Below are 288,358 nucleotides of genomic sequence, written 5' to 3'. Positions count from 1 at the left end.
TAAATATATAACATAAAGCAATTTTCACCCCTGCATTATACACGTGGTTTTAAACATTTATTAACCCCTATTTCTTCTTCTTTATTTTTCTTTTTTTTTTTTTTTTTTTTTTTTTTTTTCCCGCATCAGTTAGTCAGTTTTCTAAGCTGCAAATCAGCCAGCATTTCAATTCACAATTCCTCCAAGCTAGGTCCCATGTGTGACTGAGGATACCAAAAAGGCAAGACCAGAAGTTGCCATGTATTTTCACAGCAATTGAAGGGACCTAGAGACTCCTGTAGGGCAACCAAGCACAACAAACTGATTATCTCCCTGGCATATTCCACTGCAAGTTGAACTGTTTTCAAGAAAGTGTATTGGAAAACAAAAAAATCTGTTCTTCACAATAATTGGGAAAGCATATTTAATTAACTCAACTTTTATTTACTGCCATTTCCTGAAGAAAAGTTAATTGTATTGGTTAGAAGCCTGTTGCAGTAACAAGGCACTACAAAAAATAATTACGTAAGAATTAATAGAAGCTTGGACAGCACCCAGGGTTTGTTACATTGCCTATCCCTACCCTCTCTCACTTAAACAAGCCATCCTTTCAGTTTTCCTTCTTTAGCACTAGCATAACTTTTTCTTTCTTTAGTGGCTCAGTACCAACCAACAGAGAAAATGAAGAAACTTTTCCCTTTAGCATCTCTTGGTGGTTTCTGATTGTGCTGGGGACCTGGAAATAGTGGTCGAGATTTCTTCAGCCTAAATGTAATAAATGTGTGCTTCTCATTTCCTCAATTGAGTGTCCAAGTCACGAGGCAACCCCTAATCACAACTCTGCCTCTTCTTGCATTCCAAATGAAGAGCAGTCAGAGTCCATATACTAGAGAGACAGCTTGAGCACTCAAATCTAGGATTGGCATTTCAGTCAAGAATCCAGCCTTGAGGAAAGACTTTTATTGCCAAATGTAGGTCAGAGCTTACTTTAGCGTATTTCATGCTTTTTTGTTACTTGTTGGCTGATGTGAGCAACCCAACTTCATGTGCTTGTAGTCATACATCTGATTTGAAAAGTTAAAGTAACAATTGCTATTATTCTAAGTTGATTGTTTTCATATTCATGCATTCCAATGTTGATGTATTTCACAAAATGGAAAAACAGAGTGTTTAAGTAAGTATATAGTTCATCTTTGTAACAGTGTGGTTGATTCTATAAAGCACAAAGACATCTTAGTCCCAAACCAGCTTTGTTCACTGAGTTACATCATGATCCTGTGCATATCACATAACACCTGAGACTGAATTTCTTTACTGATGAAGTGGAAGTTGCTATATTTGCATGCTAAGCTACAATCACCATGAGTAATTTTGATTGGAGCACCATTTTACTGTATGGCATTTCAAAAAATCAACCTTTTTCTCAAGCGATGATTTGCAAAAAAAAAAAAAAAAAAAAAAAAGCAAGTTTGATGAAAGAGAAGGGAAGAACAGACTGATTATTAAAGGAACTAGAGGTAAAATCCTTACCCTGCCTGATTCAACATGTTCTAGCAGGAAAAAAAATCTGTTTTGGTTCACATAGAACAATGTAATTGAAGCTGGATTTTCCCTGTGCCAGGCCAGTTCCCTAATCATATCCACATGTTTTGATACATAAACATTGATTTTGATAATTCCATTTCTGCTGAAGTGTTCCAAAAGATTTTGGTCTTGTTCCAAGGTGGAATGAAAACAAATGTTATAGTTTCTATGGAATGGAATTGCTCTAACTGTGACACACAACATAATACATGTTAACAAAGTACATTATACCTAAACATTAGTTAAGGGCACTTGTGTACTATACTGTGTGGGTGTTTTACATAGCTGTAAATGACAATTTAAACCAAAATATAAGTTGTAAATACTAGCTTGATGTGATGTCTGTGACAAAAAAAAAAAAAAAAAAAAAAAAAAAAAAAAAAAAAAAAAACCTGCTTTGATAGCTCCACAATTTTGTTAAAATCTACTTTGCATTCTGCTTAGCAGACATACCAGTTCTAACTGGTGTTCTCTAGCAAATATAATGACAACCAGGATTTGAAGAAACTTGTCCACTAATTAGATCATTAGTGTACTAAACAAACATTGGCTGGATACATCTGTACCTGGATATACCTGAATAGGAATTTTTTCCAGATTAATACAACATTGTTATTGCTAAGTCTCAAAATAGAAAATGGTATTGGAAAAGGGCAAAATAGTAGGAAGTAGGAAGATGTGGTTCTTGTCCCATCATTGTCACCACGTATGTCTCCACCTACAAGACCAGTCCAGGAAAAGCGGGAAAATTTCCAAACATTTAGGAGGAATAATTGAGATGTTCACACAGTTAAACAAATATATTGCAGAGTGTACTGGTTTTAGGTCCCAGTGATGTTTTTTCCTAGTCCCTGTTGCCTCAAATTATGCTGCTCTGTTCAATGCCATTTTTCTCTATCTAGCAGTTTTTTCAACTTGGATGCATTCTCTTTCAGGTTTTCTGCAGAAAATCTTGGTCTCAAATAATACCCATAGAGGGTTGCATATAATCTCAGTCAAAAGAGTGCATTGAGAACTGGAACTTAGCAGGGGCAGATAGAGCATTTCTGGATGTGTCTGTGATAAACTGTAATTTTTTGGTATAGTTACAGCTCTTGTCAAAGCTTACAGTAAAGCAGGTCTCATTCAACTGTCTCCATGGGGCTGAACTCTGAGACATGGTGACAGTGTCTTGCAAAAAATATGACTCTAAAGGAAATAAAACGAGTTGTAACATTTACCCACATGAAATATCTAATGACAAAGTAAGAAAAATTACAACATATATACAAGATTCATTATTATTTAATGAATAAGAGAGCTACCTAGCCATTTATGAGTACAAGTATGGGCATACAAATTTGCTTTCTCTTATAAGAAAGTATTTTTCTTTTACTTTTAGAACTTTGTGTAAGACCATAGGTCAAACCATCTTTAAATTTGTCTTTGAATGAATAAAATCTTTTGTATCACATCTGGTTTTGCTGTTTTTAAAGTTGCTTTGCAATTTTCTTCTAGAAGAAAACCGTAATTATTGAAAAGCTATGTTCTTGTACATTAAATTATATATCACACACTCAACAGCTCAGTGCATAAAATTTTAATCTTAGTAAAGACAGTTAAAAAAAAATATGTATTTTCCCTATATAGGCTGTAATTTTTACTGTAGTCTGACATAGAAACTGGACCTTCTTTAGAGCAGAGGGGAGAGAATGCAAAGTGAGGAAAATGAGAAATGAGAAATGATTTTATAAGTACCCTACATTACTATTAGGGCCATTTGGAAAAAAAAAAAAATTATAAAAAGCCTGTTTACAAGGACATATTTGATTTTAGTCAAAATTTTTTTAAAAAAATTCTGAATTCTTCTTGAAATATAAAAGACTTGTGAATTTAATAAATTACTGTCCAGTAAATTATCTGAGTTTTTCTGTAGACTCTTCAGTACTTACTAAACCACCACCCTGAATTCCTAAACTTACACAAGGAACAGATCAGAATCATTGAAAACTGGACTGAAATATATTTATATCTATTTTTTCCACTGACCTAAGCATGATTAACACACAAGCATCTACACTTATTTTCCCTTCCTGTCAGTAACCATTAATGTCCTGTAGGTTCTAAACAGATAATAAGTAACTGAAGTGGGACATCTATGTCTGTCACCGAAAGTCATCACCTGTAATTACAGAAAAACCTTCCAAAATAAACATTATTTCTTAATTTTTAAGCTAAAAACCTAGTAGCTGGTAAAGATTTCACTTTGGAAGGAAGTATTATTATTCTAGCATCAGAATGTCATGTCAGGAACACAACTTCGTATTTATGAAAAGTAACTTAACCCTAATAATGTTTATTTTAATGGAAGAGAGTTAATTTTCTGTTTAGCTTTCTATATAGACGTGTTTGTTTGTACCTATGCATAGCTATGTGCACATATAACTGTGACATACAGTGGCCAAAGCAATATAAAACTGTAGGACTTGCCAGAACATCAAACATGCATATTGACATTTTTTTCTGAAGCAAGCTGCAAGCAATTTAACTAAGTTTTACACTAGAACTACTATATTTGTATAAGTAGATTCCTAAATTTTAAATTTTAGTCCAATAAGTATATTAATAATTACTCAGATTCAAAATTCCAAAAGTTATTAACTCTTACTCTTTTGTCAACAGTCTAATACTATTTGCCACAAATTGGTAGAAGCTCAGCGCTCAGAAGCTAAGTGAATGACTTTTTTCTTTCAGTCAGGAAGGACACTCGCAAAACCTCTAGTTCACCAGTTTCTGTGGGAAACTTACAAATGCAACATAAATGACAAAATGTGTTGTGATAGGAGTAAAATAAAAATATGTAAATACAGAAGTCAAAATTATATTTTAGACTTATTAATGTCACCAATGAGAGTTTTAACAATCTGGGACTGACAAACCAGAGCATTCCAAAAATCCTAGTGTTTTTATTTTTAGAGTTTCCTTGGAAATTGATCATAATTACATTATTATGAGTATGGTTTATGTCTATACTTGAAGCTGTGATCCCACTTTTAGAGCTGAGAGAATTTCTGTTATCTAAATAATCAGATTTTATAAATTTTATCTTTTCCATATGCTCATGGACAGGAAAAACATGAAGTCACTTGTGAAAAGATTTCTTAATCCTTTGCCTTTCTGCTTTTTCTTCTATTAAATTTTGATCTTTTAATACTCTTTAGCTTATCATCTAATTTCATATTCTAATTACATCATTAAGTTTCTTAAAGTGTAATGAATTCCCATGAAGATTTAGGGCTAGTATATAGTACAGAAATTGTTCATCATGCTTTTTCAACACCCAGAAAATTCTCATAGGAAAGTTCACAGATGGATGCTTAGGCCATACAGCTACAAAGTGTTTTTTTCAGACTGAATTTGTATGCAGAGACATCTTTCTTGCCAAACATTTGCCAAGTGAAAATTAAACAGAAACAAGGCTGTTTCTGCCACAAAATGAGTAGTTGGTGACATAAAAATTACTCATCTTTTTGAGTTCACAGTGTAGCAGGACATACCATTTTCAAAAATGTACTTTTTAGACAATATTTTCCAAAGTTATAATTGAAAAAAAATTAATTTTAAATATATAAAACATTTAAATATATTCCACTCACAGAAACACATTTCTGTCTAAGAGCAAAAAGAGAGAAGAGAGTATGTTATAACTTCCTGGCTACCGAAATATGGCTTTAGATTTTAAAAGTGAAAAAATTAAACTGTCAAACCAGAAGAAAATTAGCTAAATCAACAAAAAAGCATACATCGGTATGTGCAAATCAAGTCAGGTTCAGATATCCTTGTCAATCTCCCAAATTTCCAACAAAATTTTTCTACCAGTTCAGGCTAAGAGTTAATGCTCATGATCTTCATTTTCTGTTCAGTAATATGGACATAGGCAGGGTCTTCCACTGCAGGCCAGTTACAGTTCTGAGCAGGAACACATAGTCTGAGTGAATACAGGCTGAAGAGCCATTTTTCTGGCCATAAAGTATTTGAGTACTACAATAATAAGCACTTGAAGACACAAAGAGGCACTAAAATCTACACCATTACTCAAAAGGTGTGGGTCGTGCACTCCACTCTAGAATTCACATTGGTGAAATACAATCCTTTAAAGCCACCATTTTGAAGAGTGTTTTCAGTCAGACACTGAGACATAAATGGGCTTTTTATGCATTATAAATTACCAGAAAAGAGTAATAAATACTTTATTATTTGATGTGTGTAAAGAATGAAAAGAAATTATGAGCAGTTCCTCAGCCACTGGAGATGTCAGTTCCTTGCACTACACAGGCCATTCAGAGCTGAGCTCGCTCCACTTACACAGTTTAACCTACATTATGTCCATTATCATAGCTACAGCTCACTCCTGGTTTTGTGTCAGACTGTAATCTTACAGGTGGAAAAACAGTTATAGGATACCTTAAGCCATATTTGCAAGTGCAGTTTTAAGCCCAGTGCCTGGGCTGAAGATGAAACTGAAAACTCTGGTACAGTTTAATATATGGCATCCTGCTGCTAATTTGTAAGGCTTCCAACTAGTCACATCAGCAAGTCCTTGTGTATCAAAGACTGCAGATAATCTATACCCTCCAGCATTCATCTGCTTGTAACTTTGGGTGATAGAACACTTGTATCTAGAGACCTGTCAGATAAAAAGCATCCTCTCATCTTACTGGGGCTTCTAACTGGAAAATGTAAAGCCTTTTTACTCTTGTCGTTTGAAAAGAAAGTATTGTCAACCATTTTCATGATACCATTAATACACACATAGCAGTCAAATGTCTCAGTTTGATGTAAGCTCCTCCTTACATGCATTAAAATTTTCTTTCCCATCAGTGCAATTCAGTTGTGTCAAAACTTAGTGGCATGCTAAAAACTAGAACAATAGATATTTCTTTTTGTGAGTCAAATACAATATGAAACCAAAAATTGCACAAGATACTGTGCTGATTTTATTTGTCATTCTCTAGGCAGTAAGTATAAAAGGAACAGTCTAATTACAATCTAGACCACATTCATGCTTCTATTCATAGTTGGATAAATGGATTATGTAGCACAAGTCGCCTAAGACATCCACCTCTCTTTCTAAAACTCTTTTCATTTGTTAAGCTTTTTTTGTTGATTTTAGTCACTTTTTTATTGTTGTCCCTTTTTTTAAAAAGTCTTGATATCATCAAATTGCCTCTCTGCCCTTAGAAGCACTGATAATAATGAGGGTCTTATGCAGGAAAAAAAAGCCAGAATCCAGTAAAATACACAGTATATGAATAAGAGGACAAGAATGATTTCATGTCTTTATATATAAATAAACAGAAGTCCTTGTAATGAATGTAGAACCGGAAGAATATTGCAATGAGACACAGGTTTTATCTGAAGCTGTATGTTGCCTGTCTCTACATGCAGAGCAATGGGAAGGATAAATCTTCTTGCCCTATAAGGCACTTACAGTCCTTTCCTAAAGAAAGCCTCAAGTTGTCTTCTCTATAAAATAATAGACCTATTTTGCATATATTTAGAGTGGACACTATTATGTTTTTTCCACTGAATATTTTTAGATGCATTCTGCCAAATAATCACATACCTAGTATTTGTAAAGTGAGGAGAGGGGGAGAAGGGAGAGTGGGTAGGGGAAAGGGAGAGCTCATGGCTTCTTTCCATAAGAGAAAAAAGGTTTCATGTGCACATGGGAACAACAGATGTAGAAATATTTAATATTTCAGCACTAAGCAAATGAGTTCATCTAATAGTCTTATTACAGGAAACTATGAAGCTGTAAAAATGCTTTATCTGCAAACACACCCAATCCTAGACGATATAAGATTCTGACTGCCAAAACCTACCGTGATTAATTAGAAGAGATGTTAAATCTATTGAAAGGAGATATGCTGAGGAGATTTTAGGCTTTCTGTGGGTAGTGATTAAAAAAAACCATGAGGCTTTATAATGAAGCTGAACTGTCAAAAATCTTAAGAATACATTTTAAAAATGTAAATATTTACAGTTTACTGTCATTCTGCATGTACACAAAGGGATTGCAAGCCTTTTGTATGCTGTAGCTTCAAATCTGCAATAAGATTTTCTCTGTTGAAGCTTTAAAACCCAACAGACTTAGCAATTTGCTGAAGAGTCCACGCTTGTGAATCCAGTTGTAGTATCAGAAGTTATTCTTGCTCTCACCTTACCCACCCCAACAATTTGTGCTGCTAAACAAGAGGTTAATCATAGCTTTTTATCAAAAATAGACCTGAGTTGCATTAGACAATATTATAGTGATGCTGCACAGAATGTCAAATTAATTTTATATGCTGGCAAGGGTCAGTAGAAAAATAGGATTATATATAATCAAGATACAAGATACTTCATAAGAAAACTCTTTACAAGGGGTAATTGCTAAAATTTGAGAAAATGCTTAGTTCTCAGTCCAATGAACTTTGATTTTACAATGCAGTATTGATTCTATATTAAGTCCCCAATCCCACTTGCTGCTCTTATCTTTTTATCTCTCTCCAGGGAACAGTCACAACTTTAGCAGAATCATTCATCAAAAAAAAAAAAAAAGAGAAAGAACACTGAATACTGTTACTTATCCCACTTCCTCTGCTGTAAACCAATTCCACAGAAGACCATAACTAAAGATAAAATGACAACCAATTTTAGCCACTTTGCTTCTGTTCCTATTCCTTTTCATACATAAGCAGTAAATATTCTAGATAATATTAGAAGTAATAACTTCTTGGCTTCATATAAAGTAAAATCCCAAAGCATTATTTAATTAATTTGCAAACAGAACACTAAGACAGGCAGTTGGGTATTTGCTACAGCCATTCGTACACAAGAACACTGAGTTAAGAATAATTTGAAAATTACTTTTATTTTTATGCATTCTTCAGTGAGGAACCCCTTTATAAATTTGGGGTAGCAATTTCCAACATTGGCAGTTTTAACTCTGGTTTTATCATAGATACAGTTTAAACTTTCAAGTAAGTATAATAAGGCAATTCAAACATCAAGACATTAGGAAATGAAAAAATGAGGTGGCCTTGATTAAGGTATTTATACAAAATCTAATTTAAGGGTAACTAATGTTAGGAAGATTTTTAATTTTGACATAACATTATTTTCACAGAATCTTTTGTTTCATTCAGTACTTAGTAGGCAGGCTGCTTAAAATACCTTGTTTTATGACCGCTCAGTGATGGCCCACCCATGTGTTGCTTGCAACACATGCCATCCACATTCTGCAATGGAGTACAAGATTATGATTTCTTCTTAAGAATTGCCATAGTACATTTATTAAGTATATGCTTCACAAATATTAAATGCCTTCTGAAACCTGGTCTCATAAATTTCTGTCTCTGTAGCTGTTTGGCGTATACTCTGTTTAGCTATTTAGCTGAAACTTTTTGTATTGGTATGGTCTTCATCAGTCCCCAGTACTTCATGCTGCCTCATCACTCACTATTTCATATTCTACAGTCATGAATTTGACTCTTTTAGAGGGCAGACACCAGAACAATACATTGAATTAATTTGTCATTAATTTTTTTCACTTCTTTTGCAGCTGCAGTTCATTATAAAATACCATTGCCTATTAATCAGCGTCCTTGGATAGGTCATATAAATGAATCAAGTAACATATTTTCTAACTTGAGCTTATACAGTCAAGCATCTGTGTTCTGTTTATGGGTGACATAGGTAAGAGACAGAAAATTAAAATATGAACACATGCACAGCAGTTCAACACCAGCTTCAAAACAAATACACCCATAACTTGTATTCCTCCTCCTTATTCCTTGCTCTTTTTCCTTTCCCTTCCATGGCCAGGAATCATAATTGAAAGCAGGGGGCCAGGAGGGAGTAAGCCTTTCAGGGAGATAAGGCAGAAGGGAAAAAACAACTCCCCTTTCTCTGTCTGTTCTCCCAAAGGAGATGGTGACATGCACTGTTTAGTTTGGAAAGGAAATTGAGGATTCTGCTTAATGAACACCAGAATTTTTATTCAGTCACAGCTTTTTTAGTTATAATTGGATATGTATCCTTTCTAAACTATCTTCCACCTGGAAAGAAAATCATGTTACATGCATTTGTAAGGAATCCAGTAGCCATGGTTTCCTTCCCCATTCAAACCAGCAGAAAGCCATCTCTGAATTCTCAAACAGCCTATCACCATGAAAACTATGTGACTTTCATAAAATAAAATAAAATAAAATAAAATAAAAAATGAATTTTGAAAGAAGTTTATTTAGACTAGCTATTAGGAAGAAATTCTTTACTGTGAGGGTGATGAGACACTGGCACATGTTACCCAGAGAAGTTGTGGGTGCCCCATATCTGGAAGGTTTCAAGGTAAGGTTGGATGGGCTTAGAGCTGCCTCATCTAATGAAAGATGGTCCTGACTGAAGCAGGGGGTTGGACTAGGCGATCTTTAAGATTTCTTTCAACTGAAACCATTCTTTGATTCTATTTCTGTTTTGATTCTTTAAATTCAGTAAGAAAAAGCAGAGTAAATCTAATGTCCAAGCGCTGGATATAACCAAACAATTAAAAAGAAGACAGGTTTCCATGAAATGGCAGAATTATTTAAATAATGTACTAAGAATAACAAATTACAAAAAAAAAAAAAAAAAAAAAAAAAAAAAAAAAAAAAAAGAGAGACTTCCCTTTCATTATTTCATAAACACATAAGGGCCTACTTTTATTAGAGTGGAAGAGAGTATGCATATTTGCACATATATATATATAATATCCTTTTTAATTTTCTTTTCCTTAAGACACCAATTAAAAAAACATGTATAGTATAGCAAAAATACATAATTTCTGGTTGTTGGGCTATGCCTTCTACAGCTGAAAGCATTAAAATATATTATTTTCTGCTTCTCAGAACACCAACAATTTTCACTCTGAATGAAGAGGCACGTCAGTGGACGTGACCAAAAAAAGCTTCATAAACAGAGAAGTAAAACTTTAAGAATTTTAGAAAAATATCATATTAAGAAAGGAAAGGCCAAATCTGTATCTAATATTTGCTTGCTTTCCTCCTTGACATATTCTCACGCCAGGGAAGAGATGAAATACAGTAGAGATGATTGACTCACACAGGCTAAAAGTGAGTCTGCTACTGTTTGAAAGTCTTATGAAAAGAAAGATGCATATAGGGTCAATCAGTGCTGACTTGTAGCAAGGATAATGACACATGAATGCTCTTTTATTTACCACCTCTGAAATTCTGGTTCTGAATGTGACATTTTGACATTCCCTGCTGAATTGTTTGATCTGATATGAGGCAGAACATTGTGATCCTCTGCTCTCTTAGGAAGAGAGATGCTCACCACAGAGCAGTACAATCACAGCAAACAAACCTAATTCCCTTATATATAGAAATGGAACAGTTATCACATATCTTGCCTTTAAAAAACATTTCTCTCATGTTGAACATAAGCTGGGAAAAATTGTCTCAGTGGTATGTGTATACAAAATTACTTGAATAACATACATAGAAACAATCATAAACATTTGTCAGCACTTCTTTAAAGCACTACAGATTCTTTGAGGTTAAACAGGGATACACAAGGAGAAGTTTGATTAATTAGTAAAAGTCAAATTTGGATATTTCCTTCACTGAAGAAGACAGCATCAAAATGAAAAAAATGTAAAGGAAGGTTCCTTCTCTTTGACAGGCATGGTGAGAATCCTTCTCTGGGCTAGCATGTAGGATATGGCTTGTTCTTTCTTCCCTTATAATGATAAATCATGCATACACTGTGCAAAAGTTATTAGGTGAAATGATGTGAGTTCCACCAGATTCAATTTAATGAAGTTAATAGAATTATGACACACTCCCATTTCTTCCTTCACTAAAAATTACACATAGACTGGTGGAGATGATGTCTAAAAATTACATCACTCATTTACAATTCCAGTTCAACTAAAGTCAAGAAAAACTAAACAAAAATATATAGAAAACTGTGAAAAGCAAGTTTAGGTTCTGTAAGGATGCTGATTGAATGCTGTTAATACTTTTGGATATGAAATTCACAATTTTAAATTAAGTAATTCCGTTTATTCAAAACTGAAGAAGAAACAAAAAGGACAAATTTAAAACTAAACAAAATTAAGAGAATTGGTAGTAAATTAATAAGGTCATAGTTTTTAATAGCTGAAGTTTTTAATCCAGATTTGGGACTTTAAAACTGAAAAAAAAGCAAATTGGAAAGATTCTGTGATAGAGGGTAGAAGAATAATTAGAGTTCAGAAGAATAACCTCTTAGGGAAGTTGCAGGACTTTGTTTAGTCTAGAAAAGAGAAGACAAGGAAGGAAGGACATTGATAAGAATCTTCTAATAACTAAGCTGCCATTAAGAGAGAGACAATCAATTGTTTTCCAGGTGTCTGGAAGCAGAATGAGAAAGAATCAACATAATTTGTAGTAAAAATGACTTATGTTAGATAGCTTGGACATTCATTCCCTCCCTGAAACATATCAATGGGTGTTCTAGAGACACTGTGTTTTGGTAGTTTACATTAAGAAATGTATAGCACATATTATTTAGAAAAAAAAATCGAAGGTTTGGATTATGGTTTTTATTTTTTTCTTGGGCTTCTTTTTTTTACAAAATGTGTTCTTCTGTGCTATTTTAGTAGAGTATTTGAAAATGTGAGTCAAATAAGCATTTTTCAACACTGAAGTTCATTATAAAAAGTGTCCAAGAGGCATCTGGATTTAGGGGTAGATAATGATGGCTCTAGGTTACTTATTGGACTAGATGATCTTGAAGGTCTTCCAGTCTTTATGATTCTATAATTTTTTAGAGTGCAAAAATGTCATGCATTGAGAAATATGTTAATAAAAGAACATGAAAAACACTAAGGAAAAAACAACCAGTCCTGAGTGACAATAAAGATATTCCCCAAGGCATGAAGTACGGAGTTGGGGAACATGACTAGGAAAAATCACAAAAAATGCTCATGCTTGGAAAAAACAACCAGCCTAAAAACTACGGACTTGGATATGCCTTCCAAAGAGAGCAGTGCTGTAGATCAAAGCCATCAAACTCCCGGACTATGCTGTTAGCATACATGCAAGAAAAATCCAAATCTCTGCTAGGAAGGAAAATTTTTATTGCTTTAAGTAAATTTTAAGGACATATATATTTTAAATGTCAAAATCCAGTCTTCTTTAGCTCTCAAAATGAAACAGTTACAATTACAAAGCTGTGAGATTTATCAGACTGCTTCCCTAACAGCCCAATCTTTCCTTCTCTATGTTTCACTGCTCATATTCTCTTGTTTTGTGTCCCTGAAAGACTAAATCCTCAAACTACTATGAATTTGTGAGATCACAGACTTAGATCTGTTCTGCCTTTTATGAATTTCATTTAATGGAGTGACATTATTTAGTTTCCAAGATCAGTTTGTGAAAGCATCAGATAAATTATCAAGATGTTAGCTAGGTGTCCTCTGCTGCAGCTAGCCTTCATTCTTAGAAAGAACCAACTACTCCATCAAATATTATTAATTCTGTCCACTATCTAAGCCATACCTCTAATATTACTTAATTTATCAGTGTTAATTGGAAAATAAATAGCATGTTTGTTCTTTTACTGGACCAGGCAAGACTGCTACTGAACAGTACCTTAATATGGCATATTCGGGATTTTCCTTCTTTGATCTTTTTGATTGCAAAACTTGTTCAAAGACACTTTTGAAATTGAAAACTGCAACATGAATGATATTTCTATTAATTTCTTTAGATTATACCAATCTAGAAAAATAGCATCTGAGAAAAATTTTTAAATGCAACAGGTATAAAAATAATAAAAAACACTTTAATAAGAAAAGTCTTTTTCGAACTTCTAACAAAAAGTATCTAGGACAAGAAGAGTACTTGAAGTAAAAAGACATGGCTTAGAACTAATTTCACAAATACAGAGTAAAATTATGGGTACTGATCAGATATAAAACCCCCAAGAAATTTATCCAGGAGACTATAATAGAGAGTATTAAGGACCTAATTTTGCCATGAATAATTCCCCAGATTTTCCTATCACTAAGCAGTAAGAACCAAGTAAATGATGAATCCCATTGCTCTTATTTGCATTTCCTAAAATATTCATGAAATATAGTAATGCCAGAATAAACCCATAAACTTAAAAATCTAACCTATCCATGACTTTTGCAATCATTCCTATCTCATGGGATCAGGAATTTAACAGTGCAAACAGGAAAGGAAAAAAAGATTGAGGGAACTCATGCCTGGTAACAGCTCTGACAGTGGAAAAATTGAAGACTTGCCTCACAGAAACATTTTAGAAAATGTTACAAGAATCAATTCTGTAAATTTCTATAGAAACATATTTTTAGAAATGTTGAGTTAGAAATTTGGATTGTTTCTACTCATTCCAAATGTTACATTTATTGAAAACATGCTTCCAGAAGACTGATACTCCAGTCTTTCTGAACATCATCATCTTCAAAATTCTATTTTAGTTCAAATACCTCAAAATAACCAGCTATTCACTGCAAATCTCAGCTTAGGTAGGTTATGATCATTTCAGAATGTTGCGGTCATTATTTCTCTGTCCAGCAAGCTAATGAACAGATAAAATACCATGTAAATGATTTTTTTTTTTTTTTCCAATAAAAGGTTGCATTTTCTGAGTTGGGATATCACAACCAAAGGGAATACAAGAGAAGAGAAAGAGCAGGGCAGAAATGTCATGTCTGAGTATCTGTGTAATATATTAAACTGAGATTGGCCAACAGATTTAAAACTTATCAAGAGAAACCAAAGGCACGGAAATCATTCCCAAAAGCTTTGCTTTCTTTCTTGAGAATTCAGCTGAAAATAAAATCATACATTTCAGTTATAGTACAGTGTGATGGTTCTAGAAGGAAAAATAATATTTAGTTAAGAGATGTAATAATTTGATACTCAATGGTATATTTTTCTTCTGATTTTAATAAACTGAGTGGTTCCATACTGGTGTGACAATCCATCCTATTTGGAAAGAAACAAAAAAGGCCTTTGGTTCAAATTTTCTTTCCAAAGCATGATTTTCACTGCAGTACATTTTTTTAAAACAGCGTTGTTGATAAAAACAGATAGAGGCTACTTCATCAAAATTATTTGGGCTTTTTATATCCAGTGCTAAATTTTGTGACACTAACTAATCTCCAACAGCTAATCTCCAGGAGACTCATTAGTGTTCCTATTTCACCATGTAGAGTAGAAAAGCATAATGGAGAGAAAAAGTTTCACTTCCATGCATTTAAGAAAGATTATCAAAGAGCATAATCTGAATGGAAAGAAAAATTGCAAACAGCCCTTTGAAGCCTTGCTCAGCAACCAGACACAATACAAGGAAACCAGTGTAAGTACCACACATTCTACAGTGCATCTCTCAACATGACGCAGCTGGGAAGCCTTGGAAAAGAAGTTCACTTGTTGAGCATTAATTCTTCACACAGGAATGAGATAAGTCTCTGAATGAAACGGTAACTAATGAAGTGTTCACTCTCAATAAGAGTTAAATCTGTAATTTCTGAACCACTGAATTGCTTTTTAATCGAACCAGAACCAGAAAAATAATGAAAGCAACCCTTACAACTTAGATGGCTGTGTTGTTAAAGAGCTAGGGTCAACTACATCGTTTGAACAATATACTCCAAAGATGACTAAAATAGTGTCTTTGCAAAGAGAGAATTTTCAAAGCTTGGAGTATATTGCAAAAAAAAAAAAAAAAATGATAAGATAAAAAAATCAAAAATCTCTTTTCAACTTCATAGGAGCTTCAGGAGATTAAATACCAAATGAAATTTAGGAATATTGCCAGAACATATCTGAGAAACAAATCTAGTTCACCCTGCTTAGATATGGTCTTGAAATAAAGGCCCTGTGTCCACAGTACACATACAGAAACATAACAACACACTGGAACGTGGGAAAAACAGTGCAATACAGATGAAAAAGTAAAATTCCCAAGCATAGAAGCAGTGTCATTTAACAACAGATGTTTTGTTGGGGTTTTTTTGGGAGAGTTGGTTATTTCTGTAGGGTGGGAATTTCCTATCCAAAGCAGAAGTAATTGTTATAATAACAATATTTGAAGGAGTGCAGATTAAAGCAAATCTCTGGCATATAGAGGCCACACCACTCCTTTAATAAAGGTCATGATGACCTAAAATGCTGTATTGCATTAGATGAAAACAAAAGGCAAAGTGGAAGAAATTGAAAATAGATACATACACAGAATGAATTGCCATTCTTGATGGAACTGAACTTGAGTTGTGTTGTCTTTGCTTTCTTCCACTCAGATGGAGGATAAAAGTGATCATCACAAGCTCCTGCTTCAATGGACTGTGCATTGAGGACTGCTTTTCTCCCACCAAAACATTTCCTTAAAATCATCCATCCTTGTTCTTCACTGAGAATTTTTGATAAAGTTGTCTAAATGATATTAAGAAATTTCCCTTCCATTTCATATCATTTTCTCAGAGAATCCCATACCTACAGCCATTTCTGTCACTCCTGGTTGCAACAAGAAATGAATGGAGGGTCAAACATGTGCTGCTGGGTAAACACAGACATAATCAAGAAATGCAAGTGAGAATAAGGCTGTGTCTGCCATACTTCCAACTGGCTTATTATTCAACACACAAACAGAAACTAAAACATGCAGAGCTTTGCCCTTTTTCATCATCCATTTATTTCTATATTTCTGTATATTATATTTTTCATCAAACAACTGCAAAACGTTTGCTTAATACTCAAAAGACAAGTTTTTTATGACTATGATAATTTTTGTGGCTTCTGCTAGCTTCCCTGCAGCCAGCCTCCCTTTCTTCAACAGCAGCACTCAAAAATGGGCACAGTATCTCAGCTTAGAAAGGTGGGAAGATCACTCATAAGTAATTTTTCTACTTATATTTTCTGTTCTCTAGCATCTTTCAAAATCACAATTTGCTGACTCCTGCTTACTCTATAGTCCTCTGTGTCTTTAACCACTCTCTGTAACCAACTGTACCTTTAACAGGTTACTCATATCTGTCTCATTCTGTAATTCCATAATAGTTTATGAGAGTAATTGTTTCTGTCATCTTCCAGCCAAGCAATTAAATGCCAGATAAAACACCTATTGGCCAGAAAATGATGATCTAGTGGTTACAGATAGAAGCACTAGCCTAAGCTGCTAGAGGGTAACAGGTATTCCATGGGTAAAAAAAGTATTAACAAAACAAAGCTTTTCATGTCGTTAATGAGTAAACTAAAGGGGAAAGGAGCACTATTTATACTTGCCTACTGTTTCCCTGGAGGGAAAAAAACACAAAGTGCTGCAAACTGAGTCATCTGTGTTTGCTACTGCTGCTGACAGCACAAGCCTGAAGACATGTGAACTGACCCAAAGAACAGAACAAAAGTTTCTGAGAACTAGGATTCCCAGAATTTATTTTTTTTAAGTGGGAGTTTTATTCTAATAAGAATTCTGAAGCAAAACCAATCCACTCAGACTTTACCAGCTTCGGCTAGCTAGAAAATGAAAAGACACAGCTTCCTTTTACTTGACCTTTGCAGATCCCCTGAACTTCGGTGTTCCATTTATTGCTCCTGTATAGGAGGCAGGAAGTCCTCTATCTGCCTTCCTGCAGGGTATACCTCTGTTACCATTCTTGAGCAAATAGACTGAAAGCTGTTTTGATGGGGCCCCAGGGATGACAAAATCTCACTGGATTGTGCACACACACTTGCAGGCCCAGAGTTCTGCTGGGAAAATCATCTAGGAATATTGGCACTGAAATCAACCTCCATGAGTTGCCAGAAGAATGCTGATAGTAAACAATCAAAACAAGAAAAAATAATCAAACATTTCATCCTATGTTTTTGAAAACACAAAGATGAAAAAAAGCTGGCAATATGAATATGACAATATGTCAATATGTGACAATATGTCACTGACAATATGAATAGATTAAAAGAGATCAAGATATTGGTGGATAAATTAAAGTCACAGATGGGGTGAATATAGATAACCTCTGTTATTTTACAAAATCATAAAGATTACTTTCTAGAGCCTCATTAGGGTTTTTGTGTTGGCTTTTTTTTCTGAAAAAAAAACCCCAAACATGGCAAGGGGCATTTAGTCATTAAACAAAGTTTAGTGATTACACAACAGTGCCATCATATGTTCAAAGTTCATGCATTTCAAAATTAGAACCAAAGAAAAACTAGATTAGAATTATTAAATTAGAAAAACTAACAGAAAATAAAATAAAATAAAATAAAATAAAATAAAATAAAATAAAATAAAATGCTTTAAGTACATGGATGGTGTAGTACAAAGACATTTTGTTCAATTAGAAGTTATACATTTGGTGATGGAAACCGTTCTGCTGGGTCATTAATAAAACCCAATTTCTATTTAGCTCAAAAAGCTCATAGGAGACAAACCTGAAGATTGGTGTGCACAGAAATCTGATGAGCACAGTCTCTAGAGAGAAATGCCCTATGCATGCAGCCTAGAAATAACAGAAACCAACCAGCCAAACAATTCCTCCACACATAGTTTATATTCTTATCTTTGTAATTTTTCTCTATGTTATTACTAGAGATGAGAAATTTGGTAGTTCTAATTCCAAGCATTCCTGAAGCAAACAACCCCACATTGGGCTCTGTTGTCACTTTCCCTACAGAGAATCATTTACATCCAAGCCTGTGGCCACCAAAGAGAAGCAGCCCTCAATACAACTGAGACTTCCCAAATCTACCAACTTTGAAAAACCTCACAGCAATCTAAGATCTACTAAGGAAAAGAGGATTCTCTTCAAATGAGTTTGAGCATGAATAGTCAAACCAGCAGATAAACCCTAAGCTTTTATTTGGCTGGTTTTAGACTCTTCCTGGCACATTCAACTTTAGATCTTCTATAAGGTTTTTAGAGTTGATAGAGTTTGCTGTTCCATAAAAGCTGCCAGGGGAAATTAAAGATTTTCTCAGTAGGATACTAGGCAGCTGGAATTTTTGGCACCTGAAAAAGCAAGGAAAGCAGCTTGCAGTTGAGAGATAACCATGCTAGTTGGATTCTTCTGCTCAAACATTTGGAATAGAAATTATAAGCCAGAGTGACATTTTTCTTGCCATTATGAAGTTCCAGAACAACTACACAATACAGCAATGGACAACACTCACACATTTCATGTGTCAGGGTTGAGGTGGGTTTGGTTTTTTCCACATTCAAGAAGTCATTACTGGTCCAGTAATGGTGGTTCAGATTTTTGTTTTCACTTCTTTATATTTTCAAAATTATAATTCTTGGTCAGTTGTTCTGGAACAGAGGCATTTAAAACTAAGGGAGTCCACTTCATATACTATGGAATACTTAAATCTGTAGGTTTCATTCAGACCTAACATATGCAACTCAAAGTCTGTTGAATACTCATTTCCCCACATAAAGTGATTGTTAAACTGAAAATGTAAAACTAGCCCCTGTAAAAAATAAAATTTGAAATAAGGCATGGGTAGTAACAAATTGACAAATTTTTCCCATAACTTGTGATAATAGACTAGAAACTTACTTACAAAGAAAGACAAATACATGTTGTGTTCCTGCAGTATATATAGTCTACTAGTGTTTAAAACTTTTATTTAATCATTGTATTATTATTATTATCATCATTATCATTATTATCATCATCATCATCTGGACACCCAGGGCCTATATCTATTTTGTACAGAATTGTAAAGATAAATTAATAAGTCTTCAACTTGATAGCAGTTCCGTATTATATGGTGGACTTACTATGACTTACATTAGATAAAAAAAGTAACAAGCAGCATAAGTCATCCCTGTAAAAATTCTGATAAACTAATAAATTTACACACTACTTCATGCAATTTGCTCACTTGAAGATAAACTATGCCAGAAAGTTTATTCAACAACAGATTTGACACGTGCTTTGCTATGATAACGTTAGAGCCGTGTTGTTAATGAAAATTTGTAACTAGTTCAGAAATGAAGGGATCAAAAAATTGAAAGACTAATCTTAATCTTCAAAAGAAAATGAAATAAAACATAGGACGATGTAAGTTTTCTAAATTGTAAAGATTATCCAAAATTACTGTTCTGCCCATAATTTCATGAGGTATCTTGAAACCAGCATCTAACTTGCTACAATCAGAATCCTGCCTACCAGTTCAAACATGGTGTCAGAGAAACAAAAAGGAAATAAATAAGCATTTGTACAAGTATCTCAGCAAAATTTCATGTTGTCTGTTGGGTTAAAAAAATAAGAAGTGGTGATGGTGAGGAAATAATAATTCTAGTTCTACTGTAACCTGTTGCTTTTTCAATGATTCTCTTCAAAATACTTTTGCTTCCCAATACAAAGAAAACAAGACTTTTATCTATGGGGTAGCACACATAGTTGCTTTGTTATGTGTTTGCTAGACAGATTAGGTGTTTAGGAAGAGTAAGGGATTTAGAGAGCAAGAAACACTGCTTTGATAGTGCTAATCACCAGCAGCTGGATTTGAGTAGTGAAGACAGTTGTTACTCTCATTTGTCCCACTATCCAAGGAGGAATAGTTATTATTACAGAATAATGGAATGTAAAAATTTAATTTTAGGGAGATGATTGCTTAAAATTGCTGAGCTTCATAAACTTTATAAACATTTTTCTTACTCTTTACCATATACTGAACCAACCAAATTGAACAGTGGTACTCTAAGAAAACCTGATTTATATTAAAAGGCCAGATATACAAGTCAATATACTGCTATGATATTTTGATTTTCATTTACTGTTTAAACTGGTTTTTAGGATCAATCTGTATAGCAAAAATTTAATAGGCAAAGTTATGCATAATCTCAAAGCCACAGCTTCACATTACTATAACAGTATCAAGCCTGTATTATAATTTCACACAGTGGGAGTCAGCTGGATTTTTATGATTCATGGTATCAATAATTATTACTCTCAAGAATGTAAAATATATGCTTTTATTTCAGCAAATAAGAAAGAGTTTTTGGGGGTAAAAGATCATGGCAAACTGAACTTGCGTTGTGGGAAAAAGCTTTGAGTGAAACACACCCAGTTAGTAGGAGCCAGAAACAGACTTTGAACAAAAGATATCTAAGCAATCAAAGTAGATTACAAAAGCAGAAAAGAACCAGCTTTCATCTCATTTCAGAAATCAGCATGTAATTGTCTAATTCCAGAACTTTTTCTCTCAGATTACATGAATGTCTTCATCCTATCCCCATCATGTGAGGCAGAATATGCCCATCTCATGACAACTGCACCTACCAAAGGCCTGGATCCTCATCTCTACTACAAAACATGAGAGGATAAGATTTAGTCTGACTTTGATAGAGGAAAACCACAGAAAGATTTTTTTAATTTCAAATATTTTTATTTTTTCATTATGCTTTTGGATTTGCGCATTGAGGGTTCACGCACTTTCATAAAGACTTGAATTACATTATAAGTGTGAATTCACTCTCAGTTATGTAAGCTTTTTTCAGCAATGCTGTTACACAACTTTTGAAGAAGTGAAATTTGATCTAAAGTCTTTGCTGATGTGGAAAGGTTTTGCTAATACACCCGGTGGAAACAGCTGACTATTGCCTGGGCTGTGGGAATGACTGTGATTTTTGGATGGCACTTTTCAGAATGACTCCATCCTGAACATTGTGGTGTCTCAAGCTATTAAACTCATCCAGAAAAGCAATTCAGAAATGTGTAAAATATTTTTTTACCTCTTCTCTTAGAGAAGATGACCTATATCCCCCAGGTTTTCCACAAGTTTTGGTGTGATTCTTTGCTGGTTTGTTTTGGGGTTTTTTTCCAGGGAGTAAGGGCTAGAGGTTAATATGGTTTGGGATTTTTTTTTTTTTTTTTTTTTTTTTTTAGGAGAAGAAGCTAAGTTTTCTAACATTTGAAAAACTAGATATTAATAGCTAAGGGACTATACACACAGATTCATGCATGCAAATTCTTGGATATGTAGCCATGCTGGCAGAAAGGTATAGTAAAAAAAAAAAAAAAAAAAGAAAATGCCATCCATTTCAGATTAAAAAAAAGAGGGGGTAAAAATATCAGTGTTGATGTATTGAAGAGTAATTCTGAACACTGGGGTGCATAAGACAGGATTTTTACAGGAAGTGAAGCACCTGACAGTGACTGGGAAAAAGGTTCAGGGGAAAAACAAACACAGATTAATTCTAAAGAAGGCAGAAGAATGAAGAAGTTATTAACCACTGAAAAGATTTCATTACTTCTTTTTCCCTACATTACTTAGAAACTTACTGAATTTATTAGGCCACTGGCAAGGTTAAAGACGATTCTTTTTTCCTAGACATGTTAATGATTTCAGTGTTACAAAATTTTCACTTCAGTATCACCAACTGTGGTAGCCACTATAAATTCCTAATAACATACTTTATGTTTAACCATAATCAAATATTTAATATATTTTAGAAATAAAGGTCAAATAGCCCACTTGGTACTTTTTTATCATGATTGGAAAGGTGAATTTAGAAGACTAGGACATCATTTCAGAATAAAATATTGAAAAACCATTTTCAAATGCAGTTCTATAAAAGGTTTTGAAATAGACAGTTTTTCTAAGGCCTTCAGAAAAATTAATTCCCATATTAGTTCTGCAAATGTCTGCAGTATTCCCAAAATGATTGTTATTAAAATAGGACGTTAAGAAAAGTAGCATAATTTAATAGAGCCATGGAAATAAAAGACCCGATTTTCAATATTATCATATAACACCAATAAACTCAACCCATCTTTAAACAGAATAGGGCTCAAAAGAAACAAAAAATGGTCTTATAATTTATTCTGCACTAGGTGAGGAAATATCTTTTCACAGGAACGCCCAAATTATTGTATTAACCATGCAAAGATTGGCCTCAACCTTCAAATGGACTGACAGAAACCTCATGAAGTTCAACAAAGTGCAAAATCTGGCTCCTGGGGAGGAACAACTCCAAGCACTCACACATGCTCAGGGCAATCCAGCTGGAAAACAGCTTGGCAGAACAGGGCCTGAGGTTCCTGGTGTGCCCCAAGCTGAACACAAGCCAGCAATCTGCCCTTGCACAAGAGAGGGTGAATGATGTCCAGAGCTGCATTAGACAAAGAACTGCCAGTAGAAGGTGATTCTGCCTCTCTGCTCAGCACTGGTGAAGCCACACCTGCAGTACTGTGCTCAGATCTGGGCTTTTCAACAGGAGAGAGACATGGAGGCACTGGAGGGAGTTTACAAAGGGCTACAAAGATGATTAATGATCTGGAGCATCTGTTCTGTGAGAAAAGGCTAAGAGAATGGAGCCTCTTTATCCTGGAGAGGAGAAGACTCTCATCAATGGTTACAAATACTCAGGGGATGGTCTACAGAAGACTGAGATAGGCTCTGTTGAGTGCTATTTTTAGTCAGTTTAGGAAAGTTTAAATTCTGTTCTTATAGGTTTAGAAGAAAAGAAAATTGGGGTGGGGGGTGGGGGGGAGGGAATTCTTTCTGTCGCTATGGAACTACCCCAAACACAGTATCAACAATGGAACTTTTTTTTTTTTCTTTTCAGATAATAATGAGGAATAGGCTTGAATATTCCAGAATTTAATCCTTTTCTCAGACTAGCCAATTTCCAAAGAGATCAAGCCTCTGTTTTGAGGTGATTTCTAAGTCTGGGATGTTTTGCAGCTTTTATATGGACCTAATTATCTGTTGTGTAATTGGTAGATTTGCAGCTGAGGAACTTGAAACTATAACAAGAAAGAGCCTTTTCAGAGAGATCAAGGAGAAATCTTTTGACACTGCAATTCCACTAAAAGTTTTACTTGGGAGGTCAGAAACTGAGACAGTCTAGAACCGTGGGAGTTCAGAAGAGTCTTAGTGTGGGGATGCCCACAAACATGAAAATAATTAGCTGTTTCAAGGGGATTGTTTTTTGGGGGAGAGAACGGGTTTGTGTAATTCTTGTTTTACTCATTCCACTGAAACAATTTTTAGAAACTCCACATATATTCATTTACCAAAGGAAACCAGAAAAAAAAAGGATAAATATCACCAAAAATTATTACTGTAAGATCAAAGAATAATATACAGAGGGAAAAAATCCTGAAGTTGTTATTCATCTTTCTGTTCAGGGAAGTCAAAAAACCACGTTGAGCAGAATTTGCAGATGACTTTTTTTTTTAATAATGAGTAATGAGTGCAATTTTATGAAACTATTACTGTCTCAAGCTATCCTTCTGATTCCTCATAAAGAAAGGATTTCCAGAAGCATTTAACATAATTTGTCTCTACTTCAGCTGAAATTAGTAAAAGAGCAGAGGCAGGTCAACAGTGAAGAGCCCTGAAAGATTCCCTGCCATAACTTCAATGGATTCTATTTCACATGCAATAGTCAGGAATACTGACCAAAGCTGGATCAGAAAATGCCCAAGATCCCACAGTAAAATTAATATGCAACTCCTTTTTGTAACTAAAAGAGCACCAAAAAGGCACTGAAAAGTTTTCCTTCTTGGTTTTGTTTAGATTTTAACAGAAGAGAACAAAAGACAAAGACTACAGCTCTCAGTAAGACAATTGTATAAATTTACAAGATTAATCAGAATAATTAATTTTTGTTGCCAATTATACTGATTGTGAATCAGTTGTTGACCTTTATTTTTTCTTTTTATTTTATTTTATTTTATTTTATTTTATTTTATTTTATTTTATTTTATTTTATTTTAAAGACTGCACCTATAAAACCTCCATAAAAAGAGACCTGTGGAGAGATCACTAAGGAAAGAAACTGGGTTAGAAATTACATTCCCACAAATGCCTACAGAAATATTTCTGCTGGGAACAAGGATGAAACAGGGTGGAGACCAGTCTGTTTTCTTAGAGTTACATATCTGTGCCCCATAAATTTCATAAAGAAAGTACTGAGTACTGAAGAAAATAATGAATTTTCTGGGTAAAAAAGGGAGCTTCAGAGACCTCAAACTAATCATTAGCTTAGGTTTAATTTATTTAACAATTTCAGTAGTGGAAAAGATTAAATACAAGTATAATGTTATGACCATCACAGTTTTCTGAGTGAGAGCAAATTTTAATTAAGAACACTTTCTTGCATGCTTTGCATCAAAGCAATACTTTTTGTTTAAAACAGGAAATAAATTTTAAATAAAATTTTATCTTATAATCAAAAAAATATATCATTTTGGAAGAATTTCAAGTGGCATTTCTTAAATATAATTCTCTCTCTCTGTCTTTTTTTTTTTTTTTTTTTTTCTTGATGTTTATCTCTGAAAAATATGCAAACTCTTTAACATCAGATTTTAAAAAATTCCCCAGGTTTATTAGTCAGGGAGCAAATGGACCAGCACAGGATATGTTCTGGAGAAACTGATCAATGCCAGGGTCCCCTAGCACCATTAAAACAGCCTTGTCTTGCAGTTTCAGGGATAAATGGAATTTTCTTACATGGGGAGATCTTTCCTATCCTTGGCTTGCATTTGAACCTGAGTCTGGTCTGCAACATTGGCTCAGCCTTCAAGTGACACATTCATATCATCTGTCCTCACCAAACTAAGATGTCTGTTTCTCCCTTCTGCACAAATAGGGAAGGAAAATCTCAGAAGAATCTTTGAAAGAGAGAAAGAAAGGCAATAAAACGTGTCAACTTACAGACAGAAAAACAATGATCTGCTGGCTAAGGGAAAACCTCCCTCAGTCCCCCGGGACTGTCAGCAGCATCTACAGCCACAGGCACCTACACCACCAAAGACATCTTGATGTTCTCCCAGCCACTAGGAATTTCTGAACCAGAGGTCACCCACCCTCCTCTCTACATCCATCATGACCACAGGCTGAACTACCAACAATTTGGTATTCCTGGCGCTCATTCTTTGGTGGGGTTCTTGAAAAAGCCTTGTGTCATCATGCTACAGGAAGATAATGATCTTCAGATCTGTTATCCTCATACAGAAAGTCTTCAACTGGTGGGAGTAAAAAGGAAATTTCTTTTCTTATTTTCCTTCAAAGGGTCTGAAACTTCCTGGTGTATTGAAAAGACAAGCGAGTTTATAACCTCATGGTATGCAGAAAGTTCAAACTGAATATTTTCACAACCAATGTATGAATTCATATCCCCTCCAGAATGAGTTACATAAATTTGCCCAGAAATAAGTGAGACAATTAAAGAAAACAAAGCCTCCCTTTTTAAATATAAAAATATCTTTTCACAGCCACAAATATTATAGACCCATGTTTTTGATCATCTTCATTATCAGGAAACTCAGTTCTATACACTGTGTTTGGCTGTGTTTGGCTTTGTGTTTGGCTGCACAAAGAAATTATACCAGAAAATTTTTTTTTTCACTAATGTAGACTCTGATCACTGATTTCTTCCACTATGTTAAGACTTGGAAATGGCAGAATAATATTGTGACAGTTTTATTATCATCTATTTTCAATGCAGGGATAGAATTTCAGGTGTCATAAAAGAGAAAAACTAAACAAAAAAGAACTAGTCAAATTGTTCTTTCTCTCCAAAATAAAAATACTAAGACCCTGTGGCTGTTTGCACTTGGGACATGAAGGAAGCTCCAGAGTGGTGTTTTTTCTTACTTGCATCAACCCACAGTAGATACATTTAAGGATGAAATTCACTGGCTGCCTGAACAGATTTAAAATCAGGACTACCACAAGCAGTGTTTCTACTCTTTCCCTTGTTAGTCACCTGATAAAGCGATGATGTGATTTGAAAAGTCATATGGTGAAAAAGCCATTTCTAAAATAGATTTTGTTTTAAAAAAAGATTACTTCTCTTAACCTGGTTGCCATCATCATCTCACAGGGATACTGGCCCAGGTGTAAAGGAAGATGCAGCATGAGTGCTGAACTTGTGTTTTAGATTAGATTAAGATGCTTTACAGTTAAATCCTAAATCCAGAGCTTTGCATTGGACTTTAAGCAGGCAACCCTGTTATGAAGGGCAGCCTCACTTTAGTCCTGGCCTTTAAGCCCTGCTCTGCACTATCCATTCCCTGTCGGTAAGGCATGAGTTTGCACTACTGTTTGGTAACCTTGATGTAGGCTAGAAATACCACAGGTCAGCTCCTTAGCTCCACATCATTGCCACACAGATGTTCACGCTGACAGGAAGGGAGGGAAGTGGGCTGAGGGTGAGATTGCATCTTCCAGAATATGACAGCATGTTTGGAGAAACTGTGAGCTGTTGCTGAGCAGGGTGGTCTCTTCCCCAGCCCCAGCTGCTCTTTCATTTCCGTGCATGAGATGTAACTAATCCACAGCTGCAGGATGAGTCACTTCAGCAACATAATCTAATGGAAAACTAATTTTTGTTTGCTTTGGGTTTATTCTTTTAGTGGAGGGCTAAATTTCTGTCATTGGATCTGGCTCAAGGGAAATACTGGACACATGCAGCCAAAAGCAGGAGCAGAGAAGAGAAAGAGTTTCTTTTAACACAGCTCACATCTACACCACATTAGGGATAATGTACTATATGATACTGAAAGGCAGAAAGTATCTGTGGACTACTCCATCCTGTCCAGTCAATTTCGGGCAAACTCAACTCAGTGATAGCTTGCTACTGAGCTTGTTATAAATATGGAATTACGGTGTTACTGAGCACTGTCATCATCTCCAATAATTTCCATTTTTCCTTTTTGGAATGTAACAGTCTGCTTATATCAAAGATATAAGATATTTCAAAAATACATCAAAGATATTTCTCAGCAACAGAGAGGTTTATGTCATTATCACCTCTCACCCATTGTCAGCTGTTTGCTCCCACACTTCTCTCTTGCCAGTTATGTAGACACAACTGTTTAACCCTTCCCTAAGGCAGATCTGTGAAATTAACTAGGTTAAGGAAAACAAACATTGTTTTAAAGCACCTCAAAACTAAATAAATACTTGTTTCCTTCTAGACAGATTATTTGTATATTCATTTGAATAAGCAGTTCAGTATGCACTTATGTCAGCAGAAGTGTGGGGATAGAAACCTCCAGCAGAGTTACAGAAATACTGAGGAGAAGGCGGCAAAGGACATCTTTGATCCCATTTGGTTTTGGTTCCAACAAAAGCATTCATATGTCCTGAATGTGACTTTTACTATTAAGGCTGTACAAATACAAATCACCTTTGTAACCACTTATAAAGTGACTGGGGGGTTAAAGCACTTATTTTTTAGTGACAAAGTTGAGAAGTTCGATTTCTGAGGTTAGGCAATCCTATCTAACCCACAGGATGCTGACAGCTGTGTTGAAATTATAAGAAAGCAAAAAATACTATTTGCCTTGTGCTTTTCTCTCCTCATCAACTGACAAGTCAAATCTACAAATATTGAATCAGTCAGATATTACAAATTCCAAGTTCCATTCACAATGTCATTAACACAATTTCCCCCACAACTCCCACCTTCTTACAAAATCACACACACACACAAAGCTCAGCACAGACACAGACTGGTAAACAACAGTGGCAGCAGCACTGTCTGACATCTCCGGAGGATAGATTAATTATCATCTTGGAATAAACAGTACATCATGAATGACTTACGAGCACGAAAACAAGAACAATTTAGCTATTTAAATGGAAAATATTTTGAAAGTAAAAATAGCTACTTACAGTGATTGAACTGTCAGTAAAATCAAATATTTGGCTCATACTGTGTAGGATAGTATAATAGAAAGTCTTAGGACTCCATAGACTAAAAAAAATTGGGCCAACCAGAATGGGGAAAGTAAACAGCCAAATTAAGGCTCATTCTGTTTCTAGTAATAGAACAATATAGTCAAATTTTTAAAATTAATTTGAGTCAGTGGAACCACTGTTATAAGAAATAGACAATGTCCTTACAATAGTGGTCAATGGATCATTTCAGCACAAATTCAATAATGTTAAGTCTTTACAAAAATCCATATTAAACATTTTTTTTCTCCAGTAGTGTAAGTGCTTTGTCTAAAAGTAGAAATCACTTAGTAGAAATAATAAAATATGCATTTTTAGTGCAATCTAAGCGTCAGATTTTCCTTTTTTTTATATTGATGACACTAAGAGAGTATGTACTGTACTGACTGATAGGTGTGAACCCAATATACCTCTTTCTAAATAATTTTCAGCCTAAAGACATAATGGGAGCAAGAGCAGGAACTGCTAAAAAAAGGAAAGCATTGTGGCCAATTGCTGAAGATTACAAGTCATGTTCCACACGTTATTAGCATGCTTTTCTTATGTTTGGAATTTCCCCTTAGATCCATTTAAAAATCTTTTTCTCTCTTTAAAATCAATGGCAAAAGTTAATTTTCATCCTAATACTTATAGTTTCTCAAATATTCTTATTAAGATGTCTATATGGCCCTTTTACTTAAAAGATTCATACTCAGCTTTTAAACATCTCCAGTCTTCTGAAGGTAAGCCTCTGTATCATAAATGTACATCTACATATTGACCAGGCAATTTTGGTGCACTAAAACATAAGAGGCAGCTTTAGAAATAAGTCTCCTGCACCTAAGAAAACACAGCTGTATAGAGTTTAGGCCACTAAAGGGCTTCTGTTTTAAAGTTCTATTTTCTTAACTCTTTAAACTCTTTTTTTAAACTTCAATTTGAAGTGCATAAGTAACACTAATACTATATAAAAAAAAAGAAAGGAAAATATCATTAGTGAAAGAAAGAGATGTATATTTAAAAAGGGTTGTCTGCATTTTGGTAAGATTTCTGATTTCTTTAGCCATTCAGCAATTTGAAATACAAGAAAAGGTTGTCTCTCCAGTGAGTACAACAGTGGAACAAAGCTGTCCAACTTTTGCCCAAAGTTACTTTCACCTTTTCTATTCCAAAAGTAGCTCACAGGTAAGTGTTGTCCCTTAAAATGTCATGGAACTCATCTTTAGGCTTAAAAATTAAGTTAAAGAATTTGAATTTAAAGTATTAATAGTTTGTTTGTTAACTACATTCTTTTGCAAGTTAAATCAACTATCTTATAAAAAAGATTTTAGTATTGATTTTTATTTAGAGCTTGCCTCATTGGTATTCTCCTCCAGCCATTGCAACAAAATGATACATCTGTTTTAATTTTTATATGGCTACAATTATTTTCATTCTGGGTTGGTTTTTTGGGGTTTTTTTCCTGTTGACACTGTGTGGCAAAATGAAAGATTTGGCTCTAAGCTATATTTGTATCACATGGCTTGCTTCACAGTGGACCTCACAGATCCTCAGCTATTCAGAGCTCCATCATCCCTTCAGGCATCCTGCATAAAAGGACATCAATCATTTTCCATACCAGAATAACCCACCACTCAGGCAGCCTGAAAGAAGTTCTTGATGGAGAAAAGTATGTCAATTTTATGGTTTTGGACACTAAAATACTCCTTTGTTGGAGTCTGTGATTAGATCACTTATAGCAGCTTTTTTATTCCTTCTATGTGATCCTTCAAGATGAGTCTTGGAGAGCTTATAAAAAATTTTACTCACATATTGTGTGCTAGGAAAAAAATTTCAGAGCATCTTTAACTTACAATTTAGATGAATTTCACAGCCTACAAGTTCATTACAGTAAAGCCAACTGGTAAAAGTGACCAGTTATGAATTGTTCATAAGATTGATGAAGACATGGGATTATTGGGCTGAGAACCTCGTGATATATGAACTACAGGTAACAGTAACTGTAAAATCCAGGTCTGAATATAAGTCTCACTTACAATTTTAGTGGTGTGAGTACACACATGTAATTCCACCTATTACTGAAAGCAGAAAAAAGTTGCAGTTTTGCACAGAATATTCCAGATTTGATTAATCTTCAGATTTAGCTGCTGCTCACCAAGATACACAGCTCTGAATCTACATTGAATCTACATCACCCTGGGTCCTGAGCTGGAAAAGCCCAGTGCAATGTATCCCCAAGCCATCAAGCGGAATCCAGGTCGCATTGTATAATTGATGACAGAGGCCTCTAGGAAACAGTCAACCTTAGCACCCACTCACACATTTTGTACAAATTAACTTTGAACTGAATCCTTTCCTTGTGGTTATAATTTTCATCTTTCTGTATGTCAGTGGCTACTCAATAAACCCCTCCACTGGGACTTCTCAAGCACATCAGACTCTTCAGGCAGCAAAGTTTGATTCCTCAGGTATTTGTTCTTTTTCCACTTGCATACAAATATTGAGAATAACTCCCTGAAAATCAGAGTGAATTCCCTCAATTTCATATTTTAGCACTGCAAATTAATACCCATCATTAATCAAGGCCTAAGGGTCTCATCCAGGATCCATCTGCAATGTGCTATCAAAGCACATTGCAAATGTTACTGTTACCTAAAGAGCTGATTGCAGGACATTTGCCAGAACTATGGAGTTTGCATGACGCACAGAAACTTTGTACTTAGAATGGAGTGAGTTTTCTTCATAATAGCTAGCATGGTGCTTTGTTTTGGGTTTGCAGCCAAAACAGTGTTGAGAGTGCAGGGAAGTTTTGGTTACTGCTGAGCAGTGTTTACACAGCACCAGGGTGAGGAGGCTGGGGATGCACAGAGGTGGTAAGGGGACACAGCCCTGACAGCTGACCCAGCTGACCAGAGGGATGTTTCACATCAAATAACATCATACCTCATCATAAAAGCTGCAGGAAAGAAGGGGGAGCATAAGGAAATCTGGAGTTTGTCTTCACAATTAACAGCTACACATGATGAAGACTTGCTTTCCTGGAAATGACTATGAATCTACCTGCCAATGGAAAGTAGAGAATAAATTTCATTTTTTACTTGGCTTGTGCACACAGTTTTCTTTCCCTATTAAACTGGGTTTTTTTCAGCCTGCAAATTTTCACACTTTTACTGTGTACCAATTCACTCCTGAGGAGGTGTGAGTGAGCAGCTGGGTGAGGCCTGACTCCTCACCAAGGGTAACCCACAAGGATATTTTCTGTTGTCATTGAAATCTATTAGGTGACATGTCAATCTAATGCTTTTCATGTACTACCACCTCATTTTACCATATACGGAATGTATAATTCTGAAATGTTTCTTTTTTATTTAAAACCAACATTCGTTTCATTTTTTAAGTCACTGTACAACCTTTAAAATACATAAAAATAGGTACTTTGCTATAAAAAGGTAACTAAAATGAGCATTACTTTATGAGTTAAACATCATCACTTATAGTTTGCAGTATTAATACTATGTGCTTGATTAAGTCCTAAATTTAACAAAGGGAAGTTAAAACCATGTGTTTCTTCACTTGCCCATTGGAAGCAGCAAATTAGAGCAATAGACAGAAGGAAGTTGCTAAAAAAGGTAGACTCCTGATTAAATTTTTAAAAAGTTAAAAAAGTCTAAAATTATCAAATGGAATTTTACAGGGAAGCTCCTTTCTCTAAGAGTTTATAGTAGATTTAAATTACTCTTCTCTGGCTTGCAAATGCGAAAAAAGCAAGACACTATAACACCAAAATTATGGATTTTAATTCAAGCCCTACAGTGAACATGATTCAAGTTTATCTATCATTTTTCTCCTTACTATTTCGTACAGGCTTCTAAGACAATAGGTCTTAGGAAAGGAGACCTTAAGTTTCTCTTAGGTAATTTAACCTCCACAGATTTTCTTAAAGTTTCATTCTTTTCTGCTTTTTTCTACTGACTTTGTATAACTGTCACTTCTGTATCCTGTACAACCTGAAGATGAATAAAAAAGAGGCAGTGACCAGACAGAAATAAAAAAAATTAATTAGGTAATTATATACTCAGCCTGGTTCTTCTATTATAAACCCCTCTCACTCATTTTTATTTTGGCCATGACCGTTACTTTGCAAGGTTTTAGAAAATACAGACAAAACTAACTCCTCCCTTAGAGAGACAGATTTTCCCTCACTCGGGAAATAAATCTGTTCCCACATTATTTATTTCTTATATTACTGCTCTTCATCATCTTTAAAAGAGAGAAAAAAGAAGATTAATTAAGCCCAGCGGTGCCAATACAATTTGTGTTTTACTTGATATGGATACACCAGAGGAAGCTATTTGCACATACATGAAAAATGAAATAACTACACAGGAAGAAAAGGTTGCAGCATGCTGAACAGAAGTTATAGATGCCTCAGGAAGTGGCAACAGTATTTTTAAGATATCAATCAAATTAAATACTGATACAAAGTCATTGATGATAGGGAAATTAATATTTATTGACACCATAGCCATGTCACAATTTAATTTAGCCTTCAATACAGTGTCTTCAGCATAATTTTGCAATTCTTAATAATAAAATATATGCCAATAGTTCTGATATAAGTATAGTGATATAGCTCCCATCTCAATGTTTATTCTGGTTCTAAATATTTCTTCCTTGTGTCTAGTTTGAATTTTCCTTCTATTAATTTAAAACCATTACCACTTGCCTTACAGCAGTAGGCCCTATTAAAAAGTTTATATCCATCTTTCTTATAGCCTCCTTTGAGTACTCAAAGACTACCCAGACCCTTCTCTTCTCCAGGCTGAACCACTCCAAATCTCAGCCTTTCCTCATAGGAGAGGTGCTCCATCCTTCTGATCATCTTTTTGGCTCTCTGGTCATGCTAAAACAGACCTGTATCTTTCCTATGCTGAGGACCTCAGAGGTGGATCTAAGAAAAACACGGTGGAGGGGCAGAAACACTTCTCTTGAACTGCTGGTCACACTCCTTTTGAAGTAGCCCAGGATACTTCTGGCTTTTCAGGATGTGGGTGTGCATTGCTGCCTTAGACAGATAGTCATTTACAAAAATTGGACTAAAATAAACTTTTGAATTCCCTCTCCTTACCCACATACAAGGATCCCAGATTTCAAAAATGGCCTTGTCTTTCTTCCTCAGTAGTCAGATTTGGGGAACACGGTTTTCAACTCTCCTTTCAAAACACCTCAGGTTAAACATGACAGTCCATCACAGTGTGCTTTGAAAGTTGTGAACGACCACCAACTGCGAATGGTTGAAACCAGTTTTGCATGGATAGCCAAGAGACAATGTGTTGTAGAATTCTTGTCTGTCAAAATCATGTACTGTCAGCTCCTGAGTGTCCAAAGTCATATTACACCTCTTTTCTTCTCACAGCTGCTTGCTGCAAGTGGCATGGAGAAATAACTACGGATCTGAGAAAACTGGAGGACATAGCTACTAGAAACAGGGACAAAAATCACAGCAAAAAAGAAGCTAGGGAAATAATAGTGAGCCTTGACACAATAACTACACATTCCATTCACAAAGTAAATACATAAAGTGCTTGGCAATTATCTTATCTCTGTATTGTTTTGTGTCCTTTTCACTAGAAAGTGAGATATTTGGTATGTGAAAGATGAGAAAGGTGGGAAAGTGGGTAAACAGGGATAAATCATTGAATACAAACACCAACATTTGGAAGTTGTCACTAACATGCAAACAAGAAAAGCTGCTAGCAGCAGCTAGAGCCTGGATGTCAAAAATGTTTGGTTTTCACTCTTGTAAAGGGCTCTTTCTGTGAAATTCAATTACACAATTAAAGTCATAAGTATTTTCTACACATGCAAGATCCACAATCTGCTGAGCAGAGCAGCTCTGTTTTGCAGCTTTATACTCAGCAAACTCTGCTGTAGAAATTGTCTCAAGTTAAGCCAAATGAGATGCTTATATCTGACTGAGGCCTCTAATGGCTAGTGAATAAAGAGCCTCCTTTTATAAATACCGCAGCATAAATGGTTCGTACTGGGAAATATACACACATTCCCTGATACATCCAAACAGGGCCATGTGAATGGACAGCAATTTTTGCATAACAAAATCATATTAACACCTCTGCTAAGGCAAGATTTACTTGGGATAAAAGCAAGCTGTGGCACTTGCATATGAGTTGAGGAGAACTCTCCAAATGCTATCGTAAAGAACAAAAATTTAATTTATAAACCTATTTAACTCTATGTCATTCTAGAACCAGGAGTTTTCGTGCACGGTTGCATCAAGTGTGATTATGTGTCCATGAGAAATGGAGCAGTAATAACGTGAGTAAAGATCTGCAATTCAATATATAGATCTGAAGATTTTACTGCCTATCATATTACATCATCATAGCACACATGCAAGTACAAACATCAGCTGCATTGAAAAAAAATATTAAAGACAGGCATCACAGTAGGAAAATGGCTCAAAGGGCTGCACATGCAGGGAATATGGGAACAAAAGTGAAAAGACAAAGAAGTTTCTAAGTAGTTTTCAAAAGTGGCAATTGTTGATCATAAATTCCTATATAGGTTCACATTTAAATTTACCATTTCTTATGTCTCTTAAACTTGGACTTATATTCAAGTCCACTTAAACCAGGTCAGGATAATGTTCTGTCTTCTGCTCTGTAGTAAGCATTATTTTTTAAAAAGTCTCAAGAAAAAGCTTCTAAGGGCACAGATTTTATGCTTTGACAAGCATATATTTTTATGAAAGTTTAATTTAACTTTCCAGCATTTGGGAAATGTTGTAGACTAGGAGATCGTTTGACTACATCTATTTCATTTTGATTAAACAGATAGCAATATAGGTATTTGTTTAAAGGAAGCAATTTCTACAGCTGTGCACAGACTTAACAAAAGAGACTTAAGCCAGTTCAAAAACCTTTATCTGAAAAAAATGTTGATTTTGTTGACATAGCACTCAACTAGTGTTCATGAATTGCTGTGATGAATATTAACCAGCTGTTAGTGTCCTACTCTGGGGAATGTTGTTTTATAAAGCTGTCCTCCTTATAAGGCTGTTTTACTGGTACCTTTGACACTGCTTTTGAGGAAATGTGTCAAGAGTTTAAAAACTGGCAAAACACAAGAGGCAACTTTAAAATAAAAGGCATAAAGTCAATTTCCCAAATCCATTCTTTTTAGTTGTTCAGATTAATTATATTTCCTATATCTCTAATTCCTAAAATTCTAGTGGCTTTATTGAATTGCAATTTGTCCTTTTCAGGGTTATTTCTTTTTTAATGTAGGGCATTTGAAAACAACCAAACTTGTTTTTTTAATGAAAAAAGGCTGTGTAAACATTTTCCCTGTAATGGGGAAACCTCTCTTCCACTCTTGCAAAATATGAGACTGGTTTTGGTTTTCGCTTCCAATAAGCTGTTCTCCCTTTCTCAGTTTGAGAAACTTTATTAAAGCATTGTCTTTATGTTATATTTGTTTTTCAGAGTGTACAACTTTGAAATTGGTTTGATTAAGAAGACTGGTGTGGATTTTTTTCAACATTTGAGCATTTTCATTAGGATCATTTATATTCTTCAGAGAAAATTAGAATAAAAGCATTTCTACTTCCCCTATTCCCCTTTGTCCACCAAAAAAAAAAAAAAGAAATCATGTATATCTTCATTTATTAATTATACTCTGTATTTAATATGCCCATAAACTTATTCATCTTCTGTTCACTGGTAAACTGAACCACACTAGATGTAAAATGATTTAATATTATTCAGATTATTATTTCAGATTATTCAGAATATATTTCAAAGAGCTCTTTCAGTGCAGCAGGAAGAGTGAAGACTTCTGCTTCAAAATATATGCATATATATTTGTTCTGTCTGAATCTTGGACAAAATCATCACAGCTGATACTCTTTTTCTCTTGTAAAGGAAATAAGTAACAATGCCTGGAGTGCTGTCATTTATTGCATATCGTCCTGAAAAGAAAGGGATGGACTGACTACGACTGTTACAAAATCCCGTAACTGTAAATACTAGAATAGATTATATTCCAAATAATAAATTTCCATAAAGGAATTAATTCTGTGTGACAGTCATGTCTCTCCAAGACATTTTAACTCAAGGCTATTAATTGGGCTGATTACTGCTAAATATATAATACATACTGAATGCTCTTTAAGAATAAAAATTGAGAACAGTTTTGATGCTGTGTTCTTTGCATCTGCCAATATATCTTAGCACACTAAAAGTTCAAAAGTAATGCCAGATTTTAAAACTTTCCTTGTAGGGGGTAAAACTTGCAAGTTTGAAGCAACTTCTCTACCCTTACATTCCTACCTTAAGTTGCATTAATCAACTCCACACAATGGTAAAAAATTAGTAAATTCATAGTGGTAAGCTTGGGTTTTTCTTGGTCAAGGTACAAGACATGAGCTCGACTGACATCTTAGATAGTATATAAATGAAGATATTTTCACTTGATGAAAAACAGTGTGGCCAGCAGTACTGGGGAGATCATCCCCCTGTACTCAGCACAGGTACAGGCTGCATCTCAAATTCTGTGTCCAGCTTTGGGCCCCTCACTGCAAGAAGGACATTGTGGTGTTGTAATGTCCCCAGAGAAGGGCAGGAAAGCTAGGGAAGGATCTGGAGCTCCAGTCTTATGAGAACCAGCTGAGGCAGCTGGGCGTGTTTAGTCTGAAGAAAAGGAGACTCAAGAGGTGAATTTACTGCCCTCTACATGTCCCTGAAAGGAAGGTGTGACCAAGTGGTGGTCAGCCTCCTCCCATGCAACAAGTGACAGGGCAAGAGGAAATCACCTCGAGTTGTCACAGAGGAGGTTTAAATTGTGTATTAGGAAAAATTTCTTCAGTTGTGAAGCATTGGAACAGACTCCCCTGGAAAGGGATTGGATCATTAACTCTGGAGGTATTTAAAAGGCACGTAGATGGGACACTAAAGGACATAGTTTATGCATTAATTGTTATAATCAATGAACTTTTAGGTCTATCTCAGCCTAAGGATTCTGATTCTGTGTTATCTCCTGCATTTGGACTACTTAAGCATTCTCAGATACACACTTATGTCATCAGACCTGAAGGTATGCTGATGCAATTTGGAATATTATGGAAGATGACAGAATTCCAAAAGACCTGGGAGGAGGAGAAGAATAGTCGCACCTTCTTATATTAATTTGTTTGTTTGTTTGTTTTATTTTAAACTGGTAAACCATAGCTATCATAGGCCAAATGGCCATTCCTCAACATTCAAAGCTTCTTTTTTACTTCAGATAGGAGACCAAGTCATTGAGCCCATTGACCCAGGTTGAGCCACTGAGCCATTGAACTGCTGGCCAGGTTGTACTGCTGACTGTGGGTCACACTTAGTAGAAGTCACAATGATAAAAATTCCTATCTCTATCTTCATTGCATGCTTCAGTACTACTTAAGAAGCCTCAGGGTAACAACTCTTTTTACTGTTCTCACATGGCATATTTGTATGAGAATCTGTATGACTCAACCCAAAGAAACATGGTTAATTATTAGTAACAGAAAGAACAGGAAGAGGTCAGGAAAATACACTGTGCCATCCAGTGTGCATTCCAGACTGCAAGGATACGGAGCAATAAGAATTTAAACCATGATAACTGTGCACAGTCCAATGGTGAATGGTGCAGACTTGCCAAGCCATTCTCCACCCTACATGCTAGTGGCTGAGTCTGCCTTCCAAGTCTTCATTCCACAGACTTGAAACATACTTATCCACTGGGCTGATGTGGCACTATCAGTGAGACTCCAAAGATACTAATCCGAAATTAGCCAGAAAGCCCAGGTGAAAGGAAGGGGTGAAGGAAAGAAAATTCACAAGCATGGAAACTCTCAGGACACTGGACTCCTGGTGCTGGCCCAGGATCAGCTGAACAGAATTGAGTTTAAAAACTTCATCTGCTGCAGTCCAATGACTTAGATGCTGTGGAACAGCAGCTCCAAAAACACAATCAAGAGTACTGCATCCCAAAACACCATGTAAACTACAGGATGGAAGAAAGATAAAAAATTATTTCAGAAATCCCTCATTGCAAATGCATGCCATTATCACAAGAAGACTACATAAGATAAATCACTTCATTTTTTTTTTTTCTATCTTTAAGTGGTCTCCAGAAAGGAAGGACTGCTGGATGTATGTCTAAAAGAAGTCTTCAGATTCACAGCCTTGAAGCCTTTTCTGGTATCAGATGTCTAAATATCTACTACAGCAAAAAAAAAACCTCCTAACCCTTTAAAAGTGTAAAATGATGACACTTGCAACTCTTCAGGACTTCTGGTGGACTATCTGTTTGACATATTAAGTGTGACTTATCATTTTCACATTTAATCTGGGTTTTCAAATTAGTGATGGCAGCATTTCTTGCCTCCATCTAAGTACCTTAGTGGTTTTTTGTTCCCTTTCCCCATACTGCTGTAGGCTGTTGCAGCATCACCCACCAGGCTGTGTGATCTAGTTCACTGGTTTTCCTTTAATCTTGACTTGTTTTGTGACAGAGCTTTTCACAACATGGGGACCAAAAAAAGACCTTTAACAAGGCTGTTGTGGAGAACTAACTGAATTATGTAGGAAAAAATAACAGTATCATGTTGGCCACTGACATTCAAACTGGTTTTTTGTTTTATTTTGAGCACAACTTTAGTAGAATGCCCTTAGGATTCCAGGGTTGACCTCCATCCCTCCTCATATGTCATATACTGATTTATTAAGTGTCATACTGTGCTGGTCATACTTTTATTGCAATGATTCTATATGCTGTACATACACATTTTAAAAATCAAAGGCAGAACAGAACTTTAAAAAAAAAGTTCATACGATCATATAGAAATTTTATAGCAGGAGGAAATGTTTGGGGCAGGAAATCTTCTGGATGTTTTGCTTCTGTAAGACAAGGAAGAGACCAAAATAAGCAGTAGTAAATTATTCTAAGCTGGGTGGAGTTGGCACATAATTAAGACCTTGCATTCTAACTTCAACAGCCCCAGAAGAAAACAAGCACACATTGCCTCAAAGCCTGAATTCAGTAGCAGGAAAATCTAAATATGCAAAGCTCAAGACTGCTTTGTTCAGTGCTGTTGCTGCAGGGTTCTTGTCTATAATCTAGCAATTATAATATTTGCCTAGTACTATGAACAATTCCCTATACAGCACTCTGAAGCTCAGCCTGATGCAAACAAGCTCAAGACCCTGTGCCAGATTTTGCCTTCAGATTCACATGCAATAATCCCTCTGATACACGTAAGACAAATTCTTCCAAAGGAAAAAATGAGAATATTTTCACAGACTTGAATCCCAGTCTCTGTCAGCATTAAAAAGAGTAAGATAGAGAAGGAGACAGAGAAAGTGTGTCACCAACCCGCTATAATGGAAATTATAAATTATAAAATAAATAAAATAATAAAATAAAGTACATTTGAGAAAGCTAATACTGTGAGGATGAAAGTTACAGTGCTTAATTTAAAATGTGTTAACACAGCTATTTCACACTTTGACATTTTGTAAAAGAATCACACTCAGCAAGATATGTAGCTCTCCTTGGAAGGCTGTGATTCTGTAAATCAAGGTATAATTTGATCAATGGCCTAAAAATGTAGGGGTTTTCTTTCAACCCAAACTGTAGCTGTAAAATACCAACAATCTTCTTTTCACTTGTGTCTTATAGAGTGCTGTTTCTGTGAGAAAACATGAAAGGACATAAATTGGAAAAAAAAATGAACAGAGCTAGAAATAGTTAATCATTAAATTACAATACCAAAGGCAATACGTCTATAAAATGTACTTTTTAATAAAAAAAAAAAAGGAATCAAGGTTAACTTTTAAGACAGAATAATCAATATCTATGAATAGTGATTCACCAGAGCAGTTTTTTATACAGCAGTCTTAAGAGTAACTGAAATAAAAATTAAAAGGATATCTTCACATGAAGTTTTATATCATATTTTCTAAACAAAAGTGAAAATTTTGGCAAAAAATATTCTAGAGATATCTTAGAGAAGGTAATTAGATATTTGCCTGAGGTTCAATTACTCAAAAACTTACTACATTTTTGATTAAGAGCTAACAAATATTTATTAAAAATAAATCCTAATTGTAAGTGGTTACAGAATATTTTCAGAATTCATCTTCAACACATCTTTATAGCAGGCACACTTGCATACAAAGTGCTGGCGATAATATATTCCTGAGACATCTTTTCTTCACTGATATTTTAATACCAATTTAAATGTCCCTTTTATTCCAGACTTACTACTGAATTTCAGAGATGCACTCCCAAGTATCCATAGGGGTTTTTCGCTGTGTGTGAAGAGTGAGAGAAGCTTCACTTTTATCACTTGGTTTAAAAATTCATAAAATTGCTTTTCTTTGAAAAATCTGACTTTAAGGGAAAAACACTAGTCATTCTTATGTACAAGACAGTAGTGTACTGTGTAGGAAAGAAGGGAAAAATCAAACCAGATGTAGAAGTTAACACCATTTAGCAGAGCACATGCAAAACAATGCTTGTCAAGGGTTACAACACAGGTGCAAAATATGATGTGACTAGAGTGATGTAGGTGTACTTTCTCACCTTTTATATTCTTTCTATGCAGGTCACATGTTTGCAAACAAAATTCAATAAATAAAAACAGCCACACTTTAATCTTTCCCTGGAACACAGAAATTCAGCTTCATGCTGAGAAGTGGGCATGTATAGTCAAAAGTTTCTGAAAGTTGGGACAAAAGAACTTCTCAGCAATGAGCAGATGTTTCTGCTCATGCAGAAAATGAATTTACCACTAGCTACTAATCTTTGTCTCCTCCAGCTGCTTCATTGTACTCAGCAGTAAAGCTTGACCTGATAATATCTTATGTTCTTCCTTTGTAATATCCCTCAAGAACATCAAGAAAAGTCAGAAGAACATTCCACTAAAAAGAAAAAAAGAACAAAAACCAAAAGATCAAAATGATTTTTATTGCCTTTTGAGACGTGCTTCAGTAATTCTTGGCTTTATTTTCTCGGTAAAAGACTTTAGGATAAAGTTGAGTAAACTTTTGCTTGGCTCCTTGCATGTACTTTTTTAAAAACAGTCTGCTTCTCCAGAGGAAACAAAACTACTATCTTAAGACTAGAGTTCCCATATGTCGTAGTTTGAAAGCAAAACGAGTGAGAGGCTCCAAGTCAGAAATACAATTTAATAAGAAGAAAGGTAAAAAGGTAAAAATAAAATAAAATAAATGCAATAACACAAAGGACCACTGACAGAGTCAGAATACAACCTGAGCACGATGGTGGAAGCAGTCCAGGTGAAGTGCTCTTCCTGAAGCAGTGATCCTGTAGAAAGGTCTGGGAGCTCTGCTCCTCTGGGAATCCAGTAGGTAAGGGCTGCTTGCACTGTTCCACATTCCAGATTCTCTCCAGGTGAGAATGCTTGGCTCCTCCCCCTGGGTGGAGCATCTCACAATGGGATGATGAGTGTGAAGTGGGTCCTTGATGGCCCATTAAACAGAGATAACTCCTGGAGGGAGGTACCTGTGAGTCATGGGCAAGGCATTGATGGGCCATTAGCAGAAGACAGCCCAAAGGCAGAGGGCCTGGAAACACTAGAGCACTGCCCCACTTGGTTTCAACAGTTCATGAAGATGGTGCTAGAATAAATACTTTGTGTACATCCTACACTACAACCCAGGACACCAAAAGAATATTAAATAGCTGTCAAAAATCTTTATATGTAGACTTTACAGGGCACCAAAGAGCTCAGGACAAACAGTATTCATCTTTCATTCAAGTGTGTACAGAAAGTATCAGTCACATCTGTGGACATCCATAAATCATGAAAAAAATCTGTGGTGTCCTGGTGCACACACACAGAGAGACTGTCAGCTGTCAGCAGTACAATTCCACAGTTGTCCTATGCAATGGACTCCCAGCAGGTCGGCAGTGAAATAATCTTGAGAAAGTAATGGAAAAAAAAAAATTAAAAACTGATGGATTAGAAAGGAATTACTAGATAGCAGTTCTAGCCTGAACGGGAGGGAAGATTCTGCCATTATAGTTGATTCTGAAAGAAATGTTTGAGATTCCCAGAAACATTGTCTTTTGCCTCATTTCTCCAATCAGTCTAATAAAAGACACTGAGATATTTCCTCTGTTATGTTTCACAGATCTTTTTTATAAATCTCTTTCAGAATAAGTATTATTTTATAATATAATAAACAGACAAGCACAATCTCTATACATTATTAAGATAATAAATAAATTTATTCAACTACTAAAATAAATAAAAAGTTATGTTCCTAATAAAAGATTTCATAACACAGTATCAAACTCTGTGAAAATCAATAAAGACTTGCCAGTTAGTTACCAAGATCAGTCTGCTATAGATATCGGATATTCACCCTGTCGTTACTTGCTAAGATGACCTTTCAAATATGTTAGATATAGAAACAGTCCACAAAAAAGCATATTTTATTAAAAGAGAAAAGGGAAAGGAAAATCCACTTCATTAAAAAAAACTCAAACAAAACCATAAAAAACCAAACTAACGAACAAACAAAAAGTTTCATATTCTTTCAACCAATTTCAAAAACATTTTAATATACCCGTAGCTGAATTATTTCATCTACATCCTATCTTGAATAAACTTTTGCTTGAATTATTTAAAAGAAAGTCCTAAGATGTTACAAATTAAAAGGTTATTGCCATCAATAAATTATAGACACAGTTTAAAATTCATACTGTTTCCAATTTAATTTTGGATATGTGTGGCACTGTATCTTTTCTCAGTTTGTAGTAGAAAATCAGAGTCTATGTGGTTAACAAGTGACACTTATTTTTTTTTTTCACTTTATAAAATGAAAACTCATTCATTTAAAGTATTAATCTACTCTCCAATACAGTTATATTCTTAGGAATTCACAAGAAAGTAGTCTTAAGGTACCAGGAACCGTTGTGGATTTTAGTTTTTTTGCTCTACAAATATTTAAAAACTACATTCTGCAATAACTATCATAAATGCAACAACAAATTATACCTGTTTTTTTCCATCTGAGAAGTACATTATTATGGAAAATTCAAAACTTTGTAGTCAAGACCAAGCAATTACTCGTAAAAATCACCAATTTGATGTTTCCCCTGGCAAACCATCAAGTAGACTTTTTTCTTCCAAAAAAGTAGAAGCAAATAGGCAAGCTCTGTATGAAAGATGTGAATGTGAATTAGTTCATGAACTAACTCAGTCTAGACTGCAGATTTCATAAATATACCATACAATCCTCCTCAATCTGTCTGATTTTTATACAGATCTATCACATTCTGTACAATGATCAGTAAATATCTGTAGTTGCTGTGGCTGCCTGTATGAGGGACTTTTCAAATACAGTGAAAAGAACAAGTGTGATGAACCAAGATAAAGATGTCTGTGCCATAAAAGGCATACATTAATGAGTAAAAATAATTTTGTGCTTGGAGTTTCTGTTGGGCGGGTTTTTTTGATTGGTTGGTTAGTTGGTTTGATGTAGGGTTTTTGTGGATTTTTAAATTTTTCCTTTTTTTCTTTTTATTTAAGGAAAAGAAAACAACTAATCACCATGCAAATGATAAAAAAATAAAACTGGTGAAGATGTATGTTTGTTGTGTAGCTGTTTGTCGCTTCTCATCCCCAATTCCCCCCACTAATTATCTGAAAGACCATGGGACTACTTTATGAAAAGTAAGTTGTTTGGAGAGCTGTTGGCATGCCTCTAAACATGGCATTAATTAATGTATGGGGTGTTTTTTATTACCTCAGATGAACCAAAAAAAGTTATTTAGCATTCCAGAGATTTTTGCTAGCACCAGGCTAAATTGCAGAGCTAGTTTCATACCATCTTTTGTGCCATGTACTCTGTGGTAATTGTAACCCTGGGTCACATTAGGCAGACTACATTCTGCATCTTCTAAACTGAAAAACAATGAATAGAAAGAAAGTCTCATAGATGGCTCTATTGGAAATTTTCCAACAGTGTAAGTCCCACAAATTTTTGTGGGCAGATCTGTCATGTAAGAGTTCAAATTAAAATTTAAAAAAAAAAAAAAAAATAGACAGAAATGCCACTGCAGTGGCGAGAATATTTGATTTTCTGCTGCATGACATACTTGTATATTTCAGATATAGCTAAACATTCACAGCAGTGATGAGGCCATTTCCTAGTAAAATCCACTTTTCCCAGTCCCAGTCTTTTGTTACCTAGATTTCCTGATGCCAGGAGGACTGACAGATTTTAGCAGAAAGAGTAATTTGCATATATTATATCTTCAGTGAGAGGGTTCAGGGTAAACTCTACACAACATAGTAGCAATAATAACTGAAGCATGATCCATAGGAGAGGTATGCATGTCATGCTGGAGCTGTGGTGTGGGTGACACAGTTTCCTTGGAATGTGACATAGCACATGGAAAGGATTTGTATTTTTATGGTGTTCTGGTTCCAATAGACATGGTTAATTTTTGCAGTAGCCAGGTGGGAGTACAGGTAGGACCTGGAGGTTGTTCTGTGCCCCCTCACACCATTGCCAGGAGGAGAAGGAATGGATAATATCTGCAGAGAAGGGGCTCCTTCCAGTGGACTAAGGGTGGCAGAGGAAGAGGTTGGGTAACACCAGCTCTGAGCAATCACATTTGAACCCTTTGCCTCTCTTGTACACTGTGTTATTGATATTGTAGCTGTTGCTGTTCATTTTCTTATCTCATTGCTGTTTCCATTAAACCCTTCTTATCTCAATCAGTGATTTTTGTGTCTCCAATTCTCCTGTCCAGCCCACCACAGGGAAGGGAGAGGGAGACCAAGGGTCTCCACATGGTTCCAGTGGTAACACTAATTTGGGGAATAATATTCCTAAAACACAACATATAGATGCCTAAAAAAGAAAATAAAGCTGGGAATGAAGTTGCATTACTTAGTAGAAGACATCCTCCAAAGCAAGCTGCTCACACTTTTTCCTAAGTATCCTAACAAATGGCCAGAGAGAGGATTGATGCTAGCAACCAGTTTAGCCTCCATGTGCCTAGACAGCTGTTCTAACATGTTTTTAACTTATTTACACATAGGAAAATTCTCTAAGCTATGATAATCAAATTTAGTCTCATTTACAAAGAATTTCTAGAGTGTGAACAGGATGAATGCATATGTGTATCTAATTCCCCTGTTGCTTCTGTTTTAACCTGCATTTTTCTATTTATGGGAGTACAGGAAGAAGTTTATTTAATTACTGAGACTCAGAAACCAACAAGCCCTAATTTGCTTTGTGTTCTGACAGTATGTCAGATAAATGTTTAAATATCCCTTCTTCTATTAATTTATTAATTCAATCTTTATTCCTCCTGCTGATCATGACCTGCTTATCATGGAGCAATATGATTATGATACCTGCAGTATCCTAATCAGTCATAGCAATGTGCAATTTATTTCACACTTTTTGCATAATGTAATCTTTCTGCTTAATATTCCTTAAATCCTACTTTTAATTAAAAAATCAAAATCTTCATGTTAAACTTTTTGGATAGCTTCATATCTATAGGGAAAAAAAAGTTATTTGCATGATATTTATCTCATCCAGAAATCAGAAAAGCAACTCATTGCACATGCAAACAATCGAGCTTTGCCATAATAAATGAAATCTATGCATTAATGAAGGGCTATGCCTGAGATTCTTCACATTTACAAATCCTGACAATCTAAGACTTTTGTTTTTCTTTCAGGGACCAAATTCTGTGTACCTGTGTTGCTTTACAAGGCCATATAACATTAAAGCATTTCATACAAAACTCATGCATATGTGCTCAGGACTTAAAGACACACGATGTCTTAACTTTATTAATACAGCCAGATTTTTTTTTTATTAACACTAGATTCATTAGTAGTACAGATTTTATCATCTTGAGAGTTTATTTCTCAATAAAATATTATCAAGTAATTGAATCTGTAAAAATATTTATTGATGTGACACACCCTGACTTGGACATTCTATTTTTATCATGGCTGTCATTCTAAGCAGTGTTCAACCTACTTGCAATGTGTATTGGAAGAGATTATCTTCTCCTAAATAGCATTGAAGTCTTTTATGAGTGTTAGAGAAGTGAAGAAATACATTTGCCTGCTAGAATACATGTCAGTTTTGAAAAGCTGTCCTAGTTCTTTAGTGCTTGTTGTATAAATACTCCCAGACTCAAAGTGAAAATTTTGCACAGTAACATAGGTGGATTAAGAAACTGAAAGCAGAACTAGTCCAAATATGTGCTCCACAATCAAGCAAATCTCCTGGAAGCTCAAGTGTGGTTGATGTCCAGCCCTGAAATTGGATCCGCAAAGTATGTTCTGGTTTGGTGGGTTTGCATATGTGATTTCCCTGTGACTTGGTTTGCAGCAGACTAGACTGTAACCACACAGTCTCAACATGCTACTCTTGGCAAAGAAAAAGATAAAAAATTCCCAACATTCTTGATCTTGTCCCTGTTTCTGCCCAAATGTTGCTTTCTGTGCTTTTTTTTTGAGAAGGCTAACTTTTAGCTTAGAGCAGTCTAGTAATTCAGTTTTTTACTGAAGACAGAAAAAACCTGCCAGCACAGTCAAGTACATTGTGAAATCTTTCAGAGGGGTGAGAAGAAGTAGGAGAAACCATTTCATAAATTGCTTCATTGACAACCTTTGCAGTAAAATCCAGAAAATCCTGAAGTACTGTCCAAGTAGAGAACACAAAAGAAGCAACACAGCAGCTAAGGCAGAGCCATCCAAGTCATCAATCAACAGTATTCATAGTTCTGCTAAGGTATATTGCATGTGGCTGCAAAAAATCAGGAAGAACGACATTCTGGCATCCCAGGAGCTGAGTGAACAGATCAGGGACATAATAGCTTTCAGTTACTTATGGCTGAAAGCTTTTCAAGACTACAGCCAAACAAGGAAATATAGGTTAAAAAAAAAAAAAAAAAAACATCCTCGTACAAATGGAGCCAAACTCAAGTTTTTATAGAACACAGCAGGAGCATCAGAGGTATTTAAATCTTTTGCAATTTAGATGATACTATTACTCCTCACAGTCTGGTACCGTAAAGCTCTTCTCTTTCTACCATTCGAACAGCTTTTCATGGACTGCTGAGCCCAAAATGTGTAAGAGTGCAGTCAAAAGCTTTTTTTTTTTTAAAAAAAAAAAAAAAAAAAAAAAAAAAAAGCTGTTATTTTCTATGCCCAAAAAAGAGTTGTTGGTCTCCTTTCACCCAGTGCTGCTCACAGAGTGTGGTACCGACCCCACTGGGATGTCCTGGATTCCAAAATGATAAAGTGAAAAAGCTAATACCCCCAAACTGCTATCACTTTTTATTTTGCATTTTTAGATAATGATAATTTTGCCTTGGTACACATTAAATCTTAGTGTGAAGATAGAGTTGTCTACAAATTAATCAGCAATGACAGATGCCACAGTCTAATTATAGCACTGAAATGTGCAAAGAACTGTAATGAAAACTGATTACTATCCACATAATTTCTACAATTTTAATTATAATAAATACTTTAAATTACTAATTATGTAAGTAAGTCACATTTGCCTACTCCATTTCTCATTATAAAATTTCTACAGCAATGGAGTCGCTATGCTATATATTTTGGTTCCATTAGTTTACTTATTCCATTATGACCTATTTCAAATATCTTTTTTTTTAATCAGAAAATTTAATTTGCATATATTTCTGCACAAAGATGCTTGAAGAGGTAACACACAATATTTAATTAGCATTTGAGCCACAAATAATACAGAAAAAAATGTATCTTTGACATAACACTGACTGGACAAAAGGAAGTGGCTTCAATTTGCAGATTTAAATAAGATAGTAGGATAAATTACTTCACCGAAGGATGCTCAGGCACTGACATAGGCTGTCCAGAAAAGTGGTCATGGTCTCTGGAAATGTTCAAAAAATGTGAAGATGTGGCATTTGGGGGAATGGTGCAGTTGTGAACACAGTGGTGTCAACATTTGAGCTTGATGATCTTCAAGGCCTTGCCCAACCACATTCTATGATTCTATCTTCTCACTTTACATGTAGGAACAGTCAATAAACCACGTAAGATAACCACCCTGCAATAACTTCCCTCTTTTTAGAAGCCTAAGAATATCTGGCAAGTCCTGATATACGTCTACCATGAAGAGCTGATTTCAGGCTATGTGTGAGAAAATACAGGGAATTGCAGAACTCAGAAACTCTTCATGAAAAGAGGTAAGAAGCATCTTCTATGTTATCTTCAGTTAAAACATGTAAGGATGATGATAGATAAAGGAAATGAGGCTAAGAAGGCCTGGAAGAGCTCTAAAATGAGCAAAATGTGTACCACACAGGGAAAAAAAAATCCTTCAAGAGAACAGAATTTCCCTCCAAAAGAGCAATATTATCTTCTGCAAAGATAAGAGTTTAAAGAATCATACTCACATGGGCACTGAAGTTCAAATATAGTTCAGAATTCCCATTAACAGCTTAAAGTAGGGCACTCGAGCAAACAAACCAATTTCTGGTGAAGAGAGTGGTATATAAAACTCTTTCTGCATTTTAGGCTTTTAGTATACTGTCTTAAGAGTTAGAGTTTTATGGTAATTATGGAAAAAATGCTGGATAGAATCCCAAGAGGGCACTGAGTCCCTTATTAGATACCAAATCAGTTTTAACAATACAAAATTTAAATATAAGAAGAACTACTAATACACGAGGGCAAGGCATGCAAGCAATACCTGTCCAAGCACACACACACACACACACGTAGAGCTCATGTTTGTCAAATAAACATTTTCCCTCCATGCTTTTGGACATATCTATAGGAATATCAATTCCCTTCTGCAGCCTTCCTTTAAGTGCAGTTGCACCCTCACTCTGCATATACACACCCTCACATGCAAGAAATTTGTGTGCACATGCTAATTCAAGCCTATACAAAGATAGCATTAGAGTGGTGTTGCCTCTAGCTTTCAGAGTTTGGCCCACAAATGTTTATTGCTTGAAAAAACATACACTTCACCAAGACAGGCTTTGCACATAGCTGAATATGTGTCTCCTTTGAAAACAACCCTGCATATCCTCCAGTGTTCAAGTCACTTTTTTAAAATCCATTCACACTGAACAATATTCTCCATATGCTGACACCTGTTCTGAGACTGAAAGAACAAAAAGTGTTCTGATGAGACAGGGAGAAGGGTGGGGAGAAATTCAAAATATTTAAAGCAAAAGTTCTGAAAACATAAAAATCTAAATTGGCCCAGATGCTTAACTGCTTTGAGCATCCCTGGGCATCCAGCTTGTGCCTAATGAAGCAGCATTAGTTTAGCCTTTGGATGTGAAACCACCACAGCAACACATTCAGTCACCCCTGACGCATCACAGAAAATAATTGGATCACACTAAAGGATATCAGATGTGTGCCAGAGATATATGTCATTCAACATATAAATGTCATCATTATTTCAACTAGGAGAAGAAATGCCTAAAATAAAACCCTTATAAAAGGCTGGGAAAATAAAGTGTTTTCTCATTTTGAATATAAATGAATTTTAAAATAAAACGGATTATTTTCTTCTTGGATTTGCAGTGCTCCCTGTTTTTATCCATAATTTACTGTCATTCATTACTTAATTTACTTTAATTCTGCTAAATTAGTCTCATTTTCTAAGCCTTCTTAGCAAATCAGATAAACAGACGAAAAACTATCAGTATTAGAAATATTCTTCACTCTTTGGGGATTTTCATGTGTTTTCCAAACAAGAATGGATGGAATAATTGTCCTTTCTGTACAAGATGATGCTTGATGCAGAAAGGAGCAGCAGGCATTTGACAGCATTAAAAATGAAGTGTTGAGGGTAAAATCTCGTCTCCCCTGTTGCTGGTGAACTGGATGCAAGGTTTGTCACAGACACAAAGAAGTCTTAATCTGATTATTTCAAAGTAACCGTGGAACTTTAGCTCATAAAAATTCTGCTTCCTGAGCACTTTTCACTGCAGTCAGGTCTAATCTGCCCTCTGCTCCATCTAAGGAGTCCACAACAGCCTTGAAACAAGCAGGTGCAACACCTTAGCAGTAGTTCCAGCTGTTGATTATTCTAGGTGTAAACTTTCCAGATACAATCCTCCCAGCCAGTGAGATGCCTGTACAAGCATTTTACTTCATCAGGGTGCATGGATGGAGCATGAGAGGCAACAGGTATAATTTGAAACAAGGAGGTTCAGGCTGGAGATAAGCACTATCTTTTTCTCCCTTGACACTGCTTGGAGTAGGAGGTTGAATAAACAAAAGAATTCTTGAGGTCCCTTCCAACCTGAATCGTGGTTCTGCATATGCCAAGGAAATAGAAATATGGTTAAAGTATTTCAGGCTATTTGAAGGAATACTACATCAGAGAAATCAGACCTTTAAATATCTTTGGTTTTAAAGGAAACTAATTAAATTAGAGTCAACATCATTTTAGGTACTGTATATTGTTTCAGTCTCAAGCCAAGAGATCGTTAAGGTGGAGGTTTTGTGGTTTGGCTTGGCTTTGTTTTCATCCTAATGTAAAAGTTCCTCTCTCCCACTTCTGTCTCAATGATTTGAACAAATATTGAGAAAAAACTAGCTATGGAGAACCAGTCAATGTGCCACAAATATATAATGAATTTGGAATAGGTAAAAAATAATTATTTTCTTGCTCTCTTGATTATTATTTTAAAAAATCCATGCTCTTATTTTTTAAAAAAACAAGGACCAGTAGAGCAAGAAATGGGATTTAAAGTAAGCAAATCACCCAAATTGTTTGATAGCATCACGACTTGTGTGTTGTTACAAATAATTTGATAAGAGACAGATAATTTTCTCAAAAGGAACGGTTGACTCAGATTTCTAGAAGTATTTCTTTTGGAGCAAGTGTGTATCTTCAATCCTATCTAACATCTAGAAGTCAGTTTGGCTAGGATACTAAATGCTTACTTTGAGCACATAGATTTTCAGCTTGTGTTAGAAAAGAGACATTCTAGTGTTTTATGGTGCAGTCATCAACACTGGCCTGGGCTGTAAGAGGCCACAATGCCAGTATTGGGGCCTTTATCTCATATCCATTGCTCAATGTGACAGCAATGGATGTGCAGCAAGGGGAATGAGCAGGAAGAAGATCCAGGCTCTGACCACAGCCTGAGATGTCGGAACCTGCAGCAAAAATCATCCAGCAGGTCATAGGACTTTAGTCTGGGAGAAGTGTAGGGTGATGAAATGTTGAAATGCAAATGTATATCTCTTCTTAGCCTAGAAGGCACTGGCTGTTTTGTTGCATAGTGACACATTTCCAAAGAATAACATATGCTCCAGGGTATTCTTCAAGTAAGGGCAAATATGGGTAGAAAATATCACAAGCAGAAGCAAGTTTAAGACTGGGTCTGTTACATATAAATCAGATTTTAACATCCTGGTGATACATGATGACCCTGCTAAAGCACCAGAACTAAACCCTAGAGAGTGTCATCAGAAGGTTGTGAGATGGGGTAAAAGTAGTCAAAAGACTAAAAAAAAAAGATTTAGAGACTAAAGACTAACAGTGGTATTGGGATGAAATACTTTTAAAAGGATGCATTATTAAGTTGAAAAAAAAAATCCAAGAGGGCATTTTGCCGCCATAAAGATTTAAAATCTTCCCGTGATGAACGGTTCATGAGTAAAAATTAACAAATTGTGACAGCCATTGCCTGTTTAAATCTTCAAAAGGATCAAAGACCTCTTTGTCTTTTGCTTCATGCTCCTGGAATTGGTTTCAGACATTGTCAGCTCAAATGAAGATGATGAATTTATTGTTTCCAATCCACATTAGTGACCAAAACATTTCTATTCTTGACAAAGATTTCTCAAGAAACAAGATTAAACCACTTGCATATTCTAGCAGAGGAAGACAGTCTAAGAGGAGGCCAAGGTCTCAGCTGAGTATTCCGAGGACGGAGAGGAATGAAAGCACATGCTTCCAATTACAAATGCAGAAACAAGCAAATGAAATCCTTGAAGCTTTATTAACTGGTGTTATTCTAAAGCATTTTCTTTTGACAGATTGAACATATCATAGTTACAAACTGGTAGCTAATGGGAATCAATGTCTTGACGTGCAGTTTCTGCTTTGGAACTGCAATAGGGAGGGCCCCCTGAGGTTCCCCCTAAAACTACAGGAGTGGAGGGGAGGGATTGTTATTCAGAGCAACCTATTCCCAGTTTTACCATCTGCTATCTCATGTTTAATATTTACATAAAGCTTAAAGAAAAAAAGTAATTATGCATCCAGTAAGAAAACCATGCATAAACATTTCTCATAACATTATTTTACCAGTTGCTTCTCAGAAGTCAGTAACAGAAGGAGCCTGAAGCCAGGAATATGCTAATTGAGGTGCACAGATATTAATCAGGAGACTTAAGAAGAGAGAAAGGAAAGGATTTGGTTTCCTGCACTGGAAGATGATATCCTGGTGCTAATTCACAGGAAATTACAGGAAATAAACAGGAAAGAGAAATGCAGATCATCTGGGACTGAAGAAGAAAATACTTGCCCTAACCTTAACACGAATGACTTCAAAAAATGCCTTCCAAAACAGAAGTCAGGCAACAGCAGTTTCAAGAGCTCCCAAAAAATACTAATCACTAAATTATTTTTTGGCCTCTTAGTCAGGTTTGAAGACTGGCATAGATACAGAAACTGCTAGGAAGAATCTTATTTTTAAATACATTTAAAGAATTTATTTATAATTTTTAATGAATTTCAATAATTTTCTACATCTAAATCTTTCATTTTAAATCCTGTTACATGCAATATGACTGAATATTGAGTAAATAATTTTGGAAAACATCCTGCATCACCTTCTCTTTTCCCTGCATACCAAGTTATCTATCCTATATAGATCTTTCCTATCTCTCAGCTGCACAGTCAGGTTCTGTACAGGTACAACCACTTCAAGGGGTGAAGGATCAGTAAGGAAAGCTATTGTTTGTAACAAAGCGTGACAGGGAAGATGGAGACTTCCTAGATTTCATTTTGCAAAAGTTCACTGTAGAAAGTGGTACTCTGGGGAAAAAAATGATGAGGGAAGAAGTATCTCTTCACTACCCCATAAAAGCACCTAATAGATAAATACTCAAAGAATAAGAGTTTAAGAATTAAAAAGGCTGCAGATCTGCTCTCCTTTGCTACAGACAGCTGTGGGAGTGGGGCAGGAACCACATTATAACTGACACCGAGCAGCACCAAGATTTCCAGATTTGCCAGCAAAACTTCCTCAACTGCCTAAACTTCCAGGTGCAACTCAGCTAATAAAGTGCTTCTCTGATCTTGTAATCTTTACACATCATTAATCCCTACTCACACAAGAGTCTTAGCTCTGATCTCTCTTGTTTCTGAACAATAAGTTCAGGAAAAGTAAACAAATAGAGCAGAGAAGCTGAGGTTATAGTTGGGCCAATTAATGTGAAGTTTTCATAAATTCCATCTAAGTGCCAATCCCGTGTTGCTAATGACTGGAGCCTCATTCTCCTATTTGTATATTTTTCTTCCCTCTCTCACACCTTAGTCTTTATTATGTGCAATCCACAAAACTTCCCCCTAATTTCTTAACCATAATGCATTTCTTAATTGGTCTTCATCCTAAAAAATTATATTCTTCTATGATATCTAGGAATATAGTGCTAAAATGTTTGTGATGAAGCCAAATACTTTACTCACATTGTTGCAGGATGGATTCAGGATCTGAACATTTCACTTGAAGGGCTTACAGAGTCTCATAGTTACCATGGAACACCTTCTCCCAGTCCACAGCCCAGAATCCTTCACTGGACATCTCCTAGGATATCAGGAGCAGAAATGGTTTTAAAGCCTAAAGAAAATGGTTCTCCTTTTTGGGCACAGGCTTAATAACAATGTTTTTACGCATAGGCTTAAAAAAGTGCACCTTTTTCATAGTATTTTCCAGGTAAAGGATATAAATGACTAAGCAAACATTGAAGAATGTATTTGAATTTTGCTTACACAACTAAAAAAAAAAATCTTTTTTTTTTTTTTTCAGCAGGAAGATGACACTTTCATTAAGTCTTTTTATCTTAGCAATCCTTTATTTTCTTTCTTTTATTTGGAATAGGAGATGCATATTTCTCATCCCATAACCTAAACTCACAGGAGATTTGAGTTTGAAAATCCTGACCAGGAAGAGCTGAAGATCAAACTTCTTTGTCCTGACTGCATGCTTTACTGTCTGATCTCCTGTTTATGAGGGGTGGCCTTCTTAGTGATATACCTCAAGATCTTGTCCAATTGATGCATTTGCACACACTGAAAACACATAATAGACCTTGGTCATGAAAGACACCTATGTAAGCCTTAGGCACATAACCTCTGGACCTTAACCAGACATTAAATGAAACTGAGGTTTATTGAAAAATAAGGTGTGTGCATTTTCAGTCTTTATTAAATCTCAGTGCACATTGGAAGTTTAAGTATCAGAATCTTAGTAAAAAAAATCAACAAGAATTTTTCAGTCTTAACATTTTGAATTCGGATTTAAGCCACAGGAATCTCAGTTTATAGAAAGGATGGGATATTGGTTGAGAAATGGCATAATTAAAATCTAATTAGCTCCACAAAGGAGGCTGCTATGGATGAACGAAAGAGACTCCTTGATGCCAGGGACAATAAAATACAGATTAGTTTGGAAAGTTTAGGTATTTTCTTTAGCTACTTTGAATTATAAGATATCCTACATATGAAAGATAAACATTAATTTGTAGAAAACAGTTTCAGCAGAGGGTGAATAACAGTGCAATTATGGAGCTGCAGAAATCTAAATTCTCTTTATCTATTGCTCTAGAAGGTATGCACCATAAAATTGTACCAGTTATGTTTAATAGAAGCCCAAAGCTATTGCTATCAGAGAGCAACTTAGTCTTTTGTGAAGCAGCCTATTATAAGTGAAATTCGTAGAAGAGTGGAAAAAAATTACAGGCTTGCTTTGTGGGGGAGCAGGTTATGGTCTGTGTGTGTCTTTTGGGGCTTTGGAGAGGAGTGTTGCATGAAAGTCAGGATAATTAAATTGATCCAATAAAAGGTGAAAGATTGTGATTCATTAGGAATGTTTTCATTCTGTATTTGTTCGTAAGTCTGGCACTCACACTCATCAGAGTAGCCTCAAGCCAGAAATGTTCACTTTTCCATTTTCTGTAGTATCTCATGATCAGGAAGGCCAAGCTCCTGCATGGGTAAAGATGATAATGCTGGAGATATTATCCTGTGAAGTAGAAATATATAGGAGATATACTCTGCCTAAAAAGAAGCTATAAATCTCATAAATTAATGCAAGAGGAATAGAGGAGAAACCTGGAGAAAATAGAATTAGGTACTGTCTTTTCAGATCACACAGCTTCAGGCTTCCAGCACCTTTTTCACTGTGTCAGCCACGAAACAGAATTATCCTGGACATTTGTTTCAGAATGTTTCAGAAGATTAAACTGAAGAATGATCACAAATACCTTATCATTAAATAGAAAAACACTTTCGTATGATCTAAAAGCACCTTCTAAAATATACAAATATACAATATATACAAATATATCTCAAAAAATTACCAATAGCTCTATGACTTTGTTGCATTTTGATAACGTAAGTATTCTATAGACACTTTTAATAATAGTTATTAAAATTTCAAAAGCAAGTACACTTAAGCAAGTATGTTACTACTCTATCTTAGTAAAGTACCTCAGTCCAAGATAGCCTATGGTTTCAAGGTAAGGTCACAAAGAAGACTATACTCAGAAGTCCATGAATAAATTTAGCAGATAATCAAGTTAAATGCTGAGTTTCATGCTACAAGACAAGGGATCCTGCATGCTCCTTTGCCTTTGCAGTGTTCACTTTTACATCTACTTTGCCTCAGGGATCACCTTTTTACCTTTGGATTAATCAAGCAAATGATGTAAATATTTGGAGAAAAAAAAAAAAAAAAAAAAAAAAAAAAAAAAAAAAAAAAAAAACCCAAAGAAGCAAAAACACAGTGCAAGAAACCCAAAAAAACCTACTGTAAATCCAAATCTTCTTATGGTGTAACGTTTGTTCCACCGATTAATTATAAGTTTCAGGTCTTGAAAAAAATAAATTAAGCCACTATAGACTATGGAAAATTTAGAGACTATAAAATTTGAAACATAGCTATGATATATTCTTAGCAAACACACCTTCACCTTCTAGTTGACTTTAGCAATCAAGTCAGTAGCACCAGTTTGATTAAAAAATAATAATAATATTTTAATGAATTCATTTTCTCTGAAAGTTTGGGCATGTCTTTTAATATGTTTTCAGAATTTTCCAATCCAATCTGGACTTCTGACAGGCAAATTAAGGGAAATAAAAGCAACAAATTCATTACTTCTCATGGTGGCACATGTTCTGAAAATAGAAGCTGTCCTTTATATTTTATCAAGGCAAAGTCTACACAAAAACAATTAAAGCTCTCCCAGGTTTAGATCATATTGGATTCAAATCTCACAAGGGTATACATTAGCACTAGAGTGACATATGGAGTACTATCAGCAACTGGAAATTTTCAGAGGGAGAAAAACTGCAGAAAAGTATCCCTTCGATAATAGAAAAGAGAGATGACATTCTCATCATAAGCAGAAACAAGCTGAAGCTGCCCACCCCAGAGAACTAACTTTGAGACAAAGAGAAACCAGGACATGGTTTAAATAACATGTATTTCATAAGCTCAAAAAATGATATGTCAGTGACAGATAAATAGAAAATTCATCAGAAGCAAAATCACAACAAAAGAAAAATCCTCAATATTGCAAAAAACACCCAAGTTATGACTATATGTATTTATCATTAATTTTTTTTCTTTCAAGTGTACTAGGTTATTTACAAAGTTTTTATTACCTCTTGAAAATAATATCTTTAAAATATGAAAATCCAGGGAGCTTAAAAAGTTTTGGTTTTTTTATTTTGCAAGACAAAAATGAGACCTTGTATGCAATTTTTTGTATGTCAGATGAAGACTTGTCCCATAATACAAAAGTTGTCACAGATTTGCCTGCTTACTTTGCTTTCAGACCAGAAAGTAAGAATGATCAAAATTACTCTTGCTGTGATGAATCAAAGTTTTGTAAGAACTATAATTTATATATATATATATATAATTTTCATATATATATTTATATTTTCATATATATATATATATATATATGAGACTTTTCTGTGACACTTTGGAAAATGACATGACTTTGGTATTATTCTCTCATAAAAAGACACTGGCAGCCAAGTGAGCTGTCCAGATACACACTGGGGTTTAATATTATCAGCACATTAACTAAATGGTTGAAATAACATTAATTTATCCCTCTTCTACTGGACAGACTCTTTGTGAAAAACACGTATCAGAAGGATTCTTTTATGGAGCTTCCAAGAGAATCTGTTGTTTTTACAGTAATGAACTCTGAAAGTGTGCAAGCAAGAATCTGAGCTAGGGAAAAATGTGATTCTACCCCTGTATATCCTACAGGGCTGTCTGGAAGATTGTGGTGGATAAGAAGATCCATACTTTTTTTAAAAATAGTTTACAAAACATTATGCTAAATGAGATCTTTTCTGAGACATCTAAAAATGCTGAAAAGCTGTCCCACTTTTCCTGCACTTGAAACATGTTCTTTTTTAATATATCACCTGTCAGAGCCCAGAGATGTAACTAACTGAGAGATGGCAGACACATTTGAAATTAAATTTATGCTCACTAAGTTTGGAATATATAGCATTTTTATACAGGCTAATTATATCCACCCTTTAGAACTAGTTGAGAGAAATAGGTACCTACAAGCATGATTCACTGGACTCATCTAAGATGTTCATATTAACAGTGGGTAATCTATGCATTAGAGGCCAATCTGGTCAATTAGTTCAATTAGGAATATCTCAGGTTGGTTGAGATGAATCTTACATCACTATCAAAACCACTGTGAGCATCTCATATTGTCTATATCCAAGTAAAGGTATTCAAGGAAGCAGCTAAAAATAGGTGATGAGTAACATCAACAACTCTCTGAGGAGTAGATAGTTCTGATATTATTCTTTTTGTCAATTAATTGTAGTGGTAATTAAACCCCTGGCAGATTAAAGATAGGTAGCAATCATATAATTTGAAAAGTCCCAGGAGGAACAAGTGAACCAAGAAGAATAGCCAGCATTTTAAACCAGTCTGTTTTAATAAACCAAAGCATATTAATTTCCCATGTCTATCCACTAGGTCATGAGATGAGGAATATATGTTTTCTATTCCACATCTTTACTGAGCAACAAGAAAATGGGCAAGAAAGGCAAGAGATTGGCGAGAGTCAAACATGCTGGTCAAACTTAGGGGAAAGAAGCAATTACACAGGAAATGGAAACTAGGACAAGGTGAAGCTGGAACTGAACCTGGCAAGAGATGCAAATAATAGAAAGGGCTTCTACAGGTATGTTAATCACAAAAGGAAGGTCAAAGAAGTTGTACTGCCACCTGATAATGCTGGAAAACTGGTAACAATGAATGAGGAGAAGGCTGAGGTACTGAAAATGTTTTCTACTAAATCTTCAACCTCTCTTCCCAGAACTCTGAGGCTGATGAAAAGAAGGAAGGGGATTGGGGGATCAAAATGTGACAGCAGGATGAGGACTTAGGCAAAAAAGTGTTTCCTACTGAAAGTAAAGATCAGATTCATGACCACTTGAGGAACCTGAATGTACCTTAGTCTATGGGACCTGATGAAATGCATCCCATAATGCTGAGGTAATCAGCTGTTGTGGTTGCCAAGACACTCTCCATGATATTTGAAAAGTCTTGGCATTCCCAGTGAAGTTCCAGGTGATTGAAAGAGTGGAAACATTTTACTCATCTTTGAAAAGATAGAAAGGAGGACCCTGGGAACTATCAACCTGTCAGCCTCACCCCAGTGTCTGGGAAGATGATGGAGCAGATCTCTCTAGAAGTTATGCTCAGTCACATGGGGGAGAGGGAGGTGATTTGAGACAGCCAGGACAGCTTCACTAAGAGTGAGTCCTTCTATGATGGAGTGACTACATGAGTGGACAAGGGAAGGGTTACAGATGTCACTTATCTGGACTTCTGAAAGGACTTTGACATGGCCACCACAACATCCTTCTCTGTAAATAGGAGACAGATGGATTTGATGAGTGGATTGTTAGGTGGATAAAGAAATGTTTGGAGAGTTACATCCAGAGGGTAGTGGCCAACAGCTCAAAGTTCAATGGACATCTGTACTGTCTCTCAGGTGTCCATAATGGGACCAGTGCCATTTAATATCCTCAAGTGCACCCTCATCAAATTTGCTGATGACACCAAGCTGAGTGATGCAATTGAGACATCTGAAGGACACAATGCCATCCAGAGGGACCTGAGCAAGCTCATGAAGTGGGATTATAGGAATCTCCTGAGTTTAACAAGACCTAGTGCAAGGTACTGGATCTGGGTCAGGACAACCCCCAGTATCAACACAGGCTGGGGATGAGCAGAGGGAGAGCAGCTTGGCTGAGAAGGACTTGGGGGTGCTGCTGGGTGAGAGGCTGGACATGACCCAGCCATGTGCACTCACAGCCCAGAAAGGTAATTGTGTCCCGGGCTGCATCCAAAGCAGCGTGGGCAGCGGGGGAGGGAGGGAATTCTGCCCCTCTGCTCTGCTCTGCTCTGGTGAGACCCCACCTGCAATGCTGCATCAGCTCTGGGGTTCCAGCACAGGAAGGACATGGACCTGTTGGAGCAAACCCAGAGGGAGCCACCAAGTTAAACAGAAGGATGGAGCTCATCTCCTGTGAGGAAAAGCTGAGATTGTTGAGCCTGTGGAAGAGATGGCTTCAGGATAACCTAAGTGCAGCCTTCCAGTACCTGAAGAAAAGCTGCAGGAACGATGGGGCAAGACTATTTGTACAAGAGCATACAGTGACAGGACAAGGGAAGCAGTTTTAAACTGAGAAACACTAGGTTTAGATTAGAATTAATTAGAATTTAGATTAATTAGGAAGCAATTCTTTATTGTGAAAGTGGCAAGGAACTGGAAGAGGTTGCCCAGAGAAGTTGTGAACACCCTGTCCCTGGAAGTGTTCAAAGCCAGGCTGGATGAGTGATTTAAGCAAGCTGGTCTAGTGGAAGGTGTCCCTGCCTGTGAAAGGAGGTTGGAACTAGATGACCTTCAAGGTCTCTTCTAACCCAAACAATTCTATAGTTGTATGATTTTTCCCCCCTGGCCTAGTGACACATATCCCATCAAATTCAACAGAGGCTGGTAGTTCTCTAGAAGAGCTAAAACTCTTAGTTACACATCTAAAGTTCTATATTCTGATCTGGGTGTGATTGAAAACATAAGGTTCATCAGATCTGTAAGTGGAAGTTTCTCTCTGAACCACCCCTACCTAGACATGATGCCAGCAAGGCAGTGATCCCCAGAGTCAGCCTTTACATGGTGGTTTCTCATTGGTGCACTTGCTTAGTGCCTTATAGCTTAAAGCTACTTCTCACCTGTGTCTTTCATGATACAAAAATGAAATCTTAGAGGCAATATTGGGATAGAAGCTGTTTTATAGCTTTCCTGGGGGAGACTTTATGATGCTTGCATCCCCAATTGTCTGTTCTGTTTCTGCTGGATATTAAGTTCTACACGTCTAAGACTGGTTCAGAGGATGAAGGGGGGGGAAAGAAGAAGCACACAGTTTGTATTCAGAAACTGCACTCACTCCTCGGCATTCTGCTCCTGGACTGTGTTGTCTACGGACAGACAGCAAGAGAGAGCTCTCCTTTGCTTTTAGTTAGTTTAACTAGCTGAGGCAGAGAAGTTCCCTGGGCTGGTTTTTTTTTTTTTTTCTTTTTCTCAGAACTATTTAAATCTGGACTGAAAAATCCAGAAAACACTCGGAGCTCACATCTGTGGCCCACCGGGGCCAGGATGGCATTTTCCAGAGCCAGAGGGATTGATAAGAGACTGAGTGAGCCAAGCTACACCCAAAACAAGGACTTTCTGAATTTGCCATCCCTCTTCGGAACAACAAGAAGTTTTATTGTTTGATACTATTCATTGTTTTTTTCTTTGTGGGCACTTTGCTTGTTGAATAAACAGTTTTTTCCACTTTTCTCTAAGGAAATTTTTTCCCTGACAAGTTGTAGTGGAGGGTCGCTTGGGTTTGCTTTCTAAAGGGACCCCATTCAGAGGTTTCCTCCCAAATTTGCCCTAAACCAGGACAATATCCCCTTCCTGAAGATGGGGTACTAGCCTAGAAGAGAAAATTGAGATTTACATGGTTAGATACAACTAGTAAGAGCCTAACAGACTCTATAGCTCTAAAATCTATCTTAGACTCCAGTTCATGCTTGTTTTTTGCTCTTTAACTGAAAAATATAATCTTATCACCTAATGTCTTATAATCTGTGTATTTAAGTCAGATACTTCAAAGTATAACCTTGTCTCTTTATGAGAAGAAAAAGTATTATGAAACAATAGAATTTTTTTAATGCAGGTGTTTTAGATTATTTGCAGGAATTAGCAGAGAAGTTCACTGCAAAACATAATTATGCACATTTTGAACATCTTGATCATGCAAAACTGTCAAACTCTTATGTGGTTGTGAGGAAACAATTTCTTATCCACTTTCCTATCTATAAACACTGATTTTTTTTCATTAAAAGCAAGCAAACATAACTGGAATGAAGATGTCATGAGTTTTAGGCTAGAAATTAAGAAAAAGTTCTTCACCCAGAGGGTTGTTGGGCAGTAGAACAGGCTCCTTAGGGAAGTGGTCACAGTACCACCCTGACAGAGTTGAACTGTTTGGAAAATACTTTTAGACATATGGTGAGAATCTTGGGGATGGTGTTGTGCAGGGCCAGGAGTTGGACTTTGATGACCCCTGTGGTCCCTTCCAACTCCAGATATTCTATGATTCTATGATGTTTAATCCATGTCTACCTTCACTTTAATTGCCTGTGGACACGAAAAGATTACTGCTTAAATACATTGCAATTTTGGTCTTTTTTTTTTTTTTTTTTTTTTTTTTTTTTTTTTTTTTTTTTAGAGTGATTCCTTAGGATTTCATGTTCCAAGTTTTTATTGGAATAATTAGATCCAATTTGAAAGAGTTCCTTCCTCATAATGATATTCTGATCCAGTGGAAAAAAATGAAAAGCAAAATTTTAGCTTGAAACAATAGGAAACTTGACAAATATGTTTTTGTACAAAAAATTGAAATTGAATTCATCTTTTAAACTTGGTTGCCACTCTGCTGTGCATGGCAGTAGAGATAAAGAGGGCATTTACAAATTATGGAAAGCAGAATGCCAGTAGATAGAGAATTTTTATAGATATGCTTGACTAGAAAAAAAAGATGAATTTATAATTAAGGATCCTTTTCATGGACTTATTCTTCAAAGACAGCTGTGGGGTATAACATACAGGAGTAGTTTTCAGTGAAGGGGTGAAGCTCTCTAAGAATAATTTTAAGAGCAAAATTGAAATGTTTCATGGCAAAAGACTTTAAATGTTTTATGCTCCCTTAGAAGCTTTTCCAACATTATAAAAACAATTCACGTATATTTCTTTATCAGGAAAAGTACTAAGGCATAAAGTATCACTCAAAAGATTTCTGAAGTCTAATAGTTTAGCATAAATAGAGAAGCTATTTAAAAAACTGGAAAAAATTTTGAGTTACATTTCAGTCTTACTACTTTGTAACAGAATGAACAGTCAAATGCCATCATGTAAAGATATGTCAAAAAATACATTTCTTCATGAAAAAGTTCTTTAATGAATATCACGGTTTTCTGCATATGGTAATTCTGTAGTTTATGCACAGTGACAAATACTTGGGGCACAAAATATTATTTCCCATTTAAAATTTTTAGTTATTTCAACTTAAAAAATATTCATTGTGAATATTTTACTGCTTTTTTAAGCTGGTGAATTTGGAAAAAATATTTTTTTCTTTATAAAACTTTCTATCATATACTCAGCACCACTATATGTTAGATTCCATTATTTTTTAAGGCATGACCAGACTTTGCCTCAATGTCTCCAAACTGATAATGAAACTACTCTCCATTGCTTTTTTGTTATTGTGACATTTTAAGTCAGAGTATAGAGTGATAATGTAGGAAAAATAATCAAAACATGGAGGAGCAAAAAAGGTAGAGAATTTAAATTATCTAGAGGATGTAGTGAATGGACATAAGAAATAATATATCCCTACTTGCACTGCATTATAGGAAATATTATTTTCCAGCCATGGCACTCTCAGAACATCTTAGAAATTTTCACAGGATCTGAGACCATGTGAGTTATATTCACACAAACCAGGGTCAGACTTCCATTAAAGGGTGGCTTTATTCGTTATTTCTAACCTGGTGAAGAGGTGTCAAGGTGATGATCTTAAACACACACACACCCCTACACACTCTCTTTTTGTTTTTCTCAGATTTATAATATCTCATTTATAAAATGCAATGAATCTTGACAACAAAAAATATCTGCATAAGAGGCTCACATCAAGCAGGGAAGCAGCATTAATTTTGAAATTTAAGGATACAGGATTTTGCTAGATTCTCTACGTTCAGATCCTGTATCTATTAGGAAGTTCATTTTGATATTTCCAGGACAGAATTTTAAAAATAGTTTTGAAGCATAAATAGTTTCCTTCAGAAGCACAATAAAAGTGAAACAAAAGTACCCTGAGTACCAACTTGTATATCTCTAACCTTGTGCATAAACAAATTTCCTTGAAAATCAGAGTGGCAAAGGAGAATTCAAACACCTATCAAAGGGCATTTGGGATACATTGTCTGCTTTTACTGAATAATATACCCCACTGCTTTATACGAGAACCTCCCATTAAATTTCAGTTGTCACCAGCCAAAAAAAAAAAAATAAAAAAAAATAAAAAAAAAAAAAAAAAAAAAAAAAAAATATATATATATATATATATATATATATATGTATAATGTGGGGCTTGTGCAATTACCTTGATTCAACAGATTTGTATGCTTTCTGGATATGGTCTCAGAGAATTCCTGTTCACTTATTGGTTTCCATCAGAAGGAAAGAAATAACAATAAGGACACTGTTGTGAGGTTTTTTTCCTCTTTTATGTGCAACAAATACATTTCCACAAATAAATATCTCAAAAGCACCATTCACAATTGGTTTTCAGCATGAAATAGCACAACACACAAAACATGTTGGAACATTAGTCTGGTTACATATAGTGCTTTTCAAATGCTGAGATAAGAGGCCTTTTCAAAACCAAAGACTGAACAATGGAAGCATATTGACTTGAAGGAAAGATCTGCCTTTTTTGTTATTCCATGTGTCATTACAAGCTTTAGACATTAGAACAAGTTCTATATAAATGATGCACTCTGCAAGAACTGCTTTTACTCTAAGAAAAATAACAGAAGCCAGACAAGATAGCTAGGCAAAAAGCAGTCTAATTTAACGTCTGTCAGAAATAAAGAGCCCTCGTGGTGAGATACTCTGTGACAAGGTCTTAGATATGCAGTCACATCCAAACCACAAATTTTGTATACAAGTAACAGGCTCAAATGAATTTCTTTTATAGCCCCTTATTTACACCAGAATTGAATAATATCTACTAGAGAGAAAATTTTATCACTGTGTGGCTGAAGAAGCAAGTGATGCTGGGTTGTACAGACTTAACCAAGACAGTAACCAGGGCAATTCATTTTTAAGGTGTTCACTGGGCAAAGGCAGCAGAATATCGTAATAAAAGTCAATAGGATTACATCAGCAACTAGGACTAGAGAGTTAGATTCTCTGCTATGCCATACACAGCAGATTTTTACATCTGCAGAGTGTCTACGTGGGGAATTTTAAACAAGGTCTGAATGGTGGCATTTTATTTTGTGGTGTAACACATAAGAAGCATATCACTTGTTGAAACGGTATTCCCTTTTTTTTACAGCCTTCCTGGATGATGAATCTGCTCCCCTGGTTGAATGTTTTGCATCACAGAGTCCAGTTCCCTGTTTACACAGGCACCTATCTCTCTCTCACTCATGTGTGTAGCACCATTTGCAAAGTAGCTTGTCCCTTTGCTCCAGTGCTGTGATCAGAGATAATTCCAGAATGTCACTGCCATTGCAAATCCGAGTTTTTCATGGCCAGTCTACACCTAACATGAAGACAGCACAAAAAAGAAAATACCTTCATTATTACTATCATACTTAACAAATATTTATTATAAACAAAAATATTTTTTGAAATGATCACACAAAAGTCCAGGTTTTAATCATTACATAATCTCCAAAACATTTGATGTTATTAATGGCTGTTATGAGTCCTTGTGCTTATTCATGTTGTATCTTATCAAGTGGATACCAGAGCCCAGAAGCTTCCTCTTCTACTCTATTCTAGAATAGAAGTACTTTCCCTGTGTCATGGAGAAAGACAATCATTTCAATGATAGACTAGAGGACACATGCTGAATCAGCAGCAAAGATAAGGTGAGCTCTGCAGCATTCCCAGCCATCACTGTTTGACTGTAAGCTCTGGAAATCCCCACCAGAGTGCAAATTCTTCATAAACACCAACCTATGGGGATTACTAAGGTGCTGCAGAACAACAGCTTGTTATTTCAAGATCACCAGAATTCTCTCACAAAATGTAAGTGTACCTTTAATAATAAAACCTTTCCTACCTCAGATTTCTCATCCATCTTCAGATTTCTCATTTTCTGCTGAACTCAGAAATGGCATGAAAATTATTTGTATAGCTGCCCAATTAGAACAGTTGCCTGAGACCTTAAAATTGTCCTTACACAAAGAGCAATCCCTTAAAGTATAACCCTATAGTTTAAAACTGAACAAAGTCTATAAGTACAGGAAATTCAAATCTTCTTCACTTGTGAAGACAGAAGTCTTAATGACTTTCCATGCTAATTTCTTTTTGAGGAAGATGAAGTTTTATATATTAAAGGAAAGTGATGATGAGATTCATGACAATTTAATTCATACACTTAGGCTGGTATGCATTCAAAGTCATCTGACCTGTTTTAGGAGTTGAAATGGCCTGTAAAAATACTATTTTCTTTATTTTGATTTCCATCAGAAGGAGCTGATATAGTGATGTAAGACTTAGACATTCAGGTTTTAAATGTCTAAGCTCTAAGATGTGACTCATGGTCAAGGTGCTGTTACTCAGAGGAAGAGCCTGCAATGATAGAATTCAGCTTATCCTTATCCATTTACCCTCTTCCCAGGTGCCCCTCTAAGGCTAACAGTAACAGTGCCTCAAATGTTACACGATTGAAGCCAATTATCAAAAGGCGCATCAGTGAATTAATTGAAGGCTTGTGAAAACAAGCACCAAATCCAGTTGATTCTGTGCATACTCCGATTGGTCTGCAGACTTCTTGATTCCACTGTCCTCAAGACTTTTTACAGGTCTGAGAATTTTAGTTCAGATGTTTCTCCCAAGTTTTACCAGTATTCAAGTGATAAAAATCCATGTTAGTCCTGGGCCTGAAATTCAAGTAACTGGAGACCACAGAATTCTGTGCTAAGTTTTGCAGCAATCATTGTCATCACTGTCAATGTTGGAGAGTGGGGAAAACTGGACCCTACTGTCTTCAATAATGTGATTCCACCCAGCATTGGTACTGTCACTCAGTTATTTTAAGACACAGAATAAGCCACGAACCATGCTCATGGCACTGGAAAGTGGAGTCAAAGGAGACCATAGATCTTAAATAAGATCTCCTTTTCTCCTGTTCTGGAAAAGAGTGTGCTATGTCCCTGTATTTTCCCCACATCAATTGCTGAATTTATTCCAGCAGAGGAAAGGAAAACAAGGAAGGAGAAGTCTAACCCCACTGTAATCACACAACACTTTTTTACCAAATTTCTAAGACAATCTAGATCTCAGCATCCAAATCCAAGAAATTCCATAGATGTAGAGAAGGATCAAGCAACATGAATAGCCATGTAATAGTCCCAGTGCACTTTGAATTAATTATAAACCCAGCAGGAACTCATAAAGCATTGCACAGAACAGCAACAACAATTATTCTTAACTGTAGGCCCAGCTGGCTCCCAATCTTAAACCAGCACGAGTTTTGCTAATAACCATGGCAATAGAAGAAAAATAAATACCTTTGCTTAACACAATCATTATTTACTTACATCCACCCCACTGATGTAATTTAACTTGGACTCTTTATTTTATCTGCTCTCCTTATGCCTCCCAGCCAGGGTACCCAGGACATATGACACTAAAGTATATGCTGAACGACTGCATTGTTCCCACACTGCAGAAAATCCACCAGCTAGAGCTGGGAGCACTGAATTGAAAATACAGGAAAATCTGTATAGGTCTCTCTTATTTAATTTGTTTACCTCATAGACTGAATATAAACTTGTGTATAATGTAAGGAATATTAGTGATGACAGTATTTGGGACTATGATTTGTGTCAGGAAAGATGATCTCATAGCAGGTATCTAGACTTCAATTTTTGTAAAATGAATAAAAAATACAGTTTGCCCAAAAACAGTTAAGTTTTCAAGGAATAGGAGAAAAAAAAATCAAAATCTGAGTGCAACTGAGTCAGAATATGAAATTTTCATGTCTCCAGGCTGTTAATTCAAGAGAAGGCGTAGACTGGCAATTGCTAGAAATCAAATGGAAAGTAAGCTGTGACATTCTGTCAAATTTCACCTGGAAGTGCAAAATACTGATAAAAATAGACTCAGCTCAACCCTTCTCTTTCCACAATGCACCAAAAATAGAAGAGAAAAGAGGTTATTTTCTCAGTGTAATAAAAATGAATCTTTTCAATAGATTCAAACTGAAAAACATGTTTTGCAATTCTAACTAGAGTATTAATCGCACTTCCTATATTCAGGAATGCAGGGTAACATTTTCAAAGGCATCCAAGATTTTTCACTGGCCAGACTTTAAGTTCTCTTTAAAAGTTTGGGTTTAGATCAAATGAAATATGCAGAACAGCAGTTCCCAGCCATCACTGGTCCTTAAGTAACAATTCTGTGAATGCAACATTTTTGTAGCAGTCCTGCATTTTCTCCATCCAGCTGTGTTCAGCTTTAAGCTTTCAGTTGCCTCTGTATGTGAGCAATATCACAGGATCATACACAGCATTTCCCCTCAATGTACAAACTGGCTTTGAAACAACTTCAAGAGAAACAAATGAAATTAGATATACCAGTTTTACTAAAGGTATCTTAGAATATTAGAGCTTTAGTTTTAAGTGTCTGTATTCATTGTTCAAATGCAGTCATCCAAGGTGAAGATGTGTTGTAATTCCTGCATGGAACCCCACCAATTTCTGTGAAGCTTTTTTCAAGCATCTAGTAATATGACTAACACAGACTTACAGCTCTTTACACCTCATTCTTTCTGAAACAAAAGCAGATAAGAAAGTACCATTTTTCTCTATTTTTTGTCTTTTATCGGCTCTAATATTGCAACATTACACTTAAGATTCATTGTACTACTTTCTGCTTGTTTAAATGCAAAAAATGTTTGTAATACAATGGAATTCTTTAAGATAAACACTAACATGTTTCTCTTCATATAACACTTCTTTAACTCACTCTCGATCATCCTTTGTGCTTTTTTTCTTTAAAGTTTTGCAATGACATATTTAAATTTTTTCTATAACTATTTGGCAGAATGCCATCATAGTGACTTCTGCATCTGGAAAACAGGACTTTTTGTGACCCAGAGGAGTGAGGATCTCTTGCTTCTTTAAAAGTAATTTTTTTTTTTTTTTTTTGAGGAAAAAATTGTTACACTTTGTTTCCCACTCAGACAAAGGGGAGGGGGGTAAAGGAAAAGGAGATTTTTGAAATTTCCATCAGATGGTGTACACTTTCCAGACATTTCTGGTGAGATGCTAGTAAACAAACCAATTCTTCTCAGATAAGCTGAGTCTCCCCTCTCTATCTGAGATTTATGCTGCAATCTTTCTGTTGTAAATATAGTGTTTTACTGCAAAGAATATGGGCACATGTCATTGCGTGTATCTCACATGTTATTATATGCTAATAGTAGGGGAAGAGGAATTGAGATGAGGGAGTGGATTAATTTACTTACTGCACCAACTTTAAGTCAGTATAAATTCCCGGTGTAGACAACACCTTACCTGGCTTCAGCAATCACACTGTAGTGTGTAGGAGCTTTTCACATAGATGTAAGAGCCAGACTGCTCTAAGCTCTTGCAAGCTCTGAGAAGGTATTGGGAAAACTGGGAAAACTGGGACTGAGAAAACACAACAATGAGCAACATTTGAGCTTTGTGAGCAACCTGCAACTCCTGAGTGCAGAACACCAGCTAATGGAAGTAGGTTTCCCAGCTGAAATACCTAGAAGGACTTTGTGTGTAAGAAGAGTAAAATCTATTTTCATATACGTAAAAAAAACCCCAACAGTAAATGCATTAAAGTGGCTTATATCCAAAACCAGAGAGATCTGCTTTTCCTTTACAACACAAGATCAGTGCTGCAGCTGACCTATATTCCTAAAGGATGATTAGATCAAATGTCAAATTTAAGTGACCTAAATCTCCATGGATGATGCAGACAGTCAATACTGCACCACTGAACAAGGAACATATCCTGATCATGCTAAGTTGATGTGAAATTAGGCTGGCAGACATTCACTGCCATTCCATTTCTTTCAGATTGTCCATTAAATCGCTTGTAAATAGCAAACCACCTACCATCAGAAGGAAAATTGAGAATTAAAAAGTACATTAAAACACTCTAAAATAAGGAAATTATAGAATTAAGATTGCCCATAAAATCTTGATAGGCTTCCCTGTGTATGGTGGTAAGACCCCTTGGTCCTCAGGACTTCTGTCTCATTCATTCCTTAAAGGAGACTACTAATTAATTGAAAGAGCATATATTTCATGCTTTGTTTTGCCATAACTGCATTTTTTCTAGTAATTTTTAATTCAATAACTGAAAAAAACTTAAAAATCACAGTTTCCTGTCTCATACACTGTTAAAACCACAGAAGAGCTTTGCAGAATGGAGCACCAGGGTGCCACTGGTTCCAGACAAGGGTTCTCTCTATGGTAAACTGGGTGAAACAGCAGCTGCTTGTACTCATATCACTGGTATCACCCCAAGTTAGAGGACTAATGGTATCTGTGACCACCAAAGGCCCCTCCCCACTCACACTCACTCCTGCTCCCAAATATGCCTCCATGGATTCCTGGAACCTGGACTATAAATTAAGCCACTTGACAGGAACAAGAGATAAGATAAAGGTGGTACTCTTGACCAAACGTATTGAGGTTTAACCCCAGCCAGCAGCCAAGCCCCAGGCAGCAATTTGTGGAGAACTGTTGCCTGTAGGATGGACTCACATTGGCCAACTGTATGGAGAACCATCCCCCGTGGAAAGGACCCCCCATTGGAGCAGGGCAAAGACTCTTCTCCCTGAGTAGCAGTAGAAAAACACGTGATGAACTGACCAAAGCACCCATTCCCTGTGTCCTTGCACTGCTGTAGGGGAGTAGGTAGACTTTAGAAGGATGGAGAAGTGAGGGAGAGGTGGGGTTTTTAACGTCTTTTATTGACAAATAGAAAAAGACCTAAGGTCTTATTTTATTTGTCATTATCCTGTTCTGATTTTGTTAGTGAAAATCTCAATTAATATCTCTAATTCTAGCCTGTCTTACCAGTGCTGGTATTTGGTGAGTGATCTCACCTGGTCCTTATCTAAACTCATGAACTCTTTGTTATATTTTCTCTCCTGTTTTCAGCTGTGGAGGGCAGCGAGAGAGTGGCTTTGTTGGATGCCAGGCAGCCAGCCAGGGTGAACTCACTACATGGCTTTGGTACATGGTCTCATTTGCACCTAAATTCAGGTAGAGGCATCTCTCAATAATTGGATTGGAACACTAACCTTAAAACTATTCTCTGAAGAGTATAATTAAATTCTACTCATCCCACGGTATTCTTCCTTCCAGCAAGTGTCTGAGAACTGATACCTTTCTTTCTTAAACTTTCCCTGTCTGACAATGGCCAAGGATAATCTCCATTTTATAAATACAGAAGGCAATGAGATGTCCCAGTCAAATCTTGCCAATTCTGTACACTTGTTTTGAAGTCCTAATACTTGACTCCTCCCCTGGGGGTTTCACTGAGCACTTCCCCACGCAATGCACAGGTCTCAGAGGGTGACAAGCATCTGCAAACTATAATTCAAGGCCTATGGTCAGGCCCCAGAAGACAAAATATGAGACATTTGGGGATGAAAATAAGACTGGCTTTAGTGGCTTGCCTACTAGCAAAAGGAGTCCTGTGAACCAGGCAGAATCAGCAGTCACTTCTTCAAGGGGAATGTATATCATTTGGAAGAAGGCTTGACTTGCAATGCCATCTTATTCCATACTTTGCTTATAACTGAGCTGGGCAAACCACAAACTACAGTTTGTGTCCTTCACAGACCCTACAAACCCAGATCAAGATTACACTGGTCACAACACAACACTACATACTGAATAATTAAAAGCAATCTTAACCCTAATCTATTCTGATTTACAACAGTGTAGCATTATAATTTCCAAATTTAAGAGTTAAAATGTGAATTAAAAAATTAAAAAAAAAAGCTGGAACAGACAAATCTCACTATATGACACCACTATACATAGCCTTTTGGCAGTGTTTTGGAGAGGCATTAGGACTTTCACAAAGTTCTGCATTAAAATGTTGCTTGTTTCCAATCAGCCTGGTGTATCATTCAGGATATATCACTGCACAGCAACCACTTTTCTAAAATATATGTAGAGATGCTGTATGTAAGTTTTTAATTGATATAGAATTGATACAGAATTCCTAGTTGAGGAAATGTGAGCATTTTTAGTTGCTCTAAGCAGGCTTAGATTTAAGACTTTAAGGATTCATAATCTAACGAAATACATCTCCCAAACATTTCTGGTCATTTCTGAGATCTATTTTGAGACAAGTCACAGAGAGAATAATTTGAAACTGTCTCACCACAACCTCAAGTTACTCTCCTGAAATATCCCTCAAGTGTTTTTTCCAAAGCTGGCCTCTAAGCCTCTGACCATAAGAATGCCTTTGAAGCTCTGTAGCAGGATCTGTGGAGTCTCTTGCTGGTGTTACTCAGAAATCCAGTAATTTGAGCAGCAGATCTTGAAAACAACTCAGTAAAACTCCAGACAGTTTTTTTTCTCCCAGGGCAGCTTTATCAGATCTGTTTATTGCTCATGGATTTTGCATGTTCTGTCGTGGTTTTAGGATTAGATGAAAGACCTTGGGACAATTAATGATTTCAGGTGGTCCACAGAGATGCAGCAATATTTTCACACACAGTAGAGCAGTTGTCATTATAAACATTTCCCAGATCCCCTGCACAATACTGGATGACATATAAGTTGCACCCACACAGCTTCTGCCTAAAGATGCCAACACACCAGAGAGATGGTTAAATTTCTTTTCAGAATCTTCTTCATCAACCTTTCAATATCAGATCTCCTGAAAGCAACGGTAGAAAGTTATATAGACATGCAAAAGAGCAGATATCTTATCCAAAAGTCAAAACAATATGAGTTGCTGAGTCAAGAGTAACTCCGTACCAATAAATGGAATTCATTTGCTTTATGTATTGGTACACGGTGTTGGTCTGGTACCATGTAGGATCATGTCTATTGCATAGTTTATAGATATCTGTCCTGTTCATCATGACATCCCTTTACAAAAAACATGCCCCACACCAGGCTAACAATTATCTGAAGATGTGGCAATGGAAAATGAATTGATAAAATTCATTATTGCTATTGCTGATTAATTCATTATTGTTATTGCTGATTCTTTTTGGGGAATCAAATCTGCCTCAAATCATGTTAATGCAAATTACTGTGGCAAATGTGACGTCTCTGTCTGAGAGCATGTTAATGTAATTTACTACAGGAAATATCACATCTCCATCTGCTAAAGCAATCTGTTAAAATTTATTAAGATTATTATCTTCAAGAGGAAGAGGTTTTTAATCTTTCAGGTTGTTGTTTTTAAGTTTCTTCTGGTGGAAATATTATCTAACATGTGATGCTGACTGACAGCATTTGATTAAATTAAAAATTGAATATGTAAATTCTTAGCTCTCACCATATCACTGTAAACCAGCAGTTGGTAGAGAGTTAAGGCCAGAATTTCAATAGGCCAAAAAATTTAATTTCAAAGAGGATTTCTTCATGAGTGGTAGATAGACACCAGTGCAATGAGAGTAATATGATAAATTTTACATTTGTCTGAATTGCATGAACTTTTGACAAGTTTTTTCTTGATAGCAGAGACCAGAAGAACTCCAGAGGAAAATGTTCTACCTCAATAGGCTGCACAACAAACAAACAAACATTAGTGAAACAAGGTAAGGGATATGAGGATGTGAGTTTTTCATTATTAGAGTTATGCAGTGTTTAAAACATAAGAATAAATCTTGTGGGCACTACCACTGTGGAAATCAGGAAAAAAATGTCTGAAATATGTCAGGGAATCATATATCTTTCCTAAGAGCTACCCAATCTCTGCTCATTATGCCTAATCTATAATAATATGGAAAGAAAGATGTTTTTACTGCTAACTGAAGACATTCAGCCGAATCTAGGAGGACATAATGTAACTATACAAAATATTACATGATTCTATTTCACAAAGTCCTAAAATGGCTAAAAAAAAAAAAAAAAGTATACTTAAGTAAATGCTGAAATTTTTGTTGAAAATAAATTTCACTTCAGATTTTTTTTTTTTTTAATTTTAGCAACTAACAGGTATCACAGAAAACATCCGACAGTATGGATTAGAATAGCATTTTTAGGAGAAAAATATATAGGGTGCAATAGCAGCAGCTTTGATTAAAGTCCATTACACTGATCAAAATGGCCAAGTATCCCACTTTTAGATGTTTTTCCACTGTTTGGCTCTGGATTTGGCCAGAATGGATAGGGAGCACAGAGGGGCTTGAGGACTGAAGTCAGAGGTCACAAAGCTTTGCAATTCTGGGGATGGAGAATAAAAACACTAGGATCAGTAGGAAAAGAAACTAAGAGGTACCTACTATGGGAATGGAGAGTTTGCTTAATATCCCTCTCCTCTTTCCCCTCAGAAGATGGCTTCCTTTCTGGTGGTGACAAAGCACTTCACAAAGTGAACTTTCAAAGCGAGACATCCAAAATACTTACACTCCCTCTCTAACTGGATCTGGCTGCTGGACAGCTTCTTCGCTTTGGGGTATTGACACCTGCTGGCCGACACAAAAATAGCAAACTGTTTTCTCAGGAACACAGTCCCAGTGCTGGGTGCATATGGTTTCATGTTCTTTCTCTGCCATATGTTAGAAACTTTCTGATTCAAACTGGTTGCAAGTGAAAATCGTAATTTTAAAACTATCTTTTAAAAATATCTGGCTTGAATTTTTTTACTACAAATGCCAAGACACCCTGAACAATGGAAACATTACCAAATCTCTCCAAATTCTCCAGTATGATATAAACAACAAAATTGTTCCTTAGTTTCTGATTTTCACAGATTCCAATAAATCCAAGGAACTACATATTCCAGATTTTTCTGGAAGCTAATCTGAAATTAAAGAAAAGGTCCATATACTGACTTTTATATTTCTGCTCTTCCTATCTTTATGAAAACCTTCAGCTCTTCAACTATTTTATATTTATTTAGTTTTAGAATCTGAATGAAGGACAGAATCCTTTTAAACACTTACACAAGTTAAATGTTTTCAGTGAAAGACTGGGGAGATTCATGCAGGAAAAACCAGCCAGGGTCAGTAATTGCAGAGGAATTACATTTGGCTAAATTTAAAAAAGTTTAGAATCTGAGCAATCATCCAAGGAAAAATCAATGTTATTTCTGCTTTCACTCTTTGTACAAGTTTTCCTGGGCATCCTCTTCTGGTTATTCTCAATGGGAAGATATTGGGTTAAATTGCCTTTTGGTATGGTCCCATATGAACATTCTTAACTACTGAAAAATGTCTATTAATGAATACATGGTCATAACCAGTGTCCTACATCTTGCAAGGTTGGGGTTAAGGACAAATTAATTTGTATTCCTCTATAATCCCACTGAAATATGAATCTCACAAGAATTTTCTCCTTAACTCTATGTCAAATAATCTCCCAGTAAGTGTTATTCCAAATTCCAAAAATAAAGATTTACATTAGATATCCTACTATTGATAGCCACTTGCTTCTGTTTTATGGACTGAATGTTAAATATTCAAATATTACATCAAGGGAGTAAATTCTGTTCTCATTTTTAATGTACGTTAAATCCCTATACAAAGAGATCGAAGAGTAAAATTGTTTTAATTAAATGCAGAATAATCCTTAGAGTACTGACATTGCCTTCATGATTTTCATAAATTTTCTTCAACATTTCTAAAAGTTCCTTAAAAAAAAAAAAAAAAAAAAAAAAAAAAAAAAAAAAAGTTACATTTGTTTCTCTCAATTTTTATTTTGGATAAACTATTGTATTCAGAGAGTATAAAAATTAATTAGCCATGTTGCTGAGGAAGACTGTGACATGATTGTCATCATATTTTCACTTCAGGCAAGATGGAGCTACTCATTTTCACTATTTCAGCTCACTTTATCTCATCCAAACATTCTGAGCTACTGCAAACTGAAATGTCATGATGCATGACTGAAGGGACATTGCAGTGCAGTACATTCTTAATGCCAGCTTTTTTACATATCAACTTATACAGAATTTTCACCACCTTCTCTAACATTAGCAGACCAGTTTTTTTACTCTCTTTCATGAGAAGGAAGAGGATGAATTAGAGCCATTGCTAGACAATGAGATGTAGGAATTGAAATATTAATCAGACTGAGGTAAAAGAGGAGATGAAAATCAAAGAAAATTTCTTTTCAACCTTCATAAGTGAAAACAAAACCTTTAAATAATCCAAAAATGTAAATTTAGACTGTGAACAAATAAAAGTGACATGTTTCTCATTGTTGAAAACTCCTAGTCTAAAACAGGACAGGAGAAGTAAAAACCAATAGTATCTATGGAGTATTAATGAGGTGAGGGAATCCTAAAGAAGAGTAGAGTAGTCAGGAGTGGTACCCTGGCCATCAGCAATCTGAACAATCAAAGCCACTGTGTATTTTGGCAGACTTTTATAAATGGATCCTTTTAATACTCCACAGGGATTGAATAAGTTTCTTCATTATCATCAAGAAGATCTGCCCATAAAAATGCTCTTAAAAATAAATGAATAACTAAAACACAGAAACTAACCGATTCCTTGCAATACAAAACACTGGTTAGTAGCTTAGTAAAAATACAAACAAGAAACTTTGAAAAATAAGCACAAACCTGCATGTGATAAAAATTACCACAAACCACTGTGACTGGAAAGATAAAAGCAGTAATTGATATGGATGATTCTGATGTTCAAGATGCTCTTCTCACTTGTCTTACTTTAATTTGCAATTCTTTTACTGTTCAGAGTATAGCACTGTTTCACCCTCACCAATGGTGTCAGGTTCCAGGTCTAGCTGAAACAGACCAGAATTGTCAGAATGGAGCTAAGGGGAAGTAAATGCATAACCATGGCATCTGGGGAGTTAGCTGAATTTTCAGTCTGGTGTTAGAAACCCTCTGAACAGCCAAATGCTCTTGAGTAACTTTCCCTGCTTCTTAGCTGAACTATTCTTGCAATAAATGGAAAGGAATGTCATTTGGTTGTGTGTCATAGCTGGAACAAGCCCAGACATTTAAATATTCATTGCTTAGAAGAAAGGAGTTCTGGTAACACTGTTGATTTGCTAATATTTTTATCATGCCTGTTACCCTATTGAGACAAAGAAACAAGGAGAAGACATGAATGTAATACACTTATCTAATTCAAACTTGACATACCACTTGAAGGGTGGTAGTTTTCCACCTCAGTTTGTAGCATATATTTCCACAACGCTCTTTCACAACTGGAGAATAGTATTCCTTACATTATTCTTCATATTCCTAAGGATGAAAGAAAGCAACTGCATTGCTTGTAACTAAAAAATCCTCAACATATTAAGAACTGAGTGAAAATTTGCTGGTATGGAAGCAACTACATGAAAAACACAGACTATCAACATCATACCTTGGGAAAATTCTGAATACATCAAGTTTTGCCAATGTTTATGGTCCACACCTTTGGTTTTCTATCTCATGATAGATATGCTCCCTCTTTCACATGCAGGCTTTCCTGGTGTTCAAAAGCTAGGTCTCCCAGCCCTATAAAAATGCTAAGTTTCAGCTGTCCCCATTAAATACATGGATGTAAGAGAAAAAAGTGCTTTCAACATGGTATCTCAGCCCAGAACTTTCCTCTAGAGAGCTAAACACCTGAGCTTTACAGATATCAGAGACTTGTTACCAGGCAAGCAAGGCTAGGGTACTCCCACCATCCCCGAAAGAATGATGTGGTTACCAAACTCTGTTCTCACAAGTACATGGGGACTTTGTTCAGTAACTGCTTGGTTTAAAATGCATAAAATATCCTTAGGAGCAAGAAATTTGGAATGGCTACAGCCCTTTCCCCATTAGGGAAACATTAATGCAAAGGCATGCTCCCTCATGCATATCTTCTCATGCTGCCCCTTGAATCTTGTGTTCCCAACTGCATAATGGCTCAGACTTTCCAAAATATGGGAAACTACCATTTCTGCCTACTCTGTCTGTTCTGGAGCTCTTCCATAACACAGTAGATCTGCCTAGAACACAAAGTACCAAGGAGTGCACAGACCTTTAAATGACTGCTTTGCTGGGTTCCAATGAATCTCTTTCATGCCAAGAATAATATCACTTTGGTTTGCAGTAAAGGAGTCAGGGGTGATACAGACAGTTCTGTCCAAATGCATTTCCTCAGAAATGAAACTCAAATGAGGCAGAATTTCAGCAAGGTCCTACTGTGTGACACAAGGTGCTGCCCTATTTAGGCACCTGGCCCTTGGCATGTGCTTGTGAGTCTCAGCACAGGTCTTGTGAAGGCATGTGCATCACAGTACTTAAATCTCTTTGTATCCAGAATTTCTGAAACATTAACCAATATCTATTAGCTGTATCATCAAGCTGATTTAAAAATATTAATTGTAACTGTCCTGTCCCATAATAGACCCTAAAATACCTTGTTTCAGCAATTCACAATTTTATAACTTGGTTTTAATTACCCTCGGATTATAATTTTCATATCTTCTCTAATGTTAATAATTTGAAGAGATACAAGACTGCCAGAGGAAAGTAAAGAAAAGAAAACAATGTATTTACAAATGCAGTAATAGGACAGCTATCAAGAAGGGTTGATCCTGTGTTTAATTTGTATTTTGTGTTTGATTGCTTATTTGTCTGCATGCAGGCTTTGCTTTTTTACCTTTCTGAGTTTTCAGGAGGATTTTGTTAATATACACATTGACCTTTTACAAATAATGTAGGGAGAAAGGAGGAAACATTTGTTCAGTTCAATAAAAATTTCAATCACTTCAAAGGTTTCATGTGACCCACAAAATGTATATCTTAAAATGAAGGTTGCTACTCTATATTCGTGATGTGAGGTGTAACAAAGCAGCCATTTATAAACCTAATTTGAAGAACGTGGGTTTATGAGCATGATTTCTCTTTTCCCTGACAAAGTATGCCACTTTGTGTAAGAGAAAATTTTCCTATTCATTTGAAGTTTCTGCTTTTTGAAGCATTTTGTAGGTAGTAAGGGAGTGAAGAGGAACCTGGAGTTTACTTCTGAGGTTTTGGTGGGTTAAGACAACTAACCTATTTTGCAAAACAGTATGAAGAGACTCCTGACGGCTTTTGCCATGGGGCTCTTGGCTCTGAGAGTGTCACAGGAGGCAAAGTTCAGTATTCACAATATGGCTGCATGTACCTCTAGCAATAAGTCACTGAAAAAGTGCACAAAATCTGTGTGTGAAGATTTGGGATAACTTTGACTAAAACTTCTTTGTAATAGAAAAAATTAGAGTAAAACCTTACCTTTATTGCGTTCTGACGTCACAAAAAACCTTATACTTCTAGCTATGGCATTTTATTCTGGTTATATTAAATGGTTTAACCAGTATATTTGATCTTTCTTTGCAAATGAAGTAGGTCAGAATTATGATTATGTAAGTTTCTTGGATAAGTATTTCATACTTTTACACAGCTGGATCTAAATTCATTCCTCCCTCTGAACTCTCTGGATAAACAACATTCGGCCTCCTAGCAACCTCATTTGTCCTCAGCCATTCAGACAAATTACTACACCTCGGTTTTAAAACAGTTTGATTTGAAATTATAAAAAATACCTGTGCTGCAGATGTACAATTTCTTTTACCCCAAAATTCTTTCACTATGCAGTAGAAACAGGCAGGAAGAGAGAGTTTATGTACGTACCCTTCTCTGTTAATTTCTCTCCTGCTCCTTACCTTCAGTAAGAGGAAGTAGCAAGCATAAACAGGAAAAAAAAAATCCCTTGCCCTTTGTGCATAACAGAAACTTTAGGAGGGATACTGAGATGTGACAGTGAAATGAGCTCAGCAGAGGCCAGACAGATGGACAGTGGGCTGAAGCTCATGGCATGCAGAGTGAAGCTGAGAGCCAGGTTTATTCAGTTTTCAGGAGAAGGCAAATGGTGACCTAGCTGGAGATGCTGCCTTACAAGGCAGATAAACAATGGAGTCAGACAGTCCTTGGTGATGCACAACAATAAGGTGATGGGTGATAGACACAGGTATTGAGAAAAAAATCACAATGTTGGTGATCAGTCACAAGAACAACTTACCCAGCTGATTATGTTCCTCCTTGAAGTTATTCAAAACTTGACTGGACAAGGTCATGAGCAGATGCCTTAGGCTATCCCAGGATTGGATGAGATAACCTAAAGAAGCCCCTTAGTTACCCTATAATTACAGCTTTTGAACATGCTACTTTATCTGAAAAAGCTGTTTTAAATATATGGATGTGCTGGATGACGCTACTGTACAGAGCAGGTTCCTCACCCTCAACATTGAGTCAGTTTGGGGTTCTGCCAGTGACTTCAGCAGAAGAAAACCCTAGTTTCAAGTATTTACATTTATTCATTGACTCAAGTTTACAACTTCTGATGCTCATAAAGAAATGCTTGAAGTTGTCTACTAAATGTTCTACTTGATTTAAGGCATATGCAAGAGCAAAGTAAACCAAATTCAAGTGACTTGAAACTGCTGTTAATCTCTCTCCATGATGAAATAGCTTGTTTCATCTCAAAACTCATTTAATAGCTTTGCTTTTCTGTCCTGCATTTGCCTCCATCCCTACACTTCATTTTTTTCCACAGTTTTTCTCTACCCCTTCAAAAAGGAAAATAAAGCATGCACTATAAATCAGAATAAGTTTTGCTTTGGTACATACATTTATCAAAAAAAGAACTAGTACAGAATTTCATAGTTTTCATGGCTGCTATTATCCTACTGCAGTCAATACCTCAAGTGGTCTCTTATAGAAAACTCCAAGAAATAGTCAAACACAGAAATCTGTGTACTTCTAACTCTGGGTTTATAACATTTGCTATTACAATACTTGGGTTATGGTTATGTGTTGCCATTGCTTTACACAGATATGCATCAAACCTCACTCAGACTTCAAATGGCCTTTGGGAAGACGCACAGAATTTAGAATCTCAAGTTTTTATGTCATTCTTTTACATCTTTTTGAAGTCCTTCACTCCACTAAGCTATAAAATGAGCAAATAATTTAGATTGTAATGACACAAAAAGACTAGAATTTCTCCCAACAAATATACACCAGGCAGAGAAGGAGAAGAACAAAAATATGTGCATAACCAGCACAGAAGGATTCCCCAGGTATGTTGTCTGATGATCAGAAACAGTATCAATTTAGATGGAGTCAGTTGTTGCAGTACCTATAAGTCAATGAAAATATGACCAATTGCTTTAGGAAGAGGAAAAACTAGCATGGTTACACTGGTGGCATTGCACTCCCACGTAAGGAGTATTCTAATTTGTTTCAATAAATTTCCAAAATAAGGTGTACAAACAGGTCAACCCCCTCCAGTATAGGCTGCTACTCTGAGAGATTGAAGAAAATCGGTACAATCCCTGTTTCTCAGTGTAAAATATGAACATATTAAATCTGTTAGAATTTATAAAAATCAAGCAGTATTCCATGCATGTAATTGGGCAGCATAATTCAAAGTCAGCTTTTGTTTCAGCCTAGTACTGTTTTCTATCTGAAGATGTTAGTAAATAAGGCATTTCTGAATGTGTTAATGACATTTTTAAGTGGCAGCTTAATGGTTTCTGGTTCACTGAATCATATTTGTTTGAAATTTGCATTTCATAATTTCACATTAGTTCCCTAAAAATGATGCTTTAAGAATATCTTTGTAAACCTTCTCTCACTACTGCTAAACATCATAATTTCTTGGCATTTATATGCAAACATCACAGTGTATTAATGAGTAGATTTCTGACTCTTAAGCAATTACTGTACTACTACCAAGGACAATGATTTAGTGGAAACCAGAAGAGATGGAGCTTTTTGACACCAGGTGGACAAGTGTGCCTTATGGGTGCACAACCAGAGGAACATCCAAGGCAGAAGATTGCAGTTGTCTATGTGTCCATGATTCCTGCAGCAAAACCTGCTAAATTTTAGTGCTTTCAGTAACTTACCTAGCCTTATTCCACCACAGATATTCTGAATATTTCTACATTGCTGTGGACAGACTCCAGCTAACTAGGTTTTCTGCAACTGGACCACATGGTACTGGGGCAGGAGCTAGACAATTCAGTTGTAGGGATGAAAGGTTTACTACTGTTTCTAACTCACCCAAACCTATTCCTGCCCTGCACAGAGCTTAGGAAGTGAAGAGAATCTGACAGAAAATAGAACATCAAATATTTTTTAGTGATAACTGAGGTTTTAATAGTGACAAATCAGAAATATACAGATTTTTTTCAGAGGAGGAAGCAGAGCAATTACCCTATTCACATAACACAAGGAATATTGAGGAATCCATCTGAAACTCTGAAAATGCTAAGGTACACAGTTCAAATGCAAGACTACTACTCTTACATTAGAAAATTGTGATAATCATCTTTCAAAGAGAGTTACTGAAGAGACCAAGGGAAAACTATCTCCAATCTTAGTAGGACTGCTTTTTTTCCTGATCTTACATTCTCTTTCTTTCGCTATAATAAGTGGGAAAACTTTTTATGTCTATTTGCCATCCTTTGAATCTCAGTATGCAGGGCTGACCATTTCACCTTTAAATGCTCCAAACACTAGAAACTCAAACCACTAATACCTGCCTTTTGTAAGTGTCATTTTCAGAATGAGACCAAGGTATTTATTTTATTGACTGCATTCTTTGAAGTGCATAGAGAGATATCCTGCAGAGACTAAAGCAACTATATATACTTCCCATGGGTAAAACTGCTGTCATCTTTCTCATATTGCCACTAACTGGCCTGATTACCCTCACAATGGAGCCAATTTTGCACTGGAACTATTCCATTATCTTCAAAAAAGGTTGTCTTCATTTAAATTTAATCTGAGGAGTGTCAGGCTCCAAACATGATTTAATCCACAGAAAATCATACGAAAGTTGAAGTGAGTCTTTTTAAATTTCAAGCTATTTGATTCCATCTCTTTTAAAAGAAAAAAAAATCATCTAGCACCAAAGAAGCAAAGTCAAGAAATTTACCCATCATAATCATTTGAGTTACATAAGCTGTTTTTTCTGCCCTGTACTCCAGTGTTACTAAATTTTTCCAGTTCAAGGGAAATAAAGTTAGCACTGAACAAAATTTGCATTTTTCAGGCTTGAGGTTTCAAACACAAAGCATTTTGAACACTAAACATAAATTCTCCAGAGTTATAACAGTATTACAGAAGTTCATCAAGGTAGAACTAAAAAAACTATCAGCAAGGATTGCTCAAAATAAATTAATGAAACATGAACTATAGTACTGGGATGTACCTTATATTAGATGTATTTATTAGTCTTTCAGGCCTTCCTTTTCTCTTTCCAAAATGTTGATGTGACTTTGTAAGTAGAATCAGTATGGGTCCGAGCACTGACTACACAACATTTGCTTCAAAGGCCCAATTCCTACAAAAAGATATTAAACACACAATGAAAGTCCTAGAGATAGTTCTAAATAGAAAAGTATCTTTTCTTTTTTTTTGCAGGGATGGGAGGAGCGGAGGTGTTGGTAAAGAAGAGTGTGGCCATCACTTTCATCCTGAGTTATTTTCTAAGAAGAAACAGCAAACCTCAGTGTGTAAACTGAGGTGTTTACTGTGTGTAAACAGCACCTCTCCCAAGGAACAAAAAAAATCCCACTTTCAAAACAATTTTGCTTTCATCCTCTAAATTCCAGAGCTGTCCTGCCTCCTACCCCACCACTTTGACAAAGCGCAATCCACCATGCAGTTGGTTGACTCAGAGCTATGGACATAATAATAACTACTCATAGATTTCTTCGCTGGCTGATTTCCGTTTGATCAGTTCACAGTTAATATCTACCTGCAGCATCAGCAGGAACACAAATTCAGACCTCTCTCTTGTATTCTGAGAGGTTTATAACTTTAAGTTTTTATCAGATTTGTCGACACAGGCCAACGTCAAAAATTTCTGGGGTGAGCTAAAGACAGGCAACATGTCCATGTAAGCCTGTTATTATTACCAGGTATTATTAAAAAGTTAGGCTAAAAGCATTATCACTTTGTTATTGCAATCAATACTGTTCTGTTACACTTTGTCTCATTTGTATCGAGTAGCTGTAAAATTACAGAAATTCTGAACGAGTATATCCTGTAAATCCCAACAAAACACTGTTTATCATGTCCTTGAAGTACTTTCCTCTTCTGATTCTGGGAAAACTTTTTATGATGTTCTAACAGCTTAATGCAATGGTCCATGTAACTTAAGCCTTAAATTGAAGCAGAACAATGGAAATGCTATGTTTGCAGTACTATTTATTTGACCTGAGATTGCCTTGGGATTTTATTGTAAGTTTGGAGGCTGCAGAGCTCCGAAAGAAGCTTTTAGCAATTAGCTAATTTACTGTTTTTGGACATATCCTGAAAGGTAGAGATACACAATTCATTTTTATTTCTTAGCTCAGACTTGGACTCTTTTATGCTTACATTGGCAAACACAAAATCATTTACAAGCAGAATTGTGGTGGTGCTTAAATTCAATTCCAATTGGGTTTTTACTGCTCCAGTCTGGTTTTATAATTTGTGTTTTATAATTTTGTAATTATTACTATTGTTTAAGATGGCCTCTCCTTCCCTCTCCTTCTCTCCTTCTCTCCTTCTCTCCTTCCCCCAGACTTTCCCGCCAAAACCTTGGTTGTCCTGGTAACCCTATCCCATAATAGTTGTTTACCACTTTTCTGTTAAGTGTCAATCTTTAAGTTATATAACTTCCCCACCCCCTCATCATGTATTCCTCCTCCCCAAGTTACTTATTATTGGTTCAAAAGTTGTGCATTCCCTCATTATACATTGGCAAAAGGTTGTGATTGGTCCCACGCAATCCCACCCCTGTAACCCACTCAATAAAGAGCCGTGCCATCTCGAGGCCAGGGTCTCTCCTCGGAGCGCTGCCTTGGGGAACATGCACCCCTTGGTTGCACATCCTGAGAGTCCCGCCTTTCTATTCTGCGCACTATCCGCACCGTGGTCGGGTTTGCCCACGCCTCTGGCAAAGTGGCCCCCTGGATGTGGTGGCGGCAGGGCTGGCCGGAGCTGCACCCATTGGAAAAGCCGAACCACTGCAGGCTGGCGCCCAACGTGGGGCTGTCACGCGTGGGCGAAGAGCTGACAACTCGACGGCAACGGCTCTGACGCGGCGCACGCGGTTTGAGAGCGTCGCGATTGAATCCGGTCGATCGGGACCTTTACGGATTTTTCATTGTCGTCGCGCCTCCTGGTGGAAGCAGCCTTCAGGTGCGCTCCCGGGAGGAAGGAGAGGGTAGCTCTGCAGCACCCAGTGGAGTCCTCTTCAGTGCGGATCCATCCCCAGACCAAACCGTCGTACCCACGCAGGAACCAAGGGAAGGGTAAGAGTGAGCCCCTAGCCCTCACCCTACCCAAAAAGGGGGATCCAGCCCAGGAGTGACTGTCCTGGGGGGATCAGCCGCGCGGCGCCCGGGGGGGGGGGTTGTTTTCCTCTCTCGGGTTTTTGTTTCGAGGTTCCTGGTTTTATTTTGTTTTGTTGGTTTGTGTTTTGTGTTTCGGCGGCTCCGAGCTGGTGCGCCTGAGCCCAGATCAGGAAACCGCGCTCGGTGATCGGGGGGAGCGACACGGGGCGCGCCGCGGGAGGGACCGGGGCCGCGAGACGGGAGCGACACGGCCGAGTCCGTGGTGTAGTGGTTAGGGCTCGGCGCTCTCACCGCTGCGACCCGGGTTCGATTCCCGGTCAGGCCGGTTGCCCCGGGACCGGGACCGCGGGAGCGGCGGGACCGGAGCGGCGCCGTGCTCGTTCCTTGGCCGGCCCGGGCGCGGGAGACCGGGGTTCGATTCCCCGACGGGAAGCCAGAGCCACTCCCGCTTTTGGTCTGCGCACGGGCGACAGACGCGGTTTAAAGTGGGCTTTTTTGTTTTACGAGGCACCTCCGGGGCGGAGGCAGTGGGGGGGTACTGCCTGACCGGAGTTTATCGTGCTGGGATTCGATTTTTAGTTTATTTTTGTGTTGCGGTACGGTTTGGAAGTTAAGAATGGGTGCCAAGCTCTCGGCAGAGCAGAAAGGCGTGTTTCGTTGTTTTGTTGGCGTTCTCAGTTTTAATAATGTTAAGTTTTCCGAAGGAGAGCTGAAGCGTTTTGTGCGCACGCTCTTTCTGCACTTCCCCAAGACTACGCCGGAGGTTGTGACGGAGCTCCGATTTTGGGAACCCGTTGTTTTAAAACTTACCAAATTGGCTGCCTCCGGAGACAAAAAAGCAGCGAAATATCTATTCTGGTCCCAACAGATTCGGACCGCCGTAAAAAATATGAAAGGAGTGCAGAAAGAGCGGTCTCCCGGAGAAAGTTCTGTTTCCCCCCGTTGTTCCCGTTCTGTGTCCCGTTCCCCCTCACCCCGCCGCGGCATCCTCAAGAGTGCAGCGGGCGAACCCCAGCCCGCCAGCCCTGGCCCCTTCAGGACGCCATCCCCCCGCCCGGGGCAGACAAGGCAGTCTGCCCGGGACATCCGACGGAGCCCTGGCCACGCTCCCGAGGAATTTTCCCTTCCCCGAACCTCCCTAAACAAACCCCGAGTTCGGTTCAGTGTAAATGGAGGAGAATGCACACAGAATGCCCGCGCGGAGCCAGGCGGCGCCCGCGCGGGAGGCGCGGGGGAGAACGCGCATGGCGACCACGTGGCAAGCGCACGTGGCGCTTATGCGGAAGAGCCGCATGGCGATCGCGTGGCAAGCGCACGCGGCGCTTATGCGGAAAAGCCGCATAGCAACCACGTGGCAGAGGCACGCGGCGCCCATGCGGAAGGCGCACGCGGCGTCCATGCGGAAGGCGCGCGCGGCGGCCACGCGGGAGAGCCGCGTGGCGGCCACGCGGGAGAGGCACAGGCACGCAGCGCTCGCGCGGCAGAGGCGCGGAATGGCGGCGGCCGCATGGCGCGATCGTCCTCTTTGTCCACCCTGCCCGCCAGCCCGCTGCCGGAGGTGCCGCTCGCCGCCGCCGCCATGGCCCCGCTCCCGTTCCCTTCCCCTTCCCAGTCTCCCAAGTTTTCTCCCACCAACCCTTTTCTGTCCCCTTCCACTCTTCCCCGAGGCTGTCCCTCTCCTGAAACCCCTTCCTATGACCCCCCCACCTGCCGCTCCTCCCGAGTCTCCACCCAAAACCACTCCTCCGAAGGCGTGTCTTTCCCGGACCCTGACACGCCCCCCTCCCGTCGCAGGCCACTCCCCTCGGTGACGCCCAAGTCCCGCCCACTGCCTCCCGGTTCCCACGCCCCTTCTTCCGGTTCCCACGCTTGGGGCTTGGAGGGGGAGGGGTGGGATCCAGGAAGTGATGACCCCCATGTCCCTTTTCTTGCTCCGGTTACCTACAGGAGGGGTAGGGGAGGGCATGAGGAGGCAAAATGGCAGCAATTGTCCCAGAACGTGGTCAGGGAACTCATGAAGGCCCTCAAGGAGTACGGCCGCATGAGTCCGTACTTCCTTGGCTTGTTAGATGGCCAGATTACCGGGAGTGATGTAGTCCCACATGACATCAAGTACCTTTTCCGGTGCTTGCATTCCAGAACTGAGTATCAGCTCTGGTTTGCAACCTGGAAAAGGCACTTGCAGGACGCCCTCCCAGGTTGGTCGAATGACCCTGACACAGCTGTGGACAATGAGGGAAACATAATAACGCTGTCACATGTCATGGGCGAGGGTGATTGGGAAACGCCTCAAAAGCAAGCCGCAGGACTTCCCAAGCCGTTGTTAACGCAGATTGCTAAGGTTGCTGTGAAAGCGTTTTCCACCATGCGGCCTTCCGGCCCCATGGAATCCTATTTAGATATTTTTCAGGGACCTCAGGAAAACTTCCTGCTGTTTATGGAAAGGCTAACGGTAGCTGTAGAGCAGCAGGAAGACGACGAGTTGGCGAGGAAACGGCTGGTCACATCCTTGGCATTCAGGCATGCCAATCAGATATGTAAACAGGCGATGCTGACCTTGCCAAGGAAACCCAAGCCAACGTTGCAAGACTACGTAGAGGTCGTCACAGAGATAGTCCCTCTGATAACGCCGGGGCGTCCTGAAAAACAGGAACACCGGAAGAAAGCCATCAACGTTGCAGCAACCGCAGCGACCTCAACCCCTCAACAGGACAACGCGGCCGTCACACATAAAACACCCAGACAAGGGAGATACCCGTCAAAGGGCGCAGCAGACAGACCCTGCGCCTTATGCGGGAAGCTAGGCCACTGGTGGCAAGCATGCCCCCTGAGACAGGAGTTTCAGGAATTCAAACAACAAAAAGAGGGGGGAGGAGGAGGAGGTGGAAGGGGAGGAAGCTCCCAGTCAAAAAACGAATAAGGGAGTGCGGAGCCGCCCAGTGCGATGACCCCAATCGGGCGGCCCAAGCCGGGGGAGGGGGAATGGGGAATGTTGATTTGAGTTGCACCGGACATTGTATTTTAACGGACTTGACTTTTTCTTCCCAGGGACAGCGGAGGAATTCTCTGCAAGGTCCAGGGGGAAATTCACCGGACGAGACAAGAAACTCCCCTTTGAGGAGTCTTTCACCTGATGATCCTGACCCAAATGTGCCTGTTCCTTTCGCAGGAAAGTCCTTGACGACAACAAGCGAAGGAGTGCCCTTTCATCTTGAATTATCTGATGCCCTGTGGATCCGTGATGATGAATGGCACCGTGTGGCGGTATCTAAAAATCGAGGTACCTGGCACAAAATTGGCACAACATATGTAGTCATGGGGGATTGTAAACATACCCCGCCGGAGATCGAGATTGTTCCCCAAACCACTCCTGCGGATCCCGAGTGGTTTGAACTCTGGCTCCGCTGCACGAGTCCACCCATTTATCTGTCAAAGGGACAGATAGTCGCCCAGGCAATACCATCACTCCCCGAAAGGGTGTGTCCCGAGGGCGACTGCAGGACCTGCCACCCCCAGATAAGCACAGTCATAAACATTACACATGACAGACCTGAGGAGGTGTGCAAATTAAGGGTGGGCGGGGAGACCACCATCATTAAGGGTCTCCTTGACTCGGGGGCGGACGTAACGGTGATCCCGGAACACCTATAGCCGTCACGTTGGCCGTTGCAAACAGTAGTTGAGCAAGTTGAGGGTGTTGGAGGACTTCAATTGGCAAAAAAATCTGAAAACATGGTACAAATTAAGGGGTCCAATGGGCAATTGGCCAACATCCAGCCTTTTGTTTTAAACTACAAAGCACCCCTGTGGGGGAGAGATGTCCTGGCCCAGTGGGGGGCAACAATTGAATTCCCTGACCCTCCACAAAATTTTTGGGCTGCGGTCACTGAACGGCGCCCCACCCAAAAACTGAATTGGAAAACAGATTCTCCAGTTTGGGTGGAGCAGTGGCCGCTTTCTAAAGAAAAATTAAAAGCACTGAATGAGCTCGTGGAAGAGCAACTCCGAAAGGGTCACATAGAGGAGACCACCTCTCCTTGGAACACCCCGGTGTTCGTGATACAGAAATCCGACAAGACCCGATGGAGGCTTCTCCAGGACCTCAGACAAATTAATGAAGTCATCGAGGACATGGGCTCTCTCCAACCAGGGATGCCTTCCCCAACCATGTTGCCCCAAAATTATAATCTGGCAGTAATTGACATCAAAGACTGCTTTTTTCAAATTCCTCTTCACCCCGACGATGCTCCGCGGTTTGCGTTCTCGGTTCCTAACATCAACCGAGAGGCCCCAAGGAAGAGGTATCACTGGCGGGTTCTTCCCCAAGGAATGAAAAATTCTCCCGCCATTTGCCAGTGGTACGTGTCTTCCTTGCTGACCCCCGTGCGTGCAGCTGCACACCAGGCCATCATCTTTCATTATATGGATGATGTGCTCGTGTGTGCCCCCAGCGACGATCTGTTGACGCATGCGCTTGACCTGACAGTGTCTGCACTGGTTGCTGCAGGGTTCGAGTTGCAGGAAGCAAAAATTCAAAAGATGCCACCATGGAAATATCTTGGCCTCGAAATTAATAAGCGGACCATTGTTCCGCAAAAATTGGCCATCCAAACCAAAATTGAGACCTTAGCGGATGTGCACCAGCTGTGTGGGGCTTTGAACTGGGTGAGGCCTTGGCTGGGTCTTACCACCGAGGACCTAGCACCTCTTTTCAATTTATTGAAAGGGGGAGAGGGGCTGAGTTCCCCTAGGTCACTCACCCCGGAGGCACAGAAAGCACTGGAAAAGGTTCAAGAGTTGATGTCCACCAGACAGGCAAATCGATGCCATGCTGATTTGCCTTTCCGCTTTGTCATTCTAGGAAATCTGCCGCACCTCCATGGAATGATATTCCAATGGGACAACGGGGTGACCAGCATACCCCGGAAGGACCGAGGCGGGAGAGATCCTCTTCTTATTATAGAGTGGGTCTTTCTCAGCCACCACAGGTCCAAGAGGATGACACGCCCACAGGAATTGATGGCTGAACTGATCCGGAAGGCCAGAGTCCGCATTAGAGAACTGGCTGGTTGCGACTTTGAGGTGATCCACGTACCAATTCGGTTGAATTCGGGCCAAATTTCAAAGGCAATGTTAGAGCACTTGCTTCAAGAGAACGAAGCACTTCAGTTTGCCCTGGACAGTTACACTGGTCAAATTTCAATCCATCGGCCTGCCCACAAAATTTTTAATTCGGATGCTCAATTTAAATTAAATTTAAGGAGTGTTCAGAGCGAAAGACCGCTCGAAGCCTTGACAGTTTTCACAGACGTGTCCGGAGGGTCCCACAAGTCAGTGGTGACTTGGAAAGATCCTCAGACTCAGCAGTGGGAGTCTGACGTTGCTGAGGTGGAAGGATCCCCTCAGATTGCTGAGTTGGCCGCAGTCGTCCGGGCCTTCGAAAGGTTCTCTGAACCATTTAATTTGGTAACCGATTCGAGCTATGTAGCAGGTGTAGTGTCCAGAGCGGAGAACTCAGTTCTCCAAGAAGTGACTAACATTGCTCTGTTTAAGTTGCTCTCGAAGCTGGTAAGGCTAATCTCCCACCGAGAGCAACCGTTTTACGTGATGCACACCAGGTCGCACACGGATTTGCCGGGGTTCATAGCGGAGGGAAACAGGAGGGCTGATGCTCTTGCTGCCCCTGTCGAGAAGGCCCCGCTGCCCGACGTTTTCCAGCAGGCAAAGCTCAGCCACCAACTCTTCCATCAGAATGTGCCAGGTCTGGTCCGAGGATTCAAACTGACCCGAGATCAGGCCAAGGCCATTGTGGCGACCTGTCCCAGCTGCCAGCGACATGCAGTCCCAACCCTGCATGCCGGGGTGAACCCCCGAGGGCTGAGCAGCAATGAGGTATGGCAGATGGACGTTACTCATGTCTCCCAGTTTGGGAGGCTGAAGTACGTCCATGTGTCTGTGGACACCTTTTCTGGAGCAGTCTATGCCTCCGCCCACACAGGGGAGAAAGCAGGGGATGTCATTAAACACCTCCTCCAAGCCTTCTCTTTCCTAGGCATCCCTAAGGTCATCAAATCGGATAACGGGCCAAGCTATGTTTCCAAGGAGTTCCGCAACTTCCTCCAGCAATGGGGAGTAGAACACAAGACCGGCATCCCCTACTCCCCGACAGGCCAAGCAATTGTGGAGAGGACACACCAAAACATCAAAAGAGTCCTCAATCAACAGGGACAAATTCTAAAATTGGAGTCACCCCAAATTCGATTAGCCAGGGCCTTGCACACAATTAATTTTCTAAATTGTTCATTCGAATTTATGAATCCCCCAATAATTAGGCACTTTGGAGGGAACCCAAATTTAAAATTAGAGTCTAAACCGCCAGTTCTCGTCAAGGACCCGGAGACCATGAGAATGGAAGGTCCACACGATTTAATCACTTGGGGACGCGGGTACGCCTGCGTATCGACACCCACCGGACTTAAATGGGTGCCGGCCAAGTGGGTGAAACCTTATATTCCCAAGGCCTCCAAGGAGTCAGATCATCAAGTGAAAAATGTAGCTTGGCGAAGAAAAAGGAAGCCTGTTGGTCCGGAGGAAGAGAGGTCCGCTCCTTCCTTCCCCATTCCTCACTGGCTTTTTGTTAATTAATTTATTTTGTTACTCCTAATTTTGTTTTTGTTACTCATCATTGAAATTGCGTTTGGCATCATCCGACGATTCACTCGAAAAGCCATCACTGCAGCCACCTCTTCACTCAGCGTGAACAACGTCTGGGCCAGTGTTCCTCCCGTCGAAGAGATTGAGATGCAGCAACTCCCGCCATGGGAAGATGAGGAATACCCTGACCCAGAAGACTTTTGTACCGGAGACTGATGACGAGAGGTGGCTCATGGAACAAGAACAGTTTCAGGAAATCTATCCCCCGAACAGATACTACTAAAATCCATCACAAAAAAATAAAAAAGGGGGAGATGTGGTGGTGCTTAAATTCAATTCCAATTGGGTTTTTACTGCTCCAGTCTGGTTTTATAATTTGTGTTTTATAATTTTGTAATTATTACTATTGTTTAAGATGGCCTCTCCTTCCCTCTCCTTCTCTCCTTCTCTCCTTCTCTCCTTCCCCCAGACTTTCCCGCCAAAACCTTTGTTGTCCTGGTAACCCTATCCCATAATAGTTGTTTACCACTTTTCTGTTAAGTGTCAAACTTTAAGTTATATAACTTCCCCACCCCCTCATCATGTATTCCTCCTCCCCAAGTTACTTATTATTGGTTCAAAAGTTGTGCATTCCCTCATTATACATTGGCAAAAGGTTGTGATTGGTCCCACGCAATCCCACCCCTGTAACCCACTCAATAAAGAGCCGTGCCATCTCGAGGCCAGGGTCTCTCCTCGGAGCGCTGCCTTGGGGAACATGCACCCCTTGGTTGCACATCCTGAGAGTCCCGCCTTTCTATTCTGCGCACTATCCGCACCGTGGTCGGGTTTGCCCACGCCTCTGGCAAAGTGGCCCCCTGGATGTGGTGGCGGCAGGGCTGGCCGGAGCTGCACCCATTGGAAAAGCCGAACCACTGCGCAGAATAAATAACAACTTTCCAAGAAAGTAGTGAGGCTCAAAAATGAAAGGACTACAACAGTTAGCTAGAAAAGTTTGCATGTAGGACTGTTATTACTTAATTTCACAGTGAGGGATACCCTCAGAAAAAAAAAACCAAAACTGTTATTGTTCAGTATTACAAAACAGAATAGCACACATCAAGAATTTTTACACCTTTGGAATAAGGAGCGCTAAGAAAAAGCTAATCTGCAATGAAGTACTATCCACCTTATGCATGAGCATGTTGAATGGTCACCTGGCACAGATTTCCTTCAGAAATAGCGTCCATCATCTCTTAATCAAGTCAAGTTCTATGGTTGAAGCTACTTTTCTTAAAATTTCATACCATAAATCAAGGAGATTTGAAAAAAAATACCAAGTTGATCCTGACATAACCTCTTTGCCGTTCAGGTCTCACTCATACTCTTTTTTTCTATTAAAAAGTCATCCCTTGATTAAATAACATTTCCTATCAGATTCTGCATGTGCTTTTTCAGGAAAAGTCCAGTTTTGTTGAAGCAAGAGGTTATCATGCAAAAAATTCCATACTAACTCTAATCCAGTTCTCTTCCTTGAGGTCCCAACAAGATTCATTCCTGCTATGCTTTCACCGTAACTTCAAACTGGCTATGCTGCGGTCCTAGAAGTCCTGAGTTCCTTAAGTAGCTGCCCCAGAGATATTTTGCCCATCTGAAAGACACCGAAAGCTGAAGCTTTTGCCCTCCCTGTATCAAAATGTCTGCTCTTGAAGCTGATATGAGCAGCAGCCACATGGCAGAAGTTTTAAAGCACTCAGAATTCTCAGATGTCCTTCGGGTCCCCTCCTGCTCTCCGCAGCACACGAATCAAAATTCTACTGTGAAACTGAATTGAGACATATCACCATCCAAAATCAATCAAAAAGAAAAGAAATTCATCACTCAATGAGTAGCATTCAAACAATTTGTTTTGTTGGGAGATACAAACCTCTGAAAATATAGTATTCAATATATATGGCATATGCAATACAATGCTATGTGAAAGCTTATTTATCTGACAGTAGCCTTAACAATAAATAAAATGGACTTGACAAGGACAGACTTCATGATGCAGCACTTCATTCTTCTGTCTCAGAACAATGGATAAAAATTCATCCATTCCTAAATGGGTCTTTCTACTAAGAACTCCTATTAACCTCTTGTGAACCTTTTTTAAAATGAAGAGCATTGAAAATGTTCTAACCAGTAAATGGTGAAAATGTGAAATAAATGTTGCAGAAACACAAATCCACTGGCATTTGCTCTTTGAAATGTTTCACTTTCCATGGATTTGAAGGCAAGGACCTTATTCCCTTCACAATAGATATAATTTGAGTGATTGATTTGTGTGGTTGAAAATTGAATTTAGTGTTTTTGAAATAGGGTGCTAAACAAAGCATAATATATTTGAGCTTACTTCTGTTTATAGCTCATTAACTGCTCCACTATCTTGCTTTTAAAAATGCAGCAATTTTTTCCCTCTACTTATTGTCAGCTCCTCTAGAAAACTGTGTGTCTTGTTTAATGATTTTCTTCTCAGAACATCTTTCAAGTAATTTAAAACTTTTTCTCTTAAATAAAAAAAAAATATGAAAAATGCTATAAAAATCTGATCCCAAGGGATTGCAAGACTTATGTTCCTATCCAAATACAAAATCTCATCATGGACACAGTACAGTCCTTTATTCACAAATTCTATGGGATTATTGGAAAGCATTAAACATATATACACAGGGTACTTACTGTGTATATATAATTCTAATCAGTAAAAACACCAAGAGAGAAAAATTATATAGAACAGAGAAAGGACACAGCTCCTGAGTTTATGGCTTCTGAAACATAATCCACAGAGAAATAAACTGTTTTATTTGTTTAATTTGTTTTTATTCCCAAGAAGACATTGAGAGGTGAGATCAACACCCCAGAAGGAAGGGATGCACCCAGAGGACTTTGACAGTCTTGAGACACGGGTCTGTGAGAATCCAATGAAGTTCAACAAGGCCAAATGCAAGTGCTTGCATCTGGGTTGGGGCAATCCAATCACAAATACAGGCTGGGTGAGGAATGGATTGAGATCAGACCTCGTCAGAAAGACTGGGAGATGTTGGTTGAATAGAAGCTTGACATGCCTTGGCATCACATGCTTGAGCCCAGAAAGCCATCTGTACCCTGCACCCAAAGAAAAGTGACCAGTAGGATGTGGACAGGCTGCAGCAAGTCCAGATGAGGGCCATGAAGATGGTCAGAGGGATGGAAACCTGGAACAAGTTGACCAGAGATGCTGTGGATGCCCCATTCCTGGAAGTGTTTAAGAACAAGTTGGAGGGGGCTTTGAGCATGCTGGCCTAGTGGAAGATATCCCTGTCCATGGGAAGGGATTGGAATGGTATGATCATCACATTTCCTTCCAACCCAGGCCATTCTGTGACTCTATGATAACAGTCCATCTTTTCCCAAATGAAAGTACAGGAAAAAGACAGACACATTACCCCAACCACCCTTCCAAGTTATTCTTCGAACTTTGCAAAGAGCAAAATATTGAAGAGCAACTGTGGTCTTCCATTTTACAGAAAGGAAAAGACATAAAAAGATGGTGCAAGAGAACTCTATACTGCAAATTATGCTAAGAGCAGGACCTGGTGACTTAGTCCAGAACACAGAAAAACTGTTCATCTTCCAAGATGAGAAGGAAATAGAGATGGACACTCTCATCCCCGAGTGCTCATGCCTTCTGTGCTATGACATTATGGAGTTAACATGCATTACTGAACAAAATTTGTCCATCGATTAGAGAACAAATCTCTGTATTCAAATTCTTGTGGCTTTGCTACAAGACCTCTAAGAGACCATGTCAGACACTCATCTGCATTGTCCAACTCAAGAATTCATTTGTCCTGATGCCTTTCATAATGTTGTGAGAAGAAAGGCATAAACGACCCTATTCTCCCTTCAGGAGGCCTACTGCTCCCCCTTCAGATAGTTGGGATGAATCTCAGCCTCTGCACTGCTTTAAAACAAAGCAAAGACATAAGAATAAACATGCTACATTTAGATGAACATATAGAGGTTTTTAATACAGTGTTTATTGTCAAATAAAATTATTTTCCACTTTTTCATTTTTAAATTCATCGGACAGGTGTGTGACAAAGAATAAATCAACATAAATAGAGTAAATAAAATATAAAACAAGATTAAGAAACAATTAATAAACCAAAAAGAGTTGGCAAGAAAGTGACATTATTTGGACCCTGATATTTATCAAAGGCTAAAACATAGTAGGTGGCTGAGGTTATTGTATTTTTCTACTAAGTAAGAACAGTTTCTTGTCAGATTCTGGAGGCAGTAAGCATCTCAAAGCCATTTTTAGCTTTGCCTGCAATTAGGCTGCTGAATCTAATGGGAATGCATAAAATCCCCTGTGTAGCTCATCTTGTAGGATGTATTTATTTCATGTTTTTGTGTTACATAGCAGTACAGCAAAACCTGCTTGCTCTAACTAAAAAAAAAAAACTTAAGAAACATCTATATTGAAACGTTTGCATATCCTGAATGAAATACTCATTTCACTTAGAAATCGCAAAATTTAATTTTCAGTCTATGTTGAAAGAAACTGTAAACATTACATTATCTTAATAAACAGGCTGCTTCTTCTGTGAGTCCAGGATCATACTTGCATACTTAGAAAATATTTGGTGGTTTTTTACCTCTTTTTGTCTATCAAAATACAGACAGCTGAGAGTATATGAAAAAAGTACACTCTTGTCCAGTGGACGGTGGTACAATGATCTGACAATTTTCCCATCACTTGTGCTCCACTAAAGCAGGAGCAGTGTCAAAAGCAGACATTGGTTATTTGTAAAAAATAGCAGGATAAGTCAGTAACTTAACTACTGGCTACATAGCTTTTCAGAAAAACATTGAGATGGGAGAGTGTAAACCTAAACTTTTACTAATGCCTAAGATGAAGATTGATTAATTTCCAGAAGACTGCAATACGTACCCATAAACTTTAATAAAGAAGCGAGACCTTGATGACACAAGAGGTGTCTTCTCATCCAACATTATCTACTAGAATAAATTAATACATGAAGAGTTGTAAGTAGTATTCAGCAGGAGAGTAGAGGCTGCAGCAGGAAACTCTAAATCTATAGCATTTGGTTGTAAATTCACCTGGCCCCTAAGAGTTCATTATTACAATCGTGAAAGGTATTTCTGTGTGCCTTATACTGTAACAGCCATTCAGTAGTTATTGACTTGAAAGAGAGGTAAGCCATGAAACCTCTTTGCAGATCTAACACTTAGCTCTTATCAAAGAATAGAGCACTCCAAATTACTGCCATGGAAAGGATGCACTCAGTCTTTTGCTGGGGCTGCAGCACTACCTTCAAAACTGCTCAATGTGTGCATTGTTAAATAGCAGGACTTTTCAACTCATGGTCTAAAAACCAGTTTTGCTCAATTATCAGAAAAAACATATCTGTCTACAAGGCCATTGTCATCCCTTGCATGGTCTAAATATACTTCTTATCCAAAAACCTAGCTGAAGAGCTGAGACTGTGATTTGCATTGTGCAAGAAGCTCCACTTACTATTAGAATTTGCTGCTGCTCCTGCTAATAGAGCACCAGTAGATATCCCAAAACAGCACAATCATCTTGTAAATCAGCTTGTTCAGACTGCTTTCTCTCTGGCAGATTTGACAGACAAAACATGAAAAGATTATAGAAGATTAACAGAAAATAAATTTGAGGAAGTTGGTGAAGGAGACCTGCTGTAACAACTGGTGTGTTTTTTAAGCAGGACACAGCATTGGAGCTCTGATAGGAGGAGCAGGTCCAGTGGTTTCAGAACAAAATGATCCTGGATCTCAGGATCCTCTGGCACTGGCATTGTAGGAATCAATATTGTCCTGGGCCATAGTGTAGGATGTACACAAAGTATTTATTCTATCACCATCTTCATGAACTGTTAAACCAGGTGGGGCAGTGCCCTAGTGTTGGGCTGTCTTCTGCTAATGGCCCATTAAGCCCTTGCCCACGACTCACAGGTAACTCCCTCCAGGGGTTATCTCTGTTAATGGGCCATCAAGGACCCATTTCACAACTCATCATCCCATTGTAAGATGCTCCACCCAGGGGGAGGAGCCAAGCATTCCCACCTGGATATAAGCTGGGATTTGGGACAGTACAAGCAGCCCTTACCCACTGGATTCCCAGAGGACCAGAGATCCCAGACCTTTCTACAGGATCACTGCTTCAGGAAGAGCACCTCACCTGGACTTCTTCCACCATCGTGCTCAGGTTGTATTCTGACTCTGTCAGTGGTCCTTTGTGTTATTGCATTTATTTTATTTTATTTTTACCTTTTTACCTTTCTTCTTATTAAATTGTATCTCTGACTTGGAGCCTCTCACTCGTTTTGCTTTCAAACCACGACAAATATGAAATACCCAAGAAAGAATATTTAGTCATTTTAAACAAGCTGAAGAGGGAAATCAGAAGATTTAAGAGACATTTTGCAAAATGGAAGTAAGAAAGAAATAAATTTCAGTTCATTATGCAAGTGAAAATTAATAACTATATGGCTTATAGCAAGACTCATGGGTTCTCTGGGTTGACATTAAGTTGGAGATGAGAAGGGGGTAAGTTTTGTAAATCTAGTGAAGAAACATGTTTCTCACAATACAAAGGGGTTGAGGATGCAAAAGATGGGTAAGTGGAGGTATGAGTAGATGCTGTCCTGCATGTTCTTCTTATACATGCACATAGAAGGAAGTAGAAGAATGGGATTACCCTGAAGCTCTGAGTTTCTAGTCCCTCTATATCTGTCAGGTGCCCTTAAAAATATGAGGTCTTTACTAAAGATTAAATGGTGATATATAAACAAACAGAAAAGTTATAACTAAGAACTTTTCCAGGATTTCTTCTGAAGGAAAACCGACTACTGGTCTGCTGCTTTATAACTGGAAAAACTATAATTTTAAAGAGAAATATAAATCTTCTCTCTCCCTGATAAAATTTACTGCTCTTCATAAACTGCTTAATCATGAACTTACTAGTGCTCTTGATTAACGGCTGGAGAGAGAAAAAAAGTCATATTTTATCTGAATAAGAAATGGCAGTTTTGTAGCAGTGAGAGCCATAACCAAGCTAAATCTATAACAGAAAGGAAATGGCTTTTTTCCAGCTTGTACAGCACTGATTGAGCTTTTAAATACTAAATAAATCTATTTTCCTAAACTGCAAGAACTTTCATTTTTCCAAGAACAAGCTTAAACCTGATATCAAATATATTAGCAAAGTCTAATGCAGAAGGGGAAAAAAGAAATGCTCTATTTTAACCATTCATTTAAATTTTTCAGGTGTTTTTTAAATTTTTTTTCTTTCTGAAATAGAAGTACCAGTGACTTAGAAAAGCAAATATTTTGATGCATTTTCCATCAAACATGTTATATCACCTTTAGAATCTCTTTATCCAGGTTTCTGTCCAGCACACACTACTGCAGCCTAAGAATGTTCACATATAACTCCTAACACTTAACACACAGTTTTTTCAAACACTTATGGACATAGTGAACTTTAAACAGAAAACTAATTACAACACTTTTTTTTTAATTTATAACTTCAGTGAAGGAATTCACCTTTTTTAAAGTTATCCATATTCACTTATCCCAGGAAACCAGAATCAAAAAGCATGATGGATGATGGCAAGTAGAAAAATCACCAGGGCAAGTATTTGTCTTTCACAAGTGTTGCCTGCCTACAAGAACCATTCCAGTGGTACAAAGTGACACAGGGAACAGACTGATATTTCAAATGAGTGCAAGCTTATTTAAGCACAAAAAAGTTAAATTATCCTGCTTATTAAATTACCTCACAGCTGTGTAGAGGTAACCTCAAAACTAATGAAAAGTGCTTTTGTGGAGAGGTGGGAATATTGAGGTTAAAGAGATAATGAACTAAAATGAAGAAAAATCAGGTAAGTTTTAAAGTATTGTTGTGATTAGCAGGCTCAAATAGATCTAAGATTTTCTTATGTGTAGTATGGAAATGCCATAATTCGATGAATTATTTTTCATTAGGACAGGATGTGCAAGTAACAACCTATCATCAATTTAAATTTTGCAAACAATGAATACTTTTTCATTCACATTTCCCCCAAAAAATATTAGTAAAATGGGAATATTAATTCTTCATAGTATTACCTAAACATAAGTAAACCCTTTCCTGCAAACATAAAGTAAATAGAATCACTCAACCAAGTCAATAAAAGACTTTTTCTTTTGCCATGCAATACCCTTTTTTTCAAATCTGTCTCACTGTATAATGGGAGTGTCTCTAGCAATACTAGCCTCTGCTGCTTCCCTTGGAGCTGATCACATTTTACCAGAAGTCTAATCAATGTTATACTTGTAAAAGAGAGGTCCAGAAGAAAATAGAAATGGAGCCGGGCTTGCTTATAGAGTCATTACACTTCTGCCTTTTATTACTGAATCAAATGAGTTGCTAAATCAAGTCCATCATTAACACCAGACCCTCTTGAACTGCAGGTGAGTCTGGTCATGACTATTCTAAAGTCAAGGCTTATTCAAAGAATTTTCCATTAGATTTTCACTCCTACAAGTTTTATGTATTTTATCCAGTAAGTAGAAATGAAATTATTTATATAAAATTTCCAAATAGTCAAACAATGGAAGTACAGGACTAACACTTGCTCTGGCTCTCCTTATAATCTTTGAATTATAATAGGTACAGCTATACTGATTCAACAGCAGATGTTGCAGATAGCTCTTTTCATCTTTACTAAAGGTTAGACTTGTATTGCAGAAGAGTGGGAACCGTGAATATGAATCCTTTTTGTCAGAGGTCAGAACCAAAGACAGGTCCTGGATTTAAGCTTATGACAGAATTCACTAGATAATTGCATTAAAATATTCTCACTGCTCGCTTTTAAAAGAAAATGAAAAAAGAAAGCAGAGGCCAGTATAGCACTTGGAACCATTCAATTATGTTAGACACATTTTTCTGAGCCAGGCTACTTACACAAAGAGTTAATATTTCCTAACGTGAATGTTTTCATCACGTCTCATCAGAGGGAACTGGAGTGTTAAGTACCATTAACAATGAATTAAAAATAATAATAACTCCTATTCCTTCCACCAGAGGTTTCCCCATCCAAACAACTTATTTGTCAATCATGGCAACTCTAAAAGTTGCAAAAAAAGAGCTAGAATTAAAAAAAATATATACATTGGTCTTGATCTCTGCACGACAGGAAAAGACTCCTCAGACAGTAATTACTTTTAAGGAGAGGAAAGTACACTGTTGCTTCGCGTATCTGTCTCTCAGGCCAGTCCAGCGTTCAGCTGGACCACCCTGCTAGCTCTGATACGCCCAACAGTACCTTTGCATGGGTCTTGGCTCCTCAGTACCTTTGCCTTGGCTGTCATAGCTGTGGTTCGAAAGAGGGGACACTCTCAAGGCTCAGGAAGAAGGTTTTATTTGGGGATCACAGGGCAGTTCCTGGTCCCAGGCCTGTGCCTCTGGAGAGTGACCCCGGGCCTGGTTTGCAGAGGGTTTTTGTTCCCCAGAAATCTCAGGGGTGGACACAAGTTACAAGACCAATGAAACAAAGCAAGGTGGGTAAGGCCAAATGCAATACACAACATTAACAAATCAGGTGAATTGGGATGGGGTCCTCGGAGATCCACCAATCACTGTCCGACACCTCTCCGAGAAGGTTTCGGGCCTGGGGGATGATGGGCATGTGGGGGAGAATATACATTGTGATGGGGGAAAATACAATAGGATGACCGAAACTCTGGGCAGAGGATTAGGTTGCCTTGGAAACTCTTATCAACTTCTGATAAGAACATCCCAAGCCAAGAACTTTACCTGGCTGGGGTTAAAGTCCAAATCACATCAAACCTACAACTAAAAAACCTATGAAACAATTTCAGCACCCCCACAGTACACAAAGGAAAAATGCAAATGTTTGATGGACTGGCTGAAACTGGGTTAAGTCCAAGTTCAATGCTTCATCAATTATATCAAACTACCTCCATGTTTAAGGTGCTGGGTTTTTTCTCTGCTAATGCACTGTTTTGCATTACTCAGTTTGAAGCTTGTTGCCATGTTGTTGACTAGATGAGATAGTTTGTGTTGGTGGCATGTTTAAATATTTATGTTAGCAGAAACATAAGGCTTAGCACCACTGCAGTGGGAATGGGATGCTCTGAGGGTTCATAGAAAATATGATGTGTTTAGAGGAATACATTACACACTTCTGAGAGTTTTTCTTCTTTTGATAGCACAATGAATTTCAGCTTTCCAGAAGAGATGAAATTTATAACCAAATTTCTATTTCCATTTCCTTCAGACAGAAGTGTTAACTAAACAAGGGTTAACATTACTGGCATGAAGGACCCTGAATGTACAACTCTCTCTTCCTCCCCTCCCCACAGTGATCACTGGCTTGCAAGAGAGTACAGTGGCTATAGATGATTTTCCTCCACGCTTATTTCTGCTCTTCCCTACAGGTACCTGTGTTGTACCTCTGGGTCCTTTCTCATCTAAATTAAGCCATATCATCATCTCCACAGTCCCTCTTTGAGAAAGTATGTCAAGTTCTTGTAACTAAAGTAATTGAGAAGTAAAGTAGTCTTAAGGAAAAATATAGGGGGATTGAACCACTTTAGTTGTCACATTTGCTTCTGTTTCTTAAACTTCTCATTTCTATTAGAAAGGGAATCTTCAAAAGCCCACAAATATTGAACATGAAATTTCAATTCTATCCTGATCACCTACAGATATTTTTCTGTGTAAGAAACTATTTCCTTCTCTCTTCCTCCCCACCCCCACTTTACTCCTATAAGAGAATATAATTGCAGAATGTTGAGATTATAGTGGACAGAAACCTGGCATCAAGAATGAGATTATATATTGCAAATATTCTGAGCAAAAGACACTTATTTCGTTGGTTTGATTTGGTTTTTGTGTTTGGTTGGTTGGCTGTGGATTTTTTGCTTTTGTGTTGTGATTTTTTAAAGAAAAAATTACTTTTTTTTGTATGGGGGTTCCTTTTCACCTCATATTAGATGGTTTTGAATTCCAAAATGAAGGATTTAGACTTAAACCTTATCAAAATTTGAGATCCAGCTGTGGGTCAAGAATATCTCTTCTTCACACGTACAGTGAAATTTCTTTTTCCTGATGCACTCACACACGTGAAAGGTAAACTCACCCAATGTTTTCTTAGAGTTTTATTTAAGGGAATGAAATTCTTTTCTACTACACTACCATCCTTGTTATCCATGGTATTCTACATAAGAGAAGCAATGATCTGTGGTTAAATAAATAAATTCAAATAAATAAGTAAAGGATAACCCACTAGTCTGGTGTGAAATCACATAAATATAGTTACTGGAGAATAACCCTTGCATTTTTCTTTTGAGTATAAAGATATGTGTAAAGCAGTGGTTCTGAAACCAACATCACAATATCAATTTTTTTCAACAACAAGAAGCATTCCAGATGAATGCTTATTTCAAGCTCATAAGGCTTGAAAACAAAACAGCAGAATCACATTTTTTGGGAGTCTTGCCATTTTACTGAAATTTTCGACAGTGTGTGCTTGCATGGTTCAGAGATCTTACAGCTTCTACTAGAATTTGAGGGAAACCAATTTTACCAAAGTGACTTATTTTTCTAATTCTTGATGTAAATACCCTTCAGGCAGAAAAAAACCTACTTGTACCGTGGTTTTCAGTAAAATTTTTTATATTTGGTGCAAAGGTAGTCCATGCAGCTCCACACTGAAACGCAGGCTCCATTTCAGGAGGCTCCATTCCAGGCTCCATTTAGATCTTTCAAAGGAAGAGGTTGTCTCCCCCGCTATTTTCCTCCTGGGGCTTCCTACTGAAGACATTCAATTTGTCAACTTTCCTTCTGTAAACGGGTGCAGTATATATTCACCAAAAAAATTTAACCGTACGGAATGATCTTTGAGCTCGTCTCACATTGTCATTGTTAGAGAGACAAAGGTTTCTTGTACAGCACTGTGTAATTCCATACCTATAACATCATGGCATGGTTTCAGCAGAGGTCAGTCTTCATTCTTGCCTTTGGGAAAACTATACCAGGCACCGTCCTCAGAAAGAATTTTTGTTTATTCATTGGTAAATACCCTTTTGTGGGCAAAACACTCTCTTTTGTACACACTTTTATTCATATTGTTGTGATTATTGCAATTTTTTAGCAAATTGTGATTCTGTCTTCTACTATCTCAAAGTGTCACATCCACTATTGTGGGAAGGAGGAAAGGGAGGCAGCTTGAGTGGATCTAATGTTCCCACTGAGTTTTAAACCAGCACAAGCATGTTTGGAGAAACTCCAGCACTTTGAAATCCATATTTTGAGCTACTTCAGTCTCCTTTGAAGTGCCCTACACACAGAGGGTTTCCCCTGTGAAATGTACAGCAGACCACATACAGGAAACTTCCCACCTAAATGTTGTGGCAGAGAATTTAATTCCTTTTATAACAATCTATTCTTCTTCATGGAGATGAAAAATAGGAAAAGAAAGGGGACTGTGACTCAGCAGTATAAGGTTACTAAATGGCTGAATGTGGCATGAGAGCACTGTTTTTTAGGTTTTGTTTGCTTCTGGCGCAAGAGTGACCTCTTACACATTTCAGACAAGTACTGCTTACCCATGAAGGTACTTGAAGGGACCCTAACTTGCTGGTTTGAGATTATGTGGCCTCCCTAGAGGGGCTGCAGGACACCTAATTCTTTCAGTGATGTAGCCTTGGCTGAGAATCCTCCAAGTAGGTTTTGTGGCTACCTTTCTGGAGGGTCTGTTCCTGTTTGGCTCTAGGACCAGAGACTAATTTTGGATAGTCATTTAAGTGAAAGAGACACTTTGGAGCGCTGCCTTAGCAGATAAAGCTTTCTCATGTGATGAGTCACATTTTAGGCAGTGACAATGATGTTACTAAAGAAATTCTGCCCATAAAGACATGTAAGAAATACAGGCATAAATATCTATTGGTGCTGCTTTTTTTCTTTCTCTAATGTGAAAAAAAGATGCCAAAAGGACAGAAAAAGAAATAAGAAGAAAAGACAGACATACCAAGGGAACCATAACTTCTGCAAGTAGGCACGAACCTTTCCTCAGTATCTATTATGCCTACGGATGAACGTCATACCTAACCATAAGGAGATTTGAATTTTTGTTCTGCCTTAAATCCCACTCCTTTTAGTCACATGTCATATTCATCAAAAGAGGTCACTAGCAAAAAGTGGCATCAGCCATTATAATTTTGGCAGGCTGACAGTCCATTTTGTCACCTCCTACCGATGCCTTGAGAGGGTACCTAGAATAGAGGCTAGACAGAGTTAAAGCAATAAAGTAGGTATTTGTGAAAAAGGCCTTCAAAGGATGCACCTTGGGCAGTACAAGAGTCTGGCTGTGGCTCCACCCAAGATGGACAATGGATCACACATTTTCACATTTTAATACATTTTGATCCATTAACATATTGGTGTTAATTGTCCAATTACAACTTCAGGTTATGAAGTCCCATCCTCCCAGTTTGCTCTCCTCAATTCACTGTTGTTTATACTTTTTTGGGCCTGAAGCTGCAACAGTGTCCTTGGTTCTCAGGCTGGAAAAGGATTGTTTTGTTTTACTAAGCTGTGAGGAGAACTTGCTAACACTTTATATGAAGATCAGAGTTATATACTAATGCAGTGCAGAATGTGGAAAATATGAAAGCTAAAACTTAAGGCATCACTACAACCCACATATCACATTACAGCATGATTCTATGATCATTTTCAAAGCTAGCCAGGATCTGGATGGTGCAGGATCTAGAAAATGAGTCTTTAGGATATGGCTCCCAACTAAACCAAGCAATTTTGTATAGAGGACAGTGAAAAGGAATAGGAAATAACAAAATTCTGTCTTTTTTCAGCATATCTCCAAAGAAGTGTTCCAATCTCTTTTTTGTTATAGCCTAAATAAATCCTATGATTGGATTTTACGAATAAAACTGAGTTTGAAAGGAATATCTGCATTCTTTGAAGGCAAAAACAATCAAGATTATTGTATATTTTCAGATTCCTCCAGACCATAAGATTTATTACCGCCTCAAACTAAGGATACAGAGGATTTGTGCTAGGAGATAAACTGCAACATATGAAAAGCCTTATGAATCAGTGCAAAATTAGATATTGTAAAATGGTGAAGGAATCATCTTGTAAGTAATCTTTGTAATTTCTAGAGACACCTCACTGAATGCTAAAGTTGTAATGCATACATCTGGCCATGACTCTGATAATATGCCTCAGGAGACATATTTCCATTGAAAGCATAATTTTTTTTTTTTTTTTAGTTAGGTAGAGTTGGTTAGAAGATATTATCACCTCTGTTTAAAAAAGAAGACAATAAGTAGATATGAACAATCTGAGCTCCAAAAACAATTTTTGTCTGAGGAAAAAATAAACAAGGTCTTTTAACAAAACCCTCATCATTAAGGAAGACAGATAGATTACTGTTATAATTTTCGTTTATCCATAAAAATAGTGAAAATTGTCAAATTTTACACTCTGAAAAAGCAAAAATTATAAAAATTTCTAGATTCAGCTTTTGTCTGACTACTATTAGAGCTCTAAAGAAAGATATGCTACTCTTAGCTTTTAAGATCCCGGAATCACAAAGATAAACTGAAGAAAGATATCTGTGAAAAACATCTGCACACTACATTTTGCATCATGGGAATATCTAAATAGAGGTGAAACCTAGGCATTGATCTTTTTAAAATGTTACACATGACTTAATACAAAATAAAAATTCCAAGTGATATCTATTGATCTGTACATTCAAACAAATGGAGCAACTGACACTGCCTTTGGAGGAATGAAAGTCAGTCCTTGGAATTCACTCTGTGCCTATTAACTACACTGCGAGTTAAATCTGCTCTCGTTGTGCTTTCCAACATTTTATTACAAATTCCAGGCAAAAAAAAAACACCAGCAAAAACCAAACCACCTCAAAGAATAGTCCTGAAATAAGGAATCTCTTCCTATTAACAACACTCCTAATTATTCAGAAAAAGAACTCATGCTTCCTCTTGTATTTTCTTATGATTTAACTACTGCACTCTTTAAGATTAAAATTATAATCCTTTGAATAAAAATCTTATCACAAGTTTGAAAAGCCAATGCATATGTCACATTATTTATTGGAAGACAAATATTTCCTTGAAGAAAAAAAAAAAAAAAAAAAGGGATAACAGGTAAATCAATAATCTATGTATACTCCCTCTGTAGTTAGAAAATATATGAGACAGGCTTGAAATCTTTGTACCCTCTGGGGTTTACCATAAATACAGCACCTAGTAAGCCCTGGCCAAAGCCAACATAGCTAAGAAGCTAACTGCACACAGTCTATCTTCTTTTCTGCTGCACTCTTAATCTACTTACTTAACAGTGTATCATAGTATTCAATTCCTTGAAGTACTTCTAGCATGTTCAAAGTGTGGCAAAAATACATAAATAACCATTGCACATAGAATAAAACAGATACATTGAAGCAGATTAGTCATTTTACTAGGGTTAGACTTGAACTTGTAGTTTTGTTGTAATCTGCTTATTATTTACAAAATTAGATCATATGAAGGGCTTTAGAACATTCATTTAATTAGTCACAGACTAAGCAAGTACAACATTCATTAACTGTGGATGTCCATACTATGGACATATTCCTAATGGCACTTTCCTTTTAATGTCTGCTACGTTCCTTTTGCATGCTCCTTATTTATAAATTATAGATCAGCATAAACATTACATTCACAAAAAGCATTTAAACATGTTGCTTCACATTTTGAAAAGATGACTGGGTAAATTTTCAGAAATTCTTGAGAGATACATATTTTCTTAAAAGAGATTACATATAAATGCTACATATTTTCATTGCATTATGTTTTTTATGCGGATCTTTACCATTTTTATTAAACAAGGAACAAAATGACCTGTTCTAAAAGATTTTAGTAATTAAGATTTTTTTTTTTTTTAATGAGGAAACAGTTGCTCTCAAAAAGCTTCAGTATTCAAATATGGGTTTTATGTGGTTATTATTTAAAGTTTCTTAAACTGGTCAATTTAATCCACTAAAATTTCACATAGTAAAAGAAAAGCTTGCTCTCTAAGATTCTGCTGTTATGAGGAGATGTAAAAATTCACATTCAAAAGAAAAAAAGCTACCTATTGTCCAGACCTGCATAAATAAGTGAAAATACATTTATTTATAATTTATTAATTCATACACTAATTTAAAAAAACAGTGTAAAATATTAGCAAGAATTGCATTGATTTTAAAGTAAATCAGGTTATAAAGGTTTTTTAAAAAAGGAGGTTCTAAGCTCTTGCTGTGTGTAACAACTATGAAATAATCATCCCCGGGGAGAGGTTCCCAGTTAAAAAATGGGAGTCCGGCCAACTGTTACAAGGTTTGCTTCGTAAGTGTCATTGGAAGGAAAAAACTTGCAAACTAAGGAATATTGCTGGTTCATTCTCTACAGTTACTACTATGGTAGAATAAGGATTAAAACCTATCTTTGCCAGATGATAAACCCCAAGGATGGAAATTTTCAATACTTTGATGTAATTGCTAAATATGTAATTTAAGGAATAGCTCAGTGGAGTAGGTTTTTGTATTTCTTGATGCGTTGATGATCAGCATAAATTGATTGTAAGCTGTTAGTTCAAATTCAAAGCTCAAAGTGAAGGCATAGACTAGTAAACATGAAGTGAAATTAAGACTAAAAAGAGACAGTTTATTTGTAAAGATCCTTGCTAACAAGAGCTTAATCTGCATGGCATTAGAGATACTTGAAACTGAAGAATTTACCTAAAAACTAAACCATACCTGATTTATATAGGATTACCCAAAGTCTATAGAAAGTCAATATCATGTCCCACTTATAAACTGTATTTTACTAATTTATGGGATATTCACTTACCTAAAACTTATTCTCATCAAAATTCTAGCTAAGACAGCAAAAAATTGTACTGCTTTTAAATGCAGTGGAAAATTAAAGACAATTTTTTTCCATGTTTTAAAATAAGAATGAGACAAGGTATAAAGTTGCTAAAACCCCAAGAGAGGACCTTTTGTTGTCATTCACTCAAAAATAAGTTCAAGACTGCAAAGAAATTAAACCTTTTGAGCCATCAGGTATTGTATTATTGGCTATTTAGTAATTAAATATCTTCTTCAATTCCTGGTTAAACTACAGATAACCTAGCTTTAAACCTTATCTCTAAACATAAATTAAATGCTTAATATCCAATACATAAAAGACTAAAAACTGGATTATTCTCAAAAGAATAAAAATCACTCCTCTGACCTTTTGCATGAAAAGTGAAATTGTATATGTTTTAACTGTCAAGACTAAAAATAACTTACAAACAACTTATTCTACAAGATTAAAATAAAAAAGGTGCTAGTGATGACCAAAAAAAAGTCACTGAAATAGACTGTGCAAGAAATTTCTTTAAGGCACTAATCAGACCTAAACCTGATTAACTGTCTAATTGGCTTGATTACTGGTGGCAAGAAAACAAGTGCTACAAACCTGTTCATGGTAAAGGAGTCATAGAGGCTTCAGGGGAGCTGAAGAGACAAGATGTTTAGAAAACTAAGATCAGTATTTTCTAGACCAAAATTAGCACCTGAGATTACAGATGGCAAGAATGAAGGTGCCCCTCCACCACCAAAGGCATCAACAGGCCAGGTATAATTTTTCTTGTCTATTATATACTCGTTAATACTCTTTGTTTAGAAGGTATTTATGTAGGTAAATGCTAAAGGTTAGAAATTCAAATATACTTACTGAATATGGTATCAATCCTTATTTAGAAAAATAAAATAAATGTCTATATTTTCCTACACCCTACCATCTTTTCTTTATGAAGAAAATATAATTTTCTCCTTTTGAAAGTTGCTTTCCATATAGGTCTAATGTGAGATAGTACAGGCTTATGAGAGGTCCTGATCAACATTGCAAACGGAGAATTAGAGATACAGTACTGCTGCTTTTCATATGATGATATATTCTTATGCATCGTGTTTCCTTCTGGCAGGAAATGTCAGTGTGTCCTTTCTGAATATTAAAATGTCATGCAGGTATATATCAGCCTGCTTCCTGATAACCACTGGAAAGACAAAGTAATTTAGTAGCTTTTGAAAGAAGTCTTTTTTTCAACTTGGTTTTGATAACATAAATGCTCTTGGAAAATTGAGGACCTATTATTCTACAGTCTATATTTTTATATAGCATTTCTTCACTGTAAAAGTCAATTAATTCTTTTCTATTTAATTAATGAAATATTTTAAACCAAAGCAAAAGGATAAGTACCCTTTCTCTCATTGCCTTTGAATTTTTATCTTTTCCCAATATTTTCCCAAAAACATTTTTGTTTGTTCCAGCTTGACATAATCAAAACTTTACATGACAAAATGGCAACAATTTATGGTTTCACCAAATCATTAGGGAAGCGAAATAGGTTCTTTATTATCAGCCTTAGCTATTAATCATTCATGCTTATTGAAATAATCAAAACTCCTCCATTATAAAGTTAATTTTAAGTAAGTGGCCATATCCATACTGTCATCCTCAAAAAATGGCAAAAATGTCTACATTCAATGTTTCTATACTGCAAATCTACAGGCATCATTCATGCTTCTCTCACAGTTCAGTATTCTTGTGTCAATAAAATACTGTTTTAAAAGAAGAAAACTCCTGAATATCGACAGGTTAGTTCTGTGCAGGCTGCTATCTCACTTGGCAAAGTGCTCTAGCAAAACAGATATATTTAGATTTCACTGGAGACAAGGATTACTCTTCTGGCAAGAATAATTTTGTACATCAGTGCAACATTCAGATTGTATCACCATCAGCCTACACTGTTCAAAACACTGCTAAAATGGAGACACATGATTGGATTATTGATTAAAACATTTTCTGCCTGCAAGGAGATATCATCTAAAGAGTAAAGAAGAGAAGAAAATACATAATATTTGATAACTAATTATTATACTAATAATGCACTAATTTATGTATTTATGCTATTAGGAGGGAGCCCAAAACAAAGAAAACAACCTTTTAAACAAAATATCATTCAAGAACCTTGAGTATGCACAGACTTTGATTGGAATTTTAATATACATATGTATAAATATATATATAAAATTTATAATTTAGTTCTCCATACATATGTATATTAGAACTTCAGTGCCTGGTTCTCCAAATAAAAGAGACAGGAAAACACAAATGTTTTAATTGAAAAAAATAAACTCCTATTTATTCTCAGAAACACAAACAAAAAGGCCACTGGCCTAGGAAAGGAAAAAAGAAAAAAGTGCATGGAGACCTGAAAGCTCCTAATGTCAAATAATTTTTTGCATATGCTGATACAACCCAACGTCCTTCTCTATTAATGAGCATGCTGCACACCAGGAAAGTTCATCCTATATGGGATAGCAAATGCTCATGGGCTTAATTAACACCATGTTTTTATGTAGTATTGTGAATGCCAAGGACTCCCCATGCACATCTCACTCCTTCCTCCAAAGGCCACTCTGTTAAAGCTGAGACTAATCAAGGTACAGGTACACAAGGATTTGGTTTATGGATCTAAGTCAGCAATTGCGTGAGGAAGTTAGCTTTTGGAGTGAAGGTTGATACTGTCTCAGTATTTTGTAGAGATTGAAATCTGGCCTTGTGGTAAGGACAGCTCAAAATATACCAGGTGTTAGCCCAACAGAAGGTTTAGGCAGAATCATGTCTTGGTTTAGAAAGACAGGTGTCTGCCACGGAAAACTGGAGCTTCTCTTGGAATGGAGAATGCAAACCCCCTCCCTCCAAATTATTATAATTTTGCAATTAGGGGCTTTCAGGCAAAGATATGGGAATAGGAATAACAATTCTTTACTAGGACTACTAAAAATAAAAATGTAGTAGTACAAAAAAAGCAAGCAAACAAACAAACAAAAATCCTAGAAACCCTGACAGAGTCAGAAATACGACTTGACACCCTGTTGGTCAGGGTGTTGGAAGCAGTCCAAATAATTCCTCCTGGAGTGACAGATGTGGTTCTGTTGGAGTAAAGATGATCCTGTAGAAAAGTGGTGGCAAGATGGGTCCAGATTTTCTCTGGGAAATCCAGTGGAAAAACAAGCTGTCCTGCAGTTCCAAATTGCAGGTTTTATCCAGGTAGAAATGCTTGGCCCCTCCCCCTGAGTGGAGCATCTCACAATGAGATGATGTAACTTTATCAGTCATGAAGTGAGCTTTAATGGCCCATTAACACCAGATATCCCCCAGAGGAAGGATTGACTGTGGAAGAGAGAAGGAACACTGTCCCACCTGGTTTTAACAGCTGCCCCATTAACAGAAGCCACCTGCCCACTCCCCCCTGGAGTTATGAGGAATGGGTTATACAAGAGATAAAGAAAACACCTCCCCAACTGTTTTCAACAAATGGAAAATAGAATATACATTTTTGGTTACATATTGCAACCCAAGACACATGACTAACCCAAAGATGCACACTGGCTTGTGAGAGGCAGCACTGAACAAAGCAGCTCTGCTAATAGACAGCAGCAGAAATCTAAACTAAGCAACTGGGTTTGCATCAAGGATGTGAAGATACCAGTTTTTGATTTCAACATCCATCACAAGTCCTTTGGCAAATCTATCTGGGAACACCCAGGAACAATGGTCAGTGTGTGGCAGCTTAATCAAATTCCTACAAAAATGTTGCAGACATCAAACCACCCTTATCAGTCTCAACAATGACAATCTACAATCTCTAATCTTGTGTATTTTTTCAAGGATGAAAATAAAACAACCAATGAACCACAGAAAGCAGAGGCCAATAATAATGCAGAGCCTGTACCAAAGCAACAAGGTCAGTAATAAGCTATTATGAGTTTTCAAAGATTATCTGGACACAGTATTTGTATACTCTGTAGGATTGTAAATAAAACTGTTGTTCTTCCTAGTGCTCTAGCAGGAGCTCTTATTTTTTATTTGTGGAAAAAATTAAGATCTCTGAATTGTCATTAACCCCAGGCCAATGATTTGTTACAAGTATAGGAACAGTATCCAACAATAACAAAAGGCAATAAGCTTCCAAGCACACGGTCTCCCTCTGATCAACTAGTTTAGGAAGCTCTGTTTCTTCTCACTGCAATTTGACTTCTCAGAAATCTCAAAATAAAGGTATTTAGTAGATTAATTAAAACCAAAACAAAACAAAACATACTTTTAATGTTTCTAATGTGTAGGTAAGTAGAGGATGAGAGACTAGAGAAAACATTTTATGCTGTATGCACAAGTTTGGAGAGAATTGTTAAAGCACAGCCAGGGCTCAAACAACATTAGTTGAGGCATATCAGCTAAATGGAGAACTGCAAATGTGTTAGAGAAAAGTCTTTCCAAAGTCTCTCATTACTTTCTCTGTTATAATCAAAATTATTAGACCAGTAAACCCCTTAATCATAGTATCAGTTTGCAGCCCCATAGTGCTGAATACAAATCAACAGACTGAGTAGAGCTTATATTAACCCACCTTCTTTTCACATGACCAGAAATAGCCATTATCTTCTCCCTTTCTCCATGTACTTCACAAAGTAGCACAATGTTTCCAGCACACAAGAATCCAGCAGGAGGTACCATTGGAGCCGGTTGGATTAAAATTTGGTCACTTAGGTCAGTCAGGAACACCTGATACTTTTGGCTTCTTTGTTGGCTACTCATTGCCTTATCTCCACCTCCTCAGTTGCCCTCTCTCTCATTTGCTTGCTTTGTGATGAATTCTCTACATAATTAGTTCACTCTGCAATTAATTTTCTGTGCTTAGTCAGTTTGTTCCATAATGGATTTTTTTTAATTCATTCCCTGCATTTTTGTGTACTTAACAAAGTGTGATTCACCTAATTACAGGTTCTTTGTTCTTTGATATTGAATCCAATTGCTGTAATTTCTTTGTGTATATATCACCTCCCATAGTTGACTGGCTATACAAATACTTCCCTTGTTTTATCCACTGCTGTTCAACAGCTCTGTGGGTGGTTATGCTCTTTAGGAGGACACATCCAGCTTCCACCTGCTAACTGGTGACTGTATTATCATTCTCTGTTTTATAAGTTCTTTCATTCTCCTGATAGATAATTCCAGCTTGATTCTTTCCAACCACATTTTAGTATTTCTCTGAAGCCTGTCTGCATCTTTATATTTTTCCCTTACTAGAAACTAGTCTGTTTCCAATAATCTGGGTTTTGATCTTCTACTAAATCAACAAGTGTCTCAACGATGTTTTCCAGAATCACAGTCACATTTATTCAGCTTTTATGAAAGTGCATATTGACATTGGTTTGTTCTTGGTAGGACTTGAGTGAAGAAAGCTAAAGTAAAACTATCCTAGGTATTTCTAGATCATAAAGTAGACAGAATCTCCCTTCTGGGAGGTTTCCATGTTAATGTTCTGTGATATTTACTATCTTCAGAGCATAGATGTTTTGGAATGTATCTCAAGTAAGCAGTGGAGCTCCACAGGGGAAGGCATTTCAAAAGTTCAAAAGGAACTTCAATCCACTCTGTACTCCCTCTTCTGTTCAGGTACTTGAGGAACAGTTACTTTTTGACTACGAAAAAAAGTAAAAGCAGAAGTTGTTGGTAGCTGCCCCCGCTCATATATCAGCCTACCTGTTATACCTTCCCTCTTTCATAATAAGAGAGTTCAAACCCATATCTCTCACACTCCTGTAGAGTTGCCTAATTACCTGTGTAAAACCTAGACTAGAGAGGTGTGGGAGGGAGCTCCATGGCCTTGCCAGCCTCTGGGACACTGTGCAGAAAAGAAAACCCTGTGGAATCTGAGAACTTAGAATGCAACATGGAGCACGTAACTGACCTAAACATGGATCATGCAATGGACCTAGAAGTTAATCAAAACAGTAACCATGCAAGAAGAATGAAGGACTTCTATTTCAGAATGCACTTATATTACAATTGTTCAATAATTTAAAAAGGGGAGAAAAAAATCCTCCCAACAGGTATTTGACCCTATTGCAAATAAATAAGGCCCAGACCCAAGATCTTCTCTTCTGAGAGGAGAGTCTTGATCACTAGCTGTTATACAGAATATGGTTGCTGTCTCTTCCTGGACATAGAAATAAATGTATTACATAGAGGTATTTATTGAGGGTACTAAAATCCCATGCTGTAAAATCTTGGCTAATTCTGATTAATTAGGTACTAACTAACTCTGCATGGACTACAACTGAGTTAAACCTCTGAGAAGGGTGATTTGAATTAAATTTGAAATTTTGCAGCTAAAACCTCTGTTTGGCGTGTTACAAATTTGACTCTTAGTTGCTCTTAAGCGGCTTTACAAAACCTGTCCCTTAGCACCAGGAAATCCAGAGTTAAATAAGAGGGTTTTATTTCAAAAAATACAAATGAAGTATGTGATTTTATAAGCTGCAGCCCAATGAACTAAACCTGCCAATCCAAAGAGACTTTGAAATAATCTTATTCCTTGTCCTAATCTTTTATGCTCATCACTGGTACTCAAAAAACAGGCAGCTATTATTCCCTTAAAATGTTTTTTTTAAAGATTACCAAGGACTTGAATATGTTTCATCAGCTTGCTTCCACTCCTACTGATGTGAAGTCTTTTAATTCCTCTCAGATCTTAATTTTTCATATGAGTGACAGATCTAAATGCTAGGAAAACAAACTCAACTTCTTCATACAATCTTTCTTTCTTTATAAAAAATAAACTTAAATCATACTTTTGTTAGCCACTGAAGTTGAGGCTTGAGTTAAGATGAACTTACTTACAGATTGTTTTATTTCACCTCTGCTGATTTCTGAACCTTTTTTCCTTGCACATAGCATTTGTTCGAAAACTGTTGCTTGTAAATCACAAAGGTGTGCATTTTGTAACATCAAAGCTGAAGTATTTTCTCTCCTTCATCCATAAGTTTCCTGTGGTTTTTTTGGTTTTTGTTTTTTTTCTTGAGATCCTTGTGACTCTATAACCATTTTTAGATATTTTGGATTGCTCAAGAACATCTCCGTGAGGCAAGGACAATCAGGCAAATGACTATGTCAGAAGTATCACAGGGAGTTTGCAGACTGGTTCTCTTATTCCCATTCCATTGCTCCAAATGCAGTCAGTCTTACTCGAGATATTCAAGAAAACTTGCTCTCTATGTTACCTTGCAGGCAATACCACTTAAAAGCCAATTTGAGGTTTCTAACATATTTTTAAATGTTTAGCACTTTGCAAAAAGAGGAAATGTCCCAAATATAATCACTGATTTTAGGCCTTGAAATCATGTTTCTGAGGTATATATATCACTGCTAAAAAGATCAGATTACTCAAACATTGGTCACTCTTCCTCCTACTAGCAGACTCCACTCATGTTTTTCTACAACATTTCCAGTTTCAAACATTACTGTCTACCCTCAGGTGTTTCCACGCACCATTAAAATTGCCACCATTCATTTGCATATTAACTAAATTAATTTTATCATGTAAGCATGTTGTAGTTTAACCCCAGCCAGCAACTAAGCTCCACACAGCCTCTCACTAACTCCCCAACCAGCAGAATCAGGGAGAGAATCAGAAGAGTAAAAGCTAGAAAACTTGTGGGTTGAGAAATTTTATCAGGTTATTAGGGAAGGCAAAAGCCATGCACACAAGCAAAGCAAAACAAGGAATTCACTTCCCATTGACAGATAGGTGTTCAGACATGTCCAGGAAAGCTGGGTTCCAGCCCTGTGCAACAGTTACTTGGGAAGATAGATACCATTCACTCCAAACTTCCTTCCTACTTCTTTCCCCCAGTTTATGGTCAGTATATAAAGTGTCATATGTCCTGGAATACCCCTCTGGTCAGTTAGGGTCAGCTGTTCCAGCCATGTCTTTCCCAGCCTTCCATGCATCCCTAGTCTCCACACCAGCAAGGCAGTATAAACAGCAGAAAAGGCCTTGGCTCTGTGTAAGCCCTGCTCAGCAACAACAAAAACATCTCAATAATATCAACCCTGTGCTCAGCACAAATCCAAACACAGCCCCATACCAGCCACTGTGAAGAAAATTAGCTCTACCCCAGCTGCAACCAGCACACAGCACGAACATCAGGCTACACAAAATTTTCAAGCAACAATCAAATATATATTCAACAGAAGAAATATAAAGTATTCCTTTATCTTTGTCTTTTTGTCTACCATGACAGTTCTCTTCCATGTTTCTGCCAAGTATTGGAAAACAGGTCATGATATTTCAGGCCAATCAGATTAGCAGAATTATTTTTCAGTACTGAAGGAACAAAAAAAACAACATTAAATGTTCTTTAAATCAACATTGCTTACATTAATCCTGGTAATAAACATCAGAATTGAGTGGTAACATTTACAACCATATTACACACATAGTAACTCAATTATAATTAGTACTGCACTATTGTGCAATCATATAGTCGTTTTTAAGCATCAATGTATTTTAAAATGACTACATTTTTGTAAAAGTCACTAAGAAGTTGGCAGTAGAAGGAAGTATTTGACCATATATATTTAATTAATATAAAATAGACATTATGTGTGGATGTTCTTGTGGAAATACTGCTCCCACCAAAGAAAAAGAAGATAAAAGTGAATCAATCACTTTGTGAATCACCCTATAAAACAATATATTGTGGATTCAAAACTAAATTAGTTTACGTCAGTTGATGATTAAGTTGAACTAAAATGTGCCTTTAAACAGACAAAAGAAGAAGCCCAGGAAACCTTTTGCCATGACAAATTCTACTTTTACATAAATCCAACCAGTAGAGACAGGAGAGGAAGCATAGATGTGATACTGGTCAGACTGGTAATGCAAATCCATGGAGATGGCTGGGAATTCTAGAAAAGAAATTCTTCCTTTCCTGAAGTATAGCAAAGCAAAAGCACTTTTTCTGTTCTGTATTCAGATTTCTACTATCCAGCTGCTGACATTTATTCATATCTTAATATCTAAAAACTTACCTAAGAGAGGTAAACAAATGCATCTTGTAAATTGCATCTTGTTCCCTCTTCCTTGGGGTCCTAGGCAGATCACTGGTATGATGAGGTTTCAGTAGGCTTCTAAATTTAATCAGATTTATTTGGAGAGATTCCATTAAGCAGTGTTTTTCCCCCAAAATAATAATTCTACAACTGTCACTTTCCCCTTCCATCCTAAAAGAGAACCAGCAGCCCTTATCCCAACACAGTTTCAAAATACATTATCCTTATGGGAAGGGCAAATATCTAGAACGTGTAGACAGCAGTGAGCTGCATTGCTCAACTCCCACTACTAATGCACTGGGAACGTCATCCACCTAATATGCAGTACAATGAGAATTCAAATAATTCAGAAAAGCTAAAACCCTTTGTTTTGTTGAGTAAGCATGCATCTGTATGTTTTGAAAATAATGTTCATTGTTGGTGCTTTGGCTTGGTTGTGCCTTTTTTCTCACTCATGGTTTCACCACCATGACCAAAGTTATGCAAAGCTGTCCTGCAAGTCTACCACCTACCTGCTGGATCATAATTTCTCCTGGAAACCAACAGCTGCGTTCTAAGCTTTCCCTAAAATGACTATCACACTGTTCTTAAGGGCATTCCTTTGAGCCTGGAATAGTCATAAATAAATAAATAGATAAATAAATAAATAAATAATAAAAATAAGTTACCAGACAAGCTGGATTCAAGCAGTGAAGAGCAACAGGTTTGTTTTTTTAAAAAATTGCCTATGCAGACAGCCCTCCCAATTTCACAAAGAAAGAAAAATCTTTGACACATATTTAGTAGTTGTGCTAGGCTCTGATATCCTAATCCTAATATTAATGCAAATAAGCCGTGATAGGAATTTATGAATCCTTGTATGTGAAAATTTGGAATATTCATGGACTTGAAAGGTTTTCCTTCAGTCTGAATGCAACCAGCATTTAATGGTCAGTGTGGGTTCAGACATCAGACTGAACACCTATCAAACTGAATATCTGTCAAACTTAGAAGTTATTATCCTCTGCACTGTAGTGTTTATATGCAAGCATCATAATTTTTTACTTAGTGTTTTTTGCTTCTCATACATGTTGTCATTCCACAGATGGATTGTCTTATTCGGGAGCCTGTTATATTAAACAGTGTGACACACATCCTGTTTCAATAAAGAATGCCTTTCTCACAAAACTCTCTTGGTTGTCCCCCAATTTTCTCTTTCTTTTTTTTTTTTTTTTTTTTTTTTTTTTTTTTTTTTTTTTTTCCCCCACCAAAAAAAAAAACCCAAAATCCTTTAGGAACTCAGAACTGGATTCCTCTAGAATAAAATCAAACCAGAAGAATAATTCCACAAGTCAAACTACTTTACTCAAGCTGCTGATTGTCACTAATTTCAGTGGATCACAATATACTCACTTGAAATTTATTTGCCAGATATGCTGGATATTTATACCAGACAGATATAAATTCAATGTCATACTTTCAGCACCATTTCCCTGCTCTAGCTGTTCATATCAGATGTATCCTATGCTAGTTAAGAGTAACTACTATAACAAAGAAAATTGCCAAAGTGAGGTGATTACAGAAATGTTGAGATTAGCTTTGCTGTCACTCTTGATTAAGTACTTGGCTTTTTGGATTGTGCAGTCAAGGCAGGTAGAACTGGGATACTACAAACCATGAATTCAAAAGGGAGCAGAAACTGCAACAAGTTCTGGAATTTTTTAGTCCTTTTAAGGGAATAACTCCGTAAACATGAATTTAACTATCAGAAAAGTAATTTTACACTATCTATCTAAAATATTCAAAGTCTGATTTTTTGAGCTATCTCGAACTTAAAATACAGCACATACAACAGGATCCTGATTTATTTGTTGTCCTGTTTTGCTTTTTCCTCTATCATCATATTACTTAAAGTGTTTGTGAAGGCTGAGCTTGTTCCTCCATTATTCAAAATGTCAGACTGATGAGAACTATCAAATTATTTTCAGTGTGAAAGTTTAAAAAAATATATAGGACTAATTATAAGAAAGCATCACTTAAGGCCACTTAAAAGGCAAGAGGCCACAGCATTTGCTTCAAACTCTACAGAATTCCTACTTAGATGACTTTGAAAAAGTTACTAGTAACAGAAATTAAGAAATAGTCTAGATAAAGTACAACGTACATAGTTAATTATATATTTCAATTATAATTTACTCAGCAATAAACATTCCTGCCATGGCAGCTGAAGCAACATCTTTGATGCAGTACAAACACTGAAGTACAGATAATTTTATTCACATTACTATTCATAAGAAAATTAGTTACTTTTGATTTTTTTTCCTGTAATTCACAAGGCGTATCTGGACAGATGGACAGATCTAGCTGTCCTCTTTCTTGCTGCATGACTTCTTGTCCCTCAAAAATAAAGAAGAGCTCTGAACTGACCATTGTTGAGCTGGCTATTGATGAATCTAGTTAAAAACCACAAGTAAATCCTAAAAAGTGTACTTATCATAAACATGCTGTCTATAGTTGGCACTGAAATAGATTTATTCAGGATATTGTTCAAAGGTCAGGTCTCAGAAGTTGTGTGTTTAAGTGCTTATCTACTGAAGAAATGTCAGACAGACTGTGATTCCTTCAAAAGTATTATTATAATTCTTTAAAAATTCATTTTCAAAAATTAAAACCTTTTTTCTAGATAAAGAATCAGCAAAAGCACCTGAACCTTCAAAACCTGAAAACTCAACTGAACCAGCTAAGACAACTCAACAGGAAGAGCACGAACTCAAAGATGGGAAAGAAGATGCTAAGTGAGTAAATTCAATTAAAAAATGTGAAGATTCTACCTGACATCCAGACTTAACATTTCTGTGTGCCATATATCGGTTCTTTAACAGTCTCTCCTGTAAGGATCTGAAGAGCTTTATTTCAATTTCAAGGCAACATACATATGAGGCATTAATTTATTATGTGCTTTTGTTTGTTTGTTGTATTCATCATCCTAAATTGCAGGAATGAGGAAAAGGATTTGCTCAACTACAGTTATGCTAATTTTAGCAGTGCTGCTGCTCAATTATGACTATACCTTAGCAAAGAAGAAAGTCTCAGAATGCTGCCCTGAACCTAGAATGTGTCACATCATTCTGACTTGAAACTTTTTACCCTGCACTTTTTTTTTTTTTTTTTTTTTTTTTTTTTTTTTTTTTTTTGAGTTATACCATTAAATCAGTATTAGCCTTCACAATAAGAAGATTACTACCATCTCTGCCTGACAAGAGACAAATAAATGAAAGAGTAATATTCCTTCAGGGGAAAATCTAAGGTCATTCAACCTTTGTAAAAACTGCAGTGACTGTTTTGTGAAAATAGAAATAAATATGATGTCTAGAAAAAGATAAAGTTGGAATAGTCTGCAGTCATTTCAGCAGCAGAGATGCAGAGATTCTGAGAGTGGAATGACAGAATTCTTTGGTTTGGAAGGGACCTTTAAAGGTCATCAAGTCCAACCTCTCTGCAATGAGCAGGGACAGCTATAACTTGAATGTTTCCAGGGATGGGGCATCCACCACCTCTCTGTGTAACAGGTGCCAGTGTTCCACCACTCGCATTGTAAAAAAATTCTTCCTTAAATCTACTCTAAATCTGTTCTCTCTAAGTTTAAAACCATTAAACCTTGTCATGTCACAACCCCTGCTAAAATGTTTGCCCATATCTTTCTTACAGTCCCCTTTTAAATACTAAAAGGTTACCAATAAGTTCTCCCTGAAGTCTCCTCTTCCCCAGGCTAAAAGACCTCTGCTCTCTCAGCCTTTCCTCATAGGAGAGGTGCCTCAGACTTCTGATCATATTTTTGGCTCTCCTTTAGGCCTGCAGATGACACCACCTAGCTCGGTGTCATCTGCAAACTTGCTGAGTGTGTACTTGATGCCACTGTCGGTGTTGCTGTGAAAAATAAAGGTCTTCATTAAAAAGCTCAGGTTGGAAGGCTCCTCCACAAGTAATGAGGTCCAAACTCCTGCTGAAAATATTTAGAGGTTAGACCCAACTCATAGCTTGGATCAAGGCAGCCGAAGTTTTTTCAGTATAATGTGAATCTGTATCATCAAGAATCGAGTTTCCAAAGTTTCTCTGGGCAATCTGGTCCACCTTTTGACCACCCTTACTATGAAAATTAAATGGAATTAAGTTTTCCTTTGCTTTAACCTGCTTCTTTTGCCTCTCATGCTCTTGCTCTGTATCTCCAGTGCTCTTTCTAAATCAGAGTGTGTAGTTAGTCTTCATTGCTGCCAGAATACACTGTGGATTCGTGTTCAATTTGTTGTCCACCAGGATCCCCAGATCCTTATATGCAAAGCTATTAAAAAGTCAGTCAGCTCCAAGTCTTCACTCTCACATGGCCTATTGCTATGCATCATGAACTTTTTGCCTTTTGAGATCACTTTGAGTGGAGAAAAACAGATACACTCAATACCAAACAGGGTAGAAACTCCTGCTTGGCTTTGTCTCCTATTGTTTTAATTATCCTAATGAAACAAAGAAAAAGTCTTTCCCTGGCATGGAGTTAATTTTAATAGTTAATTTATAGAGATGATTTCCTCCCCTTTACTAAGACAAACTTCGTGTCTGGAATTAATCAAGTAAAATGCTACTTCACACGCCTGTATAAAATAATAGATGCAATTAAAAATAACTCTGACTAGAAAGAATGGAAAAGTTATAAATAACTTAGTCACTTCAGTGTGAATCAGTAGGTCAAAAATGAAAACTTAGACAAGAATCTCCTTGTTTTGTCATCATACAATATGTTATTCAGTGCTTACAGTTTCACTGGTAAAACTTGTAACCATGGTTAACATAATTGCTATGTGCTTATGAAACAAAAGGGTATGTTGCTTATTTGTAGAAAAAAAAATCTGTCTGTTAAAAGGAAATTAAAAATATTTACATTCAACATTGCCTTCTCAGAGGTGTTCTGATTCAGCATCAAGTGTCTATCCAGATATACCCAGTCAGTCTTATTTGAGCAACAGCTTTTAAAAATACAGTAAATATTTGGTAAATTCTATTGCCAAAACAGTTACCCACTAAATTCTGCAGTAGACTCTGGAAATCATGGCACTGGTGTCATTGCACTGGCATGAAACTAAACCAAGCAGATCTGCTCTATGACTGTCAGAGCTGAAGGGAGAATGATTTTTAAAATGTGCATTTGAGAGAAATTAATTAATTGCTTCTTAAGGTTCATAGAAGCCTATTTAGACACCATTCTGATCAAGGTTGCTGCCTATGTGTTCAAATTTGCTTACTAGAATATTTTTAGGGAAATCAGCTGCCTTTATCACCTTGAGAAAAGCTGAGAATTTGAGTCAAATGGATACATGTGAGCTACAAAAGTAGCAGTAAATGAAACATGCTTAAACCACTGTAGAGCACTGAAGCCAACTAGAACAATAAAAAATGCCTCCTGAAGAGTTTGGTCATTGTTAATTTCTAGGTATTTCTATACCTGGGAGTTATTTGGAAAAGTGCTAGTTTTATTAGTCAAAGCCATATCAAGGACTGTTAAGACAGTCAGGATTGTCAACTAAGAGTCCCATCGTCCAGGAGTTTTCTCTGTCACTGTTTAATCCATATTTGGATACTGCTCAAATAGAGATTAGTAACGAGTGCTCTCCCTTGGGCAACACAGAACTGTGTGGTGCAGCCTACACACTGGAGGGAATGGATGCCATCCAGAGGGACCTTGACAGGCTTGACAGGTGGGCCTACACAAACCTCATGGAGTTCAAAAAGACCAAGTGCAATGTTCTACACATGGGTCACACTAATCACCAGCCTCTGTACAGCCTGCACGATGAACAGATTAAGACAGACCTGCAGAGAAGGACTTGGAGATATATTGGGAAAGAAAAAGTAGCCATGGGATGGCAGTGTGTCCTCAGAACTGAGAGAGTCAACTGTATCATGGGCTGCATCAAAGAAACTGTGGCCAGCATGTCAAGGGAGGTGATTCACCCTCATCTACTCCACCCTGTTGAGCTTCCACCAGAAATGCTGCATCCAGCTCTGGAGCCCTCAGTACATTCACCTGGTCTAGAGAGAACCACAAAAATAATCAGAGAGGTAGAGCACCTCTCCTATGAGGAAAGGCTGAGAGAATTGTGGTTGTTCTTGCAATTCTGCAAGGGGTAATGATTTTAAAGAGGGCAGATTTAGACTAGATATGAAAATCAAATATTTTTGTGATAACAATGGCGAGACTGCTTTGTCAGAGAAGTTGTGAATGCCCCATTGTTGGAAGTTATTCAAGGTCAGGTTGGACATGGCGCTCAGCATCTTGACAATGGACAATGGTGGACAATGTCCCTGTCCAAAGCAGATGGGATAGACTAAACGATCATTAAAGGTCTATTGTAAATCAAACAATCCCATGATCTTATGATATTGTTATGTAAATCAAGATTGGCAAAATCACTGTAGAATTTTCTTGACTGAATTTCAGATTTTGCCCAGATATATTTCAGGTTGTAGCAGAGGCTCACTGGGAGAAGAGGAGGTGGGAGCCAAGACAACCCCAGCACAAGCAGTGTCTTTACCAGCAAGGTTCAGCCTCACAGAGTCTGAACACAGCAAGCAGAGCAAGATCCTAGCAACAGGCTCCATCAATAAGGCAAAGTGGTGGATCAGGTTTATAGTCCATCCAGAGAGTCCAGACAGGAGCAAAAAAGACAGGAGCAGAGACAGAGCTGGAGACAAGGCTACAAGACAGGTCTAAAGTTTGTCTAGGAGGCAGGACCAGAGACAGAACTGGAGGTAGACACACCTAGACATAGCTCAGGCAGTGACCAAGGCCTGACCTGGAGGGGACAACAAAGGTCCATGGGCACAGAGTGTGGGTGGGAGTCCCGCTGGGAGTCTCAGGGCAGTTAATTTATGTAAACTATTTTCTTATGCTAATTATCTTTCAAGAGTCAAAGTTTAATCAAAAGTCATCTGATTTGCAAGAAATGCCCATTGACTCTGAGTAACATACATAATAAAATAATGTTCATGGATATATACTTTTTCACAAATCATATACATCCATAGCTCGTCAACTTTCATGGAAATGTAAAATAGAAAAGTTTTCATTTTATCTGCTGTTACTGTGACATTTAGTTTTTTTAAATGCAGGCTCAGATACATACAATAAGGAAGAGGGAAGGAAGGCAATTTTACTGTTTGGAACAGCACACATTTTTTAATTTCCTCTAAAAGAGCAATTTTTTCTTCTTGCTTGCTAAGTGAATGACAATTTTGACAAATACTTCATTTACTCCTAAAAATTCCCATAGAAATAGTTTGTGCACAAAAAACCCCCAAAAAACCCCCACACTTTACCCCCAAAAACCCCAAACCACCAAAAAAACCCAAACCCCTGCCTTTCTCTCTCAGCACATCCACATTTTTTAAAATACTCCAGTGCATACTGATGAACACTAATAAAGAGTAGAGAGACACAACACTGGTCTCAGACACCTGAAAAATATGTCTGAAAGAAGAAACCCAGAAGAATGGATGATGTACCAAACACTGAATTATGGCCTAGTGGCTGAAACATTTAATATCTGTTTCCTAATGGCTTGGATAGAATTGCACACAAATTGGCTTTGTCTGCCAATATATTTTCCCCCCTCTATCTTTATTGATAATGTACCAGAGCAACAGGTAATTTTCATTAATAGCTATTTGCTGAGCAATAATAATCTCTGGAAGGGTGGGCTAAGACTATCCTGTCTCTTCACAGCAAGAAATAAGGGCTCAGAACAGTCAGCACCTCATTTGCACTCTAATAGAAGACAGGGAGTCTTATTAACAAGAAACTATCACAAAGCTTCAAGGTATGAGGCAAAGAAATTGCATCAAGTCCTGGAAAAGATAGAGAAGATAAACACAGCATCTGAGAGTATAGGTCTGAGAAAATGGAGAGAAAGAAAGAGCTTCTATGACCTCTTCTCTCCTTTTAAAAGCCTTTAAGCCCTCTTGCATTTGTAAGAGTATTTCATCTTCCCAGATTACCAAAGAGATTACGATGCACTATTTATACTAAGGCAGTGTGCTGAAACCCCAGTCAAAGATCATGAACCCTGATGTGCAAAACACTGCATAAAATAATAATCCATATTTGGAGGCTAAATATTTAAAACCATAGAAAGGAAAAAAATTGCAGTAGGTAACTGGGATTTCCTATGCTTTTAGATTTCATCTCAAACTCTAACACATTCTTATTTATGTTTAGAGAAAAATAATTATATCTGATATGCCAGATCAGAATCTAGCTATTACAAATAATATATTAAAAATATATAAAATGCATTAGATAAATTTTAATAAAATATTACATTTCTTTAAAAAATACCATTCTCACCCAGAAAACCTACTCATCTGATTCTGATTTTTCAAATGCAGAAACACAGCTTTCAACATTTTCAAAAAAAAAAAAAAAAAGAATTCCAGGACTGCAAACTTCCATATATGACCATGGCTGGTTCAGGCAAACTGAACTTCATGTTTGTGGTTTGCTTTTCTCATAGCCACATCCTATTACTTAATTGACTCTACCAGTCCTTCTATAAAGAAGATTTTTCCTCTTTAATTTGGCTAATAGCAAGAAAAGAAAACAAAACAAAGATTAAGAGGCAATTTGCTATGTGGTGCATAGCCAGGTTAATAAAGAGAACTCTTGCTGGTAGCATGTTCTTAGTGAATAATGCACTTCATTTACCTCAATAACCTCGAACAAGAAAATTACTGTGCTTATTAGTGCTTGCCATCCACTAGTTACAACACATCAATTCATCAAGTAGATGCACCTTAGAGAAACTATGTCCTATCAAAAGTACAAAATCTCAGCACATTAGTGAAACAGACCCAGTATCAACCCTCTGCAGAGTCTCTAGAAATCCTTGATTACTCTAGGAACACCAGGGATGTATGAAAATGACACTCATGGCAATAAACTCCAATCAAATCTAGATGAAGTAGAACAAGGCCAATGCTGGGCCTTACGAAAATCCCAGTTTAAACACAATTACAAGTGCGTTTTATGGAGCTACATTTCCTTAGTTGTTTCCAGCTAATCACTGCAGTACTTGAAATCGTAAAGAGATGGAATGCATCTAATATATTTATTATGCTTATGAAAAGATATTAATGTGTTAAAAAATAAAAGTACTTTTCTTATCACTTATATTCCCTCTGCTTAGGCCTTTTTTTTCAGAGCCTGCCATGTCTACGTCTTGGACTTGAGTTTCTGAAATTACTACATTGAGAACTTACAAATTAAGTAGAAAAGTGATGGTGTGCTGTCTGTACCAAAATGGATTAAACTTGCCATAATCTTCCCTGAGATGTATTTTCCCAGAGCCTTTAAATTCTATCTGATCTGCAGGATGCAGTTACCCTTGCTATTTAATTTCACTCACTCTGCATGGCAATCAAGTAGGTAGCCTGAAATTAAAAAGTAGTGGATTCAAAAGTTTTTCATTGAAGAATAAATGAAGCGAGGAAATGATAGGAATGTCATTATACAGACTGAAATGCTGGGCTTTTTACCCTTGCATTATTTCAAATCATATACTCATAATATTCATATATATTGATTGCTAACTGTATCAATGGAAGAAATTTGGGTTTTTTTGAATATGTAGCAAAGTAAGGGTATAGTTTGTCATAATTTGCCGCTGATTGATTTCTTTGATTAAAAGTAATTTCTGTGCATCTTGTGTAAATCCTCCATTCACTTAATATTTTTCAAAGTAAGAAGAAACTTTTTTGTAAAAAGGAGGGAATTATAAATTATTCAAAATTTTATCTCTGCTATTATATGTTGACTTGTTTTTGGGGAAAAAAGCAAAGCAATGAGCATCGTGACAGGTACAATACTTTGTGTAATATAAAACATTTATATTTAAATTGCATTTGTATTTAAATTACATTTGTACAAAATGTTTCCAAATATATCAAAGCCTTTCTTGATAAATCTAAGAGGCATATAAATCTAAAACATAATGCTTATCATTTAGTAAAAGAAAACAATATTACCTTATGACAGGTGTAAGTATTCATGCTTATATTTAATCTTGTCCAACATATTTTATTAACACACCCTGTTTCCAATTAGTTACTCTTTTTCCATGTCTTAGTGATTTAGGATGAAAACATACATGTTGTACCCAAGAGAGGAACAGAGGAAACAGTGACAGGTGGAGATATGAGAGTGGGATGAGAAGTCAAACACATCTGGCAGCCCAGTGTTATTCAAGATCCTGGGTAAATGATACTCAGAAAAAGAAGTGGGATGAGCAGTGTCCTCAGGGAACACACCCACTTTGTTGCTGCATTTGGAAATGCATCAGGGTCTTGCAGAAGGGGAAAGAATGGTCTTAAATACCAGTGATGGGAAGTCATCTCAGAGGAATAGGTTCTTTCTCTCCAAGGTTCTTTGTGATCCTGGGAAAGGTACATGTAGTGAGTTATTACACAGGTGGCTGTATAACAGTTTACCCTGATGAAGGTAGATTTGAAACAAAGATGGTCACACCAAAGTAATTTTATATAATTAGCATAGGCAATAATGGCCCATGGCATGAAGTTTGGGAGCACACACTAAAAATTGTGGAATTAACTGACATTCTTAGTCATCATACAATTATTACCCTTGTACCAAATCCTTTTTGTTGAGGGTGAAAAAAAAAAGTAAGAAAATGAAAATGTACAAATTGCCAAAAAAGTGAGATGAAAGAGAAGGGACAATAAATTTTACCCCATGTTCAAAATGCATAGGGCAAATTGTACCAAAAGAGATTTACATTGAGGAAAAACAAATTGTAAAATGAAGGTAGTGAAGCACAGAAATAAATTCTTTAGCCATGACTAGACATATTTAGGAAAGGGTTACATAAGAATCTTTTAGGTGTACCTCATCCTGCTTTGAGCTGTGAGGACAGGATATCTCAAATTTATCTACAGTCTTATGGTTGTATGATTATTTTAGGGACTCTATGAAAACAGATGACAAATAAAAGCATCTATTGGAAATTAAGTTTTTCAAATTTGTGACTTTTTTTCCAACTTTTGAAAACATTTACAATGGGAATTTTTTTTTACTTTAGTTTTTAATTCTCTCCATATTAGGAAAAAATAAAAGATAAAACATAGGAAGAATGTTTTGTGCTGTGGTCATGAACTCTGTACAGCACTGTATCATATTCTGATTTAATTATTTTATGTAGCCATAAATTAAAGGCTTATGTAAATAAGATATGTGTTTGTATTTAAATGTTAAAATTTTAAAAATTCCTGATAAGTGGCAGATTCCCCAGACAGATTTAATTACTTATGGATAAGAAAGCCCCAATGACTCAATAGCACCAGATAAGGAAATAAATGAGAATTACTTCCTTAGACTATTATACCTTTATTCTAAAGCAATTAGTATTAGAAATTATTCTGACCTTATTTTTCACATAATAGTAAATAGTGCAATTAAACAACTTTGTATCACAAGTTACCTTAAGGAAATGTGATTTTTCCATAGGTAATTGATACTTTCAACATTCATACTACTTGCTTTCTGCCACACTTATAGTTCCTACTGCAGAATTTTAATCGGGTATGTCAGTGAGAGTTCCATGTGTTCAGCATTGAGACAGATTCCTCCTTAGAGAGCACAGCAAAGATTAGGAAGATTAGAGGATTCACAGATTGTTGTGACTGAATAACTAGGAGGACTGTCACAGAAGCTGCTGTGAAAAATAATTGAGCTAAAAGGCAGGAATCTCTGTAACCTAGATTATTAGATTTCAGTCTATATTGCATCAAGAAGTTTACTCTGAGTTCAATACCAGTAGAGAAGTCTGAGAGATAATAGTGCCTTCCTTGAATACTGTTGCTTCCATATCTGTTTTGCTTTATGAACACAACACAAGATCTGGGGAATGGAAGATCTATGTGGGGTTTTTTTCAAGAACACTTGCTTAGGGCCCAAACAAGCATGATGTCTGTACAAAGATTCTGAACTATATGAAAGTCATGAATTCCAGTGGAAAGATTTTTTCATATGTTGTCTGCATGAAGCTCATAAATGCTTATGGCCCATTCTTGCTGATACATACATAAAACCAAAAGCAACCCAATATCATTCAATTAATGAAACAGCTAATGAAGTATATAGTAATACAAAGGAACATCAATTTAAAATAAAATTGCATTGTGAAGAACAACTCAATCCTAAAATAAATTTAAATAAAAATGCTATTTGTTCTGTTTTATTGCAATAAAAATCAGTATAATGCCAGTATTTCAAAAATGCAGCAAATAGAAAAGGACATAGTCTTCTGTATCATTAAAGATGGATCTTTAACAGACACTTTCCCTTGCTAGGGGTGGTTCGGATTAGCTATTAGGAAAAAAAAAAAAAAAAAGAAAAAACAAAACAAAACAAAACAAAACAAAACAAAAAAAAAAAAAAAAAAAAAAAAAAAAAAAAAAAAAAAAAACCAACTGAAAAAGAGGAAAAGCACTGGAATAGAATGCCCAGGCAAGCATCTGGTTTTTTGTCCTTTTCAAAGTCACATTCCCAGTAGCCTTGGCCATTCTAAGAGACTTTCTGGAGTCTCCTACAGGAATTCACCTTTTGAGTTGATCAGACTAATTCTCACATTGGCCAATATCCCAATATTAATGCTTACTTCCCCAGCAGTATGTCATATGCATCCTACAGTTACATTTGCACCAATGTTTTTCATAGCCAGGTTATGTGTGGCTCATAGGTGACTTCCCTTTCACTAAATACTTGAATATTTATCCTTTTGTTACTTGCAACTAATGATCCCAGTATTTACAAAAGAAATTCTTACCATTTCATTCTAAGTACATGTCTGCAGTATGGGGCATTAGACTTGTCCTTGTTTCTATTACTTGGACTAAATTATTCAAATTTTCTTGCACAGGAATCATTCCTACTTTTTAATCTTCCAAATCCAATGTGCTATTAAACATCATTAGTACTCTACTACATTTTGTACCAAAATCATGAAGGAGAATATTGAAGCTGATTCCTAAAACCCTGCCAGCATCCTGTGCAGGAGAAAAATAATCTCTCTTCACAGGCAATTCAGAGCAGAAACCTATCTCAGTCATTCTGAACCTCTTCTCAGGGAAGGCTTGTTTGAACTATAAAGATAGTATAATAAAAATAGCAAAAGTTAGCTTTTTGGAATACCTCTCTTGCTGTATCAAGCAAGTGACTAACATGCTTGATTTTTTTCTATTACTAGTTTTCCTAGTAATTTAGGATGACTGATCTTAGGCTTGGAACTCAGGGCTTCTATGGCATTATTCACACTGGGATTATCAGCAAAAATTGAGGATGTGTTTTTGAATCAATACATTTCATGATGCCTGGAATTACATTTTTCTGTCTCTCTGAAATCTTTCTCATCTGTGCTATCATGTTTTGTGTATCATCATATCCTTCTGAAAATTGATTATCTGCATTAGAGATTATCCATAATTTATTCAGAAAAGACTTTTTTTTAAAGACACAGATTGTAAATGCAATCATAAATCACAACATCAGAGCTCAATAAAAGCATTGAAAGCTCTATTGCAAGACCAAGAACTCTATTTCCATTAATTAGCAGAAATTTTCTTAAGTGCTGCAAAGAAAAACCAGGGTTATAATTGAAATAAGCAAAAAGTGTTATGTATATTTCCAGGCAGCATACATTTATGAAATACATTTTCTCAGGGGTCACCTGGTAGATAAAACATGGAATTGAACTCAGGTATTTTGGTGTTCATGGCCAGAAACAGGGACTAATTAAAACCCTAGACTGCAACTTAGAAAAGGGTAAACCTTCTGAAATAACTATTGCTTTTCTTATCACTGTTTGCTTGAACTCTTAACACATAAAACCTGCAACTCACAAGTACTTAACAGCTGTTGAATACATTAGTATACTCAATACAGTATTTCCATTGCCTATTTCAAGGTGATATTTGTGATATTCTTTAATTATGCTACAGGTGTCTAAATCTTCTCCTGTGGTTTGGGAAGAATAAAGGCACTGCAATTTTATCACTAAACAAACAAATTTAAATCTACAAGTTACAAAAATAAAATCTACAAATAAAAAATATCAGAAAATTACATTATTATACTTCTCATGTTACATATATTGTTATTGTGAAACAAAATATGTTTGAGGTAGTAACAAGACTTTGTGCATAGTACATGAGTTGCTGTCCTGATTTTCATTTCCTAGGCCACATGAAATTACTTGCACAAGGAATCAACGTTTTCTCTCTGTAAAGGACTACATGAAGAGTAAATAATATAGACCTAGGCCTATTGTAACATACCGCACAAAGGTCAAAGATAAATTGCTTAAAGAAAAAACATTCTGAAAGAATAACAGCTTAGAACAAAATCCTAGCAGGAGGTGATGCGAGAGAAGGAGTCAAGTTTAATTAAAAGTGATTTAGTGAAGTTTAAATGGGCTTCATTAGCCCAGGCAATTTAAAATGCACCCCCACACAAAGTACATACACAACAAACATCCTCAAATTAGCAGTGTTCAACATGCATCCTCTTCCATCTGCATTATCCAAAGAAAATTTAAAGTAAGTGTTTTGTTATAAGAAAATAATGGAGTAGGAGGTAATGCAAGCCAAATGAGAAATAGTGCAACGAAAACCAATTTCTCATCAACTGCAGGGCAAATAACTAAGTTACACAGATTCTAATCAGTACCAGATGGAAACATGGTTCCTCTGTGCTGCATTCCACCAAATTAATGATAGAGGAGACCTTAACTTTTGTTGTAAAATCTGTGAAATAAGAGGAAAATCTTAAGCAATTTGTAGCTTATTCCTAGAAAGAAGATAGAAGGGGCCTTTGGCATGACACTTGTGGTAAGGGATATCTAACTTTGAGATAGCTAATGACCTGAGCAAATACAGCAACTGCAAAGACTAAGAACTATTTAAATTCTTTGCATAGAAGCAAAAAACTAATTGTGAGATGTTAGCTCAAAACAAGAAAGGATGTCATTACATTGCAGATGGCCTGAGCCAAAGGGACAATGTGACAGAAAAGGAACTGTGATGAGATTACAAAACGTATCAGAACTGTTTCTCCTGTCTGAGGAGTTTTAAGAAATACAGCATACAAGACTTAAATTAGAGTAATGACAAGTATATGTTTCCAAACTTTCGCTTCTGCTGCTGCTTCTAACAGCATACCTCCACTTTATCCAATGGTTTTATTGCTGAAGGATTTTCACATGCTTAAATTATACTTCCTTGTGCACTGTGATTTGTGTTGTGTCTCCAGAAAATTGCTTCTCAAAAAGCTACACACATCCCACTCTAACACTCGCCTTTTTTAGCTACAGCTCCATCTGTTAGAAATTTCAAAGTAGGTTTAGGTCTTGAGGAGACATGATGTTTATTCAAAGATCACTTTGCAGTGGTGTTCATTTCTTCCCTACCCAAGGTACTGTCATACCACTTTCTCCCCTACTCACATTTGGGAATATTTTCTCATGAATTCAGACATTTCAAGCATATGTCACTTTTGGTCTGCTGCTACTCTTGCTGCAGCCACAGCCCTAAGGTACTTGGAGCAGAGTTGAAAACCTGTTAAGAAAGAAAGAACCATTTCCTGCTGTACCCCCTATATTGGGCGCAACCTTCAGGATTTCAGTACAGGGGTGGCAATTTTGACTTGTCTGGAAGGAGATCTTGAGCTGCCCTGTGCCAGTCACAGCCATTTCCAGCCACCCCTGACATCTGTGCATCACATCAGCTGAGAAGGGTTGAGTCAAAGATACAGACAAAACAACCCCATGTCCTGGTCTCTACATATAGAGCAAGTTCAAATATGTGGCCCAGCTGCCAGCTGAGTTGCACTCAAAAACAACCCCAGTTTGCAAAATCAGATAATAGCAAGTAACCAAGGATGAAATTCCAAGTAAGAATAAGCACAGAGCAGCTGATCAAGAATCACTTTCACCTAGATTTTCTGTTTGACTGTCCAGCATGCATAAAACCTAATGAAAGCATTCATTTCAGTGCAGAGCATGAGTTTGCAATAGTTCTCAGCTTTGAACAAATGCTGTGAGTGCTGGAATATCAGCTTAGTGTTACTATGACCCTGAGCAAACTCTTAGCAGAAAAAGAAGAAACCTCAGTGTTTCGTTTCCACTGAAAACAGATGCAACTGTTTTTTACCTCATGTCAGCAATAACAAACCATAAAAAACATAGATGAAATCAATTTTCCCAACATTAGAAAGTGTAAAGTAACCATAAGTTCCTCCTTCTTCACCTGCATTTCCTGTCATCATTAGGATATGGCCATACAACAAGAAGCACATTTTTACACACCTTGTAAATTAGTTAAGCTCTAGGCCTTACACAGCCACAGTAGAACTTGGTGAAAAGAAGCAGTGGAAAGCCAGTAGTGCAGTAGGCTAAAGAGGGTACCCCAACCTTCTCTGCTTGAAATAACACACAGACTGCTGCTGACATGAGCAGGAGGCAAGAGCTGGTGACTTAGGTTTCCACTTTGCATGAATTCAGTGATATGAATAAGCACTGTGCTCAATAAAGATCCTGTGTTAATGCCTGACTCCAGCTCAGAAATAGAATTACCACTGTTTCCTTCCATTGATTTCCAAGACATTAAGCTTTTTTTCCCTTTTGTTTCAATTAGCCCACAGAAGCCAGCAGGTCGGGGTTTCCAAACAAATGAGTATGCCGATGCCCAGCTTCAAGAGATTGTCAAAAAATTGCGTGAAAGGGCAAACGTGTATAAGGAAAAGCTGAATGACCCAGTGATATCTTCACCTGAAGCAAGTCCTCCAGTTTGTAAGTGCCTCTAGAAATAGCTGAACATTTCTTTGGTTTAAAACTGAAAATAATTTTGTACTAACAGAAAATACTGTGATAGTTTTTTGTAAGTATAGTGTGTCTATCCACTGGAAAGGATCACTTTGTGCCCTATAAAATCAATTTAGCCATATTTCTCTACAGTAAGACAGAATCCTTAGGTACAACCTCCCTTTGAATGATATCGCTGGGGAATTTGGGAAAAAACCTTACAGAGACAGTATCTAGAATCATTCATGTCAAGAAGATTTCTGTATTTTGAAATAGGTCATAGAGATGTTTATTCATGGAGATGAATCTGAAACATATGAAGAAACATATATATCTTATGAGCAGATGTTAGTCACTTTGATATGAGTTCATCTGTGTAAATAAAGTAAACAAAATTTTAGCCTGACAGAAATCCGGACACACTGAAGACTTTAGGTCCATGCTTTAAATAGAGCCAACTCATCTGACATTAATTAATAATTGACTTTTGACAAAATATGAAACATAACTCAATTTTTCTCCTCTTCAGAGGAAAGTTTGACTTTCCTTTTCCACAAAGAATTGAGTGTGGTGATTTTATGTTCTGGCACTTTTTAGAAGCTGTTCATTGCATATGTGTTTTTTAAAAAGTTGTAAGCATGGTGCCTGAAGAATAATATACTATATCAACTGATAAACAAATTTATTATTTTAAAATTGTTTCTTTGCTCATCTACTGCTTTTGTCCTCTTTGTAGAACTTAGGAACTTTTTTTCCTAACTTATTACAGATCCAGTTTGTGAGTTTAATGCTAAGACGTGTATCCTAATCAGAGGTAAAGCCACCAGAATCAATAGGACACGTGTGCTAACAATATTAACCATCTCAAAGATGGAAGAAGTGGGTTCAAAGGAGTGCTACAAGACTTTTATAAGCCTAGAAATGTACAAAACCATAGGCTCCCCAGTAGTTTCACCTGCTGCATCTTGCATATCAGGTCTCAGGAGAGGAGGGAGATCAGTCCACAGCACAGGTGTCTTTTCTTACCTCCATCCTCACTGCATTCGTTCTTTGCAACAGTCATGTAAAGAGAAATGCTCAGTTGCATTAATGAATGCTAAATTATCAATTAACAATTTTCTTGTCAGTCTTATAAAAGGGATAACTTGTAGGCGTTGTCCAGGGAAATTCAGCAATAAAGATATTGCGCTCAGTAACATAAGTGCCCTGTTCATGATAGCAGATACACATGTTTATATCAGTGGTAATTTTATTCTGCAAATGTTTTTCTATGTATGAATTATAATGAATTTAGTCACTGTCCACCGTTTTAGAAGATACTTTAACATGATGAAGCTTTTGTTAATGTTTAAATAGGGTGCATTAATTGAGCCATTATTTAAATGCAAATGTTTTTGGTAATCTATGTGTCTAGCACCAAAGAAGGCTCCGCCAAAAGAAGAAAAAAAAGATGAAAAAAAAGATGAAAAAAAAGATGAAAAGAAAGAAGAAAAGAAAGAGGAGGCAGAAGCAAAGCCAGAGGAGGATCATTACTGTGACATGCTGTGCTGTAAATTCAAAAAACCTCCACTGAAAAAATACATGGAGTATATGAAGCTACCAGACACCATTGATTCATACACAGGTAAATTTAAAGCTTTGTAATAGAATGAGATAAAGTCATATTGAAGTGACCTGGTATTGCATGGCACCCATGAGCCACTGTAAGATACACATTCTAGTTTGTAACTCCCAGGGACACAAAGGTCCTGTTCTAAACAACGTTTATTCCAAACACGGAAAAGTGACATCAGTTGTAAAGATGGTATGCACAAAGGTGTAACACAAACTGAACCAGAATTAGAACACAAGTCTTCTGGTTCTTGATCTGAAATTTGTACCATTCATTATGGCCAAATAATTCTTTTGTCAGTTATCACGAGCAGGATGCAAAATGATCATATAAGTTTCTTCAGATGCACTGAATTCTATATGCTTTCATTTTTGCAAATTCCTTGTGTGACTGTGTGACTCCTATTTCCATGGTATATCACTTTATCAGCATTTCAGTTGGAAAAGGGAGAATGGTAGGTTGGTCTGGGCTGAAGCATTCCCAGAGGCTGTAGCAGAATGAATGCACCTAAAAAAATGACAACAAGCTCCAAGTCCGTGCCTCTCCACCCAATGTTTTTTGTTTCAGATCGCCGTTACGTGGCATGGCTCATGCTCGTGACAATTGCCTACAACTGGAACTGCTGGTTCATTCCCCTGCGCTATGTGTTCCCGTACCAGACCCCCAGCAATGCAATATATTGGTTTGCCATTGATGTGATGTGTGATATCTGCTACCTCTGCGACTTAATAATTTTCCAGCCCCGAGTGCGGTTTATCAAAGGGGGAGATATAATAGTAAGTATTGGAAGTGGGACTTCCATGGGCAGTAGTTGTGTGTTAGAGTATAGAAATTCATCCTATCTGACACTTCTTTTTTAGCACTATGTCAAATCTATGAAACTTTTTTATTTATCAAAGGATATATATTTTTTTCATCACTGACCTTCCATTCTACATTGATGTTCCGTTATGCTATGTAGGAGGAAACATATCCATTACCTGAATTCTTAAAAATTGAAAAAAGCTCCAATTTTAAAATAAAAGATAAGAACAGCTGAAACAGGAATGCAGCTCTAAACAGATTCCTCACTGGAATCAGTGATCATATGTACTTGTGCATATATATATATCAGTTTGTATGTTTGTGTGAAGCTTTCACCTATTTGCCTTGCACCAGAATCACAGTTGAAAACTATTGAAGACGAAGGCATATTCTGCCAGGATTGGACAGGATACATGTGCTTTGTAACAGATTGTGAGATGATGGTTTTATTTTTTCCAAAATCAGAGCAAATCCCTGTAATTTTAGAATATTTTGAAAATAATTAGAGATAATCTCTTTTGGGAAAATAAGTATGTTCAATTTTGATTCTTGCTACAATTTTTGTATTATCTTTTTATAGAAAAATGTAAAATAAAAATTTAAACAAGTTTCTGAAGGCTTGCCCTTAACCTACTTAAGGATATCTACAACACTAACTTTTCTGTAAAGTCTTCCCTGCTTTTGATTCTTTGACATCTTATAGAAAAAAGATACCTAATTCAGAAAAAACCCTCCAATTTTTGATATCTTCAGCATGATATTACTGTGCCCAACAGAGAGAAAATTCAAAATTATGTATCTTCAAATCTAATTTGGAACTAGCTTTAGTTCAGTGCTTTTACAAAAAAATTTATACATTGCACATACACGATATTACTGATACCTTTACAGACCAAGCTGTGCAAATATCATTTCAATAAGTATTAAATGCAGTGCAGTGGAATGTATCTTTCCACACCAAGACATTCAGTAACTGGATCTTGCCTAAATCTCACAAAACTCAATTTTTATGAACAAAGTTAAAACTCTAACATACGAAGCTCGGCTTGTATTTCCCTTGAAGCCATTTCTACAATTCACAGATTTTAGTGCCCAGAAACCATGTCCTGTCCGATCTCCTGCATTTAGTTTAATGTTTAAACTGATAATAGTCAAAGTTGGAATGGAAATATGATTAAGAACTTAAAGCTATTTTTAAAGTTTCCCTGATAAAAATACAGAAAGTATAATAATAGATAAATTTCATTATATATTTGTGATTACCCTTTCTTATTATATTAGCATCAGTTCCCATGAAGAATAATTTAAAAATAAAAAGCTAATCATTACTAATGAATGCAGTGTTGATTATTGTAATGCTAGTAATGCTAGCATGTTAATGGTAGCATTCAAAGAGCTAATTTTGTACAGCACCATTAGAAACATTCTTTGAATTTTGTCTTGGAATCACTGCAGATAATTCCTTTTTGCCATGAATTTGAAAGGGGCTGGGTTCAGCATGAAGTGGTACAGATGTCTTGAGAGGGAAGTTTTGCGGAAAAAATGTAATGTATTTTTCTAGACCAACATCCAGATGGGAAAAAATCAGACAAATCCCAACTCTCATTTTTTCAAGTAGTTCTAATAAAATCTGATCTAATGTAAGCTAGACTAATAATGGTACTATTTCTCAGAAACAGCTATAGATATTTCTCCATTCACACTTTTAGAACTGTCATCATCTCTACTATACTGTGGAATAGCAGAGGCTCATCCTTGGCATTCTTATCTTGACTATGCCTTTTTCTTCTTTCATTATCACTGTAGTCAGACAGAGTGGAAACAGCAAAGTTCTACCACAGCACTCTGAAATTTCGGGTAAGTAGACCCTGTGTTACTGATATTAATATGAAGTTCTGGCTGTAGGATTTCACAGGATTTTTTTTCATTCACTGAAAATCACTGCTAATTTAAGAATATCACCAGGAAGCATTGGCTCAATGGCATATCAGTGCTCACCAGCTGAAGACTGCCATCTTCATAAACAATCTTTAACTGGAAGAGAAAATATTTGTAAATGCAATTCTAAATATTATTTTGTAATTATAATAAATTAATAAAATAGAATTTGATTCGATTTTCTGAGGTCATCCCAACACACACTAAAGACAAGAGCACCATTTGCCAGAGATTCACTAAAAAACACTAAAACACCTGAAGAGAGATGACAAGTCTATTTTGTAAACTATTTTGAAATACCCCACCGTACTGAACAATTCATAATTCACAGGAGCAGTCAAAAATTCAAACTGATGTTTTTGATGCTCATGGCACTTTGTAAAAACAAAGATGAATTTGATTTAGGAAAATTGTTGATGTTGCTTCTAAATGTTGGGGTTATTTTGCGAATGGAAGTTAGGTAGTTTATTCAATTCCTGATGAACATACAGCTCTGTGACACTAAGCACACATCTCAGACATCACCCTCTCCTCTTCTCTGGTTTTGCACCTGCCTTGTTCAGAGTTATTTTTTTCTCAGTGACTATGGTATCGTTACTTAAATACTTGATATTAAGCGATCCAAAAGTGCAGGATATACTCCATACGGTCAATTGAGTTCAACAGAGTGAAACTTACAGCAAGAGACCAAAGTGGATTTGTATGATTTTATTTTAAGTTCACACTCACTGCATGTTTAGGGCTCTTGATTTCTGGAGAAACTAATGAGAGTTGAGTGTTCTCACCACATGCAAGATATAGATATTATGTGGGAATATGTCATATGATTAAGTACTAATTAGCAGTTACTGATATTAACGCACTTTTGACTACATTTTCCCTCCTCTTAGATGTGTCTGAGAACAGGAGAGAGAGAGAGACCATAAGAGGCTGTTTCTCTCAATCAGTTTTTCTGTTAGCTTTGCACACTGTTCAGGTATTAAGTGCTTCTTACTTGCATGGAATGAAAGGTCAGTGCTGCAGGCTGGTTGCTGCCAACACGATTTACACCCCTCAGAGCAAAGGCATTTCTGATTACAGTGAGATGAAGCCCAGAGCTCCACACCACTCTCTAACTCCCAAGCAATAACAGCAACAAAGCAAGGTATCCAATGATCTTTAAAAGGAAAAGATAAATTTGCCACATCTTCCCTATCTTAGGAAAGAATAAAGCATGCAGATAAGAAAAGTAATCATATAGCTGATGGACTGCAGGGAGATATTGAAAACCTTAGTGGTATGGGAAGAAGCAGCATACAAATATGATGGAAGAAAAAAGCTATTAAAAAAAACCCAGACCAACCAACCAAAACAAAAAAAATAAATAAATAAAATAAATAAACCAAGCCAAATTTATCATCCTATGATGAATCTGTTGTTTGGAACACATGCTTTCTCTGCAGGTTGAAAACAAGAAATCTAACTTATTGTGCTCCCTCAAATTGCTTTAGGCAGCCTTATTTTAAAAGGTGAAGGACTTTTAAGAAGCGCTTGTGTAGTGCCCCAGCCCCCCCATCTGTACCCACTGGGCACTTGCCAAACATTTTAGTCTGGTCAGAGCTACAACTGAAAAAACAGACTGTATTAATAATCAAATATATGAGATACTGTTAATAATCCACATGAAACAGATGAAAATCTCAGGCACAGGGGACTCAAAAGCAGGGCAGAGCCAAGCTGTTGCTGTTTTCGAGGAGATAATCTTTCCTGCCAGTTCTTAGGAAGCTACATGCTTAGCATGCTGACTCTTCAAATATTATCACAGTCATGATTCAGTCTAAGAAGGTTTTTGACAGCAAATAAGTACATTATGATTACGATGAAGTTTAAATTGACCTCTCTGCTCTTCAACAGCTTGATGTGCTATCAGTGTTTCCATTTGACATTTTATACTTCTTCTTTGGATTTAATCCAGCACTTCGAGCAAACAGGATGCTAAAGGTAAGATCTGTGTTAGTGATGGATGGCTAACCATGCCTAGATGTTTTTTGCAATGAAACAGAGTTTTTAATAATATTTAGAAATATGAAATTTAGAAAATGTAAAATATCATCAGGCTAAGGTACAACGTAACTAAATAAAGAAACAAAAAAATACAAGTTATAATCTAGACACATTAAGCCCTTATTTTCTTATTTTTCTTCTGACTTTATTATTCCCTAATTCCAAAAAGTATTTTTTGATTAAAGCTAGGTTTTCCACATTATTTAAATTAGATTAATCACAAATTTTCTGCTTAGTTTTCAAAGATTAAAAAAAAAATTAATTAATGCCAATATACTTTCACCTTCTGTTGCTTATGTCAGGTGTTTAAAAGCAAAGGAGGTAATTTTAAAGACAAAGACTATACACAATACCTATTAAGCACAAACCTACTTTTGTTATCAAGGCCAAAGTCACTTGGAACTGTGTAATAAAAGGTCTGAGAAGGAATTAGAATACAGTATCTTTAGGCCAGTCTGTGGCTAAATGCATTTCTCTGCATACAATCAACATGTTGACAAATTTGTTTTAATTTAAAGCTGAGGAGGAACACAAGAACTCTGACAATAAAATGAAGGTGTTCTTCACTTTGGTATTCAATAAAACTTCAAAATTCCTTAAAAGAGAACCAAGATTATATGAAAGAATGAAAAGATAAATAGTACTTTGTATTAGGCAACCAGCTGTGTATTGAACAGAAACAAAGGAAAAAGCTACATGCGATCACTAAAGATCAACTGCAAATACTAAACAGGGAGAATTTGATACAGCTGCCATTGATACCACAGAGTGTTCTCTAGTATGTGGCTGTTGATACATATGAACACTTACTGGAGAATTACTGGAATTTCAGGAGAGAAAAAAATGCATGTAATTCTTTGTGATCATTTTGCCCAAGCAATTATATATATTTGAGGAAATAGAAGTTGTTCACCTGCAGTACTCTGACCAAAACAGCAAGGTTATTTCTGTAATCAGATTAAGGGGACACTCAACACCCAGAAAAACACTTGACTCAAATTTATCTTTGCTTTTCAGTTCACTTTTTTTTTAACTGTTTGTCATGGTTTAGGAATAGTATTTACCAATTTAGTACTCCCACTACAACTGTATGCTGGTCCCTCTCCCCCTTCACTTGGAGGCACAAAAGGGAATGATCACAGGCTGGGATAGCAACAATTTACTGGAAAGAATGAGACATGAAAATGAACATCTAACAACAACATTGCTAAGCACAGAGGGTATAGGAAAAGAAATTATTCTCATGGAAAACTCCCCAATAATAAACAGACAGCCCCCTCTGCTAGATTTTCTTGACAGGAAGGAACACTTTTCTTCCCTGGAGGAGCCAGTCCCTTTATCCCGCTCCCAGCAATGACCTGAGGTGGTATAGAATAACATGGAACCCTAGCCATGCTCCTCCCAGCAAAAATTAACCCTGTCCTGGCCAGAACCAATATTTATAGAATGTCTGATTACTGAAATATCCATTTTCAAAATGTGTACGTGAATTGATGCCAGTACTATTATAAAAAAATGTGTACTGAAAAATAGTGATTGCATTACTTTCATTTGTTTTCATGTAGCATAACACGTTCTTTGAGTTTAATGATCGTTTGGAAGCTATTATGGAAAAGGCATACATCTACAGGTATGTTCTGATAAAACTCAAGTAGCACAAAAAGCTTGGCACAGAATGCATTTCAAATGATTTCATGAGCTGTCAGTAACGCATTGGGTGGAATATGATACATCTTTAACTGTTCAATTTAAAAGGTTTTTTTAAATATCTGTCTTTATGGTAGTCATTAAAATAATATATATAAGGCTTCACTTACATATGAAATCTATCTCAGTTCAGCTGGCCCAGTTCAGGCAAAATGTTCACCAAACTGAGACTTTTGACAAAATTTAGTTGATCAGAAGTTTCAGAAATTTTCTTTCCTGAAAGAGCTAAAGAACTCTTTCTTTAGGTTGCTAATAGCAGCTCCAAATCCTCAGTAGCTGTTTATTTGTACTTAATAGGAATTATGAGCCTGAGCCTGCGTCAACATTTTTCTTTAAACATGCTCTCCCCATGAACCTGGCACATAGAGAAACTTAATCCTTCACTGCACTGACTACAGCTGGAACAAGGATCAATTCAGCAGCATTCTCAAACAGTGATTAAAACCATAGTCTGCCCAACTCTGTTCTCACCCTCTGCATTGACAGAAAGAATTTTGGATCCAACTCAAGTAGTCCATGGACATGGCTGTGACAAGTTTCATAGGCCCCTCATCTGTCAGCAATGCTGCTAAGATCCAATGAACCCATCTGCTCTGTCATCATTACTGTCAGTGTCATCAGGCCTAGTTTGTCTTGTGTAATACCTGCACCAACAGCTCCTTTTCCCTGTCCCAGTTTTGGAGCACGGATTGCTCCTGTCTGTTGGTGCTGCAGAAATATGTTGGTTGCCATTTTACCCTATTTCAGAGATTATTGCACTTAAACAGTACACTTGATATTAAGACATTCAAATGAGATATTTTATGAGATTTAAAAACAAGATAAATTTCAAAACAAGGTTCAAATGTCATCTCTTTCATTTTTTTATGTACCTGTGAAATAAAACAAAAATTAAAAGTTTGAAAGTTCTGCTAAAATATTTTTGCGATGCTGACCTTCACAAAACTTATTCTTATATTGCCCTCTCTTTTCACTTATGGAACATTCCTTTGTGGTTTGATTTGGGGTTTTATGTTTTGGTTTGGTTTTTTGATTTTTTTTTTTTTTTTAATTCTCATGGTTCAGGGGAGGACTGATTTTCCACAAGATGAAGAAATTTCTTGTCAGCTTCTGAATCTTTGCCTTCTCCAGTTTCTGATTTCATTTTAAAAAATGGGCCTTTGTCTTCTTATGGTGTTTAACTTTTTCTAATATAGATAAGCTTTAAAATTAATTGGTTTTAAATTAATTCTTTTCCATATTATATCCTTTGCTTTTTGGAGTCATAATTCAATGATTTTTCTCCTATAATACTTGCAGTGAGTATTGGTAAATACAGTATTTATAATGCAGATAGTATATAATAAAATAAACAATTCTGATTCAAGTAATTAGTCTGTATATAACAATACTGTTATGTGTATATGGATTTCAAAGAAATGGGAACACATTTAAAACTCGTTTTCACTCAAATAAAGTTTCTCAAGGGACAGAGTTTCACACTAATATGAAAATATGGAATGGGAAATGAATGTTCAAAGGACAAGTTGTGAAGGGGATATGTTTATCTTCAAGATAGACCAGCTTTGAAAGATGTGATGGTTATTTACATGTTAAAAAACAGGGAAGTTGTTTATTTAGAAAGGCTAAGACACACAGAGCAAGATGTCACTGGTCCTGTAAAATGTATGCAGTAGCTGGAAAGACAGAACCAACTACTCTGCCCTGTCAGAGAGTTTTTTAGCATGATGTTGATTAAGAACCACAACTGTGTGTTGCTGCTTATATCTTTTCTTCGAAGGCCCACTCAGATTTCCAATATTAAATCACTTGCAGAATGTAAACTGCAGAATCTAGATATTACAAAGTGGATCTATTTTCTAATCCACACTTCTGGAAACACTGACTCCTGGTTTTGCTTATTGACAAATGGAGAACAGAGGTAGTTATACAGAAGAGTACAAGCAGGAGCTAAAAAATCCTAAAAACCCCAACCTTTTTGTGCAAACTATTGAATATTATTTTAATGTGGCAATCTTGATTTGGTCTGAGATTGGTATAGCCACACTTTGAGCAGTAAGTCACCAATTAACTAGATAACATCAAATTAAGCTTCTACACAACAAGTGGATATAGCTGGGGAAATTCTCTTCTCAAACTAATTAGTGTGAGTGTGTAGGAATAGAGTTAACAACTTTCATTGTGATATATTCAGTAGATGTCGGGAGAAATATAACACAGCAAAGGTTTCTGGAATCTTCACTCAGACCTCAGGAGTCTGAGTCTTTCATGGATTCAAACTTGAACAGAAGACCTAGCATAGGCAATATTGCAACATTACTAAATAACAACAGCTCTCTGCTGTTCTCTATAGCTTTGCAATCCTAAACAGAGCTGTCCTGGAAGTGCACCAATTTTTAAACAGAAAAATAGCATTAAGTTGTGAGCATCATAAAAAAAAAGAGTATGCTTAGGTAGATTATATAATGGCATGGAGAGGCCAAGGAGGGCATATAAAGGTACCTGTAGAAGCAGCAAAGTAGTGCTCAATGAAGAAACCACAAAGATATTTGCTCCCATTAGCTTTGTTTATAGACCCAAATTAGTTAGATCTTATTAAATTCTCATAAAACCACTTACTCAGTTATTCTGCACTCCATACTGCATTGAATTGTGGCAGATAAACTCATTAACCACCAGCCTATGTTTAGGCAAGTCCTGCACTTTTCCTGCTTATTTATCCCCTGCTTGTATGAGTATTTCAATAGAGATATAAATCCAGAAGATCTTTCTTTTGATCTCCATGCACTGATCAAAGGATATACAATGAGATCATTATTGTATTAAACAGAAAGCTGTTTGGTGCTTAAGTAGTTCATCATTGCTGTTCTTCAAAGACCTGGCCATAAGCATAAGAACTGGGATTAGGAATAACTCCTGCTGTAGTGACTCAATCATACGACGTAGAGGATCTACTACAGGTTTTATACTACAGGTCTTGTAAAGCAGTTTATTTCTGACCTCAGACATTTCTTGGCTTTGGTTCACAGATTTAGAGCCTATCTTGGACAGAGTTTGGGAAACACATTATTTTTTACCCTGTACCCTCATTAATGTAGCTTCAAATTTCTGGAAATAGTCATAGCCATTTAAAGAAGTGGACTATAAACTCCTCAGGGAACCATAATTTAAAAGTTACTCCATGTCAAATATTCTAGGGAAGATATTTATTTGACCTTGAACAGATGTGAGAGATGGGTAACTGCCAGCTATTTTTTTCATAGAATCAATACAGGTGGGGAACTACTTAGTGTATGTTTAACATTAACATTGTTAATCCAAAAATGTAATGGGTTTGATGTTAAAAAAAAAAAAAAAAAAAAAAAATAAAATTAGTTGTTTTACAGGAATCTGTTGACTTTTATAGGGTCATTCGAACAACTGGATACTTGCTGTTTATCTTGCATATTAATGCATGCCTGTATTATTGGGCTTCAGACTATGAAGGAATTGGCAGCACCAGATGGGTGTATGATGGCGAAGGAAACATGTAAGTCCTTTTCTTTTGCAATAGATTTTTTTGATTTTGCTCACTCTTGCCTTCTCATCCTTCTCCCATGACACTGCTTGCAGAGTATGCCTTTACTTCTTTAAGTGCTTGGATAGCAAACTTTTAGCATCATGACTGCTGATGAGCAGCTTTCAATGCTAACACATATTTGGAGGGCAGGTGCAGTGACTAATCCGTTCACCACTTTCAGCTTTTATAGGTTTATGAGTCAGTGCTAAGTGCTAATTTAATTAAACATTTAGAAAGCAACAAGGGTCATAAATAAAGCTTACTGATTACATATGCACATGGGAACTGTTAGAAGGACTGTATAGCAATCCCTCAAAGGAAACACAGGGATAGTTTGGGAGGTTTTTTGTAGCCACATGCACTGTGTCATTAAAGTGCAACATTTTAGTCCCTCTATACCATGGTGATTGGTCTGAAAAACTTCCACCAGCTCTCTCTGATCTTTTGAGAAGGTCATGCTTAAACATGTGGCAGAGTGTCTGCAGGGGAAATGACAGTATTTTGGCACAATTTTCCACAAACTCTTTGTGACAGCACTGGTTGGGGGCCAATAAGGACCATTTATTAAGATGATGGAGAGGAAATAAGAGAAAAAAGCAAAGTCATAATATATTCTGTATATAGTTTTGTAAAGATATATCTACTAGATTCAGTTGTATGAACATTCATTTCTTTCAAAGGCTATAATATAGTTAAAGCCACAGAAGCTCAATTTTCTTTGATTACATTCCCTGCAAAATCACACATAGTAACCTACTTGTCCTGGATTTGTGAGATAAGAATGTATTCTATTTGCCATCTGTTGGAGGTGGGGGGCAGTTATCTTATCTCTTCCAAGAACAATGTCTCCCTCCGGGGAGATGTCTCCTGCTAATGGGCCATTAAGTGACTCACTGCATGACTGATAAGGTACATCATCCCATTGTGAGATGCTCCACCCAGAAGGAGGAACCAAGCATTCCTACCTGCATAAAATAAGCTTGGTCTAAGCCATCGGCCCAGTTTTTCTTCACTGGATTCCCAGAGGAGCAGCCATCTTCGCTGGATTCCCAGAGAAGCAGCTTCTTCCCTGCTGGATTCCCAGAGGAGGACCAGGCCCATCTACTCTATCACCAGACCTTCACAGAGAACTATACCCTTCTACAGGATCTCTGCTTCAGCAGCATTTCATCTGCCACTGCAGGAGGCACAGCCACCATCCAACTGGACTTTTACCAACACCCTGACTCCTCAGGGTGTCAGGTTTTCTGACTGTATCAGTAGTTTTGTTTGTACTAATTACATTTGTTGTTCTTTTTTTTCTATTTTAGTTTTTTCTAGTAAATAACTATTATTCCCATTCCCATACCTTTGCCTGAGAGCTGTTTTTTTTTATTTTGAAATTGTGGTAATTCGGAGGGAGGGAGGGGGTTTACCTTTCCCACTTCACAGGAGGCTTTTGCCTTCCTTTACAGACTCCTGTCTTTTCAAACGAAGACACTACTGCTGTCATAAATTGCCTTCTAAACAACTTTTCACGTCTCTCTTGGAGATGTGCTCCTCCTGTTTGTAGTTTTGTCAGACTTCACAAGTTTGGTGTCAAGTCACTGCCTTGAAGGATAAGGAAATTGCCTTTGAGAGAAAAACACCCATTGTGTAAACCATCACTGATTTTTTATAAGTAGAGTTATCTCTTAAAAAAAAAAAAGATGTGTCTGAAGTTCCAATGGGCCATTAAAATACACAGCTTGAGTACTGAAGTCAGACATCTGCAAGCAGGGTCATGGAGCTTAGTGGAATCATTTATGTAAGTGAAGTTATAGATGGGTGTTTATTTGCAGGATTGAGGTTTCCAGAAATCTGACAAGAAAAATGCAGAAGCAATTTCCATTATAGCTATCTTTTGTTAATATGATTCTTGGAAATATTTGTCTCATACCCAAAAAATAAGATACATAAGAATAAGAAACCTGAAAATTCTGAAAGTAGAGAGTTTACTTAGTCTTGAAGTTTTTTAATACTTCTTCAGAACAGTCTAGAGAACAGGCAGGAAAGAATTACCTGCTTTTAACAGAGAAAAATATTTCACGTTTTTCTCAGAAAACAATTGGTAGAAATTATTTACTGTCTTTACCACAGTCAGTGCAGTTGTGCCCTCACAGTGGCCAGGTTTTTTCATATTTTGTGATACCTTTTCTGTGAGGAGACAAAAAAAAATGTTCTCAAATGAAATCACACTGCAATCACATGGAATTTAGAGCAGATTTGTTTTACAAACAGTGATAATAAAATGATTATTCAAGTTCTGCATTAAACTGAGATTCTTAAATAAAATGCATATTTGAATATCCAAACAGCCAAATACAAGAAAAACATTGATTTGTTGGAATGAGTCCAGAGGAGGCCGCTAAGTTAATCACGGGGCTGGAGCACCTCTCCTATGAAGACAGGTTGGGAAATTTGGGGCTGACTTGAGTAGAGGAGGCACTGGGGAGAACTTACTGTACCTTCCAGTACCTAAAGGGGAGCCTATAAGAAGGCAGCACAGGGAATTTTTCAAGGACATGTAGAGAAGAACAAGGGGGAAATCCTTTACACTGAAAAAGGACAAATTTAAAATAGATACTAGGAAGAAATTTCTTACTATAAGGGTGGTAAGGCACTGGAACAGGTTGCCCAGAGGGGCTGGGGACTGTCAATCCACGGAGATCTTCAAGGCCAGGCTGGATGGGGCTCTGAGCAACCTGGTCTAGTGGAAGGTGTCCCTGCCAATGGTAGGGGGTTGGAACTGAATAACCTTTAAGGTCCCTTCCAACCCAAACCATTCAACAGTTTTATGATATATCCATCCAAACCTCATTAAGCCATTAATTCACTTCATCTTGACAATTTTTTGGTGAGTGTATGACTTTAATCCTTTGCCTGTATCTAACTCATATTGGAATATATAGTGCCATGAACAAGGAACTCCAAAGATTATTCTAAAACAAGCTGCATTTCATAAAGTATAGCTTTGTATCCCACTAACAGTAAATGCTGACTGTGTGGATTAGTCATCACCTTAGAGAATTAGACAGGACATAAAATCTAATCATCAAATGTCTGAGGATTTTTTCACACACCGAGGCATTGTGTGAACATTAGTTATAATTGGAGATGTAAGTGAATTTAACTTATCAGACAAGATACTTCTAGGTATATTCATTTATTAGGAAAGCAGATATAAGAACAATTTGTCAGGAAAAGTGACTTGTACTGCAGCATATAATGGCACAGCAGTGAAGTTATAATTTGCTTTCACAGAGCATTCAGGGTTGACAGTATTTGAAGCAAAATATGCCAGTAGTCTCATAAAGAATGGGAACATATTCAGAAAGAAGATTAGGGAAACATATCTACTTAGCTAATTTGAAAAAATGATGGTAAGCAGTTTGACAAGTAAACCAAAATTCTAGCTGTCTCAGATAACATTGACCCACAGAAAATGATCTGGCACTGACTTAGTGGCATTAATGCTTTATGTGGAATCCTCACTGTGTCTATAAAGTATTGCTGGTTATGGCCAAAACTGGTTTTAATTATGTTAAACTCCTAGGATTTTTTTTTCCTTTTCCAGGCTAAAAAGAATAAACAGACAGCAGTTTCCATTATTAGTTTGATTACATACATATTCCTGCACATGCACACTAGCTGGTGAGTGTCCTGGGTTGCAGTGTAGGATGTACACAAAGTATTTATTCTATCACCATCTACATGAACTGTTGAAACCAGGTGGACTAGTGTTTTCCCAAGCCCCCTGCCTTTTCTGCTAATGGCCTTTGGAGTGTCTTCTGCTAATGGCCCATTAACGCCTTTGGGGGTGTCTTCTGCTAATGGCCCATGAGTCACGGGTAACTCCCTCCAGGGGTTATCTCTGTTAATGGGCCATCAAGGACCCATTTCACACTTCTCATGCTATTGTGAGATGCTCTGCCCAGGGGGAGGAGCCAAGCATTCTCACCTGGATATAAGCTGGTATGTGGGACAGTGCAGGTAGCACTTATCCACTGGATTCCCAGAGGACCAGAGCTACCAGACCTGTCTACAGGATCACTGCTTCAGGAAGAGCACCTCACCTGGACTGCTTCCACCATCCTGCTCAGGTTGTATTCTGACTCTGTCAGTGATCCTTTGTGTTATTGTATTTATTTTATTTTACTTTTTACCTTTTTACCTTTCTTGTTATTAAATTATATCTCTGACTTGGAGCCTCTCATTCATTTTGCTTTCAAACCACAACATTTTTTGGTGCCCAACGTGGGGCACAAGGCACTGAGAAAAGTCAGAACTACAGTTTTGTATTTGAGAAGACACCTGTTTGCTATGATGCTCAACATGCTTACATGTGTCTTATACCTATCTCTCTATATTTTTCCACACATGGGGTACTATCTGCCGGTCTTAATGCTCCTGTGTAGACCAGGGTATGGTACTAAAATTGCCTTATTAGTCTACTATGTCCATTGCTTGATAAACTCCGAGGCAATGAACAGCATTCAGAATATATACCCAGTTTTGGATTCGTGTCCTGGTCTAGGATGCTACATCTGGGGCCTCAACAATCTCACTCAGCCCCTGTGGGGAGGAGTAAAGAATGATTTTTTTCCAGCTTTTTAGGCACCACACAGCAGTTTTTGAAAATATTGAGTACCCTCTGGATGCCAAGGACAGTATTATGTTATTGTCATCCCTGCTTTCTCTTCTCTGCACAGCCCTTTGTTTTTTCTGCACCATACTTAGGAAGAAAACACTACATGGTGTGATACAGCGTGTTCCTAAGGAAGAGGAAGAGGGAAAGAGAAGCAAATCAACAGTGTCTGCATCTACACAGACCATCGCAGAGGAGAAAGAAGCCAAAAATGAATCAACAGTGTCCGTGTCTACACAGACTGTCACAGAGGAAAAGAGAACCAAAGGCAAGGCAACAGTGTCCTCATCTACACAGACCACCACAGAGGAGAAAGAAGCCAAAAGTGAGGCAACAGTGTCCACATCTACGCAGACTGTCACAGAGGAGAAAGGAACCAAAGGTGCCGTCAGCATCTCCACACAAACTGTTACTGAACTGGAACAACCTAACCAGTAGCAGTTGCCACCACTCAGAAAAAGAAGTCAAGGAGCAAATCAGTCCGCGTAGTGACTGACGAGGATGCAGCAGGACCTTCGCAGCCAGCAGAGGAGACAGAGATAGAGATTATTACTTGCTCTCCATCCCTGGGTGAGTTGCGTGACCTACGAAGGGAATTCACCCGCCAGACCAACGAGTCCATCCTGACCTGGCTACTCCGCATCTGGGACGCTGCAGCCAATGACACCATTCTGGATGGAATTGAGGCCAGGCAACTGGGATCGCTGTCCCGGGATGTGGTCATTGACCAGGGGATTGGGAAAACCCAAGAACCTCTCAGCCTCTGGCAGCGACTGCTAACAAGTGTGAAAGACAGATACCTTTGTAAAGAAGACCTCCAAGTGCACCAAGGCAAATGGAGCACAATAGAACAAGGTATCCAACGCCTGAGGGAATTGGCTGTGCTGGAGATCATTTTTTCAGAAAACGAGAGATTTCCTAAAAACCCAGATGATGTCCAGTGCACATCACGGATGTGGCTGAGACTTGCACGGCTTGGACCAGAGATGCACTCACGTTACCTGGCAACACTGCAATGGAGGGAAGGTGAGGACAAGGTGGGTGTCTTGGCTAATAAATTAAGAATTTACGAGGACACTGTCATCGCCCCAGTTCACACCCATGTCTCGTCTGTGGAAACAAGACTGGCTGAGCAAGTCTGGAGCTTGATTGAAGAAGGCCATCAGAAATTAAAAGAACTTAAGGAAGAAATTTACCATATCTCACCAGAGCCGACGAGAGTCTCTGCCATTAGGAGCAGGCATCCCCCAGCCAGGGAGAGAGGATACACACCACGAGGTAACCTCTGGTCTTTTCTTAGAGAGCATGGAGAAGATATGAAGAAGTGGGATGGAAAACCCACTTCTGCTTTAGCAGCCCGGGTACGTGAACTGAAAAGAGGAACACCTACCACAAGAAGCCCATCTAGAATCAAGATTGCCCCAGTCTCTCAGAACTCCAGACGGTACAGGAATGATGATATGACTGATCCTCTGGAAGGGACCTCAGAAACATACGTACAGGAGGAGAACAATGTATGCCATGACCAGGAATAGGGGTGCCCTGCCTCTAGCCAGGAAGAGGAAAGGGATAATCGGATCTACTGGACTGTGTGGATCCGATGGCCTGGCACATCTGACCCACAAGAATATACGGCGTTGGTTGACACTGGGGCCCAATGTACCATGATGTCATCAAGGTATGTAGGAACAGAATCCATCTCTATTTCTGGGGTGACAGGAGGGTCCCAGGAACTGACTGTATTAGAGGCTGAAGTGAGTTTAACTGGGAACGAGTGGCAAAAAACACCCCATCGCGACTGGCCCAGAGGCCCCATGCATTCTCGGCATAGACTATCTCAGGAATGGATATTTCAAAGACCCGAAAGGATATCGTTGGGCTTTTGGAATAGCTGCAGTTGAGAAAGAAAACATCAGACAGTTGAATACTTTGCCTGGTCTCTCAGATGACCCCTCTGCTGTGGGACTGCTCAGAGTCGAAGAACAACAGGTACCAACTGCCACAACAACAGTACACCGCCGCCAATACCGCACTAACAGAGACTCTGTGATTCCCATACATGAGATGATCCGTAAACTGGAGAGCCAAGGGGTGGTCAGTAAGACTCATTCACCTTTCAACAGCCCAATATGGCCTGTGCGTAAGTCCAGTGGAGAATGGAGACTGACGGTGGATTACCGTGCTTTGAATGAAGTCACACCACCACTGAGCGCTGCTGTGCCAGACATGTTAGAGCTTGAATATGAGCTGGAGGCCAAGGCAGCAAAGTGGTATGCGACCATTGACATTGCCAATGCCTTCTTCTCCATTCCTTTGGCAGCACAGTGCAGGCCCCAGTTTGCTTTCACCTGGAGGGGCGTGCAGTACACCTGGAACCGACTGCCCCAGGGGTGGAAACACAGCCCCACCATCTGCCATGGGCTGATCCAGGCTGCACTGGAGAAGGGTGAGGCTCCGGAACATCTGCAGTACATCGACGACATCATCGTATAGGGAAACGCCCCAGGGGAGGTCTTTGAGAAAGGAGAGATAATCCAAATTCTGTTGAAAGCTGGTTTTGCCATTAAACGAAGTAAGGTTAAGGGACCAGCTCAAGAAATCCAGTTCCTGGGAGTCAAGTGGCAAGATGGACGTCGCCAAATCCCCACAGAGATAATAAACAAGATCACTGCCATGTCCCCACCTACCAACAAGAAGGAAACACAAGCTTTCCTAGGTGCCATAGGCTTCTGGAGGATGCACATTCCTGAGTACAGTCAGATCGTGAGCCCTCCCTATCTGATTACTCACAAGAAGAACGATTTCCACTGGGGCCCTGAACAGCAACAAGTCTTTGTTCAGATCAAACAAGAGATTGCTCACACAGTAGCCCTTGGCCCAGTCAGGACGGGACCAGATGTGAAGAATGTGCTTTACTCTGCAGCCGGGAACAACGGTCTGTCCTGGAGCCTGTGGCAGAAGGTGCCTGGGGAGACTCGAGGCCGACCATTGGGATTCTGGAGCCGAAGTTACAGAGGCTCTGAAGCCAACTACACTCCCACTGAGAAGGAGATCTTGGCCGCCTATGAAGGAGTTCAAGCTGCCTCAGAAGTGATTGGCACTGAAACACAGCTGCTTCTGGCACCCTGATTACCAGTGCTGGGGTGGATGTTTAAGGGAAAGGTTCCCTCCACACATCATGCCACTGACACCACATGGAGCAAATGGATTGCTCTCATCACACAGCGCGCCCGTATTGGAAACCCAAATCGCCCTGGGATTCTGGAAGTTATAACAAACTGGCCAGAAGGTGAGAATTTTGGATTATCATCTGAAGAAGAAGAAAAGCAAGTAACGTGTGCCGAGGAAGCCCCACCATACAATGAGCTACCGGAGACTGAAAGACGATATGCTCTCTTCACTGATGGCTCCTGTCGAATTGTAGGTGCTAACCGGAAATGGAAAGCTGCAGTTTGGAGCCCCACACGACAAGTTGCACAGGCTACCGAGGGACAAGGTGGGTCGAGTCAGGTTGCAGAGCTTAAAGCTGTCCAGCTGGCTTTGGATATTGCTGAATGAGAGGAATGGCCGAGGCTCTATCTCTACACTGACTCATGGATGGTAGCTAATGCTCTGTGGGGATGGCTGAATCGCTGGAAAAAGGCCAACTGGCAGCGCAGAGGAAAACCCATCTGGGCCGCTGACATTTGGCAGGACATCGCTGCCCGAGTAGAGAGACTGACCGTGAAGGTTCGACACGTGGATGCACACGTACCCAAGAGCCGGGCTAATGAGGAGCATCGCAACAACGAGCAGGTGGACAAAGCTGCCAAGGTGAAAGTATCACAGGTGGATCTGGACTGGCAGCACAAGGGAGAACTGTTCTTAGCTCGTTGGGCCCATGATGCCTCTGGTCATCATGCGACATACCGATGGGCCCGTGACCGAGGGGTGGACCTTACTATGGACAGCATCTCCCAGGTCATCCACAACTGTGAGACCTGCGCTGCAATCAAACAGGCCAAGCGAGTGAAGCCTCTGTGGTATGGTGGACGATGGCTGAAGTACAGGTATGGGGAAGCCTCGCAAATTGACTACATCACCCTTCCTCAAACCCGCCAAGGAAAGCGCTACGTGCTGACCATGGTGGAAGCCACCACTGGATGGCTGGAAACCTACCCTGTGCCTCATGCCACTGCCCGGAACACCATCCTGGGCCTGGAAAAACAAGTCCTGTGGAGACACGGCACCCCTGAGAGAATTGAGTCGGACAATGGGACCCATTTCAAAAACAGCCTTATAAACACCTGGGCCAGAGAACACGGTATTGAATGGATATATCACATTCCTTATCACGCACCAGCTGCTGGAAAAGTTGAACAGTGCAATGGACTACTAAAGACTGCCCTGAAGGTACTTGGCGGGGGGACCTTCAAGAATTGTGAAATGAACTTAGCCAAAGCTACCTGGATGGTCAACACCCGAGGGTCTATTAATCAAGGTGGTCCTGCCCAGTCTGAACCCTTGCACACAGTGGATGGAGATAAAGTCCCTGCAGTACATATGAAAGGGATTTTAGGGAAGACTGTTTGGATTAATCCTGCCTCAGGAAAAGGCAGACCCATCCATGGGATTGTCTTTGCTCAAGGACCTGGTCACACTTGGTGGGTAATGCAGAAAGATGGGGAAACCCATTGTGTACCACAGGGAGACTTAATTTTAAGTGAGAACAGTGTGTAACATTTTATTCTCTATGTGTATGCATATCTTTGTAAGAATGTACTGATTTGGATATGATGTAGATGGTAATAGAATAAGGGGTGGATTATGTCCTGGGTTGCAGTGTAGGATGTACACAAAGTATTTATTCTATCACCATCTACATGAACTGTTGAAACCAGGTGGACTAGTGTTTTCCCAAGCCCCCTGCCTTTTCTGCTAATGGCCTTTGGAGTGTCTTCTGCTAATGGCCCATTAACGCCTTTGGGGGTGTCTTCTGCTAATGGCCCATGAGTCACGGGTAACTCCCTCCAGGGGTTATCTCTGTTAATGGGCCATCAAGGACCCATTTCACACTTCTCATGCTATTGTGAGATGCTCTGCCCAGGGGGAGGAGCCAAGCATTCTCACCTGGATATAAGCTGGTATGTGGGACAGTGCAGGTAGCACTTATCCACTGGATTCCCAGAGGACCAGAGCTACCAGACCTGTCTACAGGATCACTGCTTCAGGAAGAGCACCTCACCTGGACTGCTTCCACCATCCTGCTCAGGTTGTATTCTGACTCTGTCAGTGATCCTTTGTGTTATTGTATTTATTTTATTTTACTTTTTGCCTTTTTACCTTTCTTGTTATTAAATTATATCTCTGACTTGGAGCCTCTCATTCATTTTGCTTTCAAACCACAACAGTGAGCTAAATCTATAACTAACAGCTATACACAACACTCAAACCACAAGCAAAATCATCAAAGTAGCTCTTCTGCAAATTTATGCAGGCTCTATTCTTTTCTGGTTCTTGTCCAGACTCTAAAGTGTTAATGTCAGTCCGAGATTGGAGCTCTTTTGCACAGCAGCCTTCAGCCAAAGCCTTTGACCTGAGATGTAAAAGGCAGTCAACTTGACCTTGGTGCAACACACCCAAATCAGCCACCCATGGGGTTTCCAGCATTAAAAGTACACTTGTGAGTTTGAGTTAGACAACATCTCACTCTCTCCTAATGCAGAAACACTAATGCATCACTAATGCAACACCAGAGTGTAGAGTCTACACAAGGACAGTAGCAGAGGTAGGGAGCTGAAATTCTTATGCAAAGCCTCCAAGTCAGCAGTAAATTTAGGCAAAACAAATCATTTCATTTTGCTCATGGTATACTTCTGCTGTTTTCAAGTCATCCACAAGCGATCTGTAAAATTCTTTGGTAAATTTAAGACATCTATTTGCATCCCAATCATGTTTCTCTGTAGTTTGCTTTCTTTCTGTTCTGGGCACAGACTTAGCGGACATCAGTAAGTCCCAGAAAGCGTTCACTGTACGTGTCTAGAACAAATCCACTCCTTTGGTATGCATTGCTCAGTGCACAGTGAGGCTGGCGAATCTTGAAATGTAGCTCGTGGGTATCAGCTGTGCATTGCTCTTGCAATAGGTCTGATGTGTCACTATCACTGTGCTTGCTATGCAAAGACAGTTTTGTGCTTCCAGACAAGCTGTGGATTCATAGTTGAACTGATATGTCAGACTTTCAGACCTGCTACCCACAGCTATACTTTTTATGTAAAAGCTTTATAGTTTGCTCTGCTGTGTCTAGAATGATGAACACATCATTCCAGAAGACGTACGAAGAAGGAAGTCATTAGTTTATAAAGGCTGCTGCTTCACTCTGCTTAAACCCATCCTGGCTGTAATCTCAGGGGAGTCAAACATGATAGTCCTGAAACTGTGCTTCCCTGGGCTGAAATGAATATGTGAGTACCACCTTAAAAGCTGAGAGACACATGCACAAAGACTTGATTTACCTGCACTAACTAAAACTATGAAAGAACTTCAGCATATTCTGAAATGGACTTTTCTGAAAAAGATATTTCTATTGACATAATATTACAAGGTATCTTATTTGCAGTTTCTGAATGTTTTCATACTGAGAATTTTTTAAGGAAAAACCTAGTAGTTGGATTGCCTGAAGGATAAACATACTCTCTATGATGTGCAGAGGAAAAAACCCTTTCTTGTCTCATGACTGTTGTTTACTTCAACAGAAATTTTATAGTAGGCTGGTAAGCTGTATAGTGAACAGTGATAGTTTCCAGACACATGCTGGTAGGAAGCAGAGCTGCTAATACTGTTGAAATAGGAGTTGTTTTTTCTGGCTTTCCTTAAACAAAATTTACAATCTCATTTCCCCCTTTCTTACGGAAAAAAAAGCTGCTCTGTATTTCAACTGTGCAACTTCCATTTCAGATAAAAATAGAAACAAAAATGTATAAACGGAGATAAACCTGTTCCAAAGACATAGAGAATATCATGTGCCCTGCCAATAGAAAGTTTCTTTTGAAGTAAAATCACAGAAGAATACAGTATATTAACTAAATTTTAGGAAAGGGTAGGAAGATATAAAAAATAAAAAAAAAAATGTATTTTGGACAAAGAACACTGCAAAGAAGAATGTGACCCCTAAATTCCTCTAAGAAACTGCTTTCATTCTTTGTACTCATTCCCAGAATAAAGATTATGTTGTCTATCATGGTGGAGTTTGCAAACTTGGCATACAATTGAAGGTGAGGGAGTTGCTTAATTACTTTTGTTTCCTAAAGTAAGAATCACAGAATTAATGTTAATTTCTTTACATTTATATTACCCAATTATACATGCTTCAAGTACCACAGCATTCTCAGTTATGGCAAATCAATATAATATTAATATGCTTTACATAATTCCCCTCAGCTAAGCTGGAAGCATCATTTTATGCTTAAATCTGTAATTCTTTCAAAATGGACCTGAGTGTTTTTCTTATTATTTGTTTATGCTACAGAAGTCCAAGAAAAAGCTGCCACTTATGCACACTTTGCTGGAAACATGCATATCTGATTGTCTTTTTATTCCAAGTGAAAATGTTATTGTGGCATAATCCAGCAGTTCATTTCACATGCTTGACAAGGAAAAATGATAAGATGGAAAATACGCAATGAGTTTTTTATTTAAGACTCTGCATGGTCAGTTCTGAATGTTAACATCTAAAACTAGAAAACTATGGTAAAAGTGATCATTGTTACTGCATTTTATTAATCTGCAACCAAGAAAAAAGGGAATTGTAATGAAAAGCAGATATCAATTGCTTGGTAATGCCTTACATTTTGGGGGAAAAAGTTGAAAACACCTTCAAGTGATTTAAGAATAAAACAAACCTCATTGGAATTGGTTGTTATTGTGAGTTTATTTTCTCATATTTGCACAAAACCGACCCTGCAGTTGTATCATTACATGAAACTCTTACTAGACTGGAGGCTATATCTTAAAAAAAGAGGAGTCTGAAATACACCTGAAGTCTGCAAGCAGACCAGGTGGCCTCAGGTTCAGAGCAGGCATGGGAAGATGAATATGAGACTTCCTATTTCAAAACAAAATTATCTCCAAAAGTATTTCTTTTGTGTCTTAGTGTTTGGTGGAGGTTGTTTGGGTTTGTTTAGTTATTATTTAAAACATAATAAAATTCAATGCACATAAGGACTCATTATTACTTCAAAAGCAGTAGTCACAGCTGAAGTAATAGAAAATCTCACTTTATAAGTAAGGGAAATGAAGTTCCACTCCTAATCATCAGCAAAGCTGAAGTCTGTGCAGAAACTTGGGAAGTCACATTCTAATTAATAGCAGGCTTTCAAAAATAGACATAAACCAACTACTTGTTTGCTTGGAAAAGATGGAAATTATAGCATTCTCACCATGATTTGAACTAATTATTCCCCACCGGAATGCTGTATTACTTGTGATACCATGTTTTAGAATGAAATTTAAACCAGAATTTTTAAAGATGCCAAGGTCCTTTTTAAAAGCATTCTTTCCAAGTCCCTTGCTGCTTTCATAAACTTGTGTTATCATACTAGTAGAAATACACGACTTAAGGACAGAAGGCTCTGTAGTGAAAAAGGCAAGAGTTTGTTAAGGTGACAGAAGGAGCTGTGGAGACCAGCAGCTAGAATATGTTAATAGAGGAGTCCGCCTTTCAATGCTGAATTAGTGAAGTGGTTTGGAGATGCTGGATTAACACACAGCTTGTGGAAACACAGCATTTTTGACATAACCCAGGAAGCAGAGCCAATAAAGGGTATTCAGAAGCAGAGTGGGAGGAAGACTAGCAAGGTAAAAGGAGTAAAAATGGACACAAGGAGAACAGTATTGCATTTGTCATTCCCACCATCAGGTTTTGCACTGGTGTCATCAAATAAAAGCCCTGAAGGGGACCTTCAAGTATTTGAGCATCTATTATCCATCTACAGAGAGTTTCTGGGAAGCCTCTAATGCTTTTCCACTGCTTTTGACCATCTTCACTTGTAGCACTCTAACACACTAATGTCCATCCAGGCAATTTTGTACATAAGTGTTCTTTAATGCTACCTAGAGTTACTAAAGAACAGTAAATTAGAGTTGCATTTCCTGTACATCCTTATTTTGCTGTCAGTGAGAACATTCAGCTCAACCTGACCTACGTAACTCTATCATTTATAAATTCATAACCCTTCATAAAAAGCTGAAAGTCTTTTGGACTGAAAAGCATCACTGAAAGGCCCAACTCAGGTAGGCATATGCTTAACTTCAAACCTAAGTAGCTGCAGTCTAACAAAAATGCTGTTTGTATCCACAGGTACCTGAGGTGTTACTACTGGGCAGTTCGTAGTTTAATCACCATCGGTGGCCTTCCAGAACCACAAACGCTCTTTGAGATAATTTTTCAACTGCTGAATTATTTCATGGGCGTCTTTGTCTTCTCCAGCTTAATTGGTCAGGTACATTAAAAAATCAATAACAACTTATATTCAAATTACCGTAATGCAGTGATAATATATTCAATTTAATGGAGTTCTGGGGAAAAGTTTAGTTTCCATCCTCTATTTTAATGTCAAACATACTTATTTTTCTGATAAATACATGTTTAATCAGTTCCCTGTTTTGCAGCTCTTATGCACACAAGCTGATTAAAAGCCAAGACTCTGCAGGACACAAATGACCTTGAAACGATGTATAATTTCTTTTTTTTCCTTACTCACAGCCAACAAGACAATTCCTTGACATTCACTTTATACTATTAAATCTGAAATAAAAATTCTAATTGTTGAATAAGTAATGCTCAGTACTACTATCAATAGGATTCTGTTCATGGAAATCCGATGATTTTTGTCAAACTAGAACTCTGATCTCTTCCACAAATTACAATATATTTGTCAATCTGAAAATTAAATGGTTTCTATTTCACTGGGTTCCCATTTGGCAGGAGGAAAAAAAAAGCCACAGCACAGCAAATCAGTTATATTTCCAAATGAATATAATTGAAATATTCCTGGTCTGTAGCTATTAAACTTGGGCTTTAGATCATAGGTTTTAAAACACATTTCCTACTGAAAAACAAATGCTGAGGTTCCTGAGTGAGGCTGTGCCTTATCAATTTCTGTAGAAACCATTCCAGACTTTTTGATCTGTCCATGCCTGTTATAAAATTATTAAGAAAAAATTAAATAAATAAACGAAATTAAAACTGAAATTGAATTCTTATTTTGAATACAACATTTGAAAAGTTCAGTCAAGCAGCTAGAGATTGCATATGTCTTTTGCTCTTTGGAACTGCAAGAACAGGTAACTGTCACTAAAGAAACTCTTCCTTATAGGATTTAAGATTCCTCCATAAATGAGAATTGCCAAAAAAACCCCACCAGGCCTACATATAAAATATTTCTTCTGGAAAACTATTGAATTCAATGATAGAGAATTAAACCTTAAAGTTTTCATATTTATAATTTTTCCCTAAATTGTTGTAACTATCAACGAAAGCCTCATTTCCCCAAGAAGATTCTGCAGAGCAGTCTCAAATTTTAAACCTTAACACACAAACTACATCATTGCAGTTTGTTTAATTTCTTGTTACAAAGAAACCTTAAAATTATTGAGTTATTCCTCCTTTAGCACACTTGCCTGAAAATTGTTATTCCCGTTGCAATCAATTGCATCTCTGTAATAAAGAGCAAATTTCAGCCCATAGCACATTAATCCTTGGCAGCTGCCATATGAAGCCATTCCACTAAAATCACATCTGAATACTTATTCTTTTGAAAAAGGAATTATCTATGAACATTAACTCAACCACTTTCTAAAAGCTGAATCACATTTGAGTTCAAATGTTAAATGATGCTCTTGCGCTAAAAACTTTAAGGTCACCTTTCAGCTGTCAGAGCTTAGGACTGATCTCTTAACTATTTAAACAGTGGCACAATCTTAGTTCTAGTGCCATCAGATGATGTTATTACAGAAATTCAGCCCAGTTTGCTTTTCTGCTGACTTGCATCGCATGCAAAATATAGAGTAGCTTTACTACGGATTTTTAAGAAAAGTATTATGTATAATTTTAATCTATGTCCAGTAATACAAGACAGAAGAATAAGCTAAAACCCAGAAACGATCTCTCTAAAATCATGTTACACTTTTTAAGACAATCAGATTAAATCTGTAATGTTTCTGAAAAAGTGGATGAAGAAAACATGCAGCCTATTCAAAACATGCAGCCTAATTCATAACTGGTCAATATTTTTGCAAAAGGTTTTACACTATTTTTATATGTTGCTGACAAGATATTAAAATCAAGACTTTTTTTGTAGTAACAACAATTGATGTTTGCAGATGAGAGACGTAATTGGAGCAGCAACAGCAGGGCAGAACTACTTCCGTTCCTGTGTGGACAACACTGTCTCCTATATGAACACTTACTCTATTCCAAAACTGGTGCAAAATCGTGTTCGAACTTGGTATGAATACACATGGGACTCTCAAGGAATGCTGGGTGAGGACTTCCAATTCCAGTTACTTAGCATGTCTGAAGTCAGAGAGGTTGTACAGATACAGATATAGGGTGAAATTCACATTTCTCCTTTTCTAAATTGCATGTAGAATGTGAGAGGAGGCTGCTCAACTTACTTTGGAAAAGAAAGAAACTACAAAGCAATATGATTCTTATTACTTCACAAATTCTATTCATTAATACAATGTTTTGGTAATAATTTTAAAAAAGATTTATTAAGCATCTTAGTAAAAGCGTATTAGTTGCTTCCTAACTTGAACTCATAAGTGTTAGAATAACTCCATTGAGTTATTTTTGCTCATTTTTGTGGACATTCCTTAATTTGTCTTTTTTTTCTTTTTTTTCAGATGAATCAGAATTACTGGAGCAAATGCCAACCAAAATGCAATTAGCCGTGGCAATTGATGTGAACTTTGCCATTGTCAACAAAGTGGATTTATTCAAAGCAAGTAGTTTTACAGGAGAATGCAGAAATATGTGGTATTCCACACAGAAACCTTGTTCTGTGCATCTTGCAACATTTAAATACATATTTGTTAGTATGCAAGGCAAAATAAGTCAAAGAAATGTCTCAGTGAATGGAGACATCAGAACAAACCCAAGTGCCTACATCTGGATTTCTTTTGTGTCAAGGCAGTCATCTTTAAAGAAAGCAAATGAGATTAAAACAAAGTCCTGTTACGACGACATCCTATAGCTGATGGTATGGTCAGACCCTGAGTGAGTTCAGAGTATAACTAATCTCAAGAGTCAGACAGAGAATAATCTAATTTTTGACACAGTCCACTTTGCTTTAGCCACTCAGGTCTGCCTGAGATCACCCATGCTATGTGTTCTGGCAATGTAACATTGGGGTGGAGAAAGGTGCATCATAGTCAGTTTTTGTGCTAAAGGAGCTTTCTCTTTACTACCATTTTTGTAGTTTTCCAGAGCTACAATTTAAATGTGTACTTAAAATTAGATATCTGGGTTAAAAGCAGGGAGATCCTGAGTTTTTAGAAGTACACACAGAAAATTTTCTTGTTAGGATATTTGCAAGAAATCACATGATATACCTGCATAAAACAGGTATGGCTGTACATTTTTTTCTACGAGTGCTGAAGACATGGAATTCATAGATTCATATAAGCATTTGACAGGATCTGTTGTTTTCCCCTGGATCAGTTTAAAAAAAAAATCTCATAAAATTCCCATAAAAAACACATAAAGCTCTGAATATAACACTTACTGAGCATCCTCAGAAAGACTAGAGGTACAGAAACTCACTTTATAAAAAATAGAAATATGTTCAACATATAAAGAACTTCATAAGTATTTTAAGTAACAACTCTTTCAGTCCTTTCTCAGCTCTAATAACTGATCTTTATGATGTTTTGAGTTTGCACTCCACTTACGGAATCCCCAGGTCATTCCTGTATTGTTTGCTTTTGAGGCACTAATAGTGACTTTTAATAATGAATTAGCAGAGTGATCAACTCTATTTTAACAGGGCTGTGATACCCAGATGATATATGACATGCTGCTAAGGTTGAAATCCATTGTATATCTACCTGGTGACTTTGTCTGCAAAAAGGTGAGCATTTTTGTCTTATTCAAATAAGAATTCTATTATGTATTTTAGAAAAGGGTTCAGATATTGGTAAAAAATGTCCTTTAAACAAAATCAATCCCGATTGAATTAGAAAGCATAAAATTAATTAAGCTAGTCTGTGTAATAACAACAAATATGCTCTCAAATTTCAATCTAGAACAAGACAATATGGATTTTATTACTTACATTACGAACCATGAAATTAAAGTAATATGGGAAAGTACTTAATGTAAATATGGCTTATCTAATGATACCTCATGAAATTTTAATATTTAAAATGGATCAAACTTAATGTTTCTATACTTCTGTACATGCAAATCCAGACTACAGATCTCAGTCTATGATGCTTTGCCTATGCCTCATTTGTGGACTCAGACACGCTTAAGTAGAATTATCTAGGAATGTAGAAAATAACACTGCATCCCATAAAGCTCCTTCCATCAGGATCTGCTCTACTTGCACTCACAGCTCTGAGCCATCTCCCTTGCACTCACAGCTCTGAGCCATCTCCAGGTTTCTAGCTGAATGCTGTCACACTGTCTCTCAGCAAAGATATCTATCTTGTCTCAACATTTTCATTTAAACCTGGCCAGACAGGTAGTTCACAGTTAAATAGCTCAGCTTCTGACTAGTGAGTCCAAGTCTCTTTCCAGAGAGAACGTTAACACAGGGCAAAGTTAGATGAAAATAAAACCTGGGGGATGAGTAGTAATCCATACTACTGCTGTTCTGGCAAGTGACCCACAGGCCCCACCACCTACACAAGTGACCATCAGAACCCCTTAACTTGTCTTTAGCAGTTCTGGTCCAACATGTTCACTAGTGTCCTGCTGCCTCCAAGAGTTAAGCATACAATCCTCCTCCAGAATGCTGGGCTAGCTCCAGTGACTCCACTGTATTAGTAGTTAAACATTGTGAATGTAGTAGTTAAAATTTGTGAATACACTGAAGGATCAAGTGTGTCCCTTCAAAGACCAATCCCAGAATTGCTGTTGGCTAAGAAGGGTGGAAGAGTAGTTTGGTGTGTTTGCTTATACAATGCACAGCATGAAAGGAACTTAGACTACAGCAGGGACTGACACGACACAGAGAATAAAGGACAGCAACAGATTCAGTCTTGATACTGCAGTCCAATGCAAATGGTTCTCAACAAAGACAGGTTATGAGAAATTGAAGTATTGACTTATTACAGGTTGATTCAGAGCTAAAAGTCCTCTCACTTGCCTAAGGCTACTCTGTGACCAACAACCACAGCAATCTCATTAATACTGCAACATGTAGTAAAGAATGTTGGAACAACCTTTCCTTTGGATGCATGTTGGTCTCACCCTACTTCACCAAGGAGATGCTGCATGCAAGCTTGGAGGACCAAGTGAAGAGATAGCAAGTGCAAGTCCCTACATTTTCAGTCCTGGCTCTATTGCTGCTGCTTTTTCACTTTTAAAACTAAATTGCAGGTTTGCCTCATAATAGTGGTACACCCTCTACTAATGATAGAGCAGAGAAGATATTTAAAGAACCTGTCATATTATTCTAAAAAAAAAAATCACTGCTAAAACATTGGTTCTTTATGTGTTTGTATGCCCAGGGAGAGATTGGCAGAGAGATGTACATCATCAAACAGGGTGAAGTTCAAGTCCTTGGAGGCCCTGATGGTACCAAAGTCCTGGTTACACTAAGAGCAGGAGCTGTATTTGGGGAGATCAGGTAGGTCCATCACTGTATTTAATACACTTTTTTAGAATTTTCAAATAATCAGCTGTTGTTTAACTTCTCTGTGGTAAGCGTGACAGCTATCATGGGGAGGCTAGAATGTGGGTAGGATCAACAAAGAAGCAAGGAGATGCATGTAAATGAAGGAAAATCTAGGTGAAGCACGAGTGATTAACAGGGTAAGATCTGAGACCAGTGTTTTGATCAATGCACACAGGGATAGAGAGACAAATTTCTTCTTTGGCATTTTAAAGATTTAACATATCTCCCTGTTATGCTGTCTGCAATACAGGAGGGCCAAATGCATTTCACTGTCTGTATAAGACTAGCTGCCCTTAAACAGCAGATGGCAAAGATGAAAATTAATTTCCAACAAAATAGATACAAAAATCCAAAATAGCAACTAGAAGTAGTTCATTTAAGAGCTGATTAAATCACTGAAAATCACACAACCCAATCTGAAAAATATTTCTTTAAAAGCATAGAAGACAAGACAAAGGTGGATAGACCAGATTTTTATTTTGTCTGAATCGGGATGAGATTTTTTTTCTGGTGGCTATGAATGGTTTTTATATTCTGTGTGCTCTTTGTATGCAAAATCTATTAACTGTTATGTGCTACATTGCCCAGTTAGCCAATCAAGTGCTAGTTTTTAGGCACTGCATCCCTCTGCTGAGGTTGGCCCAAGGAAAAGTAATAAAATTAATGTGCTGCTGCATGTGATAAACTGGATCCTTAGTTTCTTCCAGCTGCCTTCCTATTATTGTTAATGCTCTTGCTGGTAGCTCTAATCTGCTTTTTGAAAAGCAATAATCAGCTCCATGCCAGGTTTACATTTGTCCTCTAGTTGTGTCTCTCTTTGTAGTAGGGAAAACATTCCTGTTTATCCAGTGATGTGCGTAAAGAACTTGCTTAGACCTAAGTGGAAAACATCTGATATATCTCACAGTTACAGAACTTGTTCATTAAGTGGAGAAGTGAAATTATATCAGCCTTTTTGAGAAGGTTATTTGGAAGGTATTTCTCTAGGTGACAATATAATTACCTGAGCAAAGCCTCCAAACAAAAGGCTGTATTGGAAGTTATGCAGAAAGACTGAGAATGAATTCATCAATAAGGGCTGAATAATGAAAAGACAGAAGAAAAAAGCTAAAGGAGCCCCCATATGTAACACACATGTGGTTTTCAATTATTTAGTAGTCTGGTGTTTGATGTGAGAACTTTGTATTTTAAACTGAGAAATGATAACTGTTGGTTTCAAAACAAGGAAGGGGTTTTTAGACTTTTGATCTAACACAAGTGAGTACTTGTTTCCGTGGGAGAACCACACAACGACCTTTAAAGATTCATTTCCCAGTATGTGTTACTCTTTATATAATTGCCAATATGGCCAGCAATGCTATAACACTACACTACTAGTCTTGTTTTATTCATGACTGACCTACTGCAGCAGCAAACCCATTCACACACGTGTAATTTGCATATAAAATGTCAGGCAGTGGATAAACTTGAGAAAAGCCATCGTAACTGGCAGACATGGTGCACTAAGTATATCAGTAGATATATGCTCTTCCTAGGGGCAAGGTTCTAGAAAATAATGAGTTTGAATTGTGCATTTTTATATAAATTTTGTCACAGTCTCCTGAAAAGAGAATACCACAGGCAAATGGAAAAAATATTCTTTAATGGATTATGCCCTATGTTTTTTTTAGGACATCCAAGTTTTCCTCTCACTTCATAATGGTTATAACCTGATATCAGGCTGATTTCCTTCTGATTTACAATTCAAGATTTGTTTGAAGAAATATGTCAGCTTCCTTCTGAGTGGTTTAGGTACATGATTTATAAGATGCTTGCTATTTAATCTCACTCTCTTCAAAATGCATGTCAATGATGCTTAAAAGGATCCAGGAGCAAAGGAATTGAATAAAATAAAAAGTGTTTATTTCCAAAAAATTCCCTGAATTATACTAGAAAACCAAAGCAAGAGTAAAAATCAAATGTGTCCCTTGCCAATTTCATCCTTGAAAATTATTACAGAAAGGGATTAAGTAATGGGAGTTCCAATTAACATTTTACCCTCATTGCAACTTTCCTGTATAGATAATATCAGTTTGGGAAAATAAAATAATTTCAGAATCAGAAGGAAACAGATTGTTGCCTTAATGAGACAGCACATGAGCAAAGACAATTCAAAACAAGAGAAATTCAGTTATAACAACATTTCACTAGCCCAGAGAAAGTTACACTTGAGGCCAGATGTCCTCATTCATCCATTTACTGGTATTTCACTAGAACTATTTCCTATCAGAAAATGTTAATTCTGGAAAAACTAAAACATTCTCCATTTTATGTAAATTGTTGACAGGAAGATCTCTAAATGTTTCACCTCAGCTTCAGCTTTCAGCTGTTTTGTAATTTTGAACTTCATATAAAAAATCCAAACTACAGAGGCTATTTAGTTTTGTGAAAGATGACATTTTCCAGTACTTTGGTCCAGGATTTCCCTCAAAGTAGGGATGGGCTCTGCTCCTTGTAGTTTGATATCCTTCTCAGAAGCAAAATCCAGACCTATTTCCCTTCCCTGACCGACCAGTTCTCCTCATATGCACATAGATGCCCAGCTGAGCCACCACAACCCTTCACGTCCAGCTGATAACACAAGCCATTACCCAATTTCTATTAACAGCAGCTTCCTACAGAGATCAGCTATAAAAACAATAGATAAGCTGAGTCATCACTGACAATGCTGTAGCTCGACATTTAATTTTCTAGCATAAGAATTCTAAGGTTACCAACTTCTACTAATATTACAGCATTTCAGGCTCACAACAGGAGTAAAAAATGTTGGGTAAAAAAAGCAAATTTTGTGATTAATATAGAAATTACATTACCAAGAACCATTGCAAGGCAAATGTATTTGTTTTAAAATAGTTGGGCATATAACTCTTCACACACTAACCAAACAAGATTGAATGCTGAAGTACATAACACTGGCCTTAGTCAAAGATGATTCTGTTTGACCAAAGACTGCCTTACTTGTAAAATTCACCACACATCATCACCATAATGAAAAAGCTGATCTCTTTAGTCCTTGTCTACCTTGATAAAATGAGCTTTCTGTTAGGAAAGCCTAAAAATGATTGTTCAATGACTTTTTGAAAAGTGATTCATCCGAGCTCAAAAGGTGTTTGCAATTTTCTTTAGCAGCTTTTCTATTGCATGAAGAGTTATATTCTATCTGAGGAATCACACAGAATTGTTTAAAAAGAAGATGATAAACTACATTTTCAGCTTCAGTTCATGTATTGATTGCTGTCTTGAGTTGCAGAAAAACACTATGAATGTGTAAAACTAGCCTTGCACACACAGTTGCAGAGGTCTCCTACTATCCTTTATAAATTAAATGTATTATCTATATGATTTAATAGTTAGAAACATATTTTATAAATATCTTTAATATTAAAACAAATATTTCCATAACCTTAATTATTACTTCAGACGGGTATTAATTCCTGTTTATTTGGGTCCAGAGTATCTTTATTAACAAAATTTAAAATTAGATAATACTAAATGTTCTCTAAAAATATTAATTCACTGGGAAATCCTTAAAGGACAAATTTTGGGCTCTTGATTATAGTGATAGAGCAATTTTAGTATTAAGAGCAAAATGCAAATTCTCTTACTTATCAGCAGAGCTGAGAAGTGAAGTCTATTCAATTGCTTAGTGCAAGATGAACAATTTATTTTTATTTGTACATCTAATTTTTTCTCCAGATAGCCTTCCTCTGACCAACTGCTACTAGCTAAACTAGTCTAATGTCTTACATTCAAAACAAAATAGCCTTCTTTTTCTGGCAGACACATTTGTTACTGTCAGCCTGAAAGACCTTCCTAAACTGTATCATTCAACTTGCCAACATTTAAACACGAGATGTGGTATGCGAGAAAATCGAAAACTAGAGCCCCACAGAAGTTAATTCCCTCAGGAAAAAAAATCCTTGGGGGAAAATCATTCATTCACTGTAAATAATGCTGCTCTCCTTCTGATGCAAAGAATTTTCAGCAATAAAACTGATGAAATGCCAAGTTCACCTGAGAACTAAAAGAAGTGCAGTCCGAGCTGTGGGTGTCTCTTGGCAAAAATGTCTCTATGTAGCAAAACTTTTCACAGTCCTTAGCAGCTACATATGCCTGACCAAATGTGACAATTTGCCTTCCTGAGACAGAATTTCTAATCCCATCTGCACAGGGCATTTACAGAACACTGGACAGAACAGCCAGCTCCATAAGTGAGCTTTACAATGACTTCAACGGAGAACCACCAGCAAAGAGATTCCTCACTAGAGCAAGTAACACTGTGACTGATGGTGTTTATTTTCATTCCAGCCTACTCGCTGCAGGTGGAGGAAATCGAAGGACCGCCAACGTGGTGGCTCACGGCTTTGCCAACCTTTTCATTCTGGACAAGAAAACACTCAATGAAATCTTGGTGCATTATCCTGACTCAGAGAAACTTCTCATGAAGAAAGCAAAGTATGTCCTAATAAGAGTTTCTTAAATCATATCATTCAGCTGAAGGATGGACAGTTGTGACTTCCAGACGATTTGCATTCCTTTCTTGGAAAAGTAACAGTTTTAAACGCATTTGATGTTAGAGGGCAGATTTGCCTGGTAGTTTCTAGTTGAAAGTTGATGGTCTTGGAAGGAATCCCAAGGTTTGTGGAAATGTGGTAAGTAAAATGAAATCCTGAATGTAGTTGCCTTCTGCATTATATTTTAGGTAACAAAAAAAAAAAGTAGGAGATAAGGATACACATCAGGACTTCTTACATCATCAAGAAAGAAATTGCAGGACAGATATCAATTAAGGAATAGGTTTTCAAAGATGCAACAAAGCACTTGCAATTAATTCTACAGAGATATGCTTCAATGCATCCACAGACTTGTATGCATTTCCAAAATCTTAAGCAGCAGTTAGGAATGGATTTAAAGTAAGGCCTGACAAGATGGAACCACACAGATTAGATACTTGTGCATTTCATTCAAAAGCATTCTGAAAAGAGATTTCAAACCAAGATTGCTTTTCACCTTCCTTTGGCTGTAGTTTGCTAGGATGGCCATTTTCAGAGCTTTGAAAGGGCAAAGTATTGTCAGATTTTGTTATAAAATTATGACAAGATGGGTACCTTGCTACCTTGTAAAAGGTCCAAATACTTGAAATATTTCATAATCATTATTAGTATACTTCAATACCCTTATTACTCTCAACTGTTGCCTTGAATTGCTATCAAAGGTTGGAAGGTCGGTCCCAGACTTGAAATTCCCCCAGAGAAGACTAAACATAGCACAGGAGAGACATTTTGTCTTTTGGAAGTGCTAGCAAATGGCTGCATTCATCATGTTGTAACAGGCCTGGTAGTCAAACAACAGTATCTTGAGAATCATGATGTCCCTGAGGAACATGGAAACCAGACACAGGATGGGCAGACTGCTCAACTTTCAAAACCAGCTTTAACAGATAGAAAAGAGGAACAAATGCATGGACAAATGATCCTGAGCCTCAATCATTCCTGACTTTTCTCCAGCTTCTATCTAAACAGTAGTATGACCTTGTTATTCCTGTCTCTCTGTCCCACGCTGCCTCTTCTGCTTTCTTGCCCACTCTAGGCATATTCTGCCCATCCATTAAATTCTGCTTCCTCCAGACAGCCTTTCCCAACCGTGGAGCCTAATCATCCACCTTTTTTATCTGCACTCCCATTTGAGCTCAAAGACCTGTCTAGATATCAGACTAAAACCAGGATATCCTGTTTAATTTGAAAGATGGGCAGTACCTGCCCTGCACAGGAGGTCATGTATTTTGCTTACCAGTCTAGGCATCCACAAATTCTGCCAAAACTAGGCAGCAAGAGGAAATTTGTGCATTGTTTTTATAAAGATTGTGGTTATGTTCAGTTTTAGAATGAAGTTACCAGTTGCTCTGTCCTGGAAGGTTTACATTAGAGTTCTACGTGGTCATCTGACACCTTTAAAGGGCTCCTTGCAATAAACAGGAAGGATTTATTCAAGAAAGAATTTTTTATATTATCACTCACCCAATAACCCCTGTATGTTTTTTGCATAATAAAGCCATGCAAGCTGCTAAAGTATACTTTTTAATTTATGGCAATGAAATAAAAAAAAAATTAAAAAATTAAAATAAGTAAACTCTTCACTTTTGAAATTCCCAAAGTACAAGATGCTGGAGAAAATTATAGTATTATGGCATTTACTGTATTTCAGACTGCAAATATAGTCCTCACTCATAAAGAGCCTTAAGTCAGGGCTTTTGCAAGGATAGAAAAGTGGCCTTGAAAACTGTACAGTAATCTAATAGAAACTGAAAGCATGGGAACCCCCTGCTTTTTACTGGTCCTGTCTATCTCAGATCTTTCATCTAATCTTTACCCTTGTTATTCATTCTCAGTTCTTGCCATTACAGCTTCAAATCAGTACAGCTACGGGACAGTGTGAAAATCTAGTCTGCCACAAGATTGGCAGTAGTGTTTATATTGTCAGGAGGTCTTCTACTGAAGAGGACCAAAAAAAAGTACCACTGTCTAACCTGATCTATGAAAGATGAGCCATGCTGGAAGTTAGTTAATTTCTTCCTCAAGTGCCAACTGGAGTCCCAGTTGCTCTCTGAATTTGCATCCATAAGGCCAGATAAGAGACTGCCACCTCAGGTATAGGGTACCCATCCCCCTCCACACCTCTTTCATCTGTTTTGTGACACTTCAATTTGAGCCAACCCTTGTTTATACTCCAGGATATAGGTAAGGAACTCCAAGTTTGAACAGTTGCCTCCATCTCTACCAGACCCTAGGGCAAAACCTTTATTGTTTCCAATTTTGCTCTTGTCACTTGACCTGGGAACCAAGTAAGAACCACCAGATTTTCATGCATAAATGTGATATTTCAGCTTTGCAGGAACTTCGCTCAGTTTCACAGCACTGGTGTGTGTTCTTATTCCCTTCTTTCTCCAGGGTGCTGCTGAAGCAGAAGGGGAAACCTCCTCCTGGACCACCAGTGCAGCAACCACGGGGTTTGGCCAGCCTCTTTGGGCAGAAACAGGAAACTCCGAAATTGTTTAAAGCAATGCTTGGAGGAAAAGGAAAAGATGGCCTTGTTAAGCTGCTGCAGCTGAAGAAACAACAAGAAACTCGGGTAAAGCCACAGAAAACAGAGTAGAATCTACTGAGAGGGCTTGGGCAAACAGAGTAGATGAAAATTCAGCCTTGCTGCAGTCAACAGTAAAAACTCCCAGTAGCAGAGATATAACCACCTTTCCTAATCTCTGTAAACACTAATTCTGTGATTTGGCTCAATCTTTCTGAACCTGGACTTCATGCACACCAGAGAAAACAAAAGCAAGGAAAAAAAGTAAGCAAACAAAAAAACCTCTAAGAAAGTAAGGATAAATGGATTTTACAAAGGCCTCAAGGGCATCTGATCTTCTAATTTTATGTAAACAACAGTAAATACAGAAATACCCAAACACAGTAATCTGATCCAGCTGACTCGGGCACATGGCAAACTTTCCAATTCAGTGTCAGATCTCTGGTTGTTAAAAATCCTGAAGACAAAATATAAAGTGTAGCCCACACAGCTAAAACTGATTAAATCTCTAATATCTTGCACTTATGAGAAAACCACTGTTTTAACTGATGAAAAATAATTCCCACATTATACTCTGTTCAGAGAAACATTAATAAGAAACTGCTCACTTCTACACTAACCCAAAGGTGGCAGATTTTTTTTTATAGCTGAAATAAATGTAGTTATATGTAAGTTAAAAAAAGAACTTTGCACTTTGCTCACAAAAATGAGTATAGCAATATGATTGGAGCAGAAATACTGCTCATTTTAGGGTGTATTTGTGAACTTATTTGCAAATAAGCCTGGCCAAGCAATTGGGGCAGTGGGAAGTAGGTCAAGATTTATGTAACAGTCTTTCTTTCTCCACTAGTGTAAGTACATAAAAGAAGGCAAGACCTAAGGAAGGGTTCTGTGGCCCCAAAGGGGTCTGTTTCATCCTTCTATATTAGTAAGAAGCAGATATTATGAATATCCACAAGGGTTTCCCAGGTTTTACTGATATTCTGATTCTGAAATTGCATTTTTCACTTAGAAATCAATTTTCAGCATCTGAATAGAAACTTACATGTGTTGCATACCACTAATACAGTTGTCATTTCCATGACATGTACAAAATAGAACTACTTCCTGAATTTCTTCTGCAGTATTGGAAAACATTAAACATCTTGCTTCTAGGAAACTCAAGAGGAAATAGAGACCAAGCCTAAAGAAGAGGAGAAGAAACCTGTGGAGCCTGCAGCCCCCTCTGCACCCCCTGCTCCAAAGCCAAAGCCACAGGCAGAAGCTAAGCCTGCAGCCATGCAGAGAACAACCAGTAAGGAGTCTCTGATCATTAGTATGACACCATCCCCCAGAGCAGGAGAAGGAGAGATCCTTAAAGTTGAAATTAAAGAGAAAGAAAAGAAATAGATGGTGCTTTGGGGTGTGGCCCCATCTATTTGTATTGCTACATTCAGAGGGCTGGCTGGACTTGGCTCTTGGATAGAATATAAAAGTAGAGACTACACATGAGAAAAATCTACTCCAGCTCCTCGTCTTCTTGCCCTCCTCTCCTGGCACGACTGCACAAATTATTTATATTCTTAACCTTGACACTGAAGAGAGAACTTTTGGTGTATTAGAAATTGCAGGTCAGACTATATTTCACAACGACTTGTTTCTTGCTTTATCCATGCTCTCCCTTTTCTCTTACTCTGCCTTGTTCCTACTTCTCCTCTTCCCTCTCCTCTTTATACTTGCTTTCTTACTGTTCCTGTTGCTCAGTTTGCTCTTAACTTTTGTAAGTATTCTTCTCTGTTTTCTCCTCTGCGTTCCCATAGTTATCCTTTTCCTTGCTATTGCCCTACTGTTGCTAAGGTTCCTTATGTTTCTCTCTCCTCCCCTTATAATAATCGGTGACCTGGGCTTGTGACCAGCATGGCTCAGAGCAGACAGCAGGTGCTATGTGTTGGGAAGTTTTACCTTGGGACAGAGGGCAGCAAAACAAAACCATTGTCAAAAAATAAATCCCAAAATCTGCAAGAGGGAAGCAGATTACAGAATTATTGCCAGCCCTCTGAAAGCATGAACTGCTGCTTCAGCTGTCTTTGACTCTGGTAAATTAACATGGGAAAGACTTAAACAGATCACCCTCCAGAGGTGACCTACAACTTTGGGCTGCTGACTTATTTGCTTGATCTTGTCAATGGGTTGGGCATGCTCTCTGAAAAGTAAGCACTTGATACAGCTGTCTGAAGAATCTTGGTATCTAATCCAGCTACTTCAAAAATAAAGTCTATTTTATAAAAAACAGGATTTACAGTTTCTGGTTCTGCATTGCTGAGTTGCACCCAATGCTCCAATTGCTCATCTACATCATAGACTTTGACTAATGGTGCAAAGAGAAACCCATGTCTTAGCTACATCACACTTGTGAACTACAATCCTTTGTAAATCCTTTATGAGTGCCACAGCTGAGGGATACAGCCTCCCATGCAGGAGCTCCCATGCTGCCTACCTTCTGCATCAACTCATTAGTCCCAGATGCAGTATTACACCAAAGCTTGAAGCTGTGTTTTAAACTTAATGCCCAAATACTTTCTTTTCTTCCATGGGTTTGCACCTCCTCTCTCTTCCAATCCCCTTTCAGATACCATTGGATGAACAGCTTTGTAAACTAAAAACAATATGCAGAGGCCAAGCCAAGAGGTGGCAAGGGCAGGCTTCACAGCTCCTTGGCTGACCAGCCAACCAAGGAAGGCACCATGCAAAAATAAAACACTCACTTTGCAGGTTATGTACGACCCTACAGGCTATGCATTCTGTAGGCCTGTTCTTTAAAGCCTTTCAACTTCTGTAATCACAGGCAAAACTGGAAGCCTAATCAGAATCAGTGGGAAATTTGCCCAAGCAAAAACTGGATGACTGAATTCCATATGTTGTACATTCCACAATGCTCTGACGTGACAAAAATCATAATCTCTTTCAAAAGAAAGTTCTACTGCATTAGCAGTCAGGTGAAGGTTCAACTGCTTTGTGGAGAGAACCATCTTTATTTGTATGATATTTGCTATTTCATATGTAAGAAAAAAAGAACATCACCACAGACAGGAGAAAATTTTAAATTGTTTCATAAAGAATTATTCATCTATTGCATATCTAGGACTGTTTCAATGAAATCTCAAGATTAGAAATACTGCAGAACTGTTTCATGAATGAGACCTTCTATGAATAATAATGATCTATGAATTACAATATATAGTTTCACATCCTTTTTCTTCTGAGAGAGAGTTGTCAAAGCATTACAGAAGGGAGGAAAACATTCCCCATATTTTAACATTTTTATATGAAAAAGTAAAGCTCACTCTCATTGAAAAGAACTGATTCCCTCCTGCCTACACAGAATTACCTGCTACTAGGTAATTTTGAACGTTTTCTCTGTGGGCATATTTAAGTTCATCAATCACACACTGACATAAATTACAAAGTAAAGGCTGAGACTGCAATACCATGTGCTTCACTGCAGTGACAGAGCTTCCCACGAATTGCTGCTTTGCTACAGTTCGTAACAGCCCAGGTTTGCAGAAGTTTGACAATTCTGTCTGCAAGATTACTGTCATGCACAGCTCTCGAATTCCTTAGACCCAAAACAAAATAGGTGAAGCATCAGTGCAGAAGACAGTGGCCACACATAAATAACATCCATCTGGTTTTCTGTGATGCCCTACATTTCCATTGTTGGGGTATTTTCCTCTTCCCACTATTCCTCCATTCTTGGGGCGGGCCCGTGCAAGAAGGCTCCATAAATCAAAATTGCAACTATTTGTATGGCTTTGACCAGAAGGAATAAAACAAGAAATCAAAATGTAAGATTCTTTCAGTAATTAATTCTATCCCATAGATTCTTGACTAGTGAAGAAGCAAAATGAATTACTCTGGTGCACTTAAAAGATGCTGTTTCCAGTATAACAGTTGTCTCTATGTGGCAACACTGTCTCCTGTATCTCTTAGTGTCCTAATCAAGTCCCTCAGACTTGACCACACTTGAATGTAAAGAAACTGAAGGGTAGAGTAGGACAACGTATTTGAAAACTACAAATAACCATCCCTCTATTACTCTCTAACTAAACTGTAGACATGATTTTGGGAAAAATGTTTTGGAAAACCAGATAATAATTGTATGAAATAGCATGCATGGGAGAACTCTAATGTGGCAAAGAGCACAAAACAGTCACAGTTAAAACTGTCAGACTTCAGAATATCTTCTTGTTAGAAGCCCATAGAAGATGCCTTATGAAGAATAAGCTGCAGAGTCATAACCACTAAGTAAAAAGGCATTTTTCCTCCCCCTTTAATACTTGTTTTATATCCGTGGCATACTCACCATAGGAATCACAAAGCATTTAGCATTACACATGATGCACTGAATACAAAAGCACCACAGACCAGTATACTGAAATGATCATTTTAATGCACAGGCATTGCAAATCAGTTAACTTCATCAGAACTGAAATACATATAAAAGTAAAAAATTATGGTTACAGGTGAGCTCTCTGCTGTACATATGTATATATTATGGCCAATACAACGCAAAAAGCATCTGATGACAAAGACTGCCATACATCACTTGTATCACAAGGTGGTGCCAGTGACCTACGAGCACATTCACTTTAGAAAATTCGACAATATTTTGCTTTGTCACCCTCAAGCTATTAACGTATTTTTTACACAAAAAAATAAAACTTAATAATAATAATAAAAAAGGCAAAACAACACAGTAACTCCCCTTCTCTTTGACACACAATCTGTTGCATTTCTTCACTCAGAGTATCACTTCAGCCTGCAAGTTTTCAACAGGCATTGGCTGTACACCTCTAAGTTATACCAGTTCTTGCCATGGTCCTGTCTGAAACATTTAATTTATAAAGAATAGAGCACATTGAGAACTAGGTGTCATTAATATGCTATTTAACTCCCTAAGCTTGAGGAACATGGAAGCAATTCTCTAATAAGAGATAATGAAATCTCTATTGTAGAAACTCAGAATTTATGTATAGAATACAGACAAAACAACAGGTTTTCTTTTACATGAAGCAGATAATTAGTATAATAATACATACTAATACATTTAAATGCACTTCCATGGCAACTTAAAACAGAATTGGTAACACAACTCAGGTGTAGCATTATATTTTTGGCAAACAGCTCAGAGGAACTTCAGTAGTATCCTGTACTCCTATCAGTAGTACTCATCCACTACAATTAATGTAGACAAAGCATTAATACTGCATCCAATTCTCTCTGTACATGAAGCAGGTAGCTGTGAAATAGTTTACTCTTCCAAAATCATACACACTCAATTTGCAGCAGTGTGATTTAGGTTTATTATAGTTTGAATTGTATATGTGATATGACACTTGATTGTAATTTATACATAAAGTAGTAACAGATTTTCATTACACTGATAAAAAGATGATTACAGATTTATATTTTTTTACATAAATATATGAATTACATTTTAAAAAAAGAAAGAGCTTGGCTTAACATGAAACAAACTCTCCTCCTTAGAGGAGAGTATCAATACTACTTGACAGTATTTAGGATCCCCTTCCACCAAGAAATATGGAATTGAGATAATATATCCATTCATGATTGTCTACAAAGCATTTGGTATGTCTTGTGTAAGATAATCTCAACAGATATATCTTTCATCTGTCAATGTTAATGTGAATTCAGGCTTTCAACAGGATTATATATGTAAAAAACAGGAAAAAAAAAATCACATCGAGCAGCTCCAGCAACTAAAAGTCAAATACACTATGACCCGGTGAAATCTTGAGCATCCAAGTGTACTAAATTTAGCATTAGGCCATTCTGTTCTTACATACTACAGCCAGACTATCCACATGAGATAAGTTGGATGCCTAAACCACTTCAAATGTGAAACTACAAAATTAATGTTCAAGATTGGCATTTCAGAAGTGATAAATGCGACCTTTCCAGCCACTTATGTTACACACAGTGACAGGATCAGAAGAGATCCTCAGCAAGCAGTATGCAGCTGGGGGTCAAGAAATCTTCATTTGTCCACTAAGCAAATACATGATTTACACTTGGTATAAAAGATGAAGGGAAAACTCAACCCAAGTAAATAAATCAGAAATTGCCCTAGAGAAATGCACTATGGTTATAGGATCAGGGCTTGAGAGACCTGACTTTCTCATGTCTTCCTAAAAGGAGAGAAAGAGGGAATATTGGGGTTTTTGCAGGTGCTTTTCATTAGTGGGCTCATGGAAAAGCAACATGATTCAAAATACGAAAAAAGTAAATACAGGTAGCACTTTGAAGATCTGCCTTTACCTCAAAATATGCAGTTGTAAATCAGAGAAAACTTTTAAACTAGAAATCGAATTCCTACTTCACAAAAAGCCCTTTAAAGATCAATAGTAATGACTGTTTTATGGGGGGGAGCCCAAAACAAAAATTCCACAAAATAAATGTGGAATTTCCATTTTCCAGTACACTGCACATTGGAACACATCTTACAGTCCTTACAGGAGTAGCCTCAAAGGCCAGTAGTATTCTTCTGAGATGTTAGAGGTTTACTTTGATTCACCCTAGTTATTCCCATACTACCTTAAGAGAAGGTATACTATAAAAGAACATTTACTTTAATGACTTCTTTGGCTAATGTTCACTAATCCCAGGCATTGCCCAAAGGCACTGAAGTAGCAAACAAGAAGCAGCTGGGCAAGGAGGGCCTTTACACTCTGTGGCACTTGTCTGAATATGAAACATCTGTGTCAAAATTTTGTTATGGTGGCTTAATAGAAACTCTTTTTTCCACTCTTTTCAGAATCAAATGCATCCATTTAAGCACTATCGCTTAAATCAGCACTGAACCTAAACAGCATTACCATTTTGGCCCTTAAAAGGCACACTTGGCAAAGTGATTTGTAGGCAAAAGCTAACAGACATTACATACAGAGGCATGTGTACATGTGTAAAAAGGTATATCAAGAACCAAAGCCTGTAGATAGAACAAGTAAAGCAAGCACAAAGTCTCTCCTCTGGTCAGCCCATTCATTTTGCAGCAGGATTCTTAGGAGGCTGAAGTTTGTAGGTGCTGAAGTAGTTCACCACTTGCTGAGGGACTTCTGCCAGGACACACTGAGCCAGAGCTTCTTTGGGAGACTTATAAAAAAAGAACACCAAGCTTCAGTTTCCACCAACAGCTAACAAAGATGCTAAGGCAAGTAATAAGCACCTCCTCTAGAAGGCCAACCTAATTTTACAGAGGGCTTGACACAGTGCCCTTATGTGACAGACAGATGGAAGCTTCCCTGTCAGCTTTACCTCCTCACTCCTGTTACCAGGGATCAGATGGCTGTCTTGTGCCACTGAAGTAACAGGAGCTGAGTGCACAAAGGGCTGCCAGGTCTGAAGACACCTTTTGTCACATGAAATACACAGTGCAGCTATCAGACTTCAGCCATGTAAACATACTTCCACTATCTGCTAAAAAGAGCCTTCAGGGACTTGTCTAAATCATCTGCTATATTTTGCACCAAGTCTCTTCCACAATAACTGTATTTCTATGGAGCAGCTCTTCTGCAGATACTGTTTTTACTGTAAGACTAAGTATCCATAAGAAAAAAAATCTCTTTTTCTAGAAACTGAAAGCATTAGAATACATAATATTATACTGAGCATTGACCCTAGTTAATCTATATCCAAGTGCATTACTTGATAAGCATATTCTGTATTGATTTTGCTTTCAGTTTGCCTGAGTTGCTCTGAGATTCAACAAATAATTTGTATCAAAAGTAAAAATATAAAAGCAAAATAAGAAGTTGTAAGGAGTATTATTAACAAGTTAATACTAAGACACGAAACAAAATTAGAATGTATTAGGATGGAAATAAAAATATTGATCTTATTTGCCCATCCTGAGGAAACTTTGGTGGTTTTTATTTAAGTCAATTCTTTCCAACACTATGACCCTTAAAAGTTGACTTCTATGAGCCTACACATACTTTACTGGGTTTTACAGGAATTAAAAAATATCAGGGCTTCATTCTTTCACCACCTTTTTTTTTTTTATTGTATTTACTTTTATGAAAATGAAAACTATCACCACTACTGTGGCCACACAGAGTTTCTACTGATTTTGACCTCCCTGATTATGACATAACCTTGAATTTTAATACTGTACTAAATCATGAGACTAATCCACATTCATAAATGGGCATTCACAGTAAAAACAAAAAATTACCATAATAACAAAGTCAGAGTAAGTTTTTCCTCACAAATAAAAAAAAAATCCATTTTTTAATCAAGTCTGAAAAAGTTTTACAAAGGTCATTCAGCTGCAGCAACTAGCCAGAAATGCAGTGATGGAATTAGAAATTGAGGGATTTGGGGTTTTTTTTGCATTTGATAAAGACTTGTTTTTGAGTACATATTGGATACACCATAAAAACTTGGGACTAGATACAGGAATCCAGCAAGCCCAGCATACCTCCATGATATTTATGAAGCATATCAGTAAGATTACTTACATTTTGGAACTTCCTGAATGGCACAAACTGGACAATGTCTCTGACAGCTGGTTCTCCCGTCGAGGACCGAAGGACTCCATCGTCACCATCAAGAAACTCCATGGCACCAAAGTCTGCTCCTCCAACACCCACAATGATGATGGACATGGGCAGTTTTGAAGCATTAACTATGGCAGTTCGAGTTTGATCAAGGTCTGTTATCACCCCATCCGTTATGATCAGAAGTACAAAGTATTGCTGTCAAATCAATAAACACTATGTTACGACAAAGAAATAGCATGTGCACTTAGAAAAACCCACATAAAGACTACATAGTGCTGTCACTTTGGCATGTTCAGTGTGCTCACTGAATTTTAAAATCAAACGTATTAATTTGTAGTCAAGCTTCACCTGTACAATCTGAAGAAGTTCTTAAGAAAACATAATCTTTTAAAAGAAGTCATCTGTAAACAGCCACCATCCAAAAGCCCAGGGGTATGACCCTTCTCTTCTCCAAAATCCCCAGACAAACCAACAGTTAACTTATTTTCCCATTATTTGTTCTGCGATTGAAGGCAGTTCATTAGGTTTTGAAAAGGTAACACCTGTGAAACTTGTATTTGTTTCTTTTTTGGTCTATCAATACTTTTATGAAACACTATCCTTTACTTCATTCACTGTATCCTGAAAATCCTAAATTGCACATTTTAGTGTTGAAAAACACAGCCAGTTTCAAATTTCTTTAGTCACATTTTCTAGCTGCTTCATAAAGTTAATTACACCAAGTTGTCTGAGACTACTTTGTAGTACATCAGTAATTTAATTATCATCTGTGTTGCTTCCACTATTCTGTCAGAGGTTCTAAAAGTTGGAATCTTAACTTCTGTTCTGGACTGCAGCACTAAAAATGAGCTAGAAGTAGGAACTCCAGAAATTATCAAATGCTTTTTGAATTTCCAGTTTTCCCTCACTTCATTTTCAGATGATTACTGATTAGTACAAATTCAAGTCCCAAAATACTCTCAGTATTCTTAGAAGTCTTTCTTCACTGCTTTCCTTCACATCTGCTTTTATCTGTCTCCAAATAATTGTTCTTCCCGTATCTTGTCTGTTTAGGCATCACCTTTTCTCCCTGCTTTCTGCTAGCCCATTCCCCCACTCCATCAAGAACATCTATAAGGCAGTTATGACCACAGAAAGCTATAAGCAACAGCAGCAGGATAGCACATCACATTGGATTGATTTATATCTTCTCATACTTCTTCCATACTGGAAAAAAACAGCATCAGAATGAAAAGCCAATCCAAAGTGATTATGATATGTATTAAATGTCAAAGTAGCAAATTGTCTTCAATACATCCTATCAGGCAAAGAAAAACAAATCTCTTTTTAAGCATACTATATGAAGTAAAAGTTAAAAAAACCAAACCAAACAAAACCAATAAGAGGTTTGCTCCTTTCCTAAGATACAAACATACATATATATATATATAACATATACATGTACGTACATACATATATATATATATGACAACTACTAGTGAAAGGCTACCAAGGCAAAACCATACCAGCCTCATACTATATTAAAATCCATAGCTCTTTTTCAAATTGGTTTCTACAGACAATTTTACATGCAAAATTTCTGATTTTACATGACATTAAATACACCAGTATTTGATGTCATCAATGATTTAGGCTTTTCTGAACTTTCATGCATCATTATTGACATGACTGAATACTCAAGACTTAGTCTTCAGACTATTTTTAATATGGTAAACAACTCATGCATACAGTTTTAATATGGAGGACATCACAGCCCATACAGCACCCAAACATTTATAGTACAGTTAATTATCTGTGTTGGTACCTAGGTGTCAGGAGCTATACCATCCACTTCTTCACTATCTTATTTAATCCTCTCTCCCAGCTACCTGATGTGAAACAAGGTCTAGTTAATTTTTTTCTTAGCTGAGGTTAAATAATCTTCCTAGATATAAAGATTTAGATTGGACTTTACTACATGTATAGTACAGCAAGAGCTTTAAACAGAAGATACCATAAAGGTGTTGTGTTTTTTTAAGATTCTATTTCAAATCTGAAGAGTTTAGTTAATTGATGAGAGGACTGTTAGGTATAATCTGCAAAAAACAATTAGTGTTTATCTTTTTTTAAGGGTAATAAGCATTTACTCACAAGGTAAAGGGGTAGCTGTCAAATGAATACACTTGAAAGTTTAAAAGGAAAAAGAAAGTATCTATAAACTAGAAGGAAAAATAAAAAGTAAGAAAAGCACAAAGAGTACCATAAAGAACTTACGGATGCTGTTTGCTGTTGAGTAGCTGCAGCAGCAAATCTTGCCACATGATTTATAATTGGAGAAAAATTTGTTGGTCCATATAACTTCACTTGAGGAAGACAGGCTCGATATGCATCAACAATGCCTTGGATCCCTAGAGAACAGAAATAGATTTATTTTTTTCATATTAGAATTATGATATTTTGAAGCACTTTATTTTCTTAAAGCTGTAGAAATCAGTTACTTGAAGTCATGATGCAAAGATAACAATGGTGGAAAAAAATAAATTATTCATGAGCAATGGAGGCTTTCATCTCGACCAATGCTTAAGGCACATGCATAACATAGACTGGCTTTGTGTGAACAAAAAGGCCAAACACTCTGTGCTCACGGGTGAAACTGAATAACAGCAGCTCTCTTCACCTGGCAGCTTGTTGATAGTGTGATCAGAGGCCACATTGAACAAGTATTAGCAGCACCACACTCAAACCACACAACTCCACACCAGCAGGAAAGTAGAATAAAGTGGCTTGTCAACACAAGAGAACTGTTCCCAGCCCTGTGCTCTGGCTGTTTAAACCACTTCTTTCACAAATCATTACCTAAGACAGATGCAATACTACTTCTCCTAAGAAAGAAATTGGTTATAAAATTCTTTCCCACTACAGGACTAAACTAATCATTTAATTAGAACAACATGCTTCAGATCACTTTTCCAGTGTTTTCAGGCCTTCACCTTAGGCATTTTACTCTCTGGGTCTGATGTTATTTTCTGAGACTTACCACTACAAAATGGGTTTGACGGGTTAAAATTTATTGGGAACTCGTGAGACACCTGTGAAAACACAGAAGACATAGTCAGGATTCTATATACAACCTCTTCCTAAAGCAAGTGCTTTCAGCTGTCTTAGGTAGTGCATTTACAGATTCCATTACCTGAAAGGAAGGAGGAATTTGTGCACCAAATCCAAAGGCTGGAAACATCTTATCTCTAAAAAAGCAATTTTAAAGAAAACAAAGTCAGTGCGTGCCATTAAAAGCTGCCATAGTTCAGTAAGTCTAGTTATCAGTGCTGCTTTTCATCATTAAAAATGCTATTTAAGAGGCAAAACTAAATGTAAGTTCCCCACTGTAATTGTTTCTGGGACCAAAACTAGTCTTTAACATCAAACTGGCAAGAATGCAAGCATATATTTAAATCAATGCTGCTCTTTTCACCACATATGAAAAGCCCTGCTTGTCTGCAGTAAACACAAACTTACACTTGCAATTATATGACAGTGCAGTGATAATTATTTTTTAGTTCTATAATTTAGCTCAGAAGTTTCATTCCAGTATATCTGCAGGTGTCTTCAACACTGGTTTAAAAAACTACCACAAGTGTCTATACATATTTTAAAAAATAATCCAAATAAAAATCTAACACTTACGTATCATAATCCTGGATGACCAGCCCGACAGACCAAATGGCTGTTAGGTATTCATTGACTCCATTCGGGCTGAGGTAATGCAGAGAGTCCGGAGAGCGAGGGTCTCCATTGGAGCCTGTAAAATCTATCCCCACCTGTCAAATGCAGCATTTTATATCTGATTGCTCTTAAAGGTTAAATTATGCTTCTAATCTCTGGCAAAGCCAAAGTGAAAACCATGAAACAGGACATCTACAAATCTAACATGCACAGTACTTGGATGCAGATTTCTTGGAATATTAACACTCTTAAAACAATGTCACTACAAACCCTCAGAAGCTCTGCATCTCTCCAGAAGGGCCAAAATTACTTTAATCTGAATCACAGAATGGGTTGGCTTGGAAGAGGCCTTAAAGATCACCTAGTTCCAACCTCCCTGTCATGGGCAGGGACAGCTTTCACATGACCAGGTTGTTGAAAGCCCCATCCATCTTGGCCTTGAACACTTCCAGAGATGGGGCATCCACAGCTTCTCTGGGCATGCTGTCAGGTTTTCACTGTGTCCACTTTACTTTCAGTTACTGTTCACAGCAGCTCTTCAAAATCTGGTAAATTAATTTCATTCTGTATCTTGCCACACATACACACACCCCTTGCTTCTCAGAAGTACAACTAGCCAGGCTCAACAGAAGCCTAGAAAGCACCTTCTCTGACTTCAACAGGTCTTTGTTTTGGTGATGAAGCATGTTACTAAGGTGAAGACACCTTACTGTTATTTGTGCTGCATTTGGTTCACAAATTACATAATTTAAGGATTCTAACCCATATGATGGCTTCTGCATGCTGCTTTCAAAGAACTGTAAATTTCTCATTGGTCTCCATCCACACAACTTAGCTTGTTCCTAATGAACATAACCAGAGGTTCAGAACATTTTACCAAGAGTAAAGATTGTTTTTTCTAATCAGACTAGAAGCACTCTGGCAAAATAGCTTCCTGCTCCATTCTACAGAACAAAAACTAAGTCAACAAGGAAAAAAAATACACTAATCAAATAAAGCTTACAGCCAATTAATTCTGTATTTCAATTTGTTCCAAAATTCAAAAAGTATTCATATAAATGATTTAACTTACTGTGAAATTCAGCTGACACCCACCCATGATGTAATCAAGGAATGTGCATTCTACAATGATCTAAAAATAGAAAACAGAAATTTTGGTTTTTTCCATGGGAAAAAAAACAAGCTAATATTATTGTAGCAACTTCTGAGGTTCTAGATATGTGTCTTTACCCATGAAAAGCACCAGTTTCGCCCTATAGCTATCCCACTGCAACGAGGATATTTGCAACATATGTCACTATACACTCAGTGCATCAGAATCAGGCCTTTAACAAAATTACAGACAGACACCAAAGCAGCTCCAACACAACTTTCATTTATAAAATAACACATTATGACAGAGTTTTTTACTTTGCCATAAAACAGCGAGTTGGGAAATGCAGTGGTTCAGAAATGACTTAAACTGGTAAGCAACCTTTCTCTTCAAGAGAAAGTGAAGAGACAGGGGAGAACATGTATGTGATTTAGCTCTCAGTTTGTCTCCTTATACAAATCAGAGTCCCTTATATATTTACTGTGTCTGGAACTTTCAAACATCTTATAGTTTCTTACAGTTTGAAGATGAAGATATACTAAATGAGAGTTGTCAAGCCTTAGCAGTTAAAACTAGAATCATACCAGAATATATTACTGACCTCACAATGTTTAACGCTCACAATGCCAGAGTTTTTATAGTTCTTTTTTTTCTGTCTTTTCTTTTCATTGATGCACTCAAATTCAACCTGCATGAATGCAAAAAAAAACCCAACAAAAATATTATAATATCATTTATGCAACAAGTTTAATGCTTCTTTATTTCAGGACTGATACTTTAGGCTTATATTAAAAATGATGTTCATTTCATAATCCAGCAAAATTAATCCCAGCATGCCCAATATAGGCAAGAAAAAAACCAATATCAAGAAAAAAAACACATTCACAAGACAGAAATCCTATCTTACCCAAAAGGCTACAAACACATTTGTCTTGACAATTGTATTTCAATAATAGAATGAAATTCTGTATCATTCTCCCGCCAATGATTCTACTAACATCTTTCTTTTTTTGTAAAGACATAGCCATTCAAACAATGCATCAGCAGCTGTGGTTGGAATTATTATGATTTTTACTATTTAGTATGAATACAGCACTCAAAATATCAGAAAAGTACCAGCATGCACTCTTGTATATGGATCCCAGTATTTTTAATGCAGAAACAGTTCTGGAGGTTTTGCAGGACTAAAGGAAAATATGGCAAAATGTCTTGATAACACACATATCCATAAAACAAGTACTTTTAATGTTATGTTTGCTATGCATGTAAACCCTGCCTGTTAAAAGATCTGGAAACTAATAGTTTTTAAGATCAGGAAGGGTAATATCACTTTAGAAAAAATCCACCTAATGGAACACAGCTGCATTTTTGTGCAGTGGTGTAAATACTGAATTTTCTCATATTCACTAAAGTATACATAGTAATTAATAAGTGTCACATTTTAAAAGAAAGAATTAAATAATACTTACAAAAATACTGCAAGCTTTGGCCTGTAGTTAAATTTGTGCTGCATTCTGTCTACTGACAATCCAGAGTTTTTTTATTTCTATTTTTTATTATTAGTGCAATACTTTGTGTTGATGGTGGGGCATTTAGATACCTAATGATAAAAATTGTAACCAAGACATTAATCCTAGGAAAATGGATGTACAATGTAAATGCTGTTTCAGCCTCAACTACAATAGCAATGTCAAGGTGTAGCCTAACACAACTTGGAAGCCACCTGAGGCCAGGTGAGCTAGGTTTTGCTCCAGTATGAATAAAAACAGCTTATCAAGAACACATAGGCAGCTTAGACTGTGTAATACTTACAGGTGACGATCGAGATGCTTCCTTCAGTTTTGACATTGTTGTTTGAAAACTTCCTATGAGATCATGAGACCCATCACCATCATAGTCATAGCACTCAACCTAAAATGCAGCATTACTTAGTATTAGCAACAGAAATGGCAAACCTGAACATCCCAAACATTCCTTTATCTTTTATACCTCAGAATTTTTCCGGCATTGAAGTCTTAGAACTGCATAGGGTGGCACTTAAAACAGATTAAGACTGGATTGAAGCCAATACTCTCAGTTTTGAATCTATTCTTCCACTCAAGGGAAGGAGAGACAAGAATACTAAGTAGTGTCAGGTCTTACAGGAGCAAGTATCATCAATTACATTGAACTATGTTTTGAGAGTGATGGGGTGTTGGGAAGAGTAGGAAAACAATGCAGGGTTTTTTTACATTCATCATGAATCTGAGTATCCAGATAAAAATTTTAGTAAGTCAGTTATGTAAGCAATCACAAGAGTTTTGGCAGTACTTTTATAGTACTTCATTAATCCTCAAAATAACACAGAATTCATAAGCATATGAAGGTTCAGCCCTAAAGCTAGAAAGAATATTTGAATTTTTGTTTTTTAAGATTAGCAAATTTAAATAGTGGATCTGTTAAACTATGATCCACAATTCATGGAACTGCATGTCAACCAGAAATCTCTTTTCCTATAGTGAGAATTAATGATAAGCTTTATTATTTAATCAGTGCACCCTTTTAACAGCCCAATCTACCAAAGAAGGCAGGAGTGAAAACCACTTTTTTTCTCTTTGAAAACATAACAAAACTGCCTTTCTATATAAAAAAACTAGTTATTTATCTATAAAAGCTTATGTTAATTTCATCCACTTCTGATATTTTATTTCAGTTCAGCAACATAGACAGGATAGCTAACTTAAACAAATAACAAAAACATACTAAAATCACTTAATAATGATGATGATAAATAGGAACATCAAATCAAAAGGCAAACTTCAAGAAAAATGTTCAGAGTATGTATGGCTTAAACTGAACAGCTATTTGCATGTCCATCTTTCAAGTCTAAAAATATTGTACCTTGTATTCAAAAATCAATTTATCTGATTATTGTGAGCATTTCAGTTAGAAATAAAAGAGCAAAACAAACAACTTCAATATATACTCGAGCTTCTGAAAGAAATTAGGTTTTTGAAAACAAATAGGAATGTTGAAATCCAAAACATGATGAGTAGATTGGGAGCTCTATTGCACAAACATACCTTTATTTTGCAGTTTACACTACTACAACATTTTGAATTCACTAATAAACAAAAAAATGCAGGCACATGCACTGAACAGCAGCTTAAATCATGCAAGCAGCCAAAGAACCAACAGGTTAATTAATGTTCATGGCAGATGCTATGTAAATTCTTCTGAATGCCATAAATTATGCCAATCAAATACTCAACCAAGTCCTTCAGTAGCTGAAATTCAGAACTGAAAATATTTCCTGACCCAATAGTTCTGATACCTGTTAACAGAGTTAGTAGAGGTATTTCCTTTTTATTTCAAAGACATCAAAATTTGCCTTGCTTGACATGTTTGACCCATTTAAGCCAATTTTTAATATTTATTCCAGACAAGAGAGAAGCATTTACTTTTTTTCCATATATTCCCTCCTGGACATGCAATAGCAGTTGGGACCAATGTCTTTTAACATATTTTTCCCAGCAGATCTAGACATGAAAGGTCCAGATGCTACAGATGAAAGGCTCACATTTGCAACACAGAAAAACTTCACTGACTGCAAACACACTCACATGGAACATAACCATGAATCCAGAAGATAAAGGATTGACTTAGTTTGTGCAGTGCTGGGCATACACAAACTAAGCCATTAAAGAGGTGAAAAACCACTCATAGAAAAAATTGCTGGTTTTACTTACTATGCCAAACAGCCCATTACACATGCAACTGTGTGCATATAAAAGTGTTAAAGGCATTGTTTAATCCTTCAATAACATTCCATAATACAATCCTGACTACATTTTAACGTTTGAATTGTTAAGTCCTGCATTTCTAAGTTAAGGCATAACCAAACTGCCTCTCTGCAAGTTTATAACTATTCTAAGTCTGTTTCCTCTGGATATAAACCTACACTTCTGAGGTAAGATTTCGAAGACCAGACTTTATTAAAATTATGATAGAGCTGAGAATGTCTCTTCATAGATACTTTTAGATCAATGGTCTATAGCTTTAGTATGGTTGTTTACTGAAAAGGAGAAATATATTTAAAGTATATGGAGATACAAGAGCTGTTTTGGGGAAAAAGGAAGCAGAAAGGAATGAGATTGAAAAAACATAGAAGCAGAAAGGCAAGAAGGTTCTGGGCTTGTAAAGTTGTTCATTAGTCTCCTCTACAAATAGGCATTTAAATCCATTCAGGTGCTGGTAACACCCAGATCCTTGTGGCTGTTAAGGATTTTCCAGGACTGCCTCAAGTCATATGACAAACATCCATCACATGAAAATCATGTTCTAAGTTTTCCTTCCCAGAGGAGGAACATCAAATATAGCAGTTTGTTGCATTTGGGTTTTCAGGTTTCCTTTTCAAATGCTAAAATACCAGGTTTCTAACCAGCTTATAAATGGCATCTAACCAGCTTATAAATGGCATTTTGATTGGCTGTTTAGCTTCAGTTCCACCCCTAAAGGGAATTCCTGAAGACAAATATTCAGAAGTTAAACACAATTTATTCAAGATAAAATTGGAAAAGAGAAAACATTAAAGCCCTGGTAGAACTATTACTTCACAGGTTTGGTTAACTTTCTGACAGAAAATTCAGTTTTATATAAAGAGAAAAAGTTGCTAAAACTGATATTCACAAGTTGTATCTGACCCACACCTGTTAGCTAGTATATTAAGTGCAATTTATTTTATCAGGCAATATATTAAAAATTTCATTAATGTTACCTGTTGCACCAGTAACAAAAGTATTACAAGATCCATCACACAGAACAAAGCATATTCTAGCCTTTAACATGCTTCTTTCACTGTACAGTTATCTTTAACACCACTAGTACTGGCTGATGCCATGCTAGAACTGTATAATCAAAATAAGAAACTGCATTGGACATTTGAAAGATACTTGTCTTCAACTGGTTTCCCAGACTTTCAAAGACCAGCTTCTACTACACAATGCATCAGAGATGTGCAGTGTTTTCCTTTTTTCCACTAAAACATGCATGTGTATCTGTGCCTTTCAAATAAGAAAGCTAATACTTTCAGTTAAATTTGAAACAAAAAACCTGCAGTAATTAAAACAACACGTCTTCCCCTTGTTACATATTTTAACTTTTAATGCATTAATTTATACACATTTAATATACATTACCTTGATTGACTTATCCATGTCACTGTAACACAGAGAATTGAGAGAGATTTTAAAGGGCCTCCAAACAGGATTCAGGTTGTTTTTAATAACCTGTTAAAAATAAAATAGAAGGCAGAACACCATTGTTCACAAGGATGGAAAGCAATCATCATAATGGGTCATACCTTCATGCCATGATTTTTGTGTGCAGAAATCCAATTGACTAATGCTACAGTCAATGCACTCCAAATCCTAATACATAGGATATAAACCAAACTAGTCTTAAACATGCCATTGCTCAGAAAGAGATGGTCTCTTTCAGCTCCATATGTTGCTAGACTTCACTGTCACCTACTATATCCTTCAGCTACTAAACTGCAAAAAATTAAATTTATCATTATATAAATAAGATATTAGTTGCTTTCTTTTAATAAACACACATATATACACACATACACATATAAAGACATGAGTTACCAAAAACCTGTGGAAAAAATAGTGCATTGGAATTTCTGAATGCATCATCGCTCCAGAGATTACAATTCACTGCCATGTATTATTTATTCTGAAATGTCATTTATGGAAATATGCCCTCAAGAAATTCATGGTGTATTAAAGTAAAAACAGTGCATGAGGATAAAAGGCCTCTCAAGCTGAACACTAAATAAGTGTTATTTACAAATAATACTGAAAGATCTTCAAAATTTGTCAACCATTATCTACAAATATACCTGATACACCAAATAATGATCTAGCAAAAGTACAAGAAACTACACATAACATGCACTTCTTAATTAATAACACCTAATAACAATAGTAATACTTCCAACACTGTAGGAGTGCTGAAAATGAAATCTCCCTTGAAAATGAAATCAATAAAAACATCAGTTAAGAAAAAAAGAGGTTTTAGGAACCTGTAACATAAAGAACTAATCCACCAGACATTTCTAGGCTGAAACAACAAATTCTGTTTTTATTACTGAAATTGATGACTGAAATCATCATAGAAAAGATGCATCTTAAGCAGAACCACCTCATGAGAGAAACTCTTAAGTCTGACAAAAAGGATTAACAGTTCTTCAATATCCATACTTCAAAATTAATACAGTCACCACTTCTCATGGGCACAGCACCTCAGCTGTAACTGGGCCCTGAGCTGCCATGACAGTGAGACATTTTGAAATTACTCTTAGCCTGTCAGTTGCTGTCACAGGACCCCTACACCTCCTCCTGAGTGAAAGGTGCTGCTGCTCAAGCATTTTTCCCTCACTCTGCATTCTCCTTGGCTTGCCCTTGCTATGCGAGCATTCAGCACCATCCCTTTCACCATTAAAGGTACAGCCAGGTGACACCTTCCTAAGAACAGCAGAGTCAGGAATGCCAAAGTCCTACCCCAGCACTGGGTAGAATTGAGCAAATGTCCCTCTGTGAGTATGTTTGCAGGTCTTTTTCAAAATATTGGCTTTCTCCTAGATTGCTGAAAGTTAAAGCAAAAAAAAAGTATTTTCTCTCCAAATAGAATGGCATATATCAAAATGAGCATAAAGCAAATAGGGGAGATTTCCCAGAAAAATCAGTGGAAGAGATGATGCGATTTGTAGCTAGTCTGCACATCAACTCCAGGCCAGTCAATTCTTTTTGTAAGGCATTGTATCTCTAGTGCTCTGACACACTGAAAATTAAATAACCTTAACCTCCTTGTTGTTAACTGAAAATATCCTACCTCTGTTCTGTGAACCATCACCCAGTTTCCATCTCCAGTCTGTTTGTGGAATTCCAGATAAGGATCTGACTTTCCAAAAAAATCCTGCATTTAAATAACATGCAATTATCTCAGAACAGCCTGAACACCATTAAATTACAGTTAACACACACTTAGATTAACAAAAGGTAAGTTCAGGGAACAAAAGCTTTAGATGATGAAATGCAAGTCTAATTATATTACCACCTGTGAAAGAGAAAAAGAAAGTGGGGAATGTCTTTCAATTTAGGAGAAAAATGTCCACATATCAAATACCTGACAGTTCAAGCAAAAGAGTACTTACACTGATAAGTATTACAATGGATAGACAGGAAACTAAGGATATCATCCAGTTCAAAATAAAAGTATAATTAAATTAAAAAGTAAAAAATAAAAACATTTTTCTATAACTTTTCTAATTTTGTTTTTAAAAGTCTTTCTATAGCCAGACCTATATTCAACACTTATTTCAGAGCGGTAATGGGCAACCATTTATACAGCCATTGAAACCAGTAGATACACCAAAACTCCCTTTCATTTATGAATAAATGTAAGGTTTTACATTTAAATGGGAACGTGTTGCTCATGGACTACCCCTGAAATGCATTTATCTTACTTAGAAATACATTACAATTAATTTCAAAACAGTTAATAAAGCTACTCTGCAGCAACCTTACTTCAATTTCTTTTTTAGTGTAAAATCTTAACGGATTTAGCTTTTAAGCAAAATTGAGAATGAATGCTCAAATGTTTCCTGCTTTGACAAGATTCTGATTTTACTACTTTATCAAAGAAACAGCAATCACTTAAATACCTTATTGTCCAGTTTTCTTGCTTCTAATTCCAATACAACCACCCTGTTATCCTTTACTTCTTCTGCTGTAATCTAGGTAGGCAAACAAAATACTTAGTTTTTATTCAGGAACTATGCAGTTTTCTCATATTCACAGCATTCCTATGACAAGTTTATTAAAACAGGCCAATGTTTTCTCATAAATGAAGCATTAAAAAATGGTGGGGGGAAAGGAGAGGAACAGTTTGATTTGACATTGGGATTCCACTCCATCGATTTCCCATAAATAATGGCACTGACAAAGATATGCCCCAAACAGTAGCCCACTGGATGCCCTAATGATGTATGCAATAGGACTTATAATACAGAACTTGGGCTGCTATTGGATGACAAAGAGAGATTAGTGGAGGAAAAAAAATATGCTTTATAGCACTGTAGAATAGACTCACTGCATTCAAGCCACTAACTAAAAATAAAACCTGGAAACAATTAAGGATAAACTCTGAAGACATTTATTTCTTAACTGACTTACCGTAATGCTTCCTCTTCCAGCAGGTTTGCCATTTTTAAGTACTAATGGTTTTGTTAGAGTCCTGCTAGAAACTATCTGCCAAGACAAAATTTGAGAAACAAGCATTATTACCACAATTTAATAGATTTTCAAAGGAATTCAACAAATTAGTGAGATATTTTCATTTTAGTAATTTTTCCTTTCTTGTGAAGATGACAGCATTACATTTATTTCCCATAATCTTCTATAAATAAATAGGTAATGATTTATTACTTCAAAAATTTAAAATACATATGCAGATGAACACATGCAGAGCATCAGGAGTAATAAGAATTAAAATGTCTTCTAGTAACAGGATACATATTCATAGACAAAGATAATACCCTAGGTCCCAATTTCAAATTGTTCTTTAAGTTTTCCATACATATCTTTAAAAGGATGCAAGGCATATTTCATAAACGGATTCAGCAAATAGAATTATAAACACAACGTCACTCAAAAAAACCATCAGCCTTCCCCTGCACCGTTTCTACCTGATTTTATTTTATTCTATTCAGGCAATGCTTCCTGAGAAGTGTGTCTATTCATTCTACAGGTTCTTCTTTACCTTAAGAATGAATGATTAATTTTTAATTGACACTGAATTTCTGTTCACAATGCCTCTATCCTTATAATGCACTTAAAATAAAAATACTTAAGACACAGGGCAGGAAAAATCCCAAGACAATTCTTCTGAGAAGTGTGTTTGAAGGATCTATTCAAAACAGCAAATGAAAAAGAAGCTGCCCAATTGTAATAGCATCAAGAGCAGAGTATGAGTGGGAAACAGAAGTAAATCTACAGGTGGCAGAACTAGGACCATTGCTTGCATTGAGTGGAAAGCAGATTACCAGGATAACATGGCCCTTGTGAACACTCATACTTTGCTCTACACTTTTTTTTTTTTTTAGTATAAAAACAGGCATTTGAATATTAGAGTAAATAAACAGCAATTACTACAATTTTGTGCTCATTGACAGTCCATTTACTTTTAGACAGCAATCCAAAGTCACCATCCTAGAGCACATTTCAGGGCATCATCTCAAGATATTTTGCAAGTAAAATGTATATACACTGAACTGAGGCTTGAAAAAACAAATGAAGGGCATCCCATTCAACTTAAGAGTACTCCAACTACAGAAGAATATAGTGATAAATTAGCAATAAATTCAAGTTAAGAGTGGCTAATGATTTTCAGTAACTTAATTCTAAGGGAAATCATCTGTATGCTTACCTGTCCCAGTGTACACTCTAATTCTCCTAAGAAGTCATCATCACTCAGATCATAGGTTTTGTTATCAATGTCATATATTCCAAATTTAAGTTTCTGAACAAGCTCAAAATAATAATCAATTAAGAATTTCTTGGCAAACTTTGGGTTCAAGGAATTCTTAACTCTTTCTGTGCGATCAACCTGAAATTATAAAGATACCACTTTATCTGGTATTTCACAAACTAAACAAGCAAGCAAATCAAATACCATTTTATTAAATATATCCAAAAGTTCTTAAAGTACAAAGGATTATCTTCCTATAAACCTTTTATCAAATATAAGTTATATTACAAAATATTAAATTATATATACACATTATATTTGAAAATCCACTGCTCTAAGTTAGGGATACTTGACCTACTTTTCATCACTCCCTTTAAGGTAGGACCTATTCCTGCACAGGGAAGACCAATATAAAATCCTGTATTGTCAAATCCAGGATGAGACCCTAGCTTTGGAGTACTGTATTTATAAAAGCACATTTAAGCACTCAGAAGGCTTCTTCTGCTGGTCCACACATGGCTGGGGAACAGTGCTAAAAATCAGACAGTTTAAATTTTTTTAATAGCAAATGATTATTAGTGTGCTGCCCATGTAACTATTTATTGTGGTTTGATATAGCTTGGTTTTCAGTTAAGGGAAAAATCCAAACCCACTACACTATTAGAGATATAATCTAACAAAAACTATTCATTAAAATATTTTAATGAAACCATAGGCTATAGTGTTTTAAAAGGTCCAACAAGGTCGGAATGTTTTTTTAGCAGATTTGTGAGAAGCATCAGGCTGTACCTCATACCACTGCTGACCACTTGTGTTTTGGAGAAGCACACACAGAGGGTCTGACTTGGAACCAACATCTTTATCCAAGAGATTGGTGCAGGAAATAGTCAGCTCCACCTTTGTCACACACTGTGCCGCCATTTGTTACACTAGAAAGCACCAAAAGAAATAATAATTAAAATGGACTAAAAAGTAATCAATAGGATTGTCAAAATGCATTAACTCTAACTGATCACAAGAAGTATTAGCTTGCCAAAAATGATGATTTGAGATTACAAATGCAAATTTTACAAATTATGATGTACCAACATTACAGCATTATTACTGTCACGCTCTTTTCCACACAGGTATAAAAGTTAATTTTAAAATCTACACATAAAAACAGGATCAGGTTTCTGAGAACTCTTGAGGAACCAAATGAAAAGTGGGATATACCTCAAAGAGGGCACAGTGGTTTGAATTGCTGACAGTAAAACTTTACAAGCTTTAAATGAAATCCCAAATCCCATATGAATGCCAGTATCTTATAATGTAGATATTATTAACTATTCCATGAATAAAGAAAACAAATTGTATTATATGCTCCTCTACCAAACCTTTGTAACAAAATGCTGAAACCACAACCATGGCAGAATTGGAAAAGGTGTTTGAGCAGGTAACAGGTGATCTTGCTTTAGTAAATCTACAAAAACAACTACAAGTTTTAATAATAAGGATAAACACTTTGAAGTCAAGTAACAACTGAGAAACTGGGGGAGCTCTTCTTTCAGAAGATCCATTTAAAAAAAAAAAAAAAAAAGAAAGAATAACTGAAAGCATCCTTACATTTTCTCTTCAAGTACCTCCATCATTGTCCATTGGACAATGTCCACTAAGACCAGCAGATATTACAAACCTACAGAAACAACTTGATTATCAGCTATAAATCCCACACTGGCATAACATGCATTTGCAAGCCCAAGAAGATCTGAGAACCACATTATATTCTATATATATTTTAAAAAATCTCCACAAGTATACACTTCAAGGATAGAGTTGATCATTTCCAACAACTCTTGAGGAAGCAAACCTCTAGTACAATCACCCTTGACTCAGAGCCTAAAACTTCCAACTCTTTCCACAAGCAACGTACCCTGGAAGCTCCAAAGACTCTTTAGGTTCAGGTTTGCCTCCTCTCCAGTCAACCCACAATCTAAACCCTTCGGATTAATTTATCTTAAAAGCGCATGAGACACCAAAGAGAAGGCAGCAGAAGGAGAGGTATCTGCTTCTATCTGGTCAGCTCACTAGCAACATACACATTCACATCTGAATATGAATATATACTTAACCCTTTCCAAGTATTCATAAAACTTTTCATGAAAAGGAATGATATTTTAGAGGCAAAAAGGGAGAGGAACGTGGAAAAGACAAAGAACAAACTGAAAATAAGAGAAAGAAAACATTGTGGTTTCTGAAGGAATTTTCCAAGGCTTCTTGTATTCCAGTAGGGCATAATTCACATGTTGTCTCATCTTCACTTTCTCAGTGATAGACCTTTTGGAGACTGAAGGACATATAAATTATCTATAAAAGAAACACTCAAACATCCATGCACATACTTTAAGAAGCATGATAGATTCATAGAAATGGTCATGCATCCCCCAGACACCTAAATGGGATTTCTTCTTTGAGTATCTTTTTGTTCCCATGACTTTATGAAGTTTAATTCAGTGTCCTTGAGGGGAAAAGACTGAAGGTCTAAATACTAAAATAGGTTTTTAACCGATGGTTTTTAGGCTTGGAAAGAAGTCTGCCCCTTTTTTCCTGGTTCTCTTTTTATACTGGTATTTTCCATTCCCTACTGCTTTCCTGGCTGCCAGACCAAGCTCATTAACAGTCAGTGCCTTTCCCACAGAATCCAGTGCAGACCAGTACATGTCTCCTTAATGACCATTTCCAGAAAAACAACTTTCTGCTGACAAAATGATACTCTAACTCCCACTGGTGCTGCAACAGCAAGCAGAAAGGGTTTGCATGAAACTCAACTGAATTTAAAATTGAATTGAGATGCATTTTCAAGCCAGTCAAAATTTTCTTGCTTCAGTTTGTCTGAAACTCCTCATCATTCAAGAGTCCTTGAAATCACCATTGCTTTTGTTAAGGTAATATTTCCAAAATCATTGGTAAATGGATAGCATCCAGTCAACCTAAAAATACAGTCAGCTTTTTCCTCTTGTTGTCTATGTCTGTACACACACTTCTTGTACATCTCAAGTACTTTCTCATATGAACACATCAATTCTGTTACTTCCTCTCCTCCTCCATGTCATCAACTTTCCACTATGCATCTAATGCAGGAAGAGTAGATTAAGAAAGAGGTGCCGTGCAAAAAGCATCCTTAGCATAGAGAAGGGAAGAAAAAAAAAGAGGGATTCCCTACCCTGAAATGCAAATGCTCATTTGAGATGCAACAACTATGTCCATATTAGATAAAAGAAAACTTGTAACAAGAACATGCATTTATTTAAGTGAAGGACACTCAAAATCCAGATAAAGGGCAAAACTTCACAGATCACAAGATGGTCCTTTAATCTTTGCCATTTCCAGTGTTGCAAAATCCAAGATGAAAAATAATGCAAGGCATTTTTCTCAAAAGTTTTGAGAATATTATCTGTATTTGTATTATAGGTTGAAGAGGTCTGTAATACTAATATATTTCAAGAAATAATTTTGCTATTTTACTCACAAATATGTTTCTCCACAAGAATGATACATTTTACTGCAAATAGTTGTACTGATTTTCAGTAACATTATAAATGTTAAAAGTTAGTATAATACTTATTAGCAAGAAAAAGTCATGTCTCAATCCAAAGCAGTATTTAAGGCAGTGAAACTTAAAAAATAAATAAAGGTTACTTCTTTCACACGATTTTACACCCTACAGAATTTGCAGAGGGTGCACATGCTTCACATGTGTGAAGTCAGGACTCTTTCAAACAGTATTATCTGCTGGAGCTCTGCTCATGCTGCACTAACACTCGTCATCCCAAATGCATGAAAGGAAGAATTATGCCAGCTCCACCCAATTCTCCTCACTTCTAAAAGCCTGTGTTGACTGAAAAGCTCCCAAGGTTTGAGAGGTGGATTGTAGGGTGACTAAAGATGATAAACATCCTCAAGGATCAGTCACTGCCAGATAAGGAAGAAAGCCCTTCTTGAGGACTTGATGCAATACAGAGTCTGGCAAACTCTCATCTCTCCAGGATGGTGAAGATAAATCATGGCTACCCTAGTGCATTGCCTCTTGAAATACCATTCTACAACACATCTAGTAGGCAAACCAAATGTAAAATATTCTAGATACATGACCGGATTATTTGAACATTTGGAATTCTGGAATAACTTTAATGGACAGATTATATTGTTCAGGCTGTGGCAGGATAAGCCACAACTGCCAGTAAGTTACAACACACAGGAAGTGGTTTAGCTATTTAATTAGTTAGTGGTATTAAAGTAGCTGTGCTCCACATTGGTCATATTAAATGAAAACTTTTGCTTTTCTCAAGCTATCAACTTGCCCTCCATAAAGAGAGGCAAAGCATACCAGAATGTGTGCAGGTGATACCTCAGTCGTCCTTTTTACTGAAATAGCTTTTATGATTGCAGAAGCATATCAGGCTTACAAAAAAAAATTATCTAGACAGGAACACACTGAAAATCAATATATATAAAGTACATCTGAACTGCAGTGATGTACAGTCACAAGGGATGTCTAGGCTGCTCAAGAGCGTGATTAGGTCAACTAAGAATATGACAAGCCTTTCTGCTTGAGTTGTAATAATCAAAGCAAAAAATCTAAGGACTAGTCTTATCTTGCAGTTTTATAGATCAGAATGTTCTTAGAACTCCAGTGGTGATTCTAATGAAGGTAAGTGGTACACATCAAACAACTGAGTCATTGTTTTCCAAGAGAAACTGCAAACATGGCATTCCACCTGGAAAGCAACAGATCTAATCAGAATGATCTAACAGCACAGTTGGGAACTGCTAGACTGTAGCAATCCTCTCTGCTGCAATGTCAGAGGACAGTATTGGCTTGCCCAGATAACCTTGCAGAGCATTACAATGACAAGTTCCCAATAATAGCTGCATCCAGTCTGACAAGAACAAATACCTAACTAAAAGACAAAAAACCTAATGAAGCGGGTTTTCACTGTCTTTAGTCACAAGTCTCAAATCTGTTCTGATGGAAATTACTGCTGTCATCAAGCATTTCCTAGTCCCTGTGAACTGCTAATGGCAACAGACCAACAATCTGTAATTTTTAGATACCTCAGGGCCCAAATGAACACAGAAAGGCCATGAGAAACTTGCAAATAAAGTCTATTCCTGATCAGCTAATCCCCTTGCCATAAAGCTACACTTAAAGCATTTTATGCCAGATAGAAAAAGGCAGAAAAGGCCATGTCTGCTGCAAGAAGCTGACAATGAAGCTATGACAAATGGATGCTTCTGTTCACTGATAGGGCTGGTAGCAACACAAATGCCAGTGATCTTGGGCTACAAGCATATAAATATATATTTTTTTAATCTAAAGGTAACCCTTCAGTTCTCAAGGAAACAGACCACCTCACAGGAAACAGACATTTCATACAAGGTTACAAAAGCTAAGATTGTTTCACTACCTAATTTCAACACTGCATCTGGAAAAAATCCTACCTCCAAATTGGAATTCTGGCTCCTCTTCAGTTTGTTTACAGGCAATACAGCTGGAAAAACTGTCCAGCTGATGTGCTGACAAGTTAAGTACGAGAAGCAGCTAGAGTCATTCTGTATTTGAAGAATCACACAAAACCTTGAGTGTAAGCTTTATCTTCTAACAGTACAGATACAGTTATCACTTCTTGAGTGATAGCTGTATCTATCTTGGATGGTAGGAAGGCTCTGCAGAGGGGTCAGGCTGGATCAATGGGCCAAGGCCAGTTGTGTGAGGTTCACTAACAGCAAGTACTGCGTTCTGCATTTGGGTCACAACAACCCCAGGCAGCACCAAAGGCTCGGGAAAGACTGGCTGAAAATCTGCCCAGTGGAAAAAGGACTTGGGAGTGCTAGTCAACAGATGGCTGAACATGAGCCAGTGTGTGCCTAGATGGCCAAGAAGCCCAAAGGTATCCTGGCCTGTAGCAAAACCAGAGTGGCCAGCAGGGCAAGGGCTGTGATTGTCCCACTGCACTCAGCACTGGTGAGGCCACACCTCGAATCTTGTGTCCACTTCTGGCCCCCTCAATTCAGGAAGGACATTGAGGTGCTGAAGCATGCCCAGGGGAGGGCAATAGAGCTGGTGAAAGGTCTAAAGAATAAATCATGTGTCAAATGGCTGAGGGAGCTGGGGATGTTAAGCCTGGAGAAAAGAAGGCTCAGGGATGAACTTACTGCTCTGTCCAACTCCTTGACAGGAGGCTGTAGCCTGGTGGGGGCTGGCCTCCTCCAAAGCAACAAGTGACACGACAAGAGGACATAACCTCACACTGTGCCAGGGGAGGTTCGGGTTGGACATCAGGCAGAATTTCTTCATGGGAAATGTTGATGAGCATTGGAATGGAGTGCCTAGTGAGGTGGTGGAGTCACCACCATCAGAGATGTTCAAAAAGCATCTCATTGTGGCACTTAGTGCTATGGTCTAGTTCACAAGACAGTGATAGGTCAAAGGCTGGACTTGATGATCTTGAAGGTCTTTTTCAACCTCAGTGAATATGAGAATCATAGAGTCATTATTTAGTATGCAGAAAGGAATGAGAGCACTCTGAACTAAACAAGTAAGATTAGGCTGATAAAACCCTGATGACCTCACCAGTCATTTAACTGGAGATTATGCCAATCGAAAACAAAAGCTAATATTTGAGACATCTGAGATATATCCATACATGAGAATGGAAGCATAGTTTTCTGTATGGGAAATGAATCACCTATTTATACAAGCTTTATGATACTTTACTGAATTGGTAGCACACTGGCATTACAAGTCAGGCAACTATTTGCAGGTTGTTTCTGTAAATAAAAATCTATCATTAAGTTACATTGTCAAAGAACAGGTTTAGAATTCTATTAAAAAAACCCCAAACATTTCAAAATTCAATTATTTTAAGCAAACCAGAGGAACACATGTTTCTGGCATATATGTTTATATGCTTTATCAGAGTATCTTTATACCAATTATTTAATGTAAAACCATCAACTATGCAATGTGAATAGTATCTTGAATTGTGTGCTCATTGCAATTTCTCTTTGTAGAGCCACTGACTGATTGACTACATAATTAATATTACCCACAAGAAAGAAAAACTTTTATCTCACCAAAACTTGCTGTATTTTACTGCACAAACAAGATGCAGGTGAACACAAGCTTTAGACTAATCCTTTTTACAGTTTGTCTCAAGGGATGTTATAACTCCTCACTGTTACAAATACTAGTTCTTAAAAATGAGTTACAGTAACTTACCACAGAGGTCTGCCTCAGAGCCTCTCAGCAAAAGGCTAAAGCTTCAACCAATAGTAGCACTAAAATGTGAAATGACAGGAAATTAAAACCAAGAATTGTTATTCCCATAGATCAATCAAAGTAAGAGGTTTGAAGGCATATGGTTTGAAGAACTACAGTTTCTCTTAAAATAAATAACCTGTCCAAGATTTCATGTGTCCATGACAGCAGCACTGTAACGATAACTCAAGGGAAACTCAGAGCCTTTGTTAGAGAATAATATACACTAAATATTATAAAAGTCCAGTAAGAAAAGTCCTTTAAGATTTTAAGAACGAAGACACGGTTACTGGTTTTGTCCTATTCATTAAATTCTATATTTTTCAATAAGGTGACAGTGGATTAGAGTAAGTAGATCAAAATCAGTGGCTTCCGATGTTATTTATGTTCTAACAAATTTGTGCATCCTTATACAGCTAAATGATGACTAAGAAAAGTCCAAGAAATCAGTATTCCACAATGATCCAGCACATCTCAATAAAAACAATAACAATACCTCAAAACCAACAATCATAACATTGCATTTTACTGTAGCCCAGAGGTATTTCAAACCTTCCTGTACGCAAACCAAGAGCTCTCTAGTCAGCTGCCCTTCAGTTCTGTATCACAGGAGCTATTCTCACTCAGAATTCCCTGTGCCTGGGAGGCATCATTCATGCTCTGCATATCCACAGGCAGTGCCTCTGAAGACAGGCACACAGCAATCATGTAAATTCCTGGAACCATCAGATAATTGCAGGTATGCTAATCACCTGCTGTGAGAAATTTATAACAACCTTTCCGGGTAGGGGAAGTTCCAGAAGCAAACTGCCACAACTAGAGCTAATTCAGCTAACTGCCTCTGATAAAGCACTGAGTGAAAGTGCACTTGATCCACCTACAAGATGGAATGGATCTACAGGATATAGTCTTCCTTCAAGCAGAGAACAAAGTGATCCAAATCAATAAAGACTATTCCTTAAACAGAAGCTTGGACCCAGCAACCAAGCCATAAATTCCCCTGCTCATAAATCCTTCAGACACTTAATAATGACCTTTCAAAATGTCTGAGCAAAAGCACCTCATCTAAAGCAATATTAAATATAAACCAAAGAAATCAAACAGAATAACAGAGTTGACGGAAAAGACCTTTAAGATTGTAAAAAAACCACACCACAATTCTACTTCCTGCTGACTTGCTCGCACAAGCCTTACCACACCTTCAAATGTCATGCTAGGAGGGGCCAGTACGAATCCTTGCCTAACTGATCTACAAATAGAAGGAATTTTCTTGGGTTTAACAGGAACTAATATCTACAAATACTAAGTTGATCACATATTACTTATGTTGGAAGATGATCCTGACTTTCACAGGAAAATAAACAGGAAGGAAGAGAAGGTATCTTACTCCTTAACTTTGTCCCTGAAGGTGTTTCCTTTAGGAAACCATGTAATGACAGCATTTGTTCCTAAATCAAATAAAGTTTAAAAAATAAATAAAAATCCATCCCAGACATGTGTACCGTTGAGATTTCAGTTTTATTACTCCTGATACTATGGCTTTCCTTTAGCATTGAGTTCTGGAGAAACATTCCACATAAAAGAAGGCTGTATAAACACTGTGATACCAATTTTGCTACTTTACAATTCTAGCAGATGATATTTTAAAACAGTTTAGTTATTCAGCCTACCAGAAATAGATTTTTGCTTTCAATAGCTGAAGCGAAATTAATCTAACAGTCACCTATAACGAATCTGTACAGATTAATTTTAAGACATTTAGACATTAAGAGAAACATACTTGTTGCAAAACCACTGCATTCTTTCTAACACCACAACAGATAAACAAAAAAAGACCTCTGCCTCTTACTCCTTGAGTATCTTTCCTGCTTTTTTTCCTTCTAATGCTTTTTGGCGTTTTGCATGCACTTCAACACATCTTTCCCCTGTGATTATACACATATAAAGTTAAAATTTAAAGCTCCAACGGAAAAAAAAAAAAAAAAAAAAAAAACTGGGATTAAGCTTGACTGCATTAACTTTTACTAAACAAACTTTCTGCACACCACAGAAATGCCTTTAACTCGAAGCTTTGAGGACATAACCCTCCAGGAAAGCAAATGTAAATGTTGGAGGCAGGGCAATACATAATACATATTATTTTGAGGATACATAATGTACTTTGTAGATAGATAGGAGTATGCAAGCAAAAGCGAAGAGGTTTCACATTTTAAAACTTTTCCCTAGTGGAAGAAGTAAGTTATGACAACACAAACATTATCTAAGATTTGTCTTGTATATATTATGCAACTACAGTGAAGAAAGAAAACAACCACCCACTCAGCCAGCAGCTCGGAAAGAACAGCCTGTGGTTTCCAGGAACGCCGCTGACTCTCGACAGCCTCCCCTCCCAGCAGTGAAGGGGCTCTTCTCTGTTCACAGTGCCACAGAGATCGGACTCAAACTTTGAGGCCTACAGCTGTAACTTCCCCGAGCTCCACTCCCTGCGGGGCGGCGGAGGGGACGGCGATTCCTGGCTCCCCGCGGCAGCAGCGGTGGCTGTCAGCGCGCTCTGTGTCCCGGCGCAGGAAGCGGGGCCGCACCTGCGGGGACGTTTCACGCCAGGATCGGCTGGGACAGCAGCCGCCCCGAGCCGAGCCCTGCCCCGCCCCAGCCCCGTGGGGATCCCGCTGGACGGGGCAGAGAGGCCGAGAGCGCAGACCCCGCGGGGCTCGGCGGACCCGCCCTCACCTGCAGCGGCGCCTCCGGACCCCAACCGCGGCCGGACCCGCCCCGCCCCAGGGCGCAGGCGCAGAGCCCCCGTGCGCCCCCCCCCCCCCCCTCCCGCCCCGGCCGGGCCGGGCCGGGCCAGGCCAGGCGGCCGCTCGCTCCCGGCGCCGGTTCGGGGCCCGGCCCCGCCATGTCCGCCCTCGGCACCGCGGGCTGCCCGCCCCAGCTGGCGGCCCTTGTCCTCGTGTGCCCCCGAAACCGGGCAGGGCGGCGGGGCGGAGCGGCTCCTCCGCAGGCGGGGGGCGGTGCTGGTGGTGGCGGCGATGGCGGCGGCGGCGATGGCGGCGCTGGCGCGGCCCTTCCGCCGCGGCCCTGGCGGCCTGGGCACTGCGCTCCGGCGGGGGGCGGCGGGCGGGCCCTGGGGCCGGGCACGGCCGGGCACTCAGGTAGCGGGTCCCGCTCCGGGCCGGGCAGCGCGGCCGCCTCCAGGGACCGCTCGGAATGGGCTGTGCGGGGAGTCTGGGGAGTGACCGGCCCCGGAGGGGTTTAAGGGCAGACTGGACGCGGCGCTTGGTGCCGCGCTGGATTTGACATGCAGGGGGTTCGGCCGTAGGTTGGGCTCGGTGGTCTCAGAGGCCTTTTCCAACCTAATTCTGGTTCCCGCGGGGTATGGCCGCGGCTGAGGGAGGCGGGCTGGAGGCTCTGGCATCGCGGGGCGTAGTTTGTTTGTGTGAAAACTGAGCCCAGGGCTCGCTTGAGCAGCACGGATTTGATTTTTGCCTCAAACCTTGTGTTTGCTCCGTATATTACGGTTTATGTTCAGTCTAGTGCTCTGTTCGCGTTTTCAGGCGTAATTGTGAGCTTCTGTTGAATATACTTCAAATATTCGCTTGATGAAGTGGAGTTTTGTCTTATGGACGTTTTTTAACATTTTAAAGTTGTGTTTTTGTTTGGTTTTTTTCCTCAGAATCTGAAACATAACTGGTCATACAGGCAAAAACTTCTTTTAACTCGGAGTGATAAAGTTCATTAATATCTATCTCATGATCCTACACAGGTGCTTAGAAAAAGCCTTCAGAAGGGAGTTGTGCTTTCAGCAGGGTCCTTTCTGGTTTATGAAGCTCACAAGCTGATTTCTGGCTTTGCTGAGGTTCATGCAAGCTTCAAAGGTAATATTTTCAATTTTTGAAGTATTTTGGTTATTCCAGTGTGAAATTTAAAAATTTTAGTGCCAGAATTATAGAGGAAAACAGTGCCATGCTTTTGATTTTTTTTTCCATTAAGACTGCATGCATTGTCATTTCATGACAGGATGCTTTTGAATTGGTTATGGGTGGTGTGGTATCGACAAGTGATTATTTCAGGTGTAACCGAAAGCAGATCAGTAGCTCATCCTGTCAGACAGAGAACACTTGCACAAGGTGGAATAATTAATTCGTTGCACAATCTTTAATTAACTCTTATTGAAAAGATAGGGGTCTGTTAGGTGTGCAGATCAAAATTTAATCTATTTCTAGAAATTTTAGCCAGTTCAGGTTTTCAGTGTGAACACTCCGTGATTTCTGTTTAATCTAATTGAGCCACACCGAGATGGCTCTTCATATGAAATTGAGAAATGTCTTCTGTTTCTCTAACACTAAAAGAGGAAAGCAAAGCCTTGCTTTTTACCTACTAGAAAACAATTAAACTAGTGGTAAAATGTTTTTTCATATCCTTTGAATAAGAATCGTTTCACTGTGGGAAGGATAGTAACAACATCTTAAAAGGGGATATTGTTGCAGACTTAAAACTTACTGTCCAAATAAGGATTTTCAGAGAAAGGAGAAGGCGCCTAAACTGGATGTGTGCTCACTGTGCAGTTGAGGTAGTAGCCAGTTCATATGACTTGTTTCTCTATGTCTCAAAAAGAGGAACATCTTAGATGTTTATGCAGATAGAAATAAAAATTCAGATAATAGATTTTGGAATGGATAAGGAGCTGTTTCATGTGCTATAGCAGAAGGAGCATCAGTGAGTAGATTTGAAATGCCCACTCAATACACAATTAGGAAATAATAACGAATAAGGAATTAATCATTTCTCATGAGGAACATAAATAATTTATAAGTGCTTAGTTCCCTTTGCTCTTTTCAGTGCTCCCATGTGAATCTGACATTTACATTGCCAAGAGAAGCAATGCAAATGGGCTTTCTGTACAAGACAGGTAGTAAATATGGTTAAAATAAGGGTAAAATAGAAATACCTGAAAAATAAACTAGTAAAAGTATAATAATTTGCATAAAATATTTTGTGTAAAATGCATTCAGAAGTTTTGAGTTCTGAGCATTTAGTCATTAAATATGTTAGTAGTGTTCAGGTCACCAAGCAAACATAACTGTTTAGAAGATCATATTGAAGATGTAACATGAAGCTCATTTTGGATACTAAAATCCAAAGTCCATGTAGACCATTATCTTATCTTTGAAAGGGTTGAAAGAAGACATTTAGAGACAGCAAGGTTAAAAATTATCCAGAATGCATTGATTTATAGTGTAGGATCTTTTTAAGCTGAACAGAAGGCTTTTGTGTTCAGTAGCCTTCAATGTTTTGCTTCTTCTGCAAAGAAAACTGTGCTGACTTTAAATGTGGCTACCAGATTTAGTAGGTAATTTGGAAAAGAAAACCTTATAAACATGATTAATTCTTATGAAGGGGGTTAGAGCTTATGTTTTGACTTCTAAGTTTGATCATGGACCAAGGAATAATACCAAGGAACAACAAGCATAGGTAAAAGGTCTGTAAAAAATTAGATGAGGCTTTTGACTTAAAAGATAATTTTTTAATGCTTTAATGTTGGCAGAAGAGTAAACTTGAAGTTTGTTCTTCTATACAGTTACATATGTCAACAAAATTACCAATCTGCTTTCCTTTGGGTATTTTTCCTTCTAATTTCGTTTTTTTTCATGCTATAATTCTCTGTATTGTGGTGCTTCATAGGTCAGTCCTATACCCTGTTCCAAGTACTGTATTTATTTATATATTATTATATTTATGTATTACTATATTCCTCCTGTTATGGAAATTATGTTCCCCCACCACTGTTGTGTTTCAGAGTATTTTCTAGAAAAAGAAAGTATAATAAAAATAATGGTACTTAGTTCATAAATGGATACTTCAGAAATCCAATTCTGATTGTCAAAATTATTTCTGCTATTAGCATCTTGAACATACACGGAGTTTCAGTAGATTAATTGTATTTTTTGGGGTTGTATTTGGGAAAAACCTAAAGACTTCAGTCAGAAAACATTCAAGCAATGTTTTGTTTTGGCTTGTGAGTAAATAAGGGGACCCACTCAAACTGCAGCAATGTTCTGGCAAAACTGTAGAGCAATATTGAGAATGAAGAATATTTTTAAAAGGTGGAGTATTTTTCATTGTTATTGTAAGATTTAAATTCTCTATATATACTAATGAAGGGGCTTTGTTACTCTCAACTCTCTGCTGTACTTGCTTTCCAAATCAGTCCATTTTCTGTACATTTTTTATCTTTTCTGCCACTTTCACAAGTTAAAAAAATAACTTATTTCTAGTAGTCTGATGCACTGAGAAAAACACTGTGGAATGTTAAATCTGTCCAGCAACCAAAGCTGTCTTGCTGGAGCCTGCTGTAGTTTCACTGGAGAGGCACCAATTATCATCCTCATTGTGCATTGTACATATTCCTTACTCAATCCTGCTGTGCTTCTAAGTTTGAAGTGATGGCCTAAAAATGAGCTACATCATTTTCAGCTGGGTTGTCTTGCTCTGAAATGTTTTGGTTTGGTTGATAATGTCTTAATTAACTATAATTTGTTCTTCTGTTTCCACAATTTAAATTCCTTCCTAAGTGGAAGATGTGATCGAGCAAGCAGACTACCTGTATGGGAGTGGAGAAACTGAAAAGCTGTATCGGCTGCTGGTTCAGCACAAAAATAGGTACTTCATTGCCTTGGGACATTACTGTGGCTTCTTTTCTGTGCTCTTCTGTACCAGTTTTTCAACTAATATTCTCATTGTGGAATGCTGGAGAACTATTTTTCACCCTTATGTAAGTAGGAAAGGAGGACTTGTGATGTTGTTCATCATAACAGAAAAATGAATGAAGAAAAAACTGATAGTTGTAGAAGGTGAGGGTTAACCCTCAAGTTTTTCAGTCACGGTCGTTTGTTTTGTTACTCTAAGAATCCCTTAAAATACACTGTAAAATTCTGAAAGACTCTAAAGTCTCTATTAAATTAGTAAGCCAATGATTGCTATCTAAAGTATAGTGAAGTATGTAAGCATTATTCCGAAGCAGTATGTTAACAAAATAAAACTTAAGATCCTTAAGCTTGGACTGTAACCTACAAATACACCATTTGATAAAGTGATATAAATAAATACATAAATGTACAGGTTATGTGCTGGTGGTACAGCTAATCTATGGGGTTTTCCACTGTTTTTCTAGGAAGAATTTAATAATTCTTTTAAAAGATGCATAATGATTTAAGTATTCCAAGTAAACATCAATACAAATCAGCAGAGTGCTGGCAAAGATACTGTCTAGCCAAGAACAGAGTAACTCTCCTTTTCCTTCTGGTCTTCTGGTGTTTTGAATGGTACCATTGGGGTTTCTTAAATCTGTGTCTTTTCTGCGGATGTGTTTGCTCTGCAGACCAGAATGGCAGAACAAAGGTATTGTCAGACAGGCTTTAGTTTGCTGTTTGTTACCCTGGTGTTGTACCTCACATAGCATGACAGTTTGCTGTTGTCCTATCATCCACTTGAGATATATTTTAAAAGACTCCTTTTTGCTTTGTTTCCCTGATTGCTGTAAATCATCAGTGTTTCTGTTCCTAACCAGTGATGATGCGGAGTTGTTATGGCGGCTGGCACGGTCATCACGCGACCTGGCTCAGCTTGGTAGCACTTCTGCAGAGGAGAAGAAACAACTGACTTATGACTCCCTTGAGTATGCAAAAAAGGCACTTGAAAAAAATGAATCAAATTTTGCAGCGCACAAGGTGAGCTGTACAAAATAACTGAAATCTCGTTTGTTGATTTCTGCTTACAGAAAACAAAACGAATGTCATTGTGCTGTTTTCAGAAATTTCAGCATAATTTAACTTTTCAGTTGAACATGAATGAGACTTCTGGTTCTTCCTAATATTTTTACACTTCAGACTTTTCCAAGTAAGCGTCCCTCTAGGGACACAAACATTCAGTGTGTGCAGGACCATGGAAAGAAGTGACTGATCAGTGTGATTACAGCTGATGTAATCAGCTCCTCCTGCCCTGACATGGCCTTAAAAATGTTGTACACCCCACATTCAGCGTGCCTTTTCTGGGGTGTGTAGAGTTTCACTGGAAATATTTCAGCCCCCTAGCTGCCCTTTTTTTTTTTGGTGCTGCTTTTCTCACAAGCAAAGAGGTAGCAAATGTAGTCACTTGCCTTGGTATTTTGGATCAGAAGAGGACACTGATTCCCTTTACACATGCAGACCAGCAGCTTGCTCTGATGATTGAGCTGTTCACAGCAAACACTTACTGCTTGTTGTTGCTTGTGGTGGTGGCAGCTGTTCTGGTTGCAAGTTTTTTAAAATGGACTGTTAATATAATGCTGTATTAAATGTTTCATTTTTGTTTTTCATACAGTGGTATGGAATTTGCCTCAGTGATGTTGGAGACTATGAAGGAATCAAGACTAAAATTGGAAATGCTATTATCATCAAAGAGCATTTCCAGGTAATGCATTTTTTTGCATATGACAAGATTAATGTCTCCAGTATGTTGATTGTGTGACAGCTGGTAACTAATTTTTGGTGAAATATTGAAAGCATACTTCTGTTCAGGCTTCCTATTAGCACTTTGTTTTTTGGGTTACTGTGACATATGCCCCAGAAACAAGGAGTAAAAATTTTCTCCTGCAGTAAACTAAGTCGCTTTAGAGGGAGTCTTGAAATAGCTGAAGTGCTTTAGACACCTCTTAGGACTGGGTCAGTTGTAACTGTGAATGGAGAAATGGCACTGTGGCTGTCCTTTTAACTGTGGATTATGTAACAGTAAAGGACAAATACTGGAGAAGATAAAGAACTCCTAATTTTATATCACCAGAGATTATATCAAAATCTGAACATACCAATTCTCAAATGCAACTTTTAATAACCAACTAAAGAGAAGTGCTTAGACATCTGTCAGGGTCGTCAGATTTCTGGATGTGAGCTAAGTTGTGCACTGAATAAATAATGTATTGCCTTGAAATTTTACACACCACAGTCTGGTTTAATTAACAGTAGGATAACAAGTCTATTTTTAAATGTATTTTAATCCATATGTCAGAACAACTTCTTTACATACTGTGTTATTTTTTTCTCCCCGCACCAGAGAGCCGTTGAACTGAATCCAAAAGATGCTACAACAATTCATCTTATAGGGGTCTGGTAAGATGTATTTTCAAACTAAACTTAGCACATGGCACAGAAAAATGCAAGGGTATAAAATATCCTGCATGAATTGCAGAACTGCTTGGAATAATTTAGAGTGTACTTGTAATTGAAGCAAGCCTGAAAACATACTGAACAGATGCAGGATGTCATGCCTTGAAAAGGCTAGCTATTCTTAGGCAGTTGAAAAAAATGAAAAATAATTGTTAATTTAATTTATTTGTATGGAACTATTAAAAATTCCTTTTTCAGATGTTAAGTTTGCTTGACAGAATCCATAGTGGGTATCAGTGATAGCAAATAGTAGCTCTTTTTGTTCTGAAGTATGAATGGAGTCAAAACTCAGCACTGACTCTACATTGAATTTCAGTGATGGCTGCAACTTAATACATTCCATGAAAAGCTGTCGAAAATGAGATGTATTCCTAAAATATTTCTGTTACTGTCTGTCAGAATACAGTATTTTAAGTTACATTAAATAAAGGGAGCTTATAAATGCATATGTGTTAACAGAAAATCATCAAAATTGAATTTACTGCTCAGTGAAAATGATACTAAGAATAAGTGTTACATAGCAGGCAAATGGACTGGAAATAGAACTTTCCATACTAACCAGGGTATTCTATGCAAGTGGTGTGATGGAAAGCAGTATCATTTATGTGTTAGTGAGAGACTCCAGACAGCACTTTTGGTTATTCATCTGAAAAAGACCAAAGGTGTTACATTGTTTTACCAGAGATCTCTATTGTAAGATTGAGAGATTGAAAATAAAGGCAATGCATTTTCAGCTTAAAAAAATACTAAAACCCATGGTCAGTTTTTCTATGTCTTTTTTTTTTTTTTTTTTGATCCTGAGTAAAAGAAAACTATAATTTACTGCTCCAGAGTTTTTTACTACTTCAGAAACTTTGTTTTTTCAGCATCCACTATTCATTCCCATGTGATCTAACTATTGCGATAGTCCAGATTTTCAAGCAGAAGTATATGCTACCAACTAAGTAAGCCTCAAAATCCATTTTGAGATAGGAAACTTGTTCTGGAAAGCACTTAAGATACTTTTCTAATTTTCTAAGGAAAATTAGAAAAGATGATCAGAAATCTTAGATTAATACTGCTTTTGACTCTAAAATATTCCCATGTTGTATATTTGAACATACTCATTACTGAATTCCAGAGCCACTTTTAGTATCAGCCAGTTCTTGAGTATTTTCCTCTTTTCTCTTTCTAATCTGTCCTGGAGTGAATCTCTTTCTGATAAGACACATCTAATGACAGAATTTCAACTCCGGCTGTGTATTCCATGTCTTGCCCCCCTCTCCTCCAAACATTTACAGTTAGTAATTTTTCACCTCCTCTACAATGCTCTATTTTACACAGTGAATGACAATTGTGATCTCATTGTGGGAGGCTGCTAAAGTGAATAGCATTGTTTAATGTTTGCACCCAGAATGTTCTGTGCACTTGAAATGCTTCAATAAAAATGTTTAATCCTTCCAGCACCAATAAGCTTGGTGACTGATTACCTGTGTTATTTAGTAAATAGAAAAAACAGCAAACATGGCTTAGCCTAGAGCACAGTGGTTTGATTCTTGAATTTATTTTCATTCCTATAGATCAGAGTCTCAGGAGTGTACTGCAGGTCTACTTTATATTAATAATTGAGAAAAGCAAAGTAGTGTTGAGGTAAGGCAATGATGTTAATCAGCTGTGCTGTTTTTGCAAATACATTAGAACAAAATCCATATAAATTATTAAAATAATTCAAGCTCAAAATCTGTCTTATGCTTAGTAATTGTCCCAGTTTTAGCTAATGTAGTTAGTTCCCAGTAAAACACACACCAAAACTTGTTTTGTAGCAGCTTCAGACAATTGCTATTTTCTTTTACAGGTGTAAGAATAAACTTATAGCACTTGCAGTGTGTCTGCAGTTTTGACTCTTGGAATCAACAATTACAACATCCAGTTTTTATGTCCAGCAACAATTATGAGGCTGTTGCTCGAAAACAGGAGAAATGGGAAGGGTAGATATAAATGTTTCTTTTTGCTTCAGGTGTTACTCCTTTGCAGAGATGCCATGGTACCAAAGAAAAATAGCTGCAACACTGTTTGCCACACCACCGACCTCCACGTTTCAAGAGGTACAGTATGAAAATATTTCACAGATTATTATTCCCCCCCAAAAGCTGATGATACACTTTTTACTTATTTTCCTGACAAAGCTGACTAATTATGGAATAAGCATGGAGTTGTGAGTTTACAACTGTCAATAATAAAATGAGAACATAACAGGAGACTGGGAGGTATCTAAAAACATAAAAACCTTTAATTTTCTTCAGCTGTAGCACACACAGAATAGTGTAAATCATTTTGTGTAGTTCCTGCACGAGAACATCATAAACTATATGTACCTTAGTTTTTACATACTGTTTTGCTCTGTTGCAGATAATTGTACTAGTCCAGTGCTGATGATTTATATGGTGGTGTTATGCCATGTACTTATTTGCTAGTTGTAATATAATTTGTCCCCTTATATTAAATGCAAAAAGCAACAGCTTGCTTTGTTACTTAAGCTGAACAAATACCCTTTCATTCTCTGGTCACATACAGTGTGGGGTTTTTTTTCAGTTTGAAAGTACTTTTGTTCCTGTTTTCTATGAAGATTCCTGCTGTCACACACCCTGAAACATACTATCCAGATGTTTATCCTTTAAAATAGTATGTCTAAAACTGTGTGTGTCTAAACCAGTGTGCATCTTATTTAAACAACCATACATATATAGAAGGTTGACAAATAAACTGGTAATAGAAGAGTTTGGTGCAGCTGTTTTAATCTTTGTTTAGATCAACCAATAACTGCTTTGTTCCCTTAAAGTGGCGGGGCAGAAGTCACTAGAAAGTAATTGTAGCAGGCTGCTTGCTGTTACACAGAAAGCAATTTAAGAGCTGATTGAAAAAGGAATAAAACTTTTTAATGGAATGTCAAGCTTGTAAGTTTTGCTGAAAAACCACTCTCAGAAGAACACAAAGTGTCAGCCAGGATTTCAGATACTGCCAAGAATAATGCAGTAGTATTCAGTTCTGTAGCACTTAAACTCGCTGAAGAGGCAAACTTGTGCTGGTAAGATTTCTGCAGTTTCAGTACAAAATCAGTTTTGTAGATACATCCACACTTTCAAGTTCTCTGAGAGTTTTTCCCCCTCCAGCTACTACTATCAGGAAAATGTAGGGATGGACTGAAATTTCCTATGTGCTGGATGGGACTTGTTGAAAATGTGTGGATATCATAGAGGTTTATCCTCATGTAAGAGGTTACTAACTGGTGCTCTGTGGAAGTCAGTTTTCTCTCTAATACTTATTAATGACCCAAATCATAAGATTTATTTCATCTATTATATTTATATATGAGAAATGAATGGGGAAAACTGCAGGTTTGCCAGATAGTACAAAGAAAATTCAAAATTTATTCTGACAAAGTTGAATTGCAAAAACACAATCCAGTTTGGTAGGAACAAATAGGAGGTACTACACTTGTGGAAAAAGTGGTAGGGGTATAGTTGGGTAAGTACTGGTTCTTTTGAGATAATGTCAGATCTTATTGTACATTGAATGAGAACCATCAGTAGCATGCTGAATTAATAAAAATAAGACATGAAAAAAAATCATGGACAGGAACTCCTTCAAGTATGTGCATAAGGCTTTAGTTTGACTATTGTGTTGAGTTTATTCTCCACTTTAAAGAATACAACTTTGTCTTTTACAGGCTCTTCGTTACTTCCATATGGCAGAAGAAGGTAAGACTTGTGGCTTGTTTTGACTGAAAAATATTTTTTTGCATTGATGACTTGCATTAAACCCCTAGCTATCAGTATTACCTTACTAACTAGCCACCAAACCCAAAACAGTAGCATATGATCAGCTGATAAATGTGGCATACCAGTCAGGGCACTCGGCTGTTACATTGCAACATTCTATCAGAGATAATAAAAGTATGTGACACACTTACTAAAGTATGTTACACACCTAGTATAGATCGCTTACAGTGTAACCAGAAGGTTTTTTCAGAGTAAATACTAAAGTGAAATTTGTATTGTCCGGAAGATAAAGTACTCTTCCCTAAGGAATTCAACAAGAGCATAGGGAGGCAGAAAAAATAACAAAAGGGAATTGTGTGTTACTTTTTCGGAATTTTCTTGGAGTTCAAAAGTCATCTGTATTCTACATAGAAAACAGAAAAAGCAGATGTTTCATTATTTCAGAAGGTATTATGATCAGAGTGCCAGTCTGACAGTTAAACTCTCCACATGATGTAAAATAAAATATGAATGTGTTATTTCTCCTAGAGTGAAACCATAAGCAAAACTCAGTAGCTGAAAGATAAAGGAAGACAAGGGAAGACAGTGTACTATGAAAGATTTGTACATAGTTAAATTATTGAAGATTAGAGGAAAGCCTCATAGTGTGTCTTCCTGAGTGTCAAGTAATGCAGCTGTTAACTGGAACAGTGAACTTCATCCAAAATTTGCCTCCAAAACACCTCCGTATGTTTTGAAACCTGATCTTAAATCCAGCAATAGAGAAAGCCTGTGCTATAAGTAGGAACAGCAGGCATGATTAGTCTTTAATAATGAATGATGCTTTATAAAAGCAAGGTTTAAATCTCTCCTTAAAAAATGTTCAGTGTGGATGCAAATAGTTTTGTTTTCTTCCATGCCCCAAAAACTAAGCTGGTATCTGTGTGTGCTAAGAAATGTGCCCTATTTTCCCTTGCCTATACCTGCTAAGCTGGTTCCATTGCATTTTCTGGACTAGATCCAGAAAAGCCCAAAACCTGCAAAGCAAAGCTGTTACGCATTAAGTTCACTGCTTTGCTCTTTGTGAGGAATCTAGTGTCATTTAGTGTATTAACTAGCAAGCTGCTAGTTAATATAACTGTTTATGAGATGAAAATCTAGCAAGTGGAAATTTTTACATTTGCTTCTTTCTGATCCAAAGCCAAACTATGTTTTCTGAAATAAGTATCAAAGTATACTATGCTGCTAATTCTCATCCAAAGCTTTTCTCCTGTCTCTCTGCAGCTGATCCAAATTTCTACAGCAAAAATCTGCTCTTTTTGGGGAAAACATACTTGAAGTTAAACAATAAGAAGATGGCTCTTCTGTGGTTAAGCAAAGCAAAGGAGTATCCTGCACAGACAGAGGAGGACAAACAGGTAGGAAGTTAAGAACTGTAATTGTACAGTCATATATTGTGTCCAACATGTGTGACATCATGGCAGTGAAATGTTCTATAAAATTAACTCAGAGGAAGTTGTAGTTCAGGATCTTTAATTCAGAATCACATCAACACCAAAAAGTTCTAGTATGTTACTAGCCATCTCTGAAAATGGTGGTTGGAAATGGCTCTGTTTTATTCATAGCAGAGAACTGTTACCCTTTCTTCTTCATGGTAGTTTCATAGACTAACAATGACCCAGCCTTAGCTGTGTTGCTGAAGTTCATGCAGGGACCTGCACTAACCTGTTTCTTTGTGAACACAGATTCACCTTTCATATGCCTGAATGGGTAAGGTAGGAATTACATTTTGGAATAGCTCACAATCATATGAACACAAGGAAGAAGATAACCCAGATGTACCAAAACCTTAACATTACAGATATACCAAAACCTTTCCAGGCCCCTAGGGAGAGGTTCAGATCTCTGAATAAGATAAATTAAAGTAATATATCTTCAACAGCAAATCTCCAGTGCTAGATGACATAAGTCACTTAATTACCCTTTGAAACTGTGCAGAAGGATTCTGGTTTGGAGGGTAGGCATCTGCTTCCTACCTAAACATTCAAAGTACTTCCAGGAGAGGTAATCCATTAGACTTGTTCATACCTGATAATGCATTCAGTAGAAACCAGAGCAATTGCAGGTACCATTCAGAAACAATCCTGATAGCATCAGGACTAACAAAGCCTCATTTCCATTTGATTTTTTTTAGATTGACCTCTATTTAATTTAGCATTAAGCTGCAGTTGAGATGCACATTCCGAATGTCCATACAACACTCTCAAATGTCCAAAATAAATACTTTGGTAGGATTTTGCATTTCACGCCTCGGAAAAAAAAATACTGAGGTAGTGTTTCAGAATCTCTTTGTAGATTCGCTAGTAAGCCTCAAACTGTTTCTTCCAAAAGTGAGTCCCTGTAATAACATCTTTGGAAATATGTGTCTTACATTCCTCCAAGGCCTTGCAAAATGTTGAGGAATTTAATAGCCTAAAGGAGTAGTGCTCTCAGGTGTGTAAGGAATTGGTCAGTTCTTCTGACAGTTACTAGTAGCTGGAGAGACACATTAAACCAGTGATACCAAAAACTTACCTCTCTTTAGGAACCATACAAAATGTATAGTCAGGAGTGAATTCTGTGCAGTAGCCAAGTTGTTAAACCACTGATCTGCTTCAGCTACTTGTGGTACAGATATCTATTTCGTCATCTCTTAGAGGGGTGTAGAGCTGCTGAACTGAGAAATGTGGCATTCTCTCCCTTCTCTGGTGAATGTGTAAAATGCAAAATTCATTGGGAACTAGCCTTGATAGTGTACTATGAAGGAAACCGACTTGTGCAAAGACATTTGAATTCTTGTCTCAGCATAACTAGGTTTTCTGAACATTTGTTACAACAGATACTCAGAGGTATCTGGCTTACACTGTCTGCATGGCTTGCTATGTGATTACCAGAAGTTTGTTGGGTTAGAGGTTTTTTTGTGGTTTGAGGTGGGAGGAGAGGGTATTGAGATTTCTTTGCCTTTTAGTTCAGTTTCTTGTTGGGGGGTGTTTTAATATGAATGATAGATCATATTAAATTTTTATTAGGTTTTAACCAAAAACCTTAGGCCAACAGAGCGTCACAAAGGGTCTCACACTACTTAGTCACTATCTAGAGTTGGAAACTCTCAGTTGGGTATGGTCAGAGTTAGGCCAACTTCCTGCATGCTACTATTGGACTGCAGCAAATCAACTACTAATATCTGTATTCAATACAAACTTCATTTATGTAGTAAGTGAATTACACTGAAGGCAGTGGCTTAAATGTTTTATTCCTATTTATATTTCAAGTATTGAGCATCTTACACTATGGAAGAGAAATGACTTGTCCTAGGACTGTTCTGAATTTACACAACTGCAGTGAAACATTTGGGTGCTTGTGAGGGAAGTTTAGGTAGAAGAGCCTGTAACTACCTGAGAGTGTTATGTTACATTTATTTCTTTCAGGTACAGAAAGAAGCTTTGGAGCTGCTTAATTCTATATAAGAAGAAACAAGACAATGGGAATTCAGTGCCTCAGGTTTGAGCAGCATAGGAAAAAGGCCCCCAGTACTACTTTGGTTTACCTAAGCTGTTACTAAAAGTACAGCTCAGACCTTTTATCTCCCTCTCATTTCTATTAAACTCTGAACTGGAAGATCTGTTTCAATATGTGATCGTGTCTGTTCATTTACATGGCAATGAAGGGGCTTCATTCACATGCAGGGTCTGTAGTTAGACAGAAAAGGCTGGAAGAGTGATAGCATGGGGTTTTAATTAAGTTTTTTACACTTTTAAACTACAAGATATTTATAAGGAATAATGAGAAATGTGACTAACATAAGTTTAAAGAAAGGATAGACAGGGTCGTGACATAATTATCATCCTGCAGTTTTTTCTACAGTGTTTTCCTGTGAGGTTCAATGGCTTTCAAGAGTAGTAGATGCTCCTACAGATTTATCATTAAGGCTGCACCATCTTAATTTCAATGCTCTGAAATGCTAGTGTTTGAGTTTGCAGAAAGTGTTGTGGTTTAAAATAAAAAAATTAAGGAAAAAAAGAACAATTAGAGAACATCTAAGAAAATCCCTTTATGGGTGATATCAGCATGTGCAGTGAGCAGCTTTCTGATAGTTTAGTAGCTGAAATATTTGCTGGGCACACACACTTTACCCTAGACTGTGACAACAGGAGGAATACACACTCCCAGTACATTACCAAGGAACTACTGTGTGGAAGGGTGTGGACTTCTGTTTGTAGACATAAAACTTTCTTCTTGGTCTTTCTACTATGTTGGCAGGAATTTTCACCAGAAATACAAAATAACCTAAGTCAGGTGTCCAGCCAAACAATATATTCTAATTACCCAAGAGAAAAAGTGTAACAAATAATGAAAAAAATGGTAGGTAAGGTGTGGTATTGGCAGTAGACCAGCCTAGAAAAACAATTACTAGAAAAACCTAATGTTTGCTTTACTAGGAAAGGGTATTGCAATCTCTAGGAGGAAGGTGAGGAACACCATAAATTGCTTAGTCTAGCAAACCAAGCCTGTAAAAACTCAGGGTTGAAAGAGAATCTGGGGCTTGAATTAAAGCCTGATGCCACAAAACGACAGTTAAAACGGTTTTCTCAACTACCATAAAGAAATTAACATTTTTCTATTAGTAAAGCATCATAATGAAGTCCTCTATGTCACAGTGTCTCAGGGTGGATGATAGAGTGTTTGAGAGAGAATTTTCTGTATCATATTCTACAAAAACATCTGCATAGTTGCTTCTAGTAGCTTTGTGCCAGAGGCACCTTTATTTGGGTGCCTTTTCCGCTGCTGTACAAAGGAAGAATATTCAGGTACTGAGTAACAGCTGTGGAGCGTGTGGTGAAAAGCAGCTGAGCTGCAGGAAGAAAGGAAACAACAAAACACATGAGCTACACAACAGCTCCTTCACGTAGCATTACCTCACTGGTTCCCTGGGTTGGTCTCCAACCATTGCTTACCTTTCTTCTTTCTGCTGTCTTACTCACTCCCCCCAAATATCAGTGAAATATGGGGAGTTCAAGTGGGAAAAGGAAAAATTACAACATATTCCTACTGAAATTCTCAGAAAATTCAAGTACTGTATATACATGCACACAGGTATGTGTAATTTTGCTTTCTTTTCCTCTGGAGCCCTTCCTTCAGTCAGGCCCTTGACACCAATTCACAGATCATACACATGCACAGAAAATTACTGGATTTGGTTTTTTACTTACTAATCCTTACCCCCAGGAAAAACCCCTGCAGGTATGAGACAGCTAAAGTTACCAAAACAATAAAACAACTACATTCTTGTGAGGTGCTGTCTTTTTTATTTCGTTCAGTTACTCACAGAATCACAAAATTCAGCAGTTGGTAGTGGGTCACCAAGTCATTCATTAGTGCAAATTCATTAACTCTGACATTTAGCCCTCCTTGTCTTCTAGGTAAGTGACACACACTCCTGGTGCCTGGCCTTTGACTTTCTTGGTTCGTTTTCTTAAACTTCCTACATTCCAACCAGCATAAGTGATAATTTCAGTGGATTTGCACTTCAAACGAATTTAGTGCTATATAAAAATGGTTTTGCAGAAGATATTTGGTGGTGTATGAAAAACCCTCAAAGTGGTGGAAAATTTTGAAGCTCTTACAGAAAAGTTCATGTAAGACAGCAGTCTGTCTGGGCCAGCTGCACCACTGCTGTGACCAGAGCTCTGCACAGGTACAGCTCCCAGTGTAAGCTGTGCATATTGAATACAAAGCCTTCAGACAATCCAATATGTAGAAAAATAAATTTTTGGCAGAATTCAGCTGCTGCATTGGAAAGATACATGAACAGATACAGCTTTTTTTTTTTTTTCCTGCATGTACACTTTTAACAGTGCAATATGATATGTTAACACAAGTGTGTTGAATTGTATTCTAAAATCATTTTCATGTGTGTACAAAATTCTGTGTAATTTAAGTGTAATGGAATTTACAGGTAATATTTAAAGCATATTACAAATGGTGATTTAAAACACGTTTTTACTCTATAATAAGGAAGCACAGTTTGCTAAAAGTAGCATTTAAAGTAATTCACATGAATAAGGTGTTAAATTTTAGTATCTTTTTAAACACATCTTTGCAGTTCAGCAAATCTATGCCAATAAAATGCCAATAAACTAATTTTAAAAATATTTTATATTATTGTGCACTTAGGACAAACCTGACCTACATAAAAGGATGACAGATTTTTAGGTGTATTTCATTCAAGTACATCTAAATTTCTGTAAGAACTTTAGAGAAATGAGATTATTTAATGCTAAATAATATTTTTATCTGTGCAAAGCTTAAGTAACTTTCATTTTATTTGAATTTATTAGATCCAGTATCTGAAACTGAACAAGAACACAGAAAGCAGCAAAATTCACATTACCTTTTGTATACCCTTATAGCTCAGTTTACATTTATATAACTCTACAAAGTTATAAAAAGGACATCACAGATTGAAAAGGGAAACCAAATAAAACAAAATAAAACCAAATTAATTAAAAAAAAAAAAAAAGCCTGCAAGACACCAGACCAAGAAGAGAATGGGTATTATTTTCTCTTTTATTATTTTTTCTTTGAAGATTACCTAACATCCTCGTGGTAATAACCCAAGGTACTATGTAAACAAATTTCAATGCTGCTCAAATGAATTAAAATACTCTGTTCAGCTCCTTCAGTAAGTCAGAACAGTGGCACCAATTCCTTTCAACATTAAATCACATTCATCTCATTGTACATGACTCTTGTGCAAGTAGTAAAGGCTTTATTCATGACCTTGGCTACATCAGTAGAGAGGGATATATCAGCTATTTATGTATTTAAAAAAATTAAACCGACAGAAGAACAGGTTCTGTCATCTCAAATACCAGCAGCATCTTTCTACATATTTAGGATACGTTTGGCCTAAGCCTTTAACACCTTTTAGAACAGCCATGCAGTAAAACAAACTTGGAGATGTTTCTTTAGAGAACACTGAGCAGTTTAAACATTTTTCTGAATGATAAAGCCAAGATAAAGCAAATCCAGGCCCTTTTAAATGGCTGCAACTTTTCATACACTTGAAGCTCTATAAAACTAGAGCCCATTAGTATATATATTTATATTTTATATATATATTTTTAAATAAGTCTCTTGTCTGCTTTCAAAATTTATGGAGGGGTTTTTCTGGTCTTTTGAAAGGGCAATAAATAAAAGTAGAAAAGGCTGAACTGTTTTGCATATATTTGTGGAAGAACAGAGAACAATTAAACTTTTAGAGTTCCAGAAAGATCACTGTACAGAACAAAAAGCTTATATACAATTAAGTGTGCAATTTTAGTTGGCTGGGCCTTTTATTATGCAAGATATCCTTTTTGACTGGAAGCCACTCCTACTCTTGTCCAAATCCCTCCGTTTCTTCAATGGCAAAGAGCAACTTCTCTTTTAGTTGTTCATAGCTTTTATATGGTGGCAAATCCAAACGATTAAAACTGAGCATGAAAAAAAACAAAACAACAGAATTTTATTAAGTTTATCTAAATCCCATGTAGAACACTACAGAACTCAGTTGTTATAGTATATGTATAAATACTATATATATATAGTATATGTTAAGTTATGAATGTTCTGGTCTAACAATTTAAAAAAAGAAATAACTATCAGCACAATCTCACTGCCTTGGCATTTCTACAAGAAGTAAAACCAGACAGTTTCAGAGGAATATTTTAAGAAACGAAAGACTGTTACCAGATAATAAACAAGCATGGTGAAAGACTAAAGACTCCAAGATACAGAGAACTATAATACTTAGAAAAAATATATAAAAACATGATACTTACAAAAATAATTACTTATAATAGTAATGCATAGAAAAGGAAATTTTCAGCATGAAGTTTAATATAGTCTTAGTTTGAAGCATTTCCAAATTTCAATAGCATGAAAAAGCTGAATTTTTCTCCTTCCTACACATGCTTGGATATGGGTGGGTGTTTTTTCACTCTAAACTTTGCCCTAAAAGGCTTCTGCCAAAACATGTCTTCCCCAAAATTATCCTAGACAAGATATGTTTAACTCTTGCAAACATCACTTAAAATCCAGAAGAGAAAATGTAAAATGGATGATACCCTTAAGTAGTTTAAAAGTATGATGAATAATATTGTCACAGGTTGCCAAAGGAAACTGTGTCCGTTTTGCAGTTTATATAAAAAACTGGTCTGTGTACCTGATGCACCAGTTCAGTATGCACAGGAATGCTAAGTCAATAATGGCCCATCTAAAGCCTGGTGGGAAAAAGTATCAGCATTTTTGGCATTTTTGGCATCCTTGTTTTGAAGGTTCGCTGTCATTTCTTTCACGCTACGTCTTGTAACTATACATTTTATCTCTTATAATGTTACTGCATAAAAACTGTATCTAATAACTATGTGCCTACTACTAACATGACTTGTTCAGTTATTTAATATTCTCTAAAAGAATTAGGAAAATACCTTTCAGTTCTACACAAGGATGTTCTCATACTTTTGACAGATCTGATACAGACAAACTGTTCAGCACAGTTGCAAAATTTAGGAAGAGGGAAACTAGCAAAGTTTTCTACACTGGCATGTGAGAGCAATCAAATGAAGCTGAAGATGGAGGTAAAGAATTGATCCAAATTAGATTTCATTTGATTTAGCCAAAGCAAGCCTATAAGAGATAAACCACTAAAGGTACAGAAAGTTTACACATAACAACTCACCAAGTGTGACTTCTTGGTAACCAGGTTTCCTTACCAACTTTTTCAATGCAGAATTTCTGAGGACCATTACTTCCTAGAAAAGAACATTTTATAAAGTGTAATCTGTTACTTTTTAAGTAGCATACATGATATATACATGACATAAGACACAACTCAGACACAGCAGAGTTCATTAGTTACATGAAGACGCTTCTCACAAAAACAAGCTTATTTCCAAATAGTTTATTAACATATTCATGGGATTTAAGATTAAAAGGCCCTTCTAAATCCAAGGTGATGAAGTTCCTCTGATCTGTACATCTGCAGCATGGTTCATTTACAAATGAAACAGTGACAATGTAAAAAACAGTTCTGATCACCTTTTACTTACCCATAAGTTCAGCAAATCCACCCAGTGGTAATCTGCAAGTGCCAGTGACAAACTGCAGAAGTCGCATGCGAACCTCGTTGTCTGTTTCTTTTACAAACTAGGCACAGAAATTAAAATTACTTAATAAAAAGCTTTAACACAGTTGGACGAAAACAAAAACCCCATGAGACGGTGGAAAAAGTATACTTTCATTTAAAAATACACCACCTTGTTTGGTACCAGTTTGCATTTCTTTACTTTAGCAAAATGGAGTGGAGGGAAAAGTACAGAGATTTCAGATTATAAGCACTGTCAGCCATTATAAGGTGAAGGCTGGGAACAGCAAATAAGAAGAATCCTTACCTATTTTATTCTACACTGAAATATAAATCATGCCAATGCTTTGTATGAAGACTACTGCCATTGTTATTAAACACAGCACTAGTCTAGCCACAGATTGGCCATTTCAAGACTAAGAAAAACTTGCATATAAATGTTGATTATTTCAGTACCAAGCATCTTAAAAAGATATATCATCAGATCTTACAATATAAGTAAGATAGGAAGTTTTTTGCATAACTTTCCCAGAGAAACTTAGTCAAAAGCATCTCCAAAATGCTGATTTTTCAAAAGACAGGAAGACCCTAGGTCTGACTTCTCTTCAGGAAAATACGTAGAAGCTGTGAGCCTGAATAGTATTTGAGGGTTTTCCTTAGCCAACGTCATTAAAATATGAGGGAAGATTAGTCAGTGCTAGACTGGAACAGTTAATATGACAAATAATCGTAAGTACTATGTGACGTTTTTAGATCACAGAATCAGAATGGTTTGGGTTGAAAGGGACCTTTAAGATAATCTAGTTTTAACCTCTCTGCCACAGCAGGCACATTTTCCACTCGACCAGGTTGCTCAGAGCTCCATTCAGGCCTGGCCTTGAACACCTCTAGGGATGGGGCATCCACAGCTTCTCTGGACAATCTATTCCAGTGCCCTCACAGCAAAGAACTTCCTCCTAATATCTAACCTGAAGCTACTTTCTTTCTGAGTCCATTTCCCCTTGTCCTGTCACTACATGCCCTTGTAAAAATCCTCTCCATCATTCTTGTAGGCTCCCTTCAGTGGAAAGTGAAGATGTACAGGTGTACTACATGTAAGAACATTTAGAAGGTAGATCACTAAGAATAAAATAAACCTCACTGAATAATCAGTAAGGACAAAATACAGAAGAAAATATTCATAAGCCAGCATCCAAATGTAATATGTGTATCTATCTGCCATTTCTCACCCTAAAGTATCCTCCCTAAAGACCAGTAATCCTCCTTTCCTTCTCTGAAAAGAAAAAAAGAGGCTGTAAGAACCTTCATTTGGACAGCCCTCAACTCCACATGTCATTTGTGCTACAGATCAAAACAAAAGTACAGAAGTCAGAAATGTCACTGATGAACATACCTGCCAGAACCATATGATCTGCTTGCTATTCCTTGTGTAATGACGATACACAGTGTTCCTCTGCCAGTCTGCTAAATCCACTTCTTGCATACCACAGAGCATAACCTAGAAAAGGGAATGATTTCTTCACATTATACACATAAATTAAGAGTGTTTTCTATTTTGTATGAGACATGGTAACAAAAGTGAAGGTTTCTGCTCTGAAAAAAGGACTGGTAATTTTTTCAGTTTACTACACAATTAGATTTTCCTTTATCCTACGTTAACAGAGCTACTCCAAAATTGTGTATGTATTTAAGTGGTCTGAAAGACTGAATACCAGAAACTTGGTATCTTCCAACTAATAGCTTAATAATAGAAGATACTGCCTCTTCCACAAGAGGAATTTTTAAATTAAGGAGCATATTTCCATTAAATCTTCACCTCATATTCCAAAACCATGATGATTAAATTGCTGCGACTTACTACTAATAAAGATAAAACATACTGCAAAGGGTAAGTCTGAAAAGTATTCATTACAAGTGGCAATGAAAGCTTAAAGTTCTAAAGGCAAAGCCTTCTACAAAACTGAACACTGAATAAGACTGAGCAAAGTCTTTTCTTAGAAAAAAATCCTCCCTATTTAACTTAAGAAGGTTTCACAAAACTGCTCATTATACAGAGGGAACATTGGCAAGTCACACAGAAATAAATGAGTACAGCACTACAGAGCCTTTTGTCCCTACTCCAAATCACAACCCCAAGAGTGAACACGGGCCAGGCTGATTGTAAAGTAAATGTGGAGCATGCAAACAATCCCTGTTATCAGCCCTTGGGTTGCATACTGAAGATCTGCAAAGTTCTGTTTCATGCCTTGTTGGTTCCTCCAGTTTTCTGTCTTTAAATATAAGAACCCTAGAACCTGTCTTTGACCATGTATTTGATACTAAGCAATCACTATACACTACAACCAATTCTGTGTCATCTGTTACATGGTAATTTTACCCATCTACCACAGAGGGAAAACTCTGTGACTCATAGATCCATCAGTGATCTCAGATACTTTCACAGAAACTTTCAAAAATATATTTTAATGCTGAACACCACAAAACACTGATTCGAAACATTGATTCAATTTTCATCATGATTTAATCCCACTGCTCCTAATAAATTCTCCATGTTCCAGAAGCTATCACAGCATGCAGCATGCATAGACAAGAGATTCAAGCTGACCTATCCATTTAATCTCTCCATACATATTACCTTTGCAAAAGGTAAAAATGCTGAATAAAAAACCTCACCTCCAGTTCCTTTTCATCAAAATAATGTAGCCATTGTAGAGGCACTACTTCATTAAAACCATCAAGAAAAGCTTTGGTTTGTTCTCTAACTCCCCGAGAAAATCGCCACTCTGCCATTAGCCTGGGATAGAGCAAAACAAAACAGGAATTAAACATCAATTGGCATTCAACATGAAGAAGTTCAAACACATAGGATTGAGTATGTGATCCCATCAGGTAAGAATCCCACAAGCTTCTTTTCTTACACTGTTCAATTCCATTAACTATAAGGAACCTACTATACTGTATTATCAAAAATATTCAAATTTATATAATAGTAAAGTAGCAAGATGTAACTTAGATTACCACTGCAGTTAAAAAGAAGTATTATTATTAACCTTAATTTATCTATATACTATAGACACTATTTCTCTGAGAAACTGAAGACTGCTAATTTTAGTGGAAACTTTATGTGCAGCACTGGACATATACTATATCACAGAAAAGGGTCTGTGTACATCTGCTTTTGGGATCACTGAATAGACAGATCAGAAGCAGAGGTTCAGAAAAAGAAGGGCAGTGATATAATTAGGATTTAAGCAGAAAACAGTAGCAGAAAGAGTTTTAAAAAAAGTTGAAATCACATCATGTTACACACCATTCTGAATTTCAGTTTCCACATTTATAGCAAAGTTCTATAGAATTTTAGAATCTTCTGTCTAACAGATTTCTTCCCTCTACCTGGATCTGTTACCTGAAGTTATTGAAAATAGGCTTGCTCATTTCAGTTTCACCTGTTCTCCCTTTGTACATATCATCTTCTCTCCACATGGTCTCCTTTTGCACCAAGCAATTATATCAAGATCATAAAATGTACCAATAACCATTTCAGTAACAGTCACAAGAATTACATAGTAACATGGGAAAAAAATTAAAAAAGACCAACAAAACCAAACCAACAGAAAACACTGTGTCAAAAAAGACTAAAGCAACAGGAGAAACATGGAACACTTTTTTCAGTATCTACACCTTCCTACCCAATATATTCTTCTTTGTTTTCCTCAGTTACTAAAATATTTGAACCTCCGGATTTCAGTTCATGTGAGGTTACTTTTCCTAAGAGCTCCATATCCACACAGAAGTACATTTCCAAGTTACACTCCTCAATGTTATTATCCCTGGATGAAAAGAAAAAAAAATACTGCAATGAATTCTATATGAACAGAAAGATCTATAAAATATCAAAGAGACACACAAAAAAATAAACCACAAACCTTATCCAAATTAGGGAGTTATAAAATTCAGTATCAATAGATTCCAGGTCTTTAATAGTAAGCTTTTTGCTCAGCATTCGTTTGTAGAAAGGCAGAGAAAAACCAGTGTCAATAAATTTCCCATGAAACAGTGCCTGTTGAACAGAAATATATGTTTAGTTTTTACCGAACTACTGAATGTGTTTCTGGACTTGAAGTCTTTTTTTTTTTTTTCCTTTAAATAATAAAAAGCACCAAACAGCAATAGCAGCTTTGTAAAGCCATATTTATAAAGAACAAAACATTAAATTAAATGGGAAGCAGAAAAAATGGACAAAATTTTTCCAAGCGTAAGTTATTAATATTTATAAATTCTTTTATTAAATTAAACTTCTCATAAGAGGACTTCATCCTTTCTTGCCTTAATTATGTGAATAGGCATAATTGCCAAGTGTTATTTGGGTCCACCTAAGTATTACTGCCATTTTTTACTACATGCAGACATACATCCAGCAACATCATCCTTTAAAGAATGCTACTGCAGCTTGTAAGAAAGAGCTTTGGGAATCACGGGGTTTTCTATAAGTGAGTAACAGAACTGAGGAATTAAGTTCTCCACAAAACTGAAAATACCCTCAAACCCAAAACATGGTCACTTGTCTCACCACACATGCACACAGGGTGTAAGGTGATTTCTATTACTGAAGCACAGCATTACACACACACACGGAGTGTTAACCTCTACAGTGACTCAGTGCATCTCACAGCTCACAGAACACAACATAACCATGAAAACCCTTTCTTCTCCTCACCTTTATCAAGTACACTTTCTTCACTAGAACAGCTCTTTAAAAAAAAAAAATCCTAAACATAGGCCATGTATGGCATTCATTGCTTTTCTTTCCTCTCAACTGAAATTCTGTGAGCAGAAGAGCCAATTAACAGCCTGCTTCCTCTAGGCTCCATCTTTTTTCCTCATCGAATTTCCCCCTTTTAGGCTTAGTCTAGCATGCATTTTCTTCTGCTTAAGGAGACCTTAAAGAGGTTCTCTTAAAGGCCTTTATTTATTTATTTATTTGTTTACACATCTATTTGATTTAAATTAGTCTATTCTTCTCATGGGAGGGGTGACCTGATAGAAATGCCACATCAAGTGCAGCATCTCGACATATGATTTTCTGCTTTTGCAAAATTAAGCTCTTAAATCACCTTATTTGATGTGTATGATAATCTACAGCAAAATATAAAAGTTGCCTCAGCCAACTTCATTAAATAGGTTTTTATTATGAAATTAGATGTGTATTCTTTATGTTTAATCCTGCTTCAGTTGAAAACAACTGCAGCTACTTCAGTACTTCAAACTAAAAATCTCACTATTGTTTTATAACTGTGAGAAGAACAGAAACTGCAACTTCATTTCCCAGTTGGATTATTACCTGAGCTATCTTAAGCCACTAGAGGGTATCCCAGGAAGCACTGCAGAAAGTTCCATCCAGTATAAACCATGAATACACTCAAGCCTTGCAAGAGACCACATCAGGCAGCATTACACGGGTCTTTCTCTTGCCCCGCTTAGAGAATTTAAAATATAAACACATGAACACTTCAGGGAATAAAAGTTTGTCTTTTAATTGCATTAATTACTTTAATTAAGTTCTCTACTATGATCTGCACTGTTATGAAATCACTTTCCTGAAGTTACACACAAGATCAAAAATCACCAGCTGAAACAAACACTGGCTCTGGCACCTAACTGGCTTTATCACCCCTTCCTGCTAAGTGGCTCTGTAAGCTGCTGAGGACTCTAAAATAAAGAAAAAAGGTGGCAGCCTATTGAAAGTGTTAACCCAATGAGGTAAATTTTCATGACAGCACAAAAATTGTGAACTCAGTCATAAAATGCTTGAAATCAGAGATTGTCATAGCTGAATACATTTCTTAAGAAGCATTCATAAGAAAAGCAGAACTGAGAAACCATCCAAACCTAATTTAAGTCTAAAAGTATTTTTCACTTATGTTACACTCGGCTTCTATGTATTTTAATTCTGTACAAAAACCCTGAGCAACACAAGGCAATAGTCTCTTCAGTATGAAGATGCACTTGTATCTACTCTTTTTGGTTTCACTATTCACCGAGTTGAGGGATGTTGCTGAGGACTACCTGTAGACATGATGACTATGTGGAAAGATGACTGCATCACTACATGGAAAGAGAGAAATGTGACAGAATAGGAGTCACTACAGAAGACCAACTCAGTGATACTGAAGAAATGATACAACATGCCTGATCAGTTTGTAGTTCAGAGAAACTGGATGGCAGAGAATCAGCTCTCTGGCAGCTTCTGGTCTCCTCAGTATTTGACTTTTATATCTAAGCATATACATTTAAATTAAGGCCCAGTGTACTCTGCAAAACATTCTAACTCACTTTTTCAAATATACTAAGGTATACCAAGTCCAACTGAGGAGTCTTTTTCACAAAATATTAGTCACATTTTTCAGAGCATCAGTATTCAGACACTCAGACAACAGTCTGCATGAAGCACACACATCCAATTGATGAAAATAAAATATTATATCAAAAGTCATATTAACTTTGATCACTCTCCCAGGAAACATATGTGCGCAAGGGACTTAACTCTCAGGGAATAGGCCTTAATCTTCCATTCCTTTACTCTTCATTAATATAACCATTAATTACTGTACAAACAAATACTGTTCAGGAGTAAATGTGTAACTACAGCAAATATAAAACCTTAAAAATCTAACCTACCATGGCAATAAAGCGCCCAATGAAACAGAAATATGAAAGATGGTCAGGATTGATTGTTGATGCTGGATTTATCTGCAGGCAATAGTTGCTCTTGCCAGCATATTCAAATAGGCAGTACATAGGGTTCAGTACTTCATGGGAAAGCAAGAAAAACCATTCTCTAAGGAAAAAAAAACATGTATACACATAAAAACCATCAAATACAGATGTTTATCATCATTCCCCTTAGGTAACTAGCAAAATGGTCAAAATATATGCAACTTTGAAAAATAATATAAACAGTGTTGTATTATAATCACAGAATAATATATGGTATTTTATAGAATAAATATAGAAAGTTAATTATCAGACCCAATAATGTTAGAAAATCATGGTTTCCAGAATTTAGAAATTATAGTTAAGATTTTCATCTTGAACACACCCTCACAGCACAGGTTTTAGCTGCCTATCAGTAACATTTTTTTCTAACACAGACCTTGCCTCAACCAGTACACAGCATTTACCCTCCTCATGCCTATTTTACTGTCTACAGCTCACATCTTTATGCAAAAAAATCACAGATTATTCCATGCTTATTATAAACAACTTAGATAAAACAAAACAAATTGAAACCTCCGTACACCTTAATTGCTTTTCCAGTCTGACAGTCTAACACTCACTGAGTTACTGTAGTTTAAAGAATTACCATGCATTGGTTAAGCCTACACAACACGACAGTGTAAAAGTATCTTTTTGATACATATTTTTCACTACTTTAATTTTTTTTCAACTCAGCTGATCTGAAATAATACCAGAATCTGGTATTTCAGTCTTCAGATAGGTGACTTTCATAATATTTCTTGCTTTATAGTATTTGCATATAGTATTTGCAGAGACCTCAGAACAGTCATACACACTCAGGAGCTTATGTATCAGGCACTAAAGATTTGGTACTAAACAACCAGGCCTGGGGACAACCCATAAAAATAGCTGAAAGTCTGTCCTATAATAACTGTAGGGGCTGAATTCCCTTCTGAACTGCCTTTCAGCTGTCACAGTCAAGAGGCATCTCTTCTACCCGTTCCACCTATTTACTCAAGATCAAAGAATAGAAATGAGGTTTGCTGGCATGTTTCCCCTAACAGTGCCCATGAAATTTAAGTCATGGATCGTGATTCAGTATGATATGCTTCCAACCCAAAGGCCCAGCAGAGTAAACAGAGAAAGGCAGCCAGGATCCAATAACCCTAACAGGGTTCTGTGTATCTCCCAGTAACCAAGAGAATGTTGCACAGTATTCTAGGCAAGTTTCATACTGAGACAATTACATTAACTACATAAAAGCATCAAATTTAATAAGCATTTAAATTGGAACAAGTCAGATAACAAGGGAGGAATAAACCAAATCAGTCATTAACAAGAAGTTGCAGAAGCAATGAATATTTCACATCAACAGCTAAAACTTGCCACAGGACATAATGTCAGATTGGTCCTGCTACATACAAGGTAAAAATCTGACCGGAACACTGAGTTTAGTCTGCTGAGAGACAGCTGATCTATATTTGTATGAATGCAGAATTTCATTAGTCAGTACATGAACATTTATTTAGTGTCACTTAAGAATTCTCAGCTCAAGTTACAATGAGATCCTGGCTGGTTCTCAGTTTTACATACAAAGTCTTGAACAAGACTTAAGTAACTATGAAACTATGCTACTTCTGTAATATTTATTTATTTACTGATTTATTTATTCTCCTACTTTCTTTGATCAACACACTTCAGTTAAATTATTCTAACATCTTTTCTATGGAAAGATCTATGAACTGTTTCAGTTCCCATCCTAAACCTATGGCCCTCACAATAGAGACACCAACCAAATGTAACCCATGCAAAGCAAAAATTGAATTCCTCCCTCAAATCACTCCCCAAAAGTCTATGTGATACTGTAATCGGAAACAGAACACCACATATCCAAAGCTCAACCTTCAGAGGCAAGCTTCCTTACTTATAAATACTACACATTTTCACTGAATTCAATTTTAACACAGGAAGCTCCATAAAACCAGAACAAAGCCAAACCTGAACATCTTTATGATAAAAAACAAAACAAAACAAAACAAAACAAAACAAAACAAAACAAAAAAAAAAAAAAAAAAAAAAAAAAAAAACCAAAAAAAAACCAAAAAAAAACAAAAAAAAAAAAAACAACACCCAAAACAACCTAACAAGAACAATTTTATCATCTATGACCTCTACCAATTCCCTGGATATACAGTAGTACTGATTTTTTTTTTTTCAAAGCAATAAAAATTCATTTATGTAACCGGTAGCAGTAGTCAGTGGTTGTATTCTCAGTGGTCAAGAAATGAAACTTTGTCTATGGTTTTCCTGTTATCAGATTCTTACCATCTGAGTTCTACTTCAGATTCTAGAAAAACCCATAGTCCAGCTGTTTCACATTCCAGTGGAGGCAACATAATCTGTCTGTTGTTCCTTCATGCCTGCACTACTCTCATTTCGTTTATTTCCTTTCTGTTCTTATCAGCCCCAATCTGGTGCTCACTTGCCATTTTTCCAAATAAGCAGAACACCTTACTTTCCCACAGTCCTCACTTCTAGGAAAATTGAACTTTCTGATTGAAAGTTTCTGAAATAACTCAGTCCAGAGCAATTAATTTCATTCCAATTTAAACATCACTCTTTGTCAAGGAACTGAACAACTGAGACCATAGTTTTACCAATGTGAAGTTGTAACCTGTGAAAATGGCCAGTGCTGCCAGTTCCACCTCCTTAATACATTTAGGGGGACTAAAAAGGTATCATAGGGTCAAACTGCAAGAGAAATCAAGGCTAGAGTGCTATCAAAAAAAAAAAAAAAGCTATTTAAGAAAAATCATTTTACCTTGCCAAGCCACCATAATCCAATCCTTCTTCTCCTCTAAATATAACATATAATCTTCTCCTCAAATCATAGGGTTTTAACGCCATAATCTATCAAAAAAAATTAATAAGTACAAATTATGCATTGTCACTTCATCACTCAATCAGATTTAATTTATGTTGATACAGAAATTGTATATGTTCAAATGTTACACAAATTTGAAAAGCAAGTAGACCATCTCATGGAACAAGCAACCAATGAACTACGCACAAAAATACCAACTTGGACCTAAAGTCCTTAAGCAGCAGACTGCTAGCAAGTGGAAGGACTATCTGGAAAGTATTGCTGTATGGATACACTGTTCTTACATTCTTCCTAAGGCAGTCATTATTTAAGGAAAATACGCAAAAAGGCACTTCATCTGATATATGTTATTTTTGGTTTTAGGGAAATCACTTACAAGAAATAATTTAATTCAGACTATGTTCAATATACTTTCATTTATAATATACTTTTTACTTATAGAGAATCACGGCCAAAAGGTCTTCTGGTGACAGAAGCAAGAATTTTAACCATACATTGGCTGCAGACTCTAAGAGCTCAAAAACTGTAAGCTTCAATTACACAGATTTAATCCTTCAAGGACAAAGCAGGACACCAGTTCTAATTGGAGGAAAACAACATATTGTAAGGTATCTAAACACACACAGGAATCAGAAGAGCAAATCCAATGTGGCTGATGCCACAGGTGGTTAAGCTATGGAACTCTACTACACGAGGCTGTAGATGTAAAAAGTTCACAAGAGGAGCTCAGACAAGCTCAAAGAAGAGAAATCCCTGGAGGATTATTAAAATACTCAGAAACCACTTCAAGCTCAAGAAGCATTTCAATTGTAAACAGCTGGAAAATGAAAGATCATGTGGTAAAAGTATTATATACAGTATTTCTTTTCTGACAGTCTTCCCTAAGAAACCCCCACTAGCTAATACCAGGGGAAGATAACTGTCCCTGAAGGACCATTAGTCTGAACTAGCCCTATGGCCATTTTTGCTCTTCTGCTTTGTCTTGATAAACAAACAATAATTTTTGCAGGCTTACTTGCTGGAAGGAATCCTCAAACAAAGTCTGTCTGGATACATTGATTTTCACATGACTTGGCAGTGCATTGGACTGTAATCATAAGGCAATAGCATTAAAAGGCAGCACATACATATGTAAAAATTCACAGAGTTTCAATAAATAAATAATTACTAAATCATTACCTGACACAAGTAACGGAAATGAGCAAGTTTCCACCTAAAGCTACGCTCATAAGCAATCTGCGGCCCTTTATTTCTGTAAGGAAACATATTTGAGATACATTAAGCATGCAGACATCAAATAATACTTTCAATGTTAAACAAAAGCCTGAAGATTTCAAAAATACACAAAATTTGTGATTGTAAGATATTATCAAATGCAGCTGGTGGTTTGGACTGCCAGTCTTCCTTTCCACCATCCCTCACTCATGTTTTTTTTTTGGCAAGCCAGTTTACCAAATTTGATAGAAAGATAGAAGTTCAAGAGGATATCAAATCCCTATGAAATGTGTAAAAATGACAAGTCATATAAAGGAGAGACATCTAATTTATTATCGTCACTGAGAGAAAGACTGCTAAGTTAGGCTTTATAAACTCAGCTGCCTCTGGAACTATGAAGGACTTTCTAGTGCAACATTCTACAGGCTTTGTTGTCAGAAGTAAACCCTACTCCATACAAAAGACATTTAAGAAAGCCACTATAAGCTGGGTAAATGCTTCTAATCAAAATATTTAAAAGAAGGTTTGCATGTAAACATTTTCAGAAGCATTTAGAATTATTTTGTTTAGACAGTACTGTTGCTAGAGTGTGTATCATTATAAACAATACTCATAATGACCATTTGCTGTTACTTTAAAAATGCAACTATTAGTTACATTAGTTTATTATTCAAGTTAACTTCATTGCCCCTCTCTATGTATAAAATTATTAAATATTGGTATTTGAAAAGCATATAAAAACTACTGAACATTAGAGCAGTACAGCAAAATGTGTCATAAAGTTACAAATAAAATTTTAAAATATATTCAATTTATAATATAAAAAGTTGTTCATAATTTAGTGTGCAATTCCACCTTAAAGTGTAGGTCATTTTATAGTATGAGAAAGCTTCACTATTAAACTATAACAAGGTAAAACATTCAAAAATATATTTAATTTCTCACTTACACAGAAGATTTCCCAGTACGAGGATCATTGAAGGTGGTCGTTCTTGTATTATGATCAACAAAGTATCTGACACCTTCTCTGGTATATCTGATTTCCCAGCCCTCTGGAAGAGGGTCTTCATTTTGTAAACTGCAAAAGAAATTGCAGGCAGTGCTTTTTCCCCTCATATCATGATATAAAGAACTAAGCAAGTTCTTCTGAATCTGCATAGTCCTTATACACACCTACCCTTGAGTTCGAGGGTCTTCCCACTGTGTCGTCTTTGTGTTATGATTTACAAAATACACCCTATCATTTGAATCCACTCTCCTTTCTAAGGGGAAAAAGGAAAAAATCCATTATACAACTGCATTCCAAATTTCTGTAAGTGCCACTCCCTGAAATCCACAGTTAATTAACTTACCCCAACCTGGTGGTAAAGGCCCAAGTGGATCATTTTCTGCTGACAACATCGAAGCCTATTTAAAAAACAAGAGGACTTTCAATGAGGGAAATTTATTACTCATATTATTTTCTCACTGTGTTCTAAGATTACCACTAGTCCTGAAGACTATTCATTCTGCAAAAAAAAAAACCCATCATGCCATTTTTAACCTGATTTTGCAAAAAAACTTATATGATAATAAGATATGCTTTTTGCATACTTGCTTCCAACACAATCTACCCTCCCTTTCCCTTCCTACAGCAAACTCCAGCGCTTGCACAAAGAGGTGCAGTTCACACAAGTTTGGAGGAAGCATGTGTCAGCAGATAAGCACTAAGTTCTTGCTTAAGAACACATTTTACCATAATAAACATTTCCAAGCACAGTGATTATTGCCAACATAAGGGGTTTTGCTTCCTCAGTAAATGACAACTTCCCTGGATGTTTGGCTATTTCCAAACATTGTCATTTTTTTTTAAATGCAGCTGCATTCATACGCGAATGGGTAAAATTATACCAGCAGACAGTAAGGTTAAGAGGGAAAAAAAGAGATTACATTATTATGTAAACATGCTAAGCTCATATACTTGCAGAAGTAACCTTGCAGAAGTCCCCAGGTAGCTCCCAAAAATACAAAGCATGAGAAAAAATAAAAGGCACAAATCCCACAGACTATAGGATCCATGCTCTGATTTATAATTAAAAGCATCCACCCCTAAAATTTTGTGGACGCTAACTTTTAGTGTGTGTGGGTGCAGAATGGAATTTTGATATAAGGAAACCAAGGTTTTCCAAGGAGTGTCTTAGGAACTAATGCTGCTTTATATAGCATTTGCAATACAAAAATATCAAGTAAGAGTTTACAGGAGCAAATTCAGGCAAAACTAATCTATGATATTTTTCCTCTGAAGGAGAAATAGATCAAGGATCAGAAGGAAATGCATTAATTACACTCAAAATCGAGCTGTAGTTGTTGTGTAGTGGTTCCAGCCACCATCTACTACACGTGAACAGAGAATCATCATTATTTCAGCAGCAAATGCAGTTAGTCTATTCTGCTTTAGAAGACCACACAATCACAATAACCCTCTAACCAAAGACTTCTCTGTGGTGACTGTAAAACAATAGTGCACAAAAGCAAAAAGCTGTCTGCCAAAGAACTGAATGGTGGCACGGTTCAGATATTTCCGATCTTAATGGGCCTGAGGATTTGTGTGTGGCTGGTGGCCACACAGAGCTGTATATTTAATACTGAAAGCAGATTCACTTCCAAAATGACTATGATGAATTAATCCAGGTAAAAATTGAAGTAATTCAAATAACTGTATCCCATCCACTTTTCTTTCTTTACATAGTTTAGCTTTGAACACTCAAGGTGATTAAAACATTCTCTAGCTGAAAGTATTCATTTACTTTTTCCCAAAAAATAAAACACAAACTCACTCAAACTGCTACACAGGCAGAGTCCTGGTATGTCACCAGAGCACAAAAAGGTAGCTATAATTGAACCTTAACTATTCTAGAAGAAAAGTATACAGAAGCACACTCTAAGTTAAAAAAACCCTACTCTTTTCTTCAATATCATTTCAATTCCCCCCCTCAATAAACTGTGAGTTCTACCTGTGCAACAGATATAAGACTTAGAATTCTAAAGAGATGCAAAGAGTCAAGTTTTCTTTTCTCTTTCTTCAGATAAATTTCTCATTAACAAATCCTCATTTAATGATTCTAAGGTCAGATGAGATATTTTACGGAATGGGTCTGTTGTTTTCAGTAAGGATTATCCTTTAATGAAGGAAGTAACATAATTTAATTTAAAAAATATATTGTTCACCAAAGGATAAATTTAGGCAAAAAAAAATAATAAATCCTGGCATCAGAAAAGTGAGAGTTTTCTCAGATGTTTATGCAACTGATCAAAGCAGTACAATTACACAAAGCTGGTCAAGCAAGAGTTTTTGGCTCAATGAGCTTCAGCTGTGATACTTGGCTTTGCATTAGAAGTTACCAGTGTGTTTAAATACCTGAAGAAGATTGCAAAAAGGATGGAGCCAGGCTTTTCTCACTGGTTCACAGTAGCAAGACCAGGGGCAATGGCACACAGTCAAACACAGGGGGTTTCCTCTAAATGTCAGGAAACACTTTTTACTGGGAGCGTGATCAAGCACTGTTTGTCAGAGGGATCATGGAGTCTCTATCCTTGGAGATATTTACAAGACATCAGTCCTGGATGGCTGCCTCTAGGTGGCCTTTCCTGAGGAAGGACATTGGACCAAATAACCCCAAGAGGTCCCTTCCAGCCTTGACCATTCTATTTTTCTCTAATTGCATAAAACAAATTGAATTTGATGCACAGCTCTGGGAGTTCAGAAAATTAGTGGTGATGTATGTTTCTGCTATTGCTAGTGACAAGATATAATGTCTAATTCAATAATGAGAGGTTGAGAATTTTTAAATGTAATACTGCAGCATCCTTTACTTCAGAGGGGTATGTGAATAAAGTTCATCAAAGTCAAACTTAGGTCTGCACACGCAGTAAGTCCTATTCCAATGAAGCTGCTTTAGACATGTACTTCCATGGTTTCATCTTTAAAACACTCCAGTTTTGCCGCATACAACTTACAAAGTTTCTGGAATCAGATCATTTTTTTAAGAAGCCAAGCACAATTCTTAAAGTATACTGTTTAGAGTGACAGTGACACCCAGGCACCATCATTCTTAACTCTGAAGAAACAATTATCCTGTTTATCCAGTCACAGATGGGAAAATCTGACTCAAGAAATATTCCCCTTGAAGCTACTCATATTTTCTTTAGGCAGAAGTAAGCAACTATGCGAGAGAAATGGAAAACCATGTAAGAAATTCCAGAGCTGAACCAGATGCATAACCTTCAAAGTAAAAGTATTGCCACTTGTATTAGTGAAGGACTTCTAATCACCTAAACAATTCTGAAGGCTATTTAATGCTCAAAATGACCCCTAACAGCATTTACATTCTTTTTAAGAGACAATTTTAGTTGTACCTCTTGCGACTGCCATTAAAAGTCTTATGTAAAATGCAGTATACAAAGCTGCTGCTGGAGAACAAACTCAGAAGGGAGTACCTTCTGTCCTCAAGGATGATTTTTAACTTTTTTTCAAAACAATCATAATCTAAACTACTAATGCTAAATGTCTTTTAACACATATGGTTGAATAGCTACAAAATCCCTTTGTTTAAAGTTAAAGAACAAAAAGTACATCTATACCTCTGTGCTAATCTCAAGTTTTGTATACTTTACCGAATAGAGGTATCGTTGGTTGAATTGTTGCATAGCTCCCTGCAGTTGATTCCGTTGAGATTGCCACTGCTCAAAGTTCCTCACTGACTCCATTGTTGGTCGCTGCCACGTTGTCGTTCTGGTGTTGTGGTCCACATAGTAAACCCTCCCACGATCATCAACTCTTCTTTCCCAGCTTGCGAAAAACACAAATGTTAGCAGTTAATTCTTTCAGTAGTGTTACTAACTGATTTTCTCTTTATGCTAAATTCCTAGTACTTGAATGAACTACTGGAGTCACAGGCATGATTTCAATTTCTACAGAACACAAAAGCACCCTAACTTAATTGGTAGATAAACAACCACAAGGAGCATACACAGACTTCAGGCAATTGCCTGCTCAGCTTGCTGTCACCTCATTTTTCACTGTGTAAACACCTGTGACTGCAAGTAATGTTGGCAGACTTCACAGGGAACACTGCTGGGAAATCTGAGGTTTGGAACCAGTGCACTACACTTAGTGGTGCTACCTAAATGAAGGCAATCAAATACACATTATTTCATGCTTAAGTTTTAAAGGAAGAACAAAATACTTTAGTAGCTGTATTTGAACAAGTGATCAAAATTCGTGACGTATCCAGTATCAACATTCCTGTAACAACAGCTCCAATTAATATAATTAAATGAAAGCTAGAATTTCTTATAATATGATACAGAGTATAGTTTTGATGAGCTTCTCTTTGTTTCCAGCAACAAACAAACAAAAATCTAGTAAGTTTATCATATTTAATTCAAGAAGTCTACATTACCCAGGAGGTAAGGGCTGTGGTCTTTCCCATGTTGTGGTTCGTGTGTTGTGATCAACGTAATAGGTTCTACCATGAGGATCCTTTCTTTGCTCCCACCTTCAAGACAGAGAGACTTTTATGTAAGTGAAGGTGCAAATACTTCCTTGGGACTTCCCACTAAGACAAAAAAGTACCTTGGCATTGAATGAAAATACCACAGCCCAAAACCCATCCTTAAACACCAAAGAAAATTCACACCAGAACACAGATCAGTTAGTTCCTATTGAACTGATATCACTATAAAGACTTCTTTAAAGGACTTAGCACATAATAAGCATACATAAATACTCACAAGCATTTTCCTATTATATTTAAGCCGGGAACGAAGTCAATTAATTATCTGCTCAGTGCTTAGATGCTAAAATAACCTCATTCCAAAAGGGTTTAGAGAGATGCATTCTCTGCATTTCCAAGTTCATGTCTCTCAAAAAATTAGAGTGTTTACCTTTTGAAGCTCTGTTCCCTATATCCAACTAACAGCATCCTTCAGATTGAACCTGAAGTGCGTGCCATCAGCTGTTTTTCCTGTGTTTCTATTTCCTATACTGGTAAATTCTATATCTGATATCCCTGGGGATTGCTTCGTTTTGCAAAACAACCTTACAGTGAAGATGGAGCTAGGACCAAACATTATCAACAGCTGAAGTTTCATGATGCTGAGAACTACTATGATGCAATAAAAGTATGCATGCAATGCATAAATGGTGAGGAAACCAGGATAAACATTAGGTGAAAAGTCAAGGCGCTTGTCTGCCTTTGATATATATTTGTTTTTCTTACATAAACACTTAATTAGTTCCTAAAAATGTAGGCAGAACACCTGGCCTGCTTAGGATGGTGCATTTTCTCACTATTGCAGAGCATTGTATAAAACTACAAAATCTTTTATGGAATTCAAGAGGTCATATGTTAAGATTTCAAGAGGAGTAGAGAAGAGCAGCAGCATTTTACAGAGTTCCTAGGGTTATACATAAGGGAGAGTCAATTAGGCTGGGGTGATAGGGTGGAGGGGGGGAAGGAGGGGGTGTGGAGAACTACCAAATAAAAATCCTTCAGAAACATGATCAGGGAATGAGGAAGAAATGCAGTTGGCCATAGTGTGCACTATGCCTGGAACTCATGACCTCCTCCTCAGTGGGAAAGCATGTAATTAATTAAAAAGAATGTGTGAAAAGAATTCCCACCTATAAGGACAGAGCATCTGAAAATTAAAAACTGAGTAACTTTTCCATCATTTATATACAATACTTCTATCCTTTTAAATGTTTGTTTTCATGTTTATCTAACTGCAGAAACTCAAGTGAAGTGTCACTAATAACTTACTGAACCTTCTTCACAGGGAGCAGGTATAGGACAGGCTCTCTGAAAGATCAGCTACAATAACACAAGGTATATACACTCTGGGTTGAGAAACAGTTTCTGTGATCAGAAACTGCTAAAATAGTTAGTATTTACAATATGATGGAAATGTAAGTATTTCTAATTTGAACTGAAGGTATCTTTTCACCCTAACATGAAAGCATATATAAAAAATGTTAAGGTCTATCTATCTATCAATATATACTTGAGTGTGTATTGTACTTCCATTCAATCTCTAAGCACATTTTTGATTTTGTATTTAAGACTACTAAAGCAATTTCTAACAATCTAGTGTTTAAAACACTCAAGCTCTTCTTAGCACATCACATCAAATATTATTTTTAACTATAACATTACTGAACTCATTCTTACAAAGCAAGCACCTACAAGCCTTTATAGACTAGTCATTTTCACTTCTTTATGCTTTGGTCTCCTCTACTAAGAAACAAAGAATAATGAAATACAGCCCAAATAAGTTTGAAAATATCAAATGAAAAGTCCTCACATCCATAACGCCCGAGAGTTTGTCTGTTAAGATCACAACACCATCTCAGCAGATCAGTTATAAGTTGTTACTTTCTGGGAGAAGAGTAACAGCAGTATAACCCCATTTTAGACCAAATAACCCTGTCACAGCCAGCTGACCTGCATTTGACCATCTCTGTATAGAATAAGTTTTTGTTTCTTCATATGCACATTCAGATGACACAAAATGACAGCATTAGAAGCAAAACAACATACCCTGGTGGCAAAGGTTCTGTACTGGCAGTACCAGGCTGCTGTCTTACAGGTTCTGCAGATGCACTTGGCGTGGAGGAGGATTCCCTTGGCTTTGCTGCATCTGCTGCTATGCTGTTTCGAGCATTAGGCTGAGCACAGTCTGTTGCAGCTGCAGGTTCTAGTCCAGCAGACACAACAGGTAATGCAGAAGTGTGGCTTTCAGAACAACTAGTTGCTTCTGTTGCTGACTGAGGTTCTGCTGTATCATTAGTGCAATCTGCTGAAGACACAGGAGCTTCAACTGAACCCGTTGGAGCTTCAGAGACAGAGGAATTACCAGCTTCAGGTGCAGAGGCAGATGATTCACCATTAACTGAAAAATGGGAAATAACATTTGTGTATCAGAATCTGATGATATTTTTTTGTCAAATAACCAACCTCCAGAGTAAATGACTTGAATATATTTAAGTTGCACCTGTATCCCATAGGCGGCACTGTTGTCTAAGATGACAAAAAATCACAACACACTTGGCCTTCAGTTAAAACTTAGAGTTTGCAAGCCATTCTCTATACTTCCTTGATAAAGTTATTTCTTAGTTTCTGCATGTCTTGGTCAACTCAATGTTACACCTTACTCGAGATTAGCAAGAGGCACCCATCTGCTTTCCACAAAACTGTATAGCCTTTTTCAAAATTCTGAATTTACACTGAAGTTCAAAAAAGAATCTTGATCAGTATGACATGAAAACAAATATTAAAAAATTATTTTATGAGATTTGGAAAACTAAGAGGCATTTCCTGCCCATAATTGCTTTCCTTTTTCAGAGCTGAGTTACAGAACCCTACAATTAACCCCACACCTATGTGTAACTGGGAAAAAAAATCCCCCTCCAGAAGAGGGATTAAAATATAAAAACCATTATTGGCTAACACAACTTACACAGTTCAATGCCTGAAGAAAATTACTTTAGAATCACAGAGCAAATCAATTCTATCATTTAAAGAACAATAAAAATGCAATCAAACCAAAGCAAACACAATCTTGTAAAAGGTTTAAAGCAGGCATGGATTTAGCAGGCGAAGAGTGCTGAGAAGGCTTTATTAGTCCCAAGCCCACTTGGCCAACAATACACCATTCATCTGTAGAGCTTAACAGAACAGTATTGCAGCACATCAAGACCTTATCTAACTTAGCCAAGTGACATCAGGTACAGAGTCTGTAGGACATCCATTAAAAGTCAAGGCCCTATAAAAATCAGAGCAACATCATTCAGCATTTTCATTTTCTGCACCACTATAATTAACATCATAGAGTGACAATTCTATTTTTACTTAGTAGTTTGTACCTGTTTTAGAGTTGCAACAATCTTCTACAGGACTAAGGATATGCAATACATGCTTCAAGCAATTTTATTACCTTACAGTCTATTATCACCTTACCACGCTAAGGACTGCAACTAATATAATTCTACACTCTTAACCTTATTGATTCACATTTGCAACATTTAATCCTACACTAGTGCCTATAAAATGTTGTTTCATTATGTTAAAGAGTCCAACTGCTTAATTCTGGCATTAGAATTTAAATTGGCAAGTCAGTTTCTTTAAGGGATTATCACTGTACCATATGAACTTTCTTGATATGCATAATGATAAGAATGATTTTACAGGCAATAGATTTTTAAGTTCTATGAAGGCAGTAAGTTTTGAACAAAACTTTTCCAGGGTTAACACATCACTGCTTCCAAATGGCACAAATGAAATTATCTACATTAAGACATATCAAGATTTTATATTGATTCAGCATGACATGAAAACTATGAACAATTTGATCAAGTTTCCTCAAATTTCTGCTTAGACTAGTAACAACTTAACTCACACAAGAAAAAAGCCAACTGAAATTTCAACTTCCATTAAAAAATTCAACTTATCCACACAAAAAAGTGAATAGGATTGCATAATAAAGTTAGAAGCAAAATAATGAACAAATCACCTGCTCTATTAGTAAGTTCCTCTCCAAAAAAATGTATAAAACATTACATCAGATGATTACTTCACCAATTATCCCTAAAACAGCAACTCTGGCAGTATCACATGAAATTACAACCCTGCTACAGCACAATATTGGGAAAAAAAGTGTCATCAAAAATGCCAGAGATCTGTTTTATGCCTTGCCTTAGAAACATCTTCACCCACTGGCAGAGTAGTTGATTACTCTTGTATCAATGCCTCAGTCCAAGTTCAGTGATGATTTCATCAATATTACCATTTGAACAAATCAATTATTTTTCAATTCAATCTATCCTAATAACAGATTTCTAATGGCTCTTTCTGCTGTTAAAGAAAAAGGAAGCAATGCCTTAATAATAGATATGCCCTCTAGCCTTGAGCTGAAAAGAGAGGGGAATCAAATCAAAGTTCTCCAAGTAGAGAAAAGCTTCAGAGAAGACGTAATTTAATTATTACTTTTTAAAGTTCATAACTGTTTCTGTTATCTTCCAACCACGCCAACACTTTCCACTCTATTACAGAGGGTTTGACAACCTCTGTTCTACCATTTAGTAACAACTTGGCTTTTTCTATTTACGGTTGTCTTTTCTCTCTGCTATCACTGTCAGCTCTCTCAAACAGCTGAGAAAAGACAAAGGGCTCAGAAGGCACAGTCATTATTACATGCCAGAGGAACAAAAACCAAAAAAGACTTTTTTTTTCACTAGTTTCACCGAACCAAAAGTGAACTGTAGTCAAAATCAATGTTTTTGTGTTTAAGAGGAAAAGGAAATTCAGTATTTGCCACTACCTGTTTTTAAATGGAATTTTTGAAAAAAATTGAAGGCATGGAAAGTCTGTAACACAACTCAGAGTACAGCAGTCTGGGACAGAAAAATTGAAGATTTTGGATACTTCAATCTTTCTTTGTCAGAGAAAACAACATGATAAAGGGTGGAATTCAGTATATTTAAGAATGGATCTACTGCAAAAAGAATTTACAAAAGTGGACACACAAGGTTATAAATTCAAGCCACATCCTTTCACTATTTTTGAATTCCAACAAAATTTTATAGAAAAAGTAGCTCAACTTGAGATACAACTAGATAAAAAAGGCTGATGGAACACGTTCCCATAATTCTCCCATTCTTACCAGTGCTGTTGAGAGGCTGAGCTTCGAGTGGTTTTGGTTCTGGTGTATTTTTGGGTCTGGCTGCAACATGATTAGGAGATGGTGTGCTGTCTCCATTAACAGCTTCTACACAGAATGTATCCTGTGTTACAGAGTTGGGAGGTACTTGATTGTCTATCCCATTAGAAATGTCACAAGCAGATCTTGGTAAAAATAAAAGATGATTTTAGGTTACTACAAGCAACATGTTGAACAGTTACGTAACTAAACTAAATGCTACACTAAACCACACTAGAGAAATAAATAAAAAATGGTGGTAAATTTACAACTGTTTATAGCATGGTGTTTCCAGCCTAGATAATTGTTTTGGTCTCACACTTTACTGTTAAGAAAAAGGCAAAAATTGGTTTTGAGGATTTCAGATACTTAAAACAGGTAAGAGTTTCCATTTTCACTTTCTTTTACTTTTGATGACCTATTAGAATTGAACTGAACAGACTGTAGCACCTGCTGCATCTTCCAAAACAGCCTTAGGGACCCTTCCAAAGTGCAGCTATGAGCAGGAAAGCTTTTTCTCTCATTAAGCAAGAGGAAGAACTGGTATATCATATCACTAAAAATACTGGTAACGTAAGAGCAATAAAATTCTCGCTCAGTAAAAGGAAAATAAGATGAGCTTCCCTATGCATTGGAAGGATGGGACAAATACACAAAGGCAGCTCTGTGTTTACAAGGCCACATGGAAATAAATGCACTTTAAGGGCTTGTGAATGGAAAGTTTTATTCAGTTACAGTAGTAGACTGTTTTTTTACTTAAATCTCTTTCAGAATGCTTAAAGCCTTCCACCAGAGACATATACTTTGAAAACTACACTCAATGTCAATTCCTTATCATCTCAAGTAGAGGTTAAATACTGAAATTATACAGGTGGCAAAAAATGTAACAACAGTTAGAAGTCCAACTTTTTGGAGTAAGAATGAAGAAGCAGCACTTCCATGCTACCTTACCCAACTCTAAAGAAGTATAAACAGAGAATTGAAGTATTATCCCTTTTCAGCTCTGGACTACAAACTCAATTTACCTCCAAAAAACATGTAGAGGAGCTACCTTAACATTTTTCTCCATCTCTTAGTTTTAAAACTGTAAATCAAAATTGCTGGATAGCTGTGTGGAAAACTGCAGTAAATTAAAATATCAACACCAAGAGCAGGATCCCAGTAAGAGATATTATCTCCAGCAACAATAACTGAATGAAAACAAATGATCGTTACTACTGCTTCAAAATGATATGCAGATGTGTTTCAAATATTTTTTAGCAGTCCCGAACATTTCTAATGAAAACAAACAGAAGCAACTTCTTATTCTCACTCCCTCATCTTGAGCGCCCATCAGGGAAGAGAGACAAATATCCCTAAATTCAAAAAAATAATTAAGTCAAGTATACAAGGACAAATGTGTCCTTGTCACTCAAATGCATAGCAGCTGGATGCTTTTTCACCCTAGTTAGTGTCAATAACTTAAACAGAAATGGGTTCACACAAGGTAACTGAGCAGACCAGTAACATTAAATTGATCTGAATTGACCTTTTTGTCTTACTAGAGATGAGGGGGCAAAAAAATCTACTCCTACTTCTCTACAGCCAGTCCTTGAGTGGGTTATAGTGGCAGAGAGGCCAAGAATGAAGCTCTTAATTTTTTCAAATGTCTTTTTCTTGCCACTTCAGGAGGAAACAGGCCTTGGCCTCAGTGTTACAAATACTGCTTGTGAAACTCAATACAAGTCTCTTAAGTTCCTGATCATGACCTTAAAAGGGCTGAGGAGGAAGTAATTCAGGCTTTTTTGTCCTTTTCCTTCCATTCAGGTGCTACATTGCAAAAAGCTGGTGGACATTAACAGAAATGGTTCTTAAGCAGCAAAAGAAAATAAATTGAGTAAGTACAAGCCACTGCTCCCCTAATTTCTGCTGCAGCATTTTATAGATTTCCAGTCAGCTGAACTAAATTATGCCATAATCAAACAAATAATGTTTCTAAAACCTGTCGCAACATAATTGAGACCTCAGCAGCTGAAATCTCTCTTCAAAACCATTAAAAAAAAAATAAAATAAAATTAAAAAAACACCAAACATTTCAACCGATAAATTTGCTAATACTTCATATTGCATAAAACATAAAAATAAATTCCAACCTGGATGAACTTCTTGCTGAAGCATCTGTGCTTTCATGTACAGCCTCGCCATTTTGCTGAACTTCTACTGAACAGTAAGAAACAAATTCAACAGAAATATTCTATTATATCTGTTTGAAATCTTAATCCAAATATTATCATCTGACTTAATTATTTTAACTTACTGGTTGCTGGTGAACTGAGATTTGTAAGAGATTCTTGTTCAACAACCAAACCATCTAGCACAACTGTCAGTTCACCTGTTTGCACCATGCCACTCTTGTTTTCCAAAGAGAGTTTCAATTGTTCTTTCACCTTCTCCACTAAAAATGGAGTTGGGGAGTTGGGGTGGGTAGAGGATGAGAAGGAAAGAAGGGGTAAAGGAAAAATTAAATTCTAAATAATATTAAGAGATCTTCAACACACAAATGTGATACAAACATTTAGTTCTATAAAACTGAACATCAGAGATATTAAAATCAAAGCAAAAATCACTATGGAGCTTTATACACCTGCTGTGTGCAAATGCACATTTTATTTTAAAAAACAACTGTCTATTTATATGGTCTATTCTATAGGTATGCCAAAGAATCCATGTGGATTCAGTACTTTGTTGTTAATGATTTCCCAGGTCTGCCATTTTCATTAAGCTCTTTGGAAATTATGCACTACTTACATAACATGCGATGGCTTTAAAGTCAAACAATTTCTGAACCACACATACAATTATTAAAAGTCATTGGGAACCTCATTCTAAAAGACCACTTAAAAAAATACCTTTTTGAAGAAGAAGCAAATGCAAAGACTGAATAGACTCCTCCCTCAATATTAAAACTTTTTTTAGTAAATTCTTTACTACATTTTCATAGATTGCAACTCCAAGTATTAAACTGTAAGAGAGGATGCCTCAGGTAACCAAAAGTTAAATCAGAAGCTATTTTCACTGAAATAAAATTTGAGATAACTGATGGTGCAGTAGAATAATTCAATCTGACTGACAAGCAATACACAAATTTGTAGAGAGACATACATAATCCAGAGGTAAAACATGCTGGGGATGCTACGTAATTCTCTCCAAATCAACTATTATGAATCCAACAGTTAAAGCTACGTGTCTGAAATCCAAACACAGTCAGCTAGGAATTCACGTTAATCAAGTTACAATGGTTAAGACCTTTTAGTATTTGTGCTCTCAGATTAAAAGATTAGTTTTTAAAGACATGCCATCATATTTTCCTCCATATGACAGCATTCCAAGTTAAATTTAAACTGGGTTCTTCTATGCATTAACCTAGCATTTCCATTTCTTTTTCATTCTTAGCATGCATCGTAAGTGAACAATAATAATGAAAACAGGGGAGGCTGCCATAACCTACTGCCAGATACCCCCAAATTATGACTTAAAAGAGCAGGTTTGACAGTGTAGCTGGGCAGCAGTCACCAGCAGACACACACTGCTGTGCTACAATGGATTTTAAAGGACTTTAAATCTTTGCAGCAAGCACAAAGCTCCTAAATCTACAGGATCTACTAACCTACCACTGAATTGTTTAATTAACACATTTTTAATTTTTGCAAAGGATAGTTGGTTTAACCTCTGCTATTTTAACAGGTTATCTTCCTAAACCAGATTAACTGTTGGCTGAGGTTCAATTGCTGGCAAGAAAACTTTGAGATGTGTGGGCAGCAATTTAATACTCGTGGCGTTCAGCAGAAAAAGTAACCAAATTAATGCTAAATATCTGCATTTAGAGGACTTCCCATTCCATATTCATCAGCAAAGAGCCTTTCAAGTGCTGCATTTCAGAATAGGTATTAATAACTAAATGAATGAAGGATACCAATCAGATTATTCTACCAATGAGTTCTTAGATAATCCAGTACATGTCTAACTACTGACTTGCCCAAGAAAGATACATTGCACATAAATTACTTTTGGTAAATTGGTTGACTGAGAAAACTCAGTCAACCATTCACTGAAAAAATTTGTCAAGTTGTTAGATCCTACCTCCTACCTCCCCTGGATGTGCAGTAATAAAATGTTAACTATTTTGTTAGAAATTGTTAAAATATTAATTACCTTTTTTGTGGCTAACATTATTGCAACCCAGTTTCTTCTGATACAGTTTTCTTACGTAAAAAGAAAATTTTATGCTTAACTATGAAATTTACTGCTAAATCATTATAATACTGTTGAAGAAGCCTCACCTGACTTTGGATTCTGCTTCAATTTTCTATAAGAATCAGAAAAACTGATTTTTTTTTTTTTTGGCTCTCCTTTCCCCCCATCCTTCTAAACAGTCACTTCAGGTTTTTATATATAACTTGTGAGAAAGGTTAAGATTGGTTTAACTGAAATTCTACTGCTACTCTAGAGTGGAATTTAAAGTGTGGATTCACCACCTTGTTTTACTAAAGAAAAAAAAATTGAAAAGCAAATTAGATAGATTCTATTAAAAATGTTTAATATTAGAAATAACGCAGAACAATCAATCTCTAATGTACTAAAAGGAAGATTGCAATTGTTTCAATAATCAATGTTTTCTATTGCTCTCTGGGCAGTTATAAATGATGAGGGAAAAATATCCAGCCTTTCCATTAGTGACTCCAGCGAAAGAAAACATGAAATTACATGGCTTTTCTAAAAGTAAATTTGTTGGGTTTTTTTGGTTACCAAATCTAAAACAGATCTTCTATCAAATTAGTAACTAGCTTGCTACAAAACATTGTACTTAATCACTTCTGCTTTTACTTAATTTTCAGCAATTAATACTCTACAGTTTGTTTCAAAAGTATTATATCCCATTGTTACATTAAAAATGCTCTCAATTGCACAGATATCTCTACAATACACAAGTAAAGAGATCAACTGAAAGTCAGTTGTAATTATTACACATATAGTTAGTAGTCTGGTTGCCAGTTTGATATATAGATTAGTAATAATAATTTTACTTTATTCAAAATATCCTTCATGATAACTTACATTTTCTATTGTGTACTTCCAAAGCTTGTCTCAAGTCTACAGTGGCTCTTCCTAATAAAGCATCTGCTTTTAAAGTGTGATGGCTCCACACTCTAAATTCCAGCGTAGTCTGTGGAGTCACATGCCTGCATATAAAATACATTTTTTAAAAAATATATACAGATTTTTAATAATTCATTCTTGTTATTAGGGGTATTTGAACTTTATTCACTTTCTCATTGGATTTCTCGATACTAACAAAGTGAAATTTTGTATTGCAAGGGGAAATTTTTAACTAAGAACTGCAAACACTATGATATTTACACTTGAGATCAAACTTGAAGTGCATTACTATGATAGTATAAGGAATTTGAGAAGTGTCAGAATAACCTACACTCAGATCACATCTCAGTTATATAAAACACATTTATTTATGAAAGGCTTATTTCCCCTATTCCTGCAGAGTTCTAGCTAAAAACTTACATTATTAAATGTGGAGAAAAAGGTGGGAAGTATATTTCTCTGTCACTGAAAAGAAAAATCCTGAATATTTTTTACAAAGGAAAAAGCAACAAAGCATCTATTTGCAAGCAAGAAGAACCCACTCAGCAGGTATCAGCCTGCCATGGAGATGTTGTTAAACATTTCTTGTGAATCCTCAAATATATATAAAACCATAAGCCATACTCACAGAAATCAGAGAGGAAAAATCAAATGATGAAGCTAAAGTAAAAACTGGAGGGAAGCAGAAAGGTAAAGGACCCAGTTGCAGTAATATTATGACAAGCTTTGGCATTGATCTCTCCCCTGCTCAAGCTATGCTAGGTCCTAGAGAGTATTTTGTAATACAGGGTCTAGTACTGCAAAGGTGCCCTTGGCTGTGAAAAACGGGAGTAGAAGTACTTCACTGCAAAAAGCCAAAGGCCACATATCCATCAGTATTGACCTAATATATACAGAAAGTTATATCAGCAATGATAAAAATAATAATAAAAACAAGTCCCACTCTCCCAACAACAGGACTAGCCCTACAATCACTTGAATATGTTGGACAAGGTGGACCATTTTTGCTGAAACACAAGCAAATATATTTTTGCATTTTGAACAGGCTGCATTCTAAGGGAGGTCCTAGTAAAAGAGCAACTCAACAAAGTAAAGGAAAAAATCCCCAACACCTACACACACAAATATATTGCTGACCCATAGAAGTGAGGGGAATTTGGTAAGCCAGAGAGGTCACTTAACTTCAAATACCATTCCAATAGCCAGAGGAAGAGGGACCCAGAATACCTTAAAAATACATATAAGGGTAAGACCCTAAGTAAGCAATACTCATTATTAAATGAGTCTTCCTTTACTATGCATTGCAATTTACCTCATTTCTATCAGATCACCAAATCCTGCCAAATCAAACCTGCCTCCTCAAGCAAAACTCAGGTCCTATATTTAGGTTCTATATACTGATAGCTCTGTACATGTTCTAGTTTTTGATCCTGAAAATCATCCCCAGGTCCAAGACTACGTTATTCTCCTTTGCAACACTGCAAAAGGCTGAGAAGTTCACCAAACCTGAAATACCAAGAAATGAGACACAGGAATACCTACTTCTTCAGACCAGGTCTGGAGAGCTCCCCAAAGATGTACCACTCCCCACTCTCCAGCACTGTTACTGGAATCTAGTATCATTCCTACTGCTAACAAAGCTGGTCACATGCTGTGAAATGTACTGGCCCAGGCTCAATGCCACTTGATAGGTGCTATGCTGCTTTCAGACTCAAGTCTGAACCAATACAATCTTGTTTGTGAATAAAGCATTCTGACCAAGTGCAAGACTGCCAGTTCTTCACGGAGTCCTATTCAAATATATTGACACTCCTAGCATAGTTAAAGCAAACTAAACCACAAGAAGATTAAAATGGTCAAATATCAGGGTAAGTTGCAAGGTAACTTTGCAGGTTTTGTGTGCATATCCCTTCACTGGGAAATTCAAAGAAGAAGTGACCTCGCTCATAATTATTACTTATCCAGTTGAGATTTTTTTTCTTCTAAAGTTGAGAATGACATGGTGACAATTATTAAGTCTTTCTAGCAACACGCACTAAACACTGTGCTAACAAATATCAAGACTGCATCATGTACAGGCACTGTATGCAAGTTACACACTCTGTAGGAAAAAAATACTCTCAAAACATTGTAAGGATTCAGAAAAAAAATCATTTGAGATAAATACCAACTTATGTCTGCATTTAGACATCAACAGCCACAGCAATCTATGTAGGCAGCCAAGCTTAGTAAATATTTGCCTGAAATGTCTGTCTAATAAATAGTATCAAACAACCAAAAAATCTACTTACACTGTCAGCTGCTCATCCCATTTGGGATTTGAAGAACTACTTGATTTTGCTGTTTTCTTAATTTCTCCATCTGCAGTTAATTCCGTGTAGAAAGTTGTTCCAAACCAATTCTTTCTCCGTTTCAGTTTGGCACTAGAAACTAATAAAATACATTGCTTTATCTATAACAGCATACTGTTGCTGACAATCAGAAAATGTGCTGCCTACACATTGTATGAAATACTTTGCATGGCAACATTTTTCCTCACCGCCTCTATTTCTGCTGAACAGAAAGAAGTCAATGCAAAAATGGTAGCTTTTATTTTCAAAAGCTACTTTGTCAGATAGGTGAAACCAAGTGTCAAATCATCTTTTCCCCACATACTGGCAGGACTGGTTCTAGAGACAGCAGTTATTTTAGAGATAAACACTGGAAATAACGTAGGTTATTTTCTCATTGTTCTCCCTATTCTTCCCTTAACTGAAAACTGTGTAAGTACATCTGATGATGCATCTGAGGGATTATCAGATAGACTTTATTTTTTAGTTATATATTTGTTATATATACTTATATATATTTAGTTACATACATTCAGTTATATATATTTAGTTGTATATGTTATGAAAATCAACGCAGTTCACACCTATTTCAAAATGTCTCTGTTTAGCAAAGCCTGTATACAGAGCTTCATTTCTTTGCCTGTATTACACTGCATGGTTCAATTTGTGGGTTTACACATCAGTCTGTCAAAATTAAGAAACCGACTCTTAGATTTCCCTTATTTAAACAGCTTTGCAGATGAACTCAAAGGTTTCAGGTAAATATTCAAAAATTAAAAAACACCACTGATCAAAGAAGCTATTTTCACCTCCAAATCACTGGTAAGTTCGTTCCTCTGTGCTCCTGAGCATAAACCTGTTCTCCCTCTTCCATGCCCAGCTGAGGAAGTCACTATAAAAACTAACAGCAGCCTGACTGCCAAGATTTTAAATTCTATTTCAGGCAGATGGTGTCTTGAAAAGACCACAAGAATGGACTCCCGACTATATTTACCTGTTGGCTGCGCCTTCTCTCTAATTCCTCCCCTGCTTCAGTGTGATTCTTGTTCCCTTCACTTGCAAACTAAAACAAGGCCGAGTATTTTCAGCCATTTGGAAATAATTCTTCCCTGTTCCTTTCCTCTATGGTACTTGCTAACTCAACGTGGAACTTTACTAAACTGAAAGGGAGACATATTTCTGGATTGCAGTATTCTGAGAGGTGTACATTAGTCATTTAAAAGTTAGTAGGATGCAACCATCCATGATTTTAAAGGCACTAGCCATGGCCTTTTACTTGGTTTCAAATAAAAGGTGCAAATATAACTCCCTCACATTTGGAAAGTAATGCAGTCTCAGTAATGACTCATAAAAGGGAACTTCAGCCCTGATAATGATGAAAGCTGGAATGCAGAAAACTAAAACTGTAATTCCACACACAAGTCATACTTTTTCATCTGAAATCATGATATATTTTTAAGCTTTGACAACCTCTACTTCTTCCACATTTTCCTTCACGATTTGCTTTCCAAAGGAAAATACAACGTTTATTAAAACACAGGTATTTAGTAATGATATTCAAACTTCCTTTTCATTTCCCCTCTTTTATCTCATTATGTTTCAAGTTAATAAGTTTTGAGTCCCCAAACATAAAAGGAGACCATCATCATCTTTTGGTTAGAACATCCTCTAAAAAGAACTATGAGTAAGTAATAATACCAGCTAGACACCCAAAAGAACTAACAGGACAAGAGCTCAACAAGAATATTTTAAAAAATACTGCCTACAATATGCTGTATCTATCCAAACCCAAACAAGCCACCACTCCTTGTTTGCAAAATGAGTCTATGATACTTGCTGCCCTTATTAAAGTGCTTTTTAAGTGTAGTTCTTGAAATGTAAGTCTAGCTTCTACAGCACATAGCTGCAGATAAATATGCAGTGTAGGCTGGCAGTGCTATAGTCCCACACTTCTATGTCTCCCACTACTTTCCCTATGATACTGCCACTGGCATTGATTCCTGTGATCTTGCAATAAAGACTAGGTTTAGAGAACTAAACCTTCAGAAAACTAATCACAAATGTTGTAAAGACTTCTTCCCATTTGAGCCCTGACCCAGATTTCTTGGAATCAAAAGAAGTCCCAGTACCAGAAAAATACAAGACTATTTACATAAGGAGCAGCTCAGCACAGGATAAAAAATTAACATTTCTATATACACAGATCTGAAATTAAGGGTCATTTGTGTAAGTCAGTTTATATACACATTAAATAATTTATATACACATTCAATCTACAGGTGGCCTCATCTCTGCTGTTAGCTATTGCCAGTTTTGATGAATCATCACATTGAGTAATGTGCTCCTTACATAAGGTTAATCCCTTTGAGGTTCCTTTCTTATCTAATTTCATTAAATATCCATTTGGGGGACTCTTCAACAATATATTTTTTCTGAGATAACCTGACTATCTTTGGATCATCCAGCAAAATGCCTCTTTCTTTAGATGCAGCCTTTATTAAGACATGGTACCTCACTCATGTTTTTTCCCATATTCTGTCCAGGATAGCCTTAATATATCGTTGGCCACACATGCATTTTTACTTCAGCATTACCAGATTTCTCGAAATCCCTGGAAAGTTCAATTTAGTTATCAATGATGAAATAATAGTTATACACATAAATACATAAATATTTATTTATGGCAGGTGTACTTATGTACAGTATCATATCTACATGCTGCTAACACTTTCACTTTTAACTGCTGAAACACTCACAATTAGCTATCATACTTGTTTTCTTAGATGCACTTTGCTTATCTTCAGACTACAAGGAAGTCTCGGTTCTGCTCTGCCATCCCACAGAGAGAGTAGCTAAGATTGACAACAATCACATCCTTTGACCACTTCTTGTCCATCAGTAGCAAAAGGCATCATCTACTTGGCCTGTTCAACATCTATTAAAAAGTGTCCCCAGCATAATCAGAAATTTCCAGGACTCTGTAGCCTGTGTTTCCCTGCCACGGATACTGGGATGGCTGATTTCTGCCTCAAACTATGAGAACGAGCAGAGCAAAAGGAAAAAAGTAAACAGTCACAAGGGACAACATGGTAAATTGCAACTGGATAGAAGGAAAAACATTCAAAGTGACAAGGCTTATCACAAGGAAAGCTGGTAATCTACAGCCTTTGAGATACTGAAAATTCAACTCAATAATATAATGAGCAACTTAATCCAACTTCAATTTGATCTGCCTTCAACAGAAGAGTGGACTAGGGAATCACCAAAGGTACCTTCCAACTTAAATTATTCCATATGTCTGTTTAGTCCAACCTGTGGCCTGAAAGATATTATATTCAACAAATATTTACCTGATATGTAATGAAAGAACTTCATCTTTTGAAGAGCTAGCAAATTTTGTCATCTCTTCCAGTTCTCCACCTTCACTAAAACATTGTACCCATTTTAAGCTTGAGGTTCACTACAACTACCAATCTTTTTCCTAGAATTTCAGTAATATGTGTTGCCTCATCAGAATACGTCATTAACCCCTTGTTCCCAAGCAAAATATCTTGCAATTGTCCGTACTGTTGTACAGATTACTTTCTTTTTTTTATTTATTTTGAAGATTTATTAAACCTTGTCATACTGTTTAATCTCTATTTAGCCTCAAATCATCTACATATATTATAGTCCCATTATTAACTGTAACATTCATATAATTAATTAATATATTAAGTAGTTCATTTTTACACTCACTTCCAGGATTGCTTTTGTAGAATATATATGTTTTCCTGTAAAAATCTCTATGATACAAATCACTACTTGCCTGTTACTTGCATCTGTAATCTTCCATTATGGTTGTGACTTGTATCAGATCTTGGTGAGGCTGTGGCCATGTCAGAGGTTTAGGCTTCAGCCTAAAAAAAGCAAAGAGATAGCTTATTAAAAAGTATTATCTCTGTGCGTTAGCTACAGCTATTAAATAAAATATTCAACTAATCAAGAAGTTACCAAATATTATTTAGGTACAGCGGAACACATTATTTCATAACAGCAGTTAAAAAAAGCAATCACTTTGGAAATTTGTCCCACGTTACACCTCTAAGGATGCCAAGACACTTCAGTAACATATATATTTACATAGTTTAGAACAACTGTGTAAGGCAAGAATAGAAATTCAGCTGTGATATATCAATAATTCCTTCCCTAGAAGACATACTTACAGTCTGATTTCAGATAAGCTGAGCATCAACAACTTCGAACAAACGAAACGTTTGAAGTATTTACATGCTTGAAAATCATGCTGTCACCAAGACAATTCACTCAAGCAGTAACGAGCAATTCCGACAAACATTTGCATTCTATCCCTAGATTTGCCACCAGCTTTCTGCCCCACTGTTGTCCACCTACAAATCACCTCCTTCATCTACTGAGACAGGAAGCACTTCACAAGGACATCCCATCTCACCACCCAGAAACTAAAGCTGAGTGTATCACATAGATCCCAGCTGAGGCATCTCAGCACATACTTGTGCTCCTGTCCTCCTGAATTACTACACCTGAAACACATCTAGAAAAAACACATCTAGTAAAACCTTCTGTTTCTATCAGACAACTACTTTTCACAAGAAAAGAATATATATGTGTAAAATAGACTTTCCCTGATCTGGATGAACTTCCACATATTTGTTTTTGTGAACACAACTGGTTTCAATAACAATATGGGAAGAACTGTTACCAAACCTTTTTGACCATGCACCTCTCTAAGTATGAAAGTTTTGAGTACATACTCCCAATATGTGTGTGTTTATTTATAAACTAAATATATGTACTGTTTTATTAATACACTGTAAATATTATAACATATAAAACCAAAAATAAAAAGGCTAAAATGAAGATGAAATAAATGGTATTTTTAAAGACTTCTTAATAGTAAAAAACCCTTTTGTTCTTACTAATTTTTTTTTTTTGTGAGAGCCATATGATTAAATATGCTTCAAAATTTTTTAAATGCTGATTTAACACTTTGTAATACAGTGATTTGAAGGTCTAGTTTTAAATTCAGTTTATTGGCTGTCATAGCTGGAAAACACAATTTACAAAGTACATCCAAATCAAAGTGCATCACTGGCTACACTTTCTAAATCGTGGCACTCATTTTGCATCTCCATCCACTAATTATGCAAAGGTTTTTCTTGAAATTTGGCCAGTAAACTTCTATCTTCCCTGATATCAATCATTTGTTATCGCAAACCAAAGAAAGGTATTGCATTTTTATATTTTTATCAAATTTTCAAACTCTGAAACTTAATTGGGGGGACTTTTAAGCCAATATAAGGAAAATTTGCTTCCAAGTTTAAGTGTACAAATACAGTAGGTTTTACAGATGACACATCTTTTCTGGCAACAAAAATCACACAAGGAAGCATTTCAAAACATCCATTTTCAAAATGCTTTCTCCATAGCATCAGTTTATTTCAAAAAGCAATATGTTTCTTGCTTGTTAAAATACCATCTTCACCTTCAAGGGAAGGTGTCTTAAGTGTCTTTATTATTTTGAAAATAACTGTTAGTCAGCACACTGCTGACTGTTATCACTAAACATGTCAGGAAGTTCGTAACACTTGGTTTTTTTGTGAGATAAAACATGTAATTAATCTTCAAGTTTTACAACTCTTCTAAGCACTTTGCCATGATAACTAGCAATCCTCTGCACAGTACACAAGATCTTCCTCGTCACACCCAGGGTTATTATAGATTATTTTAAATACTCGACTATTTAAAGGTGCTGTTTTCATACTATGGACCACAATGATGACATCCTGCAGCACTTTGTGCACTTATGGCTCCAACTTCCTTGTTGCTTGCCTATGCATGGTGCAATGAATGAATTCTGCAAGTAGTGCTCAACCTGTACCCTTACACAAGAACCCTTTTTACTTCAGTCAAATCAGCCACTCCATCTGTGGTTACTTTTGTACAGTTTTTCCATTAAAAAAAAAAAAAAGCTGTTATTAAGGAAGATACTGTTTGGAATTTATGCTGAAGAATGTCTCTTGTCTGCTACATCTTTCCCTAGTGACTTAGTTCTTTGTGAATTTCATTATGGACATAGAATCTAGCAATTACTGTAAGTCAAGCCACACCACAAACATCTATACTTTCATCCAACTGTCTCTACAGCAGGCCTCTCCCTCTGTGTAATTTTTTTTTCTGATATTTGTTTCTTTAGAACTTTGGCAATGTTTTCCAGACATCTTCCAGCAGTATCTGCTGACAAAAGAATGTGTTTTGGTTTGTCACCATCTTGTTTGGCACATATTATTTCAGACATTTACACTACCGCAGGAAGATGAAATGTTTCCCCAACAGTATCTCTGTATTCTGCTACTGAGAAATCACAAAGGAGGCTTCTAAGGATCCATCACTAAGTTTAGTGAAATCTTGTAAAGTCTTGGATTGAGTATAGCATGACTTTAACACTGCTGAAAAAAAATGCAGATGTTTGTCTTCATGTTCTGAGTGCTTAGTTTTTAAATGCCTTGCTGATGGTGATGGCTTCATACTATCATTAGCTGATACCTCAAGAAACAACGTTCATCATTTCCAACAGAGGATGTACATCCGTATTTGAAATACCACTCTTGATAAACCAAATTGTTTTGGCTGACTTCTTGTCAGATCTAATTGCCAATGACTTTATCTCATAACACATCTGACCAAGGGCTCATGGTAGGAGTAGAAGAAGCTTCAGTTCTGCCATGTTGTTATTATTATTATTATTATTATTCACATTACTAGTATTATCTTCAATCCATGGTCTATTTGTAGGAATTTTTTTAAGCCACTTGTCCATTTTGTGAGGGTTCATTTAGTCAAAACTAAGTATCATAATCCACAAATCCTCCTAATTGGGCACAAGGAAACTGCATCCATTACAACATGCTGGAAATGAATGAACAAATGAAGGTGCTACTGTGACCCCATCATATTGTCAAACACTAAATCTGTTTTCAGGACACCTCACAGACCAAGTGTGACACACGACCATCCGACATACAGACCTACAGAGGGTGCCAGTGTCAATATATATACCAAATAAAGCTTAATTTCTTTCTTATTTTTCAGGTAAAATGTAAGTCTCAGATTTTCTACCCACTTTTCACTGGATGGTGTTCTACACCTGACTTTGGAGGCCACCAATATGGAAAATGTCATAAAAGCAACACTTTCAAACAGTTCTGAGGCAAATAAATTCAAATTCTTTACAAGAAACCAAGATCTGTAATCTAATTCTAAACATACATTTAAAAACCAGTTTTGGCATACTTTTGTAATTGATAAATTATTATTGTTTCTTTCCTCCAACTGTTTAACCTGCATAGGTGTAAAATGATGGGGGGATTGGTTTTTATTTGGTTGGTTGGATGAGTATTGTGCTTTTTTTAACTTTATGTCAAGGATGCACAAAGCAAAACAAATACAGAAATAAATAATATTGTCAGAATCCTCAGGTAGACAGTTCATTGTATAATCTCCCCAGACTTCACATGTGGATTTGTCTGCAAGTAATACCACCTGCCCAAACCTGAGTTTCTGGCTCTGCTAGCTGCTAAGCTGCTAACTGCATTTGGCAAACATGTCTGCCAGTCTTCTGATAACAGGGAAACAGAATTCACTACACTTAGCTTTGAATCTTTCCTCCTGAAGGAAAAAGATGCATGGCAGAAATGATGACCATGATGCATGGGAGAAATTACTGCACTGTGAGGGAGATCTCAATAGCTGATGGAGATGAAACAAAGTTAGGCTTGGGGTTGGCTGAGGGGCTGTAACTGCATGACTGCAACCCACAACAACAGTCCTACAATGCTCTGTTCTGACCCTGTTGAATTAGCATCCTTCTATGATAGAAATCTATTTTATATTCTTGCCAGTATGGTTCACTGAGGTGCATTTACACAGCAATGATTACAGTTCCGTATTTTCAGTATGTTGTAAACAAAATACTGACATGCATGTCAAATACTATTTAGAAAAACACACTAAAATATATGAATGTTTTTTAAAAAGCCTTTAAACTTTTAAAAATAAACATAGGTTTTTAGCAACAATACATAAAGTTTTGTGTCATAGTTTATATTGAAAAGGGCTTTACTGAACAGAGCAAATTAGTTGAACTGACTGATTTTGTCTTCTTCATGTTCCAAAGACTATCAGTTTCCATCATGTTCCAAAGACTCTAACAGTTGCAGCCCACTCATCCTTTCTTAACTGATTAGAAATCAAGAACTGGTTAGGAATTAAGGAGAAAGGAAACACTGAATTTATTTAAGGCTTCAATCATCACTTATTTTCATCACTAACTATCCAAACTCAGCTACTGACATTTTTAAATTAACAGGTTAGCCTAATCAGCTCAGATGCAGGTTGGTTCTTCCAGGAGACAGCCTGCTCACATGACAATGTTTGACATTTTCATTCAAGATCCAAAAAGCTACTCTAACATTAAAAAAGTCTTCACTGCCTGATACACACTGGATCATACTCACTTCCAGTCAAACATGTTTTTACTCCAGGTAAACAAAGCCTTCAGAAAGAAAAGTCAGCCAAACTAGACTGTACAAGATGAACAATTTTATCTAGAGCTTCAAATGCCTATTAGTCCCTGAAGGCTGGTCTGAACATATGACAAATGCTGCTGGCATGACTGAAAAAGAGAAGCACAATCCAAAACTTGGCCCTTCAACCTTTGACAGAAAAATTACTGATGCATGCATAGCAGGGGGCAGAGGGGAGGTGAGACACTGGACAAGAACTCTATCACAGGAACCGTTTGCAGTGCTGACAAAAAAATGTATTATTGACATTTTGTAAGGTACTAGTACAGACTGTCACACTCAAGAAAAAGACGTGAAAAGTTCTCCTGGGATGATAGACCATGAAAGAACAGTCCAAAATTAACAAAGACTGGAAGTAAATAGTGTTGACACAAATGTTTCCAAAAATCTCAGGTTTCTGGGGGCAAGGCTGCTGCAGAGTGACCATGCATACACTGAATGAAACTAAGCAGGGACAATAAAGAAGGCACATAAGTAGAAGAACTGACAGACTTACATGAGGATGGGACTACCATCATTCTTTTACCTTATTAGAAATAAAACCTTTTATAAGCTGAGGAAGATTTCTGAAAGTTCTAGTAGAGATTCTTCCAATACCAAAAATCTGAAAGTTTCTGAAAGGACTAGCAACCTCCCATCTCAATGAGCCAGAAGAAATTACATCCACACAGCCAAAAATAAACAAAATTTCAACTAAACACATTGTCTAATCTGCAGAAATGCACAGGATGGCAATTAGACTAAGGGAAGTGAAAATACTCATTAGGAGGACTGAGCAGTTTTCACATCCAGAGTAATGTCAAAAGCAAAATACCTGTATTTTCTTGATCTGATTTGCAAAAAAGTCTCCATGGGAAAGAAAAGCAAATGGGGAAGAAACACTGAAAGATAAGGATTTTTAAACAATTTTAAAAGTCATATTTCAAATAATGCAAATTTCAAAAAACTCAAGCCCTTACCACTAATGGACAGTGGAATAGTATGTCATAGGGGCATTATTTACTGTTTTCTTGCATCATGGACAAACTTTTTTTTCCTCATTCCTAAATCCTTTTTTCTTGTCTCTCAAAAAAAATGCCCAGTTTGGCTCCTGAATATGTTGATTAAGGGTTAAAAATATTTGAGGTTATCTTTATATAATCTTAAAAAGAGGATTACATACAGCAATGTATGTAGTTTGTAGTTATCTTTGTAGTTTGTACCATCTTTGTAGTTTGTACCATTTTTGTAGTTATAATCTCCCTGAAAATGAGAGGATTAATTCTGACACCACACATTCCCAAAATATGAAGCTGCCACATCTCCTTATTCAAGCTCTAGGTTAAACTTCATTGGTCTAAAGGATGTGAAGCTTTACTTTCAGAACTGTGTCATCAACACATACAAATACCACCCCCAGCCTCAAAATTCCTGGACAACAAAAATTCACAGAGAGACTCTGGAGAGCCCCATGAAGATCATAGAGATCACAGCCCTTCTGTCCCTGATGTAACCCATAACTGTTACATCAACTGGAAGAGTACAGTCTAGTTATTAACTCCTACAGCTGATATCTTGATATTACTTCAGTTGTGTATATTATTTTGGGTAACTACAGTTCAATTAGGACAAAGTAAGACCCAAGCAAAACCATAGAATAGATGACACAGAAGTCTAATACAAGAATTAAAGGATCATTTTCTAATTCATGTGAATCAACAGATTCATAGCAGTCTCCTTAACAATAACAGCATTTATAAAATTTACGCTTCTGTGAACAATACTCTCTAAATCTCAAAATGCTATTAAAACATCAGAAATCAAAGGGAACACCAACAGTGAATATTTCATTTATTTACTTTTCAGTCATTAGTAGAGTAATTACTTATCCATAGAATTTAAGCAGGCACATTTTAAATTGCATTAGTCATTTGATAATGATCTCGTAAAGCTGAAAGTTAAAAACTATCACTGGAGCAGCAAACACACATTTATAAATTGCTTGATGCTGTGAATCAGTAATTGAGGAGATATTTCATGAAAAACCAACCACTCAGACATAAAAGAGTGCACCCACCAAGAGAGAAAACCATTTTCTTACTCATACGATACCAGAAGAGTCAAGCTAGGAATAAGACCAAAACAAAGTGCCAAGATAGTATGGTCCAATTACCTGTGATATCATTTCACAACATATGGAAAATCCCATCACAGAAAACAATTACCTTTTTTTCCCCACTTTAATTCATGCATGTAAAAGGTCAATTATCACAAAATGCTGGAGAAGTAAACAGTGATTTCAGGAGGCTGTAGGGGTCAGAACTGTATCTGTTCTGACCTTCTGAGTGTGAGGTATGGGAAGGAAAGATTCCAGGGAAACTCTGCCCATGGCAGGGTGACAAAGCAACCCTGGGCGAGCATCTTTCAGAAAAAGACAGTTGTTCCACTTTGTTGGGGAGCACAGCCAATCCTCACACTTCTGGTCCTGCCTCCAAGCCCTCTTCTTCCACCAAAGAAACAAGGCTGAGCTGGGGGGAAGGGAGCTACCACACTGATGAAAATCAGCAAGCATGGAGCCAGAAACAAATTTCTTCATGTAAAAATAAGAAGAAAAAGGAAAAAAATGCCTTTTCTTATGTCAGATATAAGTTTCTTAATCAATTTCTTTCCATTATGACTTTCAAAATCCAGAAGTTTTATTCAACACAATTCTGACTGAGAAGTCCATCTCACTATTTATCAACAACAAAAATGGCAATTATTTTGTCACAGCTAATTGAATACATATCTAATTAACTGGGGTTTAAAAAAAAAGAACCAAAACTAAATTACTTCCAGAGAGAACCACTAACTCTATTATCATTAAAAACCTGAAGAGCTTCTTCCTTTAACATCAGAAAACTTTCAATTCAGTAATTTGATATGCAGGAACAGAAACCAGATCTGAAACAGATCCGCAGAAATATCTGTAGACCCAAAAATGTGCTGGCCTTTCTTACACTGAGCAGGAGAGTAGAGTCATTTCTACAATTATTGCCTTCTGCAACACTAACAACAACAACAAAATCTAAAACTTGGCATTCCCGATATGTACAGCTTTGATTATCCCAAGGTAAAATTACAGTAATATTTGCACATAGGCAAATAGAGAACTTAAAGGTTTCTTTCCTTGAATGCCACAAACCTTACCACAAACCAAATGCCACTTCAAGAAGCAATAGAAATACTTATCAGTAAGAGTTGTCTTCCATGTGATAAAAATAGGGTAAAAATTTGTGTATAAAATAATAATTCGATGTATAATGAAATAAAGCTAAAGTAAAATTGTAAAATCCAGTAGAAGGGTAACCGTTCTCTCTCAGCCTGCTAATCTCAGTTGCAAAGACAGGACGAAGATCATCAACTTAGACAAAGACACTGGCCAACCCTGATAAGAATCACTTCCTCGCCAAGGCAAGGAGAAATTCCTTCCTGACGACGATGCCAATCTCATCAACCTTCTGGTGCCACAAGCGGAATGAAATCAACATAAGACAGACTCTTGGAATTGACATAAGAAAGGAGCCTTCCCGGAATGAGACAACTAGACTTGATGAGATCCGGGAGGGCCATCGAAAAGAAATCCAGACTATTCAACCCACCTTGGACACCTGGACTGCCTAAGGGCAGAAAAATCCTATAAAACGGTGGACTGAAAGCTGCACCGGCGTGGACTAGGGCGTCTTGTACATCGGTGCGGACCTCTATCCACCCAGCGCGGCGCTGACAATTTCCTATTTTTGTGGTTTTTCTCTTTTTCAGGTGCTCGATATTCTGTTGTTAATAAATTGTCATTTATTAACCTGAAATTTGCCTTTGCATTTATAACATTCCACAAACATCAGAAGGGCCTTCTGAGAGTCACTGAATATTTGCTTCATATTGAAGACAAAACTAATTTGTTCTTCACAAAAATTTCACCTCTCCTTCTCCATTTCAGATGTTCTCTTCCTCTTTAAGATTTACTATTACAGGCCAATTCAGAATGTCCACAGTTCCACTCTCTGTTCTGAACAAATCTATGGTAACCAGGAGTATACAGTGAAGCCCAATACAAACTCTGGTTTAGGTGTAATGGACCAGGGATACAGACAAGACAGTACGTAGGTCAAGGTATTATATTTAATTAATCAGCAATTAATTGGTGTATGGGGGGGAAGGGGAGGGTGGGGAAGAAAAAACAACCCTACTCCTGTAAACACTAGCTTCTGGTAAAAGGCTATATTCATGGACATCTTATATACACTTAAAGAAAATATCTGCTGGTTTGATTCCTTTTAATAGAATGCCAGAATTTAAGATACTCATACAGCTGGCAAAATGGAACCCTGACATGCTTCAGCCACTCAGAAGAATTCTTTCACATATGTACTCTGCTACACTCACTCTTAAGGAACTAAATTGTTTGAACATAAGAACAAACTTTAAGAAAAGTTAAATATTGCCTAGCTATACTATTGTCTTAATTATTTCACATTATAGATGTTCCTAGCTGGCAAGGTTTTAAAAAGGGTATATATAGCTTTAAATGAACATTTGTAATAATTAAGCAGGCAATAAGTCCCACTGAAAATCACTAGAAAAAAACACTTAAGAGATTTTTTTTCAATGCCAAATAAAAGCCCTGACATGCTTCCATTAATTGAAATTAAGTAAATGAACAAGAACTATGGAGAAATGAAGCACCATTAAGCAGCAGGTGGGTTTTTTGTTATCCTTACAGATACACTGAAAGAAATGGTTCAGTGACAAAACCCAGTAAATGGAGCTTCAATGTGTGACTCCTGCTGGACATATGAGAGAAAAGCAAAGTTCAAGTTACATAAACAGCTCTAACCTTTGATTTCTAATTTAGATGCCTTACTCTGAAAGTCTTGGATTCTTTCAATTTAACTTAATAGATCTGTTTATATGACACTAAAATGTAACTCCTTTTTTTTTTTTTTTTTTTTTTTTTTTTTTTTTTTTTTTTTTTTTTTTTTCCACAGACTAAACCAAGCTCCATATCTTCTGGTATTCTACTTTTGCCCCAAGCAGCCAATTCTCATACCTTTTTATCTGCATGAATTCAAACACTTTCTGTTTTTTAAAACCCTTCTTTTTTTGTTGTTTTCACCTATACCTTTAAATTTCAGTCCTATGTACATTTTTCTTTTTGCATTTTATACCTATATAATTTACTTTTTTTCTGGGAGGTATTTTAATTGTTCAACACAAAAGTATATGTGAAAGCCATATGTTACAAAATAAAAAAAAAATAAGAATAGAACAAAGTATCATGCATGCTTACCATCAGGTTTTCTAGCTAGGTTTTTAAAATATTATTTTTGTTAAATTATTATTATTAGCATGAAGCTAAAGAACCTGAAACATTACAAATACTAACCTATGTGACAGTATACTCAATGAAGGAAAGATTATTAACTTTCAGAATCCCTATGAAAACAATTTAAGCAATAGTTCTATGCTAAAACAATGCAAAAGATGGTACTAAATGTATTTGAATCATAAAGCATACGATAAGGTTAACAATATTTGTAAGATGCAGTGGGTAGTACTGAACAGTCTCCTCACTTATGAAGTACCATTTGTAAAAGTATAATAAATAGTAGCTTAAGTCACCGTTTAACAGTTTAGAAAATATTAGAAATGGAAATCAGGTTTTTTCCCTGATCATTTAAAATAATGCTAAGAGCACTGATTTTACTTCTCATGTACTTCTCTTACAATGGAAACGGTGACAGTACTTCTAGAACAGGATTGTAGTAAAGACTATCATTTGCTGAGCAACAAATTATTTTCTGTGGTATCTGTTGCTAAACTTCAGTCAGACAAATACTGATGGAATGAAATGTAGGTCTCTACCTTAAATAAAAACCTAGGATAGTTTATAAAAATGCAAAGCTAACAACTTGAAACTATTTAACAGAATACTTAGCTACTTACCAAGATCACAAGATTCCTTCAGATCCCTTTAGTACTTACTTTTTACTAATAGTTTCTTCAATGCCTTAGGTATTCATGAGTTTAAAATATGTATGTTTAAAAAATAACTATTCCATCAGGCACATAAATATTACCTATATAAACATCTGGAAAACCTGAAAGGACAGTAAAATGTACTGTTCAAATATGTAGGACATATTCTATGCTAATAGTGAATATTGGGGACTTTTTTTTTTAAGTAGAGGTGCTCCAGTGCCTTAATCATCTTGATGGCCTTTAATTAAACTCTCTCCAGCACATCCACCTCTCCTTTGTACCAAGGAGCCCAGTACTGGGCACAGCACTCCAGGTGTGGCCTCATCACCAGTGCTGAATAAAAGGGAAGGACCATCTCCCCCAGCCTGATGGAGATTCCTTGTCTAATGCAGCCCAGGAAGCAGTCTCCCTCTTTGCTCCATGGGATATTGCTGCATCATGTTCAACCTCATATCTACCAGGACCCCCAGATATCTGTTTTCATCAACATACTTTTGGGAGTGAATCTTCAGACCAACCAGAACAGTCAGGGATATAGGGGCATTTAATTTCTCATCTTTTTGCCAAGCCCACAGTACATACTGGTGGATATAGACACAGTAATGGCTCCCTTAGGATCTGCTTTCACAGAAGTAGAGTTTCAGCTTCAGCACTGTCCTCCTCCAAGGTTTATGAGACCTTGACAAAAGGACAAGGCATTAGCTCTCCCTGACAGTAAACCAACAGCATCCCCAGAGATACTTCAGTGTCCCTGATACACTGTAAATATTTTGTTACTAAGTTCCAAGTTGCCAACCTTGCAGCAGAAGACAGAGAACTGAACTGGAAAGCAAACTGTAACTCTTCTCAAAACACAGGGCAACCAGAAGAGACCCCTGAGGATCATCCAATCCAACTCCTGACTCCACACAGTGCAACATAAAAGTTAAACAATGTATCTAAGAGCACTGCCGGAATGCTTCCTGAACAGGAAGGATTGGACAGTTCACAGTGCTATGATATTATTGGTGTTTGTAACACTTGGCAGAATGAGTCCTGGGGCTGGAACACTGGGATGGAGGGCTACAGGCTCTTCAGGAGCAATAGGCAGAGCAGGTAAGGTGCAGGAATTGCTCTGTATGTAAGGGAGAGACCGACTGCACAGCCCTTACAGATAGTGAGGATATGATTGAGAGCCCCTGAGAGAGGATTAGGGGAATGGATAAAAGGACTTGTTGCAGTGGGTGTCTATAACTGATAATCCAGCTGGGATATAATCATTGATTAATTATTCTCTAGGCAATTTATGGGAAACCCCTGAATTTGTAGCCCTTGCCATTATAAAAGATTTCAACCAGAAGCCCCATATCCCTGTGATGAGGAAGCCTTGGAAATTCTTGAAGTCTGTAGGAGGTAACTTCTTGTCACAGGTACTCAGTGAGTCAACTAGAAAAGATGCCCTCCCAGACTTGCTGTTTGTGAATACAGAAGGACTCATGAGGGATGTGATGGTAGGTTGCTGTCTTGGCCGCTGTGATCATGATAAAATGATCCTGTTTAATTTTACATCCTTCTAGGGTAAAGCCACTGACCTTGTACATGAAGGGAAGGTGGTGGATATAGTTCTGGATTTCGGCAGGCTTTTGATACTGTTCCTCACAATATCCTTCCGGACAAGTTGCCCAGCTGTGGAATGAGCAGGTTCATGGTATGCTCAGCAAAGTACTGTCTAAAGGGCAGAGCTCAAAGGGTTGTACCAAATGGGTACTAACCAACCAAACCAAAACAGTTTTTAGCAACTCCCTCACCTCTTATCACTGGACACCAGAAGATCAGCACCTCCTTATCTGGTCCTCATCATAAGGAAGTTGCAGACAGCAATGACGTCACCTCTTCGTTTCGTCTTCTCTAAGCTGAACAAACATAGTATCCTGAGCTGCTCCTCATAAGTCATGCTCTCTACTCCTCCTTTGGACAAATTCTAACATTCTTCACACTGGGTCTGATATAAGTATTACTGCATTCATCTTTCTTAAGCCAAGCTATAAGAGTTTTCTACCCCTCCACCATAGAAACCAAATCTTCATCTACTCCTATTGATATGGAGAGCAAGCTATATACAAACAGTATTTCCTGTATTTGTTCAAGTACATTCACTGACCATTGCAACAAATCCTGCAGAACTGACAAGTGCATTATCCATAACTTATTACCAGCCTCCTATAAGGGTCTAAGAAAAAATATAGTACCATTACAGAAGTTTACAAAAAACTGTATTTCTGAGTGTTATGCAAGAGATCTAGACCAATGACTACAGTTCCACTGCACACATCTGCCTGTTCTGTTCTGCCTTATACTTGGACCTTTTTAGTCTTGTTTTCCCAAGCAAACATCATATGCATGACTCATATTGTCCACCTGCCTCTTCCCTCTCTTCCTTTCATCTCCATCCCTCTAAGTGAATCTGTTCATCACCAGATTCAGTTAAAATAAACTGAGAAGTAACATCTTCTGAAAAACTAAGTTCCCATGAGTTTCACAAAGTTCAATAGCATAGCAAAGGAAAGAGACACAATTTCATGTGCTTGCTGAGCAAAGGGCTGCAGCGTGAGCCCAGGCTCTCTAAGCTGCCTGACTTAAAAGCTACACAAACACCACAGAAAGCTCTGAATCAGTCTGAGCTGCAGCAGTGCACAGTGCCTTTTTCACTACAAGTAAGAAAGGTCAAGAACAGCACATGAAGCAAAGAACTGTAATTGTAAGAAAAGTCTGTATGGAACCCAGTTCCACTGCAACAGAGCCACTTAGAGCAAAATATTTACAGTAGATGCACTGCTTGCGAATCTTAATCACAGTGATGCTTCTAGGTCCTACCACAATGTCAAATAATGAAAAATACCAGTGCCTCCTCTTACAGATAAAAACACACACACACAGTGAAACAAACAGAGTAAACAACTTCCAGGTTTCTTGAACAGAACAACGTAGTTAAAGGCCAACACACATGTCAAGAAATCAGGGAAGGGTATTTTCTCCTTAATTCTTATATTTAGCTGAATAGTTCTCATATCTGCCAGAACCTGTAATATGCTAGCTACATAAGCCTTTCTGGGTTGTCTTTTGTTATGGATAATCCTAATGCTTGGTATAAATTATTGCTCATCAGATTTGCATCAAGAGCAATGTAAAGTAATATATATATATAGATTGCTAAAATATGGGCAGATTTTAGTGTACCTACATTGCAAACAGAAAATTTTACCCCCTAGTTCCATACAGGCACTTCCACATTAAACTATATAGGTAACCTATTTTAACCACATGGAAAATGGAGAAGCATGAGCTTCCAAACAGGCAGAGAGCCGGAGCGCATACCAAGAGTGCCCAGATAGCTTATAAAATCCACTCACAGGACTCTGTGCCTGTCAGCACCACCTTATTAGTTACAATACCTTTGACTGGTGTAAACACATCTCTACTGCAGCCACAGCAAAATTAGCAAACATGCAACAACTTTAAAGATGTTAACCAAGAGTCTCACTGTTACTGTTACATCCCTCCCACTGTGTTTTTATGTGATATGAAAAAAAGGTGAATAAGGAATACCAATAACAGGAAATACATCATTACTGCTCCACAAAATAGTTTCCCAGCCTCCACATTGTTTCAGTTACTCATAAAAAACAACAATTCAAAGAGGGGAAGAGAAGCCCACTCAGTGATATGAGAAAGTTGCAGAAAGGGTTTTGCACAATTTTTGTCAGTAAGACATTTGATGTGATCCACCTCTCACCAGTAACTTTATTTCAAAAAATAGCTCAAAGAGGTATAAGTAGAATTCACTGCATGTTCTCACTCTCTTTTCTCTGAATATTTGATTTTTTAAAAGTGCTATGCAAGGCTCTTTCCAGCTGTCAATCTCAGCAGTGTTAAAACACTAAAACATGTCTGTCCTACTTCCAGTCACAGACTGCACTAATCTTACCCATCTCTACCTGAGAGCATTCAGCCAAGCACTGTCGCTTACTTTTTCAAAAACAGCCCTTCAGTGCTAGAGAATTCAACCTGATCCTTACCAAGGCTCTAAGCTGATGGATAATTCTCACTTCCTAAAACGAAGGGTTGCCTGTTTCTGCTAAATATTTTCCAATCCAATTTTAATCCGAGTTAATCTGATTTCAAAATTTATCTACAAAAACAATCACAAGTTGAGAACATGAAAATTAATAAAACAAAAGTCTTATCAGAAGGGCACAAAGTTTGACTTCTCAAGGGCCACTACTGGACCACAATAATAACTTGCATATTAAGTTTAACACATCACTACAACAGCAACAGTGAAAGAAAACACACTTTCATGAAGATCAGTATCCTTTCTAGTGAAAAGCTAAAGACTAAGTTATAAAATTTAAAATGTCTACCAGCTTATTCTTGTGAGCAACACTGCCTTGGAACCAGGTAGCTACAAAAAGTGCACAGAAAAGACCAGCTTCCCACAGAAGGATGTCCAAGTTACTCAGGTTGATTTTCAAGGGACTAGTGAGGGTAGATATTAGAGAAAAGACAAGCAAGAGAAAAGCATCTCCAGCATCCTTTACCAACAAAACACACATCTGCATGACATGCCAACACACAGACCTCTGGCCTAAAGAGTATTAAAGATGCTTAGTCATTCTCTAGGTCTTCTTCCACATGAATCTCTCCTCCTCTTGCCTTGTCCTTTTTTGTGTCTTCTCCAGTTGTACAGCTTTCTACCCAGAGCAGGAAAAGTTGAAAAAATACACAAGGCATTCATTTAAGCTAGGAATGTACTGTGTATGTAAACAGTGGCATGATGACATTGTCTGTTTTATTCTTTAGTCTATTCCTACATCTTCTATATCAACCTTTGAAAACACCACCAGTTTTTAAGCTGTGGAGTGTCATTAAACATCAGGAAAAGTGTTCTTAGTTCCTGTCTGTTATCAGGGAGGGTTTGAAACATAAAATGTTCAAATATGCAGGAAAATAAGCCCAAAGTGTATGTCTCTGCTAATAAAGATTTATTTAATCAATTTTCATTTCTTATGGCCTTTAAAGCTTTGAAACTGAAGCAACCAGCATGACAGACTTATACAAGAGACAAGAACAGCAACCAACTCTGAAAGTAGGCTATCCCTGACAGTTATAGTCAAAAAAACCCAAACCAAAACATAAACAAACTGCAACAAGAAAAAGGTTACAGTGGGAAGTCTAAACTAACTTGCACTTAGAAAGTATTTTAAAATGCATTTAGTTTATGCACTAAAGTACAATCTGTATCATCTTTCTCATTAAAATCTCTGCTTCTTAGCAATGGACTTTCTCCTTGTCTGTATAACAATTTATTCCTTATTTTGAATCATACATCAGTCAATCTCAACTGAATTGTGTAAAAATTATTTCCTGATAGACAACCCTTCTCAACTTTTCAAAGTGTGCTCTAACATCTATTTGTTTAGTTGTATGGCACAGGATTAAAAACAGAGGCAGAAAATTATATTTAATATATTTAATATTTAGGGTTCTGTGGGCCTCTGCTAGAGGGCTCTCTTCACTTTTTCTTAATGCTAAAAATTAACAACACTTTTCATTTTATTTGCACAGAAGCTGTACTACTCTGATAGTTTTCTCCTCAAACAGTTATATCTCCCTGATCAAAGACTGAATACAAACAACTAAGAAATCCAACAGTTCATATGTAAAAGATTTGGGAGTTTCCCAAAACCATTTACCATAGAATAGTGACAAATATGCTTATATAAGTAATATAAAAATAGCATGTAAGCTCATGTATATTATATTCTGAATACATTCCAACATTTAGTTTTTCACTCCATTCCTGATGTGACATTTTCATAAAACAATTCTTAACTACGTTTGGTTCTTATTACCAAATACTTCATTACACCTCATTTTGAGGAATACTTGTAGCTACTCTTTCCAACACACATTAGGTCTCCTATGTTGACAAAAAAATGTACCTATCACCAAATATTACCCTACCCATTGTTATTTCCACCTAAAGGTTCAACTCTCATTACTCAATAAATAATTTCACTACCTAAAGATTTTGTCAGTTCATTAGCAGAAGACATTTTAGCATGTCTCATTAAGAACTAAGATTTCCAAATGATTTTCTTTCCCATAGCTATTCCCTTAACAATGCCATTTAAGTCACCATCCCATGACAACATTTTGTCACCAATCTCTTACAAGACATTCAGCCAGGGATTTATTTTATTTTGGAATGACACACAGATATCAGTCTTCCACCAGATTTTCAACACTAACTGAATTTTTCCTGCCCTTGTAACTGGCATCTTGAAGTCAAAATACAACCTTTTTTTCTTTCTTTTCTTTTGAACCCAAAATCTCTGCAGCTACTAAGTAAGAAAAGTGACCATTTTTTAAAAAAGATAACACTGTACAAAGATAGCTGGAAGTGGAAAATAAATTGTGCCAAGAATGGAGGAAAAAAGGGAACTGAAATTTAATAAGTAGCTTCCACACTTCTAACCTGAGGGGAAAAAGGAAGTTTGCCAATCCTATTACTCTTCATTTTCTATTGAGCTTTCCTCTTATATTTTATTTTACTTTTTAATTGTTATGTTTACAAACATAATTTTATGTCATCATAGATGCTAGGAAACGATTACATACACAAGAGAGGATTGTGTATGTAATTTTAGTACACCAATCAGTAAAAAAAAGGTAAGCTTTCAAGACTAAGATATAATGATCTGATCAGCAGGAAACAGATGAATGGATGAATCCTTACAAACAACAAACCAAAAAAGTCATTCTGAATTTCTCAAGAACTACCACAGCACTCTGTTTCAAAACTGGACATGTGCTATTTTTTCAGTTCTAATGCCAAAGCATATTGTGCAATTTTACAGATTACTTTATCTTTCCTGTTTATTTTAGCCCATGCTAAAACTAGAACTCATTTGATTTGATTTATACTGAGAAATTGCTGACTACCTTGAAATGCACATACAATCCAAAGTTCTCTTATATTTTTCACCCATCTATATGAGGAACAGATAAAAGTTTTTAGTTGCTTCCTTTCTTAAAGGATTCTTCTGCTAATCTCCTGCTACATTTAGAGTTTATAGCAAAAGACCTGGGTTAAAAACCCCAGTAACAAGAAATGTGTGCAGAGTATCCTGTTTACTGCCCTCTATGCTCACAGCACAGATGAGAGCTCTCCTCTGCCCACTTCAGGCTGCAAGGTGAAGATACTTAAACGCATAAACCAGAATTATTTTGCTGCTGTTCTTTAGAATTTGACTTCTTCTCATCCATTTTTAAATTGCTTCCTTCTATCGTCAAGACATTTTCCTGCAAAATAAGCCTAAAAACCTAATGGAATCAAAGTAGACAGGAGAAATTCTATGCTGTTTGAACTACTTGAGTGGTCAGCTACTAATATGCATTTGCATTCTCAATGCCATTTACACAGAAGACTAATCGAGAGATTGTCCTACTGTGTAACAGATAATTTTATTGGAAAAAAAGTCTTCAGGTTTTGAACTGATTACATTTAAGCATGCTCAGATGCTGGCCACTTAAAGCAGAACATAAGCATATCTAACACATTCCAATGAAAAGAAAAATGGTGATTGATAAAAACCGAAGAATTTTGGAATCTTCACTAATCTGCTTTGTTAAACTTATGCTTTATTCCAATTATATCCGTGACTTTGTTTTAGTCAAAAACCATTATAAAGTAACACAACCAGCTCAGTAAATTTCAGTTAGCTCTTCAAAATCAGTAGAATTTGTAGGTTAAATCCAAAGCCATGCTCTCTTTTAATAGGATTTTAAAAGTGATTTTTTTAAGTACTGAATTATCAAACTGTACATCAGATTAATAATTTACACAATCTTCAGCACTGACTGAGGGGAGAAGGAATTCAAATATAATTGTTGCTTTGCCATACATAGGCTGCTATAGAACTACAGCAGTAGAGTCATGTAAACCTGCAATGATTAATTGCCTCTAATAAGTGCAGTAATTAGTAAGACCTATATGGAACAGAAACCTAAAGGTTTTCCTGACATACTTTCCCTGCAATGCTAAGAAATTAAAGAAAAAAACCCAAAACAAACCTAGCACTCTCCCCTGTAAACAATTCTGACATTCTATAACCACTCTGACAGCTGACTGCTCCCCTGGAATCTGCAGTGTTTCTCTGTAAAGCAACACTACACTTGCAAAACAGAGCTAAACTTAAATACACTTCTGATTAAACTAGCAGCAGGTCCTCAAAGATAAGTAGTACCCTGTCCTCCAAGCAGCAATAATCAGAGCTTTTCACTTACAAAAAACAATTAAAAACAAAAACTCCCTCTTACTCTCTCTTAAAAGTATCAGCCAATTTTAGCCAAAACTATGGCACGTCAGTGTTCTGTGGAGGAGAGGAGCAGAGCAGGGAGGGAGCACCACTCTAAGACTTGTTCCTTTTTACAAGCCTTTGGAATGCTTCTTCTGCACACTCACAACAACTGCTGATAAGAAGAGGAGGTTTCTCTTTCCAGCTCTATTATTCTGCTTCAAGAAACAGAGGTGAGACCTCCAGTATTTCCCAAGATCATTACCTATGGCCACTTTATGTAACCACAGGAGAACTCCAGCATACTACAGTAAATCTGAATGGACACCAACACAGAAAGTGGCCTACTGATGCAACGGCAACAAACTTCGAAAGAAGGACCTGGATGCAATCAGCTCCCGCTGTGTGCACTGGCACACAGACCTAAGAATCTAGAAGAATCTTAGATGCACTATGTATTGCATAACCCAAAATTCAAAGGAAGAGTTCAGCAGTTCTGGTTTACAAGTTTCGCAAGGACAGGAAAAATAACAGGATTTTTGCTAATATGACACTACCATAGAAACTGGGGAATCCTGCCCCAGTTTACATACTTTATTACAGGCACATTGGAGAAGTTTTTCTGATTTTGAATCACTATGCAACTGATTTCCTGGCAGAGCCAGAAGGTTGTGTGGTTTTTTTTTTTTGTTTGTTTGTTTTTTTTTTTTTTTTTTTTTTTTTTTTTTTTTTTTTTTTTTTGTTTGGTTGGTTTTTGTTGTTGTTGTTGTTTTGTTTGTTTGTTTTTGTTTTTTGGGGTTTGTTTGTTTGTTTGTTTGGGGGTTTTTTTGTTTTGTTTTTTTTTTTAATTCAGGTGAATGTTACATTGTGCAGAAGCAGGCAAGTGCAGTATAATGCTTGCTTAAAAGATAAAGCATTTTTATCAGTAGCTTCATTCCTTTTCAGTCTTTACAAAGAGTCCTTTTAACACAGTAAAAAGTCACTTAAAAGAATCACTTAAAGGCAGCTTACAGCAAGCACTTATTTTTCTTTATCATCTCATCCATTACCTCACCTAGCCTCCACACTTCATTATCTCAACTCAATTCTAAAATGAACTTGGGTGTTTTTGTGGGGGATTAAGGTTGCAGGGTTGTTTTTTTTTGTTTTTTTTTTTAAGCTAACAATGAGTATTTGCTTTAAGTGGATAAAGAGAAGCCACTTCCATTTAACAGACATGGCTTAGGTCATGATGTTTTGATCATGGCACCTCAGTATTCAAGTCTAATGTTTTAATGCCATACGAAGTACAGAGAAACCAAATGCAATACAACTCCCTGTTGTAGATCCTCACTCCTGATCCTTCCTGTCCAAAACCCAGAAGCAATCTCTTTCCCCACACACATTCTTTCATGAGAAACAACAGGGAAGTGGGTAGAAATTCCAACTTATCAAAATTTCCAACTTCATACTGAAAGATAAAAAGGAAGACAAAAAGCAGTAAAACTAGCAAACATTTCTCCTTCTTCCAAGATTTCCACAGACTCATGAAAAGGGGTTGGCTCTGAACTTCATCAGTAGTCCTGTGATTCAAGAAGCACTTGTAGGCAAATGATTATTTAAACTTTATTGAAAACTCTTTTAACAAAAACATACTGGATGACTTACAGTGTTTTTTTCACTGATATTTAGCAACAAATGTAAACTATTTACAAACAAAAATAATCCATATTCTTTTGGTAACAAATTGTTCCGTACTAAGAGAATAAATCAGTCCCAAAGCTCTCAAGTTTTCAAGTATAATTGTGTATTTAAGGGAATTAGTCTATGGTATTGTTGGGGAAAGTCTACAGATAGTACTAAGCTGGAAGCACTTACAGGACTAGACCTTTAAAATATAGTTCAAAGTACACACTAAAGAGGTGACAAAGGGATTCTAAACCCACAAGTTCACAAGCAGCATCAATCAAAAGTATTTCTAGTTGCCCCATTCGAAAGCATCTCTGTCATGAATCCAAGTAAATTGTGCTTCTGCTGCTGTAAAATTTTTCTCAAAAGGATGAAACATCTTCAGGTTTTTTTTCTAACTAAATTTCTTTCATCTTTATTAGTATTCAATTCAACCACAAATAGTTATTCAGTTATACCTTGACCAACATGGACTCAGATGAGGCAACATAGAAATTTTTTAAAAATACATACAACCAGTCCAAGTTAGTAAAGCATTATCACAGCCAAAACTAGTCTCGTGGTTTCTATATTGCAGAGATTAAACCAGTATACCAATTTTAAGAGTAGACTTTTTGCTATGAAGATCATACTGTTTTTCACATGTATGACCATACCTAACCCAGCTACCTGCAGTCAGTGCTTGCATCCCCTAGTAAACCAGTGTTATTAAACTTGCATAACCTGAGTTTCTTTCAATGCATAGCATCCTGATTACTTTTTATAAGACACAGCTGCCTTGTGAAAATGCAACTGAAATATGAATACCTCTTTTTACAGTTTCACCCAAACATCGAAGAGCTCCCATTAAAATGATTAGATGGTGTTAAGTCCTTTTCTCTCTTTGATGTACAGTTTAAACATTTATAGATCTGGAAGCAGAGCTAGATCATCCTAGTTAAACTGGGATGAGAATTGGTATTGTTCCAAAAATAAGACAACTACAAATAAAGTAAATAAGCATACTGGGTTGTAACGTTTTCAACAACATAAACAAAGATAAGCGACAAAAACAGGTCTTTTGAGGTTTTCCATCCAGAGAGTCTGCTCAGCCAAAGGCCCATCACAGGGACCCCTATGAACACCTATAGCTGAGCTCTGCCCGCACACAGCCCCGGGTGCCCCGGCACAGGGAGGGCGACAGCAGCGCCCCGGGGAGGGGACACGGCTCCACCAAAGGACGGTGACCACGAACTGAGCTGTATCCTCCTCCTCTGCTTTCCCCCCGCACAAAGCGAGCCGGGGCCGGCCCTGGAGCTGCCTCACTGAGTCCCGGCCACTAAAGCCTCTCGCAATCCACTCAGCGCTGACACAGGTCAGGACTCAGCCCCAGTCACCCCGGCACAGGCCGGAGACTGGGATAAACAAGGTTACTGGCCTGACACCGGACACCGGGGACACTCCCCCTCCCTGTCCCCCGCCCCACGGCGACACGGGCTGGCACAGCACCGGCCAGGTGCGGGCCCGGGGCCCTCAGCCTGTCCAGGAGTGGGAGAGGGCAGGGAAAAGGAATTCTCCGGACACCGTGCGGGGCATGGGGAGGGGAGCAGCAACAGCGGCCGCCGCCGGCCGGCACAGCCCGAGTGGAAGTGCCGGAAAGGAGAGACCCGGACCTCCCCACGGCTCCTTCGCCATTTTAGCCCCCACGCCCATTCCCCTCCTCCCGGCCCTCGCTGGCAGGGGCAGATCACGGTGCAGCGCCCACCCCCCGCTGCCCACGGCCGTCCTTCTGCCGGGCCCCGCCGCCAACCGGGGCGGCTGCGACACAGCCCCCCTTCTGTGCCCTCACCGTGGCTCGCAGCTGCTGCCGCCGCCTCCTTCTCCTTCCTCCCACCTCTCTCTTCTTTTTCTTCTTCTCCTCCTTCGCCTCCTCGCCGCCGCGGCGGCTCCTCACCCCTCTGCGCCGCGCTCCGCCGCCGCCGCCGCGCAGGATGATGCCATCTCACTCACCGCGGCATCGGCGGCTCCGGCACGGCTGCCTCCTCCTCCTCCTGCCACCCCTCCCGGCCCCGCTCCCGCCGGCCCCGTGCGCGCTCCCGGGGCTGGGGCAGCAGGAACTTGTGGAGCCGCCCCGGCGGGAGGGCCCGCTCGGCACCGAGCACTGCGCAGCGGCGGGGGGAGGGAGGAGGCGAGCCTGAGCCCAGGCTCTTCAAAGGGGACAGGGCTTATTCCGAGCGCCTGCCCCGGGCTGAACCAAGTCGGCGCCGCGGCGGGGAGAAGGGCCGGGAGCGCGGAATGGACCCCGGGCGAGGCGGGGCCGGGATGCAGCCCCGGAGCACCGTCTGCGGCACGGAGCCTGCTGGGGCGGGATAAGGAGGGCTCCTGCGGGTCGCTGTCCCCAGACAAGGCTCCTGTGCGGCGCCGGGAGCCCGCACACCCCGGTGCGGTGCGAGCGATAAAGGCGGGGGTGTCTCCTCCACCGCCGCCCGCCTCCCTCCCTCCCTTGCCGGCAGGGCGGGCTCCTCCGCCCCGCCAAGATCCTGTGCTGCCGCCCTGACAGCAGCCCCTGCCCGCATCCCCCTGGCTGCTCCCCGTCCTCCTCCGCCGGCCCTATTTCCCTCTCTGAGCGGCGCAGCCTTTCCCGTTCCCGGGCGGGCGGATGCGGGCGGGGGGAGGCATCTCCCTTAGCCCTCGGCAGCTGCAGGGCCAGACCCCGCCCGCCTCGGGCACCCCCGACCGCCCCGGGCACCCCCGACCGCCCCGGCGTGGGCGCTCTCCCCTGGCAGCGACCCCAGGCCTTCCCTGCGGATTTACAACCCCAAGAGTAGTTATATGCACAAATATGTGGAGCTGAGGTTGTGCTTTACATTGGAGACTGATGGAGCTTTGTCTTCTCACCGTGTAGAATAGCGCTGTGGAGGCAGTGATAGCATGAAGTTTGGGGCATAAACAAGGCCTTGGAGTGGCTGTCCCAGAAAGTTCAGCACTACTGTTAATTGCAAGGAACAAAAGCTTTCAGTATATGAGACCCTGAAGCAACTTTCAGCAACGTCTGGTATTCCATTATTCTCAATAAACAAAATGGGGGCCAGCGTTCTGATTTGGGCATGTGAATTCCTTCAGGAAATAAAAGGAATGCTCTCAAAAGTAATGCTTTCCAACCTACTCATTCTTCCTAGAAAATCCATAGGAAAACAAAGGTTCCAAACAGAGTTTGGAAAGGAAACAGTATTTACAGTTGGGCTTTAAAAGCATCTTAGAGTATTCTAGAATAAAAAACCCTGGTCTTCTCTTGGCTGGTAATACTAGTACAAGTGAGTGAAAACTGATGGTTTGAGCTTCTGCACACAGCAAATATAGCAGAATATGTGGGCTCTACATTCAACATCTGGCATGGGCAGTAAGACTAGCTGTATGCAGTTAGCAAGCCGGTTGCTAATTGCAAGTTAACCAAGTTAACTTGCACGTTAATCTATCTGATCTACAGAAATCAGTGTATACTATTTTCTGTATAACAATTAAAGTTTATATTTGAAGAAAACTAGAGTGCCTCTTTGGTTCTGAGATTGTCCAAAATTAGGAACTTGCTTACTACAAGGAACCACTTTTAAAATATTTTGGTAGCACTTCCAGAGCATGGTACTAAGCTCCTGGCTGTTTGTTTTTCTGGTGTCTAATTGAAATAGATGTAGCATTATATTCCCAGCTGCAAAGCATGGGTTAAGGTGTAAATGGCAACACTCTATCTGTGGTCTTTGCAGAAGATATTAATTTCTCTTCTATAAAACTTTGCTTGTTACTAATATCAATAATCTGATACTGATACTTCATGGAAAGTACGAGCATCATTTCTTAGTGTATGTGTAAAATTTCTAAGTGCTTCTTTCTTGCCTTATGAAGTGTGAAAAGTGTGTAGTTACTTAATACTCTGTACACAAGTTATGGGCTCCTCTGGCCTGCCTCCTCCCTGTTTGAAAACAAATTTTGTCATACATTTGTCTCACTCCGGGGAACAGTGACATTCCAAGTATTCTTCCATCTTAAAAGACATTTGATACACTAATGAATGCAAAATGTCACAGGTTTGTTAATGCCACAAGTTTGGTTTTAAATGTCTTATAAAACCTAAAGGTTTTTAATATTTATGACTACTTTTAGAGTAGTAGGTAATGGAAACACAGGATCATAGACTGGTTTAGATTGAAAAGAACCTTGAAGTTCATCCATTTCCCCACCCTCCCTGCCATGAGCAGGGACACCTTCCACTAGACCAGGTTTTATTCAGAGCTCCATCCAACCTATCCTTAAACACTTCCAGGGATGACGCATCCACAACTTCTTTGGTCAAACTGTTCCAGTGTCTCACCACCCTCACAGTAAGGAATTTCTTCCTAATATCTAAACCCTACCATCCTTCAGCTAAAGCCATTTCCTATTGTCCTATCTCTCCATCTACATGGTAAAAAATCTCTCTCTGGTTTTCTTGTAGGCCTCTTTAGCGACTGGAAGGTGATATAAGGTCTCCCCAAAGCCTTCTGTTCTCCAGGCTGAACAATGCCAACACTCTCAGCCTGTCTTCATAGAAGAACCTCCTCACATTCCAGTCCTCTGATAGTATAAAATACTTAATGGTTGAAAGCCATACATTGAAAACTTGCCGGAAACATTCAAGTAATGGAGTTATACTTGTCCACTTGTATCTGAGAAAGTACAAATACGGTTGTCTCCATTTTGCAGGTAAACATCTTTATTTGTTTGTTTGTTTGTTTTCTTATTTGTTTTGGCCAGAAAATATTACAGGCTCTATGATACAGTGCTGAAGGCTAGCAGGAATTAATGCAGGTGGTGTCCTTGTTACCTTAGAGCTTTGCTCTTTACAGGGTGAAATAAAGAATGTTTATTAACCACTTCGCTGTCCCTTTAGAAAGTTAACCCCGGGTAAGGGGTTTGATAAGCTACTAAACTTACAAAAACAAATCAGCCAAATTGCAATTTTGCTAAAGGGTCTGCATGAAGATTTTTTTTTTTTTTTTTTTTTTTTTTTTTACTATATATAAGTGTACTTCTATACACAACATTCCTGAGATACTAATTTATGATACTAGTGAAAGATTTTAACAGCATCTCCTTGTGTATTTCTGACATTTTTTTCCCTTTACTCTTTACAAAGTAAGGAGGGTTTTGGAGAACTTAGATTCAGAACAGATTCCTGTAAAAAAGACTCCAGAATATACTAGAGTTTATCCTCAGATTTTAATAGATCTTGTCTGGCATGCTTGAACAATGTACATTTGATAAGCATGGATTTTAGGACAAGCTCTTGCAGTCTCTAGGTTTTAATAGTCCAGAGTGTATCCAGTGGCTGGAATTGTATCTTACCTTTTCAGCAATTGTTTCTCTCTTGTAACTGCAGAAACAGGAGTGGCAGTGAGCTCTGCTAGCCTTTAATTGGAAAGTCTGAGTGACAGTAGTTTTGCTTAATTTATACTTCTGGAGAACTTTTGTAGACCTCAATAGGTAGAAAACCAGTAAAATTGCAAATTAATGGCTTTCATAGCTCATAAAATTACTGTAAAATACCATCTATTTGTATTTGTGTTTGTCTTTGATTTCTCTAATATTTACAAAAGCCTTGTGTTAAACTATAATCCATGAATGTTTCAGAATAGTTAAAAACTTATGTAGAAAAGTGGAAGTAAAGTGTAATAATCCAACTTCCTCAACAGTAATGCAGTAGTAAAAGATGAGGCTGAAACCAAATCTTTCTGCCATTAATAGACTCCAATGCAAGTTGATTACACCTGAACAAAGGCATGCAAAACTAGTCAGTGTGGGTTCTGTTTGAAATGAGCAAAGTTTTATAATATAAGTCTTAAATGCAAATGGTTAGGTTGATTGCTTATTCAGCCCTTATTTCCAAATCCGGGGGATATCTAATGAGAATAGAGGGAAAATTTCATTGGTAATTGTTGTTTTGTTTTGGGCTTTTTTTACATGGAGAATTATTATTACAAAACTCATGCAGAGTAAGAAAAATTTTGGACGAGTTTCTTTGGACCATATTCAAAAAAGCATTTAGGCACCTGAATTGTGGTTTAGATAAAACATAAATTTTACCTTCAAGAACACAAGCCACAAAACCCTGTAGATGTAGTCACCCAAGTCTGCCAGTGGATGTACTCACTGTCCATAGGCATTGTCAACAGGCACCTAATGTCTTCATTACAGGAAAAAAAAAGGAAAAAAAAAAAAAAAAAAAAAAAAAAAAACACCACCCAACAAAAACAACTACTTGGCTGATGCCTGGTTTGTTTAGGGTCCAGGTAGTGAGTAATTTGTCATCTAAGATCCATGGAAGGGTGAATCATGGAAGTGTGATTAAAGGATTATCCAGGACAGAAAAGATCTGAAATCAATACAGACTACAGAAGTTACAACAAGGACAGAAGCAGGGAGAAACATGGTAGTGGTGATCACTAGGCATTGCAGTGTCATGATTAGAGAACTGAGAACCTAAAACAACCTGTGTTCTGTGCCCTCCTAAACTCAAACCAATCTCACTTTCCAAGTCAGGCTGTGAGCAATTAGTGCTGTCTGAATTGGGACCAGGATTATCCTTCCTGTGCCAGCTCTATGGAGCTTTGCAGACACACCATGAAGGAGTGCAGCAGAGACAACTCAGCAGCTTGGGAACACAAGCTAGAGCAGCTGAGAGGTTTTAGTTTCTGGTCCTGCTTCCCAACAGAGTTCAGACATTTTAATCAATGGTTTTTCAGTGCACAATATTGGCTTCTGTTCCAGGACAATAAACACTCCCTGTAACAACTGAATATCTGCACTTTTGGCATTTGGTCAGAGTCTTCTCATATTGTCCTCTCAGATTCCATGGTTGTTATGTTCTGAAAACAGAATGAGTGTAGTTATGTATATGTTGGACTTATATGCATGCTTGTGTCTGCAAAATTATACCTTAAATATATATTGTCCTTACAAAATATCTTATTTATATGGTAAGGGATAAGGGTTTGTCCCTATGTTGTTATGTGGGTTTTTTGATGTTACACTTAGAGTATAATCCTACTTTAGTCACTATTTACTGTATATAATTAAAAGTCTCCAGTTTCACAATGGTTAAGGAACTTGGGTACTGCACCATCCAATTATTTGCTCTTATTTATTTATTTCCTTCCATCTGTCAGAGGTATGCATATGTTGCTTCTCATTTAAGGTGTGAGATATGGATTCTGATATTATGTATGCAATATTTGGCACAATCATGTTCGTGTTTGTAATATAAGGTTTTTGTATATGTAGTAGTGTAAGTAACACATAACAGAAATCACCTTGGTTACACCTAATTTAATTTGATTCTTCACAAAAATTTCATGTCTGCGTTAAAATGAGTTGGTTTTTAAAGCAGTATTGTGGAGAAATTAAAATGAAAAAATTTAAGACTTTACTCCATTTAGTACAAATCAATAAAATTGCTTGCTTCTGAATTTAGACAATATTAGTTTATTTGTCTACAGTTTTGGAATTACAAGGACATTCTTCCTACACCCTTTTTCCAAGACCAAAAATTGTTAATTCAAAAGCTTAAAATTTTTAAGGAATGAATTAATTATTGAGGGGTTAAAACTCATTGATTTTCATCTACAGTACCAAAAAAATGTAACCTTTTTGTGTACAAATGTCTTTCAAAATCTATTCACAAATACAGTTATTTCAATACCTTGTTATTGTCAGCTTTTCAGATCTGTTAGTCATCATTGAGACATTAGTGAATCAGCAATCAATTTATTGTTTTTTTTCTTGTAAGTCCAGAGGTTTGTGTGCCAAAAGCTAAAAAACTATGAAAACAACTTGTAAAGGGTTGTTGTTTCTGTGCTATCTCTTAGCAGCACAAGAGTGTTAGACTTATTTGGGAGGGGGGGGGAAGGGAAATTTACAAACCAATACATCTCATTTTATATCGTAATGTGATTGTTGCAATTTCCTTTAAGTCTGGTGCTGCATGCTCTTCTCTAAAATCAGAAACCTTAGATTTTATGTCAACATATTGTAATGTATTTCAAAGACAGCTAAATATCTTTTAATCAAGTACTGTGTTCCCACTGTCAAGAGCATGAAATATATTAATGTAAATTCACTTCTGTCTTGAAACTGTAGCAGATAAATGTTGAGCCAGTGTTGGAAATCTCTTGTTGTGTACTGGGTTACTGTTTTGAAGTGTGCCTGCCCACCTGGCTGGGAAGCAGGGCTGAGGTTGAGCACAAATTTTGAGAAAGCTGAATGTGACTTAGATGCCTGAGATGAGTATAGAGACAGGTAGTGGAGGATAAGGGACTCCAGTCCCAGTGGAAGTCGTAAATCAAAGAGTGTGGGAGCACAGCAGCTCACCTTGGGGTGGAGAATGGAAGAGAATAGGGTTGTATAGAAGGTGTGAAGTATGGGGAGGGCATTTAAAAAAGGGAAGGCAAATAGTTTGGTTTATTCTGTTCATATTCCAGTGGCAATATTTTGTATTTTTTCTCACCAGTAAATTTTCAGTGCGTTTTGGAAAAAAAAGTCAGAGTATGGCAAGTTATTTTATCCTCAATTCCCATGGAAGGAAGATGCCTGTTTACCAAGTCTGTGCAATTACACTTAAATTTCCATAATAACTCTTTTGAGTTCACAGGCCAAATTCAAACATGTCTAGTAAATCTGATAAATTCTTTTTCCTTGAGAAAATAGATGGCAGAGTATTATAGAAAGCTTCTGTAAATGTGCCCTGGAAGGCCTGCAGACAAAGGAAAAGCTACATCATTACATTGCACACTATTAGCTGCTGGAGAATGGGGAGCAGGGAAAGAGTAAACAATAAACCAGCCAGCCCTTATAAATGCCTACCATAAGAGAAGGCTTCAGTTGGAGTTTGCATTCTTAGGCACCAAAGTCAATCAACCATGAAAAACA

The 288,358-nt window shown here is 37.2% G+C and overlaps 4 protein-coding genes across 12 annotated transcripts; 2 read left to right on the top strand and 2 right to left on the bottom strand.

The window, feature by feature from the left end:
• Nucleotides 1–86,773: 86,773 nt before the first annotated feature.
• Nucleotides 86,774–174,882, top strand: CNGB3 (cyclic nucleotide gated channel subunit beta 3; the record flags this gene model as incomplete). The annotated part of the gene is made up of 19 exons (XM_083859665.1): nucleotides 86,774–87,087; nucleotides 88,050–88,347; nucleotides 113,040–113,115; nucleotides 120,931–121,042; nucleotides 134,994–135,148; nucleotides 136,575–136,784; nucleotides 137,340–137,548; nucleotides 139,383–139,433; nucleotides 141,408–141,494; nucleotides 143,123–143,187; nucleotides 146,671–146,793; nucleotides 160,827–160,968; nucleotides 162,851–163,010; nucleotides 163,376–163,473; nucleotides 164,518–164,601; nucleotides 166,208–166,326; nucleotides 170,722–170,868; nucleotides 173,361–173,541; nucleotides 174,649–174,882. The coding sequence occupies 19 exons, from the start codon at nucleotides 86,774–86,776 to the stop codon at nucleotides 174,880–174,882; spliced, it is 2,865 nt and encodes a 954-aa protein (XP_083715791.1).
• A 3,020-nt stretch (nucleotides 174,883–177,902) lies between these two features.
• On the bottom strand, nucleotides 177,903–206,444 carry CPNE3 (copine 3). Of its 6 annotated transcripts, none has more exons than XM_083862822.1 (17): nucleotides 206,396–206,444; nucleotides 203,627–203,685; nucleotides 197,155–197,294; nucleotides 196,324–196,503; nucleotides 195,072–195,146; nucleotides 194,561–194,632; nucleotides 193,729–193,812; nucleotides 192,027–192,116; nucleotides 188,662–188,760; nucleotides 187,451–187,537; nucleotides 186,829–186,888; nucleotides 185,718–185,851; nucleotides 185,224–185,278; nucleotides 185,071–185,122; nucleotides 184,308–184,441; nucleotides 182,013–182,249; nucleotides 177,903–180,645 (listed from the first exon to the last, which is right to left on the bottom strand). In XM_083862822.1, exons 3-17 carry the CDS (start codon nucleotides 197,284–197,286, stop codon nucleotides 180,535–180,537), a joined length of 1,602 nt encoding a protein of 533 aa, XP_083718948.1. In that variant the 5' UTR covers nucleotides 197,287–197,294; nucleotides 203,627–203,685; nucleotides 206,396–206,444; the 3' UTR covers nucleotides 177,903–180,534. The 6 variants fall into 6 exon arrangements, with proteins under 6 accessions (XP_083718948.1, XP_083718949.1, XP_083718950.1 ...); XM_083862823.1 differs by lacking the exon at nucleotides 206,396–206,444 and adding an exon at nucleotides 205,985–206,232; XM_083862824.1 differs by lacking the exon at nucleotides 206,396–206,444 and adding an exon at nucleotides 204,162–204,277.
• A 62-nt stretch (nucleotides 206,445–206,506) lies between these two features.
• Nucleotides 206,507–220,274, top strand: RMDN1 (regulator of microtubule dynamics 1). Its single transcript, XM_083872080.1, has 10 exons — nucleotides 206,507–206,820; nucleotides 207,432–207,543; nucleotides 210,241–210,328; nucleotides 211,236–211,395; nucleotides 212,027–212,116; nucleotides 212,756–212,811; nucleotides 214,865–214,952; nucleotides 216,575–216,605; nucleotides 217,890–218,023; nucleotides 220,073–220,274. Exons 1-10 carry the CDS (start codon nucleotides 206,698–206,700, stop codon nucleotides 220,109–220,111), a joined length of 921 nt encoding a protein of 306 aa, XP_083728206.1. The 5' UTR covers nucleotides 206,507–206,697; the 3' UTR covers nucleotides 220,112–220,274.
• Nucleotides 220,275–222,436: 2,162 nt separating this feature from the next.
• Nucleotides 222,437–281,471, bottom strand: WWP1 (WW domain containing E3 ubiquitin protein ligase 1). Of its 4 annotated transcripts, none has more exons than XM_083867504.1 (24): nucleotides 281,295–281,471; nucleotides 258,620–258,710; nucleotides 254,773–254,911; nucleotides 252,440–252,564; nucleotides 249,642–249,779; nucleotides 249,478–249,544; nucleotides 247,310–247,491; nucleotides 244,189–244,540; nucleotides 242,050–242,145; nucleotides 241,262–241,436; nucleotides 237,961–238,015; nucleotides 237,786–237,870; nucleotides 237,558–237,686; nucleotides 236,573–236,645; nucleotides 236,409–236,480; nucleotides 235,331–235,419; nucleotides 232,450–232,609; nucleotides 229,698–229,831; nucleotides 229,461–229,601; nucleotides 228,445–228,565; nucleotides 227,165–227,269; nucleotides 225,737–225,833; nucleotides 225,367–225,439; nucleotides 222,437–224,119 (listed from the first exon to the last, which is right to left on the bottom strand). In XM_083867504.1, exons 2-24 carry the CDS (start codon nucleotides 258,687–258,689, stop codon nucleotides 224,020–224,022), a joined length of 2,778 nt encoding a protein of 925 aa, XP_083723630.1. In that variant the 5' UTR covers nucleotides 258,690–258,710; nucleotides 281,295–281,471; the 3' UTR covers nucleotides 222,437–224,019. The 4 variants fall into 4 exon arrangements, with proteins under 4 accessions (XP_083723630.1, XP_083723631.1, XP_083723628.1 ...); XM_083867505.1 differs by having other exon boundaries at nucleotides 249,478–249,541; nucleotides 281,250–281,470; XM_083867502.1 differs by having other exon boundaries at nucleotides 281,250–281,469.
• Nucleotides 281,472–288,358: the final 6,887 nt, after the last annotated feature.

This window comes from Zosterops lateralis, assembly GCF_965231275.1.
Source record: "Zosterops lateralis genome assembly, chromosome: 1".
Classification (NCBI taxonomy): Eukaryota; Metazoa; Chordata; class Aves; order Passeriformes; family Zosteropidae; genus Zosterops; species Zosterops lateralis.
This window is presented reverse-complemented; position numbering and strand designations above follow the sequence as displayed.

Bases quoted from the DNA above. Each gene is read 5' to 3' on its own strand.
- CPNE3 (XM_083862822.1), bottom strand. From the start codon at position 197,286: ATGGCGGCACAGTGTGTGACAAAGGTGGAGCTGACTATTTCCTGCACC. The intron at 196,504-197,154 runs GTACAGCCTGAT...TTATAATTTCAG, and splicing joins GTGGTCAGCAGTGGTATGAG to GTTGATCGCACAGAAAGAGT. The intron at 193,813-194,560 runs GTATTTAAGTGA...ATTTAAATGCAG, and splicing joins CAAGAAAACTGGACAATAAG to GATTTTTTTGGAAAGTCAGA.
- RMDN1 (XM_083872080.1), top strand. From the start codon at position 206,698: ATGGCGGCGGCGGCGATGGCGGCGCTGGCGCGGCCCTTCCGCCGCGGC. The intron at 206,821-207,431 runs GTAGCGGGTCCC...GATCCTACACAG, and splicing joins GGGCACGGCCGGGCACTCAG to GTGCTTAGAAAAAGCCTTCA. The intron at 216,606-217,889 runs GTAAGACTTGTG...GTCTCTCTGCAG, and splicing joins CTTCCATATGGCAGAAGAAG to CTGATCCAAATTTCTACAGC.
- WWP1 (XM_083867504.1), bottom strand. From the start codon at position 258,689: ATGGCCACAGCCTCACCAAGATCTGATACAAGTCACAACCATAATGGA. The intron at 244,541-247,309 runs GTAAGAATGGGA...CCCATTTTTCAG, and splicing joins TCAGCCTCTCAACAGCACTG to TTAATGGTGAATCATCTGCC. The intron at 229,602-229,697 runs GTTTGTGGTTTA...CTTTTCATCCAG, and splicing joins AACTCCCTAATTTGGATAAG to GGATAATAACATTGAGGAGT.